Source organism: Neopsephotus bourkii, unplaced genomic scaffold (assembly GCF_033783945.1).
Source record: "Neopsephotus bourkii isolate Nb327-2 ecotype Australia unplaced genomic scaffold, CSIRO-AGI_Nbou_v1 NB_887, whole genome shotgun sequence".
In the NCBI taxonomy this organism is placed as follows: domain Eukaryota; kingdom Metazoa; phylum Chordata; class Aves; order Psittaciformes; family Psittacidae; genus Neopsephotus; species Neopsephotus bourkii.
This window is the reverse complement of record NW_026901381.1, coordinates 564,096-782,505: the sequence shown is the minus strand read 5'-3', so window position 1 is coordinate 782,505 and position 218,410 is coordinate 564,096. Positions and strand designations below refer to the sequence as shown.

At 50.0% G+C, this 218,410-nt stretch overlaps 5 protein-coding genes and 1 long non-coding RNA gene across 9 annotated transcripts; 4 read left to right on the top strand and 2 right to left on the bottom strand.

Annotated features, from left to right (window-relative positions):
* The first annotated feature begins 13,071 nt into the window (after positions 1 to 13,071).
* On the top strand, positions 13,072 to 30,112 carry LOC133214343 (uncharacterized). Its single transcript, XR_009726101.1, has 3 exons — positions 13,072 to 13,329; positions 15,708 to 15,831; positions 29,855 to 30,112. It is a non-coding gene; the product is annotated as an uncharacterized LOC133214343 (long non-coding RNA).
* CHCHD6 (coiled-coil-helix-coiled-coil-helix domain containing 6) lies at positions 20,800 to 126,602 on the bottom strand. Of its 3 annotated transcripts, XM_061357150.1 has the most exons (9): positions 126,464 to 126,582; positions 125,773 to 125,911; positions 124,054 to 124,123; positions 123,101 to 123,233; positions 95,932 to 95,952; positions 90,137 to 90,220; positions 72,226 to 72,296; positions 56,745 to 56,880; positions 20,800 to 21,346 (listed from the first exon to the last, which is right to left on the bottom strand). In XM_061357150.1, exons 1-9 carry the CDS (start codon positions 126,548 to 126,550, stop codon positions 21,323 to 21,325), a joined length of 765 nt encoding a protein of 254 aa, XP_061213134.1. In that variant the 5' UTR covers positions 126,551 to 126,582; the 3' UTR covers positions 20,800 to 21,322. The 3 variants fall into 3 exon arrangements, with proteins under 3 accessions (XP_061213134.1, XP_061213135.1, XP_061213136.1); XM_061357151.1 differs by lacking the exon at positions 95,932 to 95,952 and having other exon boundaries at positions 126,464 to 126,602; XM_061357152.1 differs by lacking the exons at positions 20,800 to 21,346; positions 56,745 to 56,880; positions 72,226 to 72,296; positions 95,932 to 95,952 and adding an exon at positions 72,979 to 73,307 and having other exon boundaries at positions 126,464 to 126,602.
* A 1,037-nt stretch (positions 126,603 to 127,639) lies between these two features.
* On the bottom strand, positions 127,640 to 143,469 carry TPRA1 (transmembrane protein adipocyte associated 1). Of its 2 annotated transcripts, none has more exons than XM_061357148.1 (11): positions 143,356 to 143,469; positions 139,485 to 139,684; positions 139,219 to 139,351; positions 136,874 to 136,960; positions 135,358 to 135,430; positions 134,823 to 134,902; positions 133,633 to 133,743; positions 133,158 to 133,218; positions 132,057 to 132,159; positions 131,470 to 131,550; positions 127,640 to 130,420 (listed from the first exon to the last, which is right to left on the bottom strand). In XM_061357148.1, exons 1-11 carry the CDS (start codon positions 143,452 to 143,454, stop codon positions 130,186 to 130,188), a joined length of 1,263 nt encoding a protein of 420 aa, XP_061213132.1. In that variant the 5' UTR covers positions 143,455 to 143,469; the 3' UTR covers positions 127,640 to 130,185. The 2 variants fall into 2 exon arrangements, with proteins under 2 accessions (XP_061213132.1, XP_061213133.1); XM_061357149.1 differs by lacking the exon at positions 143,356 to 143,469 and adding an exon at positions 141,311 to 141,421.
* Positions 143,470 to 144,212: 743 nt separating this feature from the next.
* Positions 144,213 to 155,128, top strand: MCM2 (minichromosome maintenance complex component 2). The gene is made up of 16 exons (XM_061357146.1): positions 144,213 to 144,370; positions 144,700 to 144,890; positions 145,358 to 145,533; positions 146,140 to 146,403; positions 147,355 to 147,574; positions 147,862 to 148,069; positions 148,651 to 148,785; positions 148,948 to 149,139; positions 150,134 to 150,227; positions 150,323 to 150,573; positions 150,810 to 150,936; positions 151,142 to 151,254; positions 151,353 to 151,595; positions 152,313 to 152,495; positions 153,170 to 153,325; positions 154,194 to 155,128. The coding sequence occupies exons 1-16, from the start codon at positions 144,365 to 144,367 to the stop codon at positions 154,302 to 154,304; spliced, it is 2,670 nt and encodes an 889-aa protein (XP_061213130.1). The 5' UTR covers positions 144,213 to 144,364; the 3' UTR covers positions 154,305 to 155,128.
* An 8,874-nt stretch (positions 155,129 to 164,002) lies between these two features.
* On the top strand, positions 164,003 to 188,289 carry PODXL2 (podocalyxin like 2). The gene is made up of 8 exons (XM_061357145.1): positions 164,003 to 164,145; positions 173,241 to 173,525; positions 179,260 to 180,155; positions 181,137 to 181,211; positions 183,948 to 184,104; positions 184,224 to 184,285; positions 185,490 to 185,669; positions 185,980 to 188,289. The coding sequence occupies exons 1-8, from the start codon at positions 164,091 to 164,093 to the stop codon at positions 186,187 to 186,189; spliced, it is 1,920 nt and encodes a 639-aa protein (XP_061213129.1). The 5' UTR covers positions 164,003 to 164,090; the 3' UTR covers positions 186,190 to 188,289.
* A 2,110-nt stretch (positions 188,290 to 190,399) lies between these two features.
* On the top strand, positions 190,400 to 213,418 carry ABTB1 (ankyrin repeat and BTB domain containing 1). Its single transcript, XM_061357144.1, has 12 exons — positions 190,400 to 190,561; positions 191,986 to 192,048; positions 193,114 to 193,169; positions 193,630 to 193,774; positions 194,403 to 194,562; positions 195,468 to 195,513; positions 196,935 to 197,051; positions 201,289 to 201,404; positions 205,387 to 205,485; positions 206,071 to 206,238; positions 209,110 to 209,310; positions 211,683 to 213,418. The coding sequence occupies exons 1-12, from the start codon at positions 190,506 to 190,508 to the stop codon at positions 211,887 to 211,889; spliced, it is 1,434 nt and encodes a 477-aa protein (XP_061213128.1). The 5' UTR covers positions 190,400 to 190,505; the 3' UTR covers positions 211,890 to 213,418.
* Positions 213,419 to 218,410: the final 4,992 nt, after the last annotated feature.

Genomic DNA, 218,410 nt, shown 5'->3' with positions numbered 1-218,410 from the left:
GTGGGGCAGAGCAGTGGGGCACGGACCCACCAGAGCGCGGAACAGAGGGGAGGGTCCTCTCTGGCCTCCCCCCTGCAGCCCGCGGCAGGGCTGTGCTCCCCAGGGATGTCTGCTCAGCATCACCCCAATGGCACCACATCCGCTTCAACTACAAAGGGGGGACATAACAAAATGCATTAGGAAACGATCATCTGGGGGCTGAGGTGTTGGCTCTTTAAGCACGCTCGGTGCCAGCCACTTGTGTCACCTTCATCCCCCCATGCTTCTCCCTCTTCCCATGCTGGCCTTGGATGCTCCCTTCCTGCCCCAGCACAGCACACCCCAGGGAAAGGGTCCTGCCTGTTTGTGATGCTCCATCACCTCTCATTTGGGAAGGGACCTTTGCAAAGACCTGCAGAAACAAATCCAGAGTTTATGACTGGGATCTCCATGGATTTCATGAGGGATTTGGGGATGAAAATGGAAAGAGCGGCTCTATCCCGACCTGTCCACCAGGTGATGGAGCTGCAGGTCCTTTGGGAGAGGACACAGGAGAGCAGGAGGCTCCTGGTGAATGAAGAGTCAAAGTGGCCCTTGGAGGCTCCTGCAGGGATAGGAGGGAGGATGGAGGGGGGAAAGAGGTGCTGTGGCCGAGTACAACAGCAGAGATGCTCTTTCCCTCCAGCACCTCAATGCTCACACCTCGCTCAAAGCCCACCTGAGAGCAAAGACGGCATCCCCGTGCCTGGGACAACAGGGCCCGTCCCACACAAGCAGGGATCTCTCCTCTGTTGTCCCCCCACTCTGCCCTCCCCAGCATCCATCTCCGGGAGGAGCGGGGAACAGGCGCATCCCCCGGGATGCAGCATCGGAGCTGCCACTCTCCCACCTCTTGTTTGTGCACAGACACACACGGGGCCAGACTTAAAAGCTTTCGAGACAGAGGGGAAGAGAAGAAAGCAGTGAGCTCTGCCAGGGTTTGGATGGCTTCCCTCCATTGAAAGAAACCCTTCACTTCCCCCCCACTCCCTGCTTCCAAGAGACTGAATTCGGTGAATTCCCTTCACATTGAATCCTTGTCAGGTACCCACATCCAAGGAGGCAGCAGCTCCTGTCTCTCAGGGGAGTCATCAAGAGAGTGAAACCTCTTACACCTCTAAAGAAGGAAGAGATCTTCAATCTCCCACCACCACTTTCAAACCTGCTTTGTCCCAGTAAGGGCACATCGGTCCCATATTTTCCATGTCCCAAGCAAGAGGAAAGGGATGAATCCTTCCTCCCAGCCCTGCCCATGGGAAGCAAACCAGAGTGATTTGGTTTTGCTGAAGGATGGATTATCCCCATCCATGGGAATGAGGGAAACGAAGGTGATGGAGTGAGCAAAGGGCAGATGCCCCGGCTGTGCGTGCATCACCAGCCCCTTTGTGAGCCACCAAGAGGGGTCCAGCCCCAAGAGAGGGGAATAAGAAAACACAGCAAGAAATCCTTGTGCCCGGAGCACAGCACAGGGCCAGGGAGGGACCTGGAAGGGGATGGTCCCAGGTGGGAATCATCTATCCTGGATGGGAAACAGCCCCATACCCTCAGTGACCCGCAGAGCTCATGGCGCTGGTCCGATGTCTCAGCCATCCCCACGCCCGCGGGCACTGGGACACGCTTGTCACTCCGATGTCTGCTCTCAGGCTCTGGGCACCTCACCCCTGCAGGGAGCCCCTCGTTATGTCAGGATCCCGCCTCCCATGGGGCTGTAGCGGCTCTGTTCATCCCCGCGCATCCTCGCCCCCCTGCGCTCCGTGCCCCGAGGACAGCGCCGTGAATGGCACCTCAAAAGCTCCGCTCTCAGCGGGGGGCTGGAGCAGGCAGAGGATGGGGCTGGTGGCAGCTGGACCCAAAGCCCATAGGCTAAAGGCTGACTCAGCGCTCCCCCCCCCAAAATCACATGGAGAGGCCGTTGTCAGCCTCTAAAAGCATCTCCTTTGTTAATAAAGAACCTCACTGGGAGAGGATCAGGTGGCTGGAGAGAGCCTGCAGAGATTGGAAGCTCTTTTGCTCCACTCGCTGGTTAACACAGCCCAGGTGCTGCTGGGTTAAAAGGGATCCGGTAAACCCATGGTTTTCCAACTGTTTGCAAGGTTTTGGCTGCTAAAAACTCCTGCTAAAAGGCAGAGCCCTGCATGGGGCACCCGGGTCCTCAGCAGGTGCCATCCCCCTTGGTCATCACCCAAAATGAACCCCCCAGGACCAGAAGCTATGGTTTGAACCCCCTGTGTTGAGCAGTGATGTGCAGGGATGAGATGAACCCAGTGCCCTCATCCAGGGGCCTTTTGGGATGTGAAATCTGCAGAGAGTGACCTGCACCCCAAAACGCGGGATTTGGGGACCTTCACATCCAAACTCTGTCACTCAACTGATCCCATGGGATCCTCCAAGGGTTCTTGGGCTCCAGGAGGGGATCAGCTCTGCCCAGTGTCACCAGTGGGGTCTTTTTCCCTCCTCCCATCCCCATCCATGTGTTTTCCAATGAGGCCCTGGAACAGACGGGCTGGGGAGGCAGCGCTGGGTCCATCTGAGGGGCTGTCAAAGTTTTCCAGGAGGTGTCAGCAGCTCTTTAAGCTTCTTGACAGCCGGGATAACAACCGGTGCCTGCGGAGCGCCGGGGCTCCGAGGTGGGATTAAAACACGGAATGCACTGGGCTATTTTTCCTGCTTGTGTTCCTGGAATGGGGAATTCAAGGCCTCAGTGAGCAGGCAGCAGCGTTTGAATCACAGCAAGAACCTGACCCCAGCCAGGGCAAAGGGTCTGCGGGCAAGGTAAGGTTGCCTGGAAGGGGATTGGGAAGAAGAAGAGGGATACGGGAGCATCTTTGTGTCCCCAGCCTGATGGCACCCTTTGTTTGGGAGGAGGTTTCCTGGGAGCTGGGACTGTGGGAGATGCTCTGGGGGCTTGGAGCAAGCTGCTCTAATGGAAGGTGTCCCTGCTTGTGGCAGAGGTTGGAACTGGATGAGCTTTAAGGTCCCCTCCAACCTGGGATTCCATGGCCCTGCCAAGCCTGGGACACGCAGCTGCAATGGGAGAGCACAAACACCCTGTGGGCCACCTCGCTCTGCTCTTAAAGCTGATCCCAGCTCCTTAAAGCCCTGCCTGCCCCTACGGCTCCATCCCGCAGCCGCAGCCGTGCGTGCACCAGCGCTTCCCGATGGGCAGGGACGCCCTGCAGAGATCCCCCCTGGCCATACCTGCTCCTGCTGAGCTCCTTCCCGGCTCCATCCCTGCCCCGTGACTCACAGCATCGCTTAATGAGCAAGGAAGCTGATGCAGGCACCTGACAGCTCCTCTGAGAAACCAGCGTTTCATGTTGGCTGCCCCGGGGCTGCTCGGCAGGAGCGGCTCCTCTCCATATTGATATCCCTTCATCCAGGCCGTCACGCTGCCAGCTCATCCCTCCCAGGCCTCACAGTGCCGGGGAAAGCAGCTCCCGGAGCCTGATCCCACCCTTGCAGCCGCTCAGGAGCACCGGAACCGCTTTGTGGGGTCCCCCCGAGGAAACCGGGCAGCTCCCGGTGAGCCAAACCCCGGCGTTCCCACACAGAGGACAGCAAACACAGGCTTTAAATGAGGGCAACTTTAAAGTTGAAATGAATGAAAGTCACTGTCTGAGCCCCCAGCTCCATAGAGGTGGCTCCATGGGCTCTGCCACCATGGATATCGCATCACCACCGCACCGGGACCCACGGATGCTGCTGCTGTGATTTATTGCAGGGGGTAGAAGGCTGCAGTGCCATCACCAGTGTGTTTAGTGCCTTGGATGCTGGGCTGGGTGCACATCTGGGATGGGCTGAGGTTTGAGTCAGTCCTGCAGAGGAAAAGGCAGCACAGGTTGACCCGATGGTTTGTGGGATAAAGGGGTCCCCTGTTCAATGCAAAAGGTGTTAACTCTGAAACCTAATGGTTGAGGGCTGAATAGCAACGAGGTCAGTGCTCAGCACCTTGGCTGGCCTGTCACTAACTGGAACAAGGCAGAGCATCCCCCCTGCGTCCTTCAGAGCACCCTTCATCCCCCTCCACCACCAACCACCCCTCTGCTGCTTGCTGCCTCCTCCCCAAGCCCTTCTTCACCAGTGCCAGCTGAGGACCACTCTCACATCCTCGCCATCAGGGTGATGTGTCATCATCCATTCCCAAAGGCTTCCTGCTCCTCCACCAGTGCCAGGAGGGGAGACACTGCTCTCAGTGCAGGACAAGTTGGGGTGCAGCGGTCTGAGAGCATCCTCCTTCCATCACATGCATGTGGAGATGACAGAAAATGACCCAGTTAAGACCCAATGATGCATCAACCACACCAAACCCAGGCTATGCGTACCAGGCTGCATATACCAGGTAACACCCCTGCTCCTTCTCACATCAATGGAATCCTTTGGTGGCTCAGAAATACACCTCCATCACATGGAACAAGTGGCTGGTCACGAAACACCCCAGGGTCCCTTCTCTTTCTCCAGTGCCCATGTAAAATTAACGTGGACAAGGCAGAAGCTGCTGTAAATAATGCATCCGTGGTGCATGACACGGCTTCGGGAGCACGTTCCCATTGTCTGCTCTCATGTGGAAACCCAGCCCTGCTGGGGTCATTAAAAATGCATCCTGGGTTCAGCTCATCCCGCTCGGTGGCTGTGCTCCTGCCTCCTGCTCTCGTTGGTCCCATGCAGCCCCGTGGCAGGCTTGCGCTCACATGGACCATCCACACGTCAGCACTGGGCTCTCTCCATCCCTGTGCTCCTGCACCCAGGCCTGGGGGTCACTCCCTGACAGACCCCACAGCATCCTCTGCACTTATAAAGGGTGTTGATGAGAATCGCCAAGGCCCAGCTGCCTGCAGCATCATCTCCCCATCCTGCTGCCTTCTCCTTAATTCCCTCTGGCCAGTCTTCATCCTCCTCTTGCTCACACCCTGCACCTCCAACCCACCCTCAGCCTGCTGTTGGCTGGGTGTTAACAGCCACTGGGAGCTGAGCTGGGATTCCCTATGGCATCCTGTGCCTGGCTGGATAGCAGTGAGGCATCCTGTTTGCTCTGCATCTTCACTCCAGGGATGCAGTGCCCAAGGCTGGCATCTCACAGAGCTCCTGGCAAGCACTGCAGGGAGCTGAATTCACCTTTGGTGGCTGGGGGTGAGGAGGAGAGGCCCCCTTGAGTGCTCCCATCCCTTCCCCAGGCCATGACCAGTGCATCTGCACCCATCCCTGCAAGGATGGATGGGTGCTCCCACCCCGACCAGAGGCAGAGCCATCAGACCACGCTCAGCCTATCCCTGCCTCTTGACCAACCACAAGCACTTGAGACCACAGCAAAGCCTGGACCAGAGCATCACCCGCAGCTTAGAACATTCATCCCTCTGCTCACTGCAGCCCCCTCCCTGGGAAGCGCTGAGCCACCAGATGGAGGGAAACTGTGGGATGGGATGGGATGAGCTCCAGCATCACTCGGACACACGGACACCAACCCACAGCCCTGCCCCCACCCTGGAAGCCGCCTGGATCCTCCACATTCCCCCTCACTGCAGGAGCTCCTGGGAGATAACACATGCCTGCGACATTAGCAATTAAGGAACATTAATTATAATAATAATAATTATCACAAAATAGCATTTTTATGGCACAATATTATGCTGAAGGATTTACAACATACTGAATCATGAAGTTCGTAATTAAAGTTATTTTAGTTTCTAATTTCACTTTAATTCTATTCCAATAAAAGATGTGATAAATATACCTTCACAAAAAACGCAGGAACCATTACTTAAGTCAATTTCCCTGCACAGGGATGTTCTATTGCAGCACAGGGATCCCTCAAGGAGCATCACAAACCTCGGCGAGGAAGCGGTGTCCGGCTCTGTGAGATTCCAAGCTCCGGGCAGCATCCTGAAGGCATCCACAGCCTCTTGGCTTCGGCTCCTTGGCCATGGAGCCCTCCTGAGACAGCTCTGGAGGTCACCGTGGTTCTGCTGCTGGTGGGATGGGAGGAAGAGGAGAGGCTGGTATCCATGAGGGAGCTTCCCAGGAAGAGCCGAGCTGGGTTTATTCCTCATCCTGGCATCACCGCAATGGGTGTAATGCTGCCCGCATGGAGCAGGGATGTTTCCCTCTGGGTTAGACTCCAGTCCATGCACCCCTAACAGTGCACACTAGAGAATGCAGAGAAAAGACCCAAATCCCAGTATTCCCAGGACCCTGGGATACTTCCTCTCCTCCGACTTCTTTTCCATGAGAAAACAATTGACTTATTCCCTGTGAGGGTGCTGAGGCGCTGGCACAGGGTGCCCAGAGAAGCTGCGGCTGCCCCATCCCTGGCAGTGCTCAAGGCCAGGTTGGACACTGGGAATGCAGAGGAATCCCGGCTGGAGCAGCATCCCCACACCACGAGGGATGCAGCATCCCTGAAGGGGTTTGGTGCCATGGGCTGGTGGCACAGGCAGAACCAAGCCCCCCTCAGCCACACTGAGCGCTTCCAGAGGAGCTCCTCTTCCCTGCTCCCCATCCCCATTTCTACTTCTTACAAACCTATCCAATCTGGAACACCAGGAGTGGCCCTTCCTTCCCATAAGGATGTGCCAGAAATCCTGGGAAGCCTGGCTGCCAGCCTGCTTATGAGGACACATCTAGGAAGAGGTTCACCATCCTTAGGAAGCATAAAAGGTGCCTGCTCCCAGTGCACATCCCAGGGCCAGAAAGGACACTTGGAAGCTGGGGAACTAAAGCAAACCCATCCAAAGCCTGTTTGTAGGAGCAGTTTAGCAAGTGATGAGTGAAAGACAGCGAATGATGCATCATATGCTCAGTGTCAGGGAGGATGCTCGGCATTAAAGTCCTCAAACATGAAAAGAACCAACATTTAATAAGACAGTTAATGCATGTCATTGAAATGTCACTTCATTATTGGAAGTGTATATTTTTTGAGGTTTAATAACCGTGTAATTGAGGCATCTTTTCTATGGTTAAACCTTGGCAAATATGTTTTTCATAATTAGCTGGTATTTATTTAACATGCAATAACCATCCCATTACATTTAATGACTTCAATTAATAGGTACAGAGGGGCCTTTTTTAATGTCAATATGTGTCTTAAAGAGGCTCCCGACGTGGGGCCACGACGAAGCTCAGCTACCTGGGGGTGCCCATCGTGTGCCTGGGCTGTGCCATGGGTCCCCACTGCGGGAATGGGGACTGGAGAGAGCCCGCATCGGGGATGCTGCATGTCCCAGCCAGGATTGGGGTGCATAAGGATAGGGATGCAGTCAGGCACTCCATAGGGATCCCAGCCCATCCATGCTGGCATCTCCTCAGCCCCATCACTGGGAACAAGGGGTGAAGGGGCACTGGAGAGGAGAGGCATGGCCTGAACTGAGCCCCATGGTCTGAATTAGCCAGCAGTAAAGGAGCTCCTTTAACAAACCACCCAGTGTGGAGCTATTGACCTATGTGTAATAAAGACCAGCAAGGCTCTGCGTGTGCTCTGGGCTATGGAACCCCACACACGGTGGAGGAACACCCCATGGTGCACATCACCTCCATCACCCAGCCCCTCCATGGCACAGGGCAGGGGCTTTGCACCTCTTGCACCCCAGAGGCTGTCCCTGTGACCCCAGCCCTGTCAGGACCCCCTAAATGCACCCCAATGCTCCCAGTGCCCCATGGCCACACACCCGTCCCATCTCACACCGGCTGCGGGTACCAGCTCAGGTCACATCCACTTCTCTTGTACACTGGGAGTGCCCACTGCAGCCAGAGCATCCTGGGGAGGCAGCCCCAAGCTCTGTGCTGTTTTCCAGCTGTCCTGAGCCAGGACAAGGCTCAAGAGACACTAAACATCGAAGGCAAAGGATCATAGGTTGGGTTTTACCTATGGATGGACTGGGTTCACAGCATCCCAGACTGGTTTGAGCTCACTGAGTTCCACAAACCCTGCCTGTGCTCACCCACCCCGTGCAGCAAGACCCAGCAGTGACCACTGAGCCCCATTTCATGGTGGCATCGGTATCAAGGGACCTCACTGATGCTGTGATGAGGCCACCAAGAGCTGGCCCCATCCCTGCAGGGCTGGACCGGTGGTTTCTGGGGTTGGAGGACCCCCACTGCTGCCTCCCACCTGTGCTCACTGGGGTGGCCTGGGTGGGATGGGGAGGAGCCAAGGGGGTTATTTAGTGTCTGGACCCAGGCACAGATGCCCGGTGGTGAAGCACCCACCTAGAGCAGGAGCCTGGCTGATGTGGCCATCAATTACCCAGGGAATGGGGATGGAGGACAGGCGGCTGCAATGGGCAGCCCCATGCAGGAGTCCAGCACATGTAATTTATCCTTGTTAGCAGCTTGATGGGGAGAGGGGCACAGGGGCTGCTCCTGCAGCTGGGTCCAATCCTCCATGTGTACCCCTCCTTCCCCAGTGTCCTCCTCTCCGTGCTTCCCATCCCACCTCTGTCCCCTCTCCTGCCTCTCTCCATCCTTTCTTCCCATCTCTCCTGCTCTAGAGATGCTCTTCCCATCCCTAAAGCAAGGCTGAGGCTGGCCCCTGCCTGCTGAGCTCAGCTCTCAGCGGGTGCCCAGGATCCCCTATGATGGGGCAGCCACAAGGACTTGGGCATCCCATGCCACGAGACGGGGCTTGGAGCACCCTGCTCCAGTGGAAGGGGTCCCTGCCCACGGCAGGGGTTGGAGCTGGAGGAGCTTTAAGCTCCCTTCCAACCAACCCAAGCTGGGATTCAGTGATAAAACCAAGACGTTCCAAGCCACAAGGCCACCTCCAGAGCCCAGACCTGCACTGCTGCACCTCAGCCCATGGGGACACCGGGGACACGAGGCTCAGCGGGCAGGAGCAGAGCAGGGACGCATCATCCCCAGCCTGACATCCCTGGAGCGAGCAAATGCCACTGCTCACACAGCAGATGGCAAAGCCTCCGGGAGGGAGGGAGGGAGGGGAGTGGGGTCCCCATCAGCACCCCCAGCCATCGCCTGAGCTCTGCGCCTCCCTCTGCAGGGCTGGGAGCCAGCACTGGGCTCCCAGGCCCTCTCTCCCCAGCTCCAGGCATCCCCATGGACACCCCCCCAGGAGCAAGGGACCAACCTCAGCCTCCTGCCCGCAGCACCTCGCATCCAGGTCCACCAGCCAGCGCTCCCATAGGATGCATTGGGCTGAGCCAAAGCAGGGCCTTGATTTGAAAGGAAATAATAACCCTGGAATGAATAAATAAATAAATAAGTGACAAGCCCGAGCACAAATCTGCTTTTAAATTCAAATGTGCAATATGGCCCAGAGCCGCGGAGCCAGAAGGAAACTACAGATTTGGGCAAGGAAACAGGGAATGTTTCACTTCAGCTCTGTCCAAGCCGTCAGGATTTACAAGGCCGTGATGGAGGTGGGGAGAACAGAGCGCTGCTCCCCAGGGGTATCGCCCCCCCTGCCCAGGCTGCTATCGCACAACCACAGCATCAACCAGGTTGGGAAAGAGCTTTGAGATCATCCAGTCCAATCGTTCCCAAGCACTGCCAAGGCCACCACTGACCCGTGGCACTGAGGGCCTCGTGTATGCGGTGTGTGAGTGCTCCCAGGGATGCTGATTCCCTCACCTAAAGAGCTTGCTCAGCTCCCACATCCCACACTGGGTCCCCATCGTGTCCCATCAGCTCCATGGCAGTACCAAAGGGGATGCTGTTCAATCCTCCAGTACTCACAGGATTGAGCCGTGCAGTGCAGCACCCAGGCAGGAGTGTGGTACCCAGGGAGGACCGTGGCACCCAGACCCTGCTCTGGGGCCACTCAGGATCACAGCAACACCCATGGTGGCAGCGGCTCCATCCTGCCCAGGCTGGGTGCTCACATGGGACAGCAACACCATGACCATGGTCCTTGTCCTGCCCGGGGGGCTGCAGCCCTCACCCTGTTCCAGGACAAGGGATGCTCTCCTGGACCTAGGGCCGCCAACCCAGCAGCAGTGACCAATTCCCACCCTTCCTCAATGAAGGGTTCTGGGGTTCCTACCGGGATTCACAAGTGACGCGAGTTCAGTCACGCCTCATCCCGAGCCCCGCGGCTGGGCACAGCCGGGCCTTCACCTCTCCCGCAACCAGCGCTCAGCGCTCGGGATGCTCACGGCGATGCGGCCCCCTGCAAGCGCAGCCCCACCGAGGGAGCCCGCAGCATCGCCCGGTCCCGGCACCGGCAGCACCGGCAGCACCGGCAGCACGGACCGACAGTGCCACCTTGTGCCGCCTGCCAGAAGGATGCCAGCGGACGGGGGGTCTGGTACAGGGGGGATCGTCCCGGGGTGTGTACAAGGGGATGCTGCGCCCGTGGCCGTGTCCTGAGAGGGGGAGCTACGGGACCCCGTGTCCCAAACCCAGCCCCGGCGATGCTGATGCATCGCGCACATAGACATGGACCACGGAACTCCAGACATCGCGAGGGCCATGCCAGGAGGAATCCCCCCGTGTTCTGCACAGGGAGCCTCATGCTGGTGGGGATGGGGAGAGGGGTTATCCATGAAAACAGGAGGTCCCCACCTAGCACAGCCCAGCCTCCCCCCAAAACATGGGGCAGCACAGCTGGGCATCACAAAGTGGGATGCAGGGGGGGCTCCTGCGGTGTGAAGGCACATGGGAGGCATCAGGCAGAGCACTGTCACCCCACGCCAGGGCTGCAGAAGCCATTGCAATGCTATGCCATGTCCCCAGGTACCCCTGTCACAGGCACATCCTGCACCATGAGCGTGGAGAGCAAAGGGGGACCCACACCCTGACCATGGGGTGAGGGGGAACCTGCCGCACAAATCACTGCTGGTACCAAATGTCCCTTCTTATCAAGACCGGACGGGTATTCAATTTTCTCTTCAAACGCCTGCCTCTGAAATGGTAATAGAAATTCCAATCTAGGGAAAAAGGGAGGGGAAAAACTGAATATGCGAGGATTAACAATGAGAGAGAGACAAAGGGAGAAATTAGACCCAAAAAATATAGCGGGAGCCTTTGCGGGAATTAATTAAATACAAATATAAAGAGAAAATTAACAGTCTCATGCTTCGGAGGGGGAGAAAAGGGATATTTTCTGAGCTTAATTAACCTTCTTTTGCCAAGCACAATGAGGAAGGGGGAAGGGAGGGAGAGGAGAGCAGACTCCTGCTTGCTTTGCCTGGCAAGAGATGATTGCGGGAAGGGGCCGGGCTTTGCCCACATGGGTTTGGGATGCTTGGGTCCGGCTCATGTGTGTGTTGGGATCGTGCGTGGACAATAACTCCTGTGTTGGTCCTCATGGGCAGGCACACAGGGGAGCAAAGGGAGAGCTGGGAAGCGCAGTGGTCTGGGATGCCAAGGGATTGAGGAAGGGACAAGCCCTCCTGGCAGGGACATCAGGAAAGGACAGCTTTGGGATGCGGCTCGTGGCCATCAGGGCCATGAGATGATGATCCCCATTCCCAAGCTCCCAAATGTCACGTTTGCAGGTTTGGTACCTGCAGAGCTCAGAGGCATCAATCACAGGGCAACAACCTAGGGCTAAGATGGGGCTTGGAGCAAGGGATGGCAGATTAATGGTCTTTGTCACCTCTGTCCCATCCTGGGGAAAGCAGGGGAGATGGGCAGTGACAGCAGGTGAAAAGCCACAGGATAAGGCAAGGAAAGGCAATGATAGTGCTTACATGAGCATTTCCATGTGCATTCCACCCTCCATCACTTGTGTGTTTGGATGGATGATGGAGAAGCAGGGCCCATGCTCCTGGATGAGGATGCAAAGAGCATACTAGCTTTCCAGGCAGGATCAGCTGGATGATGGAATTCATCATTCCCAGGTAGGAAGCTCCTGAAAGGCACAAGGTGAAGACCTGGGTCCATGTTCCATCCCTGGCAGTGTTCAAGGCCAGGTTGGAGAGAGTCTTGGGTGACATGGTCTAGTGGAAGGTGTCCCTGCCCATGGAAAGCGGTTGGAACTGGATGATCTTAAGATCCTTTCCAACCCAAACCATTCTATGAGGCTATGATTCTGTGATCTCTGCTTGGGTCTGGCCCGGCCAGCACAGCATCACCCAGGACACAGCATTACCCGGACACAGCATTACCCAGACACAGCATCACCCAGACACAGCATCACCTGGACACAGCATCACCCGGACACAGCATCACCCGGACACAGCATCACCTGGACACAGCATCACCCGGACACAGCATCACCCGGACACAGCATCACCCGGACACAGCATCACCCCGGACACAGCATCACCGGACACAGCATCACCCGGGTAGACACAGCATCACCCAGGACACAGCATCACCTGGACACAGCATCCGGACACAGCATACCCAGGACACAGCATCACCGGACACAGCATCACCGACACAGCATCACCCGGACACAGCATCACCCGACACAGCATACCCGACACAGCTGGGTCACCCGGACACAGCATCACCCGGACACAGCATCACCCGGACACAGCATCACCCGGACACAGCATCACCCGGACACAGCATCACCCGGACACAGCATTACCCAGACACAGCATCACCCGGACACAGCATCACCCGGACACAGCATCACCCGGACACAGCATCACCCGGACACAGCATACCCAGACACAGCATCACCCGGACACAGCATCACCGGACACAGCATCCGGACACAGCATCACCGGACACAGCATCACCCGACACAGCATCACCCGGACACAGCATCACCTGGACACAGCATCACCCGGACACAGTACCAGGACACAGCATCACCCGGACACAGCATCACCCGGACACAGCATCACCCGGACACAGCATCACCCGGACACAGCATCACCCAGGACACAGCATTACCCAGGACACAGCATCACCCGGACACAGCATCAGCCGGACACAGCATCACCCGGACACAGCATCACCCGGACACAGCATCACCCAGGACACAGCATTACCCAGACACAGCATCACCCAGGACACAGCTTCCCGACACAGCATCACCCAGACACAGCATCACCCAGGACACAGCATCACCTGGACACAGCATCACCCGGACACAGCATCACCCAGGACACAGCATCACCCGGACACAGCATCACCCGGACACAGCATCACCCGGACACAGCATCACCCGGACACAGCATCACCTGGACACAGCATCACCCAGGACACACACAAGATGCCATGGGGAGCAGGATGGGGTGATCAGTAACTTAACCCCAGCACCAGCAAGTGTTCATTTCCCCAACACAGCTCTTTGTCTGTCCAGGCATAGATTGCAGACTCATTCAAGAGCGTTCAGTGTAAATGACTGTGGGTATAAGGAGTGCTGGAGCTGCAGGCTGGGAGCACTGCAGTGAAGTGCACAAGGTATGTGGCAAATGACGTCCCCAATTGATGCAGTTTATAAATTGGGTTACATAAATTAGCTACACGAGGTGCAGAATGAGTGTCAGATTGTGTACTCCATTGTCACAATCAGAGCTCAGCATCAGGTGAGCGCGAGGATTAATCCCGACAGCACCAAGTCTGGGTGCTGTAAAGAAAGAAATAGAAATACCAAACTGTATCTAATAGCTCAAACTAGGAGGTTATTGGCACTAATAAAGTGCAACCACTCAATTACTTATTGGGGGGGGGGATAAACAAGGCAGAGAGAGCAGGATCAGTCAGCACAGACATCTGTATCGCCTGTGCCCTTCTCCCGAAGTCCATGTCTCATTCCCAGGGTAAGGAATATCTCCATTAACAGCCAAAAGCTACAGAATAATGGATAACTTTGCCATTAAGAAGTTTAGATTAAGGACAACATTACACTACTGACAGCACATGTGGCCATGAGTATGGAAAAGTGCATGGATTTAGTGCACAGACTCAGCTGCCATTATCCAGAATCCCCAATTTTCAGGACTTGAAGGACCCCAGGAAACCAGGATCAAGTTAACCAACCATTTCCCCCAGCTTAACAGCCAAAGGTCCACTTTCAACCATTCCTTTTCCATGAGCACTTCCCCCCACATCCATTCTCAGCCCCCATGCTCAGCATGGATGAGACAACCCTGGGCCAGGCACAGCCTCTATGGACACACAGGCACCAGGAAGGGAACGGTGCTTCTCTTCATGTAGAGCTTTGATATGACTTGAAAACCTGGGAAGGGTTTTGGGAGGGTGCGTGGGGATGCAGAGCAACAGGAGGAAACATCACAGAGAGGTTTATACATCACCTAAGACCTAGGTCTGGATGGAAATAGATGGAGCAGAGGAAGCAAGAAGGGCAGGAGCTCTCCCCAGGAGCCCATGGGCACTGACAGTGCCAGGGCTGAGCCACACTTCCCACTCCCCTGTCCGCATTCCCAGTGGGTGTTAAAGGCTCCTGAGTTTCAGACCTTCTCACCTTGCTCTCCTCATTAAAACCTCATTTGCTTTCCAGTTGAGGATGACAGAAACCTGCTCCCCTGAGAGCCGCAGTGATTACATTGTCATCTACTCGCTCAGTGCTGCAGGGTCTGTGGCAGTGTCAGAGCATCACCCCAAGGGTGAAGAAAGCATCTGGAGCACAAGCCCCTTGAGTACAGCTCATTCAAGCCTCCCCATTGATGGGGCTGCTTCCCCAGAGTGCAACCCAGGTTTGGACCTCCCAGATAACCCCATGAGGTGAGCAAGTCCACGGGCAGAAGGATGATGTTATGATGGGCACGCATCTTGTTTCTCTGTGCCATTCTTGGCACTGTTGAATGAAGGTTTTTACCCAGCAGAAGAGCCACGCTCTGAAACATCTGCCCAGCACAGAATCAGAGTGGTTTGCATCGGAAAGGACCTTAAAGCTCATCCAGCTCCAATCCTGCATTGTATACCTCACTCCTACAACCAGATCTAATCCCATTCATGGGCTGAAAGAGCCTTGGAATAGAACTACTTGAACTCTACATCAGCCACAAGCACCACAGGACACCGAGGAGGACACTGCTTGATGAACCAGAGCCTGCTGTCTGAGGGTGCTTCCAAGAAGACAACCAGCTCAGACTCGGCAGCATCATTTCTCCCTTTATCTGTTTGGCCACAGCCTAAACCGTGCCCCTTCCCTCCAGGCAGCACAGTTCCATTTTCCTGGCACCGGGAAGGCCAGGAAAACCAGCGGATGGGTGGAACCGGCAGCTGGCACCGGGCTCCCACGGCTGGGTTTCATTAGGATGGTGGGGAGAGCAGCCATGAAGTGTATTAAATGTATTACTGTGGATATTCCATTTCCTAAACCACCCACCAGCATGGGAATGTATACTTCAGGGTACCATAAGGTTCTATATGAGATAATCAGAATGTAGAGACCTCAGAGCAGCTCCCAGTGCCTAAAGAAGGCCATGAGAAAGCTGGAGAGGGGCTTCAGACAAGGGCCTGTAGGGATAGGACAAGGGGAATGGCTTTAACCTGCCCAAGGGGAGCTTAGGGTTAGATATTCTATGATTCTGACTCACTGACCTGGGTACATCGTCTAGAGGGTGTGAATGGGTAACTTACACCTGTAAAGGCAAGGAGACCATCACCAGCTTCCAGTCTCTGACCACCGAGCCCCCAAAGGGCTGCTTTCTCCTAGGGGAGGACAGGGGGTTCTCTGTTTTAGCACCATGTGCTGAGCTGCTCATGGGGTCGGATCAGGTCTATCTGACAACTCTTTGTTTTCTTACACCTTTAGATCAGTTTTGTCTTATTTAGTCCTTGAACTGCTGAGCTTGAACTGATTTCTCTAACAGGCATCAGCTCAGGGATGCTCCCTCAGAAGCAATGGGAAGGGTATTATTTTCTCCCTTCTGAACATCCCTTCGTATCCACCATCCCCCTGTATCCATTCCCTGCGTGATGGAGCCCATCGCCACAGTGAGTTTGGTTTTATCCTCTGCGAGTGGGGAGTGCCACTGTAAGTCAGGATTAGCTAAACATAACATTAAACCTAAAGCACGGCTATTAATTTAATGGGCTCCTCATTACAACCATCATAAAACAAGTAAACAGGAACTGTGCCAGTGCCGCGCATCCCGCTCTGAGCAGCGGAACCAAGGGAGAGGCTGGAATTTTTCCATGTGATGGAGCTGGCTTGTAAAAATTCATCCCTTGCTTCTCCTTCAGTGGCCTTTCAACTGCTGCAGGAGCCTGTGGCTGGTAACTGCAGCAAAGCTGCATGGCTTGCAATGAGGAGGGGAGATGCCAGGCCAGGATTTAGCTTAAATCACATCAGCCAAAATTAGCAGCTTACAAAAGGCAGAGGAATGGCTCTTTATGGGCTGCAGCAATCAAACAGCCTTCAAAGCCCCTTTAACCCTTATTTACTTCTCTTTTGCAAGCCTTTCAGTTGGGACTTCTCCCTCTGCTCCTTACCTTCCAGTGCACTAAGGGTAACTGCCTTGGGTTGCAGTTATTGGACTAAGTGGATCGTCAACAGGGTTGTCCAAACAGAGCATAAGCAGGGGCAATAGACCTCTCTGTGTTAGGCTTCTTCCAAACATCAATCAGGTCTTGCACAGTGCTAGGGATCAGGGAATCATCACAGAATGGGTCTTAATGAGGGTGCTGAGGTAGTGGCACAGGGTGCCCAGAGAAGCTGTGGCTGCCCCATCCCTGGCAGTGTTCAAGGCCAGGTTGGACACAGGGGCTTGGAGCAAGCTGCTCCAGTGGAAGGGGTCCCTGCCCGTGGCAGGGGTTGGAGCTGGAGGAGTGTTAAGGTCCCTTCAAACCCAAACCAGTCTGGGATTCTATAAAGGAGGATGCAAAGCAGGATTCAATATGAGCCTCCAGGTCCCTTCTGCCCCTTCTCCCACACTCCCAGGACAGCACATCTCCCACACAACAGCTCCCACAGGAAAGAGAACAGGGCAGCAGGAACCAGACACAAGTACTATTAACACAGCACTAATGAAATGGCTGGGTCAAGCACAAGCCACTCCACTGAGTGTGAGCAGGAAGAACGGCTAATTTAGGCCATTCACATGGGGAAAGCAGCTCCAGGAGGGGTTTGTTACATACCCAGAGGGAGCAGCGGTTTCATCTTCAGCTTGGAAACTGAGGTTTGCTGCTCTCACTGGGCAGAGGACAAAGGAAAGTTCTCTGCCATGCACTGAGCTCTGTAACAAGTCTGAGAAGAGCACATGGGTCATTAAATACAAGACACGGAGCCCTTCGCAGACCAGCGGCTGCTCCATTCGCTCCCTCTGGGTTTGCCCCGGGCTGCACAATCAGTGCTCTGCAGTGTAATCACGGGAGCAAGAGGTGGAGAGTCCTACACTCTACAGTACCTACACTGCTTCCAATGCTTGGACTGATGACCTTAAAGGTCTTTTACAACCTAAGCGATTCTATGATTCTAACCCCCAAAAGACAAAGTCACCAGGCAAAGGGAAGCCGAACATGGTCCAAGACGCACCCAAGGCCGTCAATGGGAGTGTTTTAGGGGATCAGACATAAACAACAGAGCAACAAGCTCCAAACAAACCCTTTTAACCAGGTTGGAAATGAAAAATAACAACTTGAAGGCCAAATTGAAAAATTCTGCTTGGGAAAAAGCACACACAGCGGGAGCCCACAGGATTCAGCAGACTATAAAATGGGAAATGAGACTTACTCTTCTCCCCCTACAGCTACACAAACCCCTCCTACATAGATTACAGAGCGCTCGGCAATTGCCTTCCTCCTCCAGCCTCTCCCGTTATGGCCAAAGCAGAGCCGGTAGGAGCCTGAATGCAGAGAAGATATTAGATAAAGCATCTTGCAAAGTCAAGTGTGAAATATTAACAACAGGAGGCAATGGGTTGTGTTTTTATGCAAGATCACAAATTTGGTGCTTACGGAGCCGGGGACGCTCTCGCACACTGGAATCTCAAAGTGCTCGTTGAATGTTTCATTTCAAAAGCTGTTGAAGCCTGCTGGAAAACATCTATCGGTTCTGTTATTTGCTGTATCTCCTCTGGCTTTGTTGGTTTTGTTCTTCTCCCTTCCTGCAACACTAAGAAATGGTGCATGAATAAAACAAGGCTGCTCCTTCCCTCATCTGGGCAGGATTAGAACAATTCACATCAATAAAGCAGCTCCTCTGCATGCCTGTGCTTTCACATGAAGTGGATACCAAAGTAACTACAGTTGTGCACGTTGCAGATGCATTTGTACACACCTTGACCCTATTTGCACACAGAGCTGCAATAAATGAGCAGGCAAAATGGACATGCAATGTGCATCTGGATGGAGCATCCATTAGGTAGGGTTGGTCTGAGTGAGACTGGTCATGGGTATTTCCAGACACAAAAAGGCTCCTTTTTATCCAGCACATGTAGCCCAGGGAGCAGCGTGGCTGCCCCTGCCCTACCTCAAACTTGCCTCCAATTCAGTTCCTACAATAGATGCAGACCTTGTTTATCCCGCTGTCCCAGTTGCCCATTAATACCAGCTGTGCCAGTAGCTGTGTGATGAGGACATCTATTCAGCGCTGGACACCAGGCTCCAGGAAGAGCAATCTCTGCCACTTCAGAGCGTAACTGACACCTGCTGTCACAATCTTGCTTGAAAAACAAATTCATGCTCTAAACACCCAACAAAGAGTCAAGGAGAAACATAAGGAGCGGGAGCGTACGAGGGGATGCAGGGCTGCTGTCTGCTTTGCAAGGGAGCAAAGGGAGAACACTGACTCGAGGAGCTGCGTTACCTCTATGTTATTTACTCAGGCAGCAGCTAAGACCCTGCAAACTCAACTTCATCTTCAGCAGTTTCCCACTGCCATCTCTGCTCATCGCATCCACCCCTTGGCTCCGCTCCCTGAGCTGATGATGAGGGCAAGAGCAGCAAGAATGCTCCTGGGCACAAAGAAACACCAAAGGAAAAGCACTGCCTGGAAGGCAGCTGAGACCACGATCCCCATGGACCTGATCACCAAGACTTTCATCACAGAGTGATGAACATCAAACCCAACACGGCAGAATGAAGGAGTGTCCCACTTTGAGGCACAGGATGAACTCATCCTCAGGGGCTGAGCTAGACAAGCCAGACTGCAGCGTGCTGACATGCAAGAGGTGTATTTTCAGCTGATAACCACTCAGCCCCTCATCTGGAGGTACTGCATGGCCTCAGAGAGCCACTTTGCCCTTGTTCAGCTGCAGGACAGCCGCAAAGCACCTGAGAAGCATGAGCTGGAGATGTTACAGTGATGATTTTAGGGCTGATTTCTCCTCCCCCTCCTCTCTGTCAATGGAGTTCACTGTCTGAATGATCACATCTGTTTATGTTCCACAGACACCTGCGTATCTTGAGATGACAGCAACTCCCTGAATGCTGTAATCAGTTATTTCTCAACAGAGGAATTGCCAATTTGGTAAATAAAGCTCATTATAAGAGAACATGGAAATGCATTACAGTTGCCTAACAGAGAAAATTGTCCAGCACCGCCAAATAATCAACCTGGTATCACAGCCCCCCAGCTGAAATAATGACATGCAAATTGCTCACGCCAAGAGAACATGGGAGAGGGGCAAGAAGGGAAATGAGGAAGAGAAAAAACAGATACTTTTCAGACCAACAGTGATTTAAAACCTAGTCTGGGACAGACCTTGGTGCTCCACGTTCCTGCATGCAGAACCTGGCTGCCCCAAGCACATCCCAACACCAGCACAGCAGCAAAAGCCTTCTTGGTACTGCTTGTTTGGAAAACTTGCCTTTGGTGCAGCAAGTTTGACCTGCACAATGATAAGGAGCTGGGATCTTGGTAAGATCTGAGACTACAAAGGTGAGCCATGGGTAAGCAAACATCGCTGCTGAGGAGGAGAGGGTTGGGGCATCAGCTTGCCACAAGGAAAGGCGCTTTTGCTGCTTTAATGAAGATGTAAAGCACAAAGTTGCTGCCTAAAGAAAAAAGAGATGAAGCAGAGTAAAACACAGAAACAATTCTCACCCCCTCCATCCTTTTTCATCAACACCACGTTAAATTGTGACACAACCTCCAAAAATCCATGTTCATGTTCCTCAGAAACTGTCAGAGCCTCTCAGAGAGGACACAAGCAGCAAACGCTGCCAGAGGAGATGCTTCAGCCAGGAGAGGATCCAGTTCTAGAGCTCAAGCTCCCCAGGTTTGCTGGCACATCTCTTACTCCTTCCTCTGGGAGGATGAGGGATTCTGGAGAGGGGCTTTGGATGAGGAACATAGGGACAGGCCAAGGGGAATGGCCTGAACCTGCCAGAGGGGAGACTGAGCTGAGCTCTTAGGCAGAAGCTCTTCCCTGTGAGGGTGCTGAGGCGCTGGCACAGGGTGCCCAGAGAAGCTGTGGCTGCCCCATCCCTGGCAGTGTTCAAGGCCAGGTTGGACACAGGGCTTGGAGCAAGCTGCTCCAGTGGAAGGGGTCCCTGCCCATGGCAGGGGGGAGAACTGGGTGAGCCTTAAGGTCCCTTCAACCCAAACCAGGCTGGGATGCTATGATGAAATGCCAGATGAACTGCTCACACAGTCCCTCGGCTCTGCAAGGAGAAGGCTCGAAACAGAACACAGGGCTGGAATAGATGGGGGTTTAGTCAGACAAAGCAGGAACTGCACACAGAGATAACTTGGGCTCTGCATTCAGCAGGCAGAGGTTTTTTCAGTGTGATTCACCACCCCCGTTGCCTCCAGCCAAGACTCTGCACTCTTCCAAGTACTCTCAAACAAGCCAAAGTCATTCAGACCACAACCGAAACGAACAAGTTTTGTGATTTATAAACTGTGACGTGAAATATTCCTGCTCCTCACCCTGGCTGGGAGCTTTTGTTGGCATGGGCAGCAGGCAGAAAACAGCGACTGACAAAGCGATGGGGCTGGAAGGATCTCACAGCGCACAGTGACCATTCAACTCTTTATTGTTCAGGAGGGAACCTTGGAAGGGCAGAAACATGCCTGCTGGTGCAACCAATGGGAGCACACTGGGAACAGTGAATCCTAACAACTGGTCAGGGTCGCTTCCAAATAATCCAGACCCCTTTCACCACAGCAAATGGACAAACATAACAGCTCTTGCAACTCCAATGTGGATCAGTGAAATCAAAGCGAGCACAGGGTGAACCAGTGTTGGGCAAGGCTCCAAACTACAGGCTGTGCCGGAAGCACCTGAGGCCAACGTGAGTCTTTACACTGCAATGCAATAAAAAGGAAACGATGGCATCCCCCTCCCCTGGGACCCTCCTCCCAACTCCAGAACATCCCCCTGAGACTGAAACATGCAGACAATTAAAAGGAGAATCATGTCGTCGTCTTGGACCGCGAAGGGCAGAAGGCACCAGGTTTTGGTCAGTGTCTATCCAGAAGGATGCTGGGGCTTCCAAGGGTGTCTGTGGTCCCTGTCCTCTGCTCTTTGGTGGCTGATGTCTATCCAGAATTAACTAACAGCTCCTGGGTGAAAAAGGAGACAAAGGAGAAGGCAGGAGGTTAGTGACACAGCTAAGAACATGGGATGGTTTCCTTCAGGAGTGAAGGAATAGTGTGGGCAGGGTGAAACTCCCACAGAAAGTAATGAAGTTTCACCTCTTGTAAAACACAAGACACTGAGGGGACAGAGCAGAAGCAAGGCAGCAGGTCCTGGTACCCCAGGCAAGACCCACTCTGTAAACAGGAATGTGTGGTCAGTTGTAAATGATGAGGGTTTGTAAATCCCACGGCCTGCAGTGGCAGAGGATGGCTGTGGTTGCAGCAGAGCCTCCAAGGAGCTGGGTTACGGGAGTAAGTGTGGCTCCATGTGAAGTCGCAGCCGCAGCAGGACACGGGAGCACTTGGACTGGCTGCCACCATGCACACACCACTCACTCATCCTGGAACGGGATCAATGTGAGGGTGAGCACAAAGGATTAAAGAGAGGGACTCAGAGCCTGCCCTGACATTTGACAGCCTTTATCCTGCCAAGACCCAAACCCCCCTAAATACAAACTAAAATCATGCCTGCTTTGTCCCCACAGCAACCTCCTGTTTTCTAAGTGTTGCATCCCCAGACACTGCAGGTATCTGTGTATGAGCTGTGGAATTCCAAGGGGTAGTAAAACCAGGAGGGTTTCGACCTTTTTATGATGGTGATTGCAGAGATATGGTCTCCTCCTGGTTTTATCTCATCACTCCTATAAAGTCAAAGAAATCAAACCAAGAATGCCACCAGCAGTGGATGAGAACACACCTGACACCAAATATAACACCTCTGCCTCTGAGAATCTGGAATATCAGCATCGGACCCTGCTTCCAAACCTAAGCAATCAGCTCTCATGCACCAGCAATGGCATCTTTAGATCAATGCTACATCAAGAGCAGTATTGCATGGGCTGAGCCCATCTACATGCTCTGAGAGGTGCAGTTCCATTTTGCAGAGCACTTACCCATGCTGAGAGGACCCTGCTAAAGCCCCCTACAGAAAGACAACTGAACAGTTACCTGCATGGTTTCTCAGCACCCATTGCTACCAGGGCTGGATCTGAGCTCAGTTTTACTCTCTAGACACTTGTGTTTCTTAGGAGAGTGAATCAGAAAGGACACCATCACACAGTAACGATGCTGGCACACTTGGCAGCGTCTGTCAGAAGGTGAAGGTGCCATTTGGACTGCTTCTGCACCTCAGGCTGATACTGCCTGACACCTGCAAGGTCAGCATATCCAGCCTACGCTGACCATGCACCTCCAAAGACAGCCCCATCTCTACCAACAACGAAGTGGGAAAGCTTCCCAGCACTCGTGAATAAAGAGGAAAATGTTTGCCAAATTATTTAGACAAAGCTTACCCAGAAACGTGACAAATGCAGCATCAATATCAGCCGGCTGACTCTAATTTCCCAGGTAACTCTTCTCGTCATTAGTGACTTGAAAGTTTCACACCGCAATATATCTGAAACCCTCCAGCAGCACTCCCACCAACTGTAATGAGTGAGGCAGCAACAACTCGCAATCAATTCTGCAATAAAGTCATTTGTTGTATTCGCACTGAAACACTTCACTGAAGTATCCGGGAATGCTACAGCAGGAAAAGCCACTGACGGGGCCACTCTGTGGTTAACCCTTATGGCACAGAGGAAAACCTTTTCCTTCAAAGCAATTCTAAAGGATCCCAGTTACACGATTCCATGTTCGAAATCATAACTGCAGATTTTTACAACTTTCAGGAGAAAATGCAAACGGGCAGCACTTAACCTCCACCAATTATTTCCAACCCCAGCTACCCACATACTGGGGGTGCATTGAGCTGGAGGCTCACAAACAGTGCTTGTGCCAGTCCATCAGGTTCCATCTCTCCTTGCATGACTGACCTGAGCACTGGACCCTGCACTGTCAGAGAGCCAGACGCCGGTGCCCTGCTGCCCAGCTCTCACCAAGGGGTGCTGCTGAGAACAAGGGATGCAGGTACTGATGCTGTCCATCACCCCATGCTGCTCTCAGGAGTGGCCTGGCACAATTACATATCTAAGAGCAGCCTGGGCTGAATGGAACAACTTATTAGCATCTCCTCCCTCATCAGCGGTGTGGGGTGCTGACGAAGGGTTGGCATCTGGGGGAACTGAGGCACTCCCAGTACAGGACATAGGGATGCTTCCCAGCTCTTTCAGACTTCCCTGCTCAGATGCCAGTCCAGGTTACGCAGCATTTGCCATGCCACTGTAGTCCACTACTATCTTGAGCCCTGTAATCATACAACAACCACTCTATGATTCGAATACTGCCAAGGTTCAGTTTACAAAGGAAGCAGAGCAGAGTCCAGTCTCTGGCTGGCCATGAACCCATGCTCTCTGCATCTGCAGGACATGCAGGTGTGGTGCAGGCACAGATAACACCTGATGGGGCTGGAGGTCAGAGCTCTCCTCTTCCAGCTACTGCAGAGCTCCACGTGGCCATTGCACGCTGCCCCGTGAAGCTCTGCAGTCCTCATGGTCTGCTGGCCCATCGTATAGGTCTACACTTGTTAGAGTACACATGTAATTGTTTCCACTGTTCCTAGACCATCAGTTTATAAACCTGTGGCTAACTACTTAAAAGCACAGTTGCATCAATTTCATGCCCCACATGCTGTGTAATAGCGTGGAAGGACACCGCATCTCCAAGCCTAAACCCGCTCTTTCCTAAGCTAACCATCTACACCAGCCTTTTAATTCCACTTAGCACTGCACCCATGCTGGTACAGATTTGCCACCCCTCCATTTCCTTCTTACCCGAAATCCTCCTTGCAAGGTACTACAAGGTTGCTACAACACTTACCTTGAGCACAGGGAGCCAGAAAGGGGAAGGAGAAGCCTCACCTCTCCTGCACGCCCTTATCATTGCCTATGCACCAGACAAGCTGCATATGCAACAAACCCAGGCAGCCTGTGATCACAAGCTGCTCCCACAGGACAGGATGCTCCCAATGAATCGGGTTGAGCCTGAAGTTTGGTGCCTCATCACAAAACAACAGCTCCACAGTTGGCATTGGGTGGTCCCTGCAGTAGCCTTAGAACAACCCCCTGGAAACAAGCAGCCTTGGAGAGTGCATCACACACTGCAATGAGAAGGGACGGTGCTCTCCTTGCCCTGGGCAGCATCCTCCCACAGCCACTGCAGGGATCTCCCTTCTTAAAAGCCCACTGAAGAACTTCCTCCCTCCCTGCTTGCCAAGCCTCGGCTGAGCTAAGACACATTGATTTAACCAGCCTTTACTCCCATAGGATAAACCCAGCAAGTCTCCTCCAGTGAGCATCTTATTCTGTCCCAGTATTCCTTGAAGCAGTTGTACCACAGCACTCGCACACACGGGCACCATGTAGGTGGGATGGGATCAGAAAGCATATGATAAATGAGTTGGTGCATTTCGAGTGTCAGTGACAAAGTAAGGATTAATCCCCACAGTTCCTGTGGAAATTGCCATGGGCAGGCAGCTCCCAGCACTGAGATACCCGCTGGCACCCCACTGATGTGACTGCACAACTCCTGCATCTCAGTTAGTCTGCAAAGAGGCACTAATGACAAACCAACCCCTGACCCGTCCTGAGATGGGTGTTCAAGGCCTTTCCCCCTGGAGAAGGCATTTGTTGCAGGGCTATTAGCACCCCGAAGCACTGCAAGGGACATTTGAGTCACTCTGGGTTGATGTATGCTGTAGGTATTTTTTGGTTATGTGCAATTTGTTCTGTTACATTCAGGGTATTGGCTATTTTGTGGAGCAGCTGTGCTGACTAATGGATCACAGCACTTCTGTGCCATACAGTTATTGCACAGAAAAGCCTCTCTGTCTCGCTCATCCTTCAGGAGCCCAACAGTTGCTGTCCTTGGGTTTGGAATAAGGAGGGGCAGCAGTATGCCTGGCAGCAACAAAAAACATTAATTCAAAGGGCTATGAAGAGAGTTTTGTTTCCCCTCTTCTCTGTACTGGTGTTAATGGCTTTGTAAAGCAGAGAAGTTCACCCAGTGACTTCTTGGCTGCTATCCCAGATGGTGTCTCCAGAGCTGGCCTGGCAGCACCAAAGACGCCTGTCAAACCCCCCCACAGACGCATTGTCCGGATGCCCAGAAAGGGCTTTCCAGTGGAAGTGCCCTGCTCCACACACCCACCAACACAGCAAGGCACAGAAGCCACTGGTCCGGCTTCCTCTCCCCCTCCTCACCCAGTTCTGACTCACAAGGGCTGACACACTGCTCGCTATGCTCTGCCCCGACACCTCCCCATCGCCCCACATATGCAGCTATTTACTAGCACAACTCAGGTTGTTTTGAGACTCACCTGTTTGGTCATGCATTCTAACATTGATTTCCTCCACACAATCGTTCTGATCGTGGTTCTAACTGGCAGAGAGCTCCCGTCATTAGCCTTGCTTAACAGGAAACGTTTTGCCCCTGACTGAGCAGCTCCACAGTTCCTAAACTGCACAGAAGCCTCCTCCCGGCTGGGGGCCGCATCTCCCCGCTGAGCTGGTAGCCCCAGACATCACAGTAGGGAACACGCTCACTGCTTTTGATTTTGGACATGTGCTAGAAAATACCAGGGCCAGGAGGTACAAACACAGCTCTACAAAGAGGCGCTGCTGAAAGGATGCTGTTAATTAACCACCATACAAACTGAAGGCAGGTTTTGTTCAATCAATGTTAATTGCATTTAATCTCCTCCTTTTGCCGTTACGAAAAGCCACGGAGCCAGGCTGATGTTGCTGGTGCCTGACACGCAGATTCCACCCACGTTTGGGAGGCAAGGCAGGAAGAGAAAAGTAATGGAAAGAAAGGAAATAACCCTTCCTCAGCCCTTCCGCATCGCTGCACAACTGCACTGGGTCTGCTCCGTTATTTAAACAAGTTTTGTTTCCCAATAACATTATAGAGGAGCTCAAAGGATGAAAATCAGACATGGAGCTTTTCACCACTGGTTATTCTTGCTCTCCTGGGTACCAGCTCAGAGCTTTGCTAACTTGCCCCGGCTATTGGGCTTCTGTACTGGACTGAAGCATAGAAAATCACTTATGTGAAGTGGTTTCTGCAGCACAGGAAGCCCAAGGTTTCATGACAACAGCCTTATTGCCTATTGCAAGCACCTCACCTTTCCCAAACCAGTCTCAAGAAGAGCAACCAAGACCCTGCTCTGCTTTCCCCACAGCAGCACACACCTCTCCTGAAGCTGATGCTGCAGCTCAGCACAGATTTCCTGTATCCCTCGACAAGCGTTAGTCCCAGTGCCTCTCACCGCGTAAAGTGGACGTATCACAAGTGCTGTGAAGGACTGGCTGAGTTTTAAGTGGTCTGAAATGGCTCCACTAGACTTGGTCAAGATTGCTTTAAAATCATTTCCCATTAGGACTGTGACCCTCTCTCTTTACAGCCAGCATAATGACTCTACCTCAGGGGAAGATAATTACATCCCACTATCTATACACATCAGTACACTGCAGACAGCACCGTGCCTTTCTGGAACACGCCAGAGTAGGTAATACAGGAGGAAAAGGAGATGACATTGGATGCCCCTCCATCCCACAACTGCAGCCACCCTGAGCATTTCCCAAGCTTGTGGATTAGCCCTCAGGAGGGATAAAGGGATCCAGAAGGCACAGAGTGTTTCTAAAGCAGAACAACGACAACTTGTACAAATCCAGCTCTGGTTTTGTGAGGATTAAAATGAACTTCACCCAACTGTGAATATCCGTTTCCAGAGCCAAAAGGAATGGAAAACCACTTACTGATGCAACAGCATTTCATTCTTTCAAACCCTAAGCCCAACGCTTCCAAAAATTAAGGACAGGCAACAGTAATGTTATGGCTGGGGGATGTTGGCTGCAGGGGTTTAACTGCTGAGCTGCCAAGCCGTGCTCCGAGCACAGCGCAATGAATCACAATGCACAAAGAGAGGCAACTCCTCATTGCTGCCCTTGCTACCGGGATAAGCAGTGGAGAAAGGAAAAGGAAAAAATAATCCCAGAAGCCAAGAGACTTTGGATGAAGTTGTATAAATGCCCCGTTCCCTCCTAACACGAGCAAGAAAGAAACACAATAAATACCTGCAAAGCCATTCCAGTATTTTGGATTAAATGGATTACAGAAATGGAAAGTACACGATGCAAGATGTTATAAAACAAGACACCAGGAAAGGGCAGGAATTTGAATCAGGCTGGCAAATGATCCCTGCAGACTATTGAGGAACATTAATAGAGAGAAAGGGTAGAGAAAGGGTACAGTAAGAACACTGACTGATGAACACTGTTGTTGGGATGTGTAAATTCAGGACGCCAAACTCCGACTTAAATCCACTGCAGCCCTGGAACAAGAATAGCAAATCCTACTGTTAAGAAGCACCAGAAGCAGCAAAGTCAGATACACCAAACCCTGTTCTGGGATAGGTTTCCCCCGTGCATCCCTCAAGATTGAAGTTTGTGACTTTAATCATTCCTGGCACACTGTGTATATAGGGATTCAATGCAGGGATTACTCGCAGGATCCTTGTAGTTAAGTGCCACTTCTCAAACCAATTACACTTCACTGGATGTCAGTAACATACACAAGAAAACAAAGTAGATAAAGGCAGCAGGATGGCGAGATACAGATCTGGTGCAAGGAAATTTCACAAGGTCACCCAGGAAAATAGAGACATTTAGCATCTAAACTGCTCCAAGGTTTCTAATTCCACAGCGCATTAAAGCTCCACATGACGCAGACACAGAATACCTTCAATACACTGGTGACTCCAAGCAAGCCATGCTTGCTTGTGGAGAAGTGCCATCAGGGTGCAGAAAGAGAGAGCCAAGAGATAAAGAGCAACCTCCGAACTCCGAGGTTCACAGTCAAACAGGGATGGATGGGAAAAGCCAGGACAAGAGGACGTCACCTTGCCTGGAAGCAGATAGAGCAGCAGCAGGGCTTCTTCACAGGCTGACCCCAAGCTGTACAGACTGCACTTTGCCTTTCCAGAGCTCATCCTGGAGCGGATCATTAACCTGCACTAGCTCTAACAAGAACTCCAGGAATTTCCATGGAGATGGAAGCACAGGAAAGTCCAGACCTCAGGCAGAGCGCAAAGAGCTCATGGCCCCTTGGCTACTGTGCCTTTGAGATGGGACCTTGAAAGAGGTTGTTGAAGTTTCACCCTGGGGTTTAACCTGGCCCTGGTGATACCAAACCCTGCAGCTCTCCCATGGCTGAGGAAGGCAGGTCCCAGGCTCTGCTGCCAGTCTCCTTCCATGTAGATAAATCCCATCTCTGTTTCCCTTTGTGTGCACCAGGCAATGCTGCTGCACCGACCACACAGAGGAAGGATAATTATTCACCAGCAGAAGATGCTAAAGCAATGCAAAAAAATGGCACAGCTCCCAAGGGATCCATCCCTCTGTACAATTTGCATTTGGGCTTCGGAGGAAGTCTAGTGCTTTATCCTGTCCCCTTCTGCCTTGCTTTAGCAGGCTCCTGCACTGGATAAAGAGATTTCTTCTCCAGGTCAGGGTGGCATTTCTACATGTAAGGTATGGCTCACTCTGTCTCATCCAGCCTCACACACCAAGCACAGAGGCAGAGACTTCTCCAGACATCCTTTCTCGGTGCCTAATTCTATTTCTGCTCAGCAATACAGTGAAATTCCACACAGAAGTATTATGAGCTTGACTGCCTTTATTTGTTTAACAGTTCCCATTTTCATTAAGCTGTTGCTGCTCGGCAGGCAGTAATTCTATTTGTGTGATAGCCGTATTCATCTCATATGGGTGTAGATGCTGCTCTCCTTTCGTTTCTGGCTGAAGAAGCAAAAGTCAGCAATGACAGAGCCAAGGGAGGACTGGGAACTCTGATGGGTGTTTGTGGGTACATGTGGGATACAACTTCTACCTGGTTTTGCAGAACACGTCCCAAAGACTCGGGTCACAGTAAAAAACCTAAAGGTGAATTTTAAAACAGTAAAATTCCATTGGGAAAAGACAACCACTGCCCAGGTACAGCCCAGAAATAGCAATATCTGTCAGCAGAATCAGCCCATTGCATAGAACCATAGAATGGTTTGGGTTGAAGGGACTTTAAAACTCCTTCAGATCCAACCCCTGCCACGGGCAGGGACCCCTTCCACTGGAGCAGCTTGCTCCAAGCCCCTGTGTCCAACCTGGCCTTGAACACTGCCAGGGATGGGGCAGCCACAGCTTCTCTGGGCACCCTGTGCCAGCGCCTCAGCACCCTCACAGGGAAGAGCTTCTGCCTAAGAGCTCAGCTCAGTCTCCCCTCGGGCAGGTTCAAGCCATTCCCCTTGGCCTGTCCCTACAGGCCCTGGTCCCAAGCCCCTCTCCAGGTTTCCCGTAAGCCCTCCACAGGACTCAGCACTGCAAACCTGCACCAGCTCAGTGCTGACCGAGCATTCCTGGTACCTAACTATCAGATTTGAAAGCATTAATTACGTGCCTAACTCTTGCCAATCTCCAAGTGTCTGGAAATATCTGGTCTCAGGAGCTGCAGGATCTGATGAGACCACAAAGAAGAGAAGCCTGGTTGGTTGGCCTGCATCAAGCCCCAGTCAGACAATCCCCTACCAGGTTCAGGCAACCAGACAGAGAAACAACAGCCGTTTTGAAATGGTAATGACTGATCTGAGACAGGCAAATGACTCAGCCACACCTCTTAGAGGTTTCCAAAGTCATGCAGGAGCAGGGAGCCCTGCCTGCTGCTCAGCTCTGGGCAGGGAATGTGTAGTGAGTGCTGGGAGCTCCTGCAGATGGGAATGGAGGGGCTGTGGATGGATGCTCAGGATGCCCAGCCACAGGCACACCCAGGCAGGAACCTGTGTGCTCAGCCCTGGATGCAGAGGCCATCGCAGTAGCTCAGCAAGATGGATTTGTTGTGAGCGGCTGCCCATCGGCACCCAACATAACCAATGCAATTAAAAGAGCAGTAGATAAGATGCCCTACAACGTGAAACATGGATCTGAGCAAACAAAGGGAGAATGCCGAACACCGGGAGATGCATCTGTATTTCTCAATCAATGTCTCCTCCTGCCTCAATTCCAAATCCTTCTTTCAAGATTGAAAACCTTTCCCAAGTGAAAAACAAGCTCAGCATTTCTCTAACTGCTTCCTGTCCCTTCCCCTCCTCATAGGGCACCCTGGTAGAATACCAGATGCTGGAATAAGCCACAAAAGCCTCCTAAATAATTATCTCCCATCTCCTCCACTGCAAATTTATAGTCCTGCATCTGTGTCAGGACAGAGGCCTCTTTCCATCTGTCTGAAACGCTCCCTTTACAGAGAGGACACAGAGGTGGAATGTTTAATGGGAGCATCTGAAAACGCATTAAATGCCTGGAAAGCAAGCGGCCGTTTAGCCATGTGCTGTTCCCTGCCTTGTGGACGCTGCTCAAGTGGAGGGGGGGCTTGCTTTGCTTTAAATATGACAAATGATGCTGGTCCCATCTTGTAATTTCCCTCTCTGTGCAGCGTGTCTGTTCATGACAGATACTGCGCAGCTGCTTAGGTGTCCCTTTATCTACTAGGAAAGTATTGTCTGTTTGGAACCAACTCATCCTCAAACAGTAGCCCCTGAGGGGGAGAGAGAAAAGGGTGGGAGAGGAAAGAGGCGAGGGAGCTGTCAACTGGGAATGCATCCATGCTTCTGCTGCAAAGGTTCTGGCAAAAAGCAAGCATCGTATTTAGCTTTAGCTACATCCTCTCTTCCCCCCTCCTAGACCATCCTTTCTCGGAGTCACTCACCACCTCTTAACACCCTCTTCCCACAAAGACCTTACCACTAACATCCATCTGATTTCACACTTGCAACCTGTGGAAACAAAGCAAGCCCGGAGCCTCCTCCTGCAGGCCTGTGCCAGTGCAAGGGAGCTTCAGGTCCCAACCTGAGCAGCGTGCAAGGAAGACAGGCAACACTGAAAAGAAAGAAAACCAAAACACATAAAGGATGGAAAAAGGGGGGGATTGGGAGGAAAGGAAGAGAAGGGGAGGGGGGAGGCAATCGCAGGGTATTTATATTTTGTGTTTAAAGAGAATCTAAGCAGGAACTTGGCAATTTTCTGTAGCCAGGATTAGAACAGAACAAACTCAAGCGCTCCGTCCTTCTGCAGAGCCCTGCGAGCTGAATCTCGCTCTGCAAAACGGCCAATATAGAAAGCAGCTCATAAATCCCTGTGACGCCAGTAACTTCCCATTACTCTTGGGGAAACAGAGGCAGAGACAGATTCATTAATCCAAGTAAATGAATCCGTGAAGCAGGCTGGATATCTGAATCCTTATAATGTCCCACTCAAGAACCAGCACCCAGGGCCCAGCCATTTCCGTGCCACGCTGCCTGGGACAAGCACAGCAATACACTGGAATGGATGAGAGTGTTTTTAGGAAGCAAAAGTACAGTCATTAAACCACACCTGCCTTGGCCATGCAGCCTGCATCCTTATTAAAGCATGGTTTACTGCTGCAAATCACCTCCCACCGTCTCAGTCATCGCATTGTTAATACCAAAGACCAAGGTCACATCGGTAAGATGCTGCCTCAGAAAGCTGCTGAGTAGCAGAGAGCTGTAAAACCTGTCTGAGCAAGTCCTCCAGTAGCTCAGCACCATGGGGTGATGCCCAGGCTGGCGATTTAAGGCTGCCTTTGAGATGCCATCATTATCCTGCAGCCTGGGCACATCCCGAGAGGATGTTGCTACAGGCTGGTGTTCTGTCTCCAGCTTGTGGAATACGACTTCCATGTGTGTGCAGAGAAAACCTGGGTCTTTAAAGCTGTTCAGATAGGTATACGTACACACAGAGCTTTGCAAGACACAGTAAATAATTGTTAGGACCAACACTGAACTGAAGACTTTTAAGATGAGGAACTGTCCCTTAATTTTTTTTTGGTGGGGTGGGATTTCCTTGTTCTGAAAATAATGAAATTCCATACACAGACCTCATAGCAGCCTTCCAGTATCTGAAAGGGGGCTATAGGAATGCTGGGGAGAGACTCTTCATTAGGGACTGTAGTGATAGGACAAGGGGTAATGGGTTCAAACTGAAACAGGGGAAGTTTAGATTGGATATAAGGAAAAAGTTCTTTACTGTTAGGGTGGTGAGGCACTGGAATGGGTTGCACAGGGAAGTTGTGAATGCTCCATCTCTGGCAGTGTTCAAAGCCAGGTTGGACAGAGCCTTGGGTGAGATGGTTTAGTGTGAGGTGTCCCTGCCTATAGCAGGGGGGTTGGAGCTGGATGATCTTAAGGTCCTTCCCAATCCTAACTATTCTATGATTCTATGATCAGGCCACACATGAGCGGTCCTGAGTGGATCTGCTGACACTACCAAAGCACCACGCTACGTGATGCTGACCAAAGGCCCTAAGCATAAGCCTCTGAACCACACAGTCCAGCCCCACTGACACCAACGTGCATTTGCCCTATAACTGGGCAGGACACATGCAGGTCCAGCCCCAGTAGCCCACCCGCACAGGGGGACAGGCCACTCGCTCCATCTGCAGAGAGCTTTTCCATCTGTGCCACTGTACTCACTGCAGCGCTCCAACAGACAACCCGCTCCCCTTTCATCCACTCCGTGGTGGCTGCCTCTCCAGAGCTGCCCATCATTTCCTTATCAAGCAGTAAGGACGTAGGATCACTCGAGACACAGCTCAGCCTTGCTGCGATTTCACTCTCTCAGCGGGTTGTAAATGCCCCTATAATGTTGGCTTTTTTAATCTCGTGTTATTATTACCCGCGGCTGCCATTCAGGCTGCAGAGAATAAAGCGCTGAGGCTTTCAGGACCCGCACAATGGCTCTGTGCCTTTGCCAGCAGTTGGACAAACAATACCTCTGTGTTTCAGCTTTATTGGAAACCTTTCTGTTGTGGGAGCCTGCCTGCGTGTGTCCCTCCGCTCGGGCAGCACACAGGCACGAGCCTGTGGATTCAGCTGTGATCTCAGGAGCACGTGCCTCGGCCGCTGCCTATAGAACCAACACCAAAGCGTGCAGGCAGCTGCCTGTGATCCCAGCGAGCCTATGGAGGGATGGAGATAGGGCCTGGGAGAGCCAGTGGGTCTTCCCTATAGATCAACCAGGGAGTACAAAGCTTAACAGGGCCCCTCTGTGAATAATTACCTTCATTTCTGCATAAACCTATATGGAAGTCTGATGATCTATGACACAACCATGAAAATGTCAAAACTCCACTTCCCCAGATCACGTTCTTACATGAAATCTTGGCTTCTGCTTAAAAGAGCCCGAGATCCTCCTGTTTGCAAGGAAGGCTTCGGAAGTGGAACAGCCAAAAAAGCACGGCTCGGAATGCGGAGGGGATGTGAAGAACACAGGGCTCTCCTCATCTAGAGAGCCTGACTGCTTCGGTTGGTTCGTTACTGCTTGCAGGGGACACTGTGGATGTGCCAGCGTTCCCAGGGCTGCAGATCCTCCCTCCCTCCGAGCACAAGATGTGCTGCACGCTCTTCACTTACCCAAAACCCGAGAGACAAGTCCGAAACTCCCCCAGACCCAAGGCTGACTTGTCAAATGGTTCAGAAAAGCACTGGGGTTATTCCATTTGCCTTCTGGTTTTAAGCAACGGAGTCACGTTCTCCTACCCCCGCTGTCTAGGCAGGAGCACGCTGGGTGAGTTTATTTATGCCTTCCCTTCTCTTTCTCTCCCTTTTAAATAAAAGCCCAGATTCTCGTGTACTTGTAAAACTTCAGGTACAACTCCACAAAACTAGGGCAACAGAAAACACGCCAAACACTTCAAGGCTTGGCAACAGCGAGTGCCTGCCTGTCTCCGTGGCAGGAGGAATGTCTGTCTGTCTGCGCCAATGTTTCTGAGTAAGAATGTCTCATCCCGATAGCCTGTGTACGTCTGAAACACAGATGCTGTCAGCTCGCCAGGAAGAGCCCTTGACATTTGACTGAAAACCACGGCCCCACCTCCCCTGAACACCAGCAAAAGGCAGGGAAACCTGGCAGGTCTGGAAACCTGTGCATCAGGTGCTGCCTGCAGCAAGAACCCCAGTTAAAACGGAAGAGGCAGCGGTGCAATGAACACAGGAGCCTCGGGGTTCCAAAGCACCCACTTCCCAGTTTCCCAGCTCTGTGTCCACAACTCTCTTTGTCCCATGCTTGGGAGCCAGAGATATTTTGAAGGTGAGGAAACAGGATTGCTATCTTAAACAGAATAAATACAAGGTGAGAGGTTTGAGCACACGGTGCGTTATCAGCACGGTATACTGTGCCTCATGCACCTGGAGAGACAAAGTGCAACCTGCTCCCAGCTCCAGTGTCCTGGTACTGGGGCTGGCAAGGGAAGATGAGCTGTGCTCTCCGCGGACACAGTAACTGGACTGCAATGTTCTCTTCCCGGGAAGAGTAATGAAGTGCCTAGAGAGCCTGCAGAGATGTCAGAGAAGCAGCTGCTGTTAGACCCTTTGCAGGCCAAAGGCAGATTAAGGATAACACAGCACCAGCATAACAGCACCTTATCAACCACTAAGAAGTGAGGGCTGAGTGGCAGTGGTGACACTAGTCTGCATCACAGCCCAAGCGTCCAAACAGCTCTAAAGCAAGGAGCAGCAGACAGCTGGGAGAGCCAGAGCTCGGATGGGCTGTCTGGAGAGGCGATGTGAACGCCTCCCATTCCAGCACCGCTCGTCATCCACAACATTTCCGAGACATCCATTCACCCTCGACACTCCAAACCACAGAAGTAATATCAGCCCAGGTAGAGATGGGCAAATAAACACGAGTTAAATGACTGCTCAAGGTCGTCCAAGGACTATGAGAGGCACGCGCGTCTAGCGAGTAGATTACTCTTCCCTTTTGAAAGGCACACAGACACACACAGGGGATTGGAACTGCTTAGCCAGGTGTGGAGCCTGCTGTGAGCAGCACAGCTTCACTGAGCAGCCGCTCTTCCCGCTGCCGTTCCACCGGCGCTAACATGTAAGAAAAGCAAACCTTTATAACAAAATCCATTCAAATAGATGCAAATAGGGATGGGGGGGGGGGGGTTGCATCTGGGCTAAGTTACTGTAATCTACGCATCCTATTTGTTTGCTCGTTATTAAATTACCCACCAGTCATTGACGATTCGAGTCTCTCTTCTAGAGGCAGAGATTAACTCGGAATTGCTATGCAGAAATGCTGCTCTGCAGCGAGATCAGCCTCACCATGAGCTGCGGACATTTGGGAACAAAGGTGAGCTTTCCTGCAAGAAATGAGAGGCACACAAAGATGGGAAAACGCTGCTACGGGGAGAAGAGGATGCTCAAGGCAGGAATCTATGGGGAATGGTTTCACACACGCTGCATGCAGTGGTTTCACATGGGCTGATCAAGCCCACTCGTGTTCCTGGAGCGCAGGAGCCACGCTTCGGTCCAAGCACTAACGCAAATGAGATGCTCAGTGAAAGCCAATGAAGCCAGTATGTAAATATTAATTCAACAACCTCATTGACAAAGCCTCAGCTCCTCTATAAATAGCTGGTTTATCAGCAGGTGATGCTGAAGCACCTATCCTGGCTCCTCTTCCCACCATCCCCTGTGCCATCTTGGTTTTATTGACCCCGGAGACACAACGACTCTTCACTGTACAAGGCTTGCTTCTCCACCACTACCTGCAGAGCAGCTACAACCACTCGCCACTACAACACGTATTTATCAAGGCCCTTACACAACAAGGATCCTGCGGCACTACGCACACAGCGGCTCACAGCTGCAATTAGGGGGAGAAAACAGTTTAGAGAAATAGAAAAATCATGCAGCCTTGCTTTCAAGCAGGAGGTGGCCGAGGAGCTGGTCACTCAGGAGCCATCAAGCATTTAGGGAATGACTGACACAAAGCCAGGTACTGTCTGTCTGCACTTCCACTGTGCACTTGGCAAACAGAGCATCCGAGATAGCAACACCTTTAGTAACTCTAGGCCACCAGAGAAGCGTTTTGCATCTCAAAAGAAGATGTCAAAATCCTGCTCTCTTCCCACAGTTCTATTTCATCTAGAGTTATTACTTTATAATACATAATAAATCTTACAATCCATTACCATCCCTTTGGGCTGCACAGGCAGGCATCCCTTCTTTCACACAGGCACAAGACAGCTATTGAACAGCAACCCCACAGCAGAGCTTGGGGCCAGCACTCAAGAATATTCCATCCTGGTAAAACTGCCACTTGGATCAGCCCAACGGGATCGCCCTGAAACCACAGGAATGATGTTTTGGGCTATTCACGTGGGTTTGTATATGTTCTCCAGAAGTCTTTTAAAGCCTTAGTCTTCCTCCTGCTGCAAAGAACAGTGACAACATACTTGAGGGGCTGGGGTTGTAAAGAGGCAGATTGATGCAGAGGAACAGAATGGACTTTGTTATCCCTTCCTCCCACTTGCTTCGAGTTTCTAAAGAAACCTTCTGAGCACAACAAGTTACTACATTTCCCCAAGCCATATGATAAGCAGAAAGAAAAAATGAACACACAGACAATCAACACTGTTTTCCCCCTATAAAGTCTATTGTATTCTTACAACTTGGCTAGTGCAGGCTCTAGAGCTTATCCTGAGGGAACCCGCTGTGCTGGGCATCATTGTGATGGTCTGTTGGTTTTAAGACCATGAGAGATATGGAAAGGAAACTTCTGCAATAAATTTCACTTATTGAACTCTCTTTTCTGAGTGGAAGTTCTTCTGGTTTCCACTATTTATGGAAATAAGATAGAGGAGCTTGACTTAGCAGAAGAGAAGCTTAAAATAAAGCCATGCTCAGAAACGCAGCGGAATTTAGCAAGAGAAAGGCTAAACATTGCCAAATTGATCATAAAGACAGAAATTAGTTGTTCTCATCAATCAACCCAAAAAAGCCTCACATAGCAATAGATTTGCAATCATCTCCACTGCATTATTTACTCTAATAAAATTGCCATAAATCTAATAGCAATATTAAGTAGCACCAAGGATGAACTGAAGCATCTTACATAGTTCAGTAAATGCAAGATGCTCCAGCAAGGCATCAAAACAGGCTGCCCAGGAGAAATCCACACTGTTGCTGCTTCCTTTGTGGTTGTTATAAAGCTACATATAAACCTCCAGTGCCAAGTGACCCACAAGTATAGCTTGTTCTCTTCCCCAAACCTCTACATGTGCCATTCATTTCCTGTGGCTCCTGCAAAGTGGCTGCTCCCTTTGTCCGCTGTCTGCTTTCCATATCAGCATATCCATCGCTCAGATCCTGGATTTTCGTTGTCATCCGTAGTCCTTACAAGCCAGGACCTGAAGAAAAGTTTCACTAAGTTTGGTTCTCTCTGCAGTCAATTTGGGGGCTCCAGAGCATACTGAAATCCAGCTTATCCACAGTAATTCCCTCTTCACACCTATTTAACGGCAGCCACTCACCGAGGACAGGCTGGCAGCCCTCTCTGCGCATTGGAGACTCCATCACGCTGCCAGGAACTGTGCTGAGCCACGTCCACATCACACGTCAGTGGAGATGGACTGCACCCTTCAGCTCGGGGATGGAAAGATCAAGCTGGTAGATGGGCTCTCTTCCTTGCCAGGTGCACTGATTTTTGTCAACGGGGAAAGCCAATTAAAGTTGATAAAGACACATTCTCGGCTGGTTTTTCCTCACTGCCCACTGCTCAGTGCCAGTGTAATGGATAATGTTCTGCCTGTGGGTGTATTTTCTAAGATCTGTCAGTTCTGACAGCATTTTGGCACCTGGATAACTCAAGATCTATACCAAGAGTCCAGGAACGCACCATTTCTCAGTAGCTGATGGGTACATTTTTCAGCAGGGCTTCCCTAATTAAAGGGCTAGAAAGAGATGATCTCAGATTGATAGGTTTTGCAGTCAGATGTTTTACACTTGGTTTGATGAATTATAGATCACCTTCTGCAACTTTTGGAACACGTGAGGAGAGCATGCAAAAGAAAAAGAGAGCAGCACGTCCATAACATTACCACATAATTACTTGTTTCCAAATTCCACCTCTGTCCCTACGGCAAGACCATTAAAGGCATACTCCAGGAAAGCAATGCTCATTGAAAAGAAACATAAAAAATAATATATAGCAATAAATAAGCCAATGCTATGAAGTGAGACACTGCTGCTCTGGAGGTACTCACATATGGCAGGATTTTGCCCCAGTCTGGTTTGTGTTGGAAGGGACCTTAAAGCTCCTCCAGCTCCAACCCCTGCCACGGGCAGGGACACCTTCCACTGGAGCAGCTTGCTCCAAGCCCCTGTGTCCAACCTGGCCTTGAGCACTGCCAGGGATGGGGCAGCCACAGCTTCTCTGGGCACCCTGTGCCAGCGCCTCAGCACCTTTACAGGGAAGAGCTTCTGCCTAAGAGCTCATCTCAGTCTCCCCTCTGTCACTCTACAGCCATTCCCCCTTGTCCTATCATTAGATGCAATGTAGCCTAAAAGCTATAGAGAAGAAAGTCCCAGAATAACCATCTGGAATGGAGAAAAAAAAACCATTTGTTGTTAATTTAAACCATGAAACCGAAGCAATACAATGCAAAGCAACCAGGACGTGAAAAGCATTTCCAGGCACTGAGAGGTTAAAACAATTATTTGAACAGCTGGGAGAATTAAAATGGTAAAATAATAGCTACCCTTCAAAATTGTACAGATGCAAAGAGCCTCTTCAATGAATAACTGATAAAGGGGAAAAAACATTGCAGAAGAGAAACCGTTTCACGCATGAAGGTCACACAAGTAACAGCTCCTCTCAAGAACCTGGGGTTTGAGTCTTGCCATTAGGTGAAGTGGAGGGGTTGACACAGCAGCCTTTTACCTACAGGGAGACAGAGTCAAATCCCAAATGCTCCAAGTTCCACATGAAAGCGACTTGGGGCATATCCTTCCCACTGCTTTTTGTGGGCTGTCTCCCCACCACAGCACAAGCAAGGTCACCCAGGATCACACTGGAATTGCTGGAGTTGTCTGTCTGCTTTCCCAAGGAGTTCTCCTAGCACCAGCACAGCCTCTATGGCTGCAGGAACTGGTGCAATTGGAGCAGCCAGTTCAAGTGATGCTATTGCCCTGTTATCAAGGGCTCCCCTAAACACAACCCTGCTCCGTACACACAACCCTGCTCCATACACACAGCCCTGCTCCATACACACAGCCCTGCTCCATACACACAGCCCTGCTCCATACACACAACGCTGTTCAGGTAAGAACATGGTGCTCTGTAGTTTTCCATAACAAAATGAGTCTGTAATGAGCAGCTTGACTCCTTAGGAAAGCTCTAAGAGGAAGAATAAAGCCCATGAGGGCTGCAATGTCTAAGCCATGGTGTACACTGTGCTGCTTATCAGGACAGGGTACATGGATGGACACATCCAGGGGAGCCAAAGCTCCTGCAGAACAACCTTAAGGGCAAGGATGAGGTGAAAACACAGCCAAGTCAGGTCTATTTGGCACCTGGCTCCAGCTACCCTTGTAGGCAATGAATCTTCTCTCTCAACTTGCTATTTTAAAGCAAGAAACCAAGAATCTTCACCAAGTAGAGAAGAAAATTGACAACTGAATGTGCAGCACTGGAGAGACAAAATCAGCTGCATGCTGCCAGCTCATTTCTGTTCCTCACCCACTTCAAATGCACAACCTCTTCCACATAAACACCGAGCAAACTGTTAGAAGGACAGCGACTGAGCACACTTCATCGCAGTCCAAAACCATGGATGCTCTGGCAGAAAAAGGCAGAACTGGAACAGAAGGCCAACTCCATCCACCCCAGCAGTCAATTCTTCTATGGTTCACACATATCATTTCACCAGTCTCCAACTCCACAGTCTTAACTACTCCTTCTTGCCTTGAAGTCAAAGGAAGAAGTCAGACAGCACAAACACGAGATCCTCCCACAAAAAGACTTTTTCCTCCAGCCAAAAGAATTTGTTATTCCAGGATTATTAGAGCATTTCTGAAGAACAGAGATGCAGCCTCCTCAATCTGTGTGTTTCTTCTCTCTACAGAGCACAGCCTGCTTCAACCTACTCTGAACACAGTCATTGTGCTTGTCTGGTAGACAATTATAGAACCACTGACTGGTTTGGGTTGGAAGGGACCTTTAACCTCATCCAGTTCCAACTCCTGCCACAGACAGGGACACCTTCCACTAGAGCAGCTTGCTCCAAGCCTCGTTCAACCTGGCCTTGAAAACCATCTGAGTCCTGATGCTGCAGGTATCTCCTCTGCTGGGTTTGGCTGCTCAATAGCCAGTGATGCTAAAAGAAAATACCAAGAGGATGAGCCTTCAGCCTCCCCCCCTTCTTGCTCAGATCAGGTTGGACACCCCCAGCTACATAGCCCAGGTTTGACCACTTGAAGGATCAGAAACATCCAACATGTTGCAGAAGGAAATAGTTGTTACCCTGTGTCTATGCAGAAACAGAGCAGCCTGTGCCACAGAAAGTAACAGCGTGACACAAGGCTTCCAACAGAGACCTTGAACTTCCCATGGTCTTGAGGGACCCTGTGATGGTCTTGAGGGACCCTGTGCCACATTTTTACCACTCAGGACCCGCTATTCCACCAAACTGAACACATTTTGTCTAAATCAGAACCATGAGGGCAGCTCCACTGCAATCTGCTCTCCATCACTTCGGCTCCCAGTCTGCTGGCAGGAACTGCTGGACCAGTCAGCACCTGCCTCTTCTTTGTCCTTTAGGTGACTACGTCACTGTGCTGCTGGAGCAGATGCCAGCAGCGAAAGCTGCACAGCAAAACGCTCCAGCTGGGTACATAACCCGCCTCAGAAGAGCTGCTGCTCACACTGGGAACCCTCAAACCCATCTCTGGTACCTTGTGGTGACACTGGTTGTGGTGGGAACGTGGAAATGGGATACTGCAGCTTGTCCCCTTGCCTTAAAAGTGATGCTCAGCCATCAGTCTTTTACTTGCTCATAGCAAACAGCATCCTGCAAGGCTGATGCACAGAGAAGGAATGTGCTTTGGATCCTTCAGGGTGAAAACACCCTGCATGAATGTGACAGGATGAGAGAGAAGCTGAGGCAGAAAAAGAAGGTGTGAGGCTTTACACAGCACCCACACCTTTCTACCCTCCTTCCATGGAGTCTCTGAATCCTTCCCATGTTTCCTGGAGTCAAATTCCCCTGTGCCAAGCAGCCTTCATGTTCAGTGAGGATGCAGAGAGGGATGCAGAGGATTACTCTCCATCTTCAGAACCCAAAGACTTCTCTTGCTCCTCTGATCAGCTGTGTCCAGATGCATGCTTAAAAATAAGACAGCCACTGAACTCTGCCTTGGCCCCTGAGGGAGGTGCAGCCTCCTCTTTCCAAACTGAGCTTTCCAAAGCCAGCTCAGTGCTGCGGGGAGCAGGCAGCCCCATGTCAGCTCCAATACAAAATGAAAGGAATGCAAAGGAAGAGGACAGAAAGGAGGAGAGGAGGGAAAGGATGCAGACACACCAGGAGGGAGCAGATGAGAAAATGAAGACAGAGGGGAAGGGAAAAGCCTGAGCCCAGCTCCAGGAACAGGTGAGTAAATAAAAAGATAGGAGGAGAAGGAGGCAGCAAAACCAGTATGTGCCTAGCTTGCTAGTACACACTGAGAAAGACCTTATAGCTGGCCAGAACTGCTCACACTGCATGGTGAGGAGGATATCACTCACCATGACAGCACTGAGCCTAAGCATAGTTTAGAACATACCTGAAAGACCCACAGCTTCAGTTTCAATCACAGGCCATCACAGAACAACATTCAGGCTCACCTACTGCTCAGATGTTTGCTATGCGCTGTCCTGAACTAATGGAGACCACCCCAGTGCCAGCACAGCATTTGGAATGAGATGGAATTCTGCACACCATGAAACAAAATAAACCCAACCAAAACCATGATGGAGAAATCAACCTGGAAGTGCTATACCCAAAAACGGGGATCCCTCAGCCTCTGTGTTTCTAGATCCTGCTCAGTGGGATCCTAAGAAGATCCCAGACCATGAACCTCAGAGAAAGCTTTGAAAACCTGAAGGTATCGCTGGTCTATTAAAGAGAGATAATCAAGTGCATGCCTAGAAGTAAGCCTGCAAGTAGGAACTGCCAAGGCAGAACTCAAGGGCAGGTTCTCACAGCTCCACAACACGAAGATCATCAAAAACTTCAGTGGCACTTGAGAAACCCATGCCAGGATGACGAAACACTTCCAACTGTTGATTCAGAGGCAATTACAGGGAGAACACAAGCTCAACTGAAGCAGGGTGCTGTGAGCTTACCATCCTGCTGTCAGGGTGGACCAGGTACCATGGTCAAGTACAGATCAAAACTGAGAAGCCAAGGAAAGCTTACCTAGGTGTTCCTGCTCCAGCAGGGGGATTGGACTAGATGATCTTTTGAGGTCCCTTCCAATCTCTAGCATACTGTGATACTGTGATACTGTGAAAGCATCCACAGAGAGAGCAAAGCAAGAATGAAGATGGAGCAAGAGCCAAGGATCAAGAGGAGGAGCAGGCAGGATCCCAGATGCATGGGTACAGCCTAGGGGCTTGTGGAGCAGTTCAGAGCCACTGAAGAAATTCCCTCGCATCCCTGTCTGATGGGTTCAGACATCAGCCAGATCCAAACGTGCCAGGGAGATCAACTGCAGACAGCTACAGATTAACACACAATCCCTTTCATCCCTTATGACGGTGTACTAAACCACTGCGCTTTGGAAGACTCTTCTCGAGGGAAGATGCCTACTTCAACCTTCAAGCACCACAACACTCCTCCTGCTTTATGTTGTCCCTTAAGAAAAGCTTTTCATAGCAGCAATGAAAGCTTTTTGCACTGAACAGCTGGAGCCAAAGTCAAAGCACAACCTGGCAGTTTTGTTGGCTGAACAGAGATGCCATTGAAGCCGAGCGTCACAGGCAAAGAGCCCATATTGACAAAGGTTTGAGACACTGGTTCTAGACATTAAGAGTCAGAACTGCAGTTTGCAGGATTTACATGCAGCACATTTTGAACCTTACCCTTCTGCTGCAGCTGGCATCTAGTGACTAGCTCCCTTACTTCTCCCCTTTAAATCACTTTTTCCATAACACCTATCAAAGACACCATCTCCCCAGTAGGAGCAGCCAGGACTTGCTGTTGGGTCTCCCCAGATGCTCAGTGAACTCTGTTCTCCATGCGGGAACTCTCAGATCCTGCAGTTTAATGAAATGGGGATTTGGATCTAAGATTCAAGTTTCCATCAGCGGGATTTCTGTTGTTATAGCAGATCGCCACTGTGAACTATGTGACAGGGTATGAACCCTCTTCTCTGTACTCCTGCTGCATGATCTCACTCTTCAGTTCTTCACACCCCCCTTTTCCCTACAGTAGTGCAACACTTCATTGATTCAACACAATCGACAAGAGAGCAAGGAGGCAGAGGCAAACTCTGGGATTGGAACAGCTGGTTTCCTTGATGGCATCATGTCCCAAAGAGAGCTATGGCATCATAAGAAAAGAGACTGCTTATTCTCAACAGCAAACAGCTCTGCACCGGAGAAGAAAGCACAACCCTGCTGACGGTGAGAGAAAGGCAGCAGTGGGATTTGGAATCTATTTCCCACTCTTTGCTGGGTCATGCCTGAAGATTCTATGGAAGAGCAGCAGAGGAAGCCACGCTCCAAAGCCTATCGCTGTGCTCACAGGGACTGTGAAAACTCCATGAACACCATTCCCTGTGTTACTGCCCAAAGCTCACATGCAGAAATGCTGACACAGCAGCTCCTCTATGGCCACACGCCACAATTACTACACCTTGCGCTCCACTAAGCTGTGGAATAAGCTCATGCCAATTGATGGGCTTAATGATGGATGGATAAGGATCACCAGCAGGGACTGAAAGAGATGGGCAAAAGTCACTGACCCTGAGACCAAGCTCTGAACTTACACTAGACATAATGACCAGCCATGTCTCAGCCAACGATGGTGCGGGGTACCCACCATGAGCTGACACATCTTAGGTCATTCCACTCACACACAGTGAACTCAGGAACACATGTACCAGTTTCCTCTTACCTCAACTGTTGTCCTGCCTCAACATGCAGCAGCAAACCCAAGGAACTGAGCAGCAGGAGGAGGTGCTGAGGCCAGCAAGATCAGCAGATCCTCTGGTCCACAGAGCTTAAGTTTGTCAAGCATGAAACACTTGACTGAACAAAACAAAGAGTAGGAAGCAAGAAGCTACCTTAAATCCACGAGCTCTTCTTCCAGGTTACTCATGTGTGATATCCTATCTTTTATCTCATCCTAAAACAAGAGAACATGCATTAAAGGATCAGGCCATCGTCTTCTGAAGGCTGGACCCTTCTGCAGCCTTCCCTTGCCACAAGGGTTTGCTTCCATTTCTCAAATGCAAAGGCAGCAACCGATACTTGGATGGAGAAGGCATATTCCAAAGGACAATCCTGACAAACAAGGCTGCTCTCTCTTCTCTTTGCTGCAATGCCACCCTTGCTGAGTCCCTCCAGTGAAGCTGATTACAGTGGCAAGAACAAGTCAGCCCCTCAAACATTCAGGTAAGCCAGTCTTCAAGTGGAAATAGGGCATTTCAGAGCTGAAGTCACTTGGATTTGTGTCTCAAAGTTAAGTTCCTCTGTGACCAAATTGATGTCTAATAAAGGGTGAGTCAATACCATCCCCACTGCACAAGCACCACTGGGGTCCCTTCCCTCTACCTAATTGCCTGCTTTCACAAGGTATACAGGAACTTATTACTTCAGAGCCTTTGTGCCTTCTGAGGAGCATCACTGCAGCTCAGCAGCAGGTTCAGAGCAAGCAGCGAGCGGAGAAGAAACCAGGCTCACTCACACACAACATGGGTACATGAGTCCCGTTGCCTTAATCAGGCCAAAGCTGCAGGCAGGGCCAGGGAGCCCCTCCAAACAGGGGAAGAGCTGGCACATGAGACCCAGAACAGGGTCACCCGTGACACCAGAGCAGGCTCTGCCCTGTTCTCCAGGGGCTGCTCTGTACATCACAAAGCTCCTGACCTTCCAACACCTGTTCAGCTCCATACAAAAGCAAGCCAAAGCCCTGTAAGGCAGTGCAATATCTCAGTTGACATTTTGGTCCCCGAGAGAGCAGCTCTCCTTTGGCTTTGTGTCAGCCACCTTTGGCTGTGGCAGAAAACAGTGCAGAGCCTGTTCTCTCAAGCAAATCCATCTGCCTGCGCAAAGGTTCCCAGCAAACAGACAGGAGGTGGCAGCTGGAGAAAGGAGAGCTGGGATCACTGCACACAATCTCACCTTTTGTTGTTTATCCACGTTTACTGCACACAGCCTGGCTCTAATCCATCAGTGCAGAAACCTGCTCATACACCTACACGACTGCAGAGGCTTCCCTGCTTTTATGGGGCTCTGTTGTAGCAAATGTCAGGCTCAGCAAAACAAGAAGGCTTTAGGAACTGTCTCACACTGCCTGGGATCAATCCTGCTCATCCCCCAGCCAGCACACACTGGATACTGCATTAAACAAGGAACCTGAGAGCATTGTGTTGCCTTGAGTTTGGGCCATAGCTTTGCAGGCACACACTCCCCATCAGCACAAGCTAGAATTAAGCATGACTTTGACATTAAATAGCAACCTAAACCCTTGCTGTTCTTGAACAAAGAGTCACCCCATGTGCCTCAAGACATTTGCTATAGGGTGGGAAGAAGGGAATTCATATTACCCCCTGTTTATCCTCAGCACCAAACCTGCTTCTGCTCCAGAGAGGTCAATCTGGAGTCTGTACAGGTGCTTTAAGGTTGGCTTTTGCAGAGCAAGAAGGGGGTCACTGGTGTAGCACAAGCTACACAACTATTTGTCTAGGGCACTACAGCCCTATCCCAGTGCCTTCATCATATCAGCTCAAGGTGCACGAAGCTGGAAGAACCCCACCTGCATCACAGCATCCAAGAGGTTTTTCCATGGCTGTCTACTTCTGCAAGGCTTGGAAATATTTCCTGAAGCCTCAGGATACTCCTGAACACACTTCAGCTTGGTACTGAGAAACAAAACTTTGATGTGCCACAGGGAGTTAAACAGCCCCGCCAGCATCCTAGAGCCCAGGAACAGTGCAGAGCTTGTTAAGTGATGATAATCCTTGGTGGCCACCTTCAGCACTACTGAAGACAGAAGCTTTCAACTGTTCCTGCTGATACAGCCTGAGGGAACCTCTTGTGTTCAAACTGAGCTATTGGTGTACACCTGAATCCATGAGAAGACAAAGCAGTTGTATCAGAGAGCCGGGGGGGGGGGGGGGGGGTTGGCATTAGAAGCACCCATATAATTCACTGACATACTGTGTTTAGCTGCAGCCAGTGCCTCAATAGAAGTATGTGTTTTCTCCCTTCTTTTGCCCATGGAAAGGACTCAGCAGAATTGCTCAAATGCAGAATTAATACAGCACTGAGATGAGACAAACAAACAGTAATTCAGGCTCCTTTCCAATTCCTTTGCAGAGATGAACAAGTCTCCATATCATATCTATAACCAGAAACGCTCCTGTTGTCAAAGAACTCCTTTCATAAAGTGATCGTGTCTGTAATTGAAGCAGGGTAGATTGCTTGCCCTGCCAGAAGGAAAAACCTCCCTTCTTCAGTCTTTAGAAACATTCTGGGGCTTTTTAATCCTATGCCAATTCACTCCTCTAAATTACACAGTTCTTCCCAAAGTTTATACCACAAAGATGTGTTTATTTACACTTTCCTTCTGAAGCTCTCTCTGCTTCTGAAGCAGGCAGATAATCACTTTGCCAGCTAGAGTTTCAACCCTTGATCCAAGGGCTCACAGTCCTATCAGCAAAGGCTCTCACAGAAGAGTGTGCTAGACAGGAACTTAATGGCTTAAGTAGCTGGGTTGGGGGATTGCACAGGACTAAAGAGGAGAATTAACTCAGAACAAGTGCAAGTCCTTGTGAATGGAACTTCAAACAAGCAGAAAGGAGGCGTAAAGATCCAGGAGCAAGTAACTGCAATGGGAAGGTTCCATCTCAGACCAAGCAGAAGGACCCTGCCCTTGCCAAAGGCTTGCGTGACCTGGGCAGATGGGTGCTTGTTCCCTTCAGTTTTTAAAGCAGTGTCCATAGCACATAAATTGCAGGTAAATTCAAGTGTTTTCAGAACACCTGAAATCACCCTCGCCAGAAAACTCAAGGAGAGATCCAAGAAGCAAGTAAATGAAGAAAAAAGTTCTCCATCTCCCTACGAAGCGCTTGGATCAGGTCAGGACTGAAGTACACGCTCTGCAGAGAGGAAACCAGAATGATCACCGTGCACACTGCAGCCTGCTCAGGAGCAGAAAAGAGGTAAGTCAATCTCATGGTCTTCTTTCACCAACATTAGATTCATTCTGAGAAGGGAAGCAGGTACCTGCAACGACACTAAATGCTGCAGATGTCATGGTGCTTTTTCAGAGCTCCCTCTAAAAGAACAGTGTGATAGTGTTTTCCCAACAGAGCGAACCGAGTAACCCTTAGCTTCCCATTACACAGCTCAGTGAAGTAACCCAACAGATGAGCTGCTCTGAAAAACCAACCTCAGCCCTTGTGGGCAGCAGACGTGGGCTGATGGAGAGAATGCAGAGGCAGATGGGGAGAGGGGATGGGAAATGACAGAGATGAGCAGGCACAGGGCAAGCAGAGAGCATGAAGGACAGGGGCAGGAAAGCTGTGATTTCACAGACGTTTGTGAAGTTCAATCAACAGCTTTCCAATGCCATTATTTTAAAGATCATTCCCCTCCTAATACATGCAAGGAACCAGCTGTTTGCAAAACGACCTTTAAACCCTACCCACCATACCTTATTAGACTAATTCAGAGCTGCAGGTTGGCTGGTCCCAAAACCCATTTACCCAGGACAAACAGGCATTCAGCAGGGACACAGGGTGCACACGCTGTCACAACAATTCTGCCTGCAGTTCTGGATGCACACAGCAGAGCAGCAGCTTCCCCACCTCAGACACTGCAGCACCAGATGAGCTCAAGGCTTCGCTACCTCCTTCCTCACATGACAAAGATAGCAAATGCCAACTAGAGCAAGTGCTGGCTTTCTGGACAGCTTCTGTGGGTGCAGAGGTCTGTCAGAGCCTTTCACCAGCTCTTAAAGGCCTCTAACCAAAGATGTTATAGCCAAACGCAAGGTTCTTGCCAGCAGATGAAAGCAGCAGAGCAGAGCTAACTCTGGCACTATATTCAGATCACTGTATCTTTAACACGTCTCATTCCTATAGCTGAAGCACTGATGTCCAGCAAGGCTCCTTCCACTGGCTTCAGAAGGCCTAGCCGGGACTGACAGCTTTAAATTGCTCTGGAAGCATCACAAGTACACTAGGAAATCTGTGCAGACAAGGCAGCCTGTTGGGCAGACAGTGTCACAGAGGGGTGAAACCCATGAACAATTAACACAGGCACGATGCAGCCACCAACCTAACAAAGGTTGGATGTTGTAACAGATGAATGCTCCACAGTCTTGGACAGAGAGGCTCTGTCCAAGCAGGATCAGGGCAACTTCCGCCTTCTCCTCCAATATGCCATAGCCCTGATGGCTTCCTCCTAATAGCAGGGCTCATCCATCATTCATTCATGTCCCAGGTTTGGCAGGGCAGAGAAGGATTAGTTAGAGCAGCCTTGCTTGCTTGGTAGTAACTCTTCCACCGGCTCAGGACCAATGCCACCAGAATAACCCCTGCACATGCTACACAGGCACATTGAGCTGATTGGTGAAGGCTTCAAATCCCATTAGTGCTCAAGGTATTCGGCCCCAGGACCTGCTAACAAATCCAGCTGATGGATGGTGCGTGGCAACCGCAAAGTGCATGCAGCGGGAGGCCATCCTGCTCAGAGCACGACCAGCGAGCAGCATCACAAATCTCTGGTTCCCCCAGTTTGTCACGAAGGCTTTGGCATCACTGATATAATTCCCCAAGTTATAGCCAAGTTGTCAGGGAATGGCTCTAACATTAGCACGGAAGTTATGGAAGTCAGGGCTACTTTGGAACTTCTCGGGAGTCTGCAGGCATTTGACCACTGACCTTACGCTTCTAACCAGCAGTTGCTATCGACAGCAATTTCGGTGGATCTGGTTCAATCTAACTTCAGCAGCAAAACACATCGTTTAAAAATTGGAAATCAACTTCTTTCTGCCCAAGAGTGCTTGGTCATCAGTCTCCGGGAATTAATCCGAGTCCCAATTTCCACTCCCAACTTGCCAGCACAGTGCTACAAATCTTGTGTGAAGGAATCTGGCATGAAAGCAGCGTGATGTATCACAACACTCCCTCACCCCCAAGCAACTGTTTCCCATACTAGATAAGCCTGACTGAATTCAGGCTGCAGCTCCCAGGAAAACGCTGCTTAACACATAATACAGACAGCATGGAACTAGAGGAACCTGTTGGGTACAGCAGATCTATGCAGGTTGTGTTCATTCAAGCCAACAGAGAAGTGATTTTTAAAAGAGAAAGAAAAACCCCCAAAAGGCAGCAGAGAAACACATTCCTGAGAGTGCTCAACTCTACTGTGCTTGAAGTTTTGATACTCAGCTTCAAATGAGCCTTTTCTGATTCACCCACTCGAAGACCGCATCCCAGCATGGAGCCAGGTACGGCTCTTGCTCCTCACTGCGGAGCTGTGATTGTATTTGTGCTATAGAAAAATGAGTGGATTGATTTTAAACAGGTTCAGGCAAAGTAAGCTTTAAAACAAGCAGGACTGTAGCACAGTAGAAGTAACAAAACACCAAAGAGCTCAACTTCAGAAACTGTCATGGCATTCTGACTTCCTTCCCTCTTTACCTGTAGTATATCTGAGATCACAACCATCAAGCGAGAATGAGACCCAAAGGCAACTCTGCCTCACTCTAACAATGTCAAAAACCCAACCCAAACCCCCCAGAAAACCAAAACTAAGAGCACATGGGCTGTGCATGGAACTGTTATAACCAGCTTGGTTGTGAGAAGAGAAGCAGTGTCAGAAGTCCCTTCCAGCCCAGGCAACGAACATAAGAACTTGAGAAGATGATGCAGGGCATGGACTAAAGAACTCTGGAAGAGGAGCTCTGGGCACAGCCAAGTAATCAAAGAAATTTCAAGCTTATTTATGCCTTTGTTCTCTTCTAAAATGATGAACTCCAGGAGGTGCCACACTTGGGCTTTGTGTGGACTGCAAACAGCAGAGAGAGGAACTGGTTGGCGTGGGTTATTGAGTGCTGATGAACCAACAGGCTGTGGGGGACATGAGGGCTTTGGGATGTGCTGAAACACACAGCAAATAGAGAACTCAGGCCTCCAGTTTTACAAGTACCAGGGACAGGCAGCAGCATCATACAGGGGGACATGGCTCATTTATCCAGGTGGTGGTTTACAACCTTCCAGGCAGCTCCATGGTTTGAGTTATCCACGGATGAACTCCTAAGGGTGTGCAGTGTTCTGGGTAGACCCCAAGCTCACCAGAAGCAAGAACTGCTGCCTTAGAAATCAACCTAACAACTGCTTCCATCCTGTATAATTAGAAGCGAAATAAGGAACCTTTGTCACCTTTGCAAGCAGCAGGTTGGGGTGTGCATGGGTACAGCTCATCCACTGCTGCTCTCCTCCGTGTTTACAACTAAACAGCAGCTGCCTGCAGCTTGTGGCCTCTCCACCAACCAGCTCCCTTGTGGGGACATTTATTGAGTCATAAACTCCTCCAGCAGCGTTACCACCACAGCATTTGCACAAATAAAGGTTGGAAGAGAGAAAGATTAAATAAGAGAGAATTCACTTCAGAGAGAAGGCGAGGGAAATGCTTTACAGGCAGGTTTGCTATGAGGAAGGACTAAGAGATGGAAGGCAGGGCAGGAGTATATATGCATGAAGACGGCTGGCACATCATCCTCCAGACATGGAATACAGATTTATCTGACATGACAAATCTCAGCTTCAGAAAGCTCAAACAACCCTACAGGCTTCCCAGTTAGATATAGTGCATTTCAAGTAGCATAGCATGTGATGCATTTATACCTCCTCAGTGAGACTTCAACAACTAAGATCTACCTCTGCAGAATCCCAGGAGGAGAAATCCTGCTGCTCCTCAAGCACAGACATGGACCTTGCTATACATGGCCAAAACTTTCTTTCCCCAGCCACACACACGGACTGCTCCTCTCTACCCCAATGAGCACACAAACAATCTATGAAGCATTTTGCAATCCATCAGAACGGAAGCAGCTCTTTAACAAGAGCCTAATGATGCAGAATGATGAGAGATACCTGCAGTGCAGCTCACGGCACCCAGAACCTCTTCTCTTAAGCAGAGAGAGATTCAGATAGAGGAAATGCCAGCTCCCCCCAGGCCATGCTTCAGCAGGATCCAAAATGCTTCAGTGAACCCGCTCCATCGGGATGGGACACTGCAGGACCACCTCAGCATCTCCTCAGCAGTCCAGGTCATCACTGCCCAGAGGTTAGAGAGAAACTTCCAGCAGAGCTGCACTGCTCCAGGGTGGGTGCCAAACAGGAACTGGGCTTTCACAGGGATCACTTGGAAAAGGAAGTGCAGTAAATGGACCACATTCCTTTTATTACAGCCAAGGGCAAAGGAGAATGCAGTTGAGTCAGGGTTATGTTAGAAGTCTACCTCTGCTGGAACCCAGTAAATGGTGTTTGCATAGAAGAGTGATTCACAGAGTGACAGCCTTCCCTGCACTTCCGTTACAAACCCAGACTGTTCATAGACAGAGTTGCTGTACCATAAACTCACTCACCAGTTTATTGCATTGTCATTTCCTTATGCAGGCAAGCCCTAAAGCCATGACAGAAGCACCTTTGTTAGCAATACTTGTGAGCAGTCGGACACAGAAGAGAGGAGGAAGAGCACAGACTTACGAATGCTCCTAGCTCAATGTACTCAGCTCCTACCAACAAGGGAATACAATACATGTGTCTGAGTCTGCAGCTCTTCATAGCTCGGTTTGGCCAGGAGCACAGACATTGCACCTTGGTCCTTCTGTGAATGACAGGCACCCAGAGACAGTAAGAGAACACTGGGAAAGACAGGGATAACGCTCCTCACTAACACAGCTTCCTACACGTGGTTGCAAGAAGCGGGTTTGTCTGAACTCTCAAATCACATCAATACACAGTCACCAGGGGCTGCGTTTTCCCAGTGGCACCTGGTGGCAGATTCCCTGGCAGAACCACCAATTATGGAACAAATTAACCTAGCAGAATTCCATGGAAATGCAGCTTTGCTGACTGGTGTGAACAGGGTTGTAAGGGAAGCAGAATGGGCCACAGATATTCCAAGAAGCTTGGACGTGAGTGCAGATGTGCAGGGAGAGGGAAGCAATTCCCTAATAGGAGTCAGACTTGAAAACATCATCATTTGTTTTTCCTTTGCATCTGGACTCCAAGTCAGAAATGACAGAGATTCCCATTGCCCACTGTCCTTTCCCTCCCACACCCTCTCCTCATTGGGCCAACAGCAGCAGCAATGCCCAGTTCCCATTACCTGAGGGCAGCAGTAGCTCTTGGTGAAACTTGTGGTCAGGAAACTACAGGCAATTCTAACAGACACAACGGGAGCTCCCCCTCCCACAGCTGCCCCATTATAGAACCACAGAATTACAGCATAGTTCAGGTTGGAAAGGACCTTAAGATCATCCAGTTCCAACCCCCCCTGCCATGGGCAGGGACATCTCACACTAAACCATCTCACCCAAGGCTCTGTCCAGCCTGGCCTTGAACACTGCCAGGGATGGAGCATTCACAGCTTCCCTGGGCAACCCATTCCAGTGCCTCAGCACCCTTACAGTAAAGAACTTCCTCCTTATATCCAATCTAAACTTCCCCTGTTTAAGTTTTAACCCATTACCCCTTGTCCTGTCACTACAGTCCCTACTGAAGAGTCCCTCCCCAGCATCCCTATATACCCCCTTCAGATACTGGAAGGCTGCTATGAGGTCTCTACGCAGCCTTCTCTTCTCTATTACCCCATCTTTTATTACATTTAAAGCCAGCGGTTTTGATGCTGGAGCTGCAGTTGTGCAGAGCCATGAAAACAGACCACCAATACAGACAAAGCACTCCCAAATTAAACAGGAGACATCATGGTAATGCACTCTGAAGTCCAAAAGCTCCTCGGACCAAAGCACAGGCCACGGCAAGGAACTCAGAGCCTGAGTGGACTGATGCTGCTGCCACCAGCCTATGGTGACACAACCACAACTTCCCACTGGGGATGATATCAATGGCAAAGTCAGTAGGCAGGATTCAACAGGGCAAGTTGGAAGTGTTCTAGCTACAATGGTGCACAATCAGAGCAGGATCCTGCTCCCATAATCCTTAAGAACATTCCGCTACAGGGAGTGCTAGGAGAAGCTGTGCCTGCCCCATCCCTGGCAGTGTTCAAGGCCAGGTTGGACACAGGGGCTTGGAGCAAGCTGCTCCAGTGGAAGGTGTCCCTGCCCGTGGCAGGGGTTGGAGCTGGAGGAGCTTTAAGGTCCCTTCCAACACAAACCAATCTGGGATTTTAGGATTAACTTTGGAGTTCATGGTCTGGATGTGCCTCCCAAAGCAGCAAAGAGAAATACTCACATGTGGATGGCAATCGAGTGGACCTGTTTCAGGTGACTGTTTTAGAATCAGATGCACCATGCTCTAACAGTGCCTACTTCTCTCCTTTGACTCCAAAAGATGCCCTAAGGACCAGCAGATATTCACAATAGGTAACATTAAGCTATATCCCCACCATGCACTACAGTAAAGTAACCTGTGCCACTGAGAGCCTGTGCAGGAAGTGAGGAGAAAATACATTTCAAACCACATTAAATGATGAGCTGATATATTTGTCCGTGGGGCAGAAGTAACTGAGGGAGCATCTCAGCTCCTGTCTCAGAGACGTGCACAGCAACAGGCAAAGGGAAACCAGTGCCCAAAGGAACAGTCTCAAACCAACACAGTCAGGGGGAAGATGCAAAGAATTGTTCTCATCCAGTGTAAGCTGTAATTTTCAGTCTAGAAATCTAGAGCTTGCTTTCTCTCAGCCTAATGTATAGCATGCCCTGGAGACGTTTTTACCAGCCATCAAAAAGAACTTGCAGAGAACCAGATGCTTCATTAAAGAATATTCACCAAGCCTTATGAAATCCTTAGTAAAAAGCAGCACAACAAATCACCAGCGTGCAAGGGAGCTGGAGTCACATATCCAGCTTTGATTGCAACCTCCTGCGCTGGGAAACACGGTCTGGTTAAGAAATAAAGGGGGAAAGTACCCAAGAAAGAAGAGATTCTGGCCTCTCTTTCCAACATTCCTCCAACCTGCATTTCCTGAGCGAGGAACGCGCGAGACAAAGCCATTTGGCAGAAGATGCTAATTTAAACTTAAAGGAAAATAACAGCTTAAAAAGAGAAGGGAGGAGGGAGTTTTAATCCTTCTGAACAAACCCAACAGCTTGCAATCACTACACATATCTCAGGAGTCAGAGGAGGGAGGTGAATCGAGCTGTCCTGGACCAAAGGGAATGACATGGATGTACTGCGTTACATGAGTTGTGTTGGAATGTGTTCTTGGAAAGCCTATATCTGGCTGCAAGGTTTAGTTACCTATTCCTTAATCTCTCTCACACCTTCCTGAAACACAGAAAAGGGATCTCCTGCCACATTGTCATCCTCCACAAGTTAACGTCCAGTGCACTGCCCCTTCCAGGAAGTTACCATAACAGTGGGGAATAAAATTCCCAAGTTCACTGAGCACTCTGGGAACCAAGACAAGCCCCAGGGTTGGATTTAGGAAGAAACCCTTCCAAAAACCCCACCACCCTCACATCCAACAACCATCCAAGTTAACAGCATCTTCCACTGCCCTCTGCTGTTATCAGTCATTCAGCTTCCAGTTCTCTCTCCCATAGCATGGGGCTGGGCTCCGGGCTGGCAGCATCCCAGCCCCTTTCTCCGGCGGGTTGGAGCCGCAGCTTGCAAATACGCTGAGGTTTAATGCAATCTGTCTTCTTGGGTAATCACATTCCGCCCGCACCGCATGCAATAAAGATGTATTGGTAAATGCATTTGCTAAAGATATACTCGAGTGGAAAGGCTACGAGCCTGATTTACAGGAGGTAAGGAGGAAGCATCAGGTAACGGGGGCTGGCAGAGGATGCGCCAACGTTCTGCGCACAGCGACCAAGGACATGGATTGTGCAGCACAGGCACCACGTTAAAGCTGAGAAAGGAAAAGAAACCACATGTTTGGGGAGCTGGGGACGTTAAAGATATCAGAGAAAAGCCCTTTCCCTGGCAGCTTTAACCTTGCTGATTTGCAGACATACAAAGACCTTCTTTGTAAACAGGAAGGAAAAAAATTCCACCAGGACTAGCAACAACATTTGGTCTAATATATCCTGACAATTTCCCCATCTCCTTCTGTTGGGCTGCTTCTGTGAGCTGGCTGGCAGCTTGTTTCATGTTATACTTAAATCAGGCATACAGCTTCCCTTCACAATGCTAATGCGACAGAGAAAGACTGCTGCTATGAAATCTCCACCTCTCTCCCATCCTTTTCATTAGCAAACCCAGGAGAGGAGTCTCAGTGTTCTAGTCCCAGAAGGGTCCATCCCAAATCCACCTTCATACAGTCTCAGCACCTTTTCACTTCTCTGGGCAACCTACCTTGAGATAGACCCGACCCATTGAATTCTCACATGGGGAACCGCATCCTTCACACTGCAGATACCCCAAGCATCAGCTTACGTCTAACCACTCGCTTTTCCCAAGACCATATCCTAGTTGTAAGGTCGAAACACTTCATTTTTACTTTATCCTCCACTTGTTTCAATAGCCAGAAATCCTTCCAAGGTACTGAGCAGCCACTGTCCTACAGCATCCACAAGGGCTCTGCATCTCAAAAGGAAGAGCCATAAGGTTTGCTGCCCCCACAAGATGAACACTTCCCAGGAGTGTGTCACTCTCCTGACAGCAGCTTTGCCCAGTAAAGCAGCTTTCCTCAGGCAGCACAAAAAGAAGCAAGATCTCCAACTGCAAAGTCACATCATAGGAGAATGCTTAGAGCCTGTTTAAAATGCTGCCAACAGTGGCAAAAGGGATCTGCCTACTGCTTGCAGCACACAGTGTTCACAAAGGCAGAACTTGGGAAAATCACTGCGACTCACTTTGAAACCCTGGAGCATCCGTGGTGCTGGTTTGGTGGCAGCTCAGTACAACAGCAGCCACTGATGGGAGTGAAGTCGGGACATACCACAGTGTGACCGGGCAACGTGGAATGAATGTGGGAAAATGGATCCCAAGGAAAAAGTGGCTCCTGTGAAGGTTGCAATTTGACTAACAGGTACCACAGCTCTCAGAAACGCTTCAGAGAAGAAAACACCATGCAAAACAAGAGAGCAAAGCCAGCAAGTCCAACAGGGAAGCCTTTGTTACCTTCTGAGCTGCACTAACACAGCGCCGGTATTCCTTAGCCAGCTCGGAGCATTTGAGCACTTCACGTTTGTTTTCTTGGTAGCACTTCAGGATTTCAGCCTGGAGGCTTGCACAGACAGGATCCGTGTTCCTCCTCCTGCAGGGAAAACAAGCGCAGAGAGATGTGTGAAGCGGAGTTACCACCCACTTACTACCACTTTACCAGTGACACACATACTGATCTGGTGCTGGAGTCACCTCATCCTAATAGAGAAACTGGTGGGAGCAGCAATCACCAATGTGGGTCAATGACCAACAGAGTCTTCCAGCTGAGAATTCCAGCAGGAAGAAAGAACTCGCTGTCTCTAGGTTGGTGTGGAAGCCTGTTCTACCCCGAGGCAAAACATCACCTCCCCTCTGCACTCAGGAAAGAAAACAAAGGAAAACAGATCAGTTCCAAGAGGTTCAATGATATTCCCAACTCACACAGGAAATCTTTGGCAGAACTCAGGAATCCTGGCTGGGCCTGCGTGAGATCTGTAACAGCCTGACAAGGAACTGAACGGACTTGTTGAATAAGCTGCCTGGATCTATTGAATTCTCATCTATTTAAGCAGTTCAAACCCTCCAGCATGGTTGGAAGCACTGCAATTCTCCCAGTGACTAGAAAAAAAACAATAATAGCAAGAGCACGTATCTGTTTCTTTGTATTTCTGAAGCAATTAGTACTCAAACCCCGTAAATGGCATTGACAGCTACCCAAGAACAATTAGGGATGATGTTCTTATACTCTAATGTGCATGTGTACATATGGCACATCATCAGCAACAGTACCAATAGAGGGGAAGGTCGTTGTAAAACAATCCCAGCAACAATGGCACACACACAGTAACACAGTGTCATCAGCTGCACAGACAGGCACAAATTGCAGGAATTTGCAGCACAATTGTCATGGATTGTTTTACCAGACAACAAGAGAACATATGTTTAGGTGTAGCAACCCTCACACACCGCCTCCTAAAGCAGAAATCCATTTAATTCCTTGCATTTTCTGTCCCAATATGCTCAGAGAGATCTGTGCCTAAGTATCAAACACACCTCTTCCTTCCGGGGCACTTGATGCTTCAGGCAGGCGTTAATGCTATGATGTGATATATTCATTTCCACAGTCACAACAGCAGGTCCTCATTCAGCAAAAGGGCTTCATAGCAAGGCAGTGAGAAAACACTGAATCACAGAGTGCTTTGGGTTGAAGGGACCTTAAAGCTCCTCCAGCTCCAACCCCTGCCACGGGCAGAGACCTTCCACTGGAGCAGCTTGCTCCAAGCCCCTGTGTCCAACCTGGCCTTGAGCACTGCCAGGGATGGGGCAGCCACAGCTTCTCTGGGCACCCTGTGCCAGCGCCTCAGCACCCTCACAGGGAAGAGCTTCTGCCTAAGAGCTCAGCTCAGTCTCCCCTATGGCAGGTTCAAGCCATTCCGGCCCTTGCAGCATCTCTGTGGCCTCCTCTGGACTCGCCCAAGCAGGTCCACGTGTCTCTTGTGCTGGGACCAGGAGCAGGACTTGCTCCTGGGCATGTCTCATGCTCTCAGGTAGAACATATCTAAGAAACATGAAATATTGAACAAAGATCTCCTAAAAGCTTTTGAAAAGCTTGGATATGAGTTTCCAACTCATTCTGTCCTTTCCGCATCAGCAACCTGGATGCTCCCTCAGCGCAGTCTGGCTGAGACACACTCCAAATGATACTTCTCAGTCCCTGCTCTTACTGTCAGCATATGTGGGCAGAGGAAGGATTTATCAGTATCAGTGTGACAGCCACACTCTGAGGTGCTGAGCCACCAAAGATCAGAAGCCACCAAAGACACGAGACAGACTTCTCGTTCCACCTCTTCACTAATCCTCCAGCTCTCAGAAGAAACTTCTTCCATACATGGTCCCCAGAGGCCCGTGTGCATTTCTAATTCGTGTGTTCTGAAGCAAATCACAGTTAAAGCCTCTAAAAATCCATATTCTAAAGAAAAAAAAAAAAACAACTTCAAATTTTGGAATAGGGAAGAATCCAGGGAGAGCTTCAGAAACTCATAATGTTGGCATTTTACTTTGTCACTAACTTTAATATCACTCTAATCAAATCAGTGAGACTGTGGAGATGATACCAAACAATACCAGGTCAGGAAATACCACCAAATCCCTCAATTCATTGAAAAAGTTAAGACTTTTAAAATTAAGGTTTTCTTTAAAACTCAGCCATGTTAAACTGAAGGGCGTTTTGTCATTTTCATGCTGAGAGCTGGAAGAACAAAAAGGTACAGCACGAGCAGCCTGCATTCATCTGAACTGAAGGTGGTACGAACATCTCCAGTACCTAGAAGGATGCTTGTCATTGTCAGCAGAGAGAGCTATAGGAATTGTGGGGTTTTTCTTGTCTGTTCCTTCCCTATCCCTCCTACACCATCAGTCTTCACTGCCTAGAGGAAATATAAAGCCAGGACTCGCCTGTGGGTCATAGTGCAAAGTGTGGAGCAGGTCCAGGGAAGGGCAATGGGGCCTGGAGCACAAGTGCTGCCTGAAGCCTAACAGAGGGATCACCCCACAGGCAATGGCAGGTGCTGCCCACTGAGTACCTAAATCAGTGTTTGCCATGCCACTAACCACAGCACAGAGAGGATTTACTGGGTCCCAGGTACCAGGACCCATAACAAGAATATTCTCCTTTATTTCTTCAAAACCAAACCTCAAGCTGTGGTTATGCATCAATTGCACCAGCTTCTTAAAACAGATTTAGAGAAGCTAATCAACATGGCGCTAAGTTGGTTACACTGATTATCAATACAAATTACACAAACCAATGTATTTGTGCATTCACAAGTGAACTGGAAACTCAATAGAACCAGCTAAATCCCACTGAGAATGACATTTTCCTTTGGTGTGGGAAGCTAGCGCTGCTCAGGAGATAACTGTCCCTGTGCCCACCATACAGTGTGATGGATGAAAGCAAAGGACACACTCTAAGGAAGCACATCCAGTGGAGTCAAGGAGCACACACGTTAATCACCTCCAGCAGACGAGTTCTGGTACCCATCGTGACTGAAAAGGGGGAGACCTGAACTGTTCCGGTGTCAAACTGCTTGAGGAGCTTTCCTCCCAGCACAGCAATCACTACTCTTCTCCTGCTCACATGAAGTCTCTTAACTTCAGGTTGCAACACTTCCACACATGGGGAACTACAGCGCTAATCACCAGTTACACCTTAGAGTTGTCTGGCTTTACTTGGAAAAGGAATTTACTTTACTTTACACAGGAAGAGGAATTAAACATGAAAGATGTGATGGAGGCCAGCAGGATCTAACTACAAACACCTCTGTTGAGGGCAATGGCACAGTGATTTCCAAAGGACCTTCATCAGTTACCTCCCTCCCTCAGCCCAGCTCAAGGCTGCTGGCACTAACCAGCCTTTAGAAAAACTCCTCTTCTGGACACTCCACTGCTCCTGGCAAACATCTCATTGCTTGAGGGGGTTCAGTACTATTTCTTCATCAATGAGGGGGAAGGAACACGGTGGATCAGGGATGGGGTTTGAATACATGGGGAGCAGCAGACCAGGAAGGGCTTGGAACGTGGATCAGTTCTAAGCATAATATGCCACCACCAAGTAAGGCAGGCAATTAGTTTCTGCCTAAAGTAAAACACATTGCAATTGCTATCACTATCATCAAAACAAATGGAAGAGGCTCATTTATAGTAGCTAGGAAAAAGGCAAGAGAGAAAGGCAGGGCTGGGAGGGACAAGACCAATTCCTAGACAAGGAAGTATGGGAGATGAGCTCGACAATACCTTGGAAGTAATTGCAGGACATACAGAATATGAATGATCAAAGCCTTAACACACTCTCTCAACTGCTTGAAGGAAGAAAGGTGGGAGAAAGATCTAGAAATGCAACTGATTATCAGTGCCCCTCACGGCTGGGCAAGAAACCTTTGTCTCACGACCACTCAATGAGAAGGAATGAACACGCACATGGAATCCATGATATTGGATCTGCCTCTCCCCCTCCCAGGGAGGGAACTAAATCAGGTCTTTGCCTGGAACAGAAGGGAGAGGTTTTCTTAAAATGGAACAAAGAGCATCCTTCTCTCTGCTATCCCTTGAGGTAAAACACAATGAGCATGATCTTGCTGCATTTTGACACGCTGAGAGTTACCAAATCCTCTCTATCACTGTGTATTCCCTTTACTTTATTTAATAAATGAAATCTCATCAACTTATCCTTCTTCTATTATCACTGCTGACATCAATCTGATAATATTGGCTTGGCGTGGAATCGTGCTATTATATGTCCTCTTGATATTTAATTTAAGAGAAACGTCTGCAGTGGGGTGAATATGTGAAGCAAGCTTTTTATTACTGGCAGCAGTAAGGACGCTGGGAGTGAATTAGACATTCATCTTAGTCAGGGCCAATCTAGAGGCTCAGAAGAGGTTTTCTTCTTAACCCTCTCCTACCTGCTCAATTGCGGCAGGTAACGGCTGCTCCAGTCAATAACGGCATTCATTTGTCTTGGCAAATTCATTTCTACATGGACATAAACCCCGTGAAGAAGCGCTAAGCGCCTGGGAGGTGAAAGCAAGGTTCTTTGAGAACTCCCATCATAAGTTCTGCGATCGCTGGTCTAAATATCCATCAATTAATCAAGCAGCACAGCTTCCAAAGACAAAACACCAGCTCACTGCAAGGAGCGATTAAGGCAGTATCACCAGGATGCAGACCCCTTCGAAGGTCTCAAACACAGCTCAATGGTTACAAGCTGCTCGCTGCTGACAGGTCCCCTTCTTGGAAGAAGAATTACAGACTCAATGTTGGGAAAGCTGGAAAATGTGTTCCTATTTGCTGGTGCTTCTATCCAGCTGAGAAGTCAGACTAGGCAAGTGGAGATACAGCTTCAATGCTTTAGGACGCGGCAGCTCTTCAGACTAGCATCACTTGGCTTTACCAGGGAGAGCAGCAACTCAAAGTGGAGTTAAGAGCAAGATCCTCTTTTTACCTTTTCCTTTGGGAACTACTCAAGCTGAGAAAAACCTCATGATGGAGACTTATGGTACCTAAACCTCGACACTGTGATACCTCTGCTCACAACATGAAAACCAAAGTCACGAAGGTTCCCCCCCATCAGCAGTGAGCTCTGGTATACAGCTGCAAGCAGCATCCTAAATGGGGCAGCAGCCTGGAATTTCCTGTGGCCTGCAAAACCCAACTGGATGAGCTGCTTTGTGCTGCATTATCAGACCAGTGTCTGAGCTAACCTGAACGAACCACATCAGTGCCCCCGTCACTGCAGCCTCAAAGGTCAGCAGTGAGGTGCAGAGACAGTGCTATGAGCAGAGCCCAGAGCACACAGCAGCAGTTTCTGCGCGTCAGGAAGGACCTGGAGATGTGGCATATAGCTAGTTAGCATGTTTGTATATGCACTTAGATGAATTTCAGATAAAGCTCAGTGATGCTTTGGTCACATGAATAGAAGTGGTGTGCTGCTATGCTGCACTGTACACATATTAAAACTGGTAAGTGGTTAACTGACCTGTGAAAGTGCATCCTCCCTTGGGTGGCAGTTGCCTTTGATGGCTTCTCTAACATGTCAGAGAAATAACTCCAGACAGTTGCAATACACAGCACAAAGGAAGGTTCCATCCTCTCTCATTACTGCATCCTTGACATTTACAGCAGAAAATTAAACACAATTGAAGTATTTCGTACACATCCAACAGACTCATCAGCACAGAACAAACACTCAGGAAAGGCAACTTCCAGCGTAGGCTGCAGGGTGCTGCACTGTCACAAAGCAAACACTACGGCCCCATTAGAACCATGGGATGCCCTGATCCCACATGTCAGTTTGATAACGTGGCTCGAATGAAAGAGGGAATCCCAGCCTGATTTGGGTTGAAGGGATCTTAAAGCTCCTCCAGCTCCAACCCCTGCCACAGGCAGGGAGGGACCCCTTCCACTGGAGCAGCTTGCTCCAAGCCCCTGTGTCCAACCTGGCCTTGAACACTGCCAGGGATGGGGCAGCCACAGCTTCTCTGGGCACCCTGTGCCAGCGCCTCAGCACCCTCACAGGGAAGAGCTTCTGCCTAAGAGCTCATCTCGGTCTCCCCTCTGGCAGGTTAAAGCCATTCCCCCTTGTCCTGTCATTACATGCCCTTGTAAAAAGTCCCTCTCCTGCTTTCTTGTTTGCAGCAGTTTGGCAGCAGAAATAAGAGATGGAAGAAGCTTAACAGATTATTCAAATGCCTACTAAAAATTCCGTAACATTTAAGCTACATAACCCAGCCCAGTGTAAACAATCTGTGAGCCTCAGGAGGATACACTAATGTGATCAGGAAGGAAATCTTTCTGATCAGCCTCCTGTGTTCAAAACACCGCTCACCAGGCTCTGCCACTGATGGGGAAGGAGGAGAAGTAACGTTGTGTACACCAAGAGAGGATGGACTAAGAGAAAGGGTGACAATTTTCATGAGAATAGGGGCACTACCTCCAAATTTCAGCTGTAGCAATCGTGTTCCTGTCTTTCTATCCCTTCCCATATGCCTTGTCACATTGTCTGCATCATCTGCACTATCTCCCCTCCCTCCTTCTCCCCCTTCACCACTGTCTTTCAATAACAGGTCACCCTCTTTTCACCCTACCTCTCCATGGGAGTGCCTGATGAATGCATGTTTATAAAGTACTGTAAGTTTCTGGGTGACTCTGTGATCCTACAGAATTTGTCACTCAAGTGCTTCCCAATCCCCATTCCTGGTTTGACAGCTTGTTTGAAGCTAACACGCAATTCCCCATTGCAATTCATGCACCCGGTGCACCCTTGTCCTTGCCAGGACTGATACCTCCTCTCCTTCTCATCATGGATATGCAGAAGCTGTTCTGAAACCTTCTCCTGTATTTAGATAAGTATTTAGATTCTATTACTGAGAACAAAAGTTAACACAACATCAAAATCTCAAGCGTCAGCAACTTGTGGTGTCACTGCACTGCAGTCACAGAAAAGGGCCTGACCCAACCACATTTTATTCATCAAGCAAACACCCCAAAACCCAGAGCAAAACCCAGAGATTGATGTAGAAAATAACCGGAATTTAGCAGTTTTCTGTAACAACCTCTAATTTTGGAAGTCCAACAACAATCTCTGCATTTCAGTGATGAAACTGAAGCAAATTGTGTGCCCCATCCAGCGCGGGTTCCAGCTCTTTGTCTTACTCCAATGTATCACAGACTCCCTTGTCCTCCTACATGGTTTATGCTCACATACAAGTGATCATTCCCCATTTGACCAATGGGTCACCCTAAAAGACTTTGTTGTGCTTTGCCCAGTGCAGCTGCAACCAAATTTAACTGGCTTCCTTAGCACCCCATGAGCTCCAGGCACTGGGTGGTGGTGGGTTTTGGAGGAGCAGGAGGGTAGCAACATGAAAACCACCTATAAACCCATATAAGCTGAAATGATCCCTATCCTGCTGAACCTGCAAATGCAATAACTAATGATTCCTATCAGCATTCTGCATGGCAGATGGCAAGTGGTTTGGAATAACGAGAGGCTTCTCCCCGCAAGTGGATCATTCCGATGTGCGTTTGGATGTAAATTCTTTACTGATTATGATGGTAGAATACCGAGTTGTGAGAAACTGCCAGTTTGGAAGATGAAAGGAAAACTACTGCCTTTCCCTTCCCTTGCCAAGAGATACAGAAGTTCACAGAAATGGATCTCCTGCCCACAAAGCCATGAACCGTCTTTTCCAGAGATGCCAAGCTACTAAAAGTTGACTAGCAAAGATGAAGAGCCTAAAGTTAGCAGCAAAATGGTCTCTGGAAGCCAAGCAGGAATGAGTCAGAATCTTGTTGCTGGAAGGAGTTCTCTGAATCAGAAAGGAAGCTGGCTCAGCTCCCACAAGGCAGAAAAGCAATATAGCAAGCAATAACTGAATGTGAAAACAACACACAGCCCAACAAGTGACCCAAATAGGGATTTTCTTCCTTCAGATAGAAAACAGCATCTAAAAACTGGTTAAGATCTTGGGTCAGAAAGGGAATCATGAAGCTTACAGCATGTACACAGCACGGGCCCTAAGAATGGGCTGTGGTAATGCTGAATGGCTGGGATTTAGCTGGGAACTGCCTGCTGGGACAATCCTGTTAGTCTATAAAACCCCATCCCAATATATATTCTAAAGAAGGCAACTGAAGCAGGGATACACTGATTGCATACGGCCACAGGACACAGGGATGGACAGGGTCAGTAACGCTCTCCTGTGTGAGATGACCTGTGAATGATGTCAGATTGCTAACAGAGTGATGTTTCTAAAAGGAAACCCTGACCACCTCTCTCCTATAGATGCAGAAACACATTCTGAAGGAGAACAAAGCTGCAGCATTAAAGCTCAGTTGGGATCTGAAGCTCAGCATTCACATTATGCAAACAATCCCCTTGCCTCTGCCCATGTGCCCTGATCTTCAGACCCATAGTGCCCCTTTTACCACGCCGAGCCATCTGCCAAGCACTGACTCTGCAAGATCCCCATTAAGCAGCTCCTCATCCCCCTGAGAGCATCAATAATGGTGCTTTCGAAGAGTACGCCCAAAGCCTTGAAGGCTGGTTTTGGGGGGAGGTTGGGATTTTTGGTTTTGGCTTTAAATACTATCATTTCAAGAAGACCTCCAAGAAGTGAAAACATCCTTACAAAAAGTAATGTAACCTAACTTAAACATGGGTTCAAGTTAGAAGAGCACATGAAATGTCCCACTTGAGTTAGTAAGACCCAGAGCAACTTAAGGCTGCTCCATTGTGTGCTGCTAGTGCCACTCACAGTCAGCACAATGCTGGTAAGTTCTCTCCAAAGAAGCAATATTCATCCCTGATCAAGCAAGTCTTCAAATGCCACTTTCTTAGCCAAATGAGTTCTGATTGTGGCTGCTGTGGTGTGTGTATGTCCCAGAGAAGAGGCACTTCTAACATGGAAAATAAAAGGACAGGATACAAGAAGCATCACTTGACCCTAAGACTCCAAAAGCTGATGGGATCCGATAGCCTAAAAACCATATTTGATCAGAGTAACTCCAGGAGCTACCGAAATTACACCAAATGAATAAAGTCATCACAGCCTGGTGTGATGGCAGAGATGGGTTTTCTCTCTGTTTATAAGGTAGGAAAGGACCTCAATCTCTCATCAGCCAACACCAAACACCACCAACTTCCTCTGTGCAGAGGGTCACCGCGATGGAAGGTCTCCACAGCATCCTGCCATGGTCCATATTTTCTCAGAGGGTGAAGATACAGCAGCTCTGACCTGCAGAACAGACTATTTCTCTCCTCTCTCCTTCTAATACTTGCCTTTGGTCCCTCCAGTCATCCCTCCATCACCCCAGGAGGAGACTGACTCAGCAGGAAGCAAAGGCACTGTGCACAGAACCAGGAACACAATTACTGCTCCCAACAGCAGCACTGCCCTGGAACTCAGCTGCCACTGAACTAATGACCAGACTGTTTGCAGTGTTACCTCAACTTAGCCTGAGGCTACTCATTAGCAAACAAGTCATTAATTCACTGGTAACAAGTGGTTTCTCAGGCATTATTGCCTCTGACATCTTTAATTCACTGCTCCTTTTGGAAGGCTTCCCCAGATGACTTTAACCTCAATCCTCGACAAATCAACCCTGTGCCACTGCCCCAAACACACTACACAACACACACACTGGAAAACAGAGGCACAAAACACAGTGGGGATAAGCTGAGCTGGGTCATCAATTAATATTCATGACATCTTTCCCAATGGCATAGAATCACAGGATGGGTTGGAAGGGATCTTAAAGCTCATCCAGGTCCAACCTCCTGCCATGGGCAGGGATGTCAGTAGAGCAGGTTGCTCCAAGCCCCATCCAACCTGGCCCTGAGCACATCCAACTGAAGCCAAGGAAAGGGGGAACCAAAGGCAAAAGAAGCTCTGAACTTTAGATCTGCCACTGTATCTAATGCACAGTAAACCACTGTGAAGACCTCGTGTCCACCACGGCATACAGTGGAATGTGTAATACCCAATCTGAGGGCAGAGATCTGCTTCTATTTTCACTGCACTCTCCATGATAAAGAGCTGCGAACAGAAATATTTCATGTACTGTGATGCACAAAGAATGTCTGAGGTTTGTTTTAACAGCTGCACAAATATTCCTGCTTTGGAAAACAATCTGGATCTGCCCTGCCAACAAACCCTGATCTAAGGGTTTATAATGGCAACATTACTACAGAATACAAGTGCTTTCCATGTAAAAATCGATAGCAATAGAAACATCCTTAACAGACTACATGGAGTCTTTGGCACCTCTTCCTTTGCTGTTCAGGTCTTATTTTACACTACAAACTCCCAAGTTCTACCAAAGTACTCTGAAGAAATGCTCTTGCAGTGTTGAAGAGATACATTAATATTTGACAGTGGTTCCTCAGCACTAACAGCACTGCAACCTCAGTTCATTGCACTGATTCGTTAGTCACCCCTCATCACGCATGAGAGGAGAGACAACACTGTGAACATGACATGAGAGGATCATTTTACCAACTGGGCAAAAGGGAAGTAGAACCAGCATCTTGGTGACCCGCAAGAACCGAACGTCAGGAAGAAGATTCCACAGCTTGGATAAAGAATAACAATCTAATCAGCTTTCAAGATTTAAAATTTGGTTTAAAAAAAAGAATAATCAGTAAAACTCACACCTGGTAAAACGAGGCAAAGTCAAAATTCACCCATTCACAGTTTTACCCTCACTTGAAATAACTCGGGGGAAACTCATGCCTTGAGGTCTCTTACAGCGACATTCCAATTTCCTACTAAGGATGACTTTATAAACATGAGGAAGAGCAAAGCTTTGACTAATAACTCATCTCTTTAGTTAAGGATTACACGAGACAGACAGAAGTAGGAGCAACTTGCAGAAACCAAGCACTGAGGAAGGAATGGGACTGGGACGGAGCCAAACCATTTGTTGTGAAGGGATCTTCATCGCAGGCTCTAATCACTATGATGAGATAAGGTGGGGGATGAGCTCCCAGCAGTAATCAGTCTTTTATTCCTGAAAACTCATAAATCCCTGTTGCAGAGGCTTTTAATTTCAATATTGAATTAATCATTTATCTGATCTAATGACAGGAGAAATCCCGGAGCAATCCTGCTGGAAAACCATGATGTCTTCACCCTCCTGCTCCTCGGGCTTCATGCCTGTCCACGTAACAGCTATTTCAGAGCTCAGCTCCAGGGCACAGCCCTCTGCTGAAATACCTGAGACCTCATAGTGGGTTTCAGTAGTAATACACTCAAGTATCACCACATCATTCCATAAGCTTTCCAGATCTACACAAACAAGTCAAAAAAGAAGAAAGGAAAAGGCAGTTCCTCTGGGTTCCAGTTAGCGCTGCCATTTTAACTGGGGGGCATCAGCCTCATAAGATCTTGCACGATTCAATAAGAGCTTCATTTCCATGAGTATTGAAAGCCATAAATACCCTGTTCCCAGCAGACTGCCCATTTATGAACTTCCTCCCCCTATCCCCACTGGGTTAGCATGGCTCTCCACGTTCAGCCCAAGAGGACACTTACCACGTGCCAGTTTCTCTACCATTAAATACTCATGGCCATTAAGTTTAAAGATCTTAGGCCCATTAAATGGAACTCTTAGATACTGAGTCCCATATGGAGTAAATCTCATTGGCAGTCTCTCCATTGGAAAGCTGCCTCGGATTCAAGGCTGATGTCTATCAGGATAAGATACTGATGTTCTTTATGCACTCCTTGATAACAATCCTCTTGGCACAACAGGCGAAGCAGCACAGCCACCGGTGAGCAGCTTCAGCAGCAGCTCTGCAAACCGTAAGGAGACCTCAGAGGGAAACTCAGGTTCAGAACAACTTTATCTTTTAACAGCTCCCTAATCCCCTCGCCCTGCTCCTGCAGGTTTCCCTTTGAGCGAGTCACACCCTGCCCGAGCCAGTCCCTGCATCCAAATTTAACAGCTACAGAAATAACCCAGCACCGTGATAAGACAACCTTCACAAAAGGAACTAAATCAAATGCTTCCAACCCAGCGTTTGGAGGATAAGTCTGGAGTGCCTGCACTAAGCCATAACCTCTTTACTGATGGGGTTTTTTCCTTCCCCTTAACAGATTCGGGGGCTGTAATAACATTTAATCCTCAGGAGCTAATCTAAATGTAACACTCCAAAGAAGACAAAGACAACGCAACAGGAAAAAAAGTTTGGCCAGTGCCTTTTGGGAGTGCTGCTTTATCCCCGGAGCGAGCGCATTAATAGAGCTTGGAATGAAATGCCATTTTATTCTCTGTAGCAGGGAGGGGATTAGCAAGTTGTCTTCTCTAAACCCAGTCTGAGTCATGGCTTTATGAACACTGAGAAAAGGATGTGGAACGAAGCGAAGGGCGGGGAGCACTGGCTTTTTATTTACACGCCGCTTCCTTTGTGGGTGGTTACTGATGTGCACAGTTTGCTAAACAGGGGAGGAAGGGGGAAAAGTTCTAGGTCCCCAGACTTCCATTCTGTTGGTTAACAAAAGAGAAAAATCATAAAGCACCAATTATGACAACATCACTGAGACAATATGTCCATGGCGTGTTTCCAATTCACCGCAGCGTGTAAGCAACAAGGGCAAGCTGCTGAAGGTGCTGAAAGCTGTGCTCAGTGGTTTGTTGTTGCTAGGATCTTCTTCCTGGGAGGAAGAAACTGGTTGGACAGAGCCCAGAACAAAGAAGAAGGAGGCAGAAGCAGGCTGGGTTCAGGTGAAGAGACAAGGAACAAAGTCCACTGCACAATCAGGCCATGCAGGCATCAAAGCCCAAGAGCTAATGACTGTGTCAGTGATTTAATAGGAAGCTCAGCACTTGGTACCTCACCTCTGTTTCTAGACAAAGGTAATAGCCTACCTTACCAGCCCACTGTGAAGGGTCACTGGTGGAAAGCTTGTACAACATTCCTAAACCCTGCAACACTTGATAATCACTAAGGAGAGGAAACAGTCCATGGAACGCTTGACCGCTTGTGCAGAGCTGTAGGTGTTGATAACGGAATTACACAAGTCAATAAATGCCAAGAAAACACTGGATTTTTGTTTCAGCTATTTCTTATCTCTGCTCCAACATGGGCTCCGAAAACAGGCTGTGGAAAGAGCCCCAGCTCTATTCCCCTCTTCCTCCATCAGCCATGCCGATACACATGGCAGAAGACAACCCATACAGGGTAGACTGCTCTCACAAGGCACAAGTACCCAGGGTTAGGTCAGACTTCACAGTGAAACAGGGATAATATAAGCTAGGACAGAGACACTATGGGAAGGGGATGTACTCGCCTCTGTGAATGGAGAAAGTGCCACTCCTGGGTTCCTTTTGTTACAGGAGCTGTCATAGTCCAGCACTGGAAACAGGCAGACCTGTGCTTCATTCATAGTTTGACTCTATTCCAGTTCATGTCATTTTGCTGGAGTATCAGCTTATTCCTGCCAACCAAGCTACTAGATCTGTGTAAATCAGCCTTACCCGTCTTAGCACTCACTGCACTTGCATGTCTTGTAAGAAAGCACAGAACAGGATCAGCAAACTGTTCTTTCCACTGAAGTCACAGGATCTTGTAATTTATTACCATAAACAGGCTGTAGGAAGACTTGAATGTACAATGCCTAACCAGAGGACTTTACAACATGCAGGCTTCCAGTCCTACCAGTGAAGCATGAACACCAACATACAAAGGAAGTTTCCCTGACCCTGTCTCAGCCTTATCACAACACACGAGGCATGTGTACTCTTTAACGTGTTGTACACCAAGGCAATGATTATGAAAAGGATCATTGCTACTGCTTTAAGAGAGGTATCCACTGCAGTGATGGGGTAAAGCAATGACTCTTCAATGTACAGTTATAGATGACTCAAGTTCATATTGCCAAATAGAAGAGCCTTGTACAGTAAGGCCAGAAGCCAGGGACTGGCAGATGATAAAGGCTCAAAGAAAAGGGTAAGGAAATCCTAAAAGACCATAAACACATTTTCTGGCTCTTGAAAGAAAGAAGCCATTAGTATCTGCATTGGTCTCAGCCACTAATCTTTATGAGGAATGGCTGCATTCCTGAGTTTCCTCCATTACCAGTCACCACCTTCACAAGAAACAGAAGAGACCAAATGAAACTGGAACCTCAGGAATCAGAACTAAAGACTACTATAAAAAATAGCTTAGTTCTAGTCTGTAAAAGCAAGTAAAGAACATAAACCAAGGTCCCAATCTCTTCCTTTCTAAAGCCACAAGGATAAATCACTGCTAGGTGTGTTCCCAACAACTCACAGCGCATCTGCAGAAGCAAATCCAAGACAGAGCTGATCAAAGACTGTCAGAACTTTATGTCTTATGAATTTCTTTGATTTTATTTAAAACCAGAATTTCGATTTCTACCATAGAAAATGGCATGAAAAAGCTCACAATGTGTTAGCTGCCTTGTTTTGGCTTCTTTAGCAACTTACTGCTTGACTGTCCAAACAAAAATGTGAAATTACAACAGGTTATGTGATGCTTTGGCAGCCAAATATGATTTTAAATAAAGACAGCACAATATACTGCCCACCCTACTAACATATTCATCACTACTATATTATCTATTTCTGCAATTAAGTATCATACAGTCTGGACTGGACCCAACTGGACTACATATGTTGCTACTCCAGTTTACTGCATGTTGGCCAACTGTTTACCCAACTGAGATCCGAGTGCTGCTCTTGACAGTGTAATTGCTTTAGACTCATTAATATTAAAGAATTAGAGAAAATATTTCTTCTTGGGCAGCTGTTAGTGCATGTGGAACAATAAGCTATCTAACAGTACTGGCAAACACAAAAGGAATTGAGACGCTAAATATGCTCCTGGTAAAAAGGCAAGATTAAAGGTCTGCTAATTGTATCAAGGCCAATAAAAAAGGCCAGAGAAACCATCACACCCACTCAAGAAAACATTCAAGATAATTATAACTCTTTTTCGATTGGAATTTACAGGGGTGATCACCTTTTTCTTCCCTGGACAATGAAAACCCTGTAAGTGGTGCTGTTCTTCCTCCTCCCGTGCACTAGCCCCATCCTGCAACACGTAAGGTTCGACACATTGGGTCAAAGTTTGAGCAGATTAAACACACCATTGCCATCTTGAAAACCCTGGAAAACTCACATTAAACAGGAGCAGTTATTGAGTCTGTGTCTTCTTCCTCGTTGTCCTTTGGAAGATCTAACAACCTGATAATAAGCTCTGTCAAGCCTGGCACAGAACATGAAGGTGCTGCCTTACAACTCTTGCAGCTCCTCAACCCCCTGGATACCTGACAGGAGGTAACACCACACTCCATTTACAGGAATATCCAGAGGCTACACACAGAGGGTTATGGAATGCAACTGGAACAGCTGAAAGAACAAAAAGGCGCCTCACTTGATCCACTCCTCTGCCTTGCTGGCTGCCTCCTTGTACTGCTCACATGTCAGCTTGTAGATCTCTGCATTCTGAAACAAAGAGGAGAATATTCAGCTCTGAAAATGAAATGTGGTTCAGATCTTATCCCGGCACAGGGTTATCTTCTATAATTAATAACCATTTGCAACAACAAACAGCATATTCAGTTCAAAGAACACACCAAAAAATGCTTAATAAGTTGCTTTTCTTCTATGCATCAAGGCCACATGTCCCAAATTCCAGCTTTGCTTTGCAAAGAGAGGGGAAAAGGTCACCAAACCCAGCCTCAGCTTTGATTATTCCATGTAACCACAAAACCAAGGCGTTTCCAGCACCGCGTCAGGGTTTGGTTGCTTTTTGTTCTCTTTCCCCATGAATTGTTTTGAAGGATCCCAGAAGTTTCTGACATGCAAGTACCAAACCTGGCTGCCAGCACTGGAAAAGCCGTTTACATTTCAGAGCTCCTACTTAGGATCATAGAACAGTTAGGGTTGGAAAGGACCTTAAGATCATCCAGTTCCAACCCCCCTGCCATGGGCAGGGACACCTCACACTAAACCATGGCACCCAAGGCTCTGTCCAACCTGGCCTTGAACACCTCCAGGGATGGAGCATTCACAACCTCCCTGGGCCACCCATTCCAGTGCCTCACCACCCTTGCAGTAAAGAACTTCTTCCTTATATCCAATCTAAACTTCCCCTGTTTAAGTTTGAACCCGTTACCCCCTGGCTTCTTCTTTAAAACATAATCATGCAACCCGTTTCCCTTTTAACAACATCGGGAGGCGTATCAGGTCTCAGCTACAGCACTGCCAAACAGCGGCTCGAGTGTCTTGCTGCAGGGCTTAAGAGGTTTGCATTAAATTCTCCTGAGCTTGCACAGAAAGAGTTTTAGTTTGCAACTGCTCAGCTGCTGAATATGGAGATGGAATTCCTCCTCGGCTGCATGTACAAGCTTCCTAAGCACAAACAGAAGGGAGCGGCCCCAGCAACTGTGCTGCTGATAAAGCTGCTCCAGGCAAAGCCTCTGGACTTGGTACTGCAATTGCCTCACAGCTCATCTGCAAAGGCACATGCAGAAAATAGGCAATAATCAATCAAACGAGTGACAAACTGGTACTGGGAGCGAGGACAGCTATTCAGCTCATCTCACATTCAGTCCTTTCTATAGAACACTATTCTTGCCCTTCTTTGTCATTTATTTCCCTGTGAATGCAGCCTGTGGTCCCTGTGCATGAGATGACACACATTGTTCAGTGGTTACGAAAGGGAAAGGGCAGACAGAACTCCAACACTATAAGCAGTTGTGCCCCTCGTGAATCCCACCTTCTCCATGTGGGAGCGAGGGATAACAGCTCTCTGCACCGGTGAAGCTCAGCTAATGGGGAGCTTCCGACAGGTTTTCAGAGCCTTCAAGGTGCTGCACTGAAGTTTTATCTCTGGTGCCTGAATTTATGTCACATACCAAAAAATCACAGAGCAAACTTTGGTGTTCCAAGCCTTGACCTCAGAGACAGACTTAAACTGAGAACTCATGAGGAGTAACCACTTCAAAACGCATCTGCCAGCAAACTGACATTACTGTTTCCATTTACTTACTCGTTAAATAATGACCACAAACTTCTGTGCTATTAAACCCATTTTTCCCTTTCCTATAAGGAAAAGGAACCTCCTTCCCTGTCCTGTAAACAGCCCTCCCGACTCTCAGCTCCCTGTTGCTACTTATTCACACACGAAGCCACACGACCTGTGCTCCATTAATTAAATTTGCCTTTAAATATTAACTAACGTGAGTCAATGGAAGTGTTATCTCCATGGGCTGCACGAGGCTCCCTGATTCTCCAATTACTACCCAAGCAATTTGCATATTTCATACAGTCTCATTTCTCACAGGGACTGGATTTGAGAGATCAAAATGAGAGAAACTGGGAAAGAGAGAAAGCAAGGCATAAAATGAAGCATCTTTCAGGCAATGGGAAGTAGCCCCGTCAGATGCTATTAGCCCCCAGCACTCTGCAGTGAAACAGCAGCATGGGAGGGAAACAGGAACAAATACGTTCTGCATGAGACCCAGTGTGAGGTTGGCATTTAACCCACCTCAAGAAAGGGAAAAAGAGCCAACGGGTCCATGTGCTGGTCAAAGGGTGGATTAAAGCCATTGTGGCACAACCCTGCCTTGTCTATTAGAGAGAGTTCAACTGCCCAGCACTGGGGTCAGCCTCAGCTTCAACACCACCAACTACAAACAGGGACAGAAATAGCTGGGAAGAAGCTGGTAGGAAATAGCTCTGGATCTGAAAGCTGATAAAAGCAGGCAAGTGAGGACCTGAGTGGAGAGGCAAGAATCTCAGTGAGGGAAAGGAGAAACCTGGCCTCAAAGAAACCACAAGGCCCATGGCACGAGGTGAACATCAAGGACGGGTGCAGAGACCTTCAACCTGCACATGAAAGCTGTGGGGCTTTAGAAGTGAAAAGGAAACACCTTTGCATGTGATCCAATGGGGGCTCCTGCTTTTGGATCAAACTCTTCTGCTGCTTTTGCCCCCCTCAAAACCCAACGAAGCGGTATTGCCAGTGCTATGAATTAGTATCTTTAAGTGCTTCCCCAAGCCAGAAAAAACAGAGTTTTACCATTCAAACCCGGGTTGGTTCAACAAGCAGACCTGCCAAACAGGTTTTCCTTGGCCTCTAGGCCCTTTCCTACCTTGGGAAAGTCACATTCACTTTTGTCCTAAACACTAAATGAGTAACAAATGTGCAACAGACAGGTTCTGTCATTTGGGGCTTCTGTTTAGAGGGTAATTCTCCAACCGTCCCCATCTCTGTGACTGCAGATCCAAGTTCTGCTTCAGTTCCAGTATTTTACCTACCACGCTATAGCAGGGAATAATGTTCCAGTGGCTTACAAAAGGTCACAAGCCAGGAGCCAAGCCAGGAGCCAGCCCTGCACTTCCATGACTCCAGCAGAGCTGCCTGCAGACAAGGGCTATTCAGCAGGATGAAGGGGTGGCATTGGCACTTGAAACAAAGTTGGAGCTTCCCGTAGTCGTAGTGAAGTCCTTGAACTTCACAAACTGATATTCAGTTATGCAGCAGAATAGAGCACATTCCACACAACATTACAAGACGTGGACGCTGCTTTTAATTCACTCGCACAATATTTGATGCTCAAGATAAAAACGGCAGCTCACAAAGAGAAAGCTGAACATGAGACCCCAACTATTATTAAAGAAAGCTCCTGGCAGTCTTAGTTGCAGAAATGAGTTAAAAGACACGACCAAAGGACACCATAAGGGCTCAAATAACAAGAGACACAGAAAGAATGAATGAACCACCTCAAATGTTTCACTTCTCTCAATAAAGCTGAGCCTTAGGGGAGCCAACTTCAGAACATCGGAGCTTTGTCATATGGGGAGAGAGCTCTCCAGAGAGGACAAACAAACTAAACAAAGAACTGTTGGTTTGAAGGATGTTGCCCTGCTATTAAATGATGCTTCGTAGCAAGACTAAAAACACCAAGAAGTTATAAAAATACATAACTAGAGCCTAAAGACCAGAAGAATTGCTTTCCTTTACCCTGCCGCCTTTCCACAGCGGCTTTGCTGCTCTACCCTTGCTCCCTGCTTTTCCCAAAACACCCTGGCACTGAAAACTCCACTTCCAAAGGGAATCCATTTTCAAACTCGGAGCTAAATTTGGAGTCGTTTATAATTCAGCATTCCTCCTTGGCTGCAAACATGCAGAGAAACTCCAACACTCGCTGCTACACCTCGGTACGCACTGCACGGGCCCCTGCCACACGCAGCATCGAAGGTAAGAACACAGTATAGCAGAAGATGGAGTTCTCAGGGTTATTTCAGAGGGAAAGTAATTGAAGCATAAAGAGAAACCCCTGCCAGCTCATTCTCACACTGCCATGAAAGCACATTCCTTACAACCTCAGTGCAACACACACTACTTGCAGGAACACGTAAGGCAGAAAAGCCCAGCAACGCCAGCCCGAGGAACTAGAAATTAATGAGGTTTTAGGCCAGATTCGTTGTGAACATCAAGCAGCAGCATCAAACACCAGTTTTCTGACAGTGGGCCGCAGATTTCCCCATCAGGTACCGGCTGAGCCAAGAGATCAGAAAGGGTTTGGATTCAAAGCACCGCAAACCAACACAGCACCATCACTGTGGCTATCCAGAGATATCCTGACACCTCTATAGAAGCTTGTCAGTGGCCAGAGTGTGTAAAGATCCAAAGAGGATTAAGAGCTGTTGAAACGCTGCCAGCAGCAATGAATGCTGGTGATAGCTCATGAAACAGAGCAGGACAGGGGGGCTCTGACAAATGCTGCCTGCGACAGCCGGGAGTAGATGGTAGGATGTGCCTTGCACCTGACAGAGCACTGCTGTGGTCCCTGCTCCTGACATCCGTGCTCCCCATCTCCCAGCAAACCTCCATTCGAGTTGAAAGAAGCATGAGAGGCAGGGGGGACACATGGCAGGTCCCACAAGCAGGGAACACACAGGTTTAGTAAAGGGAAAGGAAAGCAGAGGTTACTTCTCAAGTCTCAAATGTCAGCCGGGAGACGTCCACATTCCTGCATCCAGCTGCTTCTGAAGGCAGAAATCAGACCTCACACACCCCGAGAACACAGCACGACCGTTCCTGCCTGCAGCAATGGGGAACACACATGTGTCCTGGACACAGCTGCGGCCCCAAGGAACAGCGGGAAGCCACAGGAAAAGGTCAGTCATGGGATCACAGAGTGGTGTGGGTTGAAAGGAGCTTAAAGCTCACCCAGTTCCAACCCCTGCAGGGCCACCTTCCACTAGAGCAGCTTGCTCCGAGTCCCTGAATCCAACCTGTGCTTCAGGAGCTCCCCTTGCTCACAGCATTGCCCAAGGGAAGCAATGGAGCACCGGGGTTCCCACACCATAAATCAGGGTATTTATTCACCCCCATCACTCCAAGTCTCACATAAACAGCTCCCAGTAGATGCAAAGAATGACCCCAGGTACCCACACCCCTCCTGCAGGTACAGATGGGGATGAGTTGAACCCATCTGTTCACTGAACCCTTTGGATGTGTTAAAGTCAATTAATACGATCAATCACTGCTCTCAACTCCGGTCCTAACCAGGGAACTCGGGGATTTCAGGATACACTGAAGCAACAACCTCTTCAGCTCCTGAGCTCACTCCTCTCGAGTTCCCACTTGTTGGTATCAGCTAGCACTTAGCTAAAAGAGATCATTCACGTTTTCTCCTTCCTATCAAGCACAAGCGCACACAGAAGCCAATTAACAAAGAGAAGCACGCATACAAAGCCTATCACGAGCGCAGAGAAGCCAAGGGTTAAACTGCTTTTATGTGAATTCAGTTGTGGTTTTTCCTCAAAAGGTAACAAGGCAAGATGCAAGCAGCTACAAACAGCTTGCTGGTATGGAAAAAAAGCTCTTTTATCAGCCAAAGCCAACTTCTAAACACAGCTCTGTTGTCTGCTGTTCTTGTGTGGGTTCCTCCACTCCTCCCGCGGAGGCCAGTAATGAAACGAGAGCATTGAGTTTGGGTCATTCCACGCTCTCCTTCGGCAATAAGCTGTGAGATCATAAGTTCTGGATGAAGATTCAGAGAAGACAGCAAAAAGAGCAGTGTCCACAGCAACAACAGAGGGAGGCAAAACTCGGCATGGGCAGGAGGATGCTCCTGTTTGCACAGGGCTTCTCAGGACTGAGATATGGTCCCAAGTTGAGAGGAAAACATTAATCCTGCAGCGTATCTAGACAGCTCCTCAAAGATAAAATCCCACAAGTACCCATCTCCACAGCATGGGAAGGAGGCAGAGCTGGGAGAAGGACCACGGTTGGGTTTATCCTGTGTGTAACAAGCACAAAGAGGGTAAGCTACAGCCCCTAAAGTACCAGGGGAAGCAAAACCACGCTTCCCAGGACTTCCCACAACCAGGATCCACATCGAGATCCTCCATATGGCTGCAAATGGGTTTACAAAGCAAGGCTGAGCTTGCACACCAGAGCAAGGCTGTCTCCATGGAGGTACCCTGCGGAGACCCCAATTAAAGCAGGTACCCCACAAAGATGGTGTTAGGAACCTCTCTGCAAATACCCCACTGGAAACATGCAGAAAGCCTCATGTCATCTTCAAGCCAGAAAGGCAGCCAGCAACAAAGGAATCAACAGTGCACAGGCAATTAAAAGGGGAATAAGGAGCAAGAAAAACCCCAGACAGAATTAAGCACTGAGTTTATGTGAGGTTGCTTTAAGGCACCCCATGGTGAAAGACTGCAAATAAAGCATTAGTAAATCTTGAAACAAAGTCTGGACTTTAAAAGCACCTTCAAAGGGAAAGGCCATAAAATGCCAGCAGGCAAGCCAGGCTTTCTGACAAGGACAGCAACGTGGATGGCCCACATTAACACTAGAACTGCAGGAGGAGAGCAGAATGATGCTCTCCTCCTACCTGAGACTTCAGTACAAGAAGTGAGGAAGCCACAGTAAGGGCTGGAATCAGTTATACCTGACACGTGCAGGTAAAGGGGCTGCCCAGGCATCAATTAAACATCAAGGGGTCTCAGCATCTGCTTTGGAGAAGCCTTACACCCGCCTGACCCTCACAGGCAACAGTGCCATGACTTCAAGGGCATGGCCATGACTGCTGAACCCCTGAGCCCATGCTGGGAGCTGCACAGCAAATCCCATAGGGATACCAGGGTCCTACCAGGCCATCATCCATCTGGATGGTCTCCTCAACCATGGGATGCTGCCTCTCACCACCGGGCATCATTGAGGAGTGATGGTCATGCCGAGAATCACTGCCAAGGGAAAGAGGAAAGACAGAAAGAAGGGAATTGCCAGAATACCAAGAGTGCTGAGGGATGCAGCTGAAAGCTCCCCTTGGAGGCTGACCAGCGCTTCACAGGGAGAGAAGGAGAGGAAAAAAGCCCCAAACCAGAAAAAGGGCAGTCATCAAGTACTTGTCATACATTAAGAAAGATACTACGCACATTCCCCTGTCAGGCCCATCACAGGAGCTTATTTTGGGAAGGGAGGAACATTATAGCTAAGGTTTGATGCCATCATGCCAAAGCTGGTATTTGACAGAACTCCCACCGCCTCAGCCGGGCAGGCTGCAGCTGAAACTCCTGCTCTCACTGCTGAGAATAGCCCTCAAGCCCATTTATAAACTGCAGCAGCTGCCCAGATCTTGTCCCAGTTCTAAAAAGCTAAATTGCAATCATGACCTCATCCTTTCCCACAACAGGTAGCTCAGGAATGCGATTCACTGATTCCCAGAGGAAGCCAGAACAGGAGGGACCCAAGGTATTAGGATACACGAGAAGACCACAGAACACTGAAGAAAATCACAGAATCCCAGACTGGTTTGGACTGAAGTGACCTTAAAGCCCATCCAGCTTCAACCCCTGCCACGGGCAGGGACCCCTTCCACTGGAGCAGCTTGCTCCAAGCCCCTGTGTCCAACCTGGCCTTGAGCACTGCCAGGGATGGGGCAGCCACAGCTTCTCTGGGCACCCTGTGCCAGCGCCTCAGCACCCTCACAGGGAAGAGCTTCTGCCTAAGAGCTCAGCTCAGTCTCCCCTCTGGCAGGTTCAAGCCATTCCCCTTGGCCTGTCCCTACAGGCCCTTGTCCCAAGCCCCTCTCCAGGTTTCCTGCAGCCCCTTTAGGCACTGGAGCTGCTCTAAGGTCTCCCCTTCAGGAGCCTTCTCTTCTCCAGGCTGACCCAGCCCAGCTCTCTCAGCCTGGCTCCAGAGCAGAGCTGCTCCAGCCCTCGCAGCATCTCCATGGCCTCGCTCCAACAGCTCCACGTCCCTCTTGTGCTGTTGCTCTGGAGCTGGATCAGGACTGCTGGGGGGTAGCCTCCCAAGAGCATAACGTCACATCCATGCACCTGCACGGGAAAAGGGACCTGCAAGGACCAGTCACTATAAGAAACCCAAAGCCCATCAGCACAGCAGAGCCTGCAGGTTCCACCCGCTCCCAGGGTTCTTCCTCCCCCCACCAACTACAAATCACTCTCCATGTGCAGCTTCCAGCAAATCAAGCTTTGCTAAATAACCCCGACATGTGCAGGGCTGAGAACCAGCCAAGAAGCAATGATGAGATGTCCCTGGAATGATGACGGGAAGCGCAGCCAGCGCTCAGGTTACCCGGCAGCCTGTTGTCCTCGCCCCTTGGTGCATATGCGATGCTGCAAGCGCTGTTCTGCAAACCTCCCCTATTCAAAGGCTCATTTGGTTGACAAGGAGCCTGCGGATTCGTGGACAGATTGTCACACAAACTGTCAGGTTTTTAGAGAGACTATCAGACCTCTCTTTGCCTACGTTATGGAGCACATCAAAGACACATAAGATGAACCAGACGCAGACTGCACAGATCTGACAGAATGGTGGGTGTACATATTCAGAATACTGTACTGCTGGGGGGGGAAGGCTTAATGTGAATAATCAGGGGCTGAAAGTTCCAGAAATGTGACAGTTTTTGGCAGCAATTCTCATCTTTGCATTTATTTATTGAAGGGAGAAAACTGCCATCCTAGAGGCAAACTTGGGAGAGAGCAAGAAAAATTAGCTCAGCAGCAATTCCTTTTGCCACTGTACTTTCTCTTTATTCTTACTCCCAGAGCATCTTCTGAAGATATTTGTGTTTCCAGGCAGGGTTCTCTCACTTGCAGCCTCCTCATCCCATTGTATACCATAAAAAGACAGGCTGGTTTAATGATCACAGCCCAAAAGACCACAAGGACCTCACTGGTCCCCATATGCTGTTAATGACAGAGACAAATCCACACTTTGGGAAGTGCCCGCTGGCTCCTGGAGCTGCTCAGGAGCTCATTATTCAAACCTTCAAGCTCCAGTTATGGGTAGTCAGCACATCTGAAGAAACACACCATAGCCAGGAACCCAAAAGGCAGTAACAAAAGCTATTGTAGGAAATGTGAACCTTAAGCACTGGGGTCCCACTTAGAATGAGGACAACATTCACTTACCTTGTACAGAGCTGAAACCTCAGTTAATGAATACCTGGAAAAAGTTCCCAGCTCCACAGCTCAAAAGCAGTTTTACAAGGATGACTCGATGTCATTCCCCTTTATTAGTAATACATGGACAAATATTATAAAGCAACGGGTATTTATTTTACAGCTGGCAAAAAAAGGGATTTAGGCTCTTTCTGCCCAGTATTGACTGTTACTTATAAAGGAAAGTAAAACATAAAATGAAACACTGATAACAAAAAGGAAGAAAATGGATTAACAGAGATTCCTTTGGCCTGTCTTTACAATAGCACTGCCACAATCTCCAGCGCTCCCTGCAAGGCATCACTTATTCCACAGAAAAGAACACTAGTATCTCTTCGTATTTATTCTCCTATTCAGAATGGATTGAAATGCTCCACACAGTAAACAGAAAACAAACATGATGTTTATCCAGAGATAAAAAAAGCCAAAGAGGACAAAGGAGAAAGGATGGGAAAAGGGATAAGAAAGAAATCATGAAATATTGGTGAGCAATTTCCTCTCCATCATTTGACAGTCTCATTTGCCCTGCTTTTAGTGAGCTTCTCTCCCCCATGCTTTTTAACAGAGCCATTTGTCCTCTGAAGGGGACAAAGCACTGTAAGAGACATCTCTGTGCTGCAAAGAGCTTGTGAAGCCTCCAAGGATGAGCCCAGAAGGCCCATGGGCTGCTGGTCAGCTGAAGAGGGGCATTGCCCAGAGGGGTATCAGGCTCTGAATACAGCATGAGAAGCAAACACCCAGAGAGCAGAGCAGCCCCACTGCTGCTGCCTGCCACAGCTCCAGACACAGCCCTGGGCATGATGTCAATGGGTTTGGATCACCACCAGTTTCATGTGGTACCTTCATTACAGGGCACAAGGCATTTCCCATGTAAATATGAAGCAGTCCCCTTTGAAAGTCTGGTCTCTGGACTACTGAATTCAGCACCAGTTTGAGGTGTTCCATAGAGCCTGCCCAATTGACAGAGGAATTATTAGCCATATAGTCCATTAATGTGATGACAGCATGTTCTGTAAGGGCAGGGGCATCATCCTAAGGACCTGTTCAAAACAAAAGTAAAGCCAAGGCCTGAGCTCAAGTCATGATGGAAACCTCAGAGTCCCCAAAGTCAGGCTCTTATGCACGTGGATTCCACCCACATGGGGAAGTTTTGTCTACCTGAATCCATTTCCAAGACTAAGTCGAAATGGGGAATATCCCAAGAGAAGCACAAGCTTCAATCATCCAAATCCCCACCGACACGCCGACTCCAGCCGAAGGTTTGGAACAGATTTAATCAATTCACTGCGCTCACTCGCTACAGCTTCATGAAATAGCCAATACTGCAATAACAGGGCCAAAACCTAATTGTGCACTGGTTGGTGAATGACACAGAACTAAGAGCACTGGTATTTAGTGCAGGAACATGCAGTTGGTGCTAAGGTATAACTACAGCACAGAGGAATAGGTGAGATACAGACTGCATGCGCGCACATGCGTGTATGTATGTACGTTCATGCGAAAGCTGCTTTCCATTAGAAAAGCAGCACTGGTTTTACTGGTAACAGCACTATGTGTCTATACACATGTTTATAAATACCACTCTGCTTATAAACAAGCATATGTGCAGCGCAAAAAGGAGGGGGAAAAAGAAGTTGAAGCTATTAGCAATAAGAAAATGAATGAAGTGGAGGGAAAACTGGGATGAATAAAAGATAGCAAGGGAGGGGAGCAGGAATAGGAGCTGATGGGGAAAGCTCTCAGAAGTAAGACAAAAGCACCCTTTGTTTTGCTCTTTTTGGACTAGACTTGACAAATAACTCCAGTGCTGAGCTCTAACAAAGAGAGAGGATCACATTCTAGGTCTTTTTGTTCTGCCTTTAACAAGTCTTCATAGTGATACACTGATGAGACCAGATACCAGATTGTTATCTAAATTCAGCTGCTAAATTCAGTGTTAAAGACACTAAGTTCAAACCACACATTGCCACATTTATTTCACAAGTCGAGCCTGAGGATGGATTTCTCTGAGATGAAGCAGCCCATCAGCATCCTTCTCTCCCCTCTAAAGGTACTCTGAATGCCAGGGAAACAGAACCACCGTGAGGCTCTGTCAGCTCACCCATCAGCACAGACTGCAGGCGCATCCCTGCACTGATCCTGGAAGGAAGCAAATGCTTGGTTGCTGTTTGCATAGAGGCTGCTTGTGATTTGATGTAATGTCCTGTCCATCAGTCAGCACAGACAGAACACAAGCACTGCAGAGGGCAGGGAGGCAGCGCTGACAGCTAACGTGGTTTATTTACCCTATTAGAGATGTTCCTTGAGTTCATCAAATTGCCAATCCATTTATCTGATCTCTAAAACCTGCTGCACTGAGCTATATTAACTCCTAAACTTCACCAGCTTTCAGCAAAACAGCCATGGAATGGGTGCAAAGAGCAGCACAGGGTACAGGAAGTCCAGCCAGGAGCAACCTCTCCTGCCAAGGGAAGATGGGAAAGCACTGGGAATCAGCAGCCTGCTCTGGATGTTCAGCCCTAACAAGAGATTATGGGTGCCGCACTCCTCGCCCCCCCCCAACATGACATTTAATGTCTGTGGATAACTGGAAAGAGGAAGATGATGGCAGATCAGAACTGGCTCAGATGAGAACTTCAGGCTCGTTCTGGTTTCGTTTTGTTCCCATTCACAGGACAAAACCTTCAGTTCTCTAAATATCAAAGGCTCTGCCTTGAGAGACTGCCAGAGCCACTGCTGCCTGGAAGACAACGTCCACACAGCCCAAGTGATGGGAAGTGATCTGGATGATTAGGATGGATCTTACCAGCCTGATTCAGAAAACCATAGTGGGGATTATTCTCCTTGTGCTCAGAAGATAAAATCAACAGTTGGATGAACTCAGTGCTTCGTTACGCTGCTCCACTGGCCCAGGCAGATCAGAGCTGTTGTAGGTTCAAAACGAGCTCCCCATGACCCAGCACAGTGTGTGCTGGGCTGCATCCCCACCAGTGGGAGCACAGCTCAGGGAGAGGATTCTCCCCCTCTGCTGCGCTCTTGGGAGAACCCCCCGCAGTCCTGATCCAGCTCTGGGGAAGATGTGAGGGTGCTGAGGCGCTGGCACAGGGTGCCCAGAGAAGCTGTAGCTGCCCCATCCCTGGCAGTGTTCAAGGTCAGGCTGGACACAGGGCCTGGAGCAAGCTGCTCTAGTGGAAGGAGCAGCCCTTACACACAGCAGTGGCTCACACACAGCCTGGAGATGTAAGAGCCAGTTTATGGAGAAATACAATGGTGTGGGTGACACCTGGCAGGACCTACCATTTCCTCTAGGAAAGGGCATTGGATCTTGAACTCCCTCTGTGAGGGCAGAGGGCTCAGCTGAAGGTAACACCTCATCATGGCTTGGCTTTTCAAAGGCAGGCGAATACTCTCTAGGTCTCAGGGACAGACACACAGCCTGGGAGCCCAAGTAAGGGAACTGATCCTCATCCCCTTCAACTTCCCTGCCACATAGAATCATAGAATAGTTAGGGTTGGAAAGGACCTTAAGATTATCAAGTTCCAACCCCCTGCCATGGGCAGGGACACCTCGCTCTAAACCATATCACCCAAGGCTCTGTCCAACCTGGCCTTGAACACTGCCAGGGATGGAGCATTCACAGCCTCCCTGGACAACCCATTCCAGTGCCTCACCACCCTTACAGTAAGGAATTTCCTCCTTATATCAAATCTAAACTTCCTCTGTTTAAGTTTTAACCCATTACCCCTTGTCCTATCACTACAGAAGCCTGTCCAGCCCCACAGAACCTGCTTTGAACTGATCACAAAGACCCAACGTGAAGATGCTCTAAAAGACTTGTTTCTTCCAGGCTATTGCCACTTCCTCAATGGAGGTTTTTAGCAAGGTGAGCTGCAGGCCAAAAAGCACCAGCATGCCAGTGGGCTCCCATGGAGGGCTGACCTTGGTGCACCAGAAGTGGGAGACTGCTCCAAGAAGAAGGATCAAGGGCGGTGAGAACAACAAACAGAAATAACTTCTCCTCCCCTTCTTTACACATCCTAAATGCTTTCCAAACATGAATTAAATGGGAAGCGCAAGGGCAAAAGGAGATGAATTTAAACAAACCAAACAAGGGGAACGCCACAGACACAAGTACAAGATTTGTGAAGCTCAGCACAGAAAAAGGTGCAGTCTGGCTTATTAATAATAAAAAAGGGGTATGTGTTGAATGCATTCCTCTCCTACTTGCATGAATACTCACAGCTTATGAATACCTTGGGTGCTACTCACTGCTCTGAGAAGCTACAAGCAGAGACATGTTGCATATTGATGTCCTCACTGCTCAGAGTCATCCCCGGCCACCCCATAAAAGATACCATGGGAGCTGGAATTTAGGAGAAGCCAAAGAAAGAAGAGGGCCATCAGCTACAGCAAGAGCTTCACTTCAGCTTCCTCTGCCCCTTTACACCACTCCAAAGAATTGCCCATGTTCCACCGCCCTGAACCTGTGTCAAGTTAAACCCAACAGAGGCCAAGCAAAAGGAGGCCAACAGGTATTTACCTGGGAGAAAGCACACAAGTAATGCACTCAGTGAGACCTGCTGGCATCTGAAGGGTTCCAGAGAGGCTGCATTTCTTGGTCATCCTTTTGGAGGATGATGCACACAAGGAATCCCTAGTAAAAAACCCAGTGCTGAGCAGTGCACATGTTAACTGTTTATACCAAGCTCCTTCCTTCCCTCGGTGCTCCTCGGTAACACATAAATGCATGAAAGAACTTCAACTTAAGCTGCTCAAATTGAGTTTTTCTAAGGTTATTAGGTCCAACCTCCTGTTCTTTCTGTCCAAACACTTCAGTACAAAAGCACCTTCAAGACAGTCGAGGCAAGACACATTTCCTGTGAAACAATCCCAAATTGCATGGATGAGGTGTAAAATTACTCCAACAAGTCAGAGGCAGAAGTTTAACCACTTCTACTGGATAATACCTGGATAGTCAGAGTGTACAAGCAGGTGTGGAATGGAATGTCTGTATCACCAGCTCCAAGATCCTGTCATCACATGCAGTCATATAAGGAATAGTCAGTTCAAAGGATCTATTCCCTGTAATTTTCCTGATTACACAGGAAAAACACAGACGGAAAACAGAAACACAGAAGCGATCCAAGAGAGTAAAACACACAACTGCAGTGATCAAAGTGATGAAGACCAAGGGCATCACCAGTGTGCTGATCCTCCGCAAGGAATTTATCCCATACACCTGCCCTGATCTGATGCTCATTGCTGGACCTCCCCTTTTGGTCACAGTCAGGTCCCCAACACTGAACTAGATGGATCTTCAGTGTGACACAGCACTGCTGTAATCACCTTCCAATGCTTTGGCAGATCACAGACTGGTTTGGGTTGGAAAAGACCTTAAAGTTCATCCAGTTCCAACCCCCTGCCATGAGGAGGGAGATGCAGAGCAAACCCCACAAGCTGAAACACTGACATTCCTCTTCATACCTGCCCTTTCCTGGGGAAATCTTAATGAGGGAGCAGAGAAACGGAGTTTCCAAGCTCCATTTGAAATAAGGGACCCCCTTAGTTCATCTCGTGCAAAGCTAAAGGCAAAGCCTTTTTAGCATTTTTATAGCTTTACTGTTTCATAACACTTTGCCCTCTCATTATAAGCTATTCCATCACATAGATGGAATAACCGAGATAGATGGACTAAGCAATTGTTTCAAACTCCCAGAAGAGAAGTTGCTATTAGAAAATGAGCAGGTTTTTGCTTCCAATTCCATGCTCTGTCCAGTAGATTATAGCACTCTGAAAGAGATTACCCAATACAAGGATAATGTATTCACACAATGCGCTGCAGTCAAGGGAAGTACCGAGTTCAATTCTGGCCAATCCATCTCAAAGACAGAGCCACAGGGGGAAAGGGCCTGAAGACAAACAAGTGGAATGAGAAACCTGGAACAAACTTATTCACACAAGCAGAGGCTGAAAGGTAAGGACTGCTCTGCTTAATGGAAGGTAGAAGAGGGGACAGAAGTCTACAGATAATGAGTAAGGAAAAGGATTCCTTTTATCTCTTCCACATAAAGGATATTTAATGGGGGGTAAAAGAGTATTTGAAACCAGTGACAGAGAATATACAGAGTGGATAAGTTAACCTGTGGCACAGGCTGCCACGTGATGTTGGAAGGGAAGAGCTAACCAAGGCTTCAGGAAAGCTGCCTGAGACATGGAGAGGAGCGATGGCAGGAATCCAAGTTCCATTACAGTGAATAAGAAGACTGAATGAAAACAACCCCTTCTGCAGCAGGACGTGTGGCAGCCCCCAAGTGACAACACGCACCTTATTCTCTAAGCTCTTCTCCCAAAGTTTTAGGGGGGAGCTTTGCTTTGCTGAGGGTTTTGTTCTGCATCTTCCTTCCTTGTCCGAACAGGGACCCCTGGCAGAAGCAACAGGCCAGGCTCCGTGTTGGATTCAGGGCAGCATCCACTGCGATGCAAGGAGTACATAACACAACTGCTCTCAGCATCCTGTTGGGAAAGTACTGAGTCCTCAACATCAACTGTTCAAACCCAAATCCCAGCTCCTATTGCTGAATTCTGTTCTCATGCACAAGTGGGGACAAAGCCAACACGAGCGTATAGACACAGCAGGGGAGGGGAGGAGGGAATTCCTGACAGCCTGATCCTTAGGAAGAGATACTTCAGCTTTCCAGGTCCAAATTCATTCATCCCCAGCCCAACACCTCTGAACTACCAGTGACCACGCTCCAAGTGACCAACCCCTCTGAGAGCAGGGAAAGGAAGCTCCTGCTCTAGAGCTCCCCACTGCAGCCCCTTACCCACAGCTTCTAATACACACACACATACACACAGATACATAAAAACCTCCCTGAGTTGGAAGGTTTTAGCAGAGTGGAAGGGAAAATAAATAAATAAGTGTCAAGGTCTGCGTGTATTCACCAAATAAAGGCAGGATTATAGAAAGGCAACAGCTAATAAAGAAGATTGTTCTGCGCTCTGGTTTGCTTCTTCCCAACCATTACAGGAATAAAATTATCCACAGAGAAGATCAAAACCCTTTTTCAAAACTAATACAATTAAGCTTTATTACACTGTTCCAAGCACATTCCTCTCCCTCCTAGCCCCCACCTCCTCCCACTCCCATCCACACAAACGGTTGGAGGCATTCTTCTGTTTTATTACCAGCGAAACACTCATGTTTAAGGGTCAGAAACTGCCTTAGTGTTTCAGGAGAGGAAGAAAACCCGTCCTTTTTACCTCCTTGTACACAAAAGAAGTAGGAGATAGTTTCTATGCAACTCTGCAGTTTGAATAGGACTGTGGGCAAAGCGCCCTGCTCCCCAAGAAGATGCTGCGCTACAAATATCCATCACCTTATTGCCAAAGTTGCCCTGTAGCTAGGAACAGGGACCTGAAAAGGGGAACAACCCCCAACAAAAGCCTTCAAGAAGGGGACAATGCAGCCTGGACAGTGACTTCTTCCCACTTCACTGGCCACAAAGGACTGACACACACAGATTGGATTTTCCCTGCCGCTTCCGCTTTGCGAAGCCAGATCCAGAGAGAATATAATGGGAGCACACAGCATGGGAGCAAGGAATTGCAAAAATTCCCTTTGCGTATGAACATATGGACAACTGTGATAATTAGGAGGAGAGCTGCTAGACTGCTTGCAATTCCCCTCAACAATCCCCATTATCTACAAATAGCACTTACAAATCTGAGTGCAACACCGAGCGGGAGCTTTAATAAAGTAGGCTTTTTAATGAACTCGATGGATTTAAAGTGTTGCACGAGTGCACCACGTGAAACTGCTCATGGGCATGTTTTACCATCAATGGCTTCAAAAGCTGCGTGGACAATCATGCAGGAGCAGGGAATGAAAAGGGGAAAGGATGGACCAGCAGTTTGCTGCCACTTCTATAATCTGCTGTTTTCCCATCTTCCCTATTCACCACCACACTGGTAGTAAAGCAGACTGATGTCACTCTCTCCATCCCACCTTCCCCATTGTTTGCATTCCTCTTCTAGCACCTACCACAACTCCAAGGAGGATGCTTGCACCTCCCTGTCAGGAGGTCTAATTGCTTCAACTCAGAGAAGGTAATTCTCCACATTTATTAAAAACTAAAGACTACTTATCCCATTACTCCACGTTGCCAGGAAGGGAAAACACATTAACCGGTGAGGAGCAGCGCGCCTGCTCCTGTTTTTATGGCATCAATTTTTAAAACCTCATCATGGTAAACAATTAAAGAGAGCAGCAAATCCCACGTTTCAGGGAGATAGGCAAATCCCTAAATGGATTTTCAAAGGTCATTGCAGGCTTAAAAGATGCTTGACAGGGTCTCTTTAAATGGGGTTCATTTGAAAGGCTTATCCAGCAAGAAGCAGGCAGAGCGCTGCAGCAGCGCTCTGTGAACTGGTGGGCTCCCCAGGGGGAAATTAATAATACAACTTTAATTCATCTTTATAGCAAAATTGGGGGGTGTCAGCAGCATTGGAAAGGATTTCCAACAAAAGGCATAAAAACCAGAAGACTCAAGGTTATTTTTGCTTCAAATTAACATTCACCTCAACCCCATGGCGAAAAGGAAAATGAAGTTAGAACTCGGAGAAATCTTCCTTTTTAAATCACAGCTAAAGCTCATCTCTCAAATGCAGGTGGCTCAGATTTGCTCTCAGCACTGCACCAAGGAGGAAGGGGCAGACACACACTGGCAGTGACAGCTCCAGGTTTCAGCACAAAGCTCCTCGTTTCTCTGCCCTTTGCACCCACACAAACCCGTGTCTGATGCTGTTGGAACACCGAGGACACAAATCAAGGACAAGCTGACCGTACCTTCCTCTCAATGCGGGCCAGCTGCTCCTTGTAGAAGGCCTCTTGTCGCTTCATCTCGGCCTCCCTGCCTTGCAGCTCAGCCTCCTGGGAAGAACAACAGAAGAGCATTGGAAGAACCACCAAAGAGCATCACTAGAAGGAGAAATAGCAAGTGAGAGTCCAGGGAAAGCACATGGAGTGCAGACTGGGACTGAACACAACCACTGCTCAGGACTGGTGCATGGGATCCCTCCCAGTGGAACTGCAAACCTTCAGCCCTGCAGTTCAGCTTGGATTATTCCCACAAGCTTGAGACATCCTTACTAGTATCAAACTCATAACCTTGACTTCTCCTTATTAAATGAAAACTATTGAGTTTCACAAGGTGACACCTTCCTACTGCCTTTCCCAGAACTCCACCTCATGCAAGTCTTTGTTTTTCATGAATGACGGTGTTCATTAATCCAATGTTATTTACCCTCCCTTAAAAATCACCCTCAAACCCTCCACTTGATAAACACTTGCCCCTTGGAACATCAGGAAACTTCTACAGATTCAGCACATCCCTACAATCATGAGGAAGATCCAAAACAAGGCTCTGCTGCAACGTCTTTATCACAACAGACATTCTCAGCGACCTTGAGTTTGCTTCCAGACATCGACAGCGCTACCCTGATAACCAAGGGCTCTCCCCACATGCTCTCTGCACACCCCCCAGCACCCCGAGCCCCTCTGGCTGGATGCTGCAGATCTGGAGGGGAGATGGGTGTCACGGAATTCCTCTTCCATCTTCCAAAGGCTGAGTGTGACCCTCCCAAACCAGCACATTTGGGATACAAGCTCGTGCTCAAGCATAACCCAGCCATCAACTACACAGTGCTCAATTAAAAACCAAAGTCTGTGTGGCTACAGCAACAGCTTTTGCCTTTTAGCTCTTTACAACCAGCAGCACTTCCTTCCTTCCAGTCCTGCCCCTGAACATAAGCAGCATTAAGAAAACATGGCACAGATGGAACTGAACCAAACTTCTGAAGTTTAAAACTAACAAGCAACAGCAGCAAGAAGAATGGCACTGGCTTTCCTTCCCCATCCCACCCCAAAATTCCTGGGGCCACATAAGCTAGCACCAGGCAGAGAACCTTTCAAACCCAGCATTATGAGCCCGTTTAACAGGAGCACAAACCCTGCTCATCTGCAGCATCCTAGCAGCACTGCTCTTCACTTTTAATGATGATGGTACAGCACAGAAAATGCTGGTCCAATATCATTAAGCAGCCAGGACAGAAACATCCCCGTGGGCTCAGACCTGTCATTTTATGGCCAAAAGCCATTGTTAATGAGAAAAATTACATCTGAAAGCAAGTTGCTGTGCTTTGCCTTCCTTCTGCTCCCCTGCTGATGGAAATGCAGTGGTATAATAGGGCTTAGCAGAGATTTTAAGCTAGGCAGTGGAGGATGGTGGATAAATAAGCAAGGAAAGGAGAATGTGAAATAAAGGGCTTGTGGTGGTGTCTGTTCGCTTGCTTTTCAAGGAAAAAGAAATGTTTTGGTTCCTATGCTCGCCATCCCAGACAGCAGGGCCAAGTAATGCACAAGCATTACAGACTTGTTTCGAAACCCTTCTGCTCTCAAAGGCTCTTGATTATAGGCAAAATCTCTGCCTTTAGTCTAATCAGAGCTGTACCTTCCATCCAGCCAAAATGGGATGGGGAGAGGGATGAGAATGAGCTGCCCCACACATGCAACCCGACCAAAGAGACACCTGATGGGCACCTGAAGTGCCAAAATTATGACCCTTTCCTTCTAAGAGAACCATAGCTGTCCTTGTGAACCAACATCCTTCCTCTGTACAGAAAAGCATTGATCAAGTCCAAACTGAAATGAAACAGGTAGGAGGTGTCAGGGTGGGCTGGAGGATGCCCAAAGGACCCTGGTTCTCCTGCATAACACCCATACGCTCACATTACTGTGCAAGTGATTTGTGTTTCCTAAAGGAGAAAAGACATAAGGAAAAGAAAGAAGAGAAACACAGTGACCCCTCTGCATGATTCAGAAGGTGCTTTCTGTGTGAAATAGAAGGGAAAGAGTCAAAAAATGAACCCTTAAAATCACAAGGAAGTGTCCGATTCATCTAAATAAGCGAATGATGCGGCAGTGCTGGTCTCCTGGGGTAGCGGGCTACCCACATGTGCAACAATTGTGGTGGGCAAGAGGCTTTGCTCTATTTCTGACAAGGCATGGATCCATGTACCTGCACCCCCACTCATCTCTTCAACCTCTGAGCTTGCCTGACCTCACTCACCAAGAAACTCAGCATATTTGTCCCTATGACACCTCTGGAAGGGACCACAAAGCAAACACCTCACCTCTCAAGCAGGACACGCAAGAGATGTGCTGCAGTGCACGGTGAGGAGCCAGGGCTTCCCAAGCAGAGCTGATGGAGCTGGGATGCTCACAGCGAAGGATGCCTCCACAGCAGCGCACCCTGCAGCAGGCACATTCTGCAGTGACTTCATTCCCTTGGGCCTTGCAAAAGTGATGGCAAAGAATCAAAGCTGGATCTCTCAACTGCAGACCACAACTTCATATTCCCCTCATCTGCCCCCCTAAGTAACTGCTCTGTATTACCTCCCATTGTGTCCCACTTACCACCCATATAAGCTGTATGACGAGCCAGAGGTTGCAGAGAAAACTTTTACCACTCAAACATATTTTCCATGCTTTGCTTGCTTTTAAGAGCTGCTGATGTTTCAGTGCATTGAAATCTACTGAGAAACATCCCATTTGTGACAGATCTGCTTGAAAGTAACTTTCTGCCTCCCTCTATTCCCAGCTGTTATTACTAGAAACTTTAGTGCACTCTCTGATGATGTTTGAAGTGTGAATGGTACAGTCAGAGCATGTGTCATTTGAAACATTCACTGTTCCAAACTGGGTTAGGCAACAAGGGACGTGCAAGAAGCATGTGTGTACGAATACAGGATATTTATTAAGAGATCCTCTCGTTCTGCTGCTTATTCCCTACCTGAAGTCAGAGGCCTGTGATGTCCCAGACAGAGCTGCCAGCTATGGAGATGATGACAGTTTCAGAGGGGCCCGAGATTGCAGGTGTCAAGCAAACCATCAGATACACTTCTCACATAAAGGCCTTTAGAATAGAAGGAGGAAGGAGAAGGGAAGACATGCATGCTAACACACTGGACTGGAAATCAGGGATCACAAAGCTGCATTTTGCATCCATGCTGCAGAAGCTACATCTGAGCCTGAATGTGTCAGGCAAGAGATGACCAAAGCCCAGAGATGACATCTAAAACTGGAGTGTAGAACACAGAGTGTGTGACAGCCTATGAAATGAAGACAGAAACAAAGCAGGGAGGGGAGGAAGAGTGTACTGTGGTGTGGAACATACAGGTTGCAACCAAAACTTGGAAAAGCAGCATGGGACAGCACAGATGTGCAGAAGAATCACAGCATCATCACAGAATCCCAGCCTGGTTTGGGTTGAAGGGACCTTAAAGCTCATCCAGCTCCAACCACGGGCAGGGACCCCTTCCACTGGAGCAGCTTGTTCCAAGCCCCTGTGTCCAACCTGGCCTTGAGCACTGCCAGGGATGGGGCAGCCACAGCTTCTTTGGGCACCTTGTGCCAGCGCCTTGGCATCCTCAGAGAAGAACTTCTGCCTAATGTCTAATCCAAATCTACCTTGTTTCAACTCAAGGCCAGCACAGGCAGTTGTTCTCTGTACAAAAAGCAGGTATAAGATATAGTCAGGCAAAAGCTCAAGAATTCCCTTGGCATCAGACATTACAACCGTTGCATTCTTACCAGAGGACACTGAAGGTACACGTCCAGCACGCTACTACAGCTTCCACAGACATGGGCCCAGGGACTGGTTGGGGGCTGGTTCAAACTCTTCCTACGTTTTATCTTTACACTTTTTCCACAGCCCCAACTCTTCCTGGTTATCTCAGAGCTGCTCTGAAGGGTGACAAAGAGCTGGGGCAGAGCCATGTGTGATTCTCTGCCTCCTCCTCGCCCCTTTATCAAGTAACCCATTTAGAAGCAAACTGTGAAAGCACATTGCTGAAGCTGTGCATTACATCCTGCCCCAACTGAGGAATTCCAGCCCTGGCCTGGGAGCTGACAGGCAGCCCTAAAGGAATCTTTTCCCAGCCTCTTCATTGAGGTAACGCAGTACTATTGGTTCATTCTGGAGGAGCAAAGCCACGTCCTGAGCTGACACCAACATGCAACGCATCAGAGAGTGCAACTGAGCTCCTGGCGTTGGGCTCTGCTCAAGCTGCAGCCATTCACAGCCCAGCTTTGGCTTTGCCCCCCATAAAATAGCACCAGATCCTTATTATTTTTAATCACGGCCCCTTCCCATCACCTCGTTACACAGGAAAACCAGGACGGAAATCTGCTTGGGATAAAAAAAATAGGGCTTGTTAGCAGGGTCAGATGACAGTAGGGAATGCGGCACCCAGAAATAAAGTGCCGCAACAGCACAGCCCACAGCTGATGGCGACCATCAGGCTGTCTCTCCCTGCAGTCCTGTTGGGATTCTGGGATTTGGGGAGAGGGCAACGGAGAAGACTGCACTGGAGGACAAAACATCACCCCTCCCTGCAAAGGGCAAGTGGAGCTGGAAGAGAAGGTCCATACCTCGATGTCTACAGAACCTCCTCAAAGGCAAGTCACAGCACTTGGCAAATCAGTGCACAAATATTTATCTTCTTGGCAAAACACATTCACCAGGCACAGATGAAGGAGTGAGATGTCGCTGAGAGACTCAGGCAGAGGCAATCCAGGGAAAGAAGCCACAAGGATAAAGGAAAAGTCCTTAAGCCTCTATCAACTGCCTTGTTGCTGCATCCTCATCTCTTTGCTAGGAGGAGATATCAGCTCCCCCCCCCGAGGTAGCAGCCCCATCCTTGCAGCAGCCCAGCAGAGATGTTTTGCCTGGGTACCTCAGCTCACCACACTTCACAACTGCAAATTCTCCTATCTCATGCTTTCCCGTGTCTCTTCCAGTCCTGGTAGCAGTCCAGGTGGCAGGGGAGAAAACAACTGCTATTAAAGGCTCCAAGAGCAGAGGAAGGAACTGACAGCAATTCACTACAGAACAGAACTAGCTCCAAAATTAGCTGCCTGGCATGTTCCTGACCAAGCCCAAAGGGAACAGCAGAGCTGAAAGGACAACACTGAAACAGCGATGGCAGCTTGTGCACATCGTGCCCGAGACTGAACAGCAGAGCTTTACAGGGAGCTTGTACCAGACAAGTTCCTAGAGTTCATCTCAATCTCCCCTCTGTCAATTTAAAGCCATTCCCCTTGTCCTGCCTCTACATGTCCTTGTCAAAAGCCCTTCTCCAGGCTTCTTGTAGCTCCTTTAGGTACAGAAGGCTGTTACAAGGAGGCCTACAAGAAATGTGCAGAGGGACTTTGTCCTTCCTCTCATCCTGTTGAAGGCAAATGACTGGGGTTTGTTTCAGTTTAGAACCCAGATGCAGACTCGTGGCCTTCAAAAGCAGCCCTGGTGTAACCATTCCTATCTCCTGTTCATGCTGCTCCCCCAGCCAACACCACACATCACCAGATCAAGTTTGGTTTCAGCAGCTGTAAGCTACACAAAAGGAGCCAGTGAAAATCTTTATGGAGGAAATAATATGCAATTTTCTAGCTGAACACCTTTTAAAATGTAATGACAGAAAATAAAATCCTGCATCTGTGCTGAGCAATAACAATCTGTACAGGCGCAGTAACAACATGACACTTGGAATAAGCAAGACCCAGACACAAAAAAGAGAGCTTACCCAGGCGTCCAAATCCGCAGGCTTGGAATAAAGAGAGCGCAGGAGAGAAAGGAAGGGAAAGAGAAGAAAAAGAGGCATCAGTGATTTATGGAGCCCGCCTGCTGCTGCACAATACAGCTTTTAGGATGATAAGTTTAGGAAAGTTCCTTAAAAATGACAGCATCTTCAGCAGTGCACCGCTGTCCCCTGTTGGGAACTGTGCTGTTAAAGCAAACAATGGCACATGCACCCCCAAACCAAAGCAAAGCCCCCTAAGACTGCTGCAGGATCCCCTGTAGGGTGGAAGCTAAGCGAAGGCAGAGGTGGAGCAGCAGGATGCAGTGATGCAAGGTGGTGCACAACATTAGAGGTGCTGCTGAGAGCCACAACATGCACTGATGCCCAGGGCAGTGCTGGGTGTACTCAAAAGGAGGTGGCCACTAAGTGCGCTGTTGCAAACCACCTGCAAAGAAAAGGCATCCTTTGGCAAAGGTGCTATGGAATACATGAGCTGACCTACATATCCAGTCATTTTCTGCCCTGGATTACTTCTGAGAGTGCTTCCTAATAGGAAGCCACCTGATTGACCAGATTTCCAACCAGATCCCCCCTTCCTGGGCATCTTTAGCGCACAATCCAAACCTCTGCCAAACACAAGCTGCCTTCATCTCCTCCTCTTCTTATCATCAAGCCTAGTAGAGTATGAGGACCAGGAGATGAAGCAGGCTGCAGTGTCACTGCTTGTTCACTTATTACTACTTTGGACTTAACACAGTAACCCAGCAGCAGCAAAGCAAGTACAAGATGATGAACACTTTACGCCCATAACCACCTCCTCCTCAAGCCAAGGCAGTTACAAGGCAGCCAGAGCCCTGTTTGTTGCCAAGGGCTGCAGCCTTCACTGTCTCTCAGGGCTGTGTTCGACAGCAGCACATTGGCCAAGCAGGAACCTCAGAAACTGGCCTCTTATTATGATTATTTATTTGAGGGGGAGTTGACAGAGCAGGAGGAACCTTCCTCTTGGTCATAGTTCAGTGCCAGAGGGAGCAGTCGCTGGAGTGCAACATGTTTATGGGATCTGCCATCACTTTAATGGCACGGAGCGGCTGCTCCAGGTAGCTGAGGGATGAGATGGCATCAGCCATGTGTGTCATCCATCCTCATCCCTTACAGCAGCTGAGAGGGCTGCAATTGAACATCTACAGTTCAAGCAGGGGAAGCCAAGTCCCCCCTTTCTGCAGGCAGGGTTGATTTAGCAGCATCAAGTCCCTGGCCAAAGCCACACACAACAGGTTTGCACCAGGAATCACTGCCCCCGTTTGACAAAAGCCTGCTTTGAATATCATTTCTCTTCCTGCAGGTTGTTACAGGCAGGACAGATGCGCTTAGCTTTGGTGTTCCATTTTCGCAGCTGCAGGGCTGTCCATCCTCAGCAGATGGGCAGGAGGAACACGGGCTCTTTATGGCACACAGCACTATTTCAGCAGGTAGGTCATGCGCACCGGGAGCTCTTTACTGGACACACATCTGTCATCCCTGGGGTACCCAAACCATTACCCGTCGCATTCCTGCTGGATAAATGCTTGCAGGGCAAAATGAACACAAGGCACTAACTCAGTGGCACTGGGCAGTCATTGAGAGCAGGGAGAAGGCATCAGCCCCACCACCAAGAGGTGGTCCCTCCTATAACGCGGTAAGATGCAATGCACAACGGCAGGATCAGTTTTCACAAGGACACTACTGTTACTAACCACAGGGCATTTCTCCTGCAGGCACTGACAAGGGATTTAATTCTGCCACCTTTCAGGAGTGGGGGGGAAATTACTACTCCCAAACCAGTTACACTGCACTGAATGGATGCAGGAACATTAAAATGAGTGTAGATGCAGTTGGAAAATGGAGGCACTGGGGAAAAAATGACTACATTGGGAGTGAAGCACAGCCTAAATAAAATAGAGTAAGAAATACTGCTTCAAGTGTTGCTGTCTCTCCACATGTGCCAGGACCTCTTTGCAGACCTGGATTTACCAACAGAAGGCACAGCATGGGCACTAATACTTGCCAAGGGTAAGTAAACTGTTTAGGAAATGAGCAAGATCTGGGTTCCTCACTTCCCAGCCAGGTGAGTTTCACTTCCAGCTCCCAGTAGGGAGCTTGAGCATCTCGTAACACCAGCCCTGGGACACAAACCATCTTTTAGCCCTTGGTCAACAGAGCCGAACTCTGCTGCTAAACCAAGGGTTCATTTCTCCCTCAGGCAACCCACAGGAGAGCAATCACAGGAAACTGAATAGATACTGGACTTAGATACTGGACTTAACAGTTTGGAGTCAAAACCAAACCAAGATCTTCCTCTTGATGTTATCAGAGGCAAAAGGTGCTTGAAACAGGATCTCAAACCAAACCAGCATCCCCTGTCTCAGGGATTTATATGGGAGAAAAGATGACACAGCCCACTTGGAGAAGACTCCAAGCACCCTGAGGAAGGGCAGCACCTTAGTAACCCAACAGAACCAGCTTCACACTAGATACCCATTACCTTGCCACAGTCAAGAACTCTGTCATCCAACTCCCCTGCAGCGTGACCAATGACTCAGGAACCCAGCTCGGTAGCGATCTCCTGCTTCAGAACTCAACACAGAGCCTTTTTGGGGGCACTGCCAACTTTGGGAGTGGAAGATAAGAGTGGGAGATCCGAGAAAGGAGAGGCAGCAGGTGCCCAAAACCGAACACAGCTGCTGGCACCAGCTCCTGCTCTCATGGCAGTATCTGAGGAGCTCAGCAGCACATATTCTAACATCTTGATGACCAGACTTCACCACTGAATGAGCAAAGACTCGTTTCTTCTGAAGGCAGTAATCCAGCTCTGAACTTCTTCACGGTGAGAAGAATTAAAGCATGTAAAGAATACATCGAGACACTTTGCATCCATTCCAGACCCTTAAACACTTCCAGTTTAGTGGAAAATTGAAGCCGTATCAATATTAAATGTAATGAGAGTCAGAGATGTGACCAACTGACAAGTGAGAGGAAGCAGGAAGAGTCACTGAACAGCAATCAATCCTGAGGGAAGGCTGTGATGTAATTGCTCAGCTCTAATGCATACAGAGCACACAATTCTATCAACATGAAGATGGGAAGCAGCAGAAAAACCCTCTGCCCTTTTACGATTCAGGGACAACTGCACTCCTAATACCTATGGCATTGCCGCAAATAGGTTTGCAATGCTGACAGTTGATAGTTTTCATTGAAATCAAACCAAAAAAGAAACCTATTTTATAAAATCCAGAGTGCACCATCTGCTTTCAGTGCTTGCTTTAATACTTCAGCCCATGCCCACATCTCCTTTCCCCATCACCACTTCTGCACATGCATACATACATAGAGTTTGCATTCTGTAAGCTGCCAACAGACCAGGCACTCGATGCCTATAGAAACCCTGCCGAGCGTAGGCTCTCCAGAGATGTGTGCTCAAGATGGTTCTGAGTGCAGGTGAGTCAACAACTCCCTCTCATTTTCACCTCTTTGTTTCAATTCCTGCTCGGTCCCTTAAGAGGATCCCAAGCCCCTGACCAATGCAGCCCAAAAAGAGAGAAGTGAACCTCAAGAGAGAGCATCATGAAATTCTATATATGAAGGCCAGGTTGGATGGGGCTTGGAGCAAGCTGCTCTAGTGGAAGGCGTCCTTGCCCACGGCAGGGGTTGGAATTGAATGAGCTTTAAGGCCCCTTCAATCCAAACCACTCTGGTTCTATGAATTTCCAACCCTCCTGAGTCATATTTTCTCACAAAGCTTGAATCAAAGGCCATTCAACTCCTCTTGGATGATTTCTAGCTCATAATCATTAATACAAGCTCCCATTATGTTAGCCTAAGGGTGGCATATGGCTTTCTAGGGATAGGACAGACGGGGGGAAAATAACAGTGAAGGCATGCCTACATCCCAGCCTCATTGCTGTGCGTGCATATGGGGACAGAGATTCTCTTGCCAGACTCTTAAATACCAAATATATTAACTTCCGAGTCCAACACAGGGCTTCAAACACAACCACTGCTTTGCAAACTAACCCCCCCGAGATGAGGTGCATAATGAAGCCGTGTGCTTCCCAGCATACCAATGAGGAGCCATGGGAGTTCAGGAGGAATTCCCTTCCCACATTTGCTCCCAGACGCGATGCCTACCTGCCTCCGAACAGAGCAGATATTTATAGGCAGCAGCAATGGGGAGAGGTTTAGTGCGGGGAATAGAGATCTCCTGTCGCGAGATTAGAAATCTTATTTCTTTTGATTTAAGAGGCAGATTACCTCAAATACAGCACAGTTTAAGAGAAACTCAGTTGACTCTGGGGCTGCTTTTTAATACAGGCAAAGACTGTCTTAATTACATGCTTGAGTAAGAAAACTCCTGAAAGCCTTCAGTCATGGTCACGCATCCCCTGCCTGTCTCTGTGAATCCTCAGACTCAGGTGAGCTTTCAAGCACCACGTTCCACATCTTACCCACTCTGACAGACCTGTTCTCCTGCTCTGGCATCCCAGACGCAGCAAAGCACGCTTTATACCACGTTGCAGACTTGGCTCCTTTCTGGGGGCAGGATCCAACCTACCGGTTTGCAAGATGTATGTGGGAAAGTCACGCTGGAATCAGCATGCAGTGTGGATGAGGGGATTCGAAAGCTTTACAGAAAGACCACAAAAAGCACAGGGGACTCAAAATATATCATAAAATCACAGATTAGATTGGGTTGGAAGGGTCCTTTGAAGGCTGGGCAGGGCTAGGACAGATTCACAATCACACCGATAGTAAGGTGTTGCCTATGGAGTAAAATGGAGTCAAAAGATGTAGAAAGACTAATCAGACTGTCCAGGAAAGGAAAAACAACACACAGAAGTGAGGAATTTGACTGCAGTCCCCCTCATTCCTGTGATCACTGCAGAGACAGGCAGTCAGCACTGAAATTCCCCACTACCAGCTCTGAAATGCACCTTGGCCCTTGCCTGCAGCATTCCTACGTCCTAAGCCACAGTCAGGGTTATGAAAAGGCTGCCAATTAAGTTGTGGTTTTGAGTTATAGACAAAATGTCCACCAGAGACTCTGATTCTTGCTTCCAAAGCACTTGCAACCCACTGAGTGCTTGGGGAAGATAATGTACTGGTTCTCAAGCACACACGCTGCCGGCTGTTCGCCAGGCTGGGAGCAGCGAAAATGCTGCAAGGTTGCAGCTTTTAATGAAGTCCGAGCGTATCATAATGAAATCATCTGCAAAAAGAAGAGTGTAGATTCAGCAACAAGCAGGATTTCAGGCTATTGTACCCTGCATTCTTCATTTGTACACTGCCATCTCCGGGGCATGATTGTATCAGGAGCAACCTGCAAATCTATGTCACTGCCAGCAGAATTTTGATTTCCTTTTGATGGGATAAGTTGCAAACAGCAGCTTTCCACATGGGGCAAGTGCTTCATGTTTGTAAGAGACTGCAATATTCAATGCTGATTCAATGTCCATTTACTGGGCAACACAACACACTCGTGCTCAAGGCAGATGGCTTGGAGAAAATAGGGGTTGGGAAGAGCATCCTCTCTTTCTAAGGAGCAGTACTTCATAGTCTCCCAGCAAGGACCACAAACCAAGCGCTGCTGCTGTCAAGAAGATGCTGGTATAGACTAGGTGCAGCAGGAAGAGTTAAGCAGTTTGGGGAACTTTCCTTAGGGAAAGAAACCATTTTGCTCACAGTGGAGCTCCCATGTCTCAAAACTGACGCCACATCCTAAAGAATCTGAGTAGCATTTACTCCTGGAGCCTCTGATCAAAAGCAAGATTGAAGTCCAGCTTTAAAACAGTGCATGCTCTAAATATAGCAGTCAGATGACCAGACAGAGCTAAGATTCATGCTTCATGAGTTTGCAAATTGAGTCAATCCAGCTCAGAGCATCACAGAACCCTAAAGACAGATTGCTGGATTTATGATATTAGATACCATGTACAAACATATCTGCACACTGTTTGCTCCCTCATTCTAGTTGGGGCACACAAAATCATGTTACTTGGTAAGCTCCTTTTCCATGCTGCATTCCAGAGTCAATGACAGCGATTTTAACAGCCTGGTGTTTGATTTATTCATTAAACAAGTTGACCAGAGCAGCAGACTAGAAATAACCAGACAGGCAAGTGATTTGAGATGGATTCCTGGAGACTCATCACTACAGGCACTGTAAGCCAGAGGGAAAGAAACCCTCCAAGGCAGGTTCAGGCTTTTTATAGGTACTACATTAACAGTTGGCTCCAAACCTTCATTCCTCATGCAGGGCCTGCTTGGTCAAGTGCCCTCCCCAAGCACATATCTGGGATAACTCTGCACAACCCAGTCTCAGCTATCAAATGCTGCAGAAGCAATTGGCAGAAGTTCAGCTCCTATTACCAGAAACAATGTGAGAAGAAAGAGGAAGCAGGGGGGATTGTGACACAGGGTTTGAGGCAGGATTCTCCTCTCTGACCAAGGCCATGGGATGGAAGAAACACAGGCAGAGATCGTCCCCCAGAGGTGGTTTCCAGAGCTTGGGACAATTTCCTGGTGGTTCCATGGTAGGACTTGACCACACAGAGCACCAACAGCAAGGAGCAATGATGCCCCTGACCAGCACTGGAAACCATAAGCCTCATCCATCAACTACTCACTGAGATGGCCCATTTTCTTTTTCCTGTGGATTTAATTGTGATTTAATGAGGTTTCCAATGAAACATGTTGGCAGCTTATCACAAAACTCAGCTGAACATAACTTGTACTCCTTCTACACTGCCCGCTCGCTTGTGTGAAGAGTTGTCATCCAACTCAAGCAAGAAGCAAATTAGGATTCAGCTCTGTTGCAGAGGAGTGGTTTGCTAAGAGGCAGGGGAAAGGTACACTAACAAAGCAAGGAGGCACAGGAAAAAGCTTGTGTTACTACTGTGATCTATACAATGTTTTAGCTCACCTTTTGGCACTGTGGTTTTGGGGAGTTTCCATTTATCCCCAGGCCAACAAAGGAATTACATGCTCAGGGATGGCAATGGCTTTTTAGACAAGTATAGAATTAAATTGGAAACACCCTCCATATTTCAGTACAGCCAAAACAGGTCAGCAAGATCAGATTCAGACCCTCTCATAACCTCTTAGCATTCTGGAAAATAAAGGCCATACTTGGCAAAACAGCCTTTCAAATTAAACCCTTAAAAGCTTATTTATCTCATCATACATTATATATTATCATATAAGGCCAGGTTCGATGGGGCTTGGAGCAAGCTGCTCTGGTGGAAGGTATCCCTGCCCATGGTTTAAGGTCCTTCCAACCCAAACCATTCTATGATTCTATGACAATCTCCTTGCTGCCTGTCACATAATTTATATTACATCCATATAAAACCAAAAGAAAAACCCATCCACTCAAAGAAAGCAACACCCCAATGCTCCCTTTCCATTTAGCGTTGGTCCTACACCCACAGAGACCTAAAACCGTTGGAAAGGACCAAGCTTTCCTTCCCATCAGTACCACCGTCACGTCGCTCAGAGCTGGGGCCACGTAACCCCATGCACCTTTTCACTGCGCTGAATCAATCTCCCCTGGCAACTCCTGCGCGATCCCGCGCTCCCCTGCCTCCGGCGCCGCTCCCCGCACTAATTCTGTGAAGCACAAAATTAGCCGGTTCAAATTAAGCAAGGAGAGAGACTGAGCACCTTATTAAATCAACATTAGCAGCGGAGGGCCTTTAAAAGAGAAACTCGATTGCAAAATATTACCCGTCTCTGGGAAGCTCTTTACATTGACAGGAACGAGACAGGCAGCAGCTGAAGTCATCTTCCTCTGCCCCCACTTTCCTCTTCACGCTGCTCACGGCGCTTAAGCAGCAGGAGCTTTTTCAGACCAAGCAGAGCTTACCCTGCACTCCCCAGCACTGGCATTGGCAAGGAAAAGGGACAAGGTCTGTTAGGTACTGGGGTAAAAGCACACACACAGAACACACACGAACACACAAAAGCAGTGTGTTCTTCTCCCTTCTCCTCCCAAGCCATCCACAACACTGGTGGTTCTCCCATGTAGTCACATTACAAGTCAGAGTCAACTGTTCACTTCTTACAAGGCAGGAAGCTGTTTCCCATTTTAGTTTCCACTCTCAGTCCTCAACAATCAGGATCACTGACACAATGGTGACAGTCAGCAAGTTATGTTCCAAAACACTTTAACTCTCTGAATGTGCCCTTCCAGCTCCTGGCTAGGGATCCTTCAACTCCTTTCCAAGACAAACCACTGGAGTATTGTACCATTCCCCCTTGCTGGATCATCAGACACATTGTTAAAGACACAAATCACCTCTGAGTCTTCAAACATGACTTTCCCTTGGCTCTTCTTCAATCAGAGCTGGTATTTCCACCTTGTGTCAACAGCATGAGTGTGCACACCTTCGCCACTGTGCAGCAGCTATGGACTTGTCTGCTGGGCTGCCACCTAAACCAAGGAATGCCTCAGGATTATCTTGCAGGGAAAGTTCATAACGTGTGTTCCTAAGGAGTCCTATGGAAACTAATCCTGCTAAAACAATGTGGAGAAGAGAAGGCTCTGGGAAGACCTTAGAGCAGCTTCCAGTGCCCAAAGGGGCTACAAACCCGCAGAGGGGCTCTCTGTGCCAATAAAAGGTCACTCTGAGGTGCTGCAGTGCTGAGACCTCTTCAAAGCTATAAATAAAGTGACCACTTCCTCAGCTAACAGCCAGGCTGTGATGGTATTATGAGCTGGACAAAGTAGTTCCTATACCAGAGTTAACACAAAGTGCACCAGGGAAACAGGAAGGAGGAGGAGGAAGATGGAAAACACCACCCACAAGAACTAGTGACAAAAAGCTAACTTGGTTCTCAAAGGGCTGTCTAGCAAACATCCTTGTTTCATAAAATGCTTCATTCTCACCTCAAAGGGCAGCAGCAGCAATACAAGACTGCTGGGAGCCTTCCACAACAAAAGGGGCCGTGGAAAATCAACAAGTCCCTGTTCAGTTCTAAAAGCTGGAAGATAGGGAAGGCAGGAAAGCCAGACTGGAGCAGGGAATTGCTGTCCTAGTGCTGCCTCCATGCTCAGGCTGGGCAGAAGCCTGACCAAGCTACACTGAGCTGCCCGCCTCAGTTCCAGAAGGGACAGCATCAAGCTAGAATCGGGAACTTCCTTTTCCCTGTTCTCTGCCACATCTCTTCCTCCAGCCCTTCCCAGTGGCCTCCCATGGCAATTGCATTTGTAGGGGTTAACACACAGCACCTTTAATTCAGTGGGACAATAATGGAAGTATCATGGAATACCAGGTTGGAAGGGACCTCACGGACCATCTGGTCCAACCTTTTAAATAACTAATTCCTATTCACATGCCCACCATGTTCAGCTCTTTAGTGCCTCCATCATGAAAATCCTTCTGGAAACAGCTTTACCAGCCACAGAAACAGTACAACTGAGAGGAGAACAAACAGTGAAGACAGGTTTTGTGCAACTTCCATCATCTGATTCTGCTGCTTAGGAACCGAAAGTCACTTGGATAGCTCAGCATGTACCAACTCCACAAGCAGACAATGACACATGCAGGTACTTAGAGTCACTTATAACTGAAAGCTTGGAAAAGCTTTCAAAGAAACACCAAGTTTTAAACACCTGAAAAGCATCAAGAACTAAACCAGAGGCTCCTGAGGGGGTTATTTTTGTTTTCTAAAAACACACCATTCACCTGCAGAGATCTCAGTAACATCAACGCATCGCGACAGCACTTCTGGAGATAACCACTATTCCAACAACACTAAAGCACAAACAAGATGCAATAATTTGGCCTGATTCATGCAGCAAATCCTAGACAGGATCATGACTGATAACAGATCCAAACAGCAGAAGAAACCAAGATTTTCATCACCCATGTATTTGTGCAAATCACTGAAGAACAGCCGCAGAGTACTGATGCTTGCCTCTTAATATCCTCCAAGATGCACAATCAGAAATTATCTCCAAAGATCTAAGTATAAAGGAATGAAAGGTTTCACGCACTGGAGATGAAGGGAAAGAGCTGGAGCAGCAAAAAAAAAGCAAGCCCTGTTTCATTGTGAAGTCTCCAGGGGACTCAGAAGCAGCAGTGAATGGTGAAAGCCATCCACCAACTCCAAGTAACTAACACTGCTTCCAGTGATGAACTCACTGCAGGTGTCAGGCTGCCACCTACCCCTGTTGGTGTGGAAAACGCACTGTGAGCACAGAGAGGATTCTGAAGGAGTGCACAGAAACACTGAAGAAGAAGGAATGAGACAGCCACAAACCCATGCAGAGCCACAGCAGCCTTTCCCTTCAGCCCGGCCTCCTGGCTGCCGCACTTGGGAGGCATCAGTTAAAGGGATCCATCTCCCCAGCGTTCAGTTTTCCAAGGAGCGAATCAGGAATTAACATTCCCGGGTTCTGTGACTGATGTAACTATGATTTTAAAGGACAATCAATCATCAGCCCCACTGGTGCTGCACAGGAGGCAGCAGCAGCACCACACTGAGACACAAGAACCCTTCTCCCTCTCCCCCCAAGCCCAGGCTGCACAGTGTTTGCTATGGGGGTTGTGACTGGGGTTTCTCCCACATCAGGAGCACTCACCCACCAGTACCCCCAGCAGCTGCCCCAGGAGGCCCAACCAACCTCCCTTGCTGTGTGGATAAAGGATGTTGTACCTCACTCATGTCAGCCAAGGCAATGAACTCAATCACTTCCACTCTGGAGTCCTCCTCGTCTCCCTGTTTTCCTCTGCATCTTTGAGTGAATTAGTATTTTTAAGAGTGACATTTCATCCCATTCCCACTTGGAAAGTATATTACAAAGGTGAGAGAAGCAATTAATACAGGTTCATGGAAGCTTCAAACCTGGCAAGTGGGTTTTACAAGACGAGGCCAAAGAAGCCACTAAGGCTTTATTTATTTGTGTATTTCCTGCCATGACCTTCTGGGATGGTTTTCAAAGCTTTAAACAAAACCAAACCCCAAGCAATTGGGCTGGGTATTAGTTCTGCCACTTGAAGATCTTTCTGTGTGAGCATCCATTGCCAGATGGGAGAGGTATTTCAGCTCATAGTATGTAGAGAACAGACATGTGGAAATTTGTCAGTGGTGTTCAGGCTCCCTGAAAGACAGGTTTGAGACTAAATTACTATGGGGTGAGCATATAAGCTCCCATAGGAAGTATAGTTCTTAATACAATATCATTTCCTGAGAGGAAGAAAGCCATCTAACTGACCACCCTATGATGCCAGTCTACTTATCCGGATAGTACATAAAGCACTATGGTGACAAACGCCATGGGAAGTAAGTCTGAGATTGATGGAAAGATTCAGAGCTCAGCAAGCTGTGAGGTCCTCAAGTGACACACTTAAGACTATGTCCTTGGGCCAAAGAAAATATACAACCTACTTGGAGGCCAAAGAAACTTGCTCAGACAGGTGCCTCTGCTGCCAGCCAAGTGCAACACATCCATAGGGACTGAGGAAGTGCGTTGTAACGCAAGCTGTACAGTCCTCCCCTCCTCATTCCTGCCAGTCAGCAACCAGAAATTGCCTTCATCATAACAATACAGGAAAAGAATTCAATGCTTTTGTATGTGAAAGAGAGTAATTTCAATCCACAGAATTAAGTCAGGATGGAAGCTGGAACACAATTACATATTGCACGTCTTGGTCAGAGCTCCAAACAAAGGTAGCTGGCAGAACATCTCCGCCAGCAGATAACACCAATAAATGCCTCATTTCCATCTATTAAAAGCTAATAAACAGGCTTTGCTCCTCACACCGTCCTCATTTCCACCAGGCCCCTCTCAAGATTTGCTATCTTTTCTGGCACATGCTCCAGGTGCTCTCCATCCCCAAACCTCAGTGCCTCACTGCACATTAAATGAGGTGCCTGCAAACCCACTTCTCAGCTTTGGGAAACCAGACAAGTGCAATTACAGCTCCCCCCAGCCTTCTGCTCATTCGGATTTTGCAGGGTTTGAGAAGTCTCTTAAAGAACATTTTATTCCCAAAAGAGACCTTTGCCTTCCAATGCCACAAGTATTGTGTTGTCCATGTGCCCTGTGTTCAGATAGGTCTGACCTTGCCCCCTGCTAGCAAAATCACTGCTTAAACACAAGCATGGTGTGAAGAACCAGCACGTATTTCACTCCAGTATGTATCTTCTCCCACCTTAGGAGTAAATACCCTGTAACTCAGTTGTAGCTCCTCATAGTGACTGCCTGGATCCCAGGCTCTTGTACACTCAGAGAGGGTGTTTACCAGCAACAGAGTCAGTAACAAAGCAAGGGGGTGGGAAAGAGAAACACAAACACAAGCAGGGCTCCTGGGCTCTTGCCCAGGATCATGGATGCTTCATTTCTTACACTCCTTCAGCAGAAAAACAAATACTTGTGCTTCCAAATCTCCCTAACACCTGTAAGCTTAATGCCTCCAATCAGCACTTGCTCACATCTTCATCTTCAAGCCGTATTAGGAAGTTTTGATAAGCTCTTTCCTTCCCAGCCTCTCTCACTCCACATGGATGAGAGCCACTAATAGAAGACACAGACTAAAAATCCTTGTCTCTCCTATTGCCTGCATTTAGCAATCAGCAACTGCCTGAGTATTGTGTGAGCCCCAAAGCACCGCTGTGCATTACACACTTATCTCTGCAAAACCACGCTGCACAAGTGACAACTTCCAGGCAGAGGGGAGGGGGAACTGCACAGCTTTGGGATAATTAAAGCAGAGATGAGTGTCACCGCTGCAGATAATTCTGCATTAGCAGTAGAGTTACTTAATGGAATGGAATGAAATAAACTCAGCCAAATGGTTTGTTTTAAAGGGAATTCAGGGGCTGCAAAAGGTGCCCAACTGACAGCCCAGGAGAGTGAGAATGACAGCCCTTCATCATTCACAAAGCGAGGCTCCCACCTCCCATCCTGGCTTTGGAAAGCAGAGGAAAAGCTAAGGGAAACTTCATCCAAGTCCTTGGTCATTCAGGCTCTGATCCATCCAGTGAGCACCCACACAGGGACTAGTAAGTCACCAAGCAGAGAGGAACAACTGACTGGGATCAACTGGCCACTGCAACACCATGCAATACTCCAGACTTGGGGAAGAGTGGTTGGAAAGCTGCTCATGGAAAAGGGCCTGGGGGTGCTGACTGACAGATCTGAACATGAGCAGCTTGTGCCCGTGCAGCCAGAAGGCCAACAGCAACCTGGCCTGTACCAGCACCAGTGTGGCAGCAGGACCAGGGAGGTAACAGGCATTGGAATGGGCTGCCCAGAGACTGGTGGAGTCACCATCCCTGGAAGTGTTCACACACCGTGTAGACAAGGCCCTCAGTGCCATGGGTTAGTGGTGGCCTTGGCAGTGCTGCAGAAGGGTTGGATCTCATCACCTTAGAGGTCTTTTTGAACCTGGCTGATTCTCTGATTTCCTACATGACGATACCAGCTCTGACGCAATGGGTTGAACCAACCCACAGATCTTCCCCAGCCCACCCACACGAGCACCCACCAGGAAAAGAAAGAACAGACTGATCAGTGTCAGTAGAAACAACAGGGTAAGGAGGCACGTGGCCCCCAACGAAACCACCTCCTCCCACCAAGTCCATGAGGCCTTCTCATTCCTCTCCTCTTGCTTCAACAACTGCGCACCTACACACAACTCCCACCCCTGCTCTCGTCTAGATGGCTCTCCACAGCGTCCTCCTGCTTCTTAGAACAGGGACTCTCAAGGTCAGTCAGAATTTATAAGGCAGCCATTTCATCTTTTGTGCTTTTCTGGCTACAATCCTTCCTAAAAGATGCTGAACGGTGGAGATTCTGCCGGTCTGAAAGCCCTGCCAACACCAGGCCAATTAGGAGCTTCAGGATGATGCATATTAAAGTTATTATGGGAGGCAGTTCTGCAGCCAGAATAAATCTTAACTGAACCTTTAAGTGGTTTTTCTAACTCGTTTCTCCTTCTTGAAAACAGATGAAAAGACACAAATCTCCTCCTTCAAAATCTGCAGGGATTCCAGCCAACCACCACCTTCTCCCTCGAGAGCAGATTCTGCCCTCGAAGCAGTAATTCATTTCATCCAAGGCCAAATAGATCATCTTTATCTTTTACATTCAAAATCACTCCGAAACTTACAGTATCAGTGAAGACTGACCTGAGATAGTGCCTGCACATCTCAAACTGCTGCTGAAAGACGCTCCGGTGGTTTTTCAGTGCAGGTCTTCAGCAGTCTACAGCCTGTCTGCAGACAGTCAAAGCCAAAGGGACACAGATGATACAGTCAGTGTTTCGGATGAGATTCTGTAGGAAGTATCTAATTATAAGGCTGGGATGTAGGTCAAAACAGTGAATCTTAAAGAGGATCTGAGGAATGGAGGCAGCAACATCAGTTTTGATAGTGAGCACGAGATGGCATTAGGGCAGATCTGCCACTCTCCTCCCACCACTTCCCAAACCAAACTTGCTCTCAGGAGCCTTTCTCTACCCCTCCAAGAAGTACCATTAGAAACCAGCTACACACAACCACCTTGTGCTCCCCTCTGCAGCCTGGAAGCACAACTTCACAAGCTGCTAGATCCATGCAGCTAAACGTCAAAGTGAGCCCAGGAAGCACAGTGAGAAAAGGAAAGATAGAAGTAGGCCGACTGCACACACATCTCCAGTTTGTAAACTGGGTCAGTACTTAGTGGCCTCACACCTCCAAGTGATCTATTCCTATATAAACCAAGGAACTTCAAAAACTAAGGGTAAACTCATTCTGAGAAATATTATGGTAACTCCTGGAGAAGGAGAGTCAGAATGAAAACAAATAAGCACAACCTTGGAGCTGCTGCCGAGCTATGCGAGCAATGTGAGGGCTCAGCAGCTCCCAATCCAGCCTTGGGAAGGAGTCCTCATGGGTGTCCCTTCACTGCCACCTTCAGGAAGCACTCACCGCTGCTTCCAACGTGCTCACACCGCAGGAAAGGATGAGCTCAGCGAAGACATCATCACTGGCATGCAACAGAGATGCCCATTAAAACCCCTTATTTCCAAAATCAGGAGTACCACAGCTGGAATCGCATCCCAGAGAACTGAGGAGCAGAGCCTGCAAGATCAATACCCAGAGCATCCATGGGCTGAGCCAGGCTTCTGACCCCAAATAAGATACATAATTCATCTCCCAGGTTCTGCACGAGGCAGGGAATAGATTTCCCCAGATCCTAAACTCAAAGGGGTGTTAATGAGGATGCACTGGTTATGGATTGTTTATGAGACTCCATTCACATCATTGCATTTTAAAGGCTCACTTGAAAAGCCAACAAGTTCCCCCCTCAAAACCAGTTACAGAATGAGCACATTCAAACTGCTTTGCTAATGAAAGGGCAAGTTTTCATAACAGTTCAGAGGCAGTAATGAAGTGAAAATGTAATGCATAGGTCTGACAAGACATCCTAGCATCACTTATTTATTTACACACACGTGTGCACAAGACGTTCCTTAAGCCTCTGGACAATGTATTGACTTACCAGTAGATGACATGAATTATCAAGCAGGAGACTTAGTTCCAAATCAGTCTGCATCATAGCTCTTAAAATAGGCAAATGACTTGCCGAACTGTAGAGTGAAGCCTAACTAAGCTCAACAGCAACATCTACTGGGCAACCAGCAACGACCACCTCAAACGACTCTAATGACATGGAAGTTTAACAGTCATTCCTACAGAGATGCAAGTTTTCACTGCAGCTTAAGGATGCCCAGCGAGACATCTCTCGTGCAGAAAGCAGATGTAACTTCTGAACATGGGCAAACAACAAGGCAAAATTCTGCCTGCACAAGGAGTCAGAAAATGTACATGCCACCATTACCTGCTCCCCAAGATACCTGGCAGCGAAACACTGAAATAAAGAGGGGTTAAGATGCACTTCAGTGAGACTGTGCTGAGAAAATCTCTGTCTTTCCACTTCAATCCCAGCTGAAGAACACCCCTGGTACCCCTTGAACTCCTTTCTTTCCTAAGGGAGCAGCCTGCATTTGAAAGGCCTGAGGCAGTGGAGTATTTATCAACCACACACTGGTCCCATCTACACAGAGGAGAATGGCAGCTGAGACCATTAGAGCTCCTTTCCCTCCAGGTGCCTTAACATTCCCTATTAACCTCAGAAAATAAGGCTGCCAGGGCAGAATGACATTAGTGGAGCAGGAGCAGGGCTAATGGTCCCCAGTAACTCTGGGCACAAACTGAGACTCTATTGAGATTAATCACAATGAAACTCTTACTCATACCCCATTGGATTAACTACTTCTAAACTGTTCTAAAGAGAAGATACAAGTGGCTGGCAACAGCTTCAAGATCGTGTTTAGTCCTTCACCACAACTGGAACAAGGGCAAAGTGCCCAAGCACCAGGTTCTGAACAGGCATGGGATAAGGAGTTGACACATCCCACTTTCACTACCAGCAAGGGAACAGTGTCTAATCCTTACCTGGCCAGAGAACCACCTCTTTCTGCAGGTCGCTGTATACAGGAAATCCCAGGCAGGGAGGTTTTCACCAGAACTCTGATAACCTTCAGCAGCACAAAGGTTCCGAGAACTCACTGCAAAATCCAGAGCCCTGAATAGGGAAAGGCAGACTCTGCCCAAGGGGCAGCTCTGGAAGTGAAGGAAAACTACATCATTCCCTTGAAAAGCACAGCTGGCTTTGGAGCTTGAAGCTCTCCTGCTTCCCCAAGTTCTGTACTTGGAACAAAATCCTTTTAGCCTGAAATATTAGGGAGGAGGATTTAAGAACCACACAAGTTTATTTACAACTGATGGTGTTATTTGGGAGGTTTTTTGGCTTGGGGTTGCCTTGTGGGGATTTGTTGGGGTTTGGGTTGGTTTTGTTGTTGGGTTTGTGGGGGTTTTTAAGCATAGCCTTATTCCCAATGCCCCTTTATTCACATCTAGCTGTTAAACCAGGAGAACGTATCACTTGATGGTACAAAGATGACCGATTGCTCAGGCCCTCAGCTGGGAAAAGAAGAGCTTTTGCAAGGAACCATTTGTGTATTAAAAGCTGGGAAGCTCCAGGGGAAAGTCACAGTTTCAGGTTGCTGTTGCCAACCACAGCTACAGCCAGGTAACACTGAGGAGCAAACCCACCCTGCTCAGAGGCTGGAGGGAAGGGGAAAGGAGAGGGAAGAGATACAAGCTTATGTGTTTGGAAAAAGAAAGGAGCTTGAAGACAGTGAACTATGCTTTGCATGGCAAAAAGGATCAGGCTTCAGATCCAGTGAATGTGCATGGCAAGCGCTGAGTCCCAGCTGGAAGAGCACAGGTTATTTAACAAATGTAGCCTCAGTCTAATGTACTATTCACGCAGGTATTAAACTCTGGAGCTCTTTCTTTTGGCCAGTAATTATACATGGCTCTGCTCTATCTGCCTGTTTGATCAATTTTTACTCCCTGCTCCTACTGCACCATCCTTCAACTTTGCCCATTATCACAAAGTCTTCAAGGCTAAAAAGGCTCTAAAGCCCCAGTGTAACACGCAGCCAGGAAAAGGAAAGGCAGCTCATTCTCTAACTCCTTCCCCCCCTCCTGAGCTTGCAGGTGTTCTGTTTTCATTGTCTCAAAATCAAAGAGAAAGTCATCAGCTCATTTCCTCTCCCTCAGTAAAACCCCTTTTAAGAAGCTACTTTCCATCATGTTTTACTCAGCGCTCATAAATAATATAGGTAATTGCAGATGGTCGTAACAAACAAGCGGAGAAAGTACACGGATAGAGCACAAAGGAAACAATAAAAACTCTGATGTGCTCCAAAAGCAGGAGGAATTCCCAGCAAACAGCAGCAATTGCATCCAGGTCATTTTTTTGTAACACAATCACAGAGACAAAAATAGTTCAGGGACAGACTTTAGCCAAAGCTAAACATGGGTGATGGCAGCTCAGTTCCCTTTGCAGCACGCGTTTCCTACCTCTTCCCCACATGCAATCCACACAGCTATTTCTTCCCTTGAAATCTGCTTCAGGAAGGAATATTGGTCATGGAAATACAGGTTGGAAAATGCTGAAAATCCACTTTAGATAAGCAGCATGCAATTAGGAGGGTATTATGCTGACTGTAACAAGCAACTCTAAGAGTCCAGCCAGCTGCCCAAGAGTTAACGTTGTGCGCCTCATCAAACCCTCTTGCAGAGGTTAAGCACACAATAGACTATCTAAAGCACAGCTCGAAAGGCTGCTTGAAATTCCACACGTGTGCCTCAGCAATGTATTTCTATTAATGTCCAGTGTGTGTCAGCATGAAGATAAGGTACCAACATCATGTCCAACCAGGCAGCTAGAGAATGGGATGCCGTGTAAAACATTGTCTGATGCTCAGAATCCCAGTGAACGGTGGCATCCGCAATCTCAGCACAGGCACCGATAACACCGCTGAGGAGAGGTGGTGGGAGCAAAGTCTGTAGTTTGGGGGGAGAAAAAAGACAGAGAGAAAGAGGGAGGCAGAGGGAAGCAAACAAGACTGGAAATAAACTGCCTCAGCAAACAGGAGCGGGTATGGGGATGCTTAATTGTAGCAGAGGGAATAAACGAAGTGGAGAAAGCCACAGTGATCAAAGAATCTCAGACAGGTTTGGGTTGGAAGGGACCTTAAAGCTCCTCCAGCTCCAACCCCTGCCACGGCCAGGAACCCCTTCCACTAGAGCAGCTTGCTTCAAGCCCCTGTGTCCAACCTGGCCTTGAACACTGCCAGGGATGGGGCAGCCACAGCTTCTCTGCTTGCTCAGGGAAGCATCAACCTGCTTTAGCTTTTCTTTAAGGTGAGAAATAAAGAAATCACATCAGGGCTTATTTTGATTTCTCCCATCACACCATGCACCAGAGGATGACTCCGAGTTTACAATCTATTGCAGCTATCTTATTAAACAGCTACTTCATTATGCCACTTGTCACCATTTCTTATGAGACCCAGAATGATTCTCCCTCACCCCCCCACCTGCTGCAGAACACTCTGCCCATCTCAGGTATCTCCTTTACCACCCTCAGCTGTCAGCCAGGATCACATCAAGGCACACATACCTGTTACAGTTCCAAGGAAAGGTGGCAGAAGCACCGTAGCCAGTCTTCATGGCATTTAGGGAATATGACAGAAATGACAGCCTGTGGTAGGTCACCTATCTCACATCCCCATCATGAGAGCACAAGAGCAATCAGTGCGTGCCATTCACTGCAAACTTATTTCCCAGCTCTTACATTAGCCCTTTCCATTCACAATCTTGCTCTTTTTAAGTAACACTTTCCAGTCAGAGACATCAGTGATCAAAGATCATTGATTCAAGATTTAAACACTGTCATTTCTGTGACAGAGAATGAGGAAAGGTGGAAAGCTCTCACCAAACACTAAGTTAGATGTATGTAATACCCAAATACTCCAAACACAGACAAGCAAAGTCATAATCCAATAATAAAGTTTAACCAAGCTAGTGGGAACTGCCTTCTTCTAACACACTCAGCCTTTCCACCTGACAACCTCATAGCACAATCGACTCCACATTTGACTATCACTGGCTCATAGGAAAGGCTGAACTCCCAATGCATTACCAAATCTTGCTGGTTATGCCCCCAAAATCAGCTGCAGAATTAGAGCAGAATTCTACCACTCCACAGTAGTCAGCGCAGGAAAAAGATGCAGCAATAACTTTGCTGGAGCATCCATGGGAAAATATCAACACGCTGTTCTCTTTCTTTATGAATTGAGGATTTTGTAGCTGCAGGTAGGGGAAAAGGAAGGCTCACCTTATCTTCTGCTGCTTAAATGATGGAATGGCTTTACAGCAACCTGAAGTCAGAACAAACGAGCCTGGAAGAAGTTGCTGTGGTGTTGATGAACTTGCAGACCAAAAAGAAGTGTGAAATACAGGCAGAGGAGAATTGAGGCAAGGCAGGGAGGTGGGCAGCACCAGGGCCAGCTTCCATGTGTTGCAGCTGAAGGATTTAAGAGGCCAACCTTGTGATAAGGTCCCTTAGCCCAAGAGGCTCCAGGAATGAAGCTCCAACAACCATCAGCTGCTGAAATCTGCAAAACTCTCCAAACACAAATTAACCTTCAGTGGGAGATAAAAGAGGAGCTGAGGAAACTGGAAGTTATTAGAAAATGCTATAAATGTTGGACAAATCAGAGCAGCAGCAGCAAGGAAAATAAGGAGCATCAGCCAGATAACAGCCCTGCCTTCCCTCCGGAGAGGTTGGAGACAGAGGAGGGTTTCTTCTGCTTTGCCTTGGTTTTCACTGGCTGGGTTCATTGCAGTACACATTCTCCTAAATTGCTTTAGTTAAATTTAGCCCTCCCTGATGCTCCAGAGACAGGAAGTTATTGGCTTGCTGGAGGCAGAAGGATGTAGATCCTCACCACACCGAGCTTAAGTTTAATGCCAACCTTTCAAAAGTCCACCATTTAGTACTGGCAGACTGCTTCCCACAGGGATCCCTTACATGCTTGATGGTTTCATGAGAAGAAGCAACTCCTTCACTGCAGAAAAGCACCTGCTTCTATAGCAGAAGGTAACAGCCAGGGAGGAACACAACTGGAGAAGAAAGGAGGAATGCTCTGGTCAGAGACTATAGAATAACTTTGAAGGCTGCACACATTAATAAAGGTGCTGGAGCAGCTATGCTCTGGAGACAAGCTGAGGTTCAGCCTGGTGCAGCTCCAGTGCCTAAAGGGGCTACAAGAAACCTGGAGAGAAGCTTTGGACAAGGGCCTGTAGGGATGGGACAAGGGGAATGGCTTGAACCTGCCCGAGGGGAGACTGAGCTGAGCTCTTAGGCAGAAGCTCTTCCCTGTGAGGGTGCTGAGGCGCTGGCACAGGGTGCCCAGAGAAGCTGTGGCTGCCCCATCCCTGGCAGTGCTCAAGGCCAGGTTGGACACAGGGGCTTGGAGCAAGCTGCTCCAGTGGAAGGGGTCCCTGCCCGTGGCAGGGGTTGGAGCTGGAGGAGCTTCAAGGTCCTTTCCAACCCAAACCACGCTGGGATGCTACAACACATTTTCTTCAACGGAAAGCCTAGACAAGTATCTCTTAGCTCAGAGAGCAAGAATGAGAGGGACAAAAGGAACAAGGTCTGAAGCTGCCCAGCCTGGATATTTACATCTCCCTATCAATAGCTTGCAACATTTTGCAATAATAAAGGCTTAAAACAAAAAAACCCACACCTTTCCATTCACATCCATACATTTAACGCAATTTTATTCACTTAGTGAAAGCAATGAAAACCAACTGCCCTGCAACTCCAGCCAAAGAAAGGCAGCCCCTCACTACCCTAGCTGGAGCATCGCAGCTGGTTCCATGCACTAAGGTGGGTGAGTGCTCCACAAACAGCATGGGAATGCTCTGGTAATAGCAGGGACAGGGCTCAGCAGGAGGCACAACTGGTGGCACACACAGCCCTATGCAGGAACCGGTGTTCTGCTAACTAAAGCACCAGTTGTTCGCTAACTCATCTGCAAAGGTGTCACTCCTGCAGTGAGCACCTGTAGACACTTGTTGCACTCACTGTAACATCAATGGGAATCAAAGCTGGAGAAGAAGAACTGAGTGGGCTTTTCCCCTCATCTTGCACTGTTATTTAAAACAAGCTTCCATACTTCCTGATTGAAATCAATGTTTGCTGCTTCCCCCACAGACTTCAATCAAGAAATATTTACAGAAATAACAGAGTACTAAATACTAAACCCACAATTTGTGTTGGCAACGCCTCCTCCCGGAGCCAACCTATCTCCTGCACAGGCTTGCAGCTTCGGAAAGAGGAGGGGGTTTAGGGAGCTACAGAGCAAACAGGACCCACAAAACCAGCCCTGATGTGAGCAATAGCCAAACCACAACACAAAGCTCTCAGAGACAACACCTTCTACTGCGCCAACTCAGATAAATAGAGGGAAAGAAGTGACAGGCTTAGGAGAACAGAGGCCTGACCTCCAGACCAGTCTCACTCCACTGCTACCAGTTTTAAACCCATGGTACTTTAAACCCCAGGCAGCCACTGCAGCTTGTCACAACGATAGGAGATTACCCACAAACCAATCCCAGTCTAATCTAGAGATGCTCACCTGTGGTTAATCTGCCAGGATGAAGCTGATCCCCAGTTTATCTCCAGGTAAACTAAAGCATTAGCAAAGCTAAACCATGTTTATTTCTAAAGCCATCTTCTGCACCTACAGCTGATGCTGCTCAGCAACAGTGGGTAATTCATACAGAAAACTGAGGCAAGAATGACCTGAAGCTTCATCACTGGCCAGAAACCTAACAAAAGCTGGCCATGAATGGGCCAACTGGATCATTCCTCCACCCCAACAGGGCCAGAAAGAGAAACCTACTTCACCTGAGCACTGCCTTACAACAACTAAAATGCTCCTCCCTTCCATCAACCTATAAGTGAGCTTTTTATGTTGCTTTCAGCATTTTCACCTCCACACGCTGTGAAATGGAGTAGAAACACACCAGTTAAACCATCAACAGATCAATGTACACTAAACCAAGGGTGGAGGTGTCCAAAGGATGCCATAACAGTTCAGAATCCCCCATTCAGAAGGTGACACCGATATCAAACCCCACTGCCCTGATAGAAGGCATTCCCAGTCGTATTTCCTCCTTCAGCTCTTCTCTCCTGAATGAACAATGAGAAGATCTGAGGAGCAAGAAAGAATCTGACAGTCTATGACCAATTATTATCAGCTACTGCAGCAACCAGAGACCCTAAATCCCTGTAAGTATTCCCTCCCATGTTATATTCCAGACCACACTCATCTGACCAGCACAATGCTGGAGGCACCAGAAAGCAGAGGTTGCCATGCAGCATGGCAGTGAGCAGGGCATGGCCAGGAGCCCTGGGAACAGCGAGCATCCATCACTGATGGCTGAAGAAATACTTCCCAGCAACTTAGGAATTCTGTGTCTGTATTCACACAGCAACCAGTGCCCATTGGCCTTGCATGGAAAGCTCATCCCAGGGCAAAGTTTGTCCTACTGCTGCCCCATGAATTCATCCTCTCAAAGTGAGAAGGAAGAGGAGGACTTTTGGCCAATAACTCTGACAAAGCCATTATCCTCGTGGTATTAAATGGGGAGATAAGAACTTGAGGGCTTTGCACAAATCATATTAGTTCAATTCTCAAATCCGGGTAATGCTTCTTTCCAAAGTATTAATTTCATTTATTCTATTTGCTCTCCCTCTGTCCTGATAACACAGGAGCACATGGCCCCTAAATGAGATCCTCCTGTTTTCCAAGTTCTAATCCTCCCTTTCTAGAGTAGTAATGAGATGTCTTCGCCTAATCGCGCTTATTAACCCCCCCTCCAGCTCCAGCTTTTATCCAGCCCCATTCCACATTGATTTGTCTCAAAAGCCATCAGGCAGCAAGTCACCAGCTCCAAGAGGCCCGTGATGCATCTGCTGCACATGCTGCTCAGCCTGAGGAGATTACAAAGGCAGAAGGAGAAGAAAGAGCAGCTTTGCTTGCAAAGTTTCCTTTGTTGGGAAGAAGACAGGGAGGGAAAAAAGAAAGCCGAAAGAAGTGAGAAATTGAGAGGTTTTGATTAATTGGAAATAAAAAAGGAAAGATTCCTGGTGCTGGGGAGAGGTGAGACCATTCACAACACAAGAAAGCAATTAAATAACCTCACTGTGGCAACTTGGGAAGCTCCTTGTGCTAGAACTAAGAAAGCCTTTCAAGAAAGCTGTATTAATTCTTGGGCATTTCACATGGGACTCAAGGCATGCTCCAGGCATTAGCTAAACACCCCAGGCCCTGCTGGGAAGTACTGTCCACATAATCCTTGTTGTGCTGGAAGTACCTAAGGCATTCAATTATTCAGAGTCCAGTCAGCACCATGAGCCTGCACAAACAAGCACTACAACTCTAACAGCAATTGGCAAGGGCTGTTCTGCAGCAGCTCAGCATCCACGTGAGTCAAGTCCCCTCTGGCTAAGCAAAAGCCATAGGCAAAGTGAATGCTGCACTGTTTGTACTCACAGAGCTGGTCTGCTAGTTAAGCTAAAACTTTAAGGAGTTTTACTCTAAACTCATGTAGAAGCCAAGTCCCTTGTTCAAAGGCAGGAAAATCCCAGGGAGATCAAGACAAAAATGTAGAACAGGACATAGCTATTTAACTCCAAATCCCTCTCGTACCAAATGAACCACTTCAAGAATAAACCAAACCAACACATAAACCACCATAACAACAACAGGTTTTAACCTGCACATTACCCCATAAACGAGGAAGCATTTGGCCACGGAAGCAGAGAGCAGGTTCCCTACCAAAGGTCAGCTCTGGCCACACTCTCTTCAGGAACGTGCACTATATGATGAGACAGCAGAAGTGCTTCAGAGCAACACTGCCAAAAGTAAAAGTCAGAGAACAGAACTCATGATTAAATGACAAGTGCAGTGCAGCACAATCAAAATGAAGTAATTCCAAAATGCAGCCATCACACCTGGATTTATGGTCTGCGAATGGATTTATGGTCTGCAGCACCACTGGAGACAAATGTACAAGAGAAAGCTACAGATCACCAAGCTATTGAGCTATTCAGGGCACAGCTCAAGATCTCACTGCAAATATCGAATAAGGAAATTAATAAAGCAAACCTTTCTAATTGGCCTTGGCATGATTTTCAATCCTCACTAAACCAAGCACTGATAGAAGCAAGTTACTCAATTCTTTCTTTCATGGGAGTTACCCCATTTTTTTAATGGCTTCCCCATTAAGCAACAACCACCATCACCTGAGAATTGCTCCCTTTAAGTAGCTAGTTTCCAATACCATCTCCACCTGCACCAGCACTAGGTTCCTAGAGTTTCACTACTATCTCCTACCTGAAAGAGAAGAATGACACAGAAGAGATGAAAGAGCAGCTCATACCATTATCTGCCCCAGATGCTAGGGTTAAAAAGCAGACCAAGAAACATATTCAAGCCTTATTCCAAATAAAGGTAGAAAACAACACTGGAAGACAAAGGAGAGATAGGATTTGAGTAGGATTGAGTCAATACAACAAGGTGACCATTCCCAAAAGGAAACCACAGCTGAGATAAAGCAGGTCTGATATGGATCCCTATAATTTAAAAGGCTGACAGGAACAACTCATGCTTAGAAAAGCATCAGGCAGCCAACAGACAATGGCTTTGACCCCATCTCTGCAAGGACAGGCCAGACTATTCCATTTTTAAGGATTCTGGATTTATGACTGATCAAGAGGTAGTTTAAGAGCAATAAAACTTAACAGTTTCTCATTCTTGCATCACATCCTGGGTTAACACTGTTTATCTTCTATGGGTTACACAGTTTATGGGCCCCTCAGTTCAAGAAGGACAGGGACCTGCTGGAGAGAGTCCAGTGCAGGGCAACTAAGATGATTAAGGGAGTGGAGCATCTCCCTTATGAGGAAAGACTGAGGGAGCTGGGTCTCTATAGTTTGGAGAAGAGGAGACTGAGGGGTGACCTTATTAGTGTATATAAATATATAAAGGGGGAGTGTCACGAGGATGGAGCCAGGCTCTTCTCAGGGGCAAACAATGATAGGACAAGGGGCAATGGGTACAAACTGGAACACAAGAGGTTCCACTTAAACTTGAGAAGAAACTTCTTCTCAGTGAGGGTGACGGAACACTGGAACAGGCTGCCCAGGGAGGTTGTGGAGTCTCCTTCTCTGGAGACATTCAAAACCCACCTGGACACGTTCCTGTGTAACCTTATCTAGGTGTTCCTGCTCCGGCAGGGGGATTGGACTAGATGATCTTTTGAGGTCCCTTCCAATCTCCAGCATACTGTGATACTGTGAAGGAGAAGCTGATCAGATCTTTGCAGAGCACCAAGTATGCAGTATCTGGGTATGTGACACTGCAGGGTTAAAAGCTAACTCAAGTAACAGAAGAGGCTTTGTATGTTAGCAGCCAGGTTCCAATTCCTTTTAGAGGACTTCACAAACATTGCCTGACTCTGCTAGCCACAGTCTTCCAGGGTTACTCCACACCTCACTGCAGGAGGACAGAGCTCTACTACTAAGCCAGGCCACATCTTTAAATGGGACAATAAATCTATCAGCTTCTCCCCCCTCCTTTACTAAAGTCCATTAACTGCATTCATAAAGAGAATGTTCTCTTTCTAGTGGGAAGAGAGTTAATGCTGCAACTGCTGACCCGCATGTCCTATGCAGAGGAACGCAGTCACCTGCCTCAGACATCACTATCCCAAAGCTCAGCAATACTCCATCTTCCCGTGGTCAGGGTACAGGCTGCCAAGAGGAAATTTCCCCCAATGCAGCAGCCATGGCCAGGCTGTATCCAGAACAGGTTCAAAGACTCCCAATCCAACCACACACAAATGTTATCAGGGAGTCAAAAAGCACCAACGGGTCCAAACCCACAACCAATGCATGGGAGGCAATTTCAGGACTGTAAATTCAGGACCATGTCCTGAGGTTGAAAATACAGCCTCTTGCTGAAGAAGCCTCCAAGCCCCAGAACAGAAGCTGCAAGTGTAATACAGGTGGGAAATACATATAGAGAAAACATCCTCAAAGGATTCTTCATTTAAATCAAGTGCACGCAACAGATCAGGAGGATGGAAGAACACAACAAAGACCATCATTACTGAAGTCTGTCCTCTCCCTAAGCCATCCTTTCAGTATGTACCAGGCAGAGAATCAGCCCAGTTCTCTCAATAAAGTTCCAATGTTCCAGTCTAAATGGGGGACATTTGATCTCACTGTGGCAAGCAGAGTCCCACCTCAATGTCACACCCCAACACCTCACAGTACTGCAGGTCAGTAAGGTGGCAGCTCCAGCAAGACTCTGCCTTGTTTACAGGCAGAACACCACTGCCACAGTAACGTTAGGACTTAAAACAACATCAAGTACTATCATGTGCACATTAAGCACCAATGACAACCCAGCAGTCACTGCTCATGCCTTTCCCTGCAAGCTTGGCCTTAGCATCACTGCATGACATGCTGCAAGTGCAGCCTGCCAGCTACACTGTAAGCTAGACGTGAAGTGACGAATGGAATGAGGAGGTGATGAGTGCTCCAGCATAAAGTTTCTGAGCTCATCACCCAAGTGACACGTAATGAATCTGCTCAAGCAGAGATACTTTAGCCTGTCCTGCATGGAAACATACAGGGGTTTTTGTTACTCACCATCTGGGCTACTCTCTGCCTCTCTTCACGAGCATTGGCCCTCTCCCGCTGAAGGGCAGCACTGGCTGCCTCCTTCTCTCTTTTGGCCAGCCGGAGCAGCTCCTCCTGAACCAGCGCCTGCTCTTGCTCGTACCTGTATGAGCACCAAAGCAAACAGAGAGAAGGTGATCAAGAGGCTTCTGGAAACAGGGTCATGGCTTAGCTTGTGTAATGCAAGCCTTGGAAATCCCATATGCAAGCAAAGAGAGATTGATGGAGTGCTTCACTGCATTCACTGAGTGTCAGGGGTCACCCCATAGCCAGGCAGAACTTCCTTGCTGTCATCTGTGTCCCTTGCCCTCTGGGTGCACCTCTGAGAGCATCGCCTCTACTTCACTATTTAAGGAAGTTGAAAACAACAATTAGGTTCCACTTCTTCACCAAACTAAGCCAATGCAGCTCCCTCAGCCTCTCTTCTCCCATGCCTCCAGCCTGCCAAGGTCATCAGACATCCAGTCTAGGAAAAGGAGGAGGAACGATCAGACATAAAATGGATCTGATGGTTTTAGGTGTAAACTGGATTAAATCAATCACCATGTTTGAGATTCCAAAACCCCTAGGGGAAGTATCACATACAGACTCCTTCAGCTGTCCCAGAAAAGGCAGCTGTATTCAAGTTCATGCTATACTGGTCTTGCAATGCACATCACAGACAAGTTTCCTATAGTTACCAACTCATTACACTGGTCCTCCCTGTTTCTCCAAACACCACCCAGTTGCCCCCAGCTCCCCTGACTGCTCTTTTTGGCTAAGGAATGGCTTCCCTAAAAAACCTGTGCTCCATGGCCCTCAACTGAAAAAGGCTTCAAAGGAGATTCACTGGCATTAACATGTACAGTCACTGTCCTGGGACCGAAGCAAAACAGAGAGCAAAAGGAGTTTAACTATGGTTCTTTTCAAGAACTTCACCTCACCTCCTGTGCAGTTCCTGCTTGGCAGCAGAAGCATCCTGACCAGAGTCACTTGCCACTGGCGGCTGGGTTCCTAGAAAGAAGAATAGTACAAAACACAGCCCTTCGTTACATCATAAATGGTCTGATGAGGATTTCATACGTGAGGCTTATCCCATTGAGAGATAACACCTGGAAAAGCCTCTATAGAAAATACAAGTTTGCATTACAAAACAAAGAGGCACTGACAGCATTGTCTTCACCAGGCACACTGAGCAAGACATGCTACAGAAGCTTCTAGGTAAGGAGTTTAACTCCTCAAACCCTGCTTTATACTGAAGCATAAGCATGGGTTCACACCTACTTTCCATTTCCTTCCTCTAGCTCCAGTAAGGCTTCCCCTTAATCTCCTGCTTTCCTACTGATTACAATGGATCCCACAAGTGGAGATGAGGTTATCTGATGGAGTTCAGGCCATCCATAAGACCCACCTTCAGGAAAGATGCAAGCTACCAGCAAACATAAAGCAAAAGCCTGGTTCCCCTACTTCAGGTTATTCTGGGTGCCTCAAACAAACCCACACCGATAACCTATCAACAAAGTGTATCTGAGAGCCAAGAGAAATCAGTTTTCTGACCTGTAAAGACAAGCTCAGAAACCAAGTTCTCCTCACCCGCTTGCTAAGCTGCGCTCAGACAGCCCATCCTTCCCTGGGAGCTTCTTTCCAAGAACAAAAAGCTGTATTGCCCTCACCCATCCACAACGTACTCGTGGGCATGCGATGGAGATGAGGCTGCTTGCCCAGGAATAAAAGATTAAATACAGGAGTTCTGCCTTGTTTATGGCAGGGCCTGTAGGGACAGGCCAAGGGGAATGGCTTGAACCTGCCAGAGGGGAGACTGAGCTGAGCTCTTAGGCAGAAGCTCTTCCCTGTGAGGGTGCTGAAGGCGCTGGCACAGGGTGCCCAGAGAAGCTGTGGCTGCCCCATCCCTGGCAGTGCTCAAGGCCAGGTTGGACACAGGGGCTTGGAGCAAGCTGCTCCAGTGGAAGGTGTCCCTGCCTGTGGGAGGGGTTGGGACTGGGTAAGCTTGAAGGTCCCTTCCAACCCAAACCAGGCTGGGATTCTGTGATTGTATAAATCCTACAGACAGCCCCAAGGTGACTGTCCTGGGTTCAGCAGTAGCAGTCGTTTTTCTCCTTCTCAGTAGCTGGTGCAGTGCTGTGGTTTTGACTTTCAGCCTGGGAACAGCACTGATAACACTGATGGTTTCAGTTGCTGCTCAGTCACGTTTAGTCTGACCAAGGACTTTGTGAGCCTCCTGCTCTGCCAGGGAGGAAGGGAAGCCAGGAGGAAGCAGAGACAGGACACCTGATCCAAACTAGCCAAAGAGGTATCCCATACCACAGCACGTCATGCCCGGGATGTAAACTGGGGGCAGTTACCCAGAAGGGTTAGATCACTGCTTGGTCGGGCTGGGTATCGGTCGGTGGGTGGTGAGCGGTTGTATTCTCTTCCCTTGTTATTTCCCTTATCATTATTATTGCTGGTAGCAGCAGTGATTTGTGTTACACCTTAGTTACTGGGCTGCTCTTATCTCATGGCAGTTACATTCTTCCCATTCTCCTCCCCATCCCTCAGGGAGCCGGGGGAGGAAGAAGGGAGGGGAGCGAGCGAGCGGCTGCGTGGTTTCTGAGGGGCAGGCTGGGCTTAAACCACGACAGTGCCGCAGGGCCTGACGATACCTGCAGGAGGTCTGGGGTTCTCTTCTGCTGCTGGCGGTGGCGAGGGCTGCGCTGCAGCACTGGGCGCACGGGGCGGTCTCTGGACGTCCCTTTTGCTCTGTGGGGATTCCTTCATCCTGTTCACGACATCTTCAGAGAGCTGAAACGTACGAGCACGGGAACAAAACCAACCAGGGCAGCTCAGTGCGCGCCTATTTCACCACCATAGCCTGGTTCCCATACTCCTGCTTTGCTACTTGCCCCATTTCAGCATCACGGTCCCTCCAATCCACGGAAGGATGGGATAGGACAACCCATGGAAAGATGGGATGTTGACTTCCCATTTTACCCCTAGAAACACCCCTGATCCCCACAGCCTTTATGGCCCTGCACGGTCACACATTGCTGTGCTCACCCAGGCTCTTGGTGTCCTTACCAAGGGCAGAGATGTCTCCTTCTGGATGCCCTGAGCCAGGCAATGCCTTCAGCATCAAGCACAAGGGCTCATTACGCCGTGAGGAGGGAAGGAGGGTTGAGACCGGCTTGAAAAACAGATGAAGGGCTGGTGTGTCCCTGCTCATGCACTCAGCCCGTTCCCATCGCTCCCACTCACGCATCGCCTCCCCAGCCCCGCTCTTCCTCCCTCCTCCTTGCCGGTGTCCACCGCATCCCCTCAGCGGGGCCGCCCTCAGCCCAGCTCCCCTCGGCTCACCCTGATGCCCTGCAGCACCCGCACTTGCTGCCGCTCGTCCAGCCCGAAGGACACCTTCCTGCTCTCGCTGCTCTCGCTGCCCCCCATCACCGGCAGGGCCAGCCCCCCCCACACCGCGCTGCCGTTGAGACCGGCGCCTCTCCCCTTGCGCACCTGCCAACATACCCGCGCCCCATTGGCGGCCGGTTGCGGGACGGCCAATAGAGCGGCGCGGTGCTGGCGGCGAGCCGCGGGGCAGGCTGGGGGGTGTAGTCCGCCGGCTGCCGTGCGCAGGGCGCGGTGGGACGCGGCCATGGCGGGCTCCCGCGGGGAGCAGTGCCCAAGGGCCGAGGCTCACCCGGGCACCCCAACAGGGAGAGCCCATGGGGCAGCAGGCACTGCCCGCAGGCTGAGCTGCTCCGGCGCGGCCATCAGGGGCCTGACAGCGAGCGTGCCAGAGCCCGGAACAAGAAACCCGCAATCGTCAATTTCAGCCTCCACGTGACAGCGGATACCCTATAGCAAAGATACCCTGACCCTATGGCAAAGCGACCCTATGGCAAAGATATCCTATGGCAAAGATATCCTATGGCAAAGATATCCTATAGCAAAGTGACCCTATCGCAAATATATCCTATGGCAAAGATATCCTATAGCAAAGCGACCCTATCGCAAAGATATCCTATAGCAAAGCGACCCTATGGCAAAGATATCCTATGGCAAAGCGACCCTATCGCAAAGATATCCTATAGCAAAGCGACCCTATTGCTAAGATATCCTATAGCAAAATGACCCTATCGCTAAGATATCCTATAGCAAAGCGACCCTATGGCAAAGATGTCCTATAGCAAAGCGACCCTATGGCAAAGATCCCCTATAGGAAAGCAACCCTATCACAAAGATACCCTATAGCAAAGATGTCCTAGAGCAAAGCTACCCTATAGCAACACCGCTGCTGCCAGTCATGCCCAGGAAGAGCCACCAGAAGTCAAAGGTTTCACTGACAATCATTTAGCCCATTCTCCAGAGCCATCCACTGCCCTACCATAGCCTCCCAAGAAGGAACGGATCCATCCCTGACCCAAGGACACCGTTATTCCATTATCATCTGCCATATTTGTTCACAGATGTAAAAATCAACCCTTAAAGTTCGCTTTTCTCCATAATCCAGAGCATTTAACAAAGAATGCATGACCATTTATGCCAAACTTAATTTTATTTCTTTATTTTACAAACAAAAATATACATTTATTCTGTATTTTCTCTCTTTTACCTCCCCTCCTCACACATAACACACCTGTGCTCAAGGACCATGCTGAAGATGGCCAAAAGCATTCTCTATGTACACAAACACACAAGAGGAAGGTCAGCCCATGACCTAGTGCAGAAGCTCCTCAGCAGCAGAACACGGGGCACCCCGGGGTACCAGAGCCCTGCCTGCAGAGGACAGGATGGATGCGCTGCCCGCTCACCCGGGTGATGCCTCAGCACTGGTGAAGGGTGAACTCATAACCTGCTCCTCACACCACCAAGGAGGGCAGGGCTGTCCCCTGAGGGTGCTGAGTCAGCAGAACCTCCTTGGGATGGAGATGCAGCCGCTCCTTCATCCCTCAACTGCTTTGAGCCCTTTGCACCTCTTAGCTCCAGTGAAGGCCCCTCGGTTCCAGGGGAGCTGTGCAGGTTCCTAACAGCAGCTCGGGCTCAGTGCTGAGCAGCAGCAGGAGGACAACCCAGGCACTGTGTTACCCATCCATGGCAAAGCAGGCAAGCAGGGATCAGGCCAATGCACAGCAAGCGACATCAGGAGGAGCACAGCCACATCTCTGACTTGGCCAGGTGCTTGTGCAGCCCTTCCATAGTCACTGCATGGAGGGGAAACGTGACAGGCTGCTCCCCTGCAAGGGACAATTCAGCTCGCACAAGCTGAAGCCTTTTAGCCTCAAAAGGAACTGAAAAAAGAATATAATGAAAGGGAGGCTGTTTTCAAGGTACCAGTGCTAGTTACAGGCCTGCAGGGCAAAGTCCACAGGCAGGACAGAAGCTGTGCTGCTCATGAACAAAAACAGGTAAGCAAAGGGCCTGCATAGTTTTAGCAACCAATATGGACTTTGTGTCCTTGCCCAACCTTTGCTTCCCTATAGCAGGAACACCAGGTAGCAAATGCTTTCCTCTGCCTGCTCACAACCGAGATGAACACCTCCACACTGCAGCCTGCATGGTGATACCTGGAAACTGGTACCCGAGTGCTCTGCAGAACAGCAGTGAATTGGCCAAGAGATGCACAGAGTCCCCAGACACTTCAAATCCCTCTTTCTACCATCTCTAATGAAGAGTTGCTATTGCTTAGAGCAGATCTCCACCTACCTGAGGGATTCAGGTAGGAAAGCACCCCACAGCTACAGGAGTACACTTCTTCACCCCTGGAGAGCACAAACCAGCCTGATGCAGCTTCCAGCTGAAACAGTCCCTGGGTTGGAACACGGTGTCCTGAAACTGTGTCAGACAGCTCAGACAACAGCAGTCCCTTTTCCAGCATGGAAGAGAAGAAGTTCCAGATAGTATTTAAATGAACCACACTCCACATGCACAGAAGTATTTTCAACACTATCAAGCCATAAAGCCTATCAGACCAGCAGAAGTCTGGGGATCTGAACCACAACACAAGAGGAGAAACATCCATCTCCCACTTGCCTCCCAATTAAGAACAGCAGCCAGCTCCATTCTAGCACATCTATGGTGCCTGAGACCTTCCAGTCCCTCAACACTGACAGCTTGGACTCATCATGGGCTCTGCTCTGCCTCAAGCACCTGAACACCTTTGGAGCCTTCATCTGCAGAGTCAGCCTCCTCCTTCATAGCACTCTCCAGGGCCCTGCCAGAGCCATGAAGCAGGGCACAGATGGGAAATGCACCTTCCTCACTGGTTTTAGTCTCGAAACTCAGCCTGCTTCAGTGGTGTTACTCACATCTTCCTGTGAGCTCAGCTGCACACTGGTGCAGCCTCCATAGACCCGTTCACAGCTCATTCAGCTTAGCTATGCAGAAGCACTGTCAGTCCTGCCTCTCTACTGCTCAGTCAGTTCACACCATGCTGCAAGTTACCAGCCCCACAGGATGCTCCCAGGGCAAAGAACAGTTCATTCCTCTCCATACCTCTCCTTTCCACCCAGAACACTCCTTTTAACCCCTAGCAACTGCAGTTCATGACTTCCATCAGCACTGGCTGAAAGCAGAGGTGAGCCCATCTGACCAGCTTCCCTCAGGCACTATCCCCTCTGTTGCGTCATGACCATACCCAGGCAACCATGCTACTTGGAACAGCCCAGGAAGACCATCTTCAGTTCCAACCACCAAATTCTCTCTCCATATGTACAATACAGCAGTGAAATCAACACCCTCATCCCTAAACACCATTCCCCAGACAAGTGCTTTCAGTCATTGAAAGGAAGAGGTGCCAGTCAGGCCTTGTCTTCTGAGTCACATTCACATCTGGAACGTGGAGGGTCAGGAAGGTTCAATGTTTATAGGTTTATGAACAAAACTGTTCTACACTGTCCTCAAGTAGCAACAGTAAGTGTTCTTTCCAACAGGATTTGGGCTGCCAGCTGAGTTCCACAATAGGTTTTGGAAATCCTAAGGAAGAGAGGAAAGCCATGGCAGATAGCCAAGGACAGGTTTCCAATGGACATCCCAACGGCTGTGGTGTGAAGGGGTCAGGAAGGAGAGGGATGAGGCAGCCCTGCTCACGCGTTGATGGCTTTCCAGCGGTCACTGTCTATGCTGTTGACGCTGCCCACGTGGTAGGGCAGAGAGGCCATGTCATCCATGTAGGCTGCAGTGTCGATCTGAGTGCTCGAGTAGAAGCCAGAATCCAGGCCCTCCTTCTTGGCAACAGCGTAAGGGTGGGGAAGGTGCACGTCCACGTCCTCTGGTTCATCCACCTGACACTTGTAGGAGAAAAGGATCTTTGGTTCAGACCTGCAGTGATAAAGATTTAAAACACTTGCTTAAGCAATGTAGTATCACAATGTAGAATCACAGCCACTTATCCTTAACTGACACTCAGCAGCACTAAGAAACTGCATATTCAGACCCTAAGAGCCTCTTTCACACTACCTTTCAGTCCTGAAATACACCTAGCAGTGTGTTTCACTGGGCAGAGTAACTGCCATGAAGTGATGCTAAAGGTAACTTTGGATTAAGTCACTTAAGAGAATTAAAACTGGCAGAATCCGAATTCCATGTGGGAAAGGTGCTCTCATCTTTGGGAGTCCTGAATTAGTGACACCAACAGAACTGGGGCCAACACGTCTCAACTTCCATCTGCGTGCACTGGGAAAACCAAAACACAAGACAGGGATATTGTGGATCTGCAGCTTCCATCTCTAACTCCAGACACTTTTCCCTTCTGCTTTCAAAAGGCAGCAGAGGCACACTTGGGTATCATAGGAGTACTGCATATGTTAGTTATTGTAAAGCCTGCTGTGTCTTGCTCCTGCACAATAAAAGCTAAAGCTACACTAAACCACTCGGGTTTTCCTACCAAGCTGCAGCTCCTCCAGTGGCCACACAGCGGCAGCCGCGAGTCAGGAATCGCACCCCCGAGGGCCTTAACTGGTGATCCTCGGGCTCATGGCAGAGGATTCCTCAATCAGCTACCGAACCCCCAGAGCCTTTGTACAAACCTAACCCCAAACCCACCCCCAAGAACATTCAACCTTCCGGGACTCAATCTCTCACTATACATTTAGTTAACTTCGGTTTGTGCTAAACAGGATGCAGACACTGAAGAAGTATTTGAGAGGAATACAGCATCAACTCTATTTTGCATATAAAGAAGTCTTGGATAGAAGCAAACAGCCCTGGCTCACATAGGAAAAACCTCAAGGCCAGAAATGCAAAACTGGTTCCCTAAGTTCCCTTCCCTGTTCCAGTCACTGCCTTGTATTCTACAGATGGGGAGGACTCTAGAGCAACACAATGACATGACAATACATCCCCTATGAACCCTCATCCTGGCTACTCACCCAAAGAAGCCTTTCAGGAATGCCACGTAGATGAGAGGTGCAAAGAAGCTGAAGTAAAGGAACGTGGTAGCATCAACACAGCTGTCAACAGCAAAAGGGAACATGAAGGAATTTAGCATGCACGCACAATACAGCTGGGTAACAACAGTCACATCCCCCAGTTTCCTTCCAGGGTATCCAAGGAGGGGACAAGGAAAGTCTTGTGCTCAACAACTTCAGATTGATGCAGAGTAAGACACTGCCATAGGTGTGTGTCACTGCTTCTAGACACTTGGAGGGAACCATGCCAAGACCCAAGGTCTGGCCAAGAGGAGTCACAGGGCTCCCAATTCTGACTCAGCAGTGACAGGGATCCCTGCAGAACCACACTCCAGGTTTGAACAAGGGGGTCCCCATGCTGTTCCTAGCAGTCAGGCCATTTCCTCCCTTATTACCTACAAAACACAGGCCAATGGCCAGGCATTAGTAAATTCTAACTATTACTTTCACCACTTCAAGACTTTGTTTTCCTGGGAGAGGCAGCACTGAAGGACACTCGCCTACAGCACGAGAAGCCAGACTGCAGGGCTGCTCCCCAGTGTACGTACCACAATCCTTCTATGATATCCACACAGAGGAGGGCACTGCCCAGGCCCTGCACCAGGTTCAGCAGTGCCAGGATTCCAGCATAGACATAAAAACTCTTCCGGGCTGTGGGGAAACATGGACACAGATGAAACCCAACCTCGTAAGCACCAGCCCTGAGCAAATCTGTTCAGTGGAGATGGCATACCCAGCAGAAGGGTCTAACTTATCTAAGAACTCCTGAAGAACTAAGAGTGCATCTTCCTGCCCCACACTGGCAGGACTGATGGAGGTATAGTGAGCTAAACCATACCCTGCCCTGCATGAATACATGCACCAGGTGGGTTTTGAAAACACACGGCCATGGCAACACATGCAGAGATTCTGGAGGCAAGCATCTGGAACCAGTGCAAGCCACATAACTGAGTGTAAGAGAAGCCAAAAACCCCAGAGCTGCACCACAAGCTGTGCCCTTCCAATGCACAGCACTCACAAAGCTGCTCAGGAGAGCTGGACAGGAACACACCAGGCCCAGGACCTGCTGCTCATGGCGTGTGCCACATTCCCCTCCCTCAGGGTACCACACACAGATCCTGACACTACTTAAGAGAACAGCCCAATGCAAACATCTGAGTAACAGCTTCTCCCCCCACTCAAGGCCTGCAGATACTCTGCAACAAAGAGAAACCAAAGAAGCTTCTTAATAAAGCAAATGCCCAGATGAAAATTGCTAAGCAGCTCCAATGAGCATTTCTTTCCCTGGGGATGACCAACATGTACTCATTAACTTCACACACACAGTTCAAAGGAAGCTGTTATTAAGGAGCTATTTCTTCCCGGCTCTCTGCAGATAATGTATCTACATTACATCTGTATCATTAGCTGAGTTGTAAATCTTGTTTCCTTTATGTAATTGTTTAGCTACCGAAGTAGCAAAGTAATTGCTCTCCAAAGGGCACAACATACCATTTTTGCAGGGATAACTTATCAGTCCTTAGTGTCTGTACCCCAAGACAGTGGTATGTATCTGCAGTGCAACCAGATACGGGAACCTCTTATTCCCACCTATGCTTCATCCTGGCTCTGCCTCCACCTGTCCTATGGAACACACCACAGTCACTTACAGGGCAAGGAAATCCGGTCTTTCAGAGGAGTCTTTGGAAGAATCACCACCAAGGAGTAAACCTGTTGAGACAAAGTGTAACTGTTCCACTGCTGCTTGGCAGCTGAACTCAGCAATCTTTGCAGGGATGGTGTGTGGTGTCACACACGCTATAGATGCCTCAGGACAGAGGCACACACCCCTGATACTAAACCCAGTGCAGATGCGAAGGCCCCAGACCTCACCCCATCAGCACATAAAGGCTGGTCCCTGAGAAACAAGGAGTGAAGAACATTGCTTTGGTTGGAATTCACCTGTCACAGTGCATCCCACTCCTACCCCACCTTGCCTGCTTCAGCTTCCCTGCCATGTGGGCAGCATCAGTGCTGCACTGAATCCACAGGGCTAAGGCTGCCTTATACACAAATCATCCTCCCTGCCCCATACAGAACATACAAGCAACCTACCAAAGTGCTTAACTCATGCCCAGTACTTACCAGAAAGAAGAAGCAGGAGCTGGCAAGCCAGAAGTGTCTCCCTCCATGGCCATAGATGTTGAAGTCCTCTGCTGAGAGGTGTGCATCAGGGTACAGGATTTCCAGGGTGCCCTAGGAGAGAAGTGGCACCAACATGATCCTGCTGCAGGCAGCACCCTCACTATAGCGAGTGTCTGGACAAGGGAGAAGCTCAGACAAGAGCTGTCCCTGCCCCCAGGAGCCAGCTATTGCCCTGCTTAGAGCAAGTCAAGCTCACACTGGAAGAGAGGAAGAAACTGAAGACAAGAAGTGAGGGGAGGAAAAAGTGGCAGGAAAGCAACATCAATGACATTCCAGAATAGAGACCGAATGAAGGGATAAGGGTGCAAGCAGCTGTCTGACATACACAGAGCTCCATTTCCATCTCTAAAGTAAAGCCTTTCTGCTGAAACATCTGGAGCCTAAAAGCCCACACATAAAAGTCTCATTCACTTCAATTGCTTAAAGAATGGTATGAACAGAAGCTACCACACAGACAGTGGAGAGGGAAAAGTGCTTGTAAACACCCAGATACAGCTCCAGCACTTGATATTTCTGAGGCTCCTCAGCTTTGATCAGCTCACTGCCTCCATAAGCAGGAGCCTGGTCACAGAACAAAGATCTGTGTGTTATCCTGGTGCTGCCCCAAGCACAGAGACACAGGGCTGACCACTTAAACACTGAGGAGCAGAATAACCCCAGACACACACTGCATTGTTCAGAGATGGGGACGCAGCTGATGAACAGAGCTCACAAGCCAGCTGCCAGTCTGAAGGGCAGCAAGAGCTCTCAGCTCTCAAATGTCAGAGACAAGAGGCTCATTGCACTGCCCTTGCCTAGCAAGCACCTCAGGTCTCTCCATCTCCCTATCCTAGTGCTTGAGGCTGGAGTCAGAACCTGTGGCTCGGGTGTGAAAGCCTCTCATTTCCCTTTCAAGATTCACTAAATCCATCTAAACCTCACCTCAGTTCTTCACCGTGGCCGAGTCATTCATACCATAAGGGAGATAGAGTCTGGTGCTCGCTCTCAGGGATCCTCACACACTGCCAAAGCATCCATTCTTCCCACAAAACCTCATCTTAAGATCAAAGCTGCCACTTTCCAGATAGGAGTCCTGCAGGCAACTGCCTAACCCCAAGCAAAGCCTAACTCTTCTGCTCCCATGTACCCACCTGGGTGACAGAATAAGCCAGGGACAGCACTGTAGTGATTGCCAGAACACGTTTCACACTGGACTTGCTCTCCAGGTGACCTGGAATTAAGCAATACACGAGTGACTCAGGATGTGATCCCAGCCCTGGTCAAAATCAGTCCTGTCCAAAAGCAATAGGGGAAAACACTTGTATTTCCAGAGGCCTTCAAGGGCAGGTTAAAGCTCACTTAACCACTCAGACCACCAAAGGAACCTCCTTTGAACTAGCATTGAAGCAAGGATCAGACTGTTGATCTTTGCACAAGTCTTCTTCCCCTAAGCTGTCTCCATCACATGCATGCACAAGAAGCAAAGCACAAGCCCTGAAACCACACAAGCCATAGATCTGCAAATGCAATCAGACTTTCAACCATTTATACCAACTCATCAATGTGTCCTGTGTCTTTATCCTAGAGCTCCTTCCCTTTATAGGATCAGCATCCCCCAAACTCCCAGATGCAGACAGAAAGGGAACAGGAAACATTCCAAGCACTCAAAACTCTCCTGACACTTACCAAAGGCAAGACCTAGAATCACCACACTCAGTTCAATCGCCAGAAGGAAGAACCTTGTGATCTCCCACAGGATCTGAGGGGTAACAGAAACCAGACAAGCGTGATTAGATGGAGCCAGGGTTGGAAGTGAATACAGCAAAACCACACTCCCTGCTCCAGGGGATGGCAGGCTCTGAATGGAGCCAACAGCATGCCTACCAAGAGAGGAAGTGGCCATGGTTTGCCACACTTGAAGATCTGTCCCTTGTCATGCATGTGTTCTGGCTGCTCTACTCCCAAGGAGCACAAACCCATGAGCACCCCAGATGTATAACAGTGAACATGGCTGGTTCTTACAGCAGCAGACTCTGCAGTGATGCCTGAACAAACTCAGTATTCTGCACTCCTCCAAAGCTTCTGGTCCCTCCATTGAAGCACATTCAACTCTAAAGCCCTCCCACTTCCAGCTTGTCCTTTCCATTCCCAGGTTTTATTTGGTAAGGGAAGAAACCAGCAGGTGAGGCAGCTTTCCAGGTAGTCATGCAATAAATCACTGCCAACCCTAGAATGGGAACCCAGATTCCAGCTTATTAATGCTTTGCCCATAAACACTGAAAGGCACCTCCTGAAGACACACAATAGTTTAAGAGGTATTTAAGGAGACACTTCTAATGTCAGTAAATGCACAGTGTGTGTATATGTATGAGAGAAAACCAACCAAACCTAATAGACATGACAGAACATGTGCTTACAGAAAAACATGAGTCTGTCTTAGTGCATGACTCCCAGCACAGTGCACTCAGCAGCAGCACCAGAGCTGAAGGAAAGCACCTTCCCACCTCTCCTCCATTATTCAAGTCCTGCATCTCCATCCCCTCAACAGAGGTGAATGAAAATGCTGCCAACATCCAGCAGTGCATTACAGTGCTCTGTCAGGTAACAGGAAAGGGAAAAGCAGAACCAGCACACTGAATAAAGCCAGGAGACCTGGACTCTGTGGCTCTTCTTCCCTTAACAGCTCCAGAACTAGAGAGCTCTTTGGTTTAGGGAATATTCTGCAGCAAATGAGTACAGAGGAACAGCATGTACAAGGCTATGTCCTGTTTGCTGAAGGTTCACCCTGTGCTCAGTGCAACAAGGACATTCAGATATCGGTTTCAAAAGGGAATTTGGGTTTATTTGCTTTAAATACAAAAGAATTCAATCTTTTTCATAGAGACACTCCAACACTGCAGTAACAAAGGGCAGGTCTTCCCTGTCTGAATGTTCAGCTTGTGCAGCACAGAATCATTCCAGCCCTGCAACAGGAAAGCTTTGCTGCCATTATTTGTGTACCTATTTTAGGAAGCCCATTGTTTTACAGCCCTGGATGTTGTGATCATTTAGATACAGCTATCACAACAGGATTCCATGGTACACATATCTGAGTACTGCAAAAACACACATCCCTCTTGCATGCACATAAAGGGAAGCTGTAACAGATTGCTGTGCTCAGAGCTGCACTACACACAGCCTCTAAAATCAGTGTTGCACCTACCTTATCAGCAACTGTGGCAGCATCAGAGGCACTCACAGTCATGGAGACAACAGCACGGGCAATGCCAACTAAAGCCACCACAAATACCTACACAGAGAGATACCAGAAGTGAGCTCCCATCAAAAGGCACTATGTAGTGATCAGAAACCCCTTTGGAATCATTGCCAGGCCAGCTTTCCAGTGTCCTAAGGCTTTCCTGTAGCAGATGAATTTGCCAAAGATGCCTGAGGCCTGTTAGATGGAGGAGCACAGGCTTGGAATTTAGGAAATAACAAATCTCCTCAACGTCAAATTAAACAGCTCTGAGGTCTCATCCACTCCTTACAACAGCATCTTTATAGGCAAACAGTGTTCCCACCCTTCAGTCCATGGGCAGGGGAGGAGAAGAGCCACACAAAACCCACATCCCTCCAAGTTAGAAGATGAAGTGCTTGGTGTGACTGAATAAACCAGACTCATCAGATAACAGAAGCCACTCGACACCAAGTCCCACACTTCAGATCTGGGGTTCCCTCACTCATTACTGACAGTGCTCAGGAATGCAGAGTTAAACATCACCTGCAGCCACCAGCTTCAATGCATCTCACCCTGCTGCTCAGTGCAGATACCCAGCTCAGCTCAGGCACCATTTAAGCATGACAGCATGGGGCTCAGCCAGGTTAATTTACCAACCCCTGTGCTGGCACAGCCACAGGATGCAATTAAGAGCTCAGCTGGATGTACCTCCCCTCTGCTGTGCAGAAAGCAGTTTCCAGATCAAACTCCAAGTCATAAGCTAATTCTAATGATGAGGGTATGAGGCAGCTGAATCTATTAAAGAATGAAGAGTCCAAACTGATTCCAAGGTGGCTGAAGAATGGAAATGATCAACAAGTCACCTACAGCGAATATTTCTTCCTCAGAGGAAGAAGGATGCAAATAGCATGAAAGGAGAATACACCACCACGCTCCTGGGGTGGAAAACTCTGGGACAAAACAGAGACAAAAAAGAAGGGTCCCTGAGTATAATGGTGCTGTACAACAGCACCAGTTTATGGGAGGGGAAAATACACCCTTTTGGCTTCCTCTCTTAAGTAGGTACTCTTCCCAATCTATTAACCTAGCTTTAATCACTGACTCCACAAGAAAGCATTCCTTTAAGACAGGACAAACAGCCATCTGAAAGGAAATCCCCACAGAACACACTTCCACCTCATTTCCCAGTAACATACTCCAGAAGGTCAAACTGAAGAGAGGTGTTTTCCTCTCAGGCTGTGTGTTGGCTGGGACACAGGAGCCGGTACAGGGCTGTGGTTTGGATCTGTGCTGAAAATGGTGTTGATCACACAGGGATGCTGTTCTTATTGCTGAGCCTTACAAAGGGCCAAGGGCTTTTCTGCTCCTCACCCCACAAGTGAGGCTGAGGCTATACAAGCATTTGAGGGAGACACAGGCAGAAGAGTTGACCCAACTGACCCAAGGGATATTCCAGACCACATGGCATCATACTCAGCACATAAAACTGGAAAAAGAAGGAAACGAGGAATGTTTGGAGTGATGGTGTTGGTCTTCCCAAGTCACCATTACACATGTTGGAGCCCTGCTCTCCTGGGGATGGCTGAACTCCTGCCTGTGATGGGAAGTGCTGAAGGAATTCCACATTTTGCTTTACCTATTAAACTGTCTTTATCTCAACCCACAAGTTTTCTCCCTTTTACCCTATTCCACCCTGAAGGGTAAAAGTGTGAGGTGCTGGGGCTGAGCTGTAGGCTGAGGTTAAACCAGGATGGGCTGCTCCTTTACTTCCTGCTTCTTGCTCTGTTTTGAAACAGTGGCAGCATCAAGTCAGTTCATTTGTTACTTCCCTTTGGTTTATTGCTATAATATTGAACAGGGACGCTTCTTAAAGCACTGAAGAACACAAGTGCATTATGCTACACACTGCGACAAACCAGGATCTCAAAAAGCACCTACAACAGAGCTTCTGAGTGGTGCTCTTAACAGTTTCACACTTGCTGTTTTCCAGCGTTTCACTTTTACTGCCTTAGTGAGAAACTGGTTTTGTGTCACTTGCTATGTAGCGCAAGGAGCAAGCGTAAAATACTAGATTCAAAGACAAGAAAGCAACAAAAGAATAAAGAGGGAAAACAAAAATCACCACAGGAGAACAAAATCCACTCAAGTCCAGCAGATATGGGCCCAGAATCTGAGTCTATTTGTGTAGCACACCTTCACCTTCAGCTAAAACAGGCTTTGCCTCTGCAGGAGCAGGCCTGGGCTCTCTCTCCACCAACTCAGTGACGCTGTCCATGAGTGCTGATAATACCCGCTCACTCCTCAGTTCTAAAGCACAGAGAGGTACTCACTAGGATGTAGAATGTAGTGAAGATGGGGCTGGAAGTGACCCGGATTTTAGCCCTGGCAGAGGGCAGCTTCCAGAGAAGGAACATAAAGAAAAGCACATTGGGCACCAGGAGCAGCAGATCCCAGTAGCGGACTCTGCAAAAGGTAAATAACACAGGGGTTTTTCCTGCTCTGCAGCAGGCAGGAGGGAAGGCACCAGCCCCTGCCCGTCCTCAACAAACCCCGAGAACACAAGCTCTTTCCACTGGCCCCATTTCCTCCGTCTCACCTGGACTTCCCGATGTCCTCATAGAGCAACAACAGGCACTTGTGCGGCACAGTGATGTTGGTGTCGTTGGTTGCCTGTGTTGTCGTTGGGGCCAAGCTTGTCACATTATCCAGGGCTGTCACCAAGGCAGTTGAATGGGTGATGTTGTCAGACTCAGAGAATCTCAGAGGCATCACGGACTGGAACATCCTGCCTTCCTCCTGGTCCAGGTCAAACAGAGCGCAAGGCAACCATGGCAGAGACAAAAAGGAACATTACATCAGTTGAGTCAGAGGTAGAAAACCCATCCCTGCCATTAGGCCCCTGCACAACTGCTTCCTGCTGGTTACAGCAGGTTATCATCATCACAGACACTCTTGCACAATGAAATGCCACCTGTCCTGACTCTGCACACAGCATTAGGGTGGACAGGACGAACATGCTATCCTGTATCACAGTAACAAACACCTTCAAACTAGCACCATACCACGTTGGAGTAAACTGTGTGACTTTGAGCTTTGGCATATTCATAGGAAAAGGAAATCAAGACTCAGCAGCAATACATGGCATCATCAGATGAGATGGCAACCCTGCAGCACCACAGCATTCCTTATCATTCTAGCTCCCAAGATCAGGAAGTTACAGTCTATTATTTGATTTCAGCTATTGCAAATTAAAACATGAAGGCCGCTACCCAAAACCTCTTGCTTATAGGTCCCTTCCGACCCAAACCAGGCTGTGATTCTCCAGCTTCTTCCCATCCACCAGTCTCAACTGCACTGCCCTTCTCAGCACAGAGCAGCAGCCACACCGGTGGTTCATGAACCCAGAAGCAGACACAGGCCTATCTAACGGGCCAAACCCACAGGCAGCAGGGTGCTCTGGTCAGAATCAGGAGAATTCCTGTGCCTGCCCTACTTTAGACCTCTCCTGCCCCTCAGGAAGATGGCAGAAGTTCCCATGATGAAACCTCTCTGCAGTGCCTTCCCTGAGAGAACAGTCATGTCTTTTCCACCACCTCTCCATCTCCCAGGCCCTGAACTGCTGCAGTATTAACTGTCCCTCCAGAAGTCAAAGGGAAGCTCTGCTCTGCTATCCATTAAACTCCATGTGCTCCATGCCCGTGCCAGCAGCAGTTTGTCCTCTGTTGGTTCTACGGTAGCCTTGAAAGTGGACTATGGCACAGAATCCATTAGATCAGGATGCAGTGCACACTCAGGGTCTGACCCGATTCTCCTTGCTAAGCTCCTGATCCAGTGTATCACCTTGTGCAAATCCCCTCCTCACCCTAAAGCAGCAACCACACCGTTAAAGGCACTTGGCTGGCTACAAGCTCAACAGCAGCACAAGGTCCTGCCACCCCTACTGGCATTCCCTAAAGAGGTGCTCACAGACACACAAATAAACTCCATTAGCTGGCATGCTAAAGGGGCACATTGCCAGGGAGAGCACTCTGTGTGCCACAGCTAATCCAGGATCCCTCAGAACAGCTCTCCCTGTTTGACTTTAGCCCTGGCAGGACCTGGCAGCCCCAGGGCCAGCACTCACAAGGTGTTTCCCTGCGAGGTCCTGGCTGAGTCACAGGTTGGAAAGGCTCAGCACAGCCCTGTGTCAGCTTTCAGAGCTCCAGAGCACCTTGCCCACAGGCTGTCAGCCACAGGATCCCCTTGCTCTGCAGAAGCTGAGGCTCTTTGTGGGTCCTCTGAGGGCCAAGGGACCATCTCACCTCAACCAACAGATGCTGCCTTGGCTCATCCATGCTGGCAGGCACTCACTGAGACGGGATTCTTCTTTTGTGACTGCCATATGCTGTGCTGCACAAGCAATGTCACATTAAACACACAGACCTGGAAAGATCAACTTTGTGCCAAAAAATCCTAGCAGAAGTTCCAGCAGGCAACCTTGACATTCCAGACTTATCTCCAGAAGTGTCCTCCCTTCCTTCCAGCTTCTCCCATTTGAATTGACACTGTTTGAGAGTGATTGTTGGTTAGTAACTTCAGAAGACCTCACAGAGCATGGGCAGAATAACACCAGCAACTGCAAACCCTCACAGCTCCTAACAACGCTTCCTGCACAAAGAATTCCATCTGCTTGTCAGACTGAAAAGAGCTCAGGGATAAAGCTGTGAGAATTACATGGGGATAACAACTTCCTTATAAAAGGAACAAACAGGCTCCACTCTTTTTGCCCTAGAAGCCACCGCTATCGCGTTGCAGCAGGGAGCTGCTGATAAGGAGAGGAGTTGGCCCCATGGAACAGAGCTCCAGTCACAAGGTTCCAAAGGGCAAAGCAGAATCAGGCTTACCTCAGCCAGGCTGCTCGCTACAGCCAGGTGTTGGGGTCCTGCTCTTCCTCCCAAGCTGGAGCAAACAGAACACCCAGGGGGATAAGACAGGGCAGCAAAGCCATCAGCCAGACAGCGTGATGCCTCCGCTTCCCAACAGCTAAGCCCTACAGCAAGGATGTGAGGAACTGTTCAGTTCCTGAGGAAATCACCAGCAAAATCCCTCAGCAGCAAGAGCAGGAACTGATGGGAAGGATCCGGGAAGGCTTCGTCACCCACAGCAGCGCCTCACTGTCCACAGCCCTGCCTGGTCCAAAATTAACCCAGTCAGCTGAGCATAGCCCAGGCATCACTCACCCCACTGTGCACTGCAGCCAGCCCAGCCTGCAGGGGTCAAACCACCCCAGCCACGTGAGGAAACCACTGCCACAGTCCTGGTCTCTCTTTCCCAGAGAGGGCAGCTTAATTGACCATAAACCAGAATCCCAGCCTGGTTTGTGTTGAAAGGGACCTTAAAGCTCATCCAGTCCCAACCCCTGCCATGGGGCAGAAACACCTTCCACTGGAGCAGCTTGCTCCAAGCCCCTGTGTCCAACCTGGCCTTGAGCACTGCCAGGGATGGGGCAGCCACAGCTTCTCTGGGCACCCTGTGCCAGCGCCTCAGCACCCTCACAGGGAAGAGCTTCTGCCTAAGAGCTCAGCTCAGTCTCCCCTCTGGCAGGTTCAAGCCATTCCCCTTGGCCTGTCCCTACAGGCCCTTGTCCCAAGCCCCTCTCCAGGTCTCCTGTAGCCCTTTTAGGCACTGGAGCTGACCCTTGATTGCTGCATCCCAGCTGCACCTGCAGGACTGTGATCACCTCACACCATGGGGACGTTGCTTCTTGATTCACCCCAGTGTAACTGTACCAGAGCTCAGTGAAGCTCCGGGCTCACATCAGTTTGTGCTCTCAAAGCCCGACCACATGAAGGGGAGTTAAACACTGCCAGGCTTCCATTAAAAAATGCTAGTTTTATTCCCTTCTGAAGACAGCAACAGCAACCCCTGCAAGCACAGATCATAGCAAGGGTAAGGCTGCTCCTTAAACCCACACCAGACAAGACCCCTGCTTTAATACAACTGTTACTTCAGTGAGTTAAAATCCAACACAAGACACGACAACTGCAAACCACTTTAAGCTCTTCCTTTTTAACCCTCGCTGTTGGTCACAGCAGTTGTGCTTTGCATTCCACCCTCAGCACTCACAAGACAGGGGACTTCCACACCTCCCCTTCTCTAAGCTTCATCCTCACAGCCCATTTGGAACTCAAAGTAACTGCAACGCTAAACCCAACCAAAATTAAGCCCCAGAAGTATGGGCCATAACCCAAAGCCATCGGTATTACCCAGACCATCGGACCAGAACCCAGAACCATCCCAGTTCGCAGATCTCTGTTAGAAAGGCGCATCCTGACGGCTGGTGCTGGTTTGGTTTTGGTTTTGGTTCCTGGAGAAGGCGGCAGCTGAAGCACAGCGCCGGCCTACGGTCACTCCACCCCCGCTGGCAAGGCCGCACTGCCGGGTTCGGGTTTAAATGGACCGGAGAGCAGAGGAAAGCCTCCGGTTACCTCCTGCCCAGCAGACAGCGGTGCCTGCGGGCGCTGCTGCCACAGGAGGGCTCCCGGCTGCCATAAAACACCGCTCGGAGCCGGCTGAAGCGCCTGCATGGGGCAGAACCCAGCGGGCTCCGCGGGCTGGCACCGAACCCGCTTCACCTCACAGGGCCAGGGCCGCCACCAGGCCAAGCCACCGGAACAGCCCCTCACGGCCTGCGGTGCCCCGGCGCCCCCCGCCAGCCCTCCCCGTGCCCCCGCCCCGCCGCCGGTCCCGCTCGTACCCGCCACGGGCCCCGCCGGAGGTAGCGCTCAGTCTTGGGGCCGCTGTGCCGCCATACCAGGCCCCGGCCCCGCCGCTCCCCGCACCGAGGGAGCGTCGCTGAAGAGCGGCTGAAGCCGAGCGCCGCACGGCCAGAGCGGAGCGGCTGCCCCCCTTTCGTCCGGGTGCAGGAGCGCCTATTGAGAGAGGATCCCTGAAGAAGGCCGCGATTGGGCCAATCCGAAACCTCAGCGAGGGACACATTGTTAAAGTGGCCCAAAGAAATAGCAGCGTAAGCCAATGGGAAGGCGCGGGAGGCGGGACCTGAGGAGAGGGCGCGCTGCGCCTTAAAGGTGCAGGTGCCCGAATGTCCGCCTGCGGGACGGGGGCAGCTCCCACTGAACACCCGGACCCCTTCCCACCGCTGCAGCGGGAGTGTGAGCCCCAGTGGAGCTGCTCCAAGCGGGTGTCCGCGGCTCGGGGGCTTGATTGTAGCTGCTGGGGCAGCCATGAGGATATGGCCGCGGGAATTCCCACCGGGATCAATGCCGGAGAGGAGCAAAGCAGAGGGAAATGCTCAAATTTACCCCACTGCCCAAATGTGCCCCTTCCTGCAGCCCCGCCCCCTCCTCATCCACATTCAAACGCGGGGCTGGCCCCTTCCCTGCGGTGATTAATTATTCATGAGTTTTCGCGGGCTTTCGCTGACCACGTGGGTCCGTTTTCGCGCGGAATTCAGCTGGGTAGGAAGACGCGGCGGCCATGGCGGTGAGCAGACGGGACAGAACGGGACGTCCCCGTTAAGCCTCAGGGTGCAGACCCCGGTTCCCTTCCACAGCGGTCACGGTCGCGGTGGGGCCAGAGGGGATCGGCCCGGGGGGGAGGTGTGAATGGGGATACCCGAAGTGCAGAGGGAGGTTTCCCCCATGCCCCGCACGGGAGCGAGAGCCGGGCCGGGGGGATCGGGGGATGTGTTCCCTGCGCTCCCGTTGGGATGAGGGTTTTAATCTCTTCCCCATCCGTGGTCCATGCCCCCGCCCCTGGACGCCTCGGTTCCGCTGTCCCCCGGTGCCCCCTGACCCTCCTCGTCCTTGCAGGACTCCTCCGAGTCGCAGGCAGCGGTCACCAGCCCCCTGCGCAGCTCCCGCCGGGGCGATGCCTTCACTTCCAGCCCCGGCCGGGACCTGCCCCCCTTCGAGGATGAGTCCGAAGGGCTCCTGGGGACCGGAGGGCTCCCCGAAGAGGAGGAGGAAGACGGGGAAGAGCTCATCGGGGAAGGGATGGAAAGGTAAGGAGACCGGTGGGGATGCGATTGCTAACGGGATGTCAGTGCAGCAGTGACACGGGGGGATCCCTCTGCTGTGCTGGGGTGAGGGGGCTGAAGAGCAGCTGGGCAAAGTGCCATCGTGACCATAAAATCAAAAATGGTTTGGGTTGGAAGGGACCTTAAAGCTCATTCAATGCCACGGGCAGGGACCCCTTCCACTGGAGCAGCTTGCTCCAAGCCCCTGTGTCCAACCTGGCCTTGAGCACTACCAGGGATGGGGCAGCCACAGCTTCTCTGGGCACCCTGTGCCAGTGCCTCAGCACCCTCACAGGGAAGAGCTTCTGCCTAAGAGCTCCTCTCAGTCTCCCCTCTGCCAGGTTAAAGGCTGTTGCTGCAGAGCAACTGCTCTGACACCCCCCAGCAGTAGCCAGGGAGGGACCAGATGTGTCCTGGCTGTGTCCTGACCCTATGCTGTGTGTGTGCACCAGGGATTACCGCCCCATCCCCGAGCTGGACGTCTACGAAGCAGAGGGCCTGGCCCTGGACGATGAGGAGGTGGAGGAGCTCACGGCCAGCCAGCGGGAAGCTGCTGAGCGCGTCATGAGGCAGCGAGACCGGGAGCTGGAGCAGGGCATGGGCCGCATGAGGAGGGGGCTGCTCTACGGTAGGTGGGGATGAGCTGTGCCGAGCGGGATGCTTGTGTGTGGGGAGTCCTATGGGGAGCTGGACTCACCCCCCTGGGGTTAGCAGGCAGGTCTTTAGAGCTCCAGTGTGCTTGGGGTGGTGAAGCCTCTGCCTGTGGACTCCACACCACGTGGTCCCTTTGGTTTGGGATTCCTAGGAGCGTATTTGGTGTGTTCTGGTTGTGTGTTCACTGCTGAAACAAAAATGAGGATGCTGGGCCTGTACCAAGGGTTAGGGAACCTACCACGTGTATGCTGTCAGGTTTGTTGGTGTTCCTGTAGAGACTTCTGTGGGATGGATGGGAGGACCGTCGATGCACTTGGAAGCCCATTCCTTGGTGCCTTCACCCCTCCGTGCATTAATGGGCATGTGTGTGCTGTTGCATAGGAATCCTATTCACCCCCATAAAGTCTTTTATCTCTGCTGTGGAAGATGTAGAACTGGAATCAGGCTGGGCCCTGGGGTGGTGCTTGGTGTGAATCCCAGGCTCTGACCTCTTGGCTTCTGCAGCCCCTGAAATACAACTGAGACCAATCCAAAGGGTGGGAATGGGAATCCCATTGACAGCTTTCCCTCCCACCCTCAGATAGCGACGATGAAGATGAAGACCGTCCCTCGCGCAAGAGGCGCCTGGCGGAGCGTGCTGCGGACGGCATGGAAGAGGAGGATGAGGACATGATCGAGAGCATTGAGAACCTGGAGGACATGAAGGGGCACTCGGTGAGGGAGTGGGTGTCCATGGCAGCTCCCCGGCTCGAGATCTACCACCGCTTCAAGAACTTCCTGAAGACCCACGTGGACGACCGCGGGCACAACGTCTTCAAGGAGAGGATCAGCGACATGTGCAAAGGTAGGGCTGGGAGAGGAGAGGCTCTGCTCTCTATGGGGGACACCTCGCAGTGATCCAGCCCATAGGTGGGTTTCTGCCTGCCCTGTTGCAGACGTTGAGTCAGCACTTGGAGAAAGAGATGCTGATGGAGATGGATGAGTAATGGGAACATGCGCAGCATCGTCTTTGATTCTGGCTAATTCAAAGGCCCCTGGCGTCTGCTGCTCATCAATATTCATATCATAGAATGAGCAGGGGAATATGTGGGGCAGCAGACAATGGCCTGCAAGTTGGAGGTCCAACTGAGACAACAATTGCTCACTGTCTGCTTTCTCACAGAGCAAACTGGGATATCCAGTGAGGGGACACAAATGGACCGTGTCAGTGTCACAGCCCTGCCTTCTGAGTAGGCACTGCCAGAAGCAGCAGTCACTGGCACTGATACATTTATAAAGCAGAACTTGTCACATCTAGAACAGCTCCTGGAACTGCAGATATTCATATTTCTTCTTTATATAAAGGCAGAAGCTCAAGCAATGGATGAGGGTCAGTGTTGTACAGCTGGGAAATAAAAGGCTTTTTGTCTTGTCCCTTTCCAGGAGCACACACAGCAGGCTCTTTGCCAGCAATTCAGCCCATGTAATGTCTCTCCTATTTAACTTCTGTTTCCTGGAAGCTTGTGGGAGAGTTGTGTGTTGGGCTGAGGCTTTAGAGTCTGAGGAGCATTGAGCCTTGGGAGGTATCTGCTGAAGTGGAAAGGAACAGTCACAAACTGGTGCTGCTGGGGGATTTGTCAGAGAAATGAATCAAGAAGGGTTTTCCACCCATTTTCACATCTAGGGGTTTTGGGGGGAAGGTGCAGACAGGATGCAGGCTCTTTGTTCTGGCTGTCTCCTGCAGACTCCTCAAGGAACAAGCAGGTTGAAGATGTAACTCATTCCATATGCAACTCATTCTGTGTTTCTTCTTCAGAGAACAGAGAGAGTCTGGTGGTGAACTACGAGGACCTGGCAGCCCAGGAGCACGTCCTCGCCTACTTCCTGCCCGAGGCCCCAGCAGAGATGCTGAAGATCTTCGATGAGGCAGCCAGGGAGGTGGTGCTGGCCATGTACCCCAAGTATGACCGCATTGCCCAGGAGATCCACGTCCGCATCTCCCACCTCCCGCTGGTGGAGGAGCTGCGGTCGCTCAGGTGAGCAATGCAACTGCTGGGGGCCTGCAGCAGGCTTTGGGGTGCTCAGGAGGTCTCATCTGCTAAATCACTGCATAAATCCAATGGGATGAGCTTATTGCAGGAGAAAAAGTCATGTTAAGGATAAACTTTGTGTCCCCAAAACACAGACCTGGATAGAAGGCTCTTACTGATACTTGGTTTCTTAGCAAGCCTTTGGGAGTTGTGCCTTGTAGCAAGAGTATTCCTGTAGGGAATTCTGCCTCCTGTGTCCCACAGGCACCCAGCATCTCTCTGCCTTTCCACAGGCAGCTGCACCTCAATCAGTTGATCCGGACCAGCGGGGTGGTGACAAGTTGCACAGGGGTCCTGCCTCAGCTCAGCATGGTCAAATACAACTGCAGCAAGTGCAGCTTCATCCTGGGGCCCTTCTTCCAGTCCCAGAACCAGGAGGTGAAACCCGGTTCCTGTCCAGAGTGTCAGTCCCTTGGCCCCTTTGAAATCAACATGGAAGAGGTAAGAGATGTGCTTGTGTGGATGGGGCTGCTCCACTGCCTGTGTCCAGGGGTTTGTGAAGGTGAATGTTGTCTGTTTGAGCTCTTGAGCTTGAGCAGCTGAGCAGCCAGAAGTAGTTTTCTGCCCTGTTATAAGTGTTTGGGCTGAATCTCTTGCCACCTCTGCAGTACACCCACAGTTACCCATCCAAACTGTAGATACAGCCTGTCCAGCTCTCCTCCTTCCAAAGTTGTCAGTATTTCCTGATCTGCCAGCTCAGGAAACGAGAGGGCAGCAGCAAAATCATTGCTGTGGAGCTTCTGACTTTAATTCTTTGCTTCATCACAAGTGGAGCATCCTCCCACAAGAGTCGGTCCAGTACTTGTGTGGAGGCTCAAACACAGCAGTGAGATGTGGCAAAGCCCTTTCCTGTCCCCACTGTTGTCTGTCACACCCTGGAATTGCTCCTCACGACCTCCATCCTCCCATGCCCCAGTGTTTCCTGAGCAGTGTTTGAATGGAGCTTCATTGGTGAGGTGCTTTGAAAGCATCCTCCTCGCTGCCTGCCGGCCCGGCTGAGCAGCCTTTCTCTGTTGGTGCAGACAGTCTATCAGAACTACCAGCGCATCAAGATCCAGGAGAGCCCGGGGAAGGTGGCTGCGGGCAGGCTGCCCCGTGCCAAGGATGCCATCCTCCTCGCTGACCTGGTGGACAGCTGCAAGCCAGGGGATGAGATTGTGAGTACCAGGCTGGGGTGAGCACAGGTAACAGCATCATCTGCGGGGAGGGATTGTACTCAAATTCATTTGGGCAGCTACTTACGACACTGGTGTCTTGAAATGGAGAGGGGGCTGGTTTTGTATTGTGGAGGCACTGACGCACCATCTCCTGGTTCCCAGGAGCTAACAGGGATCTACCACAACAACTACGATGGCTCCTTGAATACTGCCAACGGGTTCCCAGTGTTTGCCACTGTGATCCTGGCCAACCACATTGCCAAGAAGGACAACAAGCTGGCAACCGGAGAGCTGACCGATGAGGATGTGAAAATGATCGTGGGGCTGTCCAAGGATGAGCAAATCGGGGAGAAGGTGAGTCAGCCTCAGGCATCCCTGCTGAGAGCTCGCCAGCCTGGTTCCTTCTGTGTGGTCTTTTGTAGCTGTTGATGAGAATGGGTTATAGGAGGGGAGTAAATAAGAAACATTCCATGCACTTTTGGGGTCAAATGTTCGATTTCCTCCCTTCCTTCTCTGAGTCTTCCAGGTCACAACAGGGATGGAAGATGGGTGAGAGGCACTCAGACACTGCTCTTATCCTTGTTTTCTCTCCCCATACCATGATAGCAAAGAGGGGGAAATGTTGCAAGGGGCCAGTGCCTGCATCTCCAATCCTCTTAAGGGGATGTTACTACTTAGCTTAAGCTGTGCTAGAGATCTCAGCTTTGCTGCTTTCTGCATACTAAGACCCAAATCCAGTACTTGAAAGACCAAACACTGGGGCATGTTCAGCCTCACTTGGGTCAAGTTTAAGCTCTGTGATGGGGGATTTCCCTCTTGCTTTGGTCATGGTGGTGTTGTTTTGACTGCTGTCCCCAATGGCTGGAGAAGCATCAATTGAGACAAGACTGTTTTGAGGTCCTTACTCCCCAGCATCAGGCTGTTATCAGAATACCCTTGAGAAATAAGCCAGTTGTGTATAATATTTGACCATGATGACAATTCTCTTGCGGCAGAGCCCCTTCAGCTACTATCACATGCAGTGGGTGAGTCTCAGATCAAGGTCTCCAGCTCTGCAGGAGCTGATAACAGCCACTGTGATAGGCTTTGTGTGCAAAGGAGTGTAGAGGCATTGCCAGCACCAGACTGCACAGTGTGCTGTGTCCCAACAGCACCATTATGGTGAAGCACATTTAGGGGGCTCTGTGTGGGTATTTACCTTTGAAAGAGACCCCTGGCCTTGGCTAATACAAGATTGCTTGGAGACAGCAGTATCATAAGGGTAGATACAGCACCTTGCTGATGTTCCTGCCAAATGCTGTCCAGATGGGAAGTGGTATTCCATGCACAGCTCTGCTTTTCCTTTCAGATCTTCGCCAGCATTGCCCCATCTATTTACGGGCATGAAGATATCAAGAGGGGCCTGGCTTTAGCTCTCTTTGGTGGAGAGCCCAAAAACCCAGGTGAGGGTCGCTGGTGTCCCTTCAGCTTTGTGGTGTTCAGTGCTTTCAAGCCCTGCACTCAGCTGCCAACGTTGTCTCTGCCATTGCTCCTGCAGGCGGCAAGCACAAAGTCCGTGGTGACATCAACGTGCTCCTGTGTGGAGACCCCGGTACAGCCAAATCCCAGTTCCTGAAGTACATCGAGAAGGTGTCCAGCAGAGCCATCTTCACCACTGGCCAGGGCGCTTCTGCTGTGGGTCTCACAGCCTATGTCCAGAGGCACCCGGTCAGCAAGGAGTGGACGTTGGAGGCAGGAGCCCTCGTGCTGGCTGACAGAGGTGTCTGCCTCATCGATGAGTTCGACAAGGTGAGGCCCAGCTTCATCTCCATGGGCAGGATGAGGTGTGGAGGGATTGGTTGTAACCTCTGCTGTGAGGAGACACCGTCACTCATGGTGCTATCCCCCAGCTGACCAGGGTTCCTCCAGTTTGCTTAGGCTCTCTCTGTTCTATAGTGCAGTTTGGTACCTTTCCAGAGCATCTGGTTTGTTGGCAATGGAGTGCAGACATCGATTCAGTTTAAGTCATTCTTGCTTTCTCACAGATGAACGATCAGGATAGGACCAGCATCCACGAAGCCATGGAGCAGCAAAGCATTTCCATCTCCAAAGCAGGCATTGTCACGTCCTTGCAAGCCCGCTGCACCGTTATTGCTGCTGCCAATCCCATTGGTAAGTGCTCAGAGACCTCAGGACCATCTCAGGCTTCCAGCATCGGTCATGAGAGCTGTGGCACCGCTTCCCCTCTCTCTGCCTGGTTCCTCCAGGCTGAGGCAGAGATGGAGCAAGCAGTCTCTAGTGAAGTGCTGGGGGTCTGTGCTTGCTTCAGAGCTGAGCCTGGAGCCTGTGTTTGACTCTGGTTGTCTCTGTGTCCCAGGTGGGCGATACGACCCGTCATTGACTTTCTCAGAGAACGTGGACCTGACTGAGCCCATCGTCTCCCGCTTTGACATCCTGTGTGTGGTGAGGGACACGGTGGACCCTGTGCAGGTACAAGCTGTGCTGTCAATCGGAGCTTGTGATGCTGCTGGTGGGGTGCTCAGCTGCAGGTTTGCTTCAGTGTCTGCGTGCCCACTGCTCTCTTGCAGGATGAAATGCTGGCCCGGTTCGTTGTTGGCAGCCATATCAAGCACCACCCAGGGAACAAGGAGGGAGTGAATGGGGACGTCGCTGAGGTCAATCTTCCCAACACGTATGGGGTCGAGCCCATTCCCCAGGAGGTCCTGAGGAAATACATCGTCTATGCCAAGGAGAAGGTCCACCCCAAGCTCAACCAGATGGACCAGGACAAGGTGGCCCAGATGTACAGTGACCTCCGGAAGGAGTCTATGGTGAGAATACTGAGGAGAGGAGGGGAAAGAAGAAGTGTGCCTGGACTGTAAATCAGCCCGAGGCTGCTCCCGCATGTGCTGTCACTTTCTTGCCATTCCCATCACAAAAGCCTGTGCCATGTGTTGGCAGGGACAGGCAGATCCTGCAGCGCGTGCTGAACAGATGATGCTTCATCTGACTGCAGAGCCGTGCCTGTTGGTGATCTGCAGAGTGATGGACTGGACACATGTACTCGTGTCTGCCGTGGCAATGTCCTTGCTGTCACCCAGTCTGGCAGGCCCATGGGAGGTGTTTGCATGCACCCAGCCCCACTTGTTCCTAGTACATTCTCTTTTGTCTGTGGGATCTCTTGGGCTCATTTCATGCTCTCACAGAAGAATTAGTTGAGGTCAGAGGGGAATATTTGAAGCTTGGGAAATCTATCTTTATTTTTTAATTGGCTTTTTGTTTCTTGAACAACTCCTAAAAGTCACTGGAGGAAACGGGGTTGCTGCTCCTGGAAAGGCACTAAACAATGGCAAAGAGGGGACCCACATAGCATCCCTTAGGCTATGGATGGGGGGAGCCTGTGCCACTCTGCAGAACGTGCCAGCAGGTGGCAGAGCCTCCTTAGGCTGAGACAGTGCTCCGAGGTCCAGGAGCAGCTCCCTGCAGTGGGAAGCAGGTCCTGGGCCAGAAGCCACCTCTGTAGCCCCATGTTTTAACTCCCCCCTCAGGCGACGGGCAGCATCCCCATCACGGTGCGTCACATCGAGTCCATGATCCGCATGGCCGAGGCTCACGCCCGCATGCACCTGCGGGACTACGTGGTGGAAGATGACGTGAACATGGCCATCAGGGTGATGCTGGAGAGCTTCATCGACACGCAGAAGTTCAGCGTCATGCGCAGCATGCGCAAGGTGAGCACCGGCCCCCCAGCCCCATGGGTTCCACTGCAGGCCCCTGGCCTTAGCGGTCGGGCACTGGTTCTGTGGGGCTGATAAAGAGACCCTGAGGTCCTGTGTCAAAAGCACTGCCCTGTCTCTGTTCTTGTTCCCTGTTGTGGCACAGACTGCTGCTGCTGCCAAGTGATGGAGCCGGGCAGACAGTTTCTCCTCGTCGTTTCCAGAGCTCCTCAGGGGACACTTGACCCCCAGGCAGCGTTTGCAGTAGTTCAGTGCACAGTGTCTGCCCTTTCTCTGCATGGCAGGGACTGGCTCCAAACAGCTCTTGGCTGGCCACAGCCTGGCATTTATCCATTGCGAGTGTCTGCCCTCAGTCTGGACCACTCGTGGCCTCTCCTTTGGCTGCACAGAGCCAGCCAGGCGCGAGCGCTTGTTGGGGAGGCACGGGGCAGGCTGGACTGGAGGCTTCAGATGGGTGTAGGAGCAGCCAGTGCTGTCGTGGCTGTCACAAGGCTGCTGCTGCACGTGCAGGTGGCAGCTTGGCAAAGCCAATGTCCCTTGAGAGACACCAAGGGCGCAGGTGACAGCAGTGTCATTGCATTCGCTGTCGGGAGGCTGGTGTGGACACGGGAACCGCAGTGCATCACTCAGGTCCTGACCTCCTTGGCTCATCTCATCCTCCCTCCCAGACCTTCTCCCGGTACCTGTCATTCAAGAAAGACAACAACGAGCTGCTGCTCTTCATCCTGAAGCAGCTGGTCGCAGAGCAGGTGATGTACCAGAGAAACCGATACGGGGCCCAGCAGGACGCCATAGAAGTCCCAGAGAAGGACCTGGTGGATAAGGTAAGGGCTTCTCGAAGCAAGCCTGCTCAGGCTGGTTCCTGCTCTCTGCCTGCAGGCTCAGAACCAGAGGTGTCCTCAGGCTTGTAACTTCTCTGATAGCAGAGAAACGCTGGTGTTAATCAGTTTGACCCAGAGTCAGGACTGTCTCATCTGTCTCTGCTCCTTTCTTGTCTGGAAGCACCATATCCTTCCCTCTCTGTCCTCCCAGACAGAGCATTGGGGTTCCAGTGGTAAATCCTGCAATATGGCTGGTGCTTTGCAGGGGAATGAGAACATCAATTCCCTAGCACCTGCGTTTGAAGAAGCAGGAAAATCTCTTGTTTCTATGAACTTCCCCAATCCCTCCTGAGGCTCACCCTCCTCAGTTCATCCTCGTCCTTGTCCAAGGGCTCTGCTCCTCACCTGGCCTATCTGTGCAATACTGCCCTTGCTTGGCACTAAAGCACTGTTTGATTCCCAGGTTGCTGCTTTTCTGCTCCTTGCATCAAGTGTGAGGAGTAAGAGCTGCCAGAGGCACAGCTCGGTGCTGCTGCTGTGACACCCCCAGTCACAGGTCTCCAACAAAACTCTCCCACCGGATGAGGTGCTCTGGGATAGCAGCTCCATTCTGGCTCCAGTGGGAGTTAAAGGGCGAGTGGAGAGCAGGCAGGTGCTGAGCCAGCATCCTCTCTGCCCAGCTCAGCTCTGCCAATGCTCCTTCCTCCTGACCTGCTGTCTCCCTCCTGCTGCAGCTCTGGCTCCTGCTGAGCAGCGCAGAGGTTGCTGACTCTCAGGTTTTGTGTCCTCTGCTATGGAAAACCACATGGTTCCTGCTTCCCCGTTTTCATAACCATTCCCCTCTCCTTTCCCTCCTCCTCATCCTCCCCAGGCTCGGCAGATCAACATCCACAACCTCGCCGCCTTCTTTGACAGCGAAGTGTTCCGGATGAACAGGTTCAGCCGGGATGTGAAGCGGAAGCTCATTGTCCAGCAGTTCTGAGCCTGGCACCGAGTCCACCCGAGACCTCCCTCCTGCAGCCCTCCCAGGAATGCTGCAGCGATCCAGAGGGACTGAGCTGCACGTTCTCTTGCTTGCTTTGTGCCTCGTGGATTAAGGCAGCGCTGAGCTGCTGAAGACTTTGTAAATAGAACAGAATTAGGGAGTGAAATGCCCAGCCAAGTCTGTTTAGCAGCTTGGTTCGTGTTTGGCCTTGTAGCTAAGCGCACCAGGGAGAGGATTGCTGGCCACCTAGATGGCATGTTTGCTGTTGATTTGTTGCTGGTTGTTACGGGCTCGTCTGCAGGAAGGGACCAAGTGGGAGCATTCAGAAAGCATTTGTCTGCCTTGTCCACCCCCCTGGATTGGAAGCACCATTTCTGGTGACTGCACAGGCTGCTGGGTGATAACTGGGACTGCTTTCAACCGCAGGAAGCAGCCAGCCTCTTGGCTCCAGGTCTTTGTGCCTCACACTTGACATTTCCCCAGGTGCCCTCATGGGCTGACCCTGTGCTTGGTTTCTATACAGGCAATGAAAGCCCCTTCAGTACATGCTGGGGAGCATCCAGAAGCCTTAGGAAGGGACTTCTCCTGCCTTACTGGGTGTTACCTCTGTGCAGATGTGACTTTCCAGCTGGATTGAAGTGCTGGCGCATAAGCTGACCACCACCACCCCTGTTGTTGAGGGTGAAGTACCCCTGGTATTGCTTTGGGAAGGGGCAGGGGAGGAGCCCTGGGCTGGAGCTGCTCAGGGAGGGCAGGGTGGGCTCATTGTTCTTATGCAACTTCCTTACTGAGTGTGTTTTGAATACATTTGTTTTTCAATACTTTTGTGTTTCCTTCTCTTTTGGGAACTCCTGCACCTGTGGGGGTACGGAAGAGTGTAAGTGAGCAACCTGGATGCTGGAGCAGCTGCTCAGCAGCTTGTGGGGTTGGATCTGGGTACAAACACATCCCATGTTTGTTCTTCAAGTTTAGGAGAGACAGCATCCTCTGGATAGGTACCAGGATGTGGTGATCCACAGGGCAGTGTCATGGATGCTGCCTTTGCCACCAAGGGCCTGTGTGCAGTGGCTCCTTCCCTATCATCTCTTATTTACTGGAGCATTGATCCCTCTGTGGGACTCCCCTGTATCCCCTTGAGACTGTCCCCTCACAATACATATCTCCCATTCCCACTGTTGGACAGCCTTGATCTCTTGGCTGCCACTTGGATGCCAGCCTGGGAGAAGCCTCTCGCAGACACAACTGAGGTCTGCAGTGACTGTGCTTTTCCTGGCTGGACTCAACGGGGCCATTGGGCATCTCCAGCCTCCTGGGCTCGAGTGCATTGTAAGCTGCCTGCTGCAGTGCTGGCCAAGCAGCCGTGTCCCTGCTGTCCCTGTTTGTCACGGTGATGTGCGTGCCTGTGCATCCTTCCAGGCTGGTGTTACTGGGGTGGTGCTGAGCCCTGCTGGGGGCTGAGCGCATGACTCAGCCTGAACCCGGCTCCGTGTGTTGCCTTCTGCTGCCAGCTCCCTCCTGAGTGTTTGTTTAACTGTTTTGGCTGCTTCTCCCCCTTCCCACTGGGTCTGTGTCTACCAGGGCTTTCTGCACGCAGCCCATAGAGGCACTTGTGCCCTGGCCTCCCTGCCTGAGCCAGCCCTTTGCCCCTGCCTGGGGATGGCAGAGCTGCTGCACCTGGAGCCACACAATGAGACCCAAGGGGCACATGACTGTGAGCACCTCATCTCCTGCTGCCAGAGGCCATCCCTGGGGACAGCAACTGCCAGCACTTGCAAGCAGTGCCCAGCTCCAGGGGACCCCATGTACATTGCTGGGGCAAGTGCTGCCTCTGAGATTGCACAACAAGGGATGTAACCAGCTTGTCACCGAAACTGAACTGGTGTGTGCTGGGGATGGACGTTGGGTGTGGGAGGAGAAAGAGGCTTTGTGTCACAGTGCAGAAATACTAAATGCTTCCTAATCACTTGCAACCCTGTGATGCTTCTGCTATGCCAGCAGTGACCCACACAGAGTTGAATACTTGGCCAAGCATATCACTGCAAACACAGAGGGTTGGAGTGGGACTCCTGAATCACCCAGCTCTTTGCCCTGCTGCAAGTCACCTACAACCTACTCGCACTCTGGTCCCACCTCACTGGGCACACAGTGCCAACAGAGATGCTGTTGTTGAAGTCCCTTCTTTGTCACCATTCCCTGCTCCTCCCGAGCCCCCTGCAGAGGCAGTTGCTCTCTCCTGCCTTGCTGTTGCCAGCATCCCACAGAGCAATGAATTCTTGCAGCTGCGCCCTTGCTAACGCTGGCACCAGCCACACAGAGCAGTGTGATGCTAGGCTGAAGGCATGTTCCTCCTCTCACAGCCACTGAGCTTCCCAGGCTCCCTGGAGCAAGCGCTGGCCATTGACAGCATCAGGTGTCTGCTCTGGACAGGGGTGCAAACGTGCTGCTTTGAACACTGCCTGGCCAGGGCCATGTTCCAGCTGAAGGCAGCAAGGGTTTCACTGCAGGGCCCTGCAGATTATGAGCCAAGCCATGCTCTCATGCAGTGTGCCTGGGCTCAGATGGAGGAGGATGAGGATGAAGGCGCTCCTTTCAGGCAGGGTCCTTGTAGCTGTCATTCCCACCTAGGGATTGCAGCAAATGCTGGGTGAGACTGCCTCGGAAGAGCATCTTGATCTGAAAAGGGCACGATGAGCCAGCTCCTGATCCAGTTTGATAGGAACATGTTGTGTGCGTGTTCCTGAGGGAACAGCGTGGATAAGAAACTGTGACCTCAGCCCAGCACAGAGCATACATAAACACACACACATAGTGTATATGTGCCTGCTTGGGTACTTGAGCGGGTGCCTGCAGATAACCAGCTAACACATGAGGGTATGATGCGGGGAAAAATGGGAGACAAACCCCTTACTCTTCCTGAAAGCTTTTTCCTACTGACAGGGTTTAGAGCCTCGATAGTATCTGCCTTTATTGTGAGTATAAACCAACATGCTACATCTGTAAGCCCTTGGCTGGAACCTGCTCTGAGCATCTCCTGTGTATTCACTGAAGAGATGTCCAGGAGCTAGTTGACAAGAACTTTCTCATTTTACCTGAGCTCCAGATGTTAAATAGTGTCATTTTCCTGGCCAGCCAGCTGCAGTCCAACCAGGAGGGCCAGCCGGGGGGGTTATGGCTCTGTCCTTGGACAGTATGGGATGTATTTGCAGACGCTGTGCATCCGCAGACACAGGTGAGGGGCTGCAGGGACTCGATCCCACACCATCCTGCAGGGAGGGTGCACTCTGACCTCCTGAGTATTTTTCCATCTCCTAAAATACTTTTCCACTTCACAAACAGAGCCAACATTGGACCAGGCTTCTGTTGTATTTTGCATCTATTATGCAGTTCTTGCTGCCACGACTGATTTAATGTCTCCATTATTACGGAGCACTGGTGTGCCAACAACCCCAGCCATCCGGCATGCTCCTCGGCCACAAGAAGAGATCTGTGAGGAGCCTCAAGGGGCTGCTGAGCATTGCATCTTCACAGCAAAAGCTCAGTGGAAAGGGACTGAGCACCTTTCTGCCCATCTCACAAGTCACTGCCCTTTAGAGGAGAGGTGAAGCTGCGCAGGGAGCACAGGGGAGGTACCAAGTTTCTTCTCTGGGTTATCCAGTGCTCAGGGACATCAGAAAGTAACTGTTCTGTCTGTAAGATACCAACAAGCTTCAGTCCATCAAACTGCATGGAAACACATGTAGGAATGCCAGTAGCGCTCGTAAGCCAGTGCACCGTAGAGTCAACAGATACCAGCCCTCTTCAGATACAGGCTGCTCCTTCTGCTTTAAAGATACCCACAGCCTGGGCAGCTATTAGAGAACAAGGAATTTCTCTCAAGGGTTTTCAGTTTAGCAATGAAAGGAATAAACCACCTCAAGCCATCCCAGTAACCAAAACTTTACTCATTGATGAGTACAAACTGCCCTACAGTTCCTCAAACCACTGTACAAGAAGAGGGGCTGATGTTAGCAGCCACCAGAGGGTCTTAATAGGCCTCAATTGCCCTAATCAGGCTCACCTGGGCCTCTACCACACCCAGGAGCCCTATTTAAGCTCAGCCGGGGGCCCATCATTGCCTGCTTGAGCTATCTGGGAGTGTTGGTCTGTGGCTTGCTGATGCTGCCATGCTGGGCTTTGATGTATCAGCTGTCTCCCTGGTCTGACCTTGGTTCTCTTTTGTTGCTGTGGAGCTGCAAAGTGGTCACTGGATGGTGTCTGACCATGGTTGCTATCAGCATATCTTGATTCTGACCTATAGACTGACCTGGTTTGCTGTTGGGTTGGCTTTATCTTTGTGAGCCTCTCTGAGGGTCTGGATTTCTGGTTGGAGGTGGATGCCATCCCTGTGCTGCTCACCTGCATTAGGTACATTGGGGGGAATCCGTCCTGCTGCTTATTATGCATTTGATTTCTGCTTAGGATCCAAGCTGATGGGCCCACTGAGGTTTGCTGTCAGATCATCCTGCAGGAGAATGTTGTGATGCTTAATGCAGCCATCAACTCCACTTCAGTGAGGAGAGAAATGGGAAGCTTCAGGGGTAGAAGGCAGCAGGGACATGTGGGACTTGGAGGAATACAACTGCTGCTTGCTTTTCCACTGCACCTTATGGTAGGGATGGGAAATGAGCAGGGCAGGTAAGAGCCCTGTGTCTGGGTGGGCTCTTGTCATTTTTCTCCCTGGAGGGGAGCAAGCTGGTTCAGGGAGACGGAGATGCTCAAAGTGATACAGAGGATATTGCTCCTGTGCCTGAAATAGAGCAGGTTCTGTTCCCTTCTAATTACAGTGTATCCTGGAAGGCATTAACTGCTCCAGGTCCCTTCTCTTGCAGTGTTTATTATACATCTTCCCCAGCAGGGTTTTGGATGAGAGCAGAGTCTGTGTGTTTTGCCCAGAGAATGGCTGTGTGCCTGGGCTGTGCAAGAATAGAGCAGGTACCTGCCCCTGCTTGGTACAGTCAAAACAGTTTGATGTCCCAGCATTAAGAAGGCAAAGTCAGCCAATAAGCTGATAAGAAACTTGTGGAGACTCTGGAGTAAATTCACTTCTGCTGGAACAAGGGAGAGGTTAATTCTTCCCTTGTGCCTAAGGAAGGAGGAGCCAAGCCAAGCAGTGGAATTCTTAAGCTTTCTTCTTCTTGGGGATGCCAAAAGGCTGTGCAGCTTCAGGGCCAATGGAGTTAAATTGCACAGTGCCATGAGCCTGCTGTGTCACCCGTCCTCTGTCCCAAAGAAGCATCCAGGTGATGAACAGAGCTTGAGAGCAGGCTTTTTCCTTTGGATGTATGAAGGGGCATAGTTCACGTCCTGTCATGGTTGTTGGCATGCAAAGGAAAAAAGGGTTAAACTCTTCTTGTGGTACTGGTGACATTTGTACTTTCTAACACTACAAGAATCATAGAATCCCAGCCTGGTTTGGGTTGAAGGGACCTCAAAGCTCCTCCATCTCCAACCCCTGCCACGGGCAGGGACCCCTTCCACTGGAGCAGCTTGCTCCAAGCCCCTGTGTCCAACCTGGCCTTGAGCACTGCCAGGGATGGGGCAGCCACAGCTTCTCTGGGCACCCTGTGCCAGCGCCTCAGCACCCTCACAGGGAAGAGCTTCTGCCTAAGAGCTCAGCTCAGTCTCCCCTCTGGCAGGTTCAAGCCTGTCCCTACAGGCCTTTGTCCCAAGCCCCTCTCCAGGTTTCCTGTAACGGCCCTGGTTAGGTGTTGGAGGAGTGTTACAAGGTCTTCCTTGAGCCTTTTCTCTCCCAAAAGAACTTGACATTTGACTGCTGAATTGTTTTGCTTGTTGTTTGCTTTCCTGCTCTGCTGAGTAAGGGCAATAGATCCCTTTGTAGGTGAATTCAGTTTTGCTGCATTTGGGAGAATAAAACATTTCACCAGCAGGTTTCTGCTTCATGTGATGCTGCTTTTTGTTACCTGGTGCTTCAGAAGCCGTTCCGTTTCTGTTGAGATGGGTCAGTGGTTAACATCTTTGCAATTAACAAGTCCTAGGCACCAAGTTCTTTCCCTGAGCTATTGCCTCATTCCTCCACCTCACCGACTGTTTGCAAGTGGCTTAGAACACAATGTGACCCTCAAACAGCAACCGAAGCTGGCTGTGTTTCCTGACAGCAAAGGCAGTTATGGTACCTTGCAGGGGGAGACGGCAGGAGGATTGCCAGCTTTGCCAGCCTCAATGCGTGCTTGCTTTCAGCTTCTGCCTAACGGGTGTAGCTGTGAAATGGGACCATTTGGGTGAAGGAGAGGCAAGCACGGATCATGGTAATACCCAGGGAAATTGTGAGTGGCTTTGAAGCACTATCAAAAAGCATTTAGTGCAATTGTAAAGCCCCTTTTACCAGGGCTCTGAGCAGCACTGGGGAGTACACCCCAGGTAGGGAGGCTGGAGGAGCTCAAATGAGAAATTACAAGCTTTTCACTATACACGCCTTTGACTGTAAAGCTGTCAATAGCCCAGAAGAGAGCCAAGCCAGCTGTCCCTATTCCAGGGAGCGTACAAAGGAGAGGCGAGAGCTGTACTGGATTTACGTTTGTGCTGGTTTGAAGCAGGATGGGTTTTGCCCATCTCTGCTGGCTGTTTTCTGCTCTGCTGGCAGCACTGACCCGCCTGATCGATGGTGCCACTAATTTAGTGTAATTTTCTTGTCCAAGATGTACCTTCTCCTTTCATCCTCCCCCTTTGTTGCTCCGTCTGAGATTGATGCCTAACGTCAAAATAAATCCAGGCAGGACCGTGAGCCTCATAGAAAGCGTGCTCGCTGCCCTGCCCGTGTGGTTTCCTTCCCTCTGCTTCGAGGCCATGTAATACATGAGGGTGGTTTTGTGCTTTCTTTGATGTGATTAGGCTGCTTCAGACACTGGATTCAGTTTCTAAGACTTGGGAGCTGGATGTGGCAGGGTCAGGGGATCTGAAAGGCTTTTAGTTACCCACTTGTCGTAAGCCACCTGCATGTTAAGACAGCCAAATTACCAGCAGCAAAGTGAAAAATGACAAGAGCATTCATTAAATGCCATGCCTGGGCTAGAATCTGAGAGCACTGAAGTGGTTTTTATCTCATCTAAGGGGTAAGCGGCAGCTCGGCAGTTCCTGCTGCATTTCCTGCTTGGTGGGGGCCGGGGGCTGCATTGATTCGGGGATAAAAAGGACTTTCAGAGCCCTGGAAGGATGTGGTCCAAAAGAAGCCAAAAGCGAGGGCTTTGGTTTAAGGCTGTCAGCTTTGCCTTGCTGCATTGGGTGATAAGTGCAGCATCACTGTTACCTGCCTCTGTCACACACAGCGTGAATGCTGCACTTCTCCGAGAGCTGCAGATCCAACAACTGCTGCACGATGAAATCCTTTATTTCTTTTGTTTTATTCTGTTTTCCAGGCAGTTGGCACAGAAGGGCCGGAAGAAGGGAGCAGCAGCTGAATGGTATCACTGTGACAGTCTCAGATACGGTGGTGACACCACAGAATGGTGTCGGAGGAGCTGTCCCTACTATAGGGCATAGAGGTTCCAACAGAGACCCTGCTCCTGACAGCAGATGCTGCTCTCCAAGCCCCAGGAGAAGGGCCCCTCTGTCCTGTGGGATGTGTGCTCTCTTGGAGGAGCTGTGTCACTCAGTGCAGGAGTTACAGGAGGATGTGAGCAGGCTGTGCAGTGTAAGGGAAGGTGATGAAAGATGGATAGGGTCTTGTCTGAGATGAAGCAACTTGAAAGTTGTGAATGCTCCATCCCTGGCAGTGTTCAAGGCCAGGTTGGACGAGGCCTTGGGTGCCATGGTTTAGTGTGAGGTGTCCCTGCCAATGGCAGGGGGGTTGGAACTGGATGATCTTAAGGTCCTTTCCAACCCTATTCTAGGATTCTATGAAAGGCTCCCAACCTGAACTGATGTGCAGGCAATGCCCACCCCTGACACTAAGGTAAAGGCAGCCTCTGAAAGATGGAAGCTTTTGACATCAAGAGGAAAGCTCCCGCTCCCTCTAAGGACTTCTTCCTCTGTCAGGGATAGACGTGCTTGATACCTGCTGGAGTGACAATGATACCGAATTACACAAGTGTTTTGTTGTGTATAAAACCATGGTCATGGACAAGGCTACAGACTCTCAAGATAAGGAAGGCTGCAACAAGAGGACCAGATGTCTTCTCTCAAGTCAATATGGGCCTTCCTCCTGTTGACAAGGCCTGAGAAATAGGTGAAGAGCTGGAAAAGCAACAGCTGGAGGAGCCTCTCAGGTTCTAAATCAGCCCAAACAAGAACATTTGTTAAGTGGTGAGACCAAACACACATCCCTATGTCCTTAACTAATGATTGCTATAGGAGGGTAAAATGAGGGTGGGGATTTCTTCCCCAAACAAGCACTGCAACCCCAGAGACCACTCCTCACATTCACAGCACCTGTACTGCAGCTTATCTGCCCAAATATACCATATTTAAGCGTGCCAAATACGCTTATCTACCTATATATGCCATAAGGAATGGGAATTGGATGGGCATTTCATGGAATGGCCAGGCCCAGAGAACAGTGGCATAAAGTCTGGTTGGAGGGCAATGACTAGAGGTGTACCCCAGGGTCAATAGTGGGTCCAGTCCTGGTTAAACCCTTTGTTAATGCTGATGACACAACAGTGAGGAATGGCTGAGGAACCAGAGGGGCAGTCACCCAGAGGGACTGTGGCAGGAGCCTCATGGGGTTCAATGACGCATTTAAGGTGCTGTATTTGGGGAGGAACAATCTCACGCCCAGCATCTGATGGGAGCACCCAGGTGGAAAGCAGCTTGGCAGGAAGGGACTTGAAAGGTTCAAAGATGATGGAGCCAGGGGTGCTCAATGACAGGACCGGAGGGTATGGGCACAAACTGGAACATCGGAGGTTGCATCTGAATGCTGTTTTAGGATGCGGATGGCTCAACACTGGCACAGATTACCCAGAGAGGCTGTATCTCCAACACTGGAGATCCTCAGAAGCTGTGGTCCTGGGCAGCCTGCTGTAGGTTGGAGTAGGGCGGGTGGACTGGGTGACTTCCAGGGGTGGGAAATGGAGCTGTGCTGTGGGAGAAGCTTCTCCAGGTTACAGAACCATAGAATGGTTCGGGTTGGAAAGGACCTTAAGATCATCCAGTTCCAACCCCCCGTCATGGGCAGGGACACCTCACACTAAACCATGGCACCCAAGGCTCTGTCTCTCACTACCTTCCAGCATCGATGCTGGGCCTCTCCTGAGGTGAGGCAGCGGCTGGGGGGTACCCATCAGCGCTACGGGCCGAGGGGCGCTCAGAACATGGGTGCTGAGGGTCTGCGCTCCCTCCCTCCCGGACCCCCCTGTTCCGCCTGACCGGGCCCTGCCTCCCCGGGGCCGCTTGGCTCCAGCCCCCGCCTCAGCCGGCGGAGGGGGCGCCGCGGGCGGGGAGGGGTTCGGCGCTGCCGCTTCCCCCCAGGGGGCTGATCACCCCCGGCCGCGCACGCAGCCGCGCCGCCGGCACTCGTTGTGGGCGCCGCGGGACGCCCGTGGCGGCGGGAGAGGGGGCACCGGTACCGGGGCTGGGCCGCAGTGAGCCGCAGATTCCCCCCCCACCCCTCCGCGCTGCTTCCCCGCCCCCGGCGCGGCGGGCACCGGCGGTGGGAGGAGGCGGCGCCGGGATGCGGTGCGGGGCCGGGCGGCGGGCGGGCGCGGCGGCGAGGGGCAGAGCCCGGCGGGCGGCGGGGCGGCCCCGCTCCCCGTGAAGAGGCGGCGCGGCAGGGCAGCGGCCGCCGCCATGCAGCCGTCGCACCGGGCCCCGGCGTTGCTGCTGCTGCTGCTTCTGGCCGCCGGTGAGTGAGGGCTGCTGGGGTTGGGGTCGCCGCCATCCCTGCGGGTTGGGGCGCAGCGGGTGTCGGTCCCTTCCCTGGGCACCGGGATACCCGCGGGGGTCAGGTCTCCCCCTCTCGACCCCATCCCCGGGGAGCCGCGGCCCGCCGTGTGTCCGCTCCCCGGGACCCCCGCGGGAGGCGGGTCCCCATCGCATCCCCCCCACCCCGCCGGTGACCCCGGGACCTGTGCGGGGTCCCCATCTCCCACCCCGGAGCTCTCCGTGGGTACCAGGCGCTGACGCTAACGGGACATGGGACCCTTCGGAATGGCCGGTGCCAGCGCCGGGACCCCCGGGCGGTGACAGCAGAACCCCGGGCTCCCGGTATGGACGGGTGCGGGTGGGCTTCACCCCGCGGGGCTCCTGCTTCGGGGATGGGGCACAGAGCGCTGGTCCCTGCGGGGTGAGGACGGGCATCACCCTGGCCAGGGCTGCCCCGAACCCGCCTTCCCTTGCACTGATGCCTCCGTCTGGCGTCGTGGTGATTTTGCGAACTACCGCGAAACTGGCACAAAGGAAGGGGAGAACCGCAAATTGCTCCGCGTTTCCCCAAGAGCCTCCTCGTGTAATTGGGAGGCGAGGTGGGGTGCCAGGGGAAAGCAAAGGAGTGCGGGGATAATTGTGTTTGGAATGGTTGTGAAGGCTCTGGTTCTATTTATAAATAGGCTGGGGAAATTGGCCAACAAAGGGATCCCCCCAAAGACCCGTGAGGCTGAGGCTGCTTTTTTCCTCCCTATCCCTTTTGTCCAGGATTGTGCTTAGCGTGGAACAGGAGTTGAGAACGGGGACATTTAAAGAGTGGGGGAGTCTTTGTCTTGAGTCATCCTGGCAGTGAGGGAAAGGCTGCTTTCCCAACCAGCCGCTGGCTTCTAGCACGACCAAGCTGTGATACGGTGACATCCATCCCCCGGCACATCTCTTACTGCCCCCATCGCCCCAAAACCTTCACAGGGGAATGTGTCATCCTCGGAGCTGCTCTGTCCGTGAGCTGTGTGCACGGTGCCTCGAGCTGTCGACTGGGGCTCCCTAAAGAGGAGGGATAAAGCCTTTTAGGATTGCGAACAATAGTGAGCTTAAAGAGCAAAATGGATCAGAAAACCTGTTGGGGTTTGTGCCAATGCTCCATGGCACAGAAGCAAGAAGCTTTGCCAAAGGGGAACAGGGAGCCAGTTTTGTGGCTTCCTCCAGGCAGGTTTTCCACATTAGGGGAAACCTTGGGCATGGCTGGCAAAGGTCCTTTAGCCACATCTCAGCGGGAGACCCGTGTCCCCACCTTCAGCCAGAGCTTCTCCTCAGGGGAGGGCAAGGTGCATGGGGAGCTCCTGTATCCCCACCCGAAAGGGCTGGCTCTATCCCCATCACTTGGAAGCTGCATTTGCTCTGTGGAGGAGGGAGATGGACCTCGTGGTGGCTTTAAAAGGACCACAGCCGATGATGCTGTGCTGATGGGAGGGTGTTTTTCCTGTTCTGATAAGGCTACTGGAAACTTTCTAGTGCTGCTGCCCAGCTGGTGATGATGTGGAGGATTTGGGTCCTTGGCTTCCCCTGTGGCTCTGTCTGCTCTCCTAGCACAGAGAGCTGCAGGGGTGGAGGTGAGGGACAGCTCAGTTCCTAATGCATGGGTGATGCTGGGGCTTGTGGCAGCTCTGGAGGCTGGACTCAGTTGGCCGCACATCCCTGGACACCTGGATCCCTGCCTGTGCGGGAGGTCAGAAGGGGAGATGCAGCCTGCTGGGAATGTATGCATCAAGCCCTGTTATGTTAGTAGCTCTGCTCAGCAGTTTAGGATCTTGTCCAGCCTGGGATAATTCAGTGCGCTCCAGTCCTGAAGGATGGGAATAGTTAAAACCTATGAGAGAGAGCTGGAGGGACTGAGTGCGATTCCTGGGTGCTTCCCAGGATCGGGAGTGGGATGGCCTGAAGCAGGATCAGGGCCCATCAGGCTGCTGGGTAGCACAGGTCTGCTGGCAGAGCATCTCTCCAGGCTCTGGGGTATCTGAGCCTCTTTGCTTTTGCACATAGGAAAATGATGTGGTTGAAAGGAGAGGGAGAAGGGAGGGATTTGGTCTCTTCCCTCTTGCTGTCTCCCCAGGTGCTTGTCTGCATGTGGGCTATTGAAGGCTTTTTTTCCTTTTCTGCTTGCTTAGGTCCTTGTTAGCATTGTGTGAATGAGTCTGTGATGAGGGAGTATAAATCAGGATGCATGAAAATTCCCTGTAGTCAGTTTTTCCTCGGCCTCTTCAGTGCCATAAGGAAATGTTCATTTAATTATAGGCATCAGGGGTAGAAATAACTACATTAAGCCCTCAAGGGGAAGCTGCCGGCGATGAGCTGCACATCAGAGCACACAAAAGTTTCTTCCCCTGCCTCAGCGTGGGAAGCAGCTCCGGCATTTTGTAGATACCTGGATGAGCAGCAGCGGAGCATCAGCCCTGCTGCAGGGATGGGGGCTGCGGGGAAGGGGCATCGTTGCTTGCAGTGGGTGAACCCGCTTCCCATCCGTGCTGGCTGCTGAGACACGTAATCCCAGCAGCACGGAGAGGCTGTTCGTCATCCCCACGAGCACAGCCCGCGCAGAGGCAGAGCAAGCACATGTGCTGGGTTCTTCATGGGGCCAGGGATGCTGGCAGGGAAGATGTGCTCTGCCAGGGCTCGCTTCCACCCCTGGTTACCAAGCTTTGGATGTACAGTCTTGTTTTGGGGATAACGTTCTACTGTTGGGAACCAGCTCTGCATCCCTCCCTCTGTATGACCCTGCAGCCACCCTCAGCTCTCCCTATCCTGCCTGGTGTGTTGTGAAGGTCGACAGGACCCATGTGTGTGCCCGGGGACTACCAGACCTTTGCATGAGCTTTTTGCCTAGGGTGCATTGAGACAGTTTGGAGACTGGGGGTGAGGCTGCAGCATGGTATGCCAGTGTGTGACAGGGTGGTCATCACCACTGCTGCAGGGGCTGGAGCAGAGTGTAACCATTTTGTGCTCAGTGAGTTTTAATGGCCTTTTGGGATGTAAAAGGCTTCTGTTCTGTTTTGATGGGTGACTGTGTCTTGATGGAAATCCCTCCTGCATCTGCAGTGGTACTTGCTCTGCCTGGGCAGGGAGGTTTGGAAGATGAAGCAGCCACCAACCTTTATCTGGTGTGCTGGAAGTCAGACTGGGCGCTGTGGGGTGTGTGGTCCATGTTGGGGCAGAGTGAGAAGAGGAAGCACAGGCTTGGCACAGGGATGTTGTGGAATGCTTTGGGCTTGCAAGAGGGCAAAGGAACCTGTGGGCTGTGGTTTCTCTCCTGGATCAGTGGCTTTCATCCTGTGATCTGTTAACCCTGGGGGCTGTTTGGAGGCTTCTGGATGGTGACTGAGGAAGGCAGATTCATTGTGCTGTCTGTGCAGCTGTCTCCCCAGAGGCTGCTGCATCTTCCCCCGCCTGAGCTGGAACTGCCACTGATAGTGAGAGGAGCGGAGCAGGCGCTGCAGCAGCACAGGAGGGAGGTGTGAAGGCTATGAGATGATGTGGGGAAGCAGCGAAGGCAAAGGGTCTGGAGCCTGAAACCAGGCAGGGCTGTGACTCCCAGAGGGGCAAGGACAGCTTGGCTGAGGTGCTGTGACCTGCTTGTGTGGAGATGGGTGAGCTCAGAGCAGTCCTGATGATACTGATCCTAGCCACAGGAGAACCTGACTCTTCCCAGCCCTGGGCACCTCTGGAGGTCAGACTCCTGGTGCACGTGTGCTGATAAAGGGCACGTCTGCATCTATCTGCTCTTTCAGTGCCATGCCATTTCCCATGGATGTACCTGGGTCTGCAGGCTATAGATGTCCTCTGCTGAAATGCCAAGGGAGCAAATGATGGTGGTGCTGTGCAAGGTAGTGCCCATTCAGTGCATGCAGACCCTGTAGCCTGGTGTTTGAGATCTCTGTTCCAGCTGTAAAGATCTGCAAGAGCTTAAAGATGCTGGCACAGCTACTGTGTGCTCTAGGGTCTCGCTCTAAAGAGTTGTCCCATTGCAAAGGCTTATCCAGTTGTGCCTTGTCCCTGTTGTTGGTGCAGGTTGCTAAGTGTATGTGCTCCCCACAGACACAAGTGCTTTCCCCATTGCTTAGAGGGAAACTCAGCAAGGGCTGTGTGGGAGCTGGATGTGGTTCCTAGGTGGAGCATCCCAGCACAGGTATGGTGTGCAACTCTGAATTGGCACCGAATGGGCTTGGTCTGATGCATGGACATCCCACATGCTTCCCTGTGCAAGCTATTGAGGTCTGGGCTGCAGAGATTCCAGGTGAGCATGGGGAAGCCAGCTTGGAAGCCCTTCAGCTCTCTGCAGTAGGGACGCTTTTTGTTATTTAAATTGCTCTGGTTTGTTATGTTCTGGGATTGCTGTATTCCATGAACTGTTCTGCCCTGGGGCCTCTCTCCTCTCTGCCCCTGGGCCCTGCTCCCTGGTTCCTCCAGGGATGGAATATCCCTGGCAGATGCTTCCCTCATCTGGTCATTGTCTTTCTGTCCTAACTGATTATCAGTAAATGACCCATTCCTGACCCAGCTGTCCCAGGGAATAACATTGTTGGGTAACTCTGGGTTTGGGGTGGGCTGGAAAGGGAGGTCAGCGGTAGCGGGGCCAGATGGACGTGGTTGTGGCTGCTGAGTTGGCAGCACTGAGCTGCTCTGTCCCCCCTTGCTGGTACCCAGAGTGTGACTGCACCCGAGTGCTGTCCTACAGGCTCTGCTAGTGAGAGATGGGTGAGTGCTCCAGGTGAGTGCTCTTCCCTTCACAGGCACCGTGGTGTAGCCACAGCACCCAGGAAGGAGAGGGAAAACCATCCTTCAGCTGGGCACACCAAAGGGCACAGCAGCCCCTGGTAGGTCAAGCCAGTGTGGTGACACCTTGAGGGATGTTTGTGACTTGCCTTGGAGAGAAAACTGAGGTTTGCTTGTTGGTAATTAAAAAGCAAGCGAATTTTCAAGGCAGTTTGACACAGTGGCAGCCAGATCCCATCTCATCTCCCCAGATCCCTGCTCTCATTTCAGCTGGATACAGAAGCGAATTATTTCCTCTTTCATTTCTAGTCCTATTCAGTCCTGGGCCAGTTGGGAGCTTTCCACCAGCTGTCCCAGCCCATGGGGAGGTGACTTGCCTTGTGGCAAAGAGATAATGTGGTTCTTGGTTAATAGAGAGCATACTTGGGGTTCTTTTGGTGTTGTTTAGAAGTGTGGAGCTGCTCTTGTTCGCAGCACTGGCAGATGTGCTTCCCTCAGATTCTATTGCATCCTTTTCATGCTGCTGAGCAAGACTCCTCCATCTGCCTCGCCTGGGACCACTGCACTGAACTGCGCTGAGCTGGACAGGGTGAGCATCTCCACTTCACCTTGGAGCTGTTTCCTGAGGGGCCCATGGGGGCAGCACTAGCAAACCCGGTTCATCTGCACGCTCCTGGCTGGCTCTTGTCCAGTGGCCTTGGAAAGGTAACACTGCGCTGTTATTCCCTGTGGAAACCACCTTGTTCTGCTCCTTACATCAGGGAAGCATCTTCTGCAAGGTCAGCGTTGGCTCCACGTGTCGTCTTTGTGGGTGCGCGCAGCTGGAGGGCTCGCAGCCAGCACCAGAGCTGGTTTGGATGCTCTCTCTCTGCCTTTGTTCCCTCCACCTGCCTCTCCCACTTTCCCTCCTTTCTCCCCCTGCTGTGTGTGCTCCGGGGAGGCTTTTCCTCCCGTGCTCAGCCCCAAGGCTGGCTCCCTCTTTAGCATGCGGAGCCTCATCTCCTCCAGGTTACGCAGAGGTGCCGCAAAAATAGAAATGAGAGACAAACGCCCCATTGAAGCAGCTGGCAAGCCCTGGCTCCGTTCCCTGCTCCCTCCCATCTACACTTGCAGGGCTTTATTCTGGTGCTGCTTTATTCCTATGGCTTGATCTGCCTTTTGGAATACGAAACTGGGAGACTGATGGCTGGTAGACAGGGACTAATCCCCGGTCCTCACCCTAGGAGGAAAAGAGCCAGCCACCCATGTCTTGGGCATTACATTTCCCCTCTCAGCTGTGCTCCCTGCCTCCCGCTCAGCTCAGCTCCTGCTTGCATTCTTTCTTTGCCCGTTGACAGCTGTGTTGAGCTCCTTTATGAGATGCTTGGAAGAGAGGGGGACGGTGGCAAACCTTGGCTTTGCTGTTTGGCACCTCAAGCCTTTAAATTCTTGCTGCTGGTGCAAAAAGTGGTTTCAGGATGCTGTCCAGAGAGGTTCTGATTTGTACACTAGTGCTGTTAGCCCTATGGCATTCAGGCTGGTGCTGCTGGCACAGAGGGTTTCTCCAGGCCATTCTCAGCATCCTGTGCCTGTGGGTCAGGTCCCAAGGCATTTTCCTACTCCAGATCCACCCTAGGAGAAACCTAGCTTGCTGAGTCTGTGTCTATTAATGACTCATTCTTAGGGATGAGGTGGTGTAGCTTTATCTTGGGCTGAGGAGAGCATCCCAGTAAACAAGATAATGCAGCTTAGGGGGTTTAACTGGGTAAACACTTGAGAGTTAAAGGGGGGTAAACAGACTCCCAGGATCCGAGCTTCCCGCATGGAGGGGATGAGCTCTGGGTGCCCAGGTTCACACGCCACAAGAGGTCTGCTGTGGCAGCGTAGGCACCATCACGTTGGAGCTGGGTGAGCGCCACTGGGTCGGTGTGGGGACTGCCCTGTCCATGCTGTGCTTGTGCACAAGGAACTCATTTTGACCTCGTGTTTTGAGCTCTGGTCTTCTCTGTGTGCTGTTCCATCCCTGGGGTGCTTTGGTTGGCTCCATGATGCTGCAGAACCATCCTTCCCCTTCGATACTCTGCCTCTGTTGCTATTCCCTGTCTGTGGCTGCGCTGGCCTTGGATCAATAGAACACAATAAATGAGCTGGAGACGTGCTGAAGCCTGGCCCAGGAGTGTATGGGGAAGAGTAACCAATATTGGATTGTGCTCTGTTGAGAGAACAGTGGAGAAAGGTGGAGAGGGTCAGAGCAGGCAGAAAGCTCGAGAAATGCATTTCCAGGTGCCAGCATTCCCAGGACAGGTTTGGGAATCAAGTAAATAGCAACTCCCAAGCTTTTTGGGCTACAAGCCAGTGTTGTTGATGAACGCACCAGGGTCAGCCCCTCTGCTGCTGCCCCATAGCTCATCTTGGCACTTGCCCTGATCTGGATTGATCCTTCTGGGATGTGGAGCTGTGGGATGCAGTGATGGGGAGGAGCCCCAGGAGGTTGCCTGGCCTGCGCCCTTGCCTGGAGGCAGTTCAGCTCTGCTTAAATCACTTGAGGCCACGTGGCTCCAGATCTGCATGCAGCGTCCAGGTGATGTCTCAGCAGTGCTTTGGCAAATCTATTTCTAATACCTAGGGACTGTGCAAGCAGTTCCACACCTGCATTCCAGTGATGCCGCAGTGATGTTCCTCACGCGGGAATTTCTCCTCTTGAGGCATTTCTAATGGATGTTTTGGGGATGTTTGGTGCTGCTTCTCGAGGTGGCGACTTCTATCTATTTCTTTTCAGACTATTTGTGTTATTACTGTCCTCGGGATCATCATTAGCTGGTCCTGTGGTCCTCCTGTGCCGGGAGGAGTCTCCTTGCTTTGTGTCCTTGGCTGATTTCATTGTGATGTTCTTAGTTGTTGTTCCAAGGACACTTAGGGAAATATTAAAGACCAGCAGCTCCAAGGAGAGACCTTGAGGAATTCCACTAATGGCCTCCCTTTAGCTCAAGCCTCTCATGTTTTCATACAGCCAATGCCTTACTGTTTGTTGTCTCAGTTTTCCTGCTCACTGGTGCCTGTTCCTGCCTCTCCTGTAGTTGAATATGAGGCACTGTACCCTGTACTGAAGAACAGCTGGAATAGATCTGCTGCTTTTCTCTTGTCTAGCAAATCAGTTCTCAAAGAAAAATACCAAATTAGCCTTCATTTCAGCTTATTCAATTAGTTCAGTTCAGTGACTAGTTCATTAAGAGCTGGGAAGCACAGGATGAGCTGAGGAAGCAGGAAAACTTGTCCTTTCCTTCTGATCTATGAATAAAAATCAGCTGAGAGAGGATGAGATCTTCAAGCTTTAATGTGCTCAAGAACAGAGGGCTGGGAAGCAATTGGTGCAGTTCACCCAAATGAGATACTTTGCTTGCTTAACAGAACTGTTTTAAATGGAAAGCATGTTTTGGTAATCTCATTTTTTCCCTTCTGTCTCTGTATTTGTCATGGTATTTATGAATTGAAGAAAGCCAAGTTCCAGGTGCCGTTCTCTTGCTTTTTGATTGAAGTTCAATATGCATGTGAATGTACCTTGACACAAATCACAGTTAAAGTCTCATCTAGGACTCGGGAGGTGTCAGTCAAACCTTCTAATAGATCAAATGGAGATAACAAGGCTGTAATTGGTGCAGGAGGAATGTGAAATGCAGCTTGCCTCCCTGCTCGGTGTTCGGTCGCTGGCTGCTGCTGGCGGCATCTGACTCCTTACCTGTGACAGCCCTTCCTTATGATAGCAAAACCTGTGAATGCAAAATGCAGTTGAACTCAATGACTTTAATAGATTTCCAGCCTGCTGGTATGAAACATGATTAATATTGGTGATGTGAGTAATTCTGTTTTACATCAGTCCCCCTGCATATAACATAGCTGCGGGTCAGGAGCACCAGGGTGAAGTCATGCCTGGGTGGCAGTCAAGTAGGAAACTGTCACTGACTTCACAGTGCCAGGATTTCCTGGTTTAAGGAGCAGACATTCCACCTCCTCTCCAGGATGGTGTTGAACAACCCCGTGGTGCTTCCAAAGAGGCAGAAAGCGTTAGGGAGGGTGAACCTTCTTTGTACCATTAAAGAGAGGTGCCCTGGGCTGGATGGCTTCTGGCACCAGCTCCTGCTGGATGTGAACACTCTTCATGGTTGTGGATGTTTCCCAAAATACCCCAGTTTTCCCCATCAGCTCAGAGCACAGCCCATCTGCAGGGCAGGGTGCCTGCAGGCTGGGCACAGCAGCTTGGCTTGGCAGGAACAGAAGACAAGCACAGTGGGTATCACTCCTGTTTCTGATATGGGTTTACTCATTGTACAGGGACCTTGCACCTCTGCCTTGCCTCCTCGGAGGAGACAACCGCCGATGGCCTCACGTCGACATCCCTGCTGGAGTTTGCTGTGCTGCCCCACATGGAAGCCATGAATTCCCATGAACGAGCCAGCCAGGAGCCTGATCTTACCCCTGTCTCTCTGCACGCTGCCCCGGGATCGGGCTTTGCCAGTGAGGAGAATGAGGAGTCCAAGATCCTACAGCCCCCACAGTACTTCTGGGAAGATGGTGGGGAGCTCAATGACTCCAGCCTGGATTTAGGACCCACAACAGGTAGGTTGTTTTGAACCCATTCCTCCTCCCTGTGCTGTGGGGTTCGAGGAGGTGGAAGGGTGCAGGGATCCGTGCTCCTGCTTTGACACAACTCTCGCTAAGAGGGCCTGAGATTAAACGTCAGCTCTATTTTCTCACCTCAGTGCCTGATGTGTCCCCAGTGAACCCTGAGCAAGCACAGGCTTTAGAAACCAAGTTACAGTTGAGCCTTTATTCCTGAGCTCCTATGGGCTGGGAGAAGTATTGCCTCCACCTAGCTTCCCATTGCCTCATGCCCTTCTTTCTCTCCTTCCCCCTTTTACGTTCTCTTCTCACTCCCTTCTTTCTGTTGCTGTCAGTTAAGCGCAGCCTAAAGGTCTCAAGATCAAGGCCATCTTGGGGTTTGAGTCAGAGCTGTCTTCCCTTGGTTAAACTCAGCTTTCCTCACTCCATGACTTCAGTGGGGATTTGACCTTAGAGAAGACAGCAGGTTTGTCCCTTATCCTGTTGCCACCCCTGTCCTGCTTTCTTCCTGAGGGGACTCATGGCCAAAATGAGCTGTGTTAGCATCTGCGCTTGCTTGCCAATGTGGGCTGTTTTTTGAGACCCTTGAGGCCCCCACACCCCTCACTGCTCTCAGGGGGAGGGATGGGAGCAAGGAGGAGGAGCATTGCAGGGTTTCCAGTAGCTTAGGAGATTATTTCACAGTGCTCCCGCTCTTAAGTGTCATGTGGGGCAGGGGCCAGGCTCCAGCCTTATCCCTCCTCCCTTACCTGGCATCGCTGCCTCCCTGCAGCAGGTCCGACTGAGGTCTGCAGTCAGAAAGCATGAGCCTTGTTTGATCTTTGCTCATGTTTCTGTGACCTTAAGGAAGACCTCACTGAGGGCTGTGCCTCTGGCTGCCAGCTGAGACACAGGACACGCTGTGCAGGGCAGGGGCCATTCAAAGCCCTTTGCTCACCAACGCTGGTGCTGAACTCATCTGGCTGTGCTCTTACTGCCCTGTGGCTCATGGGGCACTTATGGTCCTGGCCATGGGGAGCTGTGCTGCTGCTGGGTTGGATGCTGCAATGCTCCTACTAGCGCATCCTTGGGCTGTGCTGTGGTTTAGCCCCTCTGGGGCACAGGCAGCGTGCTCAGCAGCACTGTTATTTGTGTGCCAGTGGGCACCTGCGTGTGCTCAGGCCTGGACGTGACTTGGAGGCCAGCGTGTGCTTGTGCATTGAGAGGAGCCCGAAGCAGCCTCGCCTCTTGCACGTGCCTCTTCCCATCTGCATGCACAACACGCTCCCCTCTGCTTCCGTCCTCGCCTGCAGTGCTTTCCTCCATGAGCAGATGTGCTCTTTCAGCTGTCCTCTACACATACCCTATGCAGTGCCCAGCTCACCACTGCTGGGCTTCCCAGCACTGCCTTTACCCCTGGCCATTGCTGTGGCCGGAGCTCGTGTCTCGGTGATGTTTCAGAGCCATGCTTAATAGAACAGTTTGAATTATTTAAGAGCTGGGAGCACATTTCTCCTTAAAATTTAATTAGAAACCTGCTGTGTGTCATTTTACAACGAAGGATATTGCAATAGCATCCTTCAATTGGACAGCCTTCTCCTGCACGAGAGGTGCACGCAACGTGCTGCGTGTGTGGCAGATTCCATGCGATGCCTGGTGGAGCTGGGTGATGACATCTGTTGGGTTATTTTCAATGTATAAATCCATTAAACAGTTTCAAGCAGCTGCTGTTTAAGAAAGAAAAGCTCATGGTGTAAGTTTTCCTGTCATGGAATTTCTCTGGATAACACTGTAGTCTGGCAGAGTTGGTAGCTCTGTCCCAGGCACAGATTTGAGCCCCTGTATCAATTAAGGCACAAAGCAGGATTGTGATAGTACTGGAGAGAGAAAATTCCCTGCTGTGAAAGGAGACCTGTGCTGGCTCCTTTCTGTGTTTGGTGCCTGGAATTGGTGGTGTTAGGCCAGATCTCCTGAGATTTCATAGAGTCATGGAATGGTTTGTGTTGGAAGGGACCTTAAAGCTCCTCCAGCTCCAACCCCTGCCACGGGCAGGGACCCCTTCCACTGGAGCAGCTTGCTCCAAGCCCCTGTGTCCAACCTGGCCTTGAGCACTGCCAGGGATGGGGCAGCCACAGCTTCTCTGGGCACCCTGTGCCAGCGCCTCAGCACCCTCACAGGGAAGAGCTTCTGCCTAAGAGCTCAGCTCAGTCTCCCCTCTTTCTATGAGTCACCTTTATTTTACCACTGTAACGTCCTTCTGCAGTCCATGAGGGGACCCCTCTGCCTTTGTGTGACCCTGGGGCTGCAGAAGGTAACAGCTAATAGCAGTCTGCAGCTGCTCTGGGGCTTTAATTGCACTCGAATATCCTTTAATAACACTTCAGGAGCTCATGTGGCATCAGGGGCCAGCTGCTAGAGACAACAAACCCCAGTGGCAGAGCACAGCTCAGCCTGGGGCTCTGCTCCCTCTGAATAACCTGCTTCTGCTGGTTTATGCTATGGAGCAGTCATTCTGGATTGACACCAGTGACACCAGCCTGGGAAGGAGCCTGAGACTGATGTCGCTCTGTCTGGGAGTGCACAGAAATGCATGTGTGCTCACCCGTGCACAGCTGCTACCCAGTGGGGCTGCATCTGGGAGAGATGGATTAGCTCTGGTGGGAATGGGGATGCATATCCTTATGGAAAGAAGCAGCATGTGATTCATACTGCAGCCAAGAGGCAAGCCAGCGGAGCTGTGAAGCTGCTGCTTCTGCATCCCACTGCCTTCAGGAGCTTCCCAGGGTGTTGTTTGGGTTTGGCTGCTTTGATTCAGCTGTGGTATCACACTGGCCTGAGCCACAAATTAACCCTTAGGACAGAGAGGACCTGCAGGACCTTGCATCTCCCTTCTTGTCCTCCTTTCTCTTCTTCCCACCTTCCCCATCTTGTTTTGCCTGGAGGCTTCCAATCCCCGTGTTCCCTTCTGTCACACTGGATTTCCTGAGCAACAGATGCAACATCTCTTCTAGATTTAGGGCTAGAAGGTGGGTGCCATGAGGGCTGCAGGGCCCTGATTTTTAGTGAAAGAATTATATGGTGGCATATCCATCCTGGGGAGCTCCTTGGTTTGCCCTTCTTTGTGCTCTGCTGTGGCTCAGAACACAGTGCCCCATGTGTTCCCTTTCCAGTGAAGGCTCTAGATTAGGGCATCCTAATCACTAACTGCTGGGAAGGGAGGGCTCCCAAAAGCTGATGTAAGGCTTATGAATGAAGGCACTCAGTCTCTCTCCTCTCTTGCCCCAAAACTGAATCTCCAAGGACTGGAGTGCAGCATCACATCTTGCCATGTGCTGGGCTGGCACAGAGCTCGGTTTGTTACAGCCAGGGTCTGCTCCTCTAGCTCCAAAGCTCTGCCCTTGAAGACCAAGGCTTGTCTGTGCTGGAGCTATCAAATCTGGTATCACAGATTGGTGATTCACTGGGATGGCATGTGGTGATTTGGGAGGAGGAATTGTAATCTTTTAATTATTCATAGTAATTAGCAGAAGGGGTTCCCAGCAGAGCACAGTTGAGGGGTTGCAGGTCAGACAAGTTAGAAGGATGCATTCAAAGTTTTCTCACCATCTAAAGGGATAAAATCTCTTCCATCCCTAACTCTGATACAGTGAGATTCCCTTCTTTCTATGAGGAATTGCTTGCTTCTGGCCAGAGCCATCCCAGCATCTCTCACCCTTACTGAAATCTGCTGCCTCTTTATCCAGACTGACAGCAAATCTGGTGTTCTTAATAGCATCTTCAGCCAGAGCACTAATGAAATGAAGCACCTGGTAAAGGCTGTCTGCATAAGGAGCTTAGTGCTGAGCAGCTGCCTGCCCCAGCTCAGCTCCTGGATGCCTCTTGTTTGTGCCTTGGTTTAGTACACACTCACACCTCAAATGATCAATCCTGGGGTGAGCCACCTCGACCAAGATGATGCTGGCAGAGGCTGACCTGTGGCAAAGGGTTTCTCTGTCTTACTCTGTTGCAGCCAGCCCTGCCTGGCTCTGTTTGGGTGCCTGGTCTCTACCTGAAGCCAATTCCAAGCGTGAGAAGACCTAACCACTTTGCTACCATGGGGTCTCTCTTAACTGTGATCTCCCTTGTGTGTGGACCTGTCTTGGAGTCACTGACAGTCCCTTCTCCTAGTTCTGGAAGATGAGGATATTAGCCCAGGCCGGCTCAATTCTAGCACCAGTAATTGCATTTTGCCTCTTGGAAATGCCCCTGCAGAGTAAATCCAATGGGATACATCTCTTTGCAGTAAGCCTTCCTGCTCTGTACTGCAAAACAGTGAGCAGAGTCTGCCTCAGAGCTGGCTGTGTTACAGAGCACCTCACCCTTCTGCAGGTTAGCATGTGCTTCAGGAGGAATGATGCTACTGAGCTGGGGGGGGAGCCCAGGAGTGTTCATGTCTTTATTACAGTGCCTTGTAGTTATCAGTAATTCAATCACTGGATAACATGATCTTCCAGTTTAATCCAATCAAGACCTTATGGTCAGGTTGTGTGGACTAAAACTGGGGAGGGTCACCCTTCTTCTGCGCTGTCCCAGTTGCCAATAGTGCAAACAGAGGGAACCTTGGAGGGCAGCAGCTGAGAGCAGCTTTTCTGAATGGAGGAGCAGCAGAAATGGGCTGAATTAACGGCTGGCTGGGAATCTGCTCTGGTGCAGAGCCAGGACTCAGCCCATCTGGTGTCAGGGATGTTCTGTATTGATTCTGGGGTAAGCAGGACATGGCCTGCTCCTGCAGGGGTTTGAAGCTGGTGTTCACCTCTCCTAGGGCAAATCATCTCCCCAGACAAAGGGAACGCATTTGTGTGACCCAGCCCTGGGCCCTGCGGGAGATGCAAAGGGCAGGATGTGGAGGGCTGTGCAAGATGCTTCCTTTGGAGAAGAGCCTGAGGGTCTTTGTAAGAGAGGTTGGAAGGGAAAAGCTGGGGATGGGGATTGGGGGAGGCGAAGCCACTTGGATGCTGCAGTATGAGCAATATCACTGCTGGTGGGAAGCACTGAGGGGTGAGCTAAGGCTGTGACGGCAGAGAGGTGAGGTGGAGGTGTGGAATTTCAGATGGGTGAGCCAGCCTCCCAAGGGGATGGGGTGACTGAAGCTGCCCACTGCGCTCATCTGGGCTGCCCCTGCTAGACTGGAGATTCTGGGACAGTGCCATGGCTCCATGGGCAGTTCTGAGCTGTCCCCCTTTGAGCATCATGGCATAGATGCTCTCGTGTGTGGCTGGGAGGAGTTTGTGGCATTTCAAAGATGCCCAGGGTGATGCAGGTTCTGGGGCCAGGGAGGAGGATTTGGTTTGTTGTGCTTTTGTTTCTCTTCCCTAGTGTTTCCCCTTTAGCTAGTAGCTGACTCCTGCTACCACCCCATAGCTTTCTAAATCCCATCTGCAATGAGTCTCTGGGTCCCAGCCTCATTCCTGACACTCAGAACCTCACCTTAAACATGCCACATGTCAAAGCTGTTACTTATTATTGTCTCTGAAAACGCCTGAGGACAGAAAGGAGTTGGGAGAATGAACACGTGGGTTATCCCTAGGGAGAGTGGGTTCACTGGGATGTGCAGGAGGGATTGTTCTTTTTTGTGTCAGGCTACCTGTTCGTAGAGGGTCACTGCCTTTGAACCCCATCTGTGGCTGGACACATACAATGGGGCCAGCTCTCTGCCTTTCTGGGTTCATGGCTACTTGGGATGTGACATGAAGTCCTTTGGGTCTCATTTTAGATTACAACTTCCCTACTCCCTCTCGGAAGGCTGGGCAGAAAGGGAACAGGACACGGGAGAAGGACAACTGGGCACCAGCCACTGTGCAGCCATCGGCAGAGCTGGTTGATCCTGACTCGCGCACGCCTTTCTCGAGCACGCTGGAGGAGGAAGAGGGGCTGCTCCCCATAGAGCACCCCAGAGGAGGAGTGGAGAGCTTCCAGACCTCCGGGCCAGAGGTTACATCTGCTGAACCCGTGGGCCAAGAGGACTCCTTCTCCCTTCTCTTTTCCACAGTCTCTGCCAGGCCAGGAATTGTGACTGAGGCAGCCACAGGAGAGCAAGAGGAGGATTCTGTTTCCGCAGGCTTAGACCTGGGCAGTAGCATGGGACCAGGTCTTCTGCCCGTGTCCTCTGTGTTTTCACCTACTGTTGCTGCAGGGTCTCCCAGTGATTCAGAAGAGTCCTTTGAGGTGACAGCTGGGGACACGTGGGCTGTTGGAGGAGCAGACTCGGAGCTGACTGTGACTACCACAGGAGCAGAGCTTGCAGAGGCCACAGTGGAGGATGATGGGGAAGAGCTTTCATCCAGAGAGGAGGTCTCAGAGCACACAGTGGGGTGGGAGCTGCTGAAGCCCACGGTGCTAACTGAAGCGGAGCAGACAGTGGAAACACTTGTGGGGACACCCTCTCCTGCAGGCAGCTCCCTGCGCACCCAGACTTTACCTGGGAGTGAGCAGCACCACACTTCATCTGCATCTCCATGGGACAGGGTTGATGATGCTGTGCTGGATCCCATTTGGAATGACACCGAGCCAGCCACTGAAACTTCAGCAGCAGAGAGGAGCTTGGCACCACAGGCTGGGGACTCCCGCATGGCCATGCTGCCTACAGAGCTGCCCTGGGACTCAGCACAGGTAACACTGGGAGCAGGGAGTGGGTGTGAGGTTTAGTGAGGATAGTTGGGAGCATCCCTTTTTCGGGGGTGTTTAACCCCTTAAACCATACCCATATCCCTAAGTCTGGCTGGTGGATGTAGCTGCTTCTGTTCACCCTGCCAAAACTGGGTTTTGGGGTGAATTTTCCACAGTTTGGGGTATCCATCCTCCTGCTCCTCCCAAGCAAACTGCTGAACTGAATCCTGCTTCTAATAAACACCTGCCCTCTGGGGCATGCACGGCAGCGAAAGCTCCTTGTTTCCTCAGCCTGCATTATTGGAAGTGTCAGGACAAAAATGGCCCTAAGGATTTCTGGAAAGGGAGTGAGAAGCAAGTGCTATTTTTGCTGGTGCTGCCTGCAGGGACCAGCTACAGAGCAGGGTACAGCAATCTGTGAGGATGCTGGGCTAGGAGAGCCTGGGGGAGAGGAGGTGTGAGGTGAGCTGCAGTGCCTGGATACAGCAACCTGGCAGCTGGTTGAGGATGGACACACAGCAGGAGCTGGCTCTGAGAAAGTACCAGGGAATGCTTTTAATACTGCTTTCTGCCCCTCAGTACCCAGGAGCATGAGCAGGTGACTTAGTCCCTTTGTGCATCCTGTCCTGCCTGAAGAGTGCTGCCCTGTCTCCCCCAGTTTAAGGACTAGAGAGGGTTTTATGTTCAGTGCTGATCACGTATGGAATGAGGCTGCAGGCTGGACAGCTTTCTGCTGAGTGAGTCCTCCTGCAGTCTAGAGGTGGAAGGAAAGCTGAGCTATGGCAAGCTGGCATAGTAACCTTGTCCCTGCCCTGTGTGCCAGCACTGAAATGGTGATTCCTCCTCAGTACAGAGTTAAAGGACAGTTACACCCTTTGAGAAGTGGTTCTAGGGGGTACATCACAGCCCCTTGGCCCTGTCCCTTGTTTCAGCAGGAGAGCTGCATTCTCTGCCCAAACCCAGCTCTTTGTCTTGTCTCTCCAGGTGATCTGTAAAGACTGGAGCAACCTTGCGGGGAAGAACTACATCATCCTGAACATGTCAGATAACATCGACTGTGTAAGTCAGCCCAAAGAGATTCAATGGCACAGGGGAGATTAGGGCTTAGGGACGTGGAGGCAGGCACAGCTCTTGCTGTCTGCTTTCACTACAAAACATTTTAAATCACTAAATCTCAGCTTCCCTGTAGGGGCTGTGGAGAGAAGGGGAGGAGGACAGAAATATTCCTGTTCTTCAGAAGGGAAAAGGGTGGGTGGAGAGTGATGATTTTGCTCAGTCTAGCACATGTCAGTCTCATACTGGAGTTTTGACTCCCTTGTGGCTGCTAGTCTCTGCCATCAGTACCTGGATCGTCACGAGGGCTTTTAACATTGCACCTCTTGCTGATGGGACTGAAGTGCGATTCTTCTTCCCTCCTCCCTTCCTCTTCCTTCCAAGATGTACTAATGTCCTCCGATGGCTCAGAGGAATGGGGACTCCCCATTTGCACTGTGAATGGTTTGGTGTCAAGTAGCTTTCACTAAATCTCCCTTAAGTGCCTCTTCTCCCCACCCTGTTATCTGTGTCTTATCTGGGTCTGTTCACCAGCCACGCTCTGCTGATCCACTGCCTGTCCATCCATCCCCATAAAGCCACGGTTAATTCATGAGCCCAGAGCCCCTTGTGGGTCCCTTTTAAAGGGGCTCGTTCACCTCTGCTGGGCCTTTTATCAGGCACTCAAAAACCTGTTGTGAGGGGCTTGGGGTCAAGGTGCCCTTCATAATTCTAGGCAATGATTATGAGCCTGACAGCCTGAGACTGGAATGTTTCATTGGGGAACTATGGCCTCGTGTGTCTGTGCTCCTGCTTTCTGCAGCTCCTTTGCTGTGGTTCCTGCAGGGCAGTTCCTGTACACCCTGCAGGATGCTGACTGCTTCGAGGGGAGATGAAAAGTCAGTCTCTTTCTTCCTGACTTAAGCAAACCAGTTTGAAGAGTTCTAAGTGTCTCTGCTACAGTTCACAATTGCAACTCGGATTGAAAACCGAAGTCCTGCTGCCCCATTTCCTCCATCTCCAGTCCCCACTGCTCTTTCTCCCACCTCTGTGGTTAATTAATGCAAGTTAGTTTTGTCATGTGTGGTACCTTCCTTCCCATAGTCCCTTGCCCTTGTGTTGGTTAAAGCAGTGGAGTGGCAGAACTGGCAAGCAGATGTGCAGACGTCTCAGCCAAATGATGCCTTCACTATTGAATCCTTGCTGAAAGAAGACATTGCCAGGGATAGGCAGGGCTGGACTGGTTTTCTTACTTGATTTCATGTTTCAAAACAGATTTCCCTGCCAAAGGTTTGTGCTGTCCTCCCCTTTATTCAAAGGGACACGTGTTAACACATGTATTTAACATGAACATCACTTTGTTCCCTGCATCCCATTACCACATTCATGAAACTGGAACCAAGCTCTTCTCCTTTCTGATGGTGTTGATGCAGTTTGTTTCCTACCCATGGTAACTTGCTCAGTTTGGGCAACTCACCACTCCTCTGCTTGTCCTTTCTGTTTCCTGGTTTCCGTACCTGAGCCCTGTGGTGGTTGGATTTCCAGGGTTGCAAAGGGAGAACCTACATTGCAGGTGCTATAATTCGAGTTAAAGGGGATTCCTCACGTTTCCTGTTCTGATGCCATGGGTCATACAGGAATAGGGAGTCACTATTCCTCTGAGCCATCAGAGGAACATTTCTCTGTTGCATGTTTCCTATGTTTTGATGATGATCTGTTGCAGTACTGAGTCCCACTGAAAAGCAGAGGGACCAGGAGGATGCTTAGCCCCTTCCAGAGGGTTGCACCTTGGGCTTTAACACACTTCATAGTGCCAGGTTCTTGCCTCCTGCAGGGATGATGTCTGTATCACTGGGTTAAACTGGCAGCCCATTTATCTTCCTAATGGGCTCTGGGCAAGGGAGTCACTTCAGTCTCTGGGCACATCTCCCACTCCATATCCCTGGGCATTTTGCCCAAGTGAGGACTGCAGGATATGACCCAGCAGTGGTGCCTGGCTACGCACTGGGAGGTGACCTCCGCATTGCCTTATGTGCATTCAGGCTCCTTTGAGCTCCCGTTTCTCCACCATGGACAATTTAGCAGTGCTCTGCAACCTCAGCTTTGCCCATCACATCTCACTTCTGTCCTCCTCCTGCTCTTGGGCTGAGCTGCTCCCCCTCCTCTGCATGGCCCAGAGCAGAGCCAGGACCTGGCAGCCCGGTGCTGCATCCTCTTGCTCCATGCCCAAACCACAGCCCGGTGAGGTGAGGGCACTGTGATTCAGGCCCCAGTCATTGGTGTCTGTTCCAATTAGGCCATTTTGGGCACAGGCCTGTGCCTGCCCTGAGCGCTTCGGATCGCCATGGCAACGGGAGCTCTCCATTTTATTAATCAGCTGCGTGGCCCTCATGTTGCCATGGCAACCGGAGACAGGAATAGAAACCCGGGAGCAGGAAAGCAGCAAAGGAGCAGCCGAGGTGTGGCTGGAGCATTTTGTGGGGCTGAGCGGCACCCCCTGCATCCTTCTTACCATAGCAGCATCTCAGCACCCCAGTGAGCCAGGGGACCTGGGCTTGGCACTGTGTGGGGTGTATGAAGACCACAGGAGCTGAGGAGAAGGGCTGATGCATCAGGAGATGTGTGTGGGTCCACCCTGGGATGAGCAAGGGAGCGCTGGACCAGGTTTAGCATTGCTTTTGGCCATGCAGTTGTGCCAGCCCTGTGGTGCTGCTTCTGCCCCATCCCCACCGTGTGGTCACCAAGGTGCCTTTCCTGCGGCAGGAGGAGTTTCGGCTGGAGAAGGGTCCCCAGCTGCTGGCGCTGGTGGAGGATGCCTTCTCCAGACAGGCGGATGGACTGCAGGACCGCTGGCTCATCTCTCTGAGCAAACCCAACGAGAACGACAAGCACTTGCTGATGACACTGGCAGGGGAGCAGGGTAAGTGCTGCAAGAAGGAGCCTGCAAGACCTCCATCCTGCTGGGGATTTCAGACTGATGGGTGTATCTGAACTACCCGGAGCTGAGCAGCGCTGATCTCTTCCTTTCCTTCTTCACAGGTGTCATCCCTACAAAAGATGTTCTCATGGCACTGGGGGATGTTAAGAGGAGCTTAGCGGAGGTAAGAGCCTGTCTGCCTGCCTCCATTTGTTAAGACTAGCTATACAATTAAAATAAGCAACTTGAAAGCTGGGAGCATATCTCAGCCTAACCGAGTGCAGGCAAACAGATGAGTCAGACACTTGGCAAACTCCCTTCTCCCCTCTCTGGGAGCTGCCAGGCCATCAAATGTCTGCTCCCATTAAAAGAGTAACTATGGGTTATTCCCTCCTTGCTTTTCTGGCTTGGCTGTGAAGCTGCTTTTCACACATTTGTTTTGTTGGGATACTTGGTCTCATCCCTTCTGTGCTATTGCCAGTGGCAATGTGGGTGCTGCAGAGCCCCAGATTGGGCCCTGCTCACCCTATGGCTGATATACATGCACTGGCTGCTCTCAGGCTTTGCTGAAGAAGTGGGAGAGGTGCCTGAACTAGATGAGACATGTTCATACACCTTCTTCCTGCAGTGCCAGGGTCTGCATTTCACTCCTTTAGATAACAGTCTACACAAGGGCAGCAGAGCAGCAGAGGTGAGGGATGCCAGGCTCCTCTGCCAGCTGCTTCTAGCCCTCATGTATTCCCTTCTAACCCTGGGTGGCTTGGAAGAGGATGGAGATGAGGTCAAATTAGCCCCATGATCTCTGCCTTTGACTCTTAAGTCTTAGGGACATGTAGGCACCAAGGGGTTATTCTGCTTGGATTTGTTACACTGTTGGAGTAATTCTACTGGTTTTAGCCCCTTGCTGGCTGTTTGCTCCCAGGTTTTCACCTGACCTATCAAACTGATGCAGTTATGCAAAGCAAATGAAGTGCTTGGTGTGTATTGCTTGGCTTCCACCAGAGAAGGTGCAAAAAGCCAACCCCGTAGAAACTGGGTAACCAAAGTATCAGCAGCTGGAAGTGTCCAGGAAGGATTTGTGTTGGTGCAAGGTGTGATTTGCCACTGTGCCCCTATGGAGGCCTCTTTGTCTTGCACACAGGTGTGATCCTTGTGTAGGTGGTCAAGGTAAGATTATGCCTACTGTCATTTGCTGATGTGTCAGCTTTCAGAAGATGGTGTTCTATTTAGTTATGTGCCTTCTAGTTACAGAAGCCAGTGTACATCCTGACTCCCCAGTGTTGGCTTTTAGTTCTGCTCGCAGTGGTGGTCCTGTACTTGGACCCTGGAAAGTCTGAACAGGATTCCATGGGATTTACTATACCCCTTCCTTCCTTCCTTCCTTCCAGATTGGCATCCAGAACTACTCAACCACCACGAGCTGCCAGTCACACCCCAACCAGACACGCAGTGATTATGGGAAGCTTTTTGTGGTCCTGGTGATCATCGGCTCCATCTGTGCCATCATCATTGTATTGGGGCTCATATACAACTGCTGGCAGCGACGCCTGCCCAAGATGAAGAACATGGTGAGCACTGGATGGGTGGAGAAGGTGGCTAAACTCTTAGCTGTTGGGATGGAGGGGATTGGGAAGTTGAGGGAGGTGGATTTCCCCTGTCCACTTAGCTGGCTACACTGCTGGAGCAGCAAGGAAGCCCATTCAAGTGTAAGAGATGCAAAGCTGTGCTCTTTGCCACTGCAAGGGCCGTGCTAGGAGTAAATGTTCCTTTTTGCACTCACCCTGCAGGGTCCCTGGTGACCCTCAGAGCCTGTTGTGATTGTGCTCCTCAGCAGCATTAAGACCTGTCCCCCTTTGTCTCCATTTGTGTTCCTCACAGTCACACGGCGAGGAGCTGCGCTTTGTGGAGAACGGCTGCCATGACAACCCCACCTTGGACGTGGCCAGTGACAGCCAGTCGGAAATGCAGGAGAAGAAGCCGAGCGTGAACGGTGGGAACACCATCAATGGGCCGGAGAGCTGGGATGTGCTCATCAACAAGCAGGCGAGCGAGGACGTGGATGTGTTTGAGGAAGACACGCATCTCTAGAACAGGAAGGGAGGGAACCACCCCCTCACATACACTTGTCTCTCTCCTATCTTGACTGGTGGACCATGGGATCAGGTGGCTTCTCAGGAACTTCTTAAAGACTTGGAAGAGGTCAAGTCTTTGGGGAAGTTTTCCCAATGGAAGTCCTGAGCCCGCATCTGAGGCTTGGAGCCAGGAGGATCCCTGAACAGAGGGAAGCGGGAGGGGTGGGTTTGTAGGTCTCTGTGTGTGTGTTCCTATCAGTAGCACCAATGCTTTCATCGCCTTTAAATGCACTTACTGTAGCTCTCTGGTAGTGACTGAGAGTGGCTGGGCTTGAGAAGCAAGGTGGAGAGGCGGAATCTGCCAGCAAGAGTCCAGCTCTGAGAGTAAATTCCCTTTGGGAGTGCAGCTGGAGTTCTGGCAGCCAGATCCTGACCTTGAGATCATGCTCAGTCCCTGCAGGTGCAGTAAAACCTCTGCATTCCGGGTGGAGGGGAGCCAAGACTCGGTGAGGTCCTGGACAGAGGTTGCCTTCCACAGGTGAAAAGAGGTTTTGTAGTGCCCTAGCACTCAGCTGCTGGTGAGGCGAGCTCTTGATACTGGGGAAAACATCCCTCTGTTATCTCATTTCTGCCCCACACCACAGACAGCCCCATTCCCCGTTCCAGTTGCCCAGCTCCAGGCTGAGTGTGCAGAGTTTGAGCACTTTACCCTTGCTTTGATTGCAGAGAATTCAGTGCCATGGAGCAGCATCTTAGCTGGAGATCCGCTTTAGGTCAGAGAGTTGCTGGGAAAGGTCATTTAAATGCCTCTTTCATGCAGTAGCCTGTGAAATGAGCAGCAAAGTATCCCTGTGTGTCTCAGTTTTAGAGTCCACCCCTATTTTCCAGGGTAGTTTGGTTTCAGTGGGTCTTTTTGAGGTAAATGCAGACTATTGGGGCTTTTTGGACAGGGAGAGAAGTAACAAGTCAGACACAGATAATTTTCTGGTCCTTTTGTTTCCTCCTCAGCATCCTGCCCTAGGGGGGTGTTTATTGTCCCACCTGTGTAAATCAGGGTAGCATCTTTCAAAGCACTGCATTTAAGCAAGTGTAAAAACCAGTTAGGATGAGATGAGATCTAAGAGGTCCCCAGTGAAGGTTGCTCAGGAATGCCGCAGGCAACTTTGAGGCTCCAGCTCCTCCCTGAAGGTGTGTAATAAAAGGCACGTGAATGCATAACTGTTCTCTGAGCCCTGCCTAAACTCAGAACTACTGTGGAGCCTGAGATCCCAGAACGTTGTTTCTCTTGTCATTGAGGGACTGAGGGACTTGCTTTGGTCAGAGGCAGCAGTATTCCTCTGTTAGGTGATGTGTGTGCTTGCTTACTGCAAGGTGCAGCTTTGCCTTTGGTCTTTAAGGGAGCCTTTGTACAGAAAGACCCCAGATGTGCAGCCTGATGCCGAGCCTGTAAATCTATCCCTGTATGTACAGATCTTTTTAGCATGTTCACCCCTGGTGTGGGTGCCTCAAGTCAAGGTACAGAGTCTGCTGGTTCATTTTGCATAGCGCTTTGCATGCAGACTGAATCACAGATCACCTTGATGGAGGACCACGTTGCTATCGGTCTCTTAGGGATTCATGAAAGGTGTCAATAGCCTTTGGTTTCCTATCCAGATTCCAGTTTCCTATCCAGATTCCAGTTTCCAGTGGTTTTATCCCACCTCCACACCTTTTCCCTGTGTTACGTAGGAGATGGTGATCATCAGCTCCTTTTGGATCTTGTTGGTTGCAGCTATGCTCAGAGAAGTCCCTCCTCCCCCCCCATCAGTTGATAAAGGGGCACAGTCCATGGACATGGACATCCACCCAATGGCCCTTCTCTGACCACCCTGATGGCTCCTGCTGAGCAGGATGGGTCTGTGCAGTGGAGCTGCCCAGGTTCAGTGGCTGTGTTTGATGGCACTTTGGGTCTCAAAGGATTAAATGCGAGTTGTTGTTACGGTACAAGGAGTTCATTAAAGCATGGAGTTAAGATTTGAGTTTGTATAGCACTTAGCATAACGAGGCCCTTAGGCACTGTCACCATCTCAGTGTTTCTAAGTCAAATAATCCTCATTAAAGATGTTTTTAATGTCCAGTGGCTGTTAAAATAATGCCACTGATAGATGTGAATCAGTTCACCCACAAAACACTTCCTTGGTTCCCATCATCACCAGGAGCTTCTTTGCTGCCCTGTTTTCTCTCCACTTTACTAATCAGAGAGACAACAAGGTGCTGATAAAGCAGTGCTGGGCTCAGCACCTCCTGATCTGGTGTAAAGTGCTCAAACTTCAAAGAAACCAAGGGGGCTTTGTGGGCTTATTCTTAAACTACCAGATTCTCCTCATTTGCTCTTCCAGCTTCTTATGGCCTCAAGTTTTACAGAGACTGTGGAGCTCTCTTCTGTGTCCAGAGCATCCAGGTGGTCTTGAGAGTGTCCAAGGGTGGCTGTCACGAGGCTGCAAACAACTTTCTGCTGTCTCTGACAGGGTGCACCCGGCTCTATGATCTCCATTTAGCCCTGGACATCCCTGGTTAATAGCATTTCACTTTAGTCTGGTGATACTTTTCCTCCCTTCTTTCTCTGTACCATGTTTTTGCACTAGGCAGATCTTGTTAAGTCAATTGCACTGTTGTCCCTCTCCCCCAGCCCTGCAGAGACGGGTTATCCTGGACCTGCGGGCTGGAGAGCACTGTGGAGCCCGCTCCCTCCTGTTGTTCAGCGCTTGGGTTTCCAGCTCTGCGCAGGGAGGATTTAAAGAGAAACTTTGTCTTAGCGTTTGTAACGGGAAGCTTTTCTATCACCTTCATGTAGTTACACTTCTTTTTAACAAAAACTGTCAAAGCTGGACTTGGAGTGGTGTGCCCGGCAAAGCCAGTCCTGAAGAGCCGTGCTCCTTCTTGGACATCACCGTGTGGTCCCATCGGCCAGACGTTAGATCGCACTGACACCTGGTGGCTGCTGGGAGATGGAGACGGAAAAGATGGACAAAAAGGACTTTTTCTTTCTCTTTCGGTATTTGATTCCTGTGGCTCGCCCAGGACTGTTGCCTGCTTTATTGATGAGGGGCTTGCACCAGGCTCCTGCGTGGTGGTTTGTGTGAGGATATCCCCATATGCAGAGCAAGGAGATGGGATGTTGTTGACCACATATCTAGAACAGCGCCAGTAATGTGGAGCCCATCATGTGCTAGGGCTTTGCATCCTGCAGAACACCATAAGGATCCCTCCAGGCAAAGGAGTCAGGGTGAAACGGGTATGTTATCATATGGATTACTGCAGTATGACCGTAGAGCATCACAGCAGGACCCCACTGCAGCCACTGCCAGCAGCAGCAGCAGCTCACCCGCTCCAGCCAGTCTCCGCAACCACGCAGGAGCACATTTCCTTCACAGAGGGTCTGGGGCAGCTCAAACAGTCAGAGACAACATCCACATCATCTGTGCTCATCATGGGAGCCTTGTGCGCTCATCCCAGCCGACAACCAGGCTCCCAGCCCTTCTCACCACCCTCATTCCTGCTGGACCCAGACATCTGCAGGCCCTGCCCACTGCTCGGGATTGCTGCCGGGGAACACTCACAAACACTTGCCCTGGGAGCGACAGGGTTGTGGTTTTGTTTTCTTTGCAATAAAACACACCTCCTGGGTGGCTGAACACTGCTCCAGCACCGTGCTTTGTTTGGGAGCTCATGTCTGCCCTATCCGTTAACACAGTATTGGCCAGGGTCCCTCCGTTCACCCATGGGCTGTGGGAAGCTGTTCTCCCTGTGGGATGACATCCTATGTCCATGGAGTGACATCCCAGCCCTTTGGAGTGACATCCTGGTGTGGATGCTCTCTGCCCTATCCACATAGGGCCAGCCCAGGACCCCTCTTCCCTGCTACAGAGCAGAGCCTCTACATGTGTGTGCATCCCTGTGCCCCCACCAGGTCCCTGCCATCCCATATGGATGCTGGACCCCATCCCGTGTGTTCCAGAACCCACTCCCACGCCCATTCTGGACCATTCCTCCCTCAGGTGTGTTGCAGAGCATCTCCCGTGCTCATTCCAGAGCAGATCCCCCTTCCTCCCTTCCCCAGCGCCACGCGTGTCCCAGCCTCTGGACCACGGTTGCTCCTCCAAGCCGCATGGGGGCGCTGTGCGTCGCGCCGCTAGCACGTCTCTGCGCGGGGCCGCTCTGCCCCTTACGCCGTGTTTACCTCCGCCGTCGCTTCCGCCCCGTCGCCGCCGCTGCCCGGTGCGGTCCCGGTCCCGCGGCTCCCTTCGCCCTCCGCGTCAATGCGGCCCCGCCGCCCCGCGGCCTACCCCGGCCATGGACACCAGCGACCTGTTCACCAGCTGCAAGAAGGGGGACGTGAGCCGCGTGCGGTGAGCAGGGCCGGGACGGGGACAGGGAGGGGGTGGCCTGGGTCCTGGTTCCCGGCGTCCTTCCGCTGCCTTTAACCGCTGGGCTCACCGGGGGACACCGGTGTCCCGGCGCCGCCGTGTTGCGTTACGGCCTTTGGCCGCCCCGGGGGCCGCGCCCGGCGCTCCCTGTCCGGTAACCGGCGGGGTCTCTGGTGCCGGTAGGTACCGGCGGGTGGGAGGGAGCATTTATCCCATAAAGACGCGTCCCATCCTTTACCCCGGAGGAGCTGGGCGCCCACTGAGCCCTTGCTGTGCTCCGGGTGTGTGTTTGTGACAGTCGGGAGCGCTGCCAAAGCAGGGGGACAAAGCGACCGCCCGGGTCTGAGTGAGGAGCTGAGCTGCTTGGGGTGAGGAGCGTGGTCAGAGGGATCTGGAGTCTGAGATGGGGAGAATGGAGGGGGTGAAGGGGGAGAGCGATGGGGGGGGGGGGGGTGAGTGGAAACCAAACGGCTTGAGAGGGGTTGTGGAAGCCAAGAGGGACTTTTACCCGTGCTTAGGAGAGGTGGGTGCTGCAGTAGTGGGGGACAGGCTGGCTTCTAGAGGTGCCTGAGAGGGAGCATCGGCAGCATTGGGTACAGCCTAAATGTGCAGGACAAGGCAATATCAGGAGTTAAGAGCAGTCTGCAGTGGTGTTACTTGTGGCAGTAGGAGCCTAGCATTGGCCTCATAGGCTTGGCCACTGAGTTGTAAGCATCCCAGCTGGAGGGGTTGTTGGAGACTGAAGGTGCTGCTGAAGTGCTCAGGCTTCTTTTGTGGTGGCTGCCCGGTGAGGAGTTGGCAGGAGATGGGTTTGATTCTGCTCGTTCCCGACATCCACCACTTCAGATGGAAGGGAGCTGCACAGCGCTGCTCTTTGGGTTGAGGGTTTAACGTCAGCCATAACTGACAGCCCCTTGAAATCCTCTTGTACTTTCAGGAGTTCCTGTAAACCTCAGAGTTAGAATCATAGAATGGTTCGGGTTGGAAAGGACCTTAAGATCATCCAGTTCCAACCCCTCTGCCATGGGCAGGGACACCTCACACTAAACCATGGCACCCAAGGCTCTGCCCAACCTGGCCTTGAACACTGCCAGGGATGGAGCATTCACAACCTCCCTGGGCAACCCACTCCAGTGCCTCACCACCCTTACCATAAAGAACTTCTTCATTATATCCAATCTAAACTTCCCCTGTTTAAGTTTGAACCCATTACCCCTTGTCCTATCACTACAGTCCCTACTGAAGAGTCCCTCCCCAGCATCCCTATAGGCCCCCTTCAGATCCTGGAAGGCTGCTATGAGGTCTCCATGCAGCCTTCTCGAGGCTGAACAGCCCCAACTTTCCAGCTTTTAAAGGAGATGTGACTGAGTAGCTCCTTAATAACTCTGCTCTCCCTTTACTACCAGATACCTCCTCGAACAGCGAGATGTGGAGATCAACGTCCGTGATAAATGGGACAGCACCCCTCTGTGAGTGTCCACCGCTGCAGCCTGGGCTGGGAACAGGAGGGACTTAGAGAGCTCCTGGGCTCTCTCTGCAAGAGCTGCCAGCAGCACTGTTACTGAACAGCCTGGGTTCTGCTTTTGGGGAGATGTGGTGACTTTCTGCTTCTTTGCTGTGTCCTTCCCTCCCCACCTGACTGACACTTGCTGCAGTAACGCTCGGGGTGGGGAGGGGTGTGATTTTGTGACTGCATTACCTGGATTAGGCAGCCTGCGTTTGGCTTGATCAGCCTTTTCACCCCTGAAAGCCCAGGGCATTCTAAGGTGCCTTTTCAGGTGAAGGCTTTGCTTGGTGGAGTGCAAAGTAACTGTGGGGCTGTCTGGCAAGGCTGCGAGCACACAGTAGGTAGTGAGGAATCCCAATGCTGGAGCTGAGGAGTGGAGTGAGCTTTTTCTCTCCCTACATACCAGCTCCAAAGATACCTGCGACGCATTTAGAGTATGGAATAACTTCCCGAAGTAAAGGTAGAGTAACATTTGCCTACTGCAGTGTGCATTACAGGATTCTCCTAGTTTGCAGGCCAGCTTGAGGTCCTTGTGGAAGAGCAGACTGAAAGGCTGAGGTTGTGAAAGAGAAAACAAAGCTTCTAGGACTTCGAGGGGTGTACATCTTGTAGCTGTACATCTTGTAGCTGTGATAGCTCTTCCCTTGCTGTCATAGCCTGCAGCGTTCACACTGACAACAGAAGGAGCAAGGAGTGGTTTTGGACATTCAGTGGAATTGCTTAGCACCCATGGAATGAACTCTGTTAAAACAAGGATGGATTTGGCAGCTGGTGGTGCAACAAAAGATGCTGAGCCCAGATTGGAACCTTGAGATCTTGCAGGACAGCAGTGACAAGGAGTGCTGGGAACAGATCCTGCTTAGTGTCCTGTTGGGGCCTATACTGTTAGGTGGCAATTTGTCACTCCTGTGAGGAGTCATCTTCTATGAGGGATGCTCAGTTCTGAGCTCTGCATGCTGTGGTGTGCCCAAACACTGAATTTGGCTTCCTATTGTATCACTAATTTTCTTTCTCTTGTTGTTGTCAGGTATTACGCTTGCCTCTGTGGACATGAGGAGCTTGTACGCTATCTTCTGGCCAATGGTGAGCAGAAGCACCCTGGTTATGGGTGCAATATCTCTCTCCATGGGGATTGTGTATCCCTCTAGCTATGCCTTGTGGAAACTTCTGTTACAATGAACCGTCTGATAAGTGATCTCAGGCTGCAGTGGGAGCTCTGGACACACGTTCATGGTCTCTTTGCATTTGCTGCTTGAATTTTGCTACAGGGACACTTTCTGTGGTGAATCGAGGCAGTGTGAACTTTCTGAAGTGACATCTGATGTTTTGTGTTTGTGTGGGTGTTGCTGTTGGGAGTTTGCTGATGCAAGAGCTGTGCTTCATCTGAGGAGCTGTCTGTGTAAAACCTTCTTGTACTCTTCCTACAACCTTGCTTTGTAAACAGGACTTAATGGGGAAACACAAGCGCTTTTCAACTCATTTAGTGACCATTCAGGGACTCTTGATTGAGCACTGCTGGCATGTTCCTGTGATCATTTTGCAGGAGCGAAATGTGAAGCCAACACCTTTGATGGGGAGCGTTGCCTCTATGGAGCTTTGAGTGATGCCATCCGCCGCCTGCTGAAGGAGTACAAACAGATCACAGCAAAGTGCATGAAGAGGGACTACTATGATGTCTTCCTGCAGCGGTAAGCACATGGGGCAGCTCTATGTGCAGCACATTCTGCCATCCTTCCTTAGCTCTAGAAGTAGCAATCTTGGTTTTTTCCCTTTTAAAGAAGAGGGAATGAGTATGCAAACATGAACAAGGCTTCATCTCTGATGTGGTAATAGCCAGCATTTCGTGCTTGTAACATCCTGCCTTCTGAGGGTGGATGACTTCAAGTCCTCTCCTATTTGCTGTGTGGTTAAAACGTGCACACTGGCAGTGCAGGGAAGTTGCATCTAGCAACTAGTTGCATCTAGTGTGGGCTTCTGCAGGGCTTCTTATCAGCTGCCAATTGAAAAGCAGAATTAACCTTTGGAGTTGTGTTTGGGGGCAAGTAGTTCTGCTTTGGAGTGTTACCTGAGTTCTGGTGTTCACCTGAGGCAGGTTTCATTCTCCAGTCTCCCTCTTGCACTGACAAAACTGGAGTCATTGGAGGAAGTGAGAAACTCCAGTTTATGTGAGGTACCCATCCTTGTACTGGCTTCTAACTGGGCAGAGGGAGACTGCAGTGCCAAGAAGTCTGTGTTGATTCAGACCTCATTGCACCATGACCCCCACACGCTTTACTCCGTGCTCCTTTCTCATTCCCCTCTCTGTGTTCCTCACAGGCTGCTGGAGCAGGGTTACCAGAGCGACATGGTTTTCATTGTTCATGGCAAATCGTTCTGCGCCCACCGCTGCATCCTCAGCGCTCGCAGCGCCTACTTTGCAGAGATGTTTGAGACCAAATGGAAGGGGAAGAACATGATAGTGTTGAAGCATCCACTGGTGAGCAAGGCCCTGCTTTTTCCCCTCTCTTCTGCCTAGCTCTTCCCTTTCTTTTCCTGTCTCAGCTGGGTGAAACAAGTGAGTAGGAAGGACAGTCTGAGGGTTCACTTCCACAATGAATAGCTCCTGGAGCTCAGAATGGCCCTAAGTCAAGGAAAGGGGCTTGTGGAAAGACTTTATGCCATAAAATAGCATCTTGCTCAGATAACAGAAGGCTGTAGACTGACTTCCCCTTTGTTCCCTCTGTCATGGGCTCAACCGTGTCTTAATTAATGGCAGCAGCAGGTAGCTGTGACCATCTGCCAGCTGTGTCAGGACTCCTCTGTGGGATGAGTTGTGTCTGTCTGATTCCTGGGGGACAGGTGGTCTGTGTTGAAGACATCACCTCCATAATTGGTGCTAATTGAGTCCCTTTTGTTGCCTTTGCAGCAAGAACTCAATAGGCCATAAGTGCATTTCATCCATTAATCACCAGTACTCTGGCATATGTTTCTATAGGTTCATTGTGGCTTTGCTAAACCACTTGTGACAAGCATACTTCTGGTTTCTCAGGATGTTGCTTAATGTCTTTCTCTTTGCACAAGAACACATTTTCCCTCTCAAATTCAGAAGAGGTGCTTGTGACCAGGGAAAGTGGATTTTACAGAGACCATATTTCAGCTGTATCTTTGGAGCACCCCATTAGTCGGTCCTGTCCCCCAAGGCACATGGATTAGTATCATCTGGTACATTTAAAGAGCTGTGCGAGCCAGGTGAAGTGGCAGCATTAGTCACAGTAGGAGCAAGGAAATGGGGTGCAGTGTGTGAACTGCTATTTAAATGTTTCTGTTTGTATCAGGCAAGTTTCAAGCTCATTACAGAATTTCTGGGAATTCTAAAGGTAACTTTTCCTTGTTTTATTTTAGATTAATCCAGCAGCCTTTGGCTCTCTTCTGCAGTATCTATACACAGGTATGTGACTTCCTCTCTTGTGTATGCATGCATAGCTGGTAGGGAACTGTGGGTGCCTCTGCCATAGCACTGAATGGCCCAGGCTTGCAGGCGGCAGTGTTTGAGTGTCAGAATCACCAACATCCTCACTGCTGGCACAAGGGGAGGATGTGAGTAATCCCCAGCTTTTACACGGTGTGTTTGTACCTTTTGCCAGTTGTTTTACTGCCAATAACTGCAGTCAATTAAAACAAAATCATCTTAGGTTGTGGTTGGATGGGTGTGAGAATGTATTGACCTCAGGAAGGTAAATCTTTCATCTGGGATAGCAATCCCCTGAGGTGGTGAAAAGCCAGCTGCCCATGCAGGACGTTGAGTCTGGCAGACTGAGCAGTGCGTGCTCAACACTTTGGCTGCTTTCTAATATTTCTTCTGAGCAGAAGTTGATCCTAAGCCTTCAATGAAAATGCCAGTGTTGCATTGCAGGCATGCTAAGTGCTGAACTCTTTCAGGCCAGGAGGTGGTGCCAGAAAATAACTTTCTCTTCAAGGTTCTCCTTCCCCAGTCCAGTGTTCTCAGAAATGTTCCTTGCCACGTTTTCAGTGATGGCAAAACATTCTGGGATGGCAGCTTGTGAGCATAAAGTGTGCTGTTACCCATGCCAGGTAACAGCAGCCATGCATGCTGCTGTTGTGCTGTTAGTTGTAATCTTCTGAGGGAATTAAATGTCTCCTGTATAAAGCCTGCTCAGTCTTTGAATGAATGAAATTCAAGGCTATGAAATGAAATTGAAATGAAGGCTTGAAATGAAATTTCAAGGAGAAAGTTGAGGCTTTTCAGCCTGGAGAAGAGAAGGCTGTGTGGAGACCTCAGGGCAGCCTTCCAGTATTAGAAGGGGGCCTATAGGGATGCTGGGGAGGGACTCTTTGTTAGGGACTGTAGTGATAGGACAAGGGGTAATGGGTTCAAACTTAAACAGGGGAAGTTTAGATGGGATATAAGGAAGAAATTCTTTGCTGTTAGGGTGGTGAGGCACTGGAATGGGTTGCCCAGGGAAGTTGTGAATGCTCCACCCCTGGCGGTGTTCAAGGCCAGGTTAGACAGAGCCTTGGGGAGATGGTTTAGTGTGAGGTGTCCTTGCCCATGGCAGGGGGTTGGAACTGAATGATCTTAAGGTCCTTTCCAACCCTAACTATTCTGTGATTCTATGAAATCCAGAGCCTCTTGAATGATGCTGAACGTGGGAACGTGAATTAAACTGAGATTCATCAGAGTGGTGGGGTACCAGGTCTTAGCTTCTTGGGCTGAGCTGTAGCTGGATGCTGAAAAGTGAGGCAGTGTCTTCAATTATTCAATTTCTGTGCCATCAGGTCTTCAGTCTTCGGTCTTTGCCATATTTACACTCAAGTGATGTGTTTAAAGTGCTGGTTTCTTCTTGGCAGGACGTCTCGACATCGATGTAGAGTATGTAAATGACTGCAAGAGGTTAGCCAAGCAGTGCCGGCTGCAGGACCTCATAGATGATTTGGAGACCAAATGCAAAAAAGTCTATGAATTTGGTAAGCATTTTACTGTCTGTTTCCTCTGCTGTTCCCGTGGTGCCCTTTTGGGGACCAAGAGCAAAGTGTGACAATGCCCTTGGGGCTTCCAGAGAATGATCCTGTTGTGGCATTCCCATGTGTACATGCTGGTTTTGAGTCCTGGCTCTCTGTAGGGCAGCCGTAGTGGTTTCTGACACACGCATGTTTATTGTTTATAGTGGATGTTTTCATTACAGCAGAGCAGCCATAGCAGCAGGGCTTTGCTGTGCTTGCCAGCCATTCAGCGGAGTACTGTGGGGTATATTGCGTAGTGCCTTTCAGCAGAGAGCTTGTTTAAATCCCTGGGGAGATGAGGTATGTACAGTGTCAAGTCCTGGTCTGCATTTATTTGACCCATAAACAAAGTAAAATGTTTGATAATTGGCTCAAAATGGATGCAGAGAGAAACAGACCACTTTGAAATACAGGAGTATTTCTGAAAGCACGTGTGTGTTTATAACACGTGTATGAGCCAAATCTTAAATGACACAATTCTCTATTTAAGGGCTTTTAGTTATCCAAAGAGCTTATGATCTAATCATGACATCAGCTTATTGCATGAAGACCAGCAGTTGGAGTTTATCATCCATCTCCATAGTTCAAAACAGCCCCAGTAGGGCAAGGCAGTGTTAGTCAGTAGAAATAATCATCTGGTAACAAAGCCTCCAGGCTGAAAACATCTGACTCTCATTTCATGCTGAGTTAACTCCTTTACTTCAATCAAGTTAATCTAGGCTTGAGAAGAGACTCTGGTCTGTGGCTTTTAAGTTAATAGCATCTTCTTCCTTGATACAACAGGTAAGGGTGTAGCTATTCCACTTCTCCCATCTGAACTGTGAGTTCTGATTATTCAGCCTCCTGAAGTTGCAAAGCTTAACAAATAGAGACAGTACTTCTGGCTTAAGAAATTCCTAATCTGCAAATCACTTGGAAGATACTACCATGTGTATGTCTGCCCTTAGGAATGTTTGGTGGTGTACAGGCTACCACTGTACAGCTGTTTCATGTAGACCAGAGTGCAAGTCCCAATGGGAGTTGCATCCTGAGTCTTGACACATAAACACAAATGTAAACGTGCATCTGAAGAGATTAGAAATGCATTTCTTTGTTTCTTGCTATAAATAGTGTAAGGTACCAGTTTATGCATTAAATAAATGGTGGACAAGGGGAGTGGAGGTAAATACCATGAATAGGAAATAAAAGTTACTCAGACAATTGGGTAACAAACTTATATTGTGGCATCTTTTGATATCAGAGAAATGCAGTGAGATGCTGGAGGCATTTCCCTCCCCCTTTTTTGCCTTTGTATCTTTTTCCCCTAGGATGTAGCTGAGGCCCTGGAGGCACCAATTACACCTTAATACATCAAGTTAAAACCTTGTATTAGGTTGTGGGAGGAAAATAAGGTGGACAGCTTGCTAGCTGTCTGAAGCCATCATAGAGTGTCATTGGCTACTTCAGGATCATGAAGTGCAGTGGTTAAACTTGTGAACTGCACAAAGCTGACTTCTTGGTGGGGTTTAACAGTAGCAAATGGTGAAGGAGCGTTTCAGGCTGGGAGTTTCAGATACTCCGCTTGGGAATGTAATAGAGACTTCCTGGATGGCACTGGACAAATAGAGCAATTTCTGTGTTCTTTGGAGCAAAGAGTTGTTCTTCATTTCTGAGGCCTAACAGAAAACACGATCAATGGGTGGTGTAGAGCACTGATGGAAATACTAGGCTTGACTTTCATTTATGACAGGTTGGATTCAGTTGAATAGACAGAACTGCTGAGAGGTCTGTTAAGAGTTTAACATGTTTCTCTCATCAGATCTCATGTGGAAGGGAGGAAAACTTGATCCTCCACAAAGTAATACGTATAACAGTTACAGAAGTTAAAAACTGGGAGAGATCTTAGATCGCATCGTGGCTGCCACTTGACAAAACATTGCTTTTCCTTCTAGTGCGGTAGGAACCTCTGCTTGTTCAAGTGCTTTCTGTGCCATAGACATCTGATTCAGGTCTGCAGAGCACGGTGGTGTCTTGCATCTGCATTACAGACTTGAAACATGCCTAATAAACCAACATGACCTCAAGCCCGTGCAGCTCCAGTGGATAACTGCAGCCTCTGCAATCTCATCTAGAGTTAATCAGCATTTCAGAAGCACTTAGGATCTTGCAGTGTAGTTTAGGAAACCCTGATGAGGATGAGGATGACCCAGTGCGTTCTGTTGCACCTGAGATGGACTTCAGTGTAAGGGCTTGCATATTGCCCCTTGCATTTATATTGTGTTGCAACAAGAAGAAACTGTTGTGGCGTTTGGAAGAACTCAGGATTTGTCCAGATTCAACCACAATCCTTCCCTCAGGGGTATTTGCAAACGTGTTCTGCAGGTTGGGATACCAAATGCTGTGCTCTTGAACCCAAGAGCTGCACTGTCTCCTGGGAGATTTGCTTCTCAGACAAATCACTGTTCTTTCATGTCATTGTGTAAGTGCTTTGTAGATCCCAACAGCTCTTTCCCGTTGCTGCTGGGTCCGTTAGTGCTTTCAGAGCCTGGCTGCTTTGGTGACTGTTACAATAGGTGTTACACAGATAGCAATGGTTCTCTCTGCCGTAAGGAATTTCTGGTTGCACAGGGAGAAATTTCCTTCTCTCATGCTGGTCTGGAAGTGGACAGGGCTCACACACTAGTGTTGCTTGTGTGGGTGCCAGGTCTCCCCTTGGCTTACCCTGGAAGTCCTGAAAGTAGCATTCAGTGCTAATGGAGCACCCTGTCTCCTTGCTGGTGTAGCTCTATGTGTAGCAATTGATGTGCCTGCCTGTCTTGTATTGATTCCCTTCCCAGTATCTCCCTAGGATATCCAGCCTGTTTGAGGTTCAGTGGTGACATCTTTGCAGAGTGCAGCGGGGACGTGGAGGAGGGGGTGGAGAGCTCCTGTGGCACACTGTGGTCCTGTTTCGCCCACGGTGCAGCAGAGTCATCTAATGGAGCTCACATAACGCTGAGCAGAACGTCAGTTAGAATGAGGTCTCCAGGTGGCGTGATTCACCTGCCAGGGGTTTGAATGCAGTGAGTCGTGCCTGTCAAACTCCTCTGAGTGCTTCAGCGTGGGGCCCCTTAACTCTTGCTCTTGAGAATTAGCTCTGAATGGCTCCCAACAGCATCTCAAGGCTTCATCGCCGCAACGCTGTGTTTTCCAGTGGTGCTCCACATTCTTTCACTCGCCTCCCTGCATGCCAGGGACTCCTGAATGTCCTACATGCTTGAGTCGTCACCCCAGAGCATGCTGAGCTGAAACAGACCTGAGGTGGTGGGCTGCAGGAGGGACGTGGCCAGAAGAGGGCAAGCTGGGAGTGCTTTGGCCTGCTGCTCATTTGATGTTAGTGGGGTTGGCTTCAATGAGCTCCACAGCAGCTTTGGTCATTTCAGTCTGGAGGAGAGAAGGCTGCATGGAGACCTCAGGGCCGCCTTCCAGTATCTGAAAGGGGCCTATAGGGATGCTAGGGATGAACTCTTCATTAGGGACTGTAGTGACAGGACAAGGGGTAACGGGTTCAAACTTAAACAGGGGAAGTTTAGATTGGATATAAGGAGGAAATTCTTTACTGTAAGGGTGGTGAGGCACTGGAATGGGTTGTCCAGGGAAGCTGTGAATGCTCCATCCCTGGCAGTGTTTAAGGCCAGGTTGGACAGAGCCTTGGGTGACATGGTTTAGTGTGAGGTGTCCCTGCTCATGGTAGGGGGTTTGGACTGCATGATCTTAAGGTCCTTTCCAACCCTAACTATTCTATGATTCTATAGCAAGACCAGAAAAGTATGATTTTGTGTTTTACTTCCCCTTTATTAGGCTGTTAAATTGTGTAGGCTGGTAGGGGAAGAGAGGAAGACACACCAGGTCTGAAAAAAGCAATTGCAGTTGCTCTCTCTGTGTGGTTTATTCTATCTCTTTGGTGGTAGTGATGCTTATTTAACGTTGGCAGAGAGCATGAACTCAGGAGTGCCGGTGGTTTGGGGGTCTTTGTGCTTTGGGGATCTGCAGGTAGAGAGGAGAGGACAGACTTGGGTGCACAGAACTTGGTACCTAACAAAGAATAAACGGTGTGTGTTTTGCAGTGAAGCTAAAGGGTGATGATACTGGTGTTTTTCTGGAGGGTCTTTTCTCTAAACGGGAGAGAATGTTTGCAGAGGGATTCAGGCATCTCTGCTCTGTTTTTTTTTGCTTCTTCCAGTCTCTTCCAAGCCAGGGACCTGTGTGAAAGTGCTGACGATTGAGCCCACAGGTAACTGCCGGCTGCAGGAAGATCTGGCTCTTCTAGCAGACTGCGCCCTGCCAGCCAAACTGCGGGTAGGGACCACTTCTACTGCTTCTAGTCTCTGTGGGGCTGCGATACGTGTTCACCCCTGTTCAGTTCTCCTCCTTTGAGCTTAGTGCTTGCCTGTTTGCTGTGCTCCAACTGCTGAAAGCCTTTTGTTGCTTGGAAATGCTGTAATGGTGTTTAATGAGATGGTCAGTGCCAGTCCTTTTCCTTGGATTTTCCCCCCAGCAGGCATCTTGGTAAGCAAACCCCTTGCCATGTGGTTGGTGGGGATTTCCCCATTGATGGCAGTGGGGCAGAGAGTTGCCCCCAGCTGTTTTTGCCTTTTCTACCATTCAGCTTGAGTATCAGAAACGTTTAATCAGCAGGCATTGGTACCTGAAGGAGCATGTAGATGGCAGATGGCTTGCTGGGCTTGCTTGCTAGGAGCTGACAGCAGCAGTGGAGAAGTGCTTCCAAACCCTGACAGTATTGCCAGCAGAAATGTGAGTCCCTCTGAAGCAAATTTAACTTTACTGGCAATAGATCTGCTTTTCATAGCTGCCTCTTGTTGACCCTTAGGAAGAGCCCCAGACCACAGGTTGATGATCACTGTGTTAAAATGCTGTCAGTAGTTTTAGTGGGCTCATATATGTGGATCTTTGTTCCCAGTTGCAGGAGAACAGGACAAATATGGGTAGTCTTCCTTCTCCCTTCATCTCTTGTTTTCTGTGGTATCAGCAGATTCTCTTTGCCCTTATGTGTGTCCCTTGTTTCCTCTTTCTCACACCAACCACTGAGTTTAATAACATGAACTCATTTTAGGTGGCTGCTGTGCCCAGGGGTTGTATGACTGAGTGATGTAGGAAAGTTTATTGCCTTCTGCTTTTTGTCCTCTGCTGAATCGACCTGCCTGGTGCAGTGTGTGTACGTGCATGGATAATGTTTCCTACCTGTAATAAGCCAGCGTGTTTTGTGCTTGGCAGATATATTTCCCTGAGTACTGAGCACTTAGAGAGGGAATTTTAATCCATCAAGTTTTCATCTACCAGTGCAGAAATCTTTCCTACATAATCTGCCTCCCCCTAATAACTGCATTTATTTGTGGCTTTCAATATGAATGCCTCTGAGCTGTGGTTTTCTGGCTATGTTCATAGATGAGAATGAAGGCAGTTACAGCAGCATGAGGCTTGTTAGGGCTGTAAAGGTAAGGAGGACACGGGCACATAGCGATGTGCTATGCACATCAATGATGATAGCGATGTGCTATGCACAAATATGGGTGCTTTGCTTAAACCTGATAAACTAAAATATTCAAGTTTTTCTCTCTCTAGGTCTTTTTATTGTTGTTATCATCTTAGAAAGAATAGATGAACAAAGCTCTTAATCCTATTGCCGTTTATAGCTCGTCCTAATGCTTGTAAATTGTTCAGTTCTGTGAATTAGGCTCTTTGTTCTGGGGCAGAGGAATCGCACATCCTCACTCTAACGGGCTGATGCCATACAAAGTATGGAACCTGACATATCAGGGATAATTGAATAGGCATGTACAAACATCCCTGCTCTCGAGGAAACAAAGCAGGCATTCAGCTTTGGATAAAAACCAGCATTTCCAGAATGTGGTAAGAGACATTCTCTGCTGTTCCTGTCATGGAATGCCACAGTACATGAAATGGGATGTATGCACCTTTCTGTTTCACTGTCAACAAGTAATCTGCATGTCTTTGGTACTTGAATGATGCAGAGAACTCTATACATCCCAACTTCATGGGATGAAAACAATCATTAACATTGGATATTCAATCACAGTGCATCATTAAAGTGAGAGCTCTCTGTTCTTTGAACTCTTAAACATGTTTAGCATCTTGGTATCTTCTTTCTCATTCCTGTTTATACTTCAAAGCCCTTTCTCTTCCAGTGTTTGTTTTTAACAGGGTGGTGCTTGTCTCTGCTTTGTTTTAAACCAGTAATGATGAGAGTTTTTCTGCCCACAACAGCTGCTGCTTTGGTCTGTTGCAATGCAATTTAGCAGCGACAGATTTAAGTCAAACACCACCAAAAGCCAGGCAACTGTCAGAACCCATCTGGCTTCCCACTGCCTGGCTGCTATCTTATATCTGCCAGGTGACCTCTGAGTTAGCGACTCCAGGGCTTCCAGAACATGAGGCTCTTGGCACATCCATCCCTTGTAGCTGGTTTTTCATTGCCATTTAGCTGAAATCTTATTTTCCAAACCAAGAGGAAATCAGGCTTAAAAGGATCAGAGTTTGCCGTGAAATCCTCTTCTCTCCATCTCTGTTGGCTTTGGTGGGGCTGCAAAGAAACGTGTCCCATTTGTCACTTCTGGGGCAAAGCTAAATCCTGTCATGCACAGAAAGAACAGGCTGAAGCAGGTAGATGGGTTCCCTCCTGTGTTTGTGCTGTGCTTTGCTTTGCCCATTTGGCAGAGGCAGATTAACTGAACCATTTCCAGCACTCTTCCATTCGTTAATATGATCCAGTTCACTTGCATGTGGTTAGGGGCTGGTGATCTGCTCTCGCATCACTCAGCCCAGTATTTTCTGTTGTAATTTATTTACAGCTTTCTTGCTGAGATCATCTGGCCAAGGTACAAATTGCTGCCACTGATTAGGTTTGTGTGCTTTTGCCTCCAGCAACGTTTCCATTTAAGTGCTAATAGTAAATTGGTAGCAGCACAGGCTGTGTCCTCCACATGTGATGGCTGGAGCATCTTGTGGTTGTTCAAGCAGTCTTATGCTATAGAGAATACTTCTGTATGGTGAATGAGTTGTGGATGTGTTTGCACCTCACAGGCTTGACTGTGTTGGGCTTCCTGGGCCACTTGGCTGTGGCAGCTGTGCTTTGGTATGCTGAGGAGGTTGTTTGAAAGGGGGGGGGAGAGGAATGAGCCACTTTTCTATAGGGAGACCCTGAAAGGGAGATGAAATCCCTCAAGCATAATGGGAGGAGAGTAGAAGTAGTAGAGACTTTAAAGGGGAGTAAAAGGGAACATTCTGCAAAGCCACTTCATGCCGAATAGGGGAGACAAAGACACGAACCTCCTTTTGGAGCAGGAATTGGAAATGACCTTGTAAACCTGAGCATGAGAATGGGGACAGGGCGAGGCTGGAAGCAGGAAGTTGAGCCTGAAGGAGTTTGTCATTCAGGAGACAGGCAGGTGTGTTGGGAATAGCGCTTAGGTTGGAAAACTGATCTTCATGGTCAGCCGTGGGGTTTTGGGATGTAACTTTCCTGGATGAGAGACAGCTCAACTCAGGGGCGTGTGTTTGAAGAACAGGAACCAGGGAAACTTTTGTTCCCAGAGATTGCCTTGCTTACATTACTGTGAATAGAAACTTTCACATTGAATTACCCTGTACATAGGATAAAGTGGAAGTGCAAATCTTTGGAAGTGTCACTTTAAAACAGCATAAGGCCAACAGAGCTATTTTTTTGTTAGCATGTGGGACTGGGAGGAGGTGTGTTGGTGTTAAAATCATTTCTCCAGGGTATTAATACTGCAGCAACACCGTCTTTGGCTGCAAATCAGAGCAGAAACTGAAAATGTGCTTTAGAAATATTGGATTCTTCAAGTCAGGCAGCAATGGGAGTCAACCCATTTGAAACTGGTCTGTACACCTATGGAGTCCATACGTTACACATCCACCCATCCAGCTACACAGTAAAAGGCTAGTCCTAAGCTGTAGTATGCTTATGGTACCCACCACATGAAGTAACCATGTGGAGGCAACTTTTACCTGCCTTTTTAGGTGGCACAGGAATGCTTTCCAGGCAGGGGGCTATGGAGGGTCAGGGGGTTCCCATGGATAAGGGAGGCAGCTGTAACTTGTACCAGGAATATCTCCATCAGCAGTGCAAGGATTTCACACTGAAATCAGTGTTCAGAGCAGCTCTGTGCTGAGGGATCGGATGGATGGTTGCTTCTGGGAAGACCAAGAAGTCCAAATGTGGGCCCTGAGTGTGTTTAAAGCATTAATGTTAAAGGTCAGCTCTTCTGTTCTCTCTTCCTAGGTTGGTTTTGGGGAGCTGCCTTTCGACAGCACCGACAACTTCAACAGTTGTCCCGACGTGTGCTTCCGGGTGGCAGATTACAACTTCTTGTGCCATAAGGTATGTGCTTGTGCTGTCCTTTGTTCTCCTGCCTTTTGCTGGGAGCCCACTCTACCCGTTTCCTGCTCATCCAGTGCTGGATGCACTCTGCAGAAGCAGTATTGCCTCATCTCCTGGAAAACCCAAAGTCTTACTGCAGCTGGGAACTGTATGTAAAGCATTGAACAGACCAGCAAAGCCTGCCTTTCTTGCAGAGGCAAGGAGATAAGTTTATGGATTCAGCTGCAGTGTTCACAGCTGCAAAGTCTTCTGCTGCTGGCTTGAGAGTTCAACGTCTGGAGAAGGGAATGTTTGATGTGCAAGTAAATAGCGATAAGAATGGGTTTTGAGATCTAAGCTCAACTCAAACTGCTGCCCTAATGCCTCGCTAATCTCTTCAGTTAATAAATTGGTTCTGAGGGTAGGCCTGGATAGAAATGAGGTGTGGAAAAATGTTGGAGGTTCAGCTTCAGAATATAGGTAGAATCTGAGTTAGAGAGTCTGAACTTCCAGAACCCCTCTTTGCTGCTGGGGCAGCTGGTTGGCAGTGCTCTCTGGTTTGGCGCAGGGAAAATGATGGTGTTTTGGTCTTTCTTCCCTCTGCAGGCATTTTTCTGTGGTCGCAGTGATTATTTCAAAGCCCTTCTTGAAGATCATTTCAGTGAGAGTGAGGAGCTGCAGACACAGCCCAGCATCCCTGTGGTGACTCTGCACAGCATCTCGGAGGACATCTTCATCCGGGTCCTCTACTACATCTACAGTGATGATACAGAGGTGAGGCTAGTCATGGAGCCTCGCCTCCTGTGCTGGTTCATTCTGGAGTTGGTCACAGCAACATGTTCCTACAGCATTAGGTGTGGGGGGTGTTGTTTCCTGAATCCATTGCCCTACTCTGCTGTCTCACTTCTGTCTCTGGGACTTGCTGTTAGCCAGGCAAGGATGCAGTTTATGTGCATCACATTCGGGAAGCAAATCCCTAGGCTTTCATCCCGTAGAAAAGATTTGGAAATCAGGTTGCACGTTGCCTGTTGGCAAGATAAATGCAGGGCTTTGCAGGTAACCCCTTGGGCTCTGTGGAAGGATGAGGTGCTGCTGCCAGTAGATGGCAGATTGAACCCATTTGGAGATGCAGAAAGATTGAGAGATTCTGCTTCTTTACTCTTGGCATCATTGCCCACTTTTCCATTTGTAGCAAGTCATTATTTTCACTGTTGTTCATTGCTGGGGTGGGAAAAGGTTCCACTGGGAGACCATTGCCTTGCTGTGCTAAGTATCACAAGCAGTAATGTCCCTAACCCGCCTAGTTTTCAGCCTAATGGAAGGTGCAGCAAATTTCAGCTTCCTGCTTTGGGTTTGTGGCTTTCAGCAGGTCCAGCTCCAAGATGCCAGAACATGTTCTGGCATTAGGGCAGTGATAGGGACACTGCACCTTCCAGTCTCACAGCTCCCAAGCAGTGTCTGTGCTCTTGGTTAGGTGCCACAGACAGAGCACCCAGCTGTGACCTTGTTTCTGTTGGTCTGTTCACCTCTGGGTAGCAGCAGGGAATGTGTGATTAGGAGAGGTATATTTAGCAGGCAGTAAGGGCAGGATTGCCATGGGTATGCCAGGGAGCAGATGCTTCACTTCTCTGCACTCTTCCCTCAGCCATGGGCTGAAAGGGCAAGCAGGGAGGGAAAGCAGCCTGTTGGGTTGTGAAGATCCTCCCGACCTTGTGACTGCACTGCAGCTTCACCCTGTTCCCTTGCACCTCTCTAGTCTGCCTGCCCTCCTTGTGATGGCTCAAGGAAAGGGATGGCTGCTTGGAAAGCATCCATCCTAAGGGGTGCCTCAGCTGCCCTGGCTGGGCTTGGAGCAGAGGGACAGACAACAGAGTGTGAAAGTTGGAAGGGTCTTGCTCATATGCTCCCTATGCAGACTGGTGCATAGCTTGGATTTCAAACTGAGCTTCTGCAGAGAGTTCATCTGTCATGAAAACTACCGGGAAAAACAGTCAGGGAAACAGGAATAGAGCTCAAGTTCCACACTTGTATCTGGAGTGTTCTCCCTGCTCTGGGTTTGCCCAGCCAAGTGTCAGCACTCCCAATTCCATGTTCCTTTTTCCAAGGGATTTTTGTGTCTCTCCTATGTAACAGGGACAGTGTTTGCAGTTGGAGGAAACTGTGTGTGTAGAGGACAGAAATGGTTCTAGGCAGAAAGAGAAGTTTCTGATCAGAATACTTGTGTGGGCTCAAGGGGAGCTTCTGGAGGAGTGCTTGCCAGGTTGGTCAAGCAGCTGGGAGCTGCTGCCATCAATGCTGCTGACTCAAACCCCTCCAGCTCATGAGGATCCTGGAGCTTATGAAAGGACAAAGCAGCACTTGACTGATAACCCCAAGAGCTTTGTCACACAACTGTGGCTCTACAGCAGTCATGGCATGCTTCCCTTGCATCGTGCATCCTTCTGCACAGCTGAGCATTTGCTGTGGGGAGACTCTCCAAACATCTGTGAGCAGCTGTAGGGGAAGAAGCAGTCAGCCTTGTGCAGTTGTCAGTGAGCAACCACATGTGTAGCTCTGGGCAGCAGTGGGTTTGCTGCTGAGCAGTTATTAGGGTGGTGGATCACACTGCACTAGAGTTACCATTCCTTCAACCAGACCAGCCTGGCTTGGTCTCTCAATACAAGGGACGGATCTCACCTTCTCCACAGCCAGGGTACGCTGCATCCTGCAGATTCCCTGTTAAAAGGGTTGTGGGTATCTGTGCTCTTTGCAACTCCCATTAGCAAGAACAGAACTGTGCAGAGAGAGGCTCTAGTTCCAGGTTAGTGCCGCAGATGGCTGACTAAAATAAGATTTGCCCAGCCAGGGGGAAGAGTGAAGCTGGAGGTGGTGTCTCCAATGTTCTCTACAGCATTTTTTTATCCTCAGATTGGTTGCAAGGAACAAAAGTACCCAAGAGGGAAATGGGAGGGTGGTTCTTTAGCTCAAGAGCCTGCAAATGTTAAAGGCTATTCCCAGCAGTGTAAGCTTGAGCATCTGGTGCCTGAATTTAGTTCCATTTGAATACCTGTTAAAGCTCCAATAGTATTTGACATGCAGATCTGTTCCTTACCTCCTTGGGCCTCGCCTGTAGCTTATTTGGGGCGCAGTTTTCTGTCCTTGGATGTATCCCCATGCCGAGGAGGTTGTGCTGGCTGTTAGCAGAGTCAGCTGGAGGAATACAGCAGTACAGAATGGGAGAAGTCCTAGTGGGGACAAGGTGCTCTGTTCTGTCAGGCTGCTCCGTCTGTCTCTTTGAAGGGCTCTCAGTACCTCTGGTAAAAGCTACTTCCTTCCAGTGCTACGCTGAGCATGCTTTAGCAGCCAGCTTTCAGGTGCACTTCAGTGTGTCAGCATCGCTTTGTGCTCCACTGGAGGGGTCGGCTGCAGCATGGCAAAGGTCTTGCATCGTGCTGAGCAAGCTGCCTCGGCAGCGTTTTAAACTCCTCTGTGGTAACTGAGTAGAAGACCTAAACCTGAAAGACTGAGCTCCTGTCTCTTACAGTGCTGTTAGCACTTGTCCAGTAATGGGCAAACCCCACTTGAGAGCATCTCTGCTAAAACACAAGGCTCATCAGAGACAAGTGAAGTGTTCAGGACCGGGTGGTAAATCTCTTTCCATTCCAGCTGTCCCCGGACAACGCCTATGATGTGCTGTGCGTGGCAGACATGTACCTGCTGCCCGGGCTCAAGCGCCTGTGTGGCAGGACTTTGGCTCAGATCCTGGATGAGGACAACGTTGTCAGCATCTGGAGGATTGCAAAGCTGTTCCAGCTCACCCGGCTGGAGGACCAGTGCACGGAGTACATGGCAAAGATCATCGAGAAGGTACCGCAAACAACACCCACTGCACTTGGCACATGTGCCCGTAAATCTAACAGCACAGTTAACATTTTCGCATAGCTACAACAGATTTAGTGGTTGTTCTTTGCTCTGTAATAAGTGGTTTAATGTGCTTCCTGAAAAAGAGCAGTGTTTCAGTAGCAAAGCAGATGGTGAGTTAGGACAGAGGATGAGGAGCGCGGCAGTACCTGATGCTGATGACAAGCGTGCCTATGGACAGTGCCTTTCACTGAGCCTTCAGCCACCGTGCCCAGAGCAGCAGCGGTGCTGCCTGAATACACCAGCTACAGCCTGGGAGGCCAAATGGGGTGTGCTGGGTTGCTGTGTACAGGAAATGGTTTTGGGGGTTTGCTGGGGGCAGATCTTCCTGGCATCACGCTATGGGAAGGAGGAGTCGATGTGATCTCCACTCTCCTCCAGGAGGACAAATGGAACAGTAAGGGTTTCCACAGGTGATATTTGGCTGTTGAACAGACAGAAGGAATGAATCTAACACTGAAGGTTTCCCTATGCCCCTCCTTTTAAGTGTTACTCCAGGTTGTTATAGCTTGAAGTTCTAGGCCTATGGAGAAAGTTGCCGTGCTAAGACCAGCCCACTTTAGCCCAGTGTACACCACTCCAGCCCACTTTATCTCAGTTCAGACACTTCACCCCAGTTCAGTTCAGACCAGTCCACTTTAGCCCTGTCCAGCCCATTCCAGCTCACCCCACCCTGTTTAGCCAAGCGCAGCCAACTTCAGCACAGTCCATTCCAGTTTAGTCCAGCCCAGTTCAGCCCAGTTTAGCCCTGTCCAGATCAATTTAGCCCAGCCCACTTTAGCCCAGTTCTGCCCAGTTTAACCCAGTTCAGACCAACCCAGCCCAGTTTAGCCCAGCCTAGCACAGTTCAGCTTAATTCAGACCTGTCCAGACCAGTTTAGCACAGTTCAGCAGGTTTAGACCAGTTCAGCACAGCTTAGCCCTGTTTAGCCCAGCACAGCACAGTTTAGACCAGTTCAGCCTAGTTTAGCCCAATTCACATCTGTCCAGACCAGTTAAGCACTGTTAAGCCCAATTTAGCCCAACGCAGCCCAGCCCAGTGCAGTTCAGCGCACTTTAGCCCTTCCCAGCCCAACGTAGCACAGTTCAGGCCAGCTCAGTCCAGCCTATCCCAGCCCAATTTAACCCAGTTCAGCCCAGTTTACAGCCCAGCCCAATTTAACACAGTTCAGCCCAGTTTACAGCTCAGCCCAGACAAGTTTAGCTCAGTTAAGCCAGGTTTAGCGTATTTCAGTATAGACTAGAAACCATGGGATGTTTGTATCCTGAGACAGGTCTTTATAAATGGCATATGCAGTACACCTGGGAATGTAACACTCACCTGCAGCTTGAAAGGTGTGAAATTCTTTTTGGCCTGTGAAAACAGCAAAGGAGATGATTCTGGGGCTGGTTTGTGTTCAGTGTATAGCGAAGGGATGGCAGACACATCAGCATACACCCGGATTCTGGCTTCTGAAAAAGGGATTTGGTTTGAAAGCTGGTGAATATCCCAAGGTGGGGCTGTGCTTCTGTGTTCCCCTGACTTCCCTTGCCTGAGTGGGAGCCCTTGGACCCCGCTTTGGCAATGTGCCTTCCTAAGGGTGTTGGTACAAATGGAGCTGCCCCAGCTGTTCAGGCAGCAGCAGCTGCCAGTACCTTGTGGAGATGCATTGATGATGGCTACAGAGAGAGATTTGGCAGCGTGTAAAGCACAGAGCAGGGCTCAGCAGCCTGCTGTGCCCCAGCACAGTTCAGTGGCATAGACGGAAGCTGCCTCTTACCCTTCCGCACACCACATGCTCATGGGGAACTGGGTGCAAACTCATTCCTGGGTGCCCTGATTCTGTCAGTTGGGTGCAGAACAGAGCAGCTGCCTTGCTGTGATCTGCTGGTGGTGCTGAGAGCCATGGTGGGCACAGAGTCATTGGTGGCTCCTGGTTCTAAACTGGGCACGAGCATCTGCTGTCTTGCCTATGGGAGACATCCCAAAGTGTCTGGCAGCATCTCCTGGTTCCTGTTAGGGAACATTGTGTATATCCCTGTTCCTCAGTACCAAAACTATGGATGCCTAGTTAGAGAGTGTCACAGTGCACTGCTGGAGGTGCAGATTGCTCATGGTTGTGCCCATTTATTCTTGAAGTATTATTACTTCCTTAAGTTTAATGGCAGGATGCATCTCCAAGCAGCACCCATAGGAGACATAGGAAGATTTGGGTCTCTGTGTGCCTTTAGCATTTCCTTTTCTTCTGTGGGATCCCTCAACAGTGGCTGAGCCCATTACCCAAACCCTCTGCATCCATTTACCCATCTTCTGTTCTTCTCTTGTCCCCCTCACCCAGCTGGTGGAGTCAGAGGAGTTTGTGGCTGCTGTGAAGGAGAACGCGGAGGCTGTGGAGGAGCGGCAAGAGACCGACTCCATTCCTCTGGTCGATGACATCCGCTTCCACATCACCAGCAACGTGCAGACCTACAGTGCCATCGAGGAAGCCAACCAGAAACTTGAGGCTCTGGAAAACCTCCTGGCCAGTATAGGGCTTGAGTGCTGATGTGTGCAAACCCTGCCTGTCATTGCAGCCTGTGGAGGCCCCGCTGGGTTGGCTCAGAGTGCGAGAGCATCTCTCAGTGTCCCTCTTCCCCCTCTTTGTCCTCTTTCCCATCCACTTGCAGGCATGGTTTCTTTTTAATTTATTATACCTGGACATGTGCATGTCTGCTTTGTGTTCAGTTTGGGTTTGGGTTTTTGTTTCCTGTTTCAGAAGTAGCTCCCGAAGCTCAACCCACATCAGTAGCTGCTCCTACTGAAGGGAGAGCACCCCTTTCCTTCCTAAAGGGGAAGGAAACACCTTATTCTTGGGAGCAGCACTTCCCCCTTTCTTTTTGTCCGTGGTGGTAGAGCAAAACTGCTTCTGCTCAGGGTGGTGACATGCAGAGGGGCTGTGCATTTGCTGTGTGATTTGTGGAATGTACCTCCACGTCCACCCCTAGTGTGGCTTTGACAGGACCACCAAAGAGCCCAATGCAACTTGAACTGATAAAGACATCTCAGTAACCTCGAGGAGGGCAAGGGCTATTGAAAATGCTTTTATATGAAATCCCATATATTGTGGTGAGGGCAGGACTGGTTTTGTGCTCAGTGAGTGTCAGGCTCATGAAAGCCTGCTGCAGAAACCGACAGCTTAACCCAGCTGGTTCAGTTCCCCTGAGTTGCTCCTCCCTGTGTAGCTGAAGACGACACTGAACATAAGCAGGATGTTTAGTTTATCACATCCCTTCCACTCCTCCTGCATAAATCCCTCATCTGACATCTTAGCATTGGCTTTGCACAGCAGTGGTGGTGACAGCTCTGCACAAGGCTTGCACGGAGCCACCAGAGGCCAGAATGTGGCCTTTGCCTTCTACTTGCACTGAACAAGCTGCAGAAACGGGATTACCAAGGAATGTGCTAACGCTGCTCTCTGCAGATGCCTCAGCTGCTTAAGCAAATGGACACTGGTAGTGGGCAAAGCAGGAGGAAGGCAGAGGAGGGGCAGCAGTGCTGAGAAGCATTTTCCATATGGCTGCTCCTGAGTAATCCCATTCCCGTGTGGAGCACATGGGAGGAAAGGTCAGGGTGGCCTTTGCTCTGCCTCCCATAGCACAGCTCCATGTGTGCTGCAGGCAGGAGTCCCATCTGCCTGCGTGCACTTAATGGTCACATCTGTGAGGCCCCTCACATTGTCCATTTACTCGGGGTCCCTTTAACCTCCCTTCCCCAGTCCCTCTTGGCAAAGCAGGGCTACCAAGGCACGCTCAGCACATGGGCAGCACGCAGGCACGCTCTAATAAAACGAGCCAGGTCAAACCTCCGATCTGAATCCACTTTGTTCTCGCTGCACATAACTTGCTCACAAGATAAAAACCTTCTGATTTTTCCTTCTGTGTCCGATGTCCTTTCTGTGTTCTCTTGCCTCTGGTCCTTTTGTTCACTGCTTCTCACTTGTTGAATTAAGAAGATTGTAAAGTTTACCAGAGCAACGTTATATTTAAGGGGAAATGTGTAAGCATGTGTGCAGCAATAAAATAGTTTATTTCACTAGATCTGTTCTGCTGTGGCCTCTCTGTTACCAACTGACAGCATCCACATGGCTTCACTTCCAGGTCTCGCTGGGCTCCTTTGGTGCGTTTTCCCACACCCGGGCTGCAGAGCTGGGATTCCAGCAGGGAGGAAAGCGTGGCTCTGCTCTCCTCCTGGTGAGCTGCTGTGCAGTGCTGCCAGAACATGGCTGTAATGCACCCATGTGTTTTTCCTGGCTCCTTTCCCCTAGGATTCCATTCCATGCTAGGGAGGTGATGTTGCTCTGGGAAGTGGCTGTGGGCAGCCCCTTACAGGTAAGTCCTTCTCATCCCTTGTGCTTCTGTCATTGCTGACTGCACACTGCATCCCAGGGTACAGGTTTCTGACTCTCTGTCATTGCTGACTGCACACTGCATCCCAGGGTGCAGGTTTCTGACCCTCTGTCCTTCACTCCCACTTGCTCAGTGCACTTGGAGCCTCTGGAGCCTGTGTTTTCTCCACAACCCTGAGTGTTCTCTGAGGATACAGACACTTGTTTTCTCTCCTGCTTTCTTATATGTCTGGGTGACTGCAATAGTTTTGGTGGCAAGCACTGTTTTGGCCATTTACTATTGGCCTCACAGTGTAACTGACATGCAGAGGACGAGGCTCAAGCTTGTCCCCATGGCTTCATGCAGGAACGTGCCATTTTCAGATGCTATTTTTCAGTAGGGTCTGAATGACTGATGCTGCTGAAGGGAGGGATGGGGACTGGAAAAGCTGAAGCTCCCATCAGGCTTTTTGGTACTCAACAAACAGCACTGACAACGAGCGCCGTTGCGTTGTGAGAGGCTGGAGTACACGGTGAGCATCCTCAAGAGGTCTGAGCTGTGCCTGCCATGGCCAAGGTGGAGATGGCACCTTCCCAACAGCAGCTCGCAGCCCTGTATGCTGACAGAACAGGGTGACACTGACTTGTTCTCTCCTGCTGCGGGCAGCCTGGCAAAACCCATTGCAAGCGGGGATGAGGAAGCCAAGCTGGGGCTGGTGATGGGACACACAGGCTTGGCTCGGTCCTCTGCTCACAGGGGCTTTGCTGGCAGAGCAGGGTTTTCTTTCACCTTCCAAGCTAAAGCAGATCAGACATAACATGGTTATTAAGATAAGAGATGCCATTTGTCAGTGCTGGGGCCTGTTTGGAATAAAGATGCTTTAAAGCTGCTGCCTGCTCTGAGGAAGTGCTGAGGGAGAAGAGCAGAGAACTCCTTTTCTGAGATTGCAGATGGTTTCAAGGGGTTTAGGTTGGAAATTGGGTGTGGGTTATTGGTGATAACCGAGACAGGCTATTGATTAGGGGACAGCAGCTGCATTTGAGTGCAGCTATGGGCATGCAGACCCTTAAGGCCAAAGTACAGCTGCAGGCTTCAAGCTACGTTTGATCAGCATCTGTGAGGGTGGTGAAGCTGTGGCTGCCCCATCCCTGGCAGTGTTCAAGGCCAGGTTGGACACAGGGGCTTGGAGCAAGCTGCTCCAGTGGAAGGGGTCCCTGCCCGTGGCAGGGGTTGGAGCTGGAGGAGCGTTAAGGTCCCTTCCAACCCAAACCAGTCTGGGGTTCTATGGCCTGGTGAAGGGGGCAAGCTCTCACGTTTCCTGTGTGGTCAGCTTTGTAAGCCTGCAAGTTCAGGGCAAGGTTTGAAGGCCGTTACAGGAGACTGAAGAAAGCTTTGGCAGAGGATCGGTGCCATGCGGAGAGCTCTGGTCCCAAGGGTCTGGCTGCTCGGTTCCCAAAATAAGCTCTGGGAACCACGTGTGAGAGCTTTCCTCTCCCTCCTGCTGCTGCCAGCAGAGCGAGCTTAAGGGGATGGAGCAGGCTTGGGAAGTGAGATCTGCTCCCTCCTGGCTGCAGCTCTCTGCCAGCGGGTCTCTGCTGCTATGGCAAAGCACAGGGCTGTCACTTTGGCATGGTGGGCTGGGAAAGAGGGAGGTGAAACAGTGCTGTGCTGAGGCCAGATGGGCTGCTTCAGGGGCTCAGGGTAGGGCTGTTAAAAGCAGTTCAAAGTGACTTGGTGCAGCTTTCTCATGGAGGAAACTGAGCCAGGCTGTCTTGCACTGGGATGTCATTAAAACCCCAGTGAGAAGAAATGCTTCCCTCTGAACTGTTTGATCTGAGCACTGCTTTGCAGCCTGGGTCATCCCAGTGCCGTTTGTGCAAGGCTGTGACAGGGATGAGCTGTACTCGCAAGGGAAGGCAAGTAGTTGGGTACCGCTCCTATAGATCTGCTTTAGGAGATGAAGGCTGCTCTTCCATATCAGGGCTAAGATGACATTATATCTCTCCCTTCTGCTCAGAAGGTTTTATTCTAACACATTCTTGGCACAGCACAGCAGAACCAGCAATATTTCTATGAATTCTATTAAGCTTGCTTCCATAATGGGAGGCAGCAATCTGCTCTCTAGCATCCTTCCGCCCCCCTCCTCCCGGGGACTAAACCTGAACTGTACCCAGGAGTTTGAAATCAAGTTTGCTGGCAGCAACTTCAGTGTCTTTGCCTTTCCCAAAGGCTCTTTGAGAAGCTGAAAATGCTTCAGGTGTGTTGTCCAGTGAGGGTTTTCTGCTGTGCTGCATCTCTGGTCCCAGTGCCCGTCGGGTGCGGCATCTCTAAAGATGCTCAAGGCGCTGGCTCTGTCCACCCTGTTCCTGGGTGATGGCTGCTCCCCTCCCCGAGGCCAGGGGAGTTGGTGTTGCTGTTTGCTGATGTCCAATCCCATGTGCAATGAATCTACAGCCTCCCAGGTTTGAAAGGACACAAGGGAAAGCCCTTCTCTTGCTGTGCTGGGGCTGGTGCTCGCTGCGGTAATGGGGTCCATTCATCAGTCTTGCGTGCCACGTTCAGCATTCCCTGTGGATCCAGGACCCACCAGTCATGCAAGTGCCCCCGGGGTGTGTTTTGGTGCTGAGCAGCCATAGCATGGGGTGTACAGGATGGGAAGAGGGGACTCAGTGTTAGGACTCAGGGTGAGCCTTGGAAGCTTAGCACGGCTGGGGCTTTTGATGCAGCAGGCACAAGGACTACCCTGTGCTGAGGCCAGGGCACGAGGCTGACCCTGCAGCCCAGCACGGGGGGAGAACGGGGTTGTTTGCTCTGGGGGGAACCAGCCCTAGGGAAAGGCAAAGGCAGGAAGCACCAGGGATCCCACAGGATGGCAGGATCAGGATGGAAGCACAGGGGAGAACCAAAAGGCCACCCATGGCTGTGACAGCAGGGATGTCCGCTCCCTCCCAGGCTCCATCCCTGTCCCAGTGCCCTCAAAGCTGTGAACAGCTTCACTAACCTTTATCTTCATAACATTTATATGGATATTTTTATATAAAATTTAAATAAAACCTAAAATCCTGGGTTTGGACAGACCAGGGGCTCCTACTGCAGCAAACCCCCCCTTCCAGCCCTCTCTGTAGTCACAACAGGGAGCAAAAGATAGGATTTAACCATCTGCTGCTCCTCGGCACGGTGCAGATGCTTCTGCTTGAACTGGGGACAGTTCAGGACCAACATCGTATTTAATGGGCTTATAAAAGCAGGGGAACCAGGTCTCGATGGAGGCTGAGCTCGCCTGGTGCTGCAGCTCTGACTCCTGTTTGGTGGGGGAAGCACTTAGGCCATGGAATGGGTTTTGTTTCCTTTTCTATGTGTATTTAAAGTTAGCTGTATCATTCTATCTATAATCAGCTAGCGCTGATCTGGTTTCAAAGTCAGCTATAACTTAAGAAAGCAAAGTAAGCCTCTGTTCAGAAAACATAACTTTATTATTAGTTGCAATATACATTGTATTCCTTTAAGAATCCTAAACTTGTATATGTTTTTTTTCCCATTGAAAATACATGTGTATGTATATATGTTTTTATATATGTATATATATATATAAATGTAATTTATTGAACTGGAACACGATGGGACAAGAGAGACAAGCTCAGAAATCACTTGGCAAAGTAAATGCCATCTCCGTGGGTCTGTGCTGGATGTGCGAAGGTCAGTGGTATAAAAAGAGCAGGCCAGATAGAAAGAGTGATGGGTTTGGGCCGTGGGGAAGGGTCCCAGTGCTGCAGAGGTGATATGTACAGTAGTTAACGTCGCTATTGCTCAGTCGTGGGTGCCACCTCTTCCTGAAGGCAAGCGGGTCCGCACAGCATCATTCATAAGGCCGGCTGTGCTCCCTGCAGATGGTCCCTGCCCTTGGGAACAGGGAGTGCAGTTCCCTTGGCAGCAGCTTTTCTCCACGCTAATCTGGTCAGAGAAGGAGGAATCCCTCCAGGGCATGGGGAAACCAAAGAGGGTCAATATAAAGTGGCTTCTCTGCAGGGGAAGGGGTCGGCAACAGCAGTGAGAGCTGCCTCCGGGTGGGTTTCCCTGTGCTAAGGTCCTCAGTAGGTAACTCTTCAGCTGAGGGTCCACCAGCCCCTGCTGTGCCTTGGGGATGGTTCGGGCTTTTCCTTGCTGTTCTTTCAGCTTTTTGCTCTGTTAACCCGGTTCCAAAGAGCTTCCCTGGCCCCACGCCACGGCTGAGCTCAGCTGGGCAAAGGGAGAAGCCTTCCCCACATCAACCTGCTTGGTTTCCTTCTGTGGCTCCTGTATGCGTCCGAGCTGCGGGTGTCTCCTGGCTGAGAGGACACCTTGAAGCCAGGTTGGAGGGAGCAGATGGGCTCTGACCTTCCTGTGGAGGGTCGCTGCCCTCCCCCTTACAAAGTGCTTGTCGGCTCGGAAGGGACCTGGACAGTGCGGGCACTGATTTACTCCCTGACTTCCCCTGGAAAAGTGCTTTCAGGAATCCCATCCTCATCCTGCTGCTACCCCCGCAGCGCCTGGCACCACTGGATCCCGCCTGCGTGGTTCCCTTTCCAGCTGAAGGAGCAGGTGAGGTTCAGCATCACTTTATCACCGCTGCAGCGCTCCTCTTCCTGCCACCTTTCCCCAGCAGCATCTGGCAAGGAGGGGTCTTGCCCAGGGAAAAGAAGGTGCATCAAGCCAGGCTGCTGGA

Bases quoted from the DNA above. Each gene is read 5' to 3' on its own strand.
- CHCHD6 (XM_061357150.1), bottom strand. From the start codon at position 126,550: ATGGGGGGCAGCGAGAGCAGCGAGAGCAGGAAGGTGTCCTTCGGGCTG. The intron at 90,221-95,931 runs GTAAGCTCTCTT...TGTTCTTCCCAG, and splicing joins CTGCGGATTTGGACGCCTGG to GAGGCTGAGCTGCAAGGCAG. The intron at 56,881-72,225 runs GTGAGGCGCCTT...TTTTCCCTGCAG, and splicing joins AAGGCAGAGGAGTGGATCAA to GAGGAGGAACACGGATCCTG.
- TPRA1 (XM_061357148.1), bottom strand. From the start codon at position 143,454: ATGCAGGCGCTTCAGCCGGCTCCGAGCGGTGTTTTATGGCAGCCGGGA. The intron at 136,961-139,218 runs GTGAGTACCTCT...CTCTCTGTGTAG, and splicing joins TCACTACATTCTACATCCTA to GTATTTGTGGTGGCTTTAGT. The intron at 131,551-132,056 runs GTACGTACACTG...TGCTGTTGACAG, and splicing joins GATATCATAGAAGGATTGTG to CTGTGTTGATGCTACCACGT.
- MCM2 (XM_061357146.1), top strand. The intron at 148,070-148,650 runs GTAAGAGATGTG...CTGTTGGTGCAG, and splicing joins TTGAAATCAACATGGAAGAG to ACAGTCTATCAGAACTACCA. The intron at 150,574-150,809 runs GTGAGGCCCAGC...GCTTTCTCACAG, and splicing joins TCATCGATGAGTTCGACAAG to ATGAACGATCAGGATAGGAC.
- PODXL2 (XM_061357145.1), top strand. From the start codon at position 164,091: ATGCAGCCGTCGCACCGGGCCCCGGCGTTGCTGCTGCTGCTGCTTCTG. The intron at 181,212-183,947 runs GTAAGTCAGCCC...TTCCTGCGGCAG, and splicing joins TGTCAGATAACATCGACTGT to GAGGAGTTTCGGCTGGAGAA. The intron at 184,286-185,489 runs GTAAGAGCCTGT...CCTTCCTTCCAG, and splicing joins TTAAGAGGAGCTTAGCGGAG to ATTGGCATCCAGAACTACTC.
- ABTB1 (XM_061357144.1), top strand. From the start codon at position 190,506: ATGGACACCAGCGACCTGTTCACCAGCTGCAAGAAGGGGGACGTGAGC. The intron at 197,052-201,288 runs GTAAGCATTTTA...TGCTTCTTCCAG, and splicing joins CAAAAAAGTCTATGAATTTG to TCTCTTCCAAGCCAGGGACC. The intron at 201,405-205,386 runs GTAGGGACCACT...CTCTCTTCCTAG, and splicing joins CCCTGCCAGCCAAACTGCGG to GTTGGTTTTGGGGAGCTGCC.